This window comes from Chaetodon trifascialis, chromosome 13 (assembly GCF_039877785.1).
Source record: "Chaetodon trifascialis isolate fChaTrf1 chromosome 13, fChaTrf1.hap1, whole genome shotgun sequence".
NCBI lineage: Eukaryota > Metazoa > Chordata > Actinopteri > Chaetodontiformes > Chaetodontidae > Chaetodon > Chaetodon trifascialis.
In genome coordinates, this window is record NC_092068.1 from 12,945,520 (window position 1) to 13,193,949 (window position 248,430).

Sequence of the window (248,430 nt, forward strand, 5' to 3'; positions counted from 1 at the left end):
AAATCCCGGGCCTAGCGTCTGCAGAATGGGGGCAGAGAGACGCGTCGGCTGACTTTAATGCTAAGCTGTTGTTTAATGCAAACCCTTTGGCTGCAGGCCTGCTTCAGCTTGAAACGTGTGAGAAGCCGTGCACTGGCCAGTCTGTCAATTTCAGCCACACTCCAGCAGACAGCAGAGCAGGTGGACTCTCTTAGACTACAAACTTACCTGCTCAGCCCACTTGGATCATACAGTCTGCTAGTTTTCGCTGACACAATATTGTACAGTAACACAAGAGGAAAAAAAAAAAAAAAAAGAAGCGTGAAATCACCACAACTTCACCACTGAGTCACTATACAGAGAGATGATGTGGTGGATATAAGAGGCTGCCTCCTCCTGTACTGCCAAAGGTCATCAATCCAAACACTGTGTATTCACATTACATTATCTATGATGCTAATAGGGCGCAACAGTAAGACATGACCTATTTGTCTTCTTTATTTCTGCACTGAGTGTACTAATGCGATTTGAAAATGAAAATCAGGTGAAACCAGAAAGCCCCCAGTGCATCTATCTTCAGTGTTTTATTTCTGTGCTTTTTCTTGACAGCTATTTTGATGATTGCAAATGTAATCTTGTAATCTATGGACTGTAGGTGTGGAAAAAAGTGCTGATTGAAATCAAAACATGCACTGTTCAATCACAGGACACATGTTTTTTTATTCAAGTAGGTGCGGTAGTTATGAAAATTGTTCACAAAAGCCAAGTAAGTAGCAAGTACTTTTCTAAAAATATATATTGGATCCACACGTGGAGCTGGATGAGCACCAAAAACCCAATCACTTGTTCTTTGGTTGATGGCCAAGCCTTCCACCAAATATGATTAAAATGTGATAGCAGGTTGTGCAGATATGCTAAATAACAAACATACAGGACTGGAAGCTTAACATTTGGCACAGATAATCACCAGAGACTTCAAGGCTCCGAGATAATGTACTTATTTTATTTTTATTTCATGATATAAGCCAATAACTGTGACATATGGTAGCCCTTGGATTGATTGTGTGCTTTTGTTTGTGGTGGTGGGTCTAGATGTTATGCCTTTGAACAGTCCAACTGTTTAAAAATAATTTTTAAACCATTAGAAGCTGTAAAATATGTGCAGAGGTCGATTTTGAAAACAGTTTGTTGTATTTTATTCATTATGTAGCTTCATTCTCTCTTACTGATTCTCCCTTATATGTATAAAATAACAGATTTAGCAGGTGTAAGCCTCATGTTGCTCTTTTGTGTCGCCCCATTTGTGTTGAGCTTCAGCTCATATGAGAGTGAAAGGGAAAAAAAAAATCTGTTCAAAAGCGGGACTGATTATTTTTTGAATAAGTGCACTAGAGCATTCCGGGAGAAGGGGTAGGGGGTTTGGCGAAGGTGTGTCTGCCTGATTGAAGTGAGCTGAACGATTTTAACTCCAGCTATCACACCTGTTAACACCAAGGTGAAAAAAAAATCCTGGAACAAAACTATTAATTCGTACATTGACCTAACCGCCACAGTGAGAAAATCATAAAGCAATTTTCTGGTCTGCAGATGTAGCACATACTAACCTGCCACTGCGTAATGATTATGTGACCATGCTGCCTCATAGACCTGCAGTATTAACTTCATGGAGAGCTCTTAAGGCTCTGTGTGGCTGAAGGAGTATGGACTGCAATTCCCTCCAGTGCTGCACAAGTGGTACAAACAAATATAGATGCACATTTTTGCTTTGTTGAGGTTCTCCTCCAGAGCACAGAATAAAGAGCAAACACTGGTCTACGGGGGGGCTCGTGACTGATGAAGGTATGGCCTCGAACAAAAATTAGCAATTCAGAGGGGTGAAGTCATGCTGGCGACTGTGCTGCTGTTGACTCTGGCCTAATTTAACCTGTGGTTATACCTCCTTTGAGGTATTGCGGTGTTGGAAACATCCTGCGGTTTCAGTTCTTTGAAATGTTGCTTGGGGTTGTAGAGAACAAAGAAAGAACCAGAAATCTAGTTATATTGGTGTAGCCAGATGTTCGCTGCAACCTTCCACGCTCTCATACTCAGTGTGAGATATAATTCAAAGTGATATCATTTTCTTAGTAAATCAGTGTTGACAAAACGTCCCTGCAATTTGAGCTCAAATTATTTTTGCCATTGGCATTAATTACTGCATTTCGAGTAAGGAAATTGATGAGGGGGTCTGTTTTCAGGGTTTCGGGGCCCGGATGCTCATCAGTGTTATAACTGATTAGTGGTGATCCAGATAGCTACCCAGGGAGCACAAGTCATCAGTCCAGCAGCATCTGTGGCCAGCTGCCTGCTGGTGCGTCGCTTATCAGTCCTCCAGTAGCTCGGCGGTGACATGAATGGCTCAGTGCTGTTTCAGTGGCGTCCTGCTGGTGATAGAGCGTCGCAAAGTAAACAGTTTTATAGGTCTGACGTTTAGCTGCAGGATACCAGAGCGATTGTGTTTCACGTGATCCAGTAATAATAATTTTTTCTGGTCCGTCAACACAAATCTTGGAGCTGAAGTGCTTTTGATTTGTAAATGTATTCAGAAACACTTCTGCATTCCAGCACACTTAATGATGATGGCAGTTGACCTCTTTCTGCTCTAACCCACTCTGAAATGGGGCATCATCTACCAAATCCATCACTACAGAGTTGTCAGAAATAGACTGTTTAACAGCGAGTGGACAGAGAAATGAGTTCTGTGCCAGTCGATTTGAAGCCTGCCTGTTTACTTTGCAGTGACACTTTTTTTTTTTCAGGTGGAAAAACTTTCCAAAGAATTGTTTTATTTTTCACAGAGAAAGGATTGAGCTTTTTTAGAACGAGTTAGCATGCTGGTGACAAATGAAGCTCCAGCTCTGCCAAATTATTGGTGAGATTAAAAAAAAAAAAAAAAAGACCAGGGAGAGGAACGCAGAGAGATGATTTGCTTTTGCCTTCTGATTTAATCAATTCAGCAGCTTCGTTGAGGTGAAGTGATTTGTAAAGGGCTCTTTCTTTGTTGATGTTCCTGAGGAATATTATTTAATGACAGAAAGCAGCAGATTTCATCAATGTGGAAAGCTTACAACTGAAATTGATATTTTTAGTCCACTTTTTTTAACATGCTGTGCAAATAGAATCTTCTGAGAAGTCTTCCCCAGTCCCCGAGCAGGCAAACGACAGTACAGTGCCCTCAAAATACAGCACAACAGCAAACACCAACAGCATTCAGTCATGGCAGCTGTCAGGGTGTGAGAAGTTCTGAATCAAGAAATCATAATGAGAAATTACCATACACAAGGAGGCTTGCACTGTTTATCTGAACAATGTTTGTTTCAACTTACACCTGTGCGTCCTCATTCTCGCACAAGTGTCATTATAACTAGCAGTTGCACCTCATTCGCTAGCCAGCATCTTCATCACCGTCTGTGCGTCGCACTGACGGCTTAATGAGCCAAACTTTGCTACTTGAGCAGCAAAAAAGGAAATGTAATTTTTTTTCATTAGATGGCAAGTTGGCAAATGTTCACAGATGCAGCCTAGTTTATGATCCAACTGTATTCTGTGAGCTTTGTAATGTGGAATGGCCTGTGTGGTGCTTATTTTAAATGGAATGTAGCCTACAGGGCTGCAACCAGTGATTAGTCTAAGTCTGGATTAATCTGCTGATCTTTCTCGTGATTCACTGATGAGTGGGTTCATCCATAAAATGTTTAATAGTGAAAAATTGCCCTCACAACTTCGAAGGATCCAAGTGGACTTATGACATTTTAATCGATTGTTTGGAAATGCAAAGATATTCAATTTGCTATGAAAGAGGGACAAACATTCACATTCCCTAAAAAATGACAAACATTTAATCATTTCTCAAAAATTTAGAAGATGACTTTTCTGTCGATCGCCTAATCGATTAATGGACTCAACATTTCAGTAGTCCTAATCTATTTTTGTCCTATGACAGACGACATGTGACATGTAGGCGTACCGGTTTGATGTGATAATTTGTCGTGTCCTCTCGGTGTCTCTCTCAGTCATCAGTCAAGCGAGGATTTACACGGCTCCCTTGATCCATTGCCCTCTGCACACCTGCGTGTTTGGCATCCTAAAATGTGGCTTGAATGGAGCTGTAATGAAAGCAGGAGACAATTAGTTGACCCCCACATACATGACCTTGCTTCTGACCCCATGGCCCTTATTACAGTACTTGAACCACTTCTGTGTGTGGACAGCAGTTTAATCCCGACTGATCAATACCTTGAAGGCGTCTTAATATCCCAGAAAACCTTTTTGGTCTGTTTATTTGCGTGGAGGCCAACAGTATAGATTGTTGTATAGTATGAATTAGTATCGAATGTAATTCCAATTAAATGACTTTAAATGACTGCACAATTAAGAAGGATGAATGTGCTTTAGGGTCTAAATTGCATTAACTGTGCAAACTGTGCAAAGTTGAAACAGCCTCTAAATATCTCACTATGGATTTTACTCAAACAAATTAGCAGCAGTGTATTAGAGGTTAGTGTAAAAAATCATTAGATTCCAATGCATCGACTAAAATGTAAATCACAAGGCTTTGAATGCTTTTTGGTTCCCTGCTGCATATCGGTGGGAAAAATGAAACATAGAAATGGCAGTATTTCGTCCTGCATTTGTTTCCCCTGGCCACAGTGTTTCCTCTAGCATCGATCTATTGCTCATGCTGCTTCTTGATGTTGCCAGTTTGCTGTCACATGGGTGGTGATATATGATTTTTATCCCAGCTGTCTCTCTGCTCCAGCTTTGGATTACAAAGTCCAGTACCTTTCTGCAGTGCCAATCATTACTGGTGATAGGCAGGGGAGGAAGAAGTTCTCAGATCCTCTGATAGAAGTAGAAATATCATAGTCTAAAAATATTCAATATGCATGTACAGTATTTGAGTAAATGTACTTAGTTACATCCCACCACTGGTGTTAGGCAACTGATGTCAGTCGACATTACTGCAACTACAGTTCTCCCCACAGCTGGAGATAAACCCAGCAGCAACAGCTCTTAGAAGGCTACGCCTGTACTCATAGAGTCTGGAGTCACAGTACGTAAGTAACCCTCTGGCTGTCATTGTTTTGGGGCATATTAGAATCTGGAGTTCATTTTTTTGATAGCTTTAGATTTGTTTGATGAGTATTTTATTGATCTGGAGTGCTTAGGTTTACTTCAGGTGCTGCTTTATCTTCCTCTGTGGATGTTATCCCTATATGATTCTATTTTATGACCTTATAATCATATTTACTTTTAGGTATGATCTTGTTATGTAATTTAGCTTGTCAGTTTTCATGTTGTGAGTCTGCGAGTCATTGTTGTTGACTAGGACATTAAGTTAGATATTGGTTGATATCTACAGGTTCTCCAGGCTCAACCTGTAATTCTAACTGTAAAGTAACTGATATTTTTCTTTTCTTTTTATCAGTTGGGGGCAGTGCAACAAGCTCTGACACAACGCTGAGACCCATAAATAGTTGATATGAACATGTTAGCCAACAGTTACACATGACTGACCCCAATTTGCATATCCAGCAGACACAGAGCAGCATGAGCATTCATTGGAATTCAGACTTCACTCTCCTTTTACTTTTGTTTATGATCTCCAGCCAGTCTTGAGGGACACTCTCCTGCTGTTAAATCTTACATTCTGCACACCAGCTAGAGTGCCTTGGGGAGACTGGACGGATTGCTACCAGAGTCCAGCTGTGGACCTCATGTATGGTGACCCCATGTCTTCATGCCAATCTGAAGAGAGTAGGATCCTCATACGTGAGATCAGTTGGACCCTCCTCCTACAATCTGCAAGACGAGGCAAGCACTTCCGCTTGTGAGCTTATCTGCTGGGCATGCTGCTCTGCTGGCATGCTAGCTGTTATCACAGTTACCTAATAGATCACACTGAGAGTCGGTTTGATTAGGTTTATTGAGTTGTTATTTAAAATGTTACGATGCACCGATTTCACAAGAAAATTGCTCTTGAAAAATGCTGCTTTTTATTGCAGTCTCACTGAGCTGTTTTCTCTTCATCACCTGACATTTCTGTAGACATGTGAACATGCAGAGCTGCCCCATACATAAATCTGATATATGGCCATATGTGTAAATAACATGGAGCCTATCCCAGCTGTCAATGCACCCAGAGAGAACCTATGCATGCACGGGAAGAACATGCAAGCTTCACACAGACCCACCCGACCCGGGGATCGAACTGGCGACCTTCTTGCTGTGAGGCACGCGCACTACCTGTTGCGTCACTGTGCCGCCATGATACTGGCATCGAATTAGATTCTTTGTTGTTGTTTTTTTTCAACCTAGACCCTATTTTTCCATCTACTTTTATCTAATGAGTGGTGGGATTTGCAATATTTGCAATTTCTCCCGAAATTCGGAAAGATCTGACCTCCGACCTCAACTTACAGCATATGCTGTTTCTCTCTCTCTCTCCCTTAAGTAGCTCATGTACTTCCCCAGAAGTTTTTTTAAATGCGCGAAAGACATCCAAACAAACATCAACCTACTGTGGCTGGCCGTGTTTTCCAAGGTTGCACAATGAAATGCATTTACCTCGGAAGTCCGACCCGGATCTTTCCGAGTTCCGAGTGCAATCGAACACAGGAGGAAAAGTTTTGTGAAAGGAGGAACCTTACAGAAATCCTATTTAACCTGCGTGGAAGGGATCATTTTGGGGGTTTAAGTTACATTTATATAAATATTCATGAAGGTTATGAAGTCAGTTTAAAGAGGTTGACTTTTTTTCATTGATTACATTTGAATCACATTTTGTCAGAGCTGAATAGGTAAATGAATAAAGAAACACAGCAGGTCGATTAACAAGCTTTGATGTAGGCCTACTGATGAGTCTTAATTTATCATGCACAGTTGGTCCATGTGCTTGTTCGCTGATTAACATCTACAGTAGAGGCAGACAAGCTAGCAAGGCTAGTGAAAACCCAGAGACGTGACTGCTGACCTCTTCAGTGGTCTCCATTGTTAATGTGGCCCTCGCCTTGCAGATCGTAGCTGTCCGTCATGAGTCTCCTCTGTGTCCCTTTGGGGTTGGGCAGGTGGTGCACAATGAGCTTTTGGAGATTTTCCACTGAAAACAGCTGCCTGCTGACTCCCAAAACATTAAAGTTAAAGTCCATAAAAGCCTACGTTGAAGTGCCGAAGGGATAATTCTTTGTATAGATTAATCACTGTGAGGGACATGGGACATAGTCATTTGATTCATTGTTAAAATAGAAATATTAATAAAAGCAGCTTTAAATAAAAGATGAAACGGAAAATAGATAAACTACTAGTGCTATTTGTTGTGCTAATAATGAATAGAAACTATACAAACCAGTTTCACATTTTGTCCTCTTTTTGTCCTCTTTATTTTTTCTTCAGATATCAGGTGACAGTGTTCGGGTTTGTTCGGGGAAACACAATAGTCAACTTCATCTCATGTAAATGAGATCTTCTGGGTGCACGCACAGCCGTCCTGACAATACTTGCAATCATATTCACTCTATCACTCCAACCTCTATTGATATTGGTGTTCCATATTCAATGCTTTATTACTTATCACCATGCACTTATTCATATCAGCCCATGTGAGCTGATCAAGAGAGTTTCTCTCTTGCAGGGAGGCATCTCTTTGTTGTTTTATCTCGTGCACACGTATGAAAAGGGCCTGAGGGAAAAAAGACAATGCTGTCTGCTTTAACTCATCTCACTGCTAGACACTGAGGCACCGGCAAGGGATAGAGAATATTTTATCCGACATTGTCACTCTCTGTAGAAACCTCAGGCAGGCCGAGGCTGCTGTGACACACTTGGTGGTCAGCAGCACTGCATATGATTATGACAGCTCTGCTAGACTCGCTCAAGTCAATGTGTTACAATGAAACAAAGTGTTCATGATAGCCGTGTGGTCTCTGGGTCCCTTGTCTTGTTTTTGAGCTGTAAGAATAAGATAATAGAAAGATGTGATGGTTTTGTAGATTGTCTTTGTTTTGCAAATCATTAATCACAATCCTTGTTTTTTTCAGGTTGCTACTATTCATGTGGACCTCTTGGAGCAGATACAATGCATTTACCTCATCCATTCTCCAGATGACACAAGTTGCATTTAAAAGTTCAGGATTGACTTGAATTAAATAGTTAAGAGAGTGGGAACATGGAGGCTTCATCGTTTCACTTGATTGCCATCTTTGTGGCTGTCCACACGATCCACTGCCAAACAGTTTGCAACAGACAAGCTTCACTTGAATGGCACCTTAAACAGCACACAATCCAAATGAACTGGACTCTCATAGGAAACATCTGTAGCAGCGTTTCTGAGTGTTGGGATTTTCATGGGGGAGAGGAGTCAACTACACACCCTTTCAACTTCCCACAGATATGCCCACTTCAGCTGCAACATGGAGACAAACTGCTGATGTCTGCTGATGAAACGCTAAAGTCGTATGGCATCAGACTCCTCAGTGTGTCGGAAAACAACTTTGAAAGCTGTTCCGCAAATGGACAGCTGGAAGATCAGTTTCTCTTCCCACACAATATAAATGAAAGTGAGCAAGTTGAGGCCAAGTGGCTCGTCCCGGGTCATCATTACTTCATCGCTCTGCATGAGGGAGACGCGCACCTGTGCAAGCTTGGCTTAAGGCTCAATGTGTCTGTTAAAGTGCAGCTTTGTCAGGCTTCTCCTCTGCTGCGACTTTGTTCGGGGAGCGGTATTTGTCAAACAGGACTCTTGGATGGCGCATACCACTGTCGATGCCACCACCACTACTCTGGGAGGTTCTGTGAAAAGTCTGATGCTTGTTTGGATAACCCTTGTGAAAACAAAGGAGTTTGTTTGAGCAATGGATCCACAGATCCAAACCACAGAACATATAAATGTCTGTGTCCTCCACATTTTACAGGTAAGGGCAAAACCCACCGATCCCATTTGTAGAGTTCTCTCCTTAATCAGAGCTGGATCAAAAACATCTGAAAATGTAACACACTTTACGATATTTACCTCTGTTCTACAATGAAATCGTTTTAAATCCGATATTATTATTTGATGCCATGAGTTATGTCTGCGTGAAAGAGCTTCATCTTGCCGGAGGAACCCATCATGTTTGTATGTTTTGTATAATCTGACTGATGCATTTGACAGAATTCTACTCTCAGATTAGTCAAGAGTAACTGGAAGAATATAAAAGTAACTTTAAACTTTATAAAAGTAAATTTAATGCAAGCTGCCTCCTCAATTATACATTTATTGGAGACATCAAGTTCATGTTATTCAGCATAGACCCCAGCACTCACATGTAATGCAAACAGAATTAATATTAAACCAGCTTGCATTCCAAATGACTTCTTTCTTAATCTCTTTACAGCCAGTGTGTACTGTACTCTCCTCAGCCGTGTTAGTACTGATCTCATTTTCATTTTTTCAATTAGAAATTCAAATAAATAGCATCAACTACAGTGCATGCACACAAACTTCATAATCCAAGAATATCCTCTCCGTCTCTGCGTGTTTCTGTGCTCATCTGAATTGCCATTTGTTTCAGGGGTTAACTGCTCGGAAGTCATCGGGAAAGAAAACTGTGAGAGAATTTGTGAAAATGGGACGTGCATTCAAGTGTTGCCTGCCTCCTTCAAATGCACGTGTGACACAGGATTCTCTGGTAAGCTGCTCTTCTTCCGTTGGTTGGTGCTATAATGTAGATGAATTGTCTTGTCACCACAGGATGACAATGAAAACATCATCATTGAATGTCAGTCTACACTCCTCATCCCTGACAGGCGAGTTATAGATAACCAATCACTTCTTCAGGATGCTGTTTACTTAAGGCAGTGGGAAGGATTTTGCTGCATCCCAGTTCCTGATGCACAATCATGTCATTTGCCTCCAAGGGGCAACCATCTTTGGAAAGGTCAAAGCTGAAAACTACAAAAGCCATATATCTTTTAAAGATCAGTATTTCCTTGTGGGCTTTAAACCTGATACCACTTGATGTTATATTTGTCATCATAATATATGAAGCAGCCACTTCAAGTCAAATGCCTGATGTTACGACCGGTGACATGCGGTTGTAAAAAGCCGGGGCTAAACTGCTGGCTAACTGAGCGTGTCGCAGTTGATAAAACAAAGGTTTACAGCGATCAATTAAAGGGGGATTTACTGCACATTGTTTCTGCTGAGCATGTTAAATCAGAACTTTGATGCTGGTCAACTTCTGTGAGCCTTCCTACAGACTACTGCCAGGACCATGTTTGTGTCGACTGAACCGGGTGTTTTTCACAAGACGTTGAGATATTTCCATGCCGTAACACGATCTTTTCCTAACCCTAAGCAAGTGGTTTTTGCGCTTCAACCTTACCAGACCTTAACCACAGCCTTGTCATAACATAGAATTGACAATTTGAATATAAAGAAATGTTAAGTTTGAACATAAAGAACATAAGTTTCAACATACAATGCCAACGTTCATTCTGGTGATTGGGTTGAAAAGGGAATCGTATGTTTAAGAACTTAACATTATTCATATTTTTTTTTGTATGTTTGATTATTTAATGTACCCTGGTCTAAGAAGATAGAGCAGACCTAAAAATGTGATTCATGCCAGTGTTCAACGTTACAGCTCTCTGCTTTCTAATTTCTATGACATTCTGTCTCACTCTGTGTTTTATGCTCATGGTTTTGGTGGTCTGTTCAGCTCATAATACCCACTTCAGCCAAGTCAGTGCTTAAGTACACTAATACGTCTCCCCATGAATCATTTATAAAAGAGAGTCAGACACAATTGTAGCATATCTTTCATTGGCAGAGAAATTGTGCTGTGTGATTTAGACAAGTTGCCGGAGGCTTGTGTTTGAGCGTTGGGTGGCACTCTTGATCTGGTGAGCATGTTTATGAGATGTTTCAGCTTCACCTATTATTTAGGTAATGAGTCTCATTTGCTCCAGTAACGTACACTTAGGTTAATGGGTATCATACACAAATGGGTTACAAGACCTGGGTAGTCCTCCGGTTGCCCTGGATATCACTGTCTGCTGTAAAACCAAGCCTGCAGTGAACTTCCTGGAGTAAAAACCGCAGGTGGCTCTTCACATTGATTCATTGTTTTGTTTGCAGCACAATTTGTCCTGGCAGCATTCTTGAAGTGTCATAGCTTTGCCTTTCCAGTCCAGCCCATGCTTTCAGCTTATTATTTTGGAGAAGTGGTTCCAAGGTTACTTCCAGTAGTGTCTGGCATCCGGATCTGAGAGAGGAGATTAAGTCGATACAGTAAAAGAAGAAAGCACAGTACAGGGAGGGAAGGGGAGTATCAGATGTTTTCGAGAACAACTCTGAACTTACTTAACATTTAAAAGAGAAGATTACAGGATAGATCGTTATTGCTTTGTTTTCATATTCCTGTATGTAGTGAATGCCGAATGTAAGCTGACCTGAAAGCTAGATGTCTATAATCAGACATTGAATTACTTGATTGTCAAAATAGTCGCGTATGAATTGATTTTTCCCTCGTTTATGCCTGACATAGTTTCCTTAAATGTCACATGTTTTCTTTAGAATATTACAGCCCCTCATCCGTGGATTTCTTACTTAGTGGCACTAAAACACACTGTACACCAATGTCAAAGAATTTAAATTAACTTTAGCATTATTTTGTTGATAAAACATGATGCGTTTTTTGGTAAAATGTAAAAGATTTTTAAGACGAGCTGTCAGTGACGACCTGACACAGCTGAGAATTAGAAAAGGACATTTTCGTGTCCAATGAATTACTGATATAAGAAGACATTTGGTAAAACCAGAGAAAACAGTGGGCATTGTAAAAATGTCCGCCCTCATCTGACTCTGAATGGATAATTCATATAATTCACATCAGAAACAAATTGGTGAGTTACATTCACCCTTTGCCTTTGCAGATTTTATCTAATTTGCTTTAATTGCTGCTGCTCTCTCAAGTAAGAGCACTCCACTGGGTGCTTTTGCATAGTCATGGTGTCCTGCTGTCGCATCAGCTTCTTGGGAGTTCTGTGGAGCTTGTGCTTCCTCTACCTCCCTGCTGCAGTTGCCTCATTAATCAACTGGAAGTTAGTGGCTGCTCCAGCGCTGGCTGCCCTCATAGGCCAAAGTCTATGCGCACAGAATAATGAGCCAAACTCATGGGACGTTTCAAATGAGATTTTCTTTTGATTTGACTCTCCTCTGCACTACCTCTGGGGTATTTGTTGCAAGGTATTACCATCTTTATGGGACCGTTTGTGTTTGGTATAAGGTGTTAATTGTTCTTCTTGGTAGTAATGTGAAATTTCCAAAGTTTAATTTACACCATGCACAGTCATTACCCTTGCTAAACTATTTAACTCGATACCAACACAATGTTGCTTATTTATATTACATTGCTGTGTTTCATAATCTCTGCAATGATAAGGGTGTTTGAGGTGATGTGGTAGCACAAATGATGGTAAAAAAATAAATATATTTTACCGTGCATGACCTAAACTAAAATGATCACATATTAGGATATTCTCTCTTGAGTGCAGAGCGTGCTCCAACCTTTATCTATGTCATAAATACACGTGGCAGATGGAAGTCTTCCTAAAAATATAGTAGTTTATATTGGCGCAACTTTTAGTGGACCAGTTATGAAAACTCAATTTCTGGTGGAAAATGAGTTGAGGAAAAAGCAAGCCCTGAAGTTGTACATAGTAAGATTGATGCCCACAGAGGAGGCTATGAGGAGCCTCTGGGACATGAGCACTTGTATCAGCAGGGGGATTAAAGAAAATATGCACAGAAAGAGTCACTGGAAAGATAAATGTGTAGGCACCTTGTGAGGAACACAAAAATGAAAACCCTCACCAGGGAATAACATCAAATTTTATTCACCTTGAACCTCCAGTGAATTCAGTCTAATTTTATCCTTTGCATACAATGTCACTACAGCCTTACCCTGTCTCTGCTTAAGCTGCTGGTGGTGAAAGTGTTGTGGTACTGCAGTATTTAGAAAACTCCTGGCTACAGCTTAGTTCAGAATTTCTTCATCTCGGAACATGCTTATGAACCTTGCTGCAGCACTGAGTTACTTAGTTTACAGTTCAGTGAAAATCCTCCATGAAAATCATTTATGCATCTTTACGACGACTTTCTTTTATTCCTGCATGTGGCACAGAGGCGTCGGCTTATTTTTGTGCACTGACAGGATCGAAATATCAGACTTTCCAAGTTGGGAACTCTGAGTCATTTTTTCATTCCCTATTTTAAATAATCAATATATAAACTGTTGTGTAGTAATAATGATAATAATAGTGGAAACAGCAATAATAATGGCTGCATTGTTTTTGACCTGTAGTCATTTTAATAAAGCAATTGAATATTCTGCGCTCAGTGCTGCAAGCACAAAGATATTTAATAATGCAGTAAATATTAATAATGAATACAAGCACATTCTTGGGGAAAACGTAGTATGTTGCTATACAGTATTATATAATATTGTATATAGTTCGGAGGCAAGTTTATTAGCATAGCATAAGTGGTCAGTGCAGTAATAAGATGTCCTATATCCAATAAAGTGAATATAAGTGCATTAGAGAAAATTACAAGATAATCATTGTGTTTCGTGTTTGGCGTCTGTGTATTGTATCCTCCTTATGCTCCATTCATGCATTACGCCTGTTCCAATATGACATTGACTGAAAAGACAATGAAGCTGCTTTACTGAGGAAAATATGTCACCAGTTACCAGGACATAGGTAACGGACGCAGGTGGGAACCACATGCTTCTTCACTCCGTTTCAAGTGTCTTCTCAGTGTTTACCGTGCCGTCAAACAGCTGACAGTCTGACCATGGTGCTGACCCAAATGCTCATTTATACTCCACAAGCCCTGACTTCATGGGATGGCAGCTGCAGACCAGACCAGCCCTGCTATGCTGTACAAGCACAAACTTTAATACATACACACACACACACACACACACACACACACACACACACACACACACACACACACACACACACACACACACACACACACACACACACACACAGCATGAAACCCAACGCCCTGAGTTGGAGGCAATTCTCCAAAGCAAGAAAAACACAAGAGCACTCACTCAGGTCCCTGTTTACAGCTGTCTGAGAAAACCATGCATTTTTAGGTGAACCAAACCTAATAGTTTTTAGGTTTGTTAGTTGTTAGCTGTTCACAGCTAAGTTTGGTTTCCCTGAAGTGAATTGGGTGGAAATGAATGCTGTTACTGGGGCGGCACGGTGGAAGCAGGTAGTGCGCGTGCCTCACAGCAAGAAGGTCGCCGGTTCGATCCCCGGGTCGGGCAGGGCCTTTCTGTGTGAAGTTTGCATGTGCTTCCTGTGCATGCGTGGGTTCTCTCTGGGCACTCCAGCTTCCTCCCACAGACCAAAAACATGCTCATTAGGTTACTTGGTGACTCTAAAATTGTCCTTAGGTGTGAGTGTGAGTGTGAATGTTGTCTGTCTGTATATGTTGCCCTGCGATCGACTGGCGACCGGTTCAGGGTGTACCCCGCCTCTCGCCTGTTGACAGCTGGGATAGGCTCCAGCCCCCCCGCAACCCGAAAAGGGATAGTCGGGTACAGACAATGGATGAATGAATGATGTGACTCTATTGGGCAGAACAATTCTGTACACTACCAAGTACTACAGTAAATAATTTAGTCATTTCCTGAGCTTGATTGAAGCATGATTTCCTTGTGCTGGATCATTTTGGTGGTTTTTTTTATTTCCCACAGAAATGGGCATTTAGGTTCTGCTCCACAGTATATCATCGATCAGAGGCCATTGTTGACAGCAGTGACACTATGTGCAGTTAGTCTTAGTTTTGTGTAATTATGAGAATATTTGCGTGCACATGCTTAGTGACAAGAAGCGGTCCTGAGTATGCCTTCATCCTGTCTAATTACTGATGAAACACGTCAATCACACATTCCTCCATGGATCATAAATCATGTCAGTCAAGTCTTTTCAGGCATAAATTTCATTTGATTGCTTTGAAGGTATTTTCACACCTGTCCCATGTGACTTTCCAAGCTCACCACATGTGAATTAGTAGTTTTAAGTAGAATGTGTCGACGTTGGCTTGGCAGACGACACAAGTTCACAGGTTTTTATACATAATAGTTTCCAGACATAAATTCCTCATCTGACTAAAGGTGGAACAATTTTGTGCTGTTTATTTTGCAGGACCACCTTGTGAGAAGAGGAAAGCCCCCTGTGATCCAAATCCATGCAGAAATGGTGGTGTATGTGAGGAGAGCCCCAAAGGATTTGTTTGTCATTGCCCAGAAAGATTTGGGGGCCTTTACTGCGACTCCCGAGTTGACTTCAATTGCATGTCATATGCATGTCAGGAGGAACAGATTTGCACTGCAGGGGAGCATGTGAGGACTTAATTTCCCTCATTTGTTTTATCTCAGTGGGGCATAAACAAGGAATGGCACATGGAAATTAATATAGTTTGTTGAAACAAGATCAAATGGCTTCATCTTGAAGGCTGCAGCAGCAATTAATATTTCCTCCTGAAGATGAGCTATGGGAAAGAGGGTTTGCTTCCTCTGGCCTTTTGATTGAATGACCCGGTGCATCCTTAAGTGCCAGTTTGAAATGGCTCTCATCGAATGATTTTAGTAATTGGATGCCTGCTGCAATTTTCACCTTTCATTGGAAATGCTACTGTGGTCATACATTTTGCAAAGGTGTTTGTAATGTTCTCGAGGATACACCAGAGAAAATACAGTAATGGTCTAATTGTCTTTCTCTGACCTTTGTTTTGTTCATTACAGTTTGCCAAGTGCACTATACACATTTTCACAACCCACCTAAGAATACCAGAGTAGAGCAGACTAAAAGGGACATTCATCAAAATAATGCGTGATACTGCTGCAGCTTGACATATATATTTTTCTAGAGGCTTAATATGAAATTCAAATCTCTTTAACTGTGGGTTCCCAGACCATTAGCATTCATTAGCCTGGTATGATTTCTAAAACTCATATTAAAACATATATAAAACCTATTATTTACTTGCCTGCTTAGATTAGATTGCATGTAATTGTAGAGATCAGTAACAATAATATGAGCCAGTCAAGGCCCAATTCTATCACTACAGTGAATGGCCCGCTTATTGATAATGCTCCTACAGTTGCGGATCTTATGCACCATTGTGTAATCTAACCCTGTTTTCCCAAGATGAAAGATGACCTGGTTTGTTTTGCCCCTGTATACAGGCCTCTGAATGTGTCTGTGCAGATGGTAATGTGGTCCCAGCATGCAGGAGGCAGCAGAACCTGTGCAGCCCATCACCATGTCTCAACAATGCCACCTGTGTGTCCAGGGGAAATGATTATGTCTGCAGGTGAAACACATACAGGGATCTAATAGAGGCCACTCTCACAGTCCCCTTTCTAGATGATTGGAATGTCTTGTGAATGTGTCTCCCACTGAGAGTGAATGAAAATAGGTCTCTGTTTTTTTTTTTCTTCTTCCATCCTTTTAATGTGATTAGGCTTTACATTTGACTTAAAAGCTTGAATACTAATACATACCTACCTGGCAGAAACTCAAGCCTCATTGTTGGCTGGTGATATTCAATATTTTTCTTGTCAACAAATCCCATGTAAAGACCCAAACCAACAATGAGCGGATCCGACTGACTTAAGTCTTGTCTGTGTATCCAAAGCCTAGCTTATTTCTCTGTGCCATAGACCTCCATTATTTTTGAAAAAGTATTTAAAAAAAAAAAAGCATTATTAAAAACATCACTGAGCCACAATGTTTCACTGGATCATTTCCTAGAACATGGGAAGTGTAAAATGGGAACTACTGTATTTCATATTATTGCGTAATGTTATTCTGAGTCAATCCTACAGATCTTACACCCTCCCTGAGCTGTAAATACTGACTTGCACACCAAATGTGCATTAATCCACAGCTGCAAAAAGCTCCTGACAAATATGGACTATTTACACCTGCTTAAGTTATGTTTGCAAAAAAATACAGTGCCCGTCACTTTCAGGAAATTATGTAGCTTTCTGAAAAATGACACCATGTGCTGTACAGTATTGAGAAATGGACTGTGACATTGTTAGCTTGGGGGGTGGGGGGGGTTTGACATAAAAAAAAAATATGGCATCTTAATCCTTTAAATAGAAAAAGAAATGACATTGGTCAATTCTTATTTAAATCATATTGATTAAAAAAAAAGAAAAAGCAACAAAGCATTGCCAGCCGTTCTATATAGTAATGACTCAACTCTAAACCAACAAAGGCAGTGAAGGCCAGACTTGCCATTTAAACTTACAGCAGTTTGCCTCTCAAAGTCTCTTGGAGGATACATACTTCTACTCGATCACAGTCTGCCTTTGATGCTAATTATCACTCTGAAACCTGTTTTTTAGAGCAGACTAAAACTCCTGTAGGTGCTTCTACAGCTGCTCGTCTTTGTCCATATAAGTTGTACTATCGCAGATATATACTCAAATATGGCTGTGTGATATATTGTTAAGCAAACACCCATATGAAACACCTTTCTGACAGACAAGATGGTGAGTCACCAGTGGGATTCATATGAATATGTTTTCAGGTTTGATGAGACAGGATATTCATGGTGACTGGGCTCTACTGAGCTCTCCATTCTACCTTACATCCAATGTCTTTTAAATCAAGTTATTATACAGTCCTGTGCCAGATGGCAGCACTGATTAGTACTCAACACATTCATTCAGATGCTGGCTCCAAGACTCTATGTTATAACTGTGGAGATCTGATGTCACGTGATGGCTGTACACTTAATAATGGACATCCAGTACTTGCATGCTGTTATTTCATTTTTCCCATTATGACAGCTCTTATACTTTAAGAATTTTGAATTAAATTAGAGTGAAAAATACAGTAAATGAAAATTAGTAGAGAACTTAACTGAGGAGTGAGAGTGGTTGTATTTCTGATTTTAAGTGGAGCTTAATTTGTCCTGATAAGCTAACTCCACCCATTTGGCAATCCAGGTCATGAAAATTGGACGAATCATTTGCACACCCAGTCTCACCCACGTCTGTATCACAAACAGGCCGTGTAGAAATTATAACCCCACCTCTCTTGTAAAAAAAAAACCAAAACAAAAAAAACCAAGGCTTATTAGTGCTCAAGGCTGAGGGTGAATTGATTCTGATGACACTGACCTCCTCTTAACAGATGTCTGAGAGGGTTTTCCGGGAAGAATTGTGAAGAAATAATTGACTACTGCAGGCTCCTCAGTATCAACTGCCTAAATGACGGATTGTGCATGAGCATAATTGGCGGATATCAGGTAAGTAGTTCAGTGTTTCAGTCCTAATGAAATGCTCCTATAAGCACACAAAATATGACTCATGCTGCATCTTAATTACAGTAAAAGCATATTCATAAGCACAGCTGTGATACATATAATTTTTTTTTGTTTTAGCAGTCATTTTTTAAAATTTTGTATCATTTGTAATAATTTTCAAAGACTAAATAATGCAATTTCTTTAATGATGCATTTTATGGATTAATACATTTTAATGATGCATTAATCCATAAAATGTAAACATAAGAGTGCCTATAGATACTTAAGATGTATTGAATGCATCTACAGGCTACTGCATGTTACAGCATAAAAGCTCCTTCCATCTTTGGTCTACGTCAGAAAACCTGTCATTAATTGAAATACAACAGCAAAGAATGACAGACTGGGTGAAGATGTCTATAGACAGCAATAATCTAATTCTAAGCCATTAATCATTGTGAGTATGTGGACGCATTGCTCAGACAGACAGGTTCTGGTCTAATTTGCCTCCCTATTGCTCAGTCTCCTCAAACGTCTGTATTTGTTATAACACCTGAGACTGCTCTGTAATGCCCCATAGCTCCTAATTATTCTCCATCAGTCTTGTTCCATTAGACCACTGAGAGTGTTCTTAATCTAAAATCCACTTTTAGATGCTCTGTGTAGGTGGGGGTCGGACATAATCAAAAGTGTTGCTCACTGCAAATGGGCCATTGCTTCTTCTGTTTTTATTTTTTATTCATATTTTTGATGAGGTTTTCCTTTGAGTGTGAAAAACCATTGTGTGGTTCATTAAAGGTAATTCACTAATTTCACCCCCTTTTGTCATGAAGATGCTCTGTACAGACAGGACAAAGATAGAGGTCACATAGAATGGATTTTATCGTTAAGTGTACAGAAGAGACCTTTTGGACAAGAATTTGACAGGTTTTTTTTTTTGTTGTTGTTTTTTTTGGGGGGGATCTCCACTCCAACACATTGGATTTATAATGAAAACATGAGCAAGGTTAAAGTGCTCATTTGCAGCCTAAAAGGGTTCATGCAAATAAAAACTAACATTTTATCACTTAGAGTACCCATTACTCTCCTACAGCACTGTGGTAGTACATGCACACAGATTTTTGCCTCCATCACAATATTGTTCATTGGTCGTGATGTTGAAATTACACAAAAAAGCAATACTCGTTCTTATGGCATGTATTGACAGTGTTCCCATATAATTAAACTCTAATCTGTATTCAATTCAGCAGCACACACTTCCATCACATGTACAGCTAATTCTTCTGCATTCCTTTGATCAGAAATGAAGTAAAATTACAGCCTGAATACGTGCACATTGCATTCTTCCATCACATGTGCAGCCCATACCAACACTACTGCTCTGATTATATTACTGGGGGGAATATATTGTCTATGTTTGAGGATTTTTCAGTTAACCAGCAGATGGTAGCCTTAAGTAAAGCACACAGTCTCTAACTTTAACATCTGCTGCTAGTTTTTGCTAGCTCTCTCCTACCATGTGGGATGGAGCTTGAATGAGCATGCTGATTGAGGACGTTTAATTAATCTATTTTCCTTCATTCTTGATAAATGAGTCAGCTCATTTAATTAAAGTTCAACTCAACTAAATTGTTGATTTTTAAAATATTATTAGATGGGGTTTCAATTATGCTTGCAAATGATATGGTGAAAGGTTATTTCTTAATGCTGCAAGTACTGTAAACTCCACTCACCTCCATCGTGTTTTTTTAATTTCACGGGAGAATATCTCAAAACCTGAGCAAATTAATCTAAATCTGAGCAGGTATATTTCAGTCAAGGTAGGTGAGAATGTAGGGCTTTTTGTAATTTGGGTGACCTGACCCTTTTATTTGAGTGTGTTTACAGCCCCAATCTATGAAGAGTGTGCAAATTGTTTTCATTTTTATTCATGCTCCCCAAGGGTAAAATGGGACATGATTCCTATGCTGTTCACATAATGTGGAGGTGAGTACCACCAAACAGAAAGTCATTGTTTAAATAGAAAAACAGGGCATTGTGGTAAAAAGCAATGAAAAATATATTGTTGCTCTAATACACACTCCTTTGTGTAATAAATTTTGTTGGTACAGGCTGCAAAGTTCATGTACTCTACCCTGATCTTCTACTGTTTTCCTGCAGTGTGTTTGTGCCCCAGGATGGTTTGGAGAGTTTTGTCAATATGTAGGCGATGCCTGCCTGATAAAACCAAACCGCTGTTTGAATGGAGCCACATGCATTACAACAAGTCAGCCATCATCTCCCCCACAGCACACCTGCAAATGTCCCCCCGGCTTCACAGGTGAGATATCTTTGCTTTATTATCTGTTTTTGCCCCCTTCCATCTGTCTGTCCGTTGGCAGGATATCTCAAAATACAGATCGATTTGTACAAACCCTTGTGGGAAGGTTGGTCATGGGGCAAGGAATGACTGATTGATGTTTGGGGAAAATCTGACATGAACAGGTATAGCTTGACAGTTACATGCTGTTGGCACAGCTGTGTTCTTTCGTGACATTTATAGACTTTGTTGTTATTTAAACATCCCGGATATGCAATGTGCGCACAATTCTGAGAAGATATGAGGCAGACATGCAACACAGGGAGTGACGGCAGTTATTTTCTGGATATGTTATTCCTTTCAGACAGTGACTCTGCAGCCTGATGCACGACATTTGACACAGAGATCTCATGCTGAGAGCAATCCATAAATTATAAATGTTTCTATTCAGCCTTTTGTTGGCATTTAAGGCCGATGGCATAGAAATGGCTTAAAACCTAAACAAGGCAGGAGAAACATGATGTATTCCATCATAAGTGCATGATTTCTACCATGCTAAAATAAATGTATTTATTCTCTGGTGACAGGAAATATTGGTTTCCGATTGGCTGGCAGGTGTCCATTATGATTTTATGTCATATAAAAAGCTTTGCAAAGGAAATGTATTCTTTTCTGCTGCTTTGTCATTGTAGAACTCACTACTGCACATAGAAAAAAACAGAATGGGCATAAAAGAAAATAAAAAATGAATGTAAAATAAGATTGAGATAAGGAAGAAAATGTTATAATCTATGAAGAAATATAGTAGAATAAGCATAAAAAAATGAGATCTCTCAGGAAGAAGCCCTAAAAGAACTCTTCGTCTGGTGTTTCTGGTGATTTATGGAGCTCAACCCAACCTCAAGTATACCAAAATCTCTCGTTACCTCGACCCAACCACCATCCAACTCCATCAAACGGTCTTTGAAGGAACACCAAACAGTGAAGCCTCTAAAAATATGCTGACTCATACTACAGTTATTATTACTATTATTACCATTACCAGTAAATTCACTTGTAAAACTAACCTTGGATTAAACTGACCACAAACAGACTTTAGGCCATTTTTGACCAATAGGTGCAGAGAAGCACCAGTTGTTATGGCTAACACATTAGCTAACACATTAGCCATACTATTTCAAGGTGAGTTTTCATGTGTCGGGCAGAGAAGCATTGATAAAACCGGTATATGTAAGTTAATTGTGGGTGTGGTAGCTGTAGTTTGTCCCATTTTAAAAGTAGCCTTTTACCTTTCTACTTCAGAGCACTTCCATTTCATCTTGAGCAGGTAAGCTAGGTTATCATTAGCTTAGGTTAGCTCCGGTACTTGGATCGCCTTCTTTGTTATGCAACACTGCTTTGGTTTTGACAACGCAGCTAACCAAGTGGGCTGAAAGTGTATTATGTTAGCAGTATTATAATGAGCTGTTCATTTTCGCTGCCACAGAGTTTTCAAGCAATTATGATTGATTTTTAAAACTTTTTAAACAAACATTCACAACAAATTCATTTAATTTCCAGAAGCGTTTTTTGCTAATATCCACATAGCTGACATTAAGTAATTTGGACGCTTGTCTCCGAGTAGCACAGTGGGCTAATACCTGTCACATCTGAGAGCAGTTGTCTGTGAACAGGGGGTCACATTTGGGTTCATTCAAAGGTCTCTGATACCGTACATTGATTGCACATGGGTCATCAGGGCAGCATAATGAGAGTAGAGGTCACTCTTTAACTCAGTTTTAGGTTCATGTTTGCAAGCATCCACTCTGATTAATGTCTCATAAGACTGAATCACAGTCAGCTCACTGGCTGCTGCTCCATAACTGACCTCTGAACTCTGATAACCCTGAGGAGGTGGACAAGGAAAAACAGAAACACCCCAGAGGGATCATTCCATTTTTTATTATTAGTGCTATTAACAGTTGCTGCTTTCCAGCATAAGCAACGTCAAGAAAGACTGTACCTGATGCAAAACACTTTTAATTTGTCTACATCCAAACAGAAAAGTGCCAAAAGTAGCACTGGACATAATCGAATGTCTTTAATGAATTGAAAAATTATAATATTTTAGATAAGAAATCTGCAGTTGGCTTGTGATTTTCAAACCACTGATTTTAAGCAAAGGCCAGTTCTCTTGATGAAGTGATTTTTTTAACCTTGAAGCTTATTTACCAGTAGCCTTGCCTACTTGACATTTCTAAGGCCTGCTGCTGACTGCATTTAATCCAAGTACTCTGGCAAACTCCTTCCTAATTAGCTGCCAGCTCGGAACATGGCCGAAAGTTGTTAAGCTATCAGTGACAACGGTTCTAAAAAAACAAGGGAACAAGGCAGATACACAAAAGCAAAAGGGGTTGCTACAGAGTATGAGATTTAAGGGGGGAGAAAGTGGAACCCTTTTCATTTACTATGCCTTAAAAAGACTGAACAAACATAGAAACGGAGGTGTCATTTTTGTCCGTCATTGCTTCAAAACCTCCCTGACCTGGAGACCATGCAATGGCCTTTAGTAATGACAGGTTAATTTCCAAGAACAGTGCACAGCCCACATAGAAACATCAGTGCATACCTATAAATAAGCTAATACTGACGTAACTAACAGAGACTTTATGGGAGAGTCATTAGCATAATACAATGTGTAAACATTTCTATATAGACTTTCTCACATTTTCTATTCTTGACATTATCTGGTGAAAAAAAACCAAACACAGACTGCGTCCTTGCTGAGCATTGTATATTCCTGATCAATGCCATGATGGAATGGCACAGTATTGACAGTATGGAACAACACAGATGCTTGCTGCATTGCATACTGTATATGTTATACTGTTGGGGTTATGATGGCGCCGCAGAGTATGGTTCTACTGTTGTTTTATTGCTTAAACAACCAGTGAATGTGTTTTGTTTTTTTTCCTTCCCCAGTGCACTCTGGCTTTGGCCTATAGCGTATTTCCCAATCTAGCTTTAAGTCCTGACACACTCACCTGTCAGTCAGATAAGCCCTTACATAGCACTACATGAACACGCTTTTTTTCCTCTGTTCAAAGCTGAAATCTGTTGCCACTTCAGTAATGGAAAATTGTCTCTTACGCCATGGCAGGTCTTAGTGACTGATAGAATTCATCATTTTCTGGCATCTTGGGATTTTTGCTTTGGAATTCCGAGCCATGCAGCGTAGAAAGGCCAATTTAATTTCAGGCTTTGCCCAGAAACCCCACTCTATCATAGATCATAGCTCAGGATACATTACTCAAGCCACCGCACTCACATTTCATTTTTGAAGACTTTATTTTTCATAGAACAACAACTTTGCATGGTCTCATATTAATTTCAGTTTTAATTGTAAAACACATGCAGTTAAATGCAAGTTTACAATCCACCTAACATCCAGGAGTGTGCTTAAAAGTCTCAAACCATCTGTAATTCTTCACCTGAAGTGGTCTGAGAGGTGTTTGCATTTAAACCTTTATCTGGCTTTATTGCCTTGAAGGAACCTGTAGTGAAATAATGATTGTGCACAAGAGCAAGAAGTGTTTTGCTGAAGTTCAATGAAAAGAACCTTCAGCTGGTATTGTCCTTCATCATCAAGGTTTTTTGTTTTTTTTTGTTTTTTTTCAATTTGATCATTTTTAGACTTTTAAGACACTGCAGTACACACATTTCGAATCTTAAATCACCATACTTCTTGTAATCCAAATTCAATAAAAAGCTCAAACACCACATAATAGATTTTATTCCCAGCCGTAAATGAGCGTGGGCGTTTTGCAGATTTTAGTAGGACAAATTTGTATAATTTGCTGGCGCACAGCATGGCATGTTTTGTATATAATGACCTGTAGCAACTACCGAGCAGATGATATCAATCATGGTGTTTGTGCTGGAGCATGAGGGTGCCACTGTCAAGAAGGGACTTTCACTACATGTCATTGCTGCGCTGTTATTGATGATAGGACATTTTAAATTAATAACCTGCACTGGAAGACACCCACCCCCAACCACAGCGGCAGAACTAGCAGCTGCTGAGGCAGCTGAGCACCAAACAAATCTCCTCTCAAGCAACCTGCATTCCCCACCTCGTCAGCTCTCTTCAGCCGGGACAGAGCTCGTTATTAAGTGTCCATTTTCTCAACAAGAAAGTGAACTTGTCCAACCAGGGGTATATTTTCTCTAACATCTCTCTCTGTGTTTACAGGCCTCAGCACCTGAATTCTGCAGATTCTTTTAAAAGGAAGATCTGTGCCACATTTCTGGAAATGTGCTTATTCATTTTTTTTGCCAAAAGTTTTATTAGTCGTAGAAAATCAATACCCTTCTCATATCTATCTGCTAAATATGAAGCCAGCGGTGAATAGGCTTAGCTTAGCATAAAGACTGCAAGCAGGGGGAAAAGCTATATAGTCTCTGTTACATTTTCTAATCTTGACACTTTAAAGGGGGTCTGATGGTTCAGCACACTATTGTTCCGGCCTTGTTTCATTGCTTCAGCAACTGGAATGAGGAAAATGGCTAGCCTGGCTCTGTCCAAAGGTAAAAACAACCAGTGTTGGGAAAGTTCACTCTCTACATGAACTAGTTCAAAGTTCAGCTCACAAATTTTAAAATGAACTAGTTCAGTTCATAGTTCATAATTCAAAATTTTTAAGTAAGTTCACCGTTCCAACAATGAACTAGTTCATAGTTCTTTTTTTCCATATGTTGCTGCGAGCTATTATTTTTCAAAATCATTGCCACAGCCCATATAGAACCACAGACCGCAATTATTTTATCAGTTTTAACACTGTAACTAAGGATTTTTCCCATCCTCACCAACCTTGTCATAAAACTTGTTTAATGATCATACGACGCCTCCTTGCTGCTTTGTCACCTTCATGCTGCTTTTTGTTTTGATGACGCATGCAGCGGTGTGACACTGGTGGCTGGTGTTGCCAGATTGGGCGTTTTTGCTGCTACATATTAAGGCCTGTTTACGGTGTTTTTAGCCAGGTTTTCGCCTGGATGGCTCTATAGAAATCTGGCACCCTACTGAAGAAAGTTAAACTGAGAGAGTGTGCCGTTCACAGACACCAGAATAAATGAGTCCACAGTAACGTTCATCAGGCAGTAATACAGTACGTTTAGTTCACGTTCGCCCAAATATGAACAAGTTCATGAACTATCGTTCAATGAACACATTCAGGCACAACACTGAAAACAACTAACACCTGCCTGGCAACGTCACAGTGATGACACGACTCCAGGCTGTGAGTGCTCCCAGCCTAGAAATAATCTCCCTGCAAAGCCCCAACTTGTTTTTATACTTCGGTTTTTGCACTGATTGAACAAACGAGATACATGTTAATTAGTGCACTTTGCCATTGTTGGTAGGCAGATTTCTTTGTACTTTTTGGCAAGAGCCAGGGTAGCTGTTTCTCCATGCTTCCAGTCTTTATGTTAAGTTAAGTTAATTGGCTGCTGGCTTTGGAGTGCAGACATGAGAATGACTTCAATTTTTTCATCTAGCTCTCGGCAAGGAAGTGAATAAGTGTATTTCCCAAAATGTTCCTTAAAGAGATGCCTGAAACAGTTAAAACACCTTTTCTCCTGAAGCCATAATTAGGTGACAGACATTCCTTTACTAAGATGCTGTAGGACTCAGATGGTGACCCCTGGTTGGACAAAAAAAAAAAAAAAAAACGTTTTTTTTTTCTTGGGATCTTGCTTTCATACAAGAAAGGGGGCTTTTTGGCAAAGTTGGATTTTAAATATGCAATATACAGGTAATGACACGTGTAACATGTTATCACTCACGTGAAAAGGTTAATGTGACGTAAATGCAACTCATTTCTCTCTCTTTTCTCAGGAGCAAACTGTGAGACCGAGATTGACGAATGCGACTCCAGCCCCTGTCAGCACAATGCCACATGCTCTGACTTGCTAGGACACTATGAATGCCAATGTCCTACAGGTATGTTGGGCTATGGCCAGAGCGAGATCTCTGCAATAACATTTTAGTGGTAGCTGTATTAGCTGTTGTAGCAGGCAGTACTGCTGAGCTTTTTAACTCTTATGCAGCAAATGTGGCCTAAGATCCTCAGCCAGGGCCCCTCTGGCCATCTCAGTGTATACTGAAAACCAAAGGTGATTAGCCTTTGCCGGCGGGGTCCCTCGACTGTGACACATCCTGCCTGAGGAAGTAAAGCTAGGGAAGTCAGCATGATTTAATTCATCACACAAATCATATTTCTGTACTGAAAATATTCTTCTATTCTTGGCTTATTTTTTCATTTATTTAATAGATTCCAAATTTGTTTTTTTTTTCTTTTCCAATATGCTTACATAAAGCTATCAAATGGCTTTTTTAATGAAAGTACAAGTGGCTGGTCCTCTGATCACAACATGCTCCATCTTGCAGTATAGAGGCAGCAAGGCGCAGCCAGGGTCACACTGTTCACAGTATCAGTTCACAGCCTTAGCCTGTGATTGACAGCTGAGAAAAATCACTAAGCTCATTGCCAGAGCTCAATAATATAACCAAATTGTGCAAATATATTAATGAGAGTTTCATGATATTATATTATGAAACTGCCATTAATTTTCCTGTAATTGCTTATTGTGCCTGACGGGCTGAGCCTGAATTTACATTCACTGAACGTAAACTGATGGACCACCCGTGGGAGCTTCATGATGTTGGCAGGGCTAGTGTGTCTGGCAAATGCTGCTCTTGCCCGATTTACTGGAACATTTTACTGCACAGACAGACCAAAGACACTGTGGGCAGATCATCTTTGTAGCCAGGTGATGTTTTTCCTCACAAGAATTTGTTATATTTAGCTGCTTTTTCCCAGCGAATGTTTTGGGCTCTTTCGGGGAAATGTAACATTGATGGGTATTGTGTTTGTTCACGGTTGCTTAATTAAGCATTGAAGGACAATACCAGTGTTAATGACACGTGGGTCAGAGAGTCCGTCCATCTCATCATTTGCTGAAGCAAGGCACATTAGTGTCACTATTTAAGGTGACATTCAGATGTGCCATTGTATTTTCGTCAGCTGATGAATTATGTCAGCCCTTGAAGTGTCTATGTGCAACTCACTATAGGTTAAAAAATTTTGAATGATAGCCTGAAGTGTTCATCCATCCATTTCCTATAAAGCTCGTCCTGTTCAGAGTTGTGGGGGAGCTGGAGACTCTGCCAGCATGCACTGGATGAGACGTGGGGCAAACCCTGGACAGGTTGCTCGTCGGTCTCAGGTCTAACACACACACAGAAAAACAAAGTCATACCTACAGGGAATTTAGAGTTTCCAGTTCACTTAGCTGGCATGTCTTTGAACTGAGGGAGAAAACTGGAGGAAGCCTTTGCAGACACAAGGAGAACTTGCAAACTCTTTAAAAGGCCAGCAGGCTTGAGCCAAGGACTTTCTAATAATAATTAACAATGTAAGAATAGCACAGAAACCTTATGTCAAAAATGCTGGTAATGAAAAAGCTGAGATTACAGCCTCTGACTTCAAATCTTTTAAGCTCATTTCTATTTCAGTAACAAATAGGGATTTAGCAGGTTGGGAAAAGCATTTCAGAATGATGGATCTCTTTATGTCAGCTGTGTTGGTGATGATAATGGTGATCCTTATGTTCATTGTTTGATCAGTGATTTACAAAAAAAAAAAAAAAAGCAGATGTCAGTATTTTAATGCTCATTTTCACACCACATCTGATGGGACTGCTTTTTGAGTCAGCGTCTGTGTGGAAATCTTGCTGTGACGTTAGAGGAATGAGGGGGTGGGCTGATGGCTATGTCACTGGGGTTATCGAGAGGGAGCCTCCCGTCACATATGTCAAGTTGAATTAGACCCATGACACCCCAGCAGGCTCAACGGTGATCACGGCCGCCCCCGTTACACCTGCTCAGAGCACCGATCAGGACCAACATGCATGTTTCACAAATTTACCGAGGATGCCCTCTGATTATTAAATCAACTGTCAGCCTAAATTGTATATTTTAGACCGATGCTAAAAAGAGCTCATGTTAGACTATTATACAGCGAGTACTGTGTTGTTTGACCACTGACACTGATATTTGCTGTATCTCCTATCTTAAACACGAGAAAGATATCCATCGTTTGCACACAAGCTGGTGCCTTTTCTTTTCAGCCAGAGCCATCAGTTGCTCTTTCAGCTGCCTCTGAAGCTGCCTTTGCAGCCTGCCATAATCCCTGATCATGAATCCCTAACTCCCTGAGTAAACTGGTACTAGATGTGGCCACAGATCCATGGTAACGAAATTCCACAGGGCGTACCCTGGCTTTCCAGTCTTGCTACTAAATCTCATCTGTTATCTCAGCAAACCTAAGCCTCTTCCGCTCATATGCGTCATCTGCTTCATCTTCCCATGGTGAAGTGACTCCTACAATCTAAGAAAATGGTCTGTTGAGTGCTGGACCACAGTACAAAAGTCTTGAGACATGGGTGGAATTATAAGTTGACTGCGTTCTTCCTGCAAGCCCTACCTACCACTGCATTTATTATATTGTACCAACTCAATAATACATGTTTCCTCAACAACAATCTATGTGTAAAGCTGATCTAGTGCACAGTTCTCACTTTCCTAAAGCTTAGAGCATTAATTCATTTGAGCTCATGGTATATTAAACTATTGGTTATGCCAAACACCAATCATCTCTGGGGAGAAATCAGATATTTCCAAACCTAGAAGGTTTCTCCTTTTGGGACGAGTGTCTGCTGTGATGCTAAGCAACCATTTTTTGTTGTCCACATATCTGATAATAGTTACAGATGAGTATTAAAATTAAAATAGCACAAAGGGATTAGGTGAACAAACAGGGGAACAAGAAGAAGCACGTTATGAAACTGCATATTCAAACTTAAAAATGAAACTGTCCTACTCCTCAAAAAACCCTTAACTGTATTAAATCTTTTCTATCAGGTTTTCTGGGAAAGAATTGTGAAGTTGACATAGACGCTTGCACTCTACCCAACAATACATGTCCGCCAGAGACTCAGTGTTTGGATCTCTCAGATGGCCTTAAGTATATGTGCCGTGTACCCTGCCCGCAAAACCTTCAAGTGAGTAACAACTATTTAAAAGTTGGTTTGTCCTCATCTGCTGCTCTGTATCCCTCTTAAGTCTGATACATGTTTAAAGAGCTTCTTATCTTCTGTTTGTGTCTCTTCAGGCTATTTCTATGCATTCTCTGTCACAATAGCGGGCAACCTTAACAAGCAACTGAATGAGGAAGTTTTTTGTACATTTCCACACGCTGTTTCATCTTTTTTGAACACAGAACTCACATAGAACTCACCAGAACAATCACACTGATATCTAATGGAGCTGATGGTACATTATGAATGCATTTCAGGGTGACCCTGCAGAAGTCTGTTCTGGCTTAAAACACTTCAACTTTCCTATGTTAAGTAATAATGTAGGAATATTCACAGTTATTTACAGTGACCGGGAAAAGATCTGCAAACTGTCACCACCACCTGAATTATAACACTGAAGACTTAAGTGAGAAACTATCAAATATTAATGCAGTATCTTATTCATAAAATGTGGGATAATCCTTTGTTATACACAGGGATAAAAATAAGCATAAGTCCCACAGGAAGATTGACGGCAAATGCGATAATCCATAAACACAGCAATCAGCTGGTGCTGAAGCTCTGGAGTATGTTGGTTTAACCGAGAAGAAAGCTGTATTAAATTCTTGACTAATGAGGGAATTTGCTGCATTCTTGTGACTTTTATTGATACATTTGAAACATAAAAGAACCAATAAATGTCATTAAATAACAGATTCTGGCTCATTAACCAACTCTACACACAAAAACACCTGGTTAGTGACTATATAGTTGAAGTGTATTCACAGTATTCACAGGCAGTCTGCTGCATATTTAAAGTCATTGAAGCACATTTTATGTCCTTTATTTAGTTTAAATGTGCTTACACATCTTGCAGATTTTCAGGCAGTCATGTTGCAAGAAGACAAAGCTGGAACTGTGTGATTGTTTGTCAGTGTTTTGCTCTTGGCGTGCACAATGAGAACATATTTACAGCACTGAAAAGGCCGCAGCCACCTGACACAGATGAGTGCCGCTGAAGATTTGCCTGAATGTCTGTGTTTTTGAATGCACAGCTTTCTTTGCACGTAGATGAATCCATCCTCTGCATTTAGAAAAGCAAGCAAACCTGACCAGAGGATCTACTTCAGATGACAGATGGAGATGATCACTCACTGTGGAGAAAGGCTTGTGTTGGCCGCCTGACAGAAATGCCATGATGTCTGCATTATACACCGTTCCACAAGCCAGCGCTTCCCTTGCCCCTTTGTTTCCCCTCTACTATATATACACATGTACCAGCTAGCAGGCGTATCTGTTTTATTACACTGAACACTTGGGAGGTTTAGCCCGCAATGACCATTGATCTTGTCTTGTAAGACATGATGTAGATGCTACATGGAATACTGAGTGAACCCAGTCTAAAGCATGAATCAGTATTCATGAGTGTGTCATGTGGCTGTAATGAAGCTCATTCTCAGGCAGCCAGGAGCAAGAAATGATAAGGGGTTGAATTGTAAAGTGATGGTTATATTTCTGCCCAGAAAGGGCTCAGTCCAGTCTAACATATTATAATACAAGATGAAGCGATTTCATTTTTACACATGAAGCGGCGTGACTCTTATCTCATGACATATGTATCTAACAGCTCTCACTTCTATCCACAGCCATGTGCCAATGGAGGACGATGTGTGCTGAATGATGCCAGTAGCTACACCTGCATCTGCAAACCTGGTTGGTCTGGTCAGAACTGCCGTATAAATGTCAATGATTGTGTTCGACATTGGTGTCAGAATGGAGCAACTTGTGTGGATGAGATTGATGGTTACAGGTGAGTGTTCAAATCTTGATTGTCTTCGGGCCATCCAGGCACCAGAATGTCAATGATTGTAAAAGCTGTGACATTTGCTGTTCTCTTCCTTCAGGGTTGAAGGAATTCCTCTTACTCTATACAGTATTAAGAAATTCTCTTTGATCTATTGTTAGCTGCCTTTGTCCCAGAGGATACACAGGCATCTACTGTGAAGAGGACATTGATTACTGTGTTGGCCATCTCTGCTCTGAACATGGTGTTTGCCTGGACCAGCAGCACAACTTCACCTGCCGTTGCATGCTTGGATTTGAAGGGGTGCTCTGTGAACTGGAAACAAATGAGTGCAACAGCTTCCCTTGTGCAAGTGGAGCTACCTGTGTGGACCTAATCAGTGATTATCGCTGCTACTGTCCCCCAGGATTTGAGGGTATGAGACCATCTGATACGAATGTGAGCCTATTTACAGCCATTAGTATAGCCAGCCACAGGAACACTGGGTTTTAGAGCAGGATTTAGTGCTCAAATGTTTAGATACTGGAGACAGAAATATGCAGCATTCACTCGGAAAGTGCAAGATTATTGAACATTAGATGCAGTTTTCATACTGAATTTTGTTATGTGTCAGTGGTCTGGTAAAATATGCAGGTTGAATTACATATGATTTGCTTAGCTGGGAAATTGGAATCACTATATGTTGAAATGATTGAAATTCAGACATACGAACAGAAAAAATGCTAATGCTCTTTGATAATATTGGGAACTTGATCTTCTTGTGTAAATCATTATGCATTATGCATTAACCAGATTTATAGTGACATAAAAATCGGGTCCATTTCATTGCAATAATGAATGTAGTAATAAAGATAATTTGCTTGTATGACTGAATAATTATTTAGAACTTAACCACAGGCAAAAGCTTGTAGCTTGGAGGTATGCATTCATTTAACACTGTTAATGAACGCACCAGTTTTTGATATTCACACAACATCTGTGCCATGTTTACCAGATGTCTTTAAGGCTAAATTGACTCAGTTAAACTTTCTTATGTTTAAACTTGCAGAGTAAATATTGTAAAAATGTTTATATTATATATAACCATGCCAAAATGCAAATAAACCAGTTATATTTGGGGTTAGATGATGTACCTTCAAAACAGTCTGTCTGTTTTTTAGACATTTGGCCTATTGTGGACTGTTAACATTACCAATCTTGGCCATGTGTGATGAAATTGTCTAAACTGAACAGTGCAGAAATGTCTAAGCAGTTGAATTCATTAATATTGGCATAATGATGTGGCTCAGTATCACAGAGTGTGTAGTATAAAGCGTGTCCTGTACAGTACACTTAGACTGGAGGTACACTCAGCGGCTGCCTTAATTATGTGAGTATCTTACAGTACATGATTAACAGAGCATTTGCCAGTGTGTGGGGTCATGATGGCAAAAGTACAGTTACCTTTGGTGTAGACAACAGTGCAGATAGAGGAGCAGTGCCTGAGGATGTCAGGCTGTTAGCTCTCTATGAGCTCTCCAGCTCATAGAGAACTCAGAGGTCTGAAATACCGCCACAGGCCAGACACAGAGGAGCTTTAAATTTGTCAGTAAAATCTTAAATCAATCCCATATCTAACTCTTGCCTAGAGGATACTGAAATTGAGGTTACACTATTTGTGCATACATACAAGCTGCAACACGCTGAACACATAATGATTCAATCACATTTTGAGCCAGTAGAGATTGAGGTAATCAGCTGCCTCATGAAATAAAATCCTGTCTTCAATAAACCAGGTGCTGCTCATTGTTTAGAAAATAAACAGGAATTTGTACTGCATCTGCTCTGAATATTGTTGTGGTTAGAATCACTATTCCTGTATTAGAGCTGTAATTATTAAATGTCCACAGTGACGGTAAAATGTATTGGTTAAAGCATATTTTAAACTGTGTTCCATGTGACGTTAAACAGAGTTGATTTGTTTCTCTGTCTTTATCCTGCAGGAAGGACCTGCTCTGAGAATGTAAATGATTGCTGGTCGCAGCCTTGTCTAAATGGAGGCTCGTGTATGGATCTGATAAATGACTACATTTGTCATTGTCCTCTTGGTAAGTACCAAGTACTTGGTACATGTTTACAAAAATATCATGCTATTCATTTTCTGTATACTGTGCCTTGGGATTCTACAAACTTGTTTGTTTATTTGGATCATTTTTCAGTTTTTGTTCAAGATGTGCATCCAAAGATAGCAAAGTCTGGAATTATCAGTTACCCCAGTCTTTTGAAAGTTTGCATGCAGGCTAGAAACCAGTGGAAATAAGCACCTAAAAGGCTCCACACAAGCTAATAGAAGTCTCTATTATGGGTTACAGTTTGAAAAAAAAAAGATTAGTTTTTCACCTTTTATGTTTTGGAGTCCAGGTTAAAATCGACTTCAGTCGACCTGCAAGTTTTCTTTGCATATCAACATGACTCCCCTAATTAGACTGAGGTTCAGTTTCCAGCACTTCTGCTGTGACGCTGTGTTTTATACCTTTCGATATTCCAAATATTTTATAAGACATGTTCCAGAAAGCATCCTTAATCAGTCCATAATAGAGGGTGGTGCTGCATTCCTCAGTGTGCTGCTGATTTTACGACGCCCTAATAAAATACTTAATCACTCCTTGATTGCACGAGTCAGAATGCTGCCGCCAGCCCACTTGGCATTACAAGTCCAATGTCACATTCGACGGTAAACAGCCACAATCCACAGAACAGGATTACAGACAAATATTTGAAAAATAAAATCTACAAAGCATAGGTGTTGACAGGACACAAAATACATTCTGGCTGTGTCTGTTTTGGTAAATTATTTTCTTAATATATTCCACAAAGGCAGAAGAGCTGCACGGGTCATGCTTGATGTTTTGTTTTTGTGTTCCTCTGAAAGTCAACCCTCATGCTTAGGATGGTTAAATTTGATGTAATGACACAATGTCAGCACTGTTTTGTTGTCATTGTACATCTTATTTTGGTTCTCTGTGCATGTCCCTCAGCCAAATAGGCCTCTATTCTTCTGCGTGATCAATCAACACAAATGTAGGTGAAGTCATTTAAACATGCACTGCACTGACTCACAGTACAGTACAGCACATGTTACATGGTGTATTTTTATGACATTACGGATGCAGTAAATGCATCACTGTAAATAATCTGCTCTCATTGTTTTTCTGCCTTTTGCTCAAATTAGATTTGGGCCAAAACAGAACACCAATGTGTCTATAAAGCTTCCATTACTGTTTTGATTCCATTGACAGATTTATGGACAGGTGTTTTTGATCACTTTATCTTTTCAGAAATTCAATTAGATAAATGGCCTGTTAGGTTCGCTTGCTTCTCCCTACAAAAGCAAAGAGAGAATCAGAAAAGACTATCACTATTTTCCAATCCTGCGCTCAGACCCATTTTTGCCACCATTTCCTGTTTTTAGCTATAGTACAGTACTGCACTTTTGTCATTGTAGCCTTTTTTTTATTATTATTATTTTGACGAAATGATGCAAGAAGTACACCAGAAAGCTCTCCTGTATACCAGCCAAGTTTGCGCAGTCCTCCAATGTTTAATCTGCATCTGGATCTGCATCAAAACACACATCATGATTGGCAATCATGCTAATTAACTGATGGCAGCCATGGATTTTTGGAGAATGCCCAAATCCTGTCATGACTGAGTCACTCATGACCATGAAGTACTATTTAAATTCATAATGTTGCTGTCGTGCCACTATTTCTTTCTAGGTGACTTGCAATGCGCATGTCTTAATCTAATCTGAATTTGGGTACTGCAAAAGACATTCAGCAAGTTCGACTTTTTATTTGAGCATACATCTACAAGAAGTTTCAAACCAACACCAGGAAAATGGTTTGGTGTCACACTATGATGTGACTTTTTCAATAATCTTTGTACCAAATTTAGTAGAGACTGGTCACACGTAGAAGGAATGGTCAGACAAACATTTAATCCAGAAAAAAATTTGACAGTAGGAGTGAAAACCAATCACTCTTTCCTCAATGTACCTGACTTCACACCAAATTTCATTGAATTCTGTGTTGTATTTATCCGGCTAACACACACATCCCAACAAAGAAAGCCCAAAACCTTTTGGTGCGGATGCAGTTTTCATAATCGTATATAACAGTTACTCATTTTATTTATTTATTCGGTGATTTCTATCCAAGAACATGATTTTCAGTTTTTCAGCTCAGTGAAGCAATCAGAACATTGTTGATGAGAGGTGATTAAATTTGCTGATGAACACAGTTCTCTGAGCCAAGGAATAGTTATGATCCATGGTTGTTATCATTAACCACTGAACATCAGTACGTGAGGACTTCAGTGTATTCCACAATTCATTACAGTATGTCTTATTAATGGTGTGCATTTTGAGATAAAATGAAAAACAGTTTTACTTTGCGCCTTTCTTTCTGCAGCAGAGTTGGGCTGAGCCACTGGTAGTTGTCTGAAGAGGGAGTCCCATTTGGAGATGGTGACACTGTAAATGTGACATTCCTTCATGCAACATTAACCTCAGAGTGAATTGCACGCACAATTGGTTATTAAACACTTCTGAAACACTCTGTTGGAGGCAATAGCTGTCCATTAACTAGTCAAGGCAATACATAATATGATGAGAAAAGGGTAGTTGGAAGGTCATCAAACATCTAGATAGATGTGCTGAAGTAAAGTCTGCTGCTTTGAATGCAGGTTACAATGTAAAGAAAGTGCAGACTGAAGTGTACTGAAGTCTTGATAAAAGGCATTAGGAAGTGATGTTAGAAATATTTCACTGAGTGAGACCTACTTTGCAGACAGCGACTGCACACAGATTAAAGTGATGGAGATATGGGTAAATTCTTCCTGTTTAGAGGCTTCTGGTTTAAAGAGGTTTTTGGTTAGCTTGAGTTTGAATTTGGAACATTTTGCACTTAAAAGCCCAAATATTCCACTAGACTCCCTAAAGCCTTTGTGAAAGTAACAATTAAATGTAAATTAAATGTAAAAGATCTTCATGTTTTTCCCTATAACCCCGATTCCCAAGAAATTAGGACGCCGTATAAAACATCAATAAAAACAGAATGAAATCATTTTCAAACAAACTCACCATGTAGTAGAATCATGTTCTTAAAGTGATGAACCTCACTCCATCCTTGCTTGTGAACGACTGAGTCTTTCCAGGATGTCCCTTTCATACCCAGTCATGATACTATCACCTGTTACCAAGGAACCCGTTTACCTGTGGAATGATCCAAACAGGTGTTTTTGGAGCTTTCCACTACTTTCCCAGTCTTTAGTTGCGCCCAACTTGAAACGTGTTGCTTGTATCAAATTCAGAATAAGCATTTATGCAAAAATCAATGAAGCTGATGAGGCAAAACATGAAGTATATTGTCTTTGTGCTGTTTTCAATTGATTATATGTCAAAAAGATTTAGCTTTTTGGACTTTTTTGGAAGCAGTGTTTTACATGACTTTATAGGCACAGGTTGGACAGTGTGATGTCAGCGAAAAACACAGTAATCTATTTCAGGACTCTCCCTTTAAGTCATCTTTATTTGTGCAAACACGTAATGAGTATCAGTCACACCATCTGTCTGTGCTTTATTTACAACAATAGATATTGACATGGGTATCTATCAGTGACATGCAGACATGCATTTGGTGGGGCAGATAAATGTGATATAGATCAGTTTGGTGTGGTGGGTCTCTGTCAATTATTCACTCAATTAGCATACTGCATAGCAGGTAGATTGCAAGGGGAAGAATCAATACCCCCATTAATCCGCTAAAGAAAAGGTGTCTTTGCCCAATAAAACATACATAAATAAATGTTGCACAATGTTTGTTACTGTTTTCTGAATTCAGCCCTTATTTCTTATTTTCCAGGGTTTAGCTGCACTTCCATTCTCCATTTCATTCACTCCCTTCTCATTTTTCACTACAGGGTTCAAGGGGAAAGATTGCTCTGTGGATATTGACCTCTGCTCATTTGGGATATGTAGCAAACACACATTAATATGTGCTGAGACCAAGGGTGGACAGAATGTCTCATGCATATGTGAAAGAGGTGAGCAAGCCTTGAACAGGTGTTATATTTGTCATGTGGGTGTATTAATAGGTGGAAAATGAGCACATGGTGACACTGAGAACATTTTCTGTTGCTTACTGACCAAGTTCTCTGTACTAAAAGGAGTATGTTGCTGTATGGTAAATACTGCAGCTTCAGCTAATGTTAAGCTGTCTGTAGATCAAGAAGCGTGTCCACTTTTTTGTTTCATCAGATCAAGACTGCACGACGAGTCCTTCTCATGTGTCCCAAAACTGGTGCAGAGAGTTTTCACATCTTGTCCAAGGAGGGTTGAATCAAGGGCAGCTGGACTGGGATATAGAAACTTGAAAACATTTCTCCTCTCCTCCAGGGGGCTTTTCAGGTTTCTGCAAACAAGTCCAGTTGCCCTTGATTCAACCCTCCTTGGATAACCATGACCTGGATGACTGAGGATCTTCACAGGTGTTTTTACACCTTCATAATCATCTGATAATCATGTGCTTATGCTCATTTACACAGATTAAATTGAAAATTCCTACAAAAAAACTGAATTTTGTGTGTGTGTGTCAGTCAAGTCCCTCTGATCCCCTCCACGAGGATGACAGTTTTATCACAGCCGGAGCTGCCAGCAGTGACAGGGATAACACTGGAGCAAGTGGAAGAGGCTTGACCTATTAGATACTCTGAAGCTTGCCAGAGGTAACCAGACTTCAGAGTCTTGAAAGTCGAGGATATATAGCAAGTGACAGAGTGCCAGTATAGCACTGTGTGCACATGCACAGGAAGTCATGCAGCTCATTCCTGGATACAGTTAACAGTATTTGAAATAAAAACATTTTTCCTGCCAAGCCAATCATAATTCAGTCGACAGGACTCCACACCAGCTCCGCTATCTCTTTTCAAATGAATGGCTATTACATAGAAGTTCATGTAACCCAATCAATAACCGTAACTCCATTACTCCTGTTGCACTTATGCTCGGCAGATGTCAAAGTGAAGGATTGTGAGTGATTTCTTATGTAAATGAAAGCAACCTGCAGTGAGCTGCTCTACCCAGATCGCTTCTCAAGGGCAAACTGCGAGATGCTGTCTTGTCTTAATGTTTCAGGTTTGCGGCCTCGGCTTCCAAAAAAAATGTTATTCATACCCTCCTGCACTTCACTGTGTACCCCACGCTGTCAACCTTTTGACCTAATGTTTAGCACACACACCAGATCGTAGCCTTGATTGAGAACGTTGGATGAACTGAAAATGGTGGATTTTGCATGCATGATTTCTGCGTATTTCATATTTATCAAGTGCAATGAAAAAATGGGAAATACAGTCCTGGCTTGATTTGAAGGTCGCTGCAGAAGATCTTCACAGATTCTTTTAGTAATTCAAGTGTTTGAAGATCAGATTTCACTGGGCAATAATTGTTTTTACAGCCAATAAACAGTTTCCGACAGCAGCATTACTTGTTTTACATTAGCATCTATTTCGAAGGAACAACTTTGCAGAGCAAGACTTATTTTTGCCAAAAAATTATGTGAGCTCTAAAAGCTGTTGTTTAAAAGCCCACTTGGCATGAGGCAGTTTTTGTTATACAGTAGGTTTTCGCAATGCAGCACTTGTTTTTGTTTGGTTGTTGCTCTTGTTTCTGTGTAATGCTACAGTATTATTTTGGAGGAAAACTGCTTATTCTGACTGTTCTTTTTATATTCATTTTTGCACATCCCTAGCTGTGAAGTGCATCTCCAGATGCATCCATTATGCTCCGTTTAGTCCTCAGCTGACTCTGTGAAACATTTACATTGTACACAATGATAGAACAAATGCTCTTTGGTAGATCAGTGTCAGGTTGACCCACAAATAGCCTGTGTAGCACCAGCAATAATGTCCCTTAAACACTGACATGTTTCATATCTCTTTAATGGCCTGTGTGTCCGTGTGCATTTACACATGTGCACTGATGCATGGTATTTGTTTCATGTGGTTCCCTTTGTGTATAGATTGACTTTGATCTTAAAAATCACTGGATTTGGCTTGTTTAATGTAATAAATCAGAAGGGCAATGACTGGCTCTTATTAAACATGATTAAATGATCCAGTGAACTGAGTCTGCATGTGCCCAGCAAGCTCTTTGAATCAATACAGCCTTTGAAAACCAGCTTTTGTTTGCGATAACAAAGTCATGCTGATCCTAATTGGCTGAGGAATGAAAGTGGGCAAAAGAATTCCAATAACAGTGTTTTTATATATATATGCTGCAGGGTTTGGAGGGTTATTCTGTGAAGTAAATCTCAACGAATGTGAGTCAAAGCCATGCCAGAACGGTGGTAGCTGTGTGGACGGCATTGACCGGTATCAGTGTTTCTGCTCAGAGGGTAAGTTGCAATGCAGTTAGATCCCCCAATAGTAGAGCTGATACGATTATGTGGCTAATTCAGACCTTTGTTGGTTTTTAAGCGTGCAGCCGACCAGTTTCAGCGCTGGAGTTATGACTGTGGCTCAAATGAAAAAGGCATTTCCAGGCTGGACTGGAACCTTTTCCCCAATGAATTAAAGAAGTAAAGAAGGAGGAAAAGGGACAGTTGTTTGGAATATAGTAATATCTTGCCTCTTGGACCTAATGAGAGACAATGGACTATTTTCTAATCATTTCAATAAGTTGGAATTTTTCCTTAAACCAAATTTATCAACTCAACAGGTCATTTAGCTGATTAGCACACTTTGAGCCAAAGAGCAGGAGCTAATCAGCGTCAATGACACAGTTTCTCATGTTTCCTGGCTGACAGAAAAATCAACAAATATTTGCTTTAAATTTCTCCCAAAATCACTCCATCATAAACTGTCACTCGCATCAGTGCAGAAAGAGGGAATGAATCTCAGCTATTTTTCCAATAATTTCTTGGTCCAGTTGACATCTTACCTGTGAGACGTACCTCTGATTAAACCTTGATTGCTGGTGAAGCCTGTTATGCATTTTTAATGAAGTCAGGATAATTGTCAAATTTTATGACATGGAGAGAGGTGGAAATTGGTTCCATGGTCAGTTTGAGAAATGATGAGAATTTGACCTGCACCGATGGTGCTGATAGCCAAGCATTAGTCATGGGCCTCCTGTAGCTGCAGTGTGTGACAGTGCTAATGATAGTCATTTTGTAGCGTGACCATGCGGTGGAATATATTTATGGGGGACTAAAATGTCAGAAATTGGCGGCGCTCACTTTTACTTTGTGACTTTAACCTTTTATTCTCAAAATATCAAATGTGCTGATTTAACTCTCCATACAAAAAAATGTTAATCCAGCATTCACACACAATACGACAAAGTCTAATTTATCCCCTCACTTTCAGACTGTGATGCAGTCTGGTCTTCGTATTATGTACTTGTTTACTTGTGACAAGTTTGCGGTGAAAAGTCAAGCAAAATTTCACAACAGTAATAAATTGCTTTTCGGTGCAACTTGATAGTAATTAGTATCTTTTCAACTCTGGTATTTTACTGACATTCACGAGCCATCTCTGATGAGATTTTTCTTTCTCTCTTTTTGCCAGGGTTTGGGGGGTTGAACTGTGAAATCAACTATGATGAATGTGTCCATGGATACTGCGCCAATAATTCCACATGTATTGACCTGGTTGCAGACTATGAGTGCATCTGTCCTTCGGGCTTTGCTGGTGAGTTATCTGTGTCATCATTTTCATAGTTTAGGTTTTAATGAAAATAGTGCAGATTGATGACTCTTCAGCAGTGATAACCATCAGAGTGCTCCCACTGTCTAATCTAAGAGCTCATTCACCAATCTCAGACAGACTGCAGCTGATGGGCTATAAAGATATCTTTGTTTCTCCTCCCGTGCCAACTGAATATAGAACAATGTAGAATTTAAGATAATTTATTGTTTAAAAAAATCTAAAGAGGGTGCTGTCTATCTTTCATTGAAGCCAGCACAGGAACATTTACAGTAATACTGATTCAAGCTGACAAAATGCTAAAATGTACATTACTAGCACAGAGTTTTGTACATACTTGTACTGTAACACTATAGGCCTGCGGAAAATAGACTAAATAAAGTATCTGTGGCTTTGGCTGTGGGAAGAAACTGAAATACACTCAAAGTACAAAGATATGGCAGTTACGCTAAAGTATCACCCCTACTGACTCCATTACTGAACACACACTTACCTCACATCATGCTGCTTCACCACGTTCATGGTTGTCACTCTCTGCAGTCACACACTTTCGTTTGAGATGTGTCATTATGTTGGTGATTTTTTTTTGTTGTTGGTGGTGTTTATCTTTATTGCGCTTAATTAGCAAACTTTATTTACCTTTTAGGTAAGAATTGCTCCGTGTCTGTCTCTCCATGTGCATCAGATGTCGAGTTCTGCAAAAATGGAGGAACCTGCACTCACAGCTTAGCTGGGGAAATACTCTGTATTTGCCCTCCAGGTATTGAACAGGCGCATTTATACAGTAGAGTTGTTCATAGATTTGTTCAGCTCGCTCTTTGTTTTGATGTATGGATCAAACTCGCTGCTTGATCTTTAATCATTTCTGCAGTAATTTCATCTAGAAATGTAAACGTGATAATGTGCTCAGCACAAAATAGTACTAAGCAATATAATCATTATAACCAGTGTGTCATGTGCTCTTCTTGCCTTAGTCTACATGAATCATTCATTCAGCCCTTTGTTCACATGAAAACATATTAGTGTTGATTACTGTGGTATCACCAAAACAGCTTTTACCTACTGTAAGTGAATGCCATTAGCGAGCACATGTACAAATCCACAAATTGGTTACAATTGGTGAAAAAAAGCCACACACACCACAGTTTTTTTCCCTTCTGTGGGTTGTACTGTTGCAGAAATCCCTCCTTGGTTTTAGTGCTTCAGGCTCTAGCTGGATAAAATATGTAAATCAGCAGTGAGGAAAAATACTGGCGATGACGGCATTACGTGAAATCACAATCTACGGTGTGTGCCAGACGTGGGAAGGCAGGGGGATACTGTACACAGCACAGCACATCAATCACTTCTTTGATCCCACCTCTTACAGGATTCCATGGCAATGACTGCTCCTCATCTGTGAACCAATGTGTGTCAAATCCTTGCGACCCTGAAGGGACGCTCCACTGTGAAGAGTTGGCAAATACTTATAGATGTGTGTGTCAACATGGGTACACGGGGCTGCACTGCAAAACACCTATAAACCACTGTGCTGATGGTCTGTGTCAGCACGGCTCAGCGTGTGTGGATCTATCGGGGGGGTTCAAGTGTGATTGTTTACCAGGTAGGTTTCACCATCCAGCAGGGGCTTGTTTCAAATGGAGGCAGTTCCTCGAATGAAGCATGCACATAGCAGACACACTCCCGGTTTGATGCTTTCCCTTGTTCAGCTTCCTTCTCTGTGGGAGTCTAATCTCTTTGGCCTTAAGCAACAACACGCAACAGCCTTATGAAATGTGCAAGTCAGGGCTCAGTTCATCAGGTTGTGAGCTGACTTCAAAGCAGTGATGATGCTTGGAATACCTGTTTGCCCACTTAGGACCCAAACGTCTCCTCTTGCTGTTTTATCAAAGGAAAAGTTTGCAATCAGTGGAATATACCGTCATTATATAACGTTTTACTCAGAGTGTGGCAGATGCCACCTAATATTTCTAAGGTAATATTTAGATTGTATCAGTTAAAAAAAGGAAATTAACTTTACTTTTATTGCATTGCAGTAATTCACACTCAATTTTATGAATCAGCTGGTATCACACCTCAATACTTTAGTCATTAATTAATGAAATGTAATTGGACATGTTGTACATTAGACAGAAATTGGAGACAGGAAGAACATCAAACCGTTATTATTTGGCTCTGTAATTAGAATTCTTAAGGACTAATCATATGATCATTACTAGAGATCTTTACTCTGCAGTGTTCGTATAAACAGCCAGCAGTCATAACTCCTCTGAAATGGAGACATCCCACTGAACATCTTCTCTGTCTGCAGGTTTAACAGGCCAGTTTTGTGAGATAAACATTGATGACTGTGAAGAAAAGCCATGTGGAGTCCTGAGCATTTGTAAAGATGCTCTCAGTGGCTACAGTTGCTTCTGTGCACCTGGATTTATCGGTAAGTGAGTATTCTTTGTGAGTTAAAGTGTCAATTTATTCACAGAAGCACTGTGTCAACATGTTGTGCACCTTTCATACTTTCTTAGGAAATAGGTGCGAGATTGAAGTGAATGAATGTCTCAGCCTGCCTTGTCAAAATGGAGGCTCCTGCATTGATGAGCTCAACTCGTTCAGCTGCCAGTGTCCTCTTGGAACCACAGGTATTTTACAAATGACTGTGTTACACACAGTGTATTTATCTGTGCCTTATTTGGGTATCAACTTCACATTTAAGTGTTCATTGTTGATAAAATAGACACTTTAGGTCTTGTTATGGTTATGAGATACAGCTTAGACTCAAGCCAGCGTGGAGCCGATGCAGACAGCTGCATAGATTAAAATGAGAGCGCATCTGTTGTTTGACACGAGGAGGAAAACGGTTCTGCTAAAGCTTGTCAGTAAAATACCAGTCAGAGGGTAAACTAACGTTGCCATAGAGACAAGGCTATGCTGAGGTAGTGATTATTATTATTATACCATAATATAGCTGTTTTGTATAGCCAAATATAATATTAGTTCCACTTCTGCAGTTATTTTGGAAATGCAAAAGTATTGTAATCAGCAACACATTACTCATACAGACAGTTTTAACTTACAGTGTCATATAACTGGTCATGAATGAGGCTTGAATTAGTTAGATGACTTATTTTTATAATGTTATTACATGTTATAAAACCAGTTAATCTTCATCTAGAAATTGCACACTTGGTTACCATAACAACAGTAGTCATTAAAACAGCCCCAAACTTTTTCTTATGAATTTCTAATTTGCTACTGAAGCTTCTTGAACAGATGTAATTCCAACATAATGCCGACAAGATGTAATTTAACATGTATGGGTGCACTTTTAATTATGTTTATTATTATTATTATTATTATTGTTATTGATTGTTATTATTAAGATAAAAAGACACTGGTAAAACAACATAAGGAAGACAAGAACAGTAAGAACAGTCAATACAGCACATGCAGGCCAGTTCATTTAATTTCAGGTGGAATAACAGAACAGGGTTTATGTAAAGTATGTTTAATGTTATTTGTGTTGTGTACTATCACAGTTTGTGTCAATGCAGTACATGGAACAAGTCTGTCCAGCCAAGTGTTGATCACTTTCTATTTCCATGCCATTCAAATACTTTACATGAAATATGATGTGATGTCACATAGTATGACAAACAGAACATCAGTGTAAACAGTGTAAAGTTGAATCTGTCAAAATGTGCCTGCTAATACACTCATTAAACAGCATGATTGACTGCAATCAGAGGGGCTTTAGTCATAACTCTTATTGCACTTTTCCCTAAATTGCAGGTGCTATTATAGATATATTGCAGGAATGGAAAGGTGTCCTATGCCCTGGCTGTCAGTCTGTGCGTTTTTAGGATTTACGGCAGCAAACAATTTTTGATTACATTCCATCATTCCCCTCAGTCTTGATGCCTCTCAATAATAGAAACCTTTTATTGAGGTACGGTTCCAGAGGAGCCACATAAATCCCATCAGGACTATATTTTTTTATGTGGAGAGGGACATGGCTCTCTGCTCATGGTGTGTGGCAGGTGATGTGCTTAATCGTGTGGGTGTCTTAACTTGAAAACTCATTTTATGCGTTTACTGTAAATACTCTGGTCAAAATCACAAATACTTCCATGGATGATACACTTAGGGAAACAACAATTTTGAACCTTGCACCTGAAAAAAATAGAAAATATGGACTATATAGTGATACCACTATGTTTTAGGATGTTAGTGAATATACATTGTTGTATGCAATATTGTTACTGTCATGACTCCACATCACAATCCACATTCACGGGTGCCCGTAATCCTCTGGGGTAGCCAACACTTGTTGCTCAAACATCATACAGAAAGCAGTTGTTGACCTCGGTGGTGCAGCCATGGAAGTGTCAATACACACACACATCATGCAACTTATTGTACTCTTTCTCACAACCAAATGTGAATTGTCTGCAATCAAGTGCTCAAACTTTACACTTCATGAGAAAAAACAATAAGGCTGGCCATGAATTCGCATTTGCAGATTTGTATATCATAGAAAAGTGTACTGTTGGCTTTGGCGGAGGTCTGTGCTCTGAGAGCCCTTCTAGTTTATACTGTTCAGATTTTTCTAGTGCTTATCCTTTCCTCAACAAAACTAGCACTCAAAAGCATCGCTACCAGACCACTAGAGCCTGCGGTATTCATTGCACCCCATAATATGTGAGTGTTGGACAGAAGAATGAAATTATAGCAGTCTTCGTTTTGCTTGACTCAAGTTGTTTTACCAGAATTGAGGCTAAATTGTAATATTTATCTTTTGGGCAATGACTGAATAAAGGACATGGAGTCAATAAAATCCAAAGGGTTTATTCCAGTGGGAGCAGAAATGTGTTCAGCAAGCTGCATGGCATTACTGTATTAACTGGCCTGATGGTGGTACCAGCAGAGAGGTCAAGAGTCAACCACTGGAGACCAATATCCAGAACAAATTCTATGGAAGTCTAGAGATTTGTTTTTGATATTTTATGTATAAAGTTGACTATTTGTCCTCCAAAAACTGTAGATGGGTTTATCCCCCAGGGAGCATTAATTTGACCAGTAAATTTCATGGCCAGGTGTTTGAACTAGAGGAAATCCATGGAGCTGTAATCATCCTCTTGGAACCATGAACATCCAGACCAAATTTTATGGTAATCTGACAATAACTCTGAAAACAATCGTGTAATAGGATTTAATTTCTGAATGCAGTTGGTTTATACTAGGAATCCAATTATGAGGTCAATTCGGAGAATAGACCGAGACAAATAGTGATGTGTATACAGAAAGTACGAAAGCGAGCAAACCTGCTGTAACATCTGCCAGCAATAAGTGGATTCATACAAATTTTTGCATTTCTCCAAAGTCTTTCAGAGAGATCGAAGTGTTTTTGGCTGAACTGAGCATCAGTATTGACAGCATCTGTTCGAGAACCTCAGTGCGTCAACACTTAACTTGTGCTAACCCTCAGTCCGCATGTTATAAGAGCAGCACAAACAGTACACTGTGCTGCTGTAATTCAAAGACCTCTACCGATTTTAGAATTTCACACTATAACAGCCTCCTCCAAAGCTTGCAGAGACTGTAAATGTGTAAAATAGTGCTGCAGAAAAGTCATTTCGAGGCTTACTTACTGTGTGCAGCTGATCTGCTTTCTATTGTCAGAGAAAATGAGAATCACCAAGAGAATAATCTATATTCTACATTACATGAACAGTTCTTTGTGTCGTATACAAAATAAATGTTGTTTTTTGTACAGGAACACTACATTTGTTTCGCTGTTAAAACTTTGACATCTGCATTTAAATCCCCTGTTTGTGTTGAATATTCAAAATATATCATTGTCAAATTCATTTTGCTAGCAGAACAGTAAAAATGTGTTTATTCCACGTGAAATATCTGGCTGAGTTAATTTTTGTGACAACTGTCTTAATATACTGCAACCGAGGGATTGAAGATGTCACCAGTCATCAACGTGAAGAGGCTTTAAATCAAATGCAACATATATTTTACAAAGTTGAGGGAAACTGTAAAAGCATGAGTCATAAAAGTTTACAAATCAAAGCGGCAGTATGGCGCATTTTGACCACTGACTTGTTTAAATGTGTCTTTGCAGGAGACTATTGTGAAGTCAACATAGATGAGTGCATATCTTCCCCCTGTCTGCACAATGCCACATGTGTTGACCTTGTGCATGGATATGGATGTGTCTGCATGCCTGGCTTTACAGGTTAGTGAACACACTTTATATATTTGGGTAAGGAGTATTTTTGTATATTTTTACCTGGATGAAATATGTACACTGCAGTGCATGTACACAGTAGCTTCCAGCTGATATGAAACCATTCTACCCATAATGGGATATATGGAAATATTTTGGATTGTGCTCCAAAACAAAAAAAAACCCACAAAGCATGGTACCAAACATTAATCAACACTTGTCAGAGGTTTAAGCTTTACAGTGTAAGGTTAACAGAGGTATTGCATGGCTATTGTATTAGACTATATTATATTATACAGGTTGTGTTCACATCCTGCTCAGTCCTTTCAGACGCTGAACTCATGCACAGCAGTGCTTTGAGCTAAATAACAAGAACATGCTAACATGCTCACAGTGCTAACATGGTGATGTATTTACCACAGTGAGCATTTTAGTGGAGAGCGTTAGCATTGCACCACACTTCAGTCTCACCACCACGTACTGAATGCAATTTGCCACGTTTTAAATCAACATGGAGCATGACTGCCAAACTGGGGAAGGAGACTTTTCATTCACTAATTGTGAATGAAAACACCAGTCAGTTCATTTATCATGTTCAGGCAAGGAAACAGAAGTTTGTTTTAGGGTATAATTACACAGACCTACATTTGGAAAAGGTTTATTTGTATTTTTTTGTCTGTCGCCAAAAAAAAAAAAAAACCCACATTGAGGCAGTCGTATCCTTATTTATAAATGATGCATCAGATATTTTTCGTGTAAAGAGGAGTCAACACTTTCTCTTAATTGTACAGCAGTTGAATACTTGCATAATTATTCTAATTTATTATTTAAATATTTCCTTACTTGTGGAGCTGTGATGGCAATGTTAAGAGTACAAAGATGAGTAATGACTCTACTAGAAAGATGATGTATTTCCATGTGGAAAGACCAAACACAGCAACAGTTTCCTAATAATTGCTAATAATTCCCACAGAGCAGGATTCACAGTACAGTGAAAGTGGTTGCAGCGCTGTCCTTTTTTATCTCCCTGAATGATACGTTAAAGAAAACTTTTTTGAATGTTCAGACATTAATTCTGAAATGGAGGTCTTGCTGTGAGGATATTCTTTGCTGTTTGATTCCATGTTGCAGCACCATAGGGAGCCCTCTCAGGTTTTATAGCTGTATTCAGCACTAGAGTGCAGCTTCCCCATCCTCTGTATGTGTGATATACACATACAGAAGAACCCTGACCCAATTACTTCAGGTTTATATTGTTTATTTAACACGTTCACCTCCTGTTCTGAAGTGATGTTAACAAGCTTGTAGGACAATCTACAACACTGACAGCGTTCTGTCATCTAAACATTGACTGTTTTAGAACTGCCAACTTTATGTCGGTGACCCTTGGATATAACATATCTATCAATCTGTGTTCTTTTCTGTCAAAGGTACAAAGTGTGAACTTGACATTGATGAGTGTGCTTCATCTCCCTGCAAGAATGGAGCCACTTGCATTGACCAGCCTGGTAATTACTTCTGCCAATGTGTGGCTCCATTTAAAGGTAATGAGCACTGAGGGAATGGGGACAAAAAGCAAAGTTAATTAACTTCACATACTATTATTTTCACCTGTCTGAACTCACTTCACATGTCTTAACAAAACGGTACATCTTCATTTGCTACCTGTGATTAAATGAAGAAAACTTGAGCAATTAGTGACATGTGAGCTTTGATACTGGCTTCTGCCACACAAATGACAATTTCCATTGTTCAGTCAGAGAGTCTGTATGGTATTATCATCACATATCAACGGGAGAAACATGCTGATGGGTGATTCGTGCTAATTTCCAGACTCACATTTATTTTCTCTAATTTTACAAGAGACGAGGAGATGGGGAGAAGCTCTGGGTTTAATGAATGAGCACAGTTTGTAGCCGAAACATGCATCTAGTTTTAATAATGGCCATCACTAGTTAATCAAAGTTAAAACACTCTATCATTAAAATCTTGTCTCACGTCTAATTTATGTGTTTAATTTACTATGTTTGTGCACAATAATGATAGCATATTGCAGCGTGCATTATTTAATTATCAGTGGGTTATTATTTTAGGATTTAGGATTAAACTGGCAGTATGCCACCTGTACTTGGACAGAAAAAACATAATCAAACATAAAAAATTGATTTATGATGTTTAGTTGTTGGCACAGCTTGTTGATGTCCAGTATTGGTAATGACTGCAATTTTCTGAATATGATTTTACAGCAAAACAGAAGCTGTTTGTCTTTATTAAAAATGCCACCGTTATCTGTGCGTGTTGGAGAGGAAACTCTACCATGAAGTTAAAATTCTTGAAGTGGGATTTCTGGGGAGAACAAAAGGCTCCGTCATGAATAAATGTAAAAACATCCATCTCGGCTCTTCCTAGACACACTCATGATAACCAACTGAGCAACCAGTCAAGAAGGACCTTGGTCAAAAAACTCAAGGACCTCTCCGACAGATCTAATGAGCTCGTTGGCTATGAGATCTTCCTGCAAGGACAACAGTCGGGGCAGCACTTCACAAATCTAGGCTTTACAGCAGAATGGCCAGGAGGAAATGACTCTTGAAAAAGGCACATGGAAATTACAAAAAGCCACTTCAAAGACACACTGACAGCATAAGGAGATTCAGAGCCCTAAAGAAAATGACAATGGAAGTCTTCAGCTTTAATTCAAAGGACTATAGGAAATGCAGCAGAAATGGGACTTACCTATATCAGTCTAACCCTTCAATAAGGCACGGTAGAGACCACGCCATGATGTGCTTACTTTCCATAGTCAAAGTTAAAAGAAATTATTAATAAATCCAAATATAAGTATACTCTTAGACACAATATGCCTCCGAGTGCCAATGAGCTGTGAATCTATAACAATTTCTGTTTCATTGTCTGTCTTAAACATTAAAGCAAAAGGACACAGTATGTACTATGTAGCAAAGTAAATCACAATATTCAGTTTTCAGTCTCAATCTGCACAAATCACTTGGTTTCTTCCATGTTGTTGTTAAACTCAATCAGCACCTCATCCATCTTCCTCATTAGAGACCACACATCTGAGAAGCAAAGTGTGTCTAAAGCAAATGGAAATTCTTTTGTCTTTGATTTAAAACACAATGCTACTTCCACTCGTTCTCCCAGTCTGTATACACACACTGCATATATTGTTCTTTAGTGTCTCCAAATGGTGGGTAGCCACAGTACAAGAGTGATAATCCTAAAACAAGGGTCTTGGCAGTGGAAACGTTGTTGCACTCCAGCTCTGTTGTTGATTCTCATTGAGATTGGCCTAGCACCCCTTTCGTACTACAGAGAGTCATTTCAGTGTTTCTATCCAAATATTGCTTCATGGAGCTTTACTATCACATATTCCTGAACATATTGCCTGGTCCTGAATTGAAATGGTCACTTCATCTTGTCGGCTCAACTGAAAACAGATGATACAACTAGATACACCACCCGTAACTGGTGGTGAGGCTTAGGCATAGCAGTGCATGAGCTTGCTAACATGCTCACAATGCTAATTTGGAGATGTTTAGCAGGTGTATTTATCATGGTAAGTATTTTAGTTTAGTCTCACCACTATGTACTGAATGCAATTGGCCATGTTTTAAATCAGCATGGAGCATGACCGCCAATCAGATTCAACTTCATTGCCTTTGTTCAGACACAGAAATGGAAGAAATCAAAACTCTGAGTGTTAGCTTTAACAGTTCTGAAATGCACAGCGTCCTGAGTGTTTGACTGTACAGTATCTGTGAGGAATCCATGATTGCAAATATTCTGGTCATTTGTGTTTATCATTTTGCTCGTTTACATTCTGTTTTAATTAGATCTCTGCTGCCTGGGGAAAGAGTAATAGTAACAGACACAGTATGAGCTTAATCTTTTACATCCCCAGGTTAACATTTCCATTGTACTTCTACACAGATTGTCGTCGGCTGGATTGTCCTCCAACGTGTGTTTCTTTGCCTCACCCCAGGTCATAATTGTGAGTTCTTACCCTGTGAGGCCAGTAATCCGTGCGAGAATGGCGCAGTGTGTGTGGAGGAGTTGGATCAGGACCATTTCCCTTTGGGTTTCCGCTGTCACTGTCGCCGGGGCTTCACTGGCCCCCGCTGTGAAATCAATGTGGATGAGTGCAGTTCCAGCCCCTGTTTTCACGGCTTCTGCTATGATGGTAAGAAACAGCCAATCTTGCCAACATGCTTACTAAAACACACACACACGCACACACGGTGGCTATGTCAAATTTTGTTTTGCTCACTTGCAGTCTGACAGCAAGTTTTCAATTGGGTCACCATTGCAGCTAATAAGGGTGTTACGAGTGGAGTTATTCCATCTGATATTACCTGCTGGAGTAGGCTTGATTAGTTCCTTAATGTAACTGTAAAAGGAAATCAATTAATCAATGTTGCGTTGTGATTTGACTAATGGATGATGAATGACAAAATTAATACAATCGAAGCTCAAGGCAGAATATTATTTTTCCTCCTGTGGTTGTCTGATAAGATTTTAGCCCTGTGTATTCCATCTCTGGCATATTGATTAAAAACTCATTGATCAAAATAAACGTCCAAAGTTAAGGATCATTTATCACCTGTTGGTCAGTGATTGCAATATATATATTTACTGTGAAGTCAAATCAGATATCTCTCAGTTACAAAAATATTTGTGTTGTAGTATGAAGTTCCAGCCTTCATGGCATCTGAACAAATCCTGCCAGTGTTGCTTCAGCTGGTTTTTGCCGGAACGAAACAGTGACAGCCGTGGATCACTACTGTATCTAAGAGTATCCTATCCTTCACTGTGCTCCAGTACACCTCGGCCAGCTGTTTTGACTCATCTTGAGAGCAGCCAGTTCACCTTAGGTTAGTGAGGCAGGCCTCTAGGACCTATTGGCCGGCGCTCAGCAGCAGCCAGCCAGCCACCAGGGAGAGCACTGCATAGCTACAGTGGCTGAGATGAGTAATGCTGCTGCCACCCAGGACCTAAAGCATTTAATGAGAGTAATAGCAGCTACACGCACCAAGACAGAGTGACAGCATAGATTACGTGGTAAATCTTTGGGATAATGAAGAATCCTGGGACCCTGACTGGGGAAGTAATAAATTCACTCCTGTAAGAACTGCAATTACCTCTGTCACTGGCTGCCTGTACACCAGTGTTGTGTTGGAGAAACAGAATGATGCATCCCGCTTCAACGTCATTAATAATTAAAGAGAGGAAGGAATGGATTATTAGACGTGGGAGAATCTAACTTCTGATGGAAGAAATTGGCACATTTGTAACATCTGAATAAAGAATGGCCCTGAAATGGGCTCTCTCCCTCTGTTGCAACTCTTTCCGCCTCATTCAGTGTGTTGCAAGTGTGTTGAGAGTGTGAAAACAAATGACTGGGCTTTCAGGCTTTCATTGAGAACGAGTGGGATAAGTACAGACGGGGGACGAGGAAAGTAGTAGGAGAAAAGAGGACTGAATGGCCATTGCAGACAGGTTCATTTGAAGATGGTTAGAGTGTCAGAATCTGTCAGACTGATGCAGGAGGAGGTAACATGGATTTAGCAACAACATGTTGGGGTGATACAGCACAAGCCGTTTATTTTCACGGTCATATCCATTAAAAAGATGAATTCACAGTGGTGAATGTGCTTTATGCTCATAATCAGCACTTACCTGTACAGATATGTAGCACATTAACAGGACCTTCTGAGAGCTGAGAGAATTAATTTATGATGCAAGGTGCTGTAACTGTCCCACTGATTTTGTTTCAGTTGTAGACGGCTTTTACTGCCTTTGCAATCCTGGTTATGCTGGGCTGAGATGTGAGCAAGACATTGATGACTGTGTGAACAGTATGTGCAGTACCAACTCAATATGTAAGGACCTCCATCTGGTAAGTAGACACGTTTTTTTTTTTTTTGTTTGTTTTTGTTTGGCAGTATAACTGATATAATGGCTTTTGAGAGCCTTTAAAACAGCCCAACGTCCTGTAAATCACTGCAGTTGATAACTCATTTCAAACATTACAGTTTATCATAAAATGTTGACAGGACCTGACTCACATAAGACACTGTCTATTACCTGTCATGCAGTTAATGTTTGAAAGCACATCTATTGCAGTAAGATATTAACAACTGTGCTACCACATGAATAGTGGTGTATTTTTAAAAAGACTGAAATATGGCAACATGGCTCTGGGTTCTATATATTGTAGGCAGATGTGGCAGACTTTACTGGTCTCATTGGAAAAAAGGAGGTGCAAATATGTCCCAAGTTTCAAGTGTCTGGGTGAGACCAGATAGGAGCAGGAAATTACTAATGAATGCAGCTCATTATTATATCTCCTAAGAGACAAATCATGCCAATTATGCGTTTTATGCCTTCTGAGCTGAAATGTGCTACAATGACCAAAAGGTTGTCAAAACCACAGTTTGCAATGGGTGTATTAAACATGAAATGCATGTTCACTAAAGTGTCCAGCTTTTGAACAGAATGTGGTTTTTCGCAAGTAGATAGCCAAAACAATTAATATTTTTATTGTCATTTGCTTACTAATCTTTAGGATTAATGTATAGAGTGTATCATAAAACAAGAGCACCATAGTTTTTATTTTATATTTTTGTTTAATCATTTTTATATAGTCCGTACAGCTCATTAGCCACATCTTAAACAGTCGTAGCTAAGCTAATTTAGAAGACTTTGGATTGGACGACAGTGGTGGGATGTTTACGTAGGATGAACAAGATGGGCTTGTCTTGTAGCTGCAGGGCTGAGTTGATTTTCTACAAATGCTTGTTAAAATGATAAATGAAAATTTAGTTTGTGAAATTTAGGCTGTAAATTGTGCATCAACCATAAAGTGATTTTGTAAATGACTTCTTCTGAGTAGATTTTATTCCAAGTGTGCTGGCCCTTCTCTACTGGTGGCGTTTCTACAAATGCACACCGTTGGGTTTAAAGGAACATTTTAAGACTTTCTTTTTGCAAGGCGCAGCTCTACTGCTGTAGTTATTCAAGTGTTTTTTAAGCAAATAACATTGATCTGCAGCTGCAAAAAGGCCTTGGGAGCTGAATGCTGCTCACAAACTGTGCAATGAGTACCAGGGGCTTTTTCCCAACAGCTGCTTATTTGCTAACAGATTGCAGTAGTGAAACAGATGTGTCATAGATAAAGTCTTTGGTTTTGTGCTGTTTTTTTCATTTGACAAAGACAGATAACTTCTGGTGTATAGCCTAGACCTAATGTTTTGGTTTAGAATAAGTCTGTGTTCTTGAACAAGAGTGCATAATCTATGCAAGAAAGATGAGATCTATTTAATAAAAAGAGCACGCTTCAGTTGTGAGCCCGCAGAACCCTGCAGACATACAGGGTGACAGCTACAGAACTTTTCCGCTATTAATTGTAGAACAACACAAATGATTTTTTTCTAAAGTTTTAACACCAAACATTTAACCTTTTATTATCATTTCTCATTTATTATTATTATTATTATTTTTTAATTATGAGATTTTCAAAACCAAATGTTATGTTTTCAATTTGTGGCACTGAACTTTTTTTAATGGTCAAAAATGCTTAAAACCAGACTATGGATTGTTAAACCATGCTTTGAGGTTTCAAAGCCAACATGTTGTAATTTTACGTTTTAATTTGTGAACAAACAAATTTTGTTTCCCCCTCTTGTGTTCAAAAGCACTACCTGAAGCAAACTGGCACGCTCTTATGTGGTTATCAAGTCATGTTTGTTTTATGAAAGTGGAATACTGTTGGACAAATGCTCCTTTTTCCTTGCTATATTATATTAGACATACACAGACACCACTTTTTTTTCTCCAAACCAAGTACAAGTACTTACATTTGTGTAGTTTCTGACGTGATTTAGCCAAGTAGGACATTTGCCTACAGCTCTAGGTAGGTCCTAGACTATAAAGATAAAAAATGAATGACTTATAGACATGCTGTTCAAGATTTTATTCAGTTTTTGTGAAGACATTGCTCATTTGTAGAAACTTCAGTTTGGAAAATCTAGTGGACTTCTGAATTTTGAGAGAACCACTGGAGCAGCACGCTGATGATGTCAGAGGACTGTGATTGGTTGATTGTAATGTTGGTCCAGGAACATGTCCTACTTGACTAAATGATGTGGTGCTTTCTGATACAGATATCAGTACACATATTGGTACTAATAGACAGACAGACAGACAGACAGACAGACAGACAGACAGACAGACAGACAGACAGACACTTCACCTTGGAGTACAGTTGCAGTGTAGTAGGGTTTTTTTCTATGTCAGTGGAGCGTCTCTTGGCAGCATCGCCTGTTTCTTTGGTCAAAAGTCTCTGTCACAGCATGAATCTCATCTGATTCCAAAGCATTGGAAGAGCTCACTCTTCATGCTGGCTGCTCAAATGGAGCCCAAACATACAGAGTCTTTTCCAGAAGTGTCCACTAGTGAGCGGAGAGATTCTCAGGGAGCTCATACTCAGACCAAAATATTCCCAGAGCCTGCTTCTGCTTGATGTTTGACGACTGGGAATCTCAGATCTCAGCCCCAGAAATCCCATATTATGTACGACAGTGGCTGGTCATCAAAAGCAACATACTGGTTAAGAGCTTCTGTTATTTTTACCGCCCGTGGGTTGGCAATTTCTCTCGATTCTCCAGCGTTTGCTGCAAAGTTGTTTGTTGCTGTTTCCCACTGCTATCATTAGCAAACTCATTGTGCTCTGCGTTGTGTTGGTTTTGTAGATGTTTTATCAGATTGCTTGTGTTAAAGGAGCTACTTTTCACCTCTCCTCTTAACAATTTAGTAGAGCAGCCGGCTCTACTCTTGTCAGCATCTCTTAACCTAAAATATCTCCAATCTGCTGACAATGCTTCTCCTCCTCCTACCTGCTCAACTGATGAGAGGTTAATGCCACATTACCGTAAAAAGGTAAAGGTACCAATGTGTCAGAGTACTTTTATGATTACAATTACTAGTACATGAGCACAGTATCAGACCTGACACTTTATATTGATATTAGTATCGGTGCATACCTATTATATCATGAAATAGTGAATAAAATGAATAAATTCTGTGATAAGGTTTAAAAATTGTCCCAGCACAGAATCCCGGCTAGACAATTCAGTGTAATTTTCTGGGATAAACTAAACACTCCAGATGAAAGGACACTGCGTAATAAGTGAATCGGGTGTGATATGAGCGATATAATGAAATCTCAGCCAGTACAGTCATACTGTTCTCTGTTTTGCCATTATATATATATTTTTCTCAACTCATTATTCAAATAGGGACAGTTTTTGGAAACCCCTTCACATAGTTCTTGTTTACAGTGCAGCTATTTCTCTCTCTGAACATTTTGTCCCACAGAGCTTTAGCTTATTTTGGAGAATTGCAGTCCCTGAAGGTGACTTAGCAGCAAAAATGAGATTATGTTCTATTGCCAGGGGTAAGGAATTGGAGTCTCCTGGAGGTATCTAATTTATCATGAGATGACGGCATTTTCCCCCCACCACCATAGGGCCCACAGTGTACAAATTATATCAGACAAAGTTTAACGGCACCCCTCCAGTGTATGAAATACAGATTAGCATGCATTCAACCAGCAGCACCCGGGACCTTTAGCCAGGATGTTGGCAGTGAGGACTCCTGAAAAATCCTTGACCATATGACTGCATTCATTCTATATGCACAGAGAAAATTAAATGAAACTGCTACCTTGGAAACTAACAGACAACAAACCATGCATCTGTGGTGCCGTGATTAATTATCATAATGCAGATTGCAATGATAGAATAAAGGACGAGCGTTCCGCATACTGCTCTGAATGGAAGGCAGAAAAATAAAAAAAGAAAGCAAAGGTAGGAGCTGTATATAAATCTGTTTCTTAATGTACAGTAGAAACAGCATATTCACTGGTTATAGGAATAAATTCTTACAGGTCTAAATATGACATATTTAACATTAGCAGAAATTCCTTTCCACGCAAAATATGCAGTGGTGATATTGTATGCTTGATAAAGGCTTGTACCATATACCTTGAATGGCAAGAAAAAAACAGGCTTGTATATTATCCAGCAGGTGGGTGGTAGAAGGAATACATTTGCATAACAGTAATGTGAAAATTTAAGACAAGCATGACTCTGCCACACTTTAAACAGATTTCCACAGGAAAGATCTTTTCGTGAGTGGGAGGTTTTATTCTGCAGTATTTTTGAGAAAATTGAGATGTATTTAATCATGTATATTAAGCAATGCACCGTTTGTTTACTAAAATGTAACAAGCAAGAATGTGATAAGCAAGAATTCTCTCTGAATGCTCCATAGCAGCTTAATTAACAGCACCATATCTATATGTAGTCCTTTTTTAGGTATATTTTAAAGTTTCTCTCATTTAAACCCCTAAAAACTTATCATAATTACATATTTACAAGTTTTTCTATGAAAAAAATCTCTTCATGCCTTAAATTGGCTTAGATGTAACTCTCCACCTTTGGCACCACGTTGTATGTGCGGATCTAAGTAGTCCCCGCCTCTGTCTCCACCCGCCCCTCCGCTGTTTGCCTGCACCTTCGACTCTGCTCTTCAAAATCACAAACCTCATCAGCAGCTCAGCTATCTAACAAACTGTTATGAGTAACGTCTGCTGTGGCTTTCTTCATCAACACCCTCAAGCGATATAAAGTGTCCCGTCAGCATTTGACATGAATCATCATCTAACTTGTAAGGCTAACTTTGGCTCTTGGATTTCCAGATCCTTTCATAATATATGAAGCCTCACCAATTCTCCTTTTTGCAACTTTGCAACCAAAAACAGAACACATCTCTGCTATCATTTGGAAAAACAGTGCAACTTAGCTCAGAAAATAGACTTCTCCTCCGATACCCCTCATTTCACCGTAGCCTCACCTTGAACGTTGACAGGATTGATTCTTTAGATATGTCACCTATGAAACCCTGGCTGTCTGAATGTATTTTTGTGAGACATCATTGGTACACTGCAGTTCCAAGATGCTCATTTTCATTAGACGGTGTCTTTAATGACGTGTATTATCATTAGAAATACCTCGACTCGAGCAAGACAAGTGCAGATATTATGTGTCACTATATGTCAGTGTTAATCTAGTACGGCTTCTTTTTTTTTGTATTGCAGAGTTATGAGTGTGTGTGTCATTCCGGCTGGGAGGGGGAGTTCTGCCAACAAGAAATTGATGAATGTTTATCGCAGCCCTGCAAAAACAACGCCACCTGCACAGACCTTCTCAACAGCTACAAGTAGGTGTGCGTGCTGGCTTGAGGGCACTGTCCTCACGAGGTGCATCAGTCACTTAATAAATGCAGAAAAAGAAGCCGTTCAGAGATAGCAATATGTCCTTCCACGGGCAGCAGAGATAATGAATTGCAGATGGCAGGTAAAACAAATGAGTCAATCAATGGCTCACAGCATGAAAAGGTTTCAGGGGATCTGTGACTCATTGGAGGGAAAAGCTGGTGTATCTGCATCAGCTAATGCCCCCCTTCTCGCTGGGGAGACGTAAAACTGCTTCAGGTGGAAAAGTTGGAGGATGAAAAGGAATGCAAGGTGGAGTGGTTGGTAGTGCCCGGGTACTCACTGCCACCAAGTGGAATATTCACCTGCCTTAAGAGCAGCTACTTCAGACTCACACACACTCTGGTTCTCTCTGTGTTTTTCTGTCCCCGTCTCTCTCTGTGTCTAGCACGCATACATTTCCATTAAATCCCCACTCAGTGCTCTAACCTCCTGTGTCCTACATTCAGCTGTCCAGAATGAAAAGATGCTCTGACCAGTGGTTCAATTAACCTGTAAATTCCCTGCACGGTCGCACACAAGGATCCAGGAGTGCAGTGCCAATGCGTGCGCACTGTGTACTTGTTTTGCAGAAAAATGTGTCCTGTGGATCATTTGAATTTTAAAAAAGTATGTGCCATGTGGTAGTTTATTTGCAGCACCCCACCGTGCTGCTGCTATATCCATTTTTAGCACATTGTCCCAGAGAGAATGACACTCTTTACCCTAAGTAAACTTCTAAACAATTCTTTATTTATATATGATTCACTTTAATTTATTCCAAAATGACGGTGCCTTATGTCCTCTCTGGTGTATCCGAGGTGTTTGTGCTCCCCGGGCTGGACAGGTGTGGACTGCGGTGAGGACGTGAATGAGTGTGACTCTGGACCCTGTCTAAACGGAGCTGAGTGTCAGGAGTCAGACGTACCTGGGGAGTTCTCCTGCACCTGTCCCCCCTTCTTCAGTGGCCCCTTGTGCAACCAGCCTTATGACCCCTGCGACCCTCTACACAATCCCTGCCTGAACAACTCCACCTGCCTGACACGCTCCAATGGAACAGCCTCCTGCAGATGCCCAGCTGGTGAGAGAACACACTGCCACAGCCTCGTACAAATGGTCCTGTTTTTATTTCTCTTTCAATCCACTTTTCAACTGTAAATATACCATTTTGTTTGATAGGTTACTGTGTAGTGCATACACAATCACCACTTGCGAATCACAAAAAACACAATTTCAGAAATGAATCAACATGTACGTCATAGATCAAGGGGTTCTAGCAAAGGAAGATGAAAAATATTCCTGTCACACGTTGCCATCATTTGTGTCTTCACTCAAATGTATGAGCTTTCAACAGAGACACTTAATGTTATTTCCTAGTGCATGAGTCATATGTTGACCTGGACTCCTGACACCTCTGAAAAAAAGAGTGAATGTCTTCCTACAGTAGTCCATGTAGCTGGAATCTGGTCATTGGCTGGCCGTGGTTTAAAGAGGGTGGTTAGCATAATGATCAAATCTGCCTTGCCAAAAAGTTGGTGTTGTATTGATTGCAAGACATTTCTTGGGTTTTTACAGAGCCAGACAAGGGTGACTTTTGGCCTTTTTACTCATTATGAGAACAGCTTGCCAACTTGCCAACTTTACCTTGTTTTGACTTCTCCTGATGACTTTAAATAACCAATACACCAAACTATTTCTATTTCCAGTTCATGGTGAATCAGCTGCTAGTGTTCGACATACTGATCTGTATCCTCAGTGTGTATGCATTATATAGTGCCTCCTCATATGATGCTTATTTATAGAAATAGTACCTTGCAGAACCCTGCTGAAATCAACATCAAACTCTTCTGTAGATTGACAGCAAATATCTAATTATACTAGGAGGTTACACTAGGAAGCCATCTAAGAAATCCAAACTAACAAAGCCCAACAGACCCATGAGCAACATGCAGTTTCATGTTTCATGTATAAATTGGTATCCTTGCTCACTAACAATGTCCTTTCACCTAAAAGCATGTTCAAACAAAGCAGAATTTAGTGCTCCTCTGGTACGTCATTTGTAGGTATGTGCCACCAGCCTTTTAATGAATTAAGAAATGGCTGTTTCAAGTGGTCAGCTTGAATTCAGGCCTGTGACGTTGGACTTAAATAACACATTTTCACAGTGAAAGAGTTTGTTATATTCACTTCTCCACTGTCTATATTCAATCCACAAGCCCTGTCAGCTTTGTAAAAATGCAACATTTAAGTGATGGAGCCTTGGAAATGACCACTTACTTTGTTGAAAATAAACTGGTAGGAAGTTCCACCTCACATCTTAGGAATTATAAATGATGTGTTTTAACATTCAGACTTATCAGGGAGCAGGTTAAGATGCTATAGGGTTGTGCTGTACCTAATGGCTCTATCAGCATGAAGATGAAAAGATGTTGCCAGATATAAATAGAGCGACTGGGTTAGTTTCAGAAGGCTTCCTTGGAGAGGAATAGGAAATTAGGTGCTGGCTGCATACATTACACCAAGAGCTTTGCGTGGGCTTGGTCGTTTTCACTTCACACAAGCATTGTGACTCACTACACTCCATTATTATTCACCATAAATCCATCCTACATAGCTACTACTCAACAAACACAGAGCTGTTATACAACCCATGGCTTGATTCCAGTGCAACAGTTTTACAGACTTGTTATTTACCATTCAGTGTAGGTTATTTGTCAAGGAAATTGTGTAGGCTTTACATTATTCCCAGGCCTAATTAAATTAGAATATGTCTGCCTGTGTCTGCCAGATTTACTGCCATAAACAAATCTCATCCCCCACACTCAAGATGGACACCGCACAGTAAACATTAGCAAGGTTAACTTGTTGTGAAGTAATCACCAATTAGCCATTTTGTCCATGGCATTCAGTTGTGCTCATTCGCTGCTTTGCATGCTGTGTGCTAGAGGGGCAGCAGGGTGAGAAAATGAGCTGAATTAAAGAGACAGGATTTTAATGCGTTAATATGAAATGGGATGGCGTACGTCTTAGTCAGACCTTAGTTGTGTAATTGGCTTAAGATACAGTACATACTGCTGCCATAGTATGTAGTATGTAAGTAAAACAAGCTTATGTGCACAACAAAATTGCATTAAAATTCAAAACCTCTCATTTGCTTTTAGATACTGAACCTCAGTAATGAAATGAAAACATTATAGCACTAGTCCACAATTGTTGTACAGCCCAAATGTCCTCCAACTGCAGCTTAGTTGAATCCACATTGTCCACATTCAAATAGAGACAGTGTGTGCTCTCATACGTGGGCACAGTTGGAAATCATGGCAGCTGCACCACGGCGAAACATGCCTGAGGGTAGACATGAAGGTTTGTGCTGTTAACGAGGATTTATTATGGAGTCCATCAGTTGTCTAGACTTGGGGTGCGTTTGCAGTTGCAGGGGTTAGTGAAGTGCAGGTGAAATATATTATTTTACCAATTTCGACCTGAAGTCATTGTTGATCATTGCATCATTTAGATGTTGTGAGATTTTTTGCATATTTATTGTAGGTTATGTTATAATATATTATCCATCCATCCATTTTCTATACCGCCTATCCCTTTCGGGGTTGCAGGGGGCTGGAGCCTATCCCAGCTGTCAACGAGTGAGAGGCGGGGTACACCCTGAACCGGTCGCCAGTCGATCGCAGGGCAGCACACAAGACAAACAACCATTCACACTCACACCTAGGGCCAATTTTAGAGTCACCAATTAACCTAATGAGCATGTTTTTGGTCTGTGGGAGGAAGCCGGAGTAACCGGAGAGAACCCACACATGCACAGGAAGAACATGCAAACTTCACACAGAAAGGCCCTGCCCGGGGATCGAACTGGCGACCTTCTTGCTGTGAGGCACGCGCACTACCTGCTAATTCCACCGTGCCACCCTATATTATATTATATTTGAGCTAAAAAGCAAAGCCAATATATTGTCGGTGCACGCACACACACACACACACACACACACACACACACACACACACACACACACACAGGTTTTCATCACTTTTAGGCACATTACATAGACTTACATTAGAAAAAGTAATTTAAGGGATCCAAATCTATAAGAATTATTCTTTTTTTATATTAGTATTATTATTATTACGGCTCTTGCACAATATATATGATGTGCAGTAGCAGCCTCAAAAAATTCATATCAGTCGGCTCTAGTTTATATGCTGCAAATAAAACACAACAAAACAGAATGGTTGCTGTCGAATATTGTTTTCCAATGCGCTGAATGTGAAGGACATAGACATAAGTAAGAAAAGACTGCCTTGTTCACCTTAGTTGTTAGGTATTGTTTTTAAAGCTTCAATTTTTTTTCCTGTGTCTGGTCTTGTGTTTAGATTCTGGCTACATGCTACTTCTTGGCTAGTTATTAACTGGAGAGGCAATGGTTTGTGATGTGCAGATACCCAGGAGACAATGGTAATACTGTGATAGTGGATAGTCGCTGTCAAACTTTTCGTGGCCAGTCTTATAACAACATCTGATAGCAGTTGACAGGGGTCTTTTATTAAAGATAAGCACCTTCACAGTGGGTTTAATGATCTTTTTTTTTTCTCAAACTTGCTGTGCTGAATGTGTTTTCAAGCTAAATGTGTGGTCATAGTTTCCCCAAGACACTTCACTAGACTATATCAGTCTCACAAAACGGGTGATGTGGCAACTTTACTATTCGTCAGTTCAACAGGAACTAAAAGGCAGCCATTAGGAGGTGCCTACTGGGAGTCGCATTAAAGGGATTTGTAAAACACAGCCACAATGGAAATGAGTTTTGTCTACAAAGGTATGCTGTGAGAACCTGGAGGCCAGAATAAAACCAGAGCCAGCTGAAAGAATCTTCTTTAAAGAAAATATAAGGGAAGCAGTTATCCTCTCTTGATGGTGGAGGGCTCCTGTAGGAAGTTTTTGTTCTTCCTAGCAGTGACTCTCCGCTGAGGCTCTGGCCAGGAGGCCTAAGTCATCTTGCCTGACCAGCACAGATGTTCCACTTTCCTCTTAATGAGGAGCCTCAGCAGGGAGTGCCAAGCCTGATAGAAGAGCAACCTGAAAATGGGAGAGTTAGGGTAGAGGTTGGGGTGAGGGTTACTGGCCGACAACCACAACAAATGAAACAAACACGCATAGCATCACTCAACACAGATTACGGTACAAGGCAGAGTTACATTACACTCTCAGTCCTGTACACGATCTGTAGGCTCAGGTGTCCTTGCTCAGTTTGCTGAAGTGCTTGCACAGAAGGCAGTTTGCACATGCTAACTGCGACATTCTTGGTCGAAATGTGATTTAGGATGTTTAAACTACAAATTATTGATGTTATTATGGTGAATATTATTAGTTTACAGTCCAAAATCTAAGGACCATGTTTTTTATCTATTACTGTCAACATTGTTGCCTCAGATTGTGTTTATAGTACATAAAAATATAGAATCGATTACACATTTGAACTATTTCAACTTCAACCAGAAGACACGGAAACACAAAGGACAATCCAAGAGTTTCATAATGCTGCAAAATGATACAAAACTACAATGGAGCTTTATCTCGTGATTATAAATAATCCTCACAGTCAGATAAACAGAGATTGCCACCTCAGGATAAAGTACACAATAGTTGAGGTTATGAACCAGACAGTCCGCTGCCGTGTAAAACCAATGACAATTCAGTCGAGACATGTACAGACGACATCTCAAAACATTTCGAGGAAAGCAAAGTGTATCAATGTCCCATTCCTTTTTATTCAACCGTCCTTTGAAATGGCGTTTGGGTTGATGACTGAAAGAAATAATGTCCTACATTTCTGTATTTGCATAATAGAAAGAACAATATGTGACTGTAGCACTTAATGGTTCAGATTTATTAAATACTTCATAATATGCTACAGTATATCATTTTCATCTGTATTACAATGTGCCTCCCCCTGCGATGAACTGTTCAGGGTTACCCCGCCTCTCGCCCAGCGTCAGCTGGGATTGGCTCCAACCCCCTGCAACCCTCCAAAGGATAAGCAGTTATAGATGATGGATGGATGGATGGATGGATGGATGGATGGATGGATGGATGGATGGATGGATGGACAGAATGTGCCTATGCCTTTTACCACCTTTTCATCAGGTTTTGGGTGACAAATTGGTAGATTTTGGCATTAAACATGAGGTATTTGACAAAGGGACGGTCTGTTTGCCTCTGGTCTGTTGCATGAAGTGGAGTGCAGTATTGTGAATTAATTCAGAAACATTGTGTGGTCCCTTCACATGCAAAAACCATTTGGTCTCCATGGCTCAGAATATCCCCAGAGGTGTTCCTGGCCAGATGGAGAACAAACCCCTTTATTTGCATGGCATGCTACACTAGCCTTCACCTTCCACAAGATTGAGATTGTGTCCTACCAAACAGTTGGTTAATGAGCTACCGTGAAGCCGTGCCAAAAAGAGAACTGACACATACTTAATATGATATTGAAAAAGATGTGTTGAGAACATGTGTTGCCAAAGATGTGTTGAAAAAGTCTCTCCTTGCTGCATTCATTTTAAGCGATTATTCTTTTTTATAGAGGATGGAGACAATATGACTTATAGTTGATGTGTCTCAGTTTATAAACCAGATGCCCCGGCAGATGTATCGATCTTTTTCCTTCACTCAGCACTTATCATCTTTATGCATTCAGTTCATTTCAAGCAAACCACATTCACTATCTTGCTTCATATTAGACATTTAACAACATTTATGAGAGCTTTATTTGTGTGTCAGGGTGCAGAGTGGCTATATGACACTGGCTTACAGTATAGAGCTATAAAATGAAAATATGTGTTGTATTTTGACTCATTACCTAAGTTTAATGTAACTAAACCAATATACTGTGAAAGTACGCCCTCACAATATCCATGCCCCTCATAGTATATTATTGAGATCGAATATATTTCAAAGAAATCTCTCTCACAGAATAATGGTCCATGCAAGAGGCAGTTAAAGACCATACTGTATTTTAGGCAAATTTCACAGCATGTAAATCACAGCTCCATTTGGAGAAGCGCATCCAGTAGTGTCTTGTCTAACATTCGGAAAGTGAGGCAACAAAATATTAAAATGTAACAGGAGTGCAGTCTCGGTATGAGAGTGTGCCCCTTCAGTGAGTAAAGGTTTCAGCACTCTACTGATATTCCATTGCTGAGGGCAAAAGGTGTTTCTTCTCTTTCATTTCAGCTTGGAGACCCTTTTAACCTGCCCAAACAACAGCTGCATCAAAGAAGGTCAGAGGAAGAAAAAAAATAAACAAATTAATGAGCACATAGTGGTGTCAGAGGTTTTCCCTTCATGAAAATTCTCTTCTCATCAGTAGCTTCTAACATATTGGTATTTAACCCCTGAATGCTTCACAGCAGGTAAACATACCCAAATGGTCTCTGTGTAAATCTGTGGAGTTGAACCAGTGTTGAGAGAATAAACTCCTTTTATGTGGCATAGCTACAGTAGGGGCATGGGGCTAGTTTCAGATGACACAGTGAAGTCATGGAGTTTACTATATATGAATGCATAGTTTCAGTTACATAGGGATTATATCATAAAATACGCATATCTGTTAATAAACATGTGTAAATAAAAGTCTTTTTTCTTTATTTTTCCATCACTGATTAGTGTCTGCTATTGGCTAAGCTGCCAGGCTACGCAGAGCTCCAGCAAGCTCCACCAATCAAATGGCTAAAGGCGGCCTGTGTGTAGCCTGAGAGGCAGAACTCACAGCAAAACACAGTCACCAGAGCAATCACTGCATCTCATGGAGCTTAGTGCATCTGCATTTGTATCAAGTTGAGAGTACTCTTTCATTTAGATTATGACAGCTGGCCCGTAGAGGACACTGTTAAGAGAGGACATAGTGATTTACTCAAATTTTAAAACGAGTTTGTAATTGAATACAGTGGCAGGCTTATGAAGTGTGGATGATATACGTAACAGAGGCACACAATTGGAGCCAGCTCGCGTATTTCCATTATTTTAGGGTGTTTAATGGAGGTTGCTGTCTTTAGTAGAGACCCCCGAGACAACAAACCTGCACCCAGGCTGTTCCACATGGCTCTTTTCACTTCTCTTTGAACATGTTGCTGTTTTCTGGTTTTACGCAATGGATGCTTTTATAAGTAGAAAAGCATGGATGATCACGGCCAAAGTTCAAATTAGTCATGCACAGTGGCTGCAAAGAGTTTAATTAACGAAAGAGCCTTCATTAAGCACTGTAGTCATCTTACACCAAGTAACGTTTAGTACAAGTAAACATAAAGGCACAGGTGAAAACATCAGAGTGTACTGTGAGTTAAGTACTTATGCCCCACTGTGAGAAAGGTTAGTGTCTACATTTATGCATAATGTATAAAAATAGACCTGGGTCCTTAACAGCTGTACGGTCAACACATTTTAAATAAACTCAGTGTTTAATCATTATGCCGTCATTAGCGGCGCCAAAATGGTGGTCCAGGTGCGTAGCAGTGGGGTAAATTGGCTGCAGTCGCTGGTGTTTACACGCAAAGAGATTTCTTTTCTTAACCCACTTATTCAAGTAACCCAGTTTTTGGTCAGTGCGTGTGAAGGACTCACAAGCTTGCTATAGTCCCTGATTAGGAGAACCACAGCAGTGAAGACTAATTGATATGTGCTCTGTCCGTCCATTTCTGTTTGTTTTTTAAATGTAGTTGTTTGTTGCACAGGATTGATGACGTGTCTGCCTGTGGCAAATGTGTCTGTTCTTACGGGCAAAGAATTCTGCCGTGGACCAACTTTCTGGAACTGACAGCTCTATAACACAGTGATCATCTTATCGGTTGTGATTCTGAATAGACAGCACATAAATTATGTAATGGATCCAGAAACAAACCAAAAAATACAGCAACGCTCCATCAAGTTGCTCTCTTTGCAGTGACGATGCAGTGTGGCCACATTCTTCATTCTTTTGCTTCTGTTTTTTGCTTTCTGTGTGAATGCAGACTGCTACAGTGGTGGCACATTTTTCATGTCAACAAAAAGTCATTGCAAGCACATACAATACTATAATGTTAGTCTTAAGAGTATCATTCATTTCCCTTGTATTAGTCCTTGCTCAGTTAAACAGTAGTGTAGTGTTTTTGCTGACAGGCCAACTGTGGACTGCCGAACAAGGGCATTACAGAAATCCGTTTATGCTCCTATGTTCATTCTTTTTTAGAGCTGATGTCTACAGTATATTTAAGTAACCCATGTCGTAGAGTTGTTTATGTTTATTATGATGAAATATTTTCAGTGCCAGGTTGACAATATGGCGTGTGGGCAGCACATAAGAAAGCCCATGAGGAGTTCAAAATAAAAAAAATGAACCTCTCAGGTCGTGCTCGCTAAATTTTATGGCAGACTGCTCCGTTAGATGTTGATGGTAACACATTGCATGCAAATATGAATTAGCACAATTTGATCTGTCATCATGCACAACCAAAATCCATACTATTAACAGTGCCCGCAGGATTACCTGCAATTGATCATCTGTCGTGATATCTTAGTCTCTGTCATCATCACAGAAATTTTTAAGGATTTAGTTTAAAAAAATATATAAAATCAATCTGTGAAATTGACTAACAGCCTAAATGTCTGTCTGTCTGTCTGTCTGTCTGTCTGTCTGTCTGTCTGTCTGTCTGTCTGTCTGTCTGTCATCTTGTGCTTTTTCTCCACTGTATTATATGGCCTTTGGATCGCTGTTTTATTTATGGGACATGCTGTACAGGATGCGTGTTTTTAGTGCGTCATTTAAAAGTCTGGTTCTGGGTTCTAGAAAGATGACAGATTGTGCTAATGAGTGTGTTATGATTGGAGGTCAGATTTTCAAATGCAAACAGAACTCCATGGTCCTGTTTGGGTGAATATTAAAAGGATCTGAGCGCTGTGTTCTGCCATAAGACGTATTATGCAGATCGGCCAAATGGAGCACGACAATCTAAGGCTGAAACTCAACACAGTTCAGCTGACAGAAAACCTGGAGTGATGATGCATTGTAGTTTCATCATGACAATCATACATAGATTAAACGATCAGTGACGTCTGAGATTTGATGTACTTCAACGACACCACAAAGACCATAATCTATATTGCACAAGCTGTGGATCATTTTCAGTGTGCCCCCTCTGAGAAACTGTTACATCAGACTGACAGCAATCCTGATAAGAAGACTGTAGTCACAAATGTAGCAGTCCAAACCAAATTCATACTGTTAAAATGAAGACATCACTTATATTTCAATTGAAACGTCCATCAAAGTTAGTTTACTATCCGCAGGGGATTACCCGCAATTTCTTCTCCTCGGAGACGTTCACTGGCAGGAGCAGTGATCACATGCTGCAGCTCCAGCCAGATGATGGAATGACTACGTGAGGACGCGCCTTGGGTATCCCTCTCTGTACTCTGTCAAAGAGAAGCCTCCAGTCACTGCTAGTGGCAGAAGATGCATTACATTGCGGTGACATTCGAAATAGTCCCCGAGGTGCTCCACCATCGCTTTGACTGACAGACCAGCTTGGGAAACCTGTGCTGTCCCATAATTCACAAGATGCTCTGTGCTCTCTGTGGTCTCATGGATTCCCTCTCATTCGTAACGTGGCAAGATTCACGGAGCTGCGTCACTGTCGCTGTCTTACCTTTTTCCGCTAGCATGGCTCTAGTTGGATTGGAAATTTGTCTTTCTTTATTTTAAACATAGTGATTGTAGTTGATTCAGCTGATTAAAAACGTGCAGTGAGGGCTGCTGAATGCTCTCCATTTTTAAGTGATTTTTTATTCAGCAACACTTAATCAACAGTGCTGAGTTTCATCTGGGTGAATAGCAATGCACAAATAATGGCTTACAATTGCTGCATTTATCTGCACTGAGAAATTTATGATCTATATAATTTTCTGCCATCTGTGGTTCACAGTAGATTCTGAAAACACTGAAATGAGAAACATCATTGTTGCCATTACAGGGTATTATACAGTGTTACCACCTGATTTATGGTATCATTACATACAGCGCAGGAGATGCTGAGACTTCTATAGTGACCTTAAGAAATTCACACTGTATTAATCAGTAGTTAAAAGCATTTTCATATTGTTCAAATATATACTTAATTCTCACTTGAAGCAGAACGTAATGAGACAAAGAAACAATAACAGCACTAACACTCATTTTAAGCTAGTTTTATTCACACTTTGTTATATGCTTGTATCGCCTTTAATTATGGGTGGCAGATGGTGCTCTGCAGGTAAAACACAGCAGTCTTTGGAAGTCTGAGCGCAGAGTTTGATAAAAGTGTTGTAGAGAAAATGGTATCTTTGTATCATTGCTCATACCATAGACAAATGCAGTGGCAGAAACAGTCACAGAAAGCTGGAAATCAGTGGTATGGAAGCACATGATGGCCATAAGAAGATAAACTAGGCTTGATTTGTTCTTCTTTGTTTCCTGGATGTTCAGGTGTGAATGCCGTATATTTAATTTTACTGTCTGAAAGTAGAGTTTTTGTACGGTTTAGATCCAAATAAATTTACTATTGGAATCTGTAAACAGGGGAATTCAGACCACATTAATGAAAGCCAGTGGTTATTTCAATGCTATAAATTCAGTGTTATTTATTTATACATGGATCCAGTTGCTTGTAAAATTCAGATCTTTATGGCCATTATTTGCCTCCATACAACAGTCTTTAGGGATTCATTTCTCCCTTTTTTTAAAAAAATAATTCATTCAATTTCTCTTCATAAAACTAAGTCATTTACTTGGACATGTTCAGCAGAAAGCCCACCTTCTGGACCAGACCAAGCACCAGAGGAATACTGACAGGCAGAACATTAAAAGGCTCCCAGGCTGCCTTCAGAAGTACAACAAAACATCCATGCTGATCTGCTTAGCCATCCTGGCCCTCAACCCCCTAATGAACAAGGGCAAAAGAGCTCTTGGGCTTAGCTTCTCCCTCTTACCCTAACTTAACAAGATGTCCCCCTACTCCCTCGCTTTCTCTCACACACACACGCACACACATGCACGGTGGCGCACACAAACACACACCTCCCAAACCCCAAACCACTAACCCTCAGACCAATCTGTCTGTGGCAGTAAAGTATTATTAGACTTACACTCTCTCAAAGGGGAAACAGTGAGTGCTGAGAGCTGGAAGATGAGATATGCTACAGGGGCTACTAGTTCCATTAAAATGGCATTCACTGGGGCCTTTGTTATCATCGGCCCTGACGTTTTCAGGATGTAGTGGGGCTTGCTGATCCATGACCATCTCATCTATCTTTCAGGATTTGAAGGAAGTTGGTGTGAAATTGACACCAATGAGTGTAGCTCAAATCCATGCCAAAACCAGGGCGACTGCGTGGACCGGGTCAACAGCTACAGGTAACGAGCGTTAGCCATAACCAGCTTTTCGTTTCGTAGGTGGCACGAAAATGTCAGGCTTTGCAGCGATGGACTTTAAACATCTGTAAATCCAGAGTGCCGGTACCAGCAACCATCATTCTTGAACAGGTTTCAGGCCATTGTACTGTTATTTTGAGACTGGAGTACCCCGAGCTAATGGATATGTTCTGAGCTTATGGCCCTTTTTTAAAAACATATTGGAATGGATTTAGTAATATGCCTTTTTAGGTTGAAATGGGGTCAAATTGTTTAATGTCTCCAAAAAAAACCTGCCTTAATTTCTCTCGTCATGCAGGCTTTGGTTTTTGTTAACGAGTCAATATCCAGGCCTGTGTGTTATGCCGTGTTTGTGCAATCACACCAAAAATGATGTGTAATTAATATCATTAAGCTTCTAATGATTTTTTTCTGTGCATATGCCATTCGGAAACAAATCTCCTTTTTTTCCAGCTGGGACAAAATATCAATATCAATCCTTTTTTCATCTCCAGCTGTGATTGTAAGATGGGATTTTCTGGCCTTCACTGCGAGGAAGACATCAATGAGTGCGCCTCTAGCCCCTGCCGCAACACTGGTGTTTGTCAAGACCTTGTGAACAAGTAAGTATGAATATAAACACCTTAGCCTTTATTCGTTGTGTGCTTTTAAGAAATTGCACATATCAGGAAAGGCCAGGCGGAATTCATTTCCTGAGTTTGATTTGAAAGCCGAATGAACAAAAACGTTCACCAAAGGAAACACAAGGCTGTGGTGCTCCTCTTCAAAGTGTTCCGGTTTATATAACAAGCCTGTCTTCATCCTTGACACACATAAGCTGCTATTCTAAAGACACAGAGCGAATTCAGCAGGAACACATCATGTATCTAGATTGGGCTTTACTCCACTGGTGCTTCTCTCTGCTGTGCTTAATGGGAGCCCCGGGGCTTCCAGGCTTAGTTGGACAGATGGGTAGAGAAGTCCCAGGGCCAATTTGAGTCCTAAATGGTTTGTCTCCAGTTTGTCTCCCGTCATGATTTCGCTCCCATGTGACCCGGCCCTGCACAGAGCGCTCTCCCTGATTGCACAGTGCAGGGAGTTCACATCAGGTGTGTTTTAACCTCGCCGCCCACCGCAAACACTGCGCGCTATCTCCATCTCCCTGACCCAACAAGGCGAACAGGTCCGTCTGTACTGTGATGATGAATCAGACTCGTCAGTGTACTGATTGAACTCTTGCTGTCTCCACCCTTTTCCTTAAAATACTATGAGTAGAACAAATACAGTGTGCTGAATGTGTTAAATCTAGCCTGTATAGTTTGCATAGTTAGCGACTCCTGTTTTCCCACATGACAATAAGCATATTACTCAAATTTGATATGACATAACTGATGAAAAATGATGTTTAACTAATCAAACGATATGGTTTAGATTTTCGCACAGAGGTGCCTAATGACATGTTATCTTTTTATCTCGCTCACAAGTAGGATAACCGTCTCCTCTGAGGTGTGTGGTCAGGGGATATTAGACTCCACCGACGGCTGCGGAGAGGGATTTGAATTGAGTAAACCACATTATCGGACAGGTTAAGCTCTTCCCTGTAGTAATAAGTCTTCAAACATGGTTGAAATGAAGCCACACACAGCGAGGCTTAGTTGCCAGCATATTGTTAATTTTTGTGTGAAGAGCTGTCGGTCAGTTTGAGAATAAAAAAAAAAAACTGGTCTGAATCGGCAGTTTGTCTTGCTGGGTTTGGCCACACGCTCTTTTTTTTAAGTAACTGTGTGCAGTTTTTACTGAGGAAAATCATTCTGCTTATTTTAGAGAGCTAAACCTAAAAGCACGCTGTCATTATTGCCTACAGTCTGGCCGTCGCTGGACTGTATTTCCTAATGATTGAGTGTTATCACATCTTCCTCAGGTTCCGCTGCATTTGCCCTCCTGGTTATTTTGGAACACTGTGTGACCTGGATGTGAATGAGTGTGAAGTTTCACCTTGCCTACACGAGGGCATCTGTATCAACACGCCCGGGGGCTTCAAGTGTGTCTGTCGCCCTGGATACTCAGGTAGCTCTTTCGCCCTCAGGTGACATGAAGATCAATATGAGAGTCTAAAAAGCTTACCGTGACTCCCGCGGCCACACGCTACTGAGGCAACTCTGACACAGATCTGGCTTAGTGTAAAAAACTGCTTCACAATGCTTGCTTTTAATTAGCCCGTCTGCCTCTGGAAGATACAGTGCCTGCTTTTCAGTAAAGCCAACAAGAGGGAAGTTCACATCACCTGCTTTATCTGATGAAAACGTCTCAGTGTCTGTTCGTTGCCTTTATTTCATTTTATTCAGCCTCTTTAGTCTAAGAATGCCATTGTTGTTTCACTTCAGTCCATTTGTCTTATTTTCCACAGATATCAAGCTATTTTAGCGCCCACGTGCGTGCCTGTGTGTGTACATGTGTGTGTGTGCACTCTAAAGCCGATCCCTGTCAGGTACCGGGAAGATTAATTTCATTTGTCTTCCACACTGTATCATCAATTTATCCTTCCCCAGTTGAGAGAGGGGGAAAGTCTCTGAGGTATTGCTACTCTGGAGAGCAGAACCTGACACACATGGCCCAATTCCCACAGAAGCAGCTTTTATTATTAGGCCTACATACAGCATAGTACAAGTCATTACTTTTTCTGTTGCTTTAAGCTCATCTGAGGAAACAGGGTTCCCCAAGAGAGCAAGCGGCCAGAGGATACGGTTTGGATTGGCTCAAACCAACTGGAACTCATACAAAATATTTGATCCCGTAACACATGTAACAGCATTGCAACTTTTCCCCAAAAAACACAAAGAGGCTCGTGGCAGAACAGTAGCTGCGTGGAACTTCTTTTTACTCCAGTCTGATAGACAATTTGCCGTCTTACGGTGATTCATCGCGTTGTGTTTCTGCAGCGTGATTGGAATCGACTGAAATGTTATTCTGCTTTGATGCTATGATGTGTCATCTCCTCTATCACTGAAGTACTGTAACTCATTGTGTCATTTGATGGTATTATCGTATTATTTGCTTCAGCCATCAGGGAAGTCAAGGGGTATTTTTTGCATATCGAATGCCAACATTCATTTTGACTGGAACAGTTGAAGCTGCTTACTAATACATCAGTCTAGTGCTATATCTACTCACTTTCATGGATGTGATTAAGCTGTAATGACACTTCATTCCCGCCTGCATCACTATTCATATTGTTGGTCAGTGAGTCAGTGCATCTGTATTTTCTGCTCTTTTAGTAAACCAGCTAATAACCTCTCTTTTCTAAAGTGATGGTACATGTAAAATGTTCAGAAATACCTGAAAAACAAAGCCAGAAAATTCACATTTTTGACACTTCCACCAGTTTCTTTCATCATTTCTTACCTCTCTAAGAGTCGGTACACAAGGGAGACATTAAGATTAAACTTTTCTTATTTTTATCTTGCATTTCTTTGCAAATTGGGTGTCAATATGAATCACTGTTCCACAACTGTTTTTAGTTACGGCTCTGATCACATTGATGCTTTATTTTTATATACTGCTTCAGTATGTGTCATTTTGACAAGCACTATAAAGGATACCCTTTTTTGTTCAGTAAGAGCCTTGGCAGCTGCCTGGATCACAGCTGTCTGATCATTATTTAGGATATTTTGTCTAAAAAGTGCTGCTATCCCAACAATGTATTTAACTGTGCACAGGCGTTTTCCGAACTGAGGTCAGAAGTCATTACAACAACATGATTAATGGGTAATCTTGTTTATATAAATCACGGTTTAAGCACACTATTCGTCACCTTCTCTTTTCTCTTCTCCACCCGTCATTAAGGAGCGTGTTCCCTTGAGTGATGGTACAGTGCAATCAGCACATTGTTGCAGCTTCCTCAGTCAGCACATTGTTGGCTGATGATGTTCTGGCCCTTGTGATGCTGCTTGGCCTCAGTAAATTCAGTCTTCTGCTGGGTGAACCTAAAGACTAATATTTTGTGTGCACAGAGATCTGTTGCTCTGGAGACGTAGTGCACATTTAATGTGGATGGAAAAACATGTTCAGCTCGTGCAAACATCTCAACTCAATTTACTAATTGTATCAATTAAAGGCTGAGACAGCTCTGGTGTTACTTCGTGATTCATGTTGTTGGGCTCAGTGCTTTAAATGCGTCAATTCTTTTCTCAGAAACAAAAGCGTCAGTACAGCACTGTTAAGAAAACAGTTCATCTCCATTTTAAGGGCTTATCACAATTAAGCCTCAGTTCTTTTGATTTCAGATTACATATCCTTCTCTCACTAATCCCTCACGCGATACCGGACAAGCAAGACACTTGTTTTAATTACTCAAATTTGTTCATCTTAGTAAGTATCATAATTTTTAAGGCTATTTCAGACCTTTGGTGACCAGTCTGCAGCATTAGATATTCAGCATGTAATTCCATGTCTCATTTGTGCTTCTGTCCTCTTAATGTTTTAGATTGAGTGTAAAATGCCAGCGCAGAGCCTGAAGTGTTTTATGACTTCTAACCTAAATAAAAACATCAGAATGTGAGGAGAACGGGAGCATCAGTCTATGGATAATGTGAAAAAGAAAGAAAGTGTCATAAAAATGTGTGTATTAAATGAATAAGAGATTTTCAGACCATCATTTTTCACTTATTGCTCCATTTCCTTCGTCACACTTGTGTATCACATTACCCATAGTTCATTTTCTGCCACAGCTTTCTGTTATTATTTTGAGGTTCAGGGATTGTTTTTAACCTTTGCAGTCATAAACTGTGAATTTTCCAGTTGCAGCGCATTTTTCCTTTTGGCTAAATGAAAGAAGTTATCAGTTTGGCACAAGAAAGGATCCGTTTTACACTCTGTAACGATCAAACATGCTAGATTTGTGTACACCAAAAGCAGCTTATTCATTCTCTTTCATGGTAAAACACAGGAAGTAATAAATATATTCTTGCTGTCCATGTTTGTTTACATCTGTCTCAACCAATGGATGAAAAATGAACCAATTGATAAACAATGATCAGTCATCATGTTTCATCTACTTAGAAATCTCAAATGAAAAAGTGAAAAACATCACAAAAATGGCCTCATGTAAAATTAGCTACAACACAGGAATTCATTTTTAACTCCTCAGCAGAACTAGTCACTTTTGTGGATGCCTTTGAAACAGCACATGCTATAATTTCGACTTCTATAAACAGTCATGTGTTTTCCCAACCTGTGTTCTGATTAGTTGGCAGGAAGGAGGCTAATTTTGACGGCTTGTGTTATTTGGTGTTTCCCTCACAGCTTGAGCCCTCCCCTCCCCTTCATTTCTTTTGTGATCTTGTTGCTATTTTTGTGCGGTCTGCATAAATAATGAATATCATCAACTCTCTGAATAAAGCTGACTTACTTAGTGAAGCTGATGGAGGGTGAAGACATACAGTAAGTTGTTTTGAGGATAATTCATGTGTTCCTTTCTGCCTTCAAAGACGTGGTACTGTGTAGTCAGCTGTAAGGACACACAGTGTTTTGAGGATGTGACACATGTTTTCTTCAGTTCAGTGCTGCAATTCACTGAGCCCTCGCGTGGACATTAAAGCCCACAAAGTGGCCATTTACAGATGTCATGCATCCTTATATTAAGTTATTTTTAGAGGAATGATTTATTTTCATCAACTGTTTATTGTTACTTTGATCTTCTGCACCTCCTATTAGCACTCTATTATCAGTGGGACACAATAACAAGAACATTTCAAGCCAGTGCAGGCTAGTTTTTGCCAAATTTAGACTTGACATCTAAGTGTGAATTACTCTCTAGATAAGGGCTGCAACTAAAGATTTTGTTCATTATCCAATAATCTGTTAATTATAATTAATTAAGCCAAGGCGATGTCTTCAACTTGCTTTGTTTCATGTGACCAACAGACTGAAACCTAAAGACATTCAATATGCAGTCATAAAAATGGAGAACAGCAGAAAAAGCTCTTGTTTTGAGAAGCCAGAACCAATAATATTTGGCATTTTTTTACTTAATAAATTACTCAAAAAGATATTAGTGAATGAACATTTTAATGCCTGTTTACTGTCGCAAGCCAGAATAAGATCTTTAGTCTTTAGTATGGGGAATTAATGTGATATGTGGTTATATTTATATGCTGCATATAACAAACTGCTCCTTGTCATTAGTCCTACTATCATCATAATCCCTATTCATCCCTTAAAATTCGTAATCCGTTTGAACAAGTTCACATATAGACAACTAAGGTTTAAAACTTGGTTGAAACTTCCAGGAGGAGATAATATTTCTGCTTCATGCTTTGATTTACTTGCTATTTAAGCTGGATACTGATAATTAAAGCTAATGCCAGGAGAAAACTAAAGGATGTTTCTCTGTGTAATAATTAATGAAGTGTCAAACAGACTCATGACACAGAAGTTAAAGCCACTTTGAATTATACATCTCAAATCCTTTTCATTAAAAGCATTCAAGGTATGTTGTCAGTAACAGAAGAAATAATGTGAGCGAGAGGTAACTTGAGGTAAAAAAAACACTCGAGTTGCAAAACCCAGAAATCTTTTAATGCAGTGCCAGTTATATACAGCATGCTCGTGTTTACCATCCCTGTCAGTCTGTGATCACTTTATATCAAAGGTACTAAAGAGACCAGCGAGGAAAAAACATGTCATGCCGGTGAGGCAGCTTTTTCTGGACAGTACGCTCACACAGTGCTTTGCTCTTAAAGACCATACTGCTTGTTTTGCATCTTGCAATCTGTTAACTGCAAACTGAATGCTTCTATTTTTTATATGGATGTTTTTCTAGAGTGATTTTGCAGAAATTTGAAACTAGAAATCGTCACAGCAGTCAACACTTTCATTATATATTTGATTTGCTTGCGGATTACTGATCAATCAGTACTTATTGACAGATTGCACTTTGGTTTACAAAGACTTATATGAATGTTTTGAGGTAAGAAAAATTTAATATAATTTTTAATTGAAATTGACTCACACAGATTCACAGAGGAATCAAACCTACTATACTGTGATGTGTTTTTGCAGTTTGAGAACTGAAGTATTAAAATAAAAAAAATGAAAAAAAAATTCTCTTATTAATTTGCTAAACACATAATGTCTTGAAATATGCTTCACTTCCTAGGGCCACGGTGTGGCGTTAACATCGATGAGTGTGCTTCAAACCCATGCCAAAATCGTGGGCGATGTATTGACGCACCTAATCGATACCGCTGCTTGTGTCCTGATGGCTTCAGTGGGCTCCACTGTGAAACCAACATTGATGAATGCATGTCAGCGCCTTGTCTTCATGGGAGGTAAAGATTTCTCTGTGTCATTTAAAACAGAAACCTTGCAAATTATGCAGAAATGGCATGGAATTATTTTTAATTATACTCCTTGCCAGAGCAGTGAGTGGAGACATATGTCACATGTTCTAAGGAGCTAATGTGACGCACTTACAGGTTGTCTCAGTGGTCTCTGAATTATAGTCATTAATTCTGTTGAAGGGGAAATACTCACTCATTCAATAGACTGTCTCTCTCTTGAAGCATTCTGCATGAACTATGCAGCAAAAGCCCTGCATATATGAATGCTTTTTAGTTGATTTTATAAAATAGTGTACTTTTGGGGACTCAGTTCTAACCCTATCTGTTGTGACCTTCTCAGCTGTAAGGATGGAATATATTCCTACTCCTGTCTCTGTGAATCTGGATGGACTGGCAGCAGATGTGAAACAAACATTGATGTGAGTTGAGCTTCATTAATAAACCTGCTGGATGTTCAAGAGGAATTTCTTGAGAGTTTTTTTTTTATCTCTGTGTGGCCTTTGGTATTACTAACTCTATTGATTTTTCTGCAAGATAAGTCAATTGAACTTCCAGGATCATGTAAGCAGTGTACAAATATCTGATTAAAAGAAATTGCTAATGCTTAATTGATTAAAGCCACAGCCTGTACTGGACTCAAGAGATAAAACATTGATATGCTTTTAGGGTCTTTGTGTGCATTCAGTTCACTGGATACTCTGGTTATCTGCTCTTTAAGTACTTAACCACACATTATATATTTTAGATGGCAAATTATCCATTTAATGCTTCTATCTGTCAAAATATTGAGTGTTACTGGTACAGTGCCTCACTCCAGTAAGCATCTGATGTCTTTTTCATTCACAGGACTGTGCTCCCAGTCCCTGTTTGAATGGGGGCTCGTGTGTGGATCTCATTGATAAATATGCATGCTTCTGTCACGATGGTTACACAGGGAAATCTTGTGAGAATGATGTAGATGTCTGCAAAGATGCCGCTTTTAATGTCTCACTGTGTTTCAATGGAGCCACCTGCATAGATGGAGAAGGGTCGAACTTTACATGCAGGTGAGTTGGACCACTGTTTAAAGTCTTATCCTTTTGATGTAATGTCACTAAGTCATTGTGCCCATCGTATTATGAGCTGATTGGAACAGCATGCCCTGCTGAGTGCAGCCTGCACGGATAGTTTAAATGTGTCCTCATGTACAGTTTTAACTGTCTTAACTCGCCTAAAACCCAACATGGCCACAGTTTGATTTTCTAATTGACCACAGAGGTTAACGTCAGCAGCTCTACCCAGCTTTTTATTGGATTTGAAGAGGTTACATGCCAACATTACATCACGCTGCCAAGCACGTGGGTTATCCTAAAACCCCAAATCTTTGGTCGCTGCCTGTAATTAAGAAGCCTGCTTTTGTCCACTTCAGTTAAGAATCTAAAAATGATTGGAAATTGTGAGTGAGTTATCACCATAAACTGAATATATGACAGGAAGGAAGCAGCAATAATTAAGCGTGCAGGCCTTAGTAAGCAGTCAATACTGACAACATCAAGGAGTTGTTGTTCACAGGTGAATTTGTCAAATTTGAAAAACGCTTTAAAATATGATTTTACATGCTCCCTTATTCTATTCCATCAATTATGCTTGTCTCTAAATATGCATCTTGTCTCGCAAGAATGATGCCACAGTACGTGCCTAGCTGTCTTCCGTGTTGGTCACAAGTGAATCATTACTTTTTAATTGCTGACACGCTCTCCCTTGAGTGATGAAGTGTATCTGAATACAAGGTGGATGTCGTAAGAGTGTGCATATTTGACACAGCAGCTCCCTGGATGCCATACAGTTAATTACATTGTCTAACATTGTGCTGGTGTGCGGCTGCTCACTGTCATGATTTAATGGATCCGAGACTACCGCGACTCCACATATGTGGGTGCACTTTGCAGTATTGACACACCAGACTGCCTACTGCCTCAGCACGGCATTTTTTATAGTGTTTACTTCATTGTAGGCCAATTTGTGTATGTGTTACAGGGAGGCACTGTAGTATATGCTGTGCATTTACAGGTAAATGTGTGCAAGGGCAAGAGTGTCCTTTTTAATGTCCTGCTGAGCTGCAAAATGAGGATTGTGCATTGCATGCTCTTTCCAGAACAGAGGATTCTTTTGCTGAATGTGGACATCAAATGAAATTTATTGTGGTATCAGTGCATTATTAACTGGTTATTGACTTTATTTAGATTCAGCAATTTGTCATTTTTGACCGAGTTGTTGTTATTTTGGGCTTACTTACAGACATAATTTGATTTATGGATGGAGAGCCAGCATTTTGCCCATTTACCACTGTGTTCACACATTGTGTGTTATGCCAATTTAGCTGTTGTCTGTGTAGTGTTAGTTAAAAGATGTCAGCAATTTCCAGCGTGGTGTTTTTGGTGGAGAAGGCTCCTGCGACTTTAAAATCCCATTCAAAGATTTTTTGAGAGGCAACAATGTTTTGTTTATCTACATATTTCTTCCACCTCAGTGGGGAGGGTTTGGCCAGGCTAGTACACTGACTAATGGGCAAAAATATAAAATCAGGCATGCAATTTCATGCAGTTTCTTGGCCAGACTGCATCTACAAAACATGAAAATGCAGTGTTGTTTTATCTGCATGTTATGTGTGAAGTGGTTCATATTCAATTCTGCACCTGTTCCACAAATGTCCTCAAAGGCACTCTATTCTCTGTTATGCCGGTCAGCCAAGAGATTATGCATGAAACCCTTTGCCCGTTTTCTGATGTTGCAGTGTTGCATGATTAAAGCAACTGTGCCTCACAGATCCCAGTTAACAACAGAAGTCACATTCCAAAAGAGGAATGTTAGCCTCATGAATATAGAGTTTGGTAGCTTTTACTGAGCTTTTTTGTAATTTTCTGAGAATCTGTATTGTTTCTTTCCCAACATTCTGCTTATGTCACCTTTTCTGGAGTCAAATAATCCTGAAGATGTTCAATAGGTTTGAGGCCTGGTGACTGTAAATTTGAAATCTATGCAAGCCAGCAGACCTCGGTCTTCAGTGGCCTCAGGTAGCTTTGATGCTCATCAGGCTCATTGTCCATCTGGAAAATGACTGCGCTCCTACAAAACTTGAGGCCAGTGGGAATGACATCTGCAGAATTGAGTGGTACCTCTCTTTGCTGAAGGTGTAGCTTATCCTGTGCAAATCACCAGCTCCACAATAGAAAGCCATTGCCACACCTAAATATTTCCACTTTGTTTCATTGTGGATTTTCTGCACTGCTGAATTAATCCATTCTGTTTTATCTTCTCCTCAAATAAGGTCTCCAATTTTAAGTTTGTGATCTGTAAACTTAACTGGAGTTTGCAGCATTGTTTGGCACGCTGGACCATGACCATCTATGTGCTAATGACAATAACACATAGAGCGCCATATTGATTTAGTCCTGCCGGGGCCCTTAGCTTGAGAGGGGTGCACTGGCAACATCATCCATTAACTCTGCAGAAGTGTGTTTTCTGTGAACTAACACACTCTGGTGGTGTGACAATGCCTGGTCCAAGAACTCTAAAATATTTTGTCGTGAGTCTGTCACTGTTGATTTGTGTATTTCTGGTTGGATTTATTCTGAATATTAAGGGGACCGTGTGCATGTTAGACACATGAATTAACATTTTTTGGAGAGCATCTGGATGTACAGACTCGAGTTGTTCAGATGTGGTGTAATGCAATAAAAGCGAGGAGGATATGTTAATATAGAAATCAAACATCATCACACTTATAGTGATACAAGGAATAAACTGCTGAGTTCAATAGAAAGTAGGATACTATTTTGTAGGCATGTTTAACGTATAGCCTTGATTAAAAAAAAAAAAGTTGGGATGCTGTGTAGAACATAAACAAAGAATACAGTCATTTGAAAATAAACTGTTTGCCAGCAACACTCCATCCTCTGAGACTTTCCAGGATGCTCTTTACATACCCAATCATGATACTCTCACGTGTTACCAATGAACCTGTTTACCTGTGGAATCTTCCAAACAGGTGTTTTTGGAGCATTCCACTTTCCAGCATATAGCTTTCCCAGACTTTTGTTGATCCTGTCCCAACATATTTGAACGTGTTGCTGCATCAAATTCAGAGTGTATGTCAAAATGGATTAGCAAGTTATCACTTTCTGTTTTATTTGTGTTTTATACAGCCTCACAACTTTTTTGGACTCGGGGTTGTGTGCTAAAGAACAAAATGAAGGTTCAATAAAATCACAACCGTCACAGAAACATAAATTACTACGGTAGTATTGTGAAATATTACAGTAATGTAGAAATCGTCTCTGTGACAGTTACAACACACTAACAGATACTTTGTAAGTCCCCATAGATCCAGTATGAGAATATTATCCAGGGGCTTGAAATCATAAATAAACAGGAAATCGTGTCTTTTTGAAATCAAATCATGTTTGTGAATGTTGACACAGACATATTACTTGCTCCTAACCAACCAGCTGACCCTAAAGATTCATTTACTTTGTTTCTGTAAAAACCTCTTTTTGGCATCATGGAATGGATAATACTTCTATTAAGGCTACAGTTTAATACTGATGAGCCGAATCACATTTTAGTCCAGCTGTATTACACATGGCCCTCTGCTGTAAAAAGAGTGAATTTTACTCCTAACATTCATTTTTTATGTATCAGCAAATGATAGCAGATCATGTCAGTGAGATTTTTGTTTTTATATATATTTTATATGATTTTGATACCCTGTGGTCCCACATTATATTGCCCAGGAGCAGTGCACTTAGGTTAATGTGAGTTGGTGTGTGGACAACCCACTGCTGCACTTTAAAATGAACCCTCTCTCCAGTTTATCGCCTGCTTTACTGATTCCACTTCTGTATCTCTGAAGATTTAAAAAAAAAAAAAAGTCTTTTTAATAATATACTCTGAAATAAGAAGCAACTGACTAGAAAAAGTTGTGGTACTTTCTGATAAATAATGAAAACCAGCAGTTCTTACAGATACAGTGTAACAGACCCACAAGAAGGAAGTGACAGCTCTGTGAGACAGCCTCATGGTTTTAAAGTATGATATGTTTCCTTAGCTGTCCACCAGGTTTCATGGGGGATTTCTGTGAAGTGGATGTTAACGAATGTTGCTCAGCGCCCTGCCACAACGGTGCCATTTGCCAAGATCTTATTAATAGCTATGTCTGCCACTGCAGGTCAGGTGAGTCACTCAAACATCCTGTGAGTCTCTCAATTTGCTTTGAAATGAGGCAACCGAAGCAGTTTATTTTCCTTTCAGAGTCCTCTAACAGGAAACCTTTGTGGCTCAAGAACAAGATTACTAAGACATAGACTAGATGACTTTTTTTTTTTTACTGCACCCCAGATGTGGTCGCGTACAGTTTACCATATGTAAACCATGTTAATACTTACAGAACACCCATATTGGATTGAAATGGGCCACATAAAGTGTCACTAAAGGTTACCATAATGTCTACATAACTTCTGTGCCTCAAAGCCCTGCAAAACTACTTTTCTCCAGGGAGAAATTTGTAGCCATACAGTACTAAAAAAGACAGTGATAAAAAGACGATACAGCCGGGGCTCATTAAAATGTATGTGGCATCTTACTCTTTAGTGAAAGCCTTTTCTTGTCTTTGTATGTGTGTGAACCCAAAAAGAAGCAAATCAATGTAGGAGAATCTGATTGATATTCACTTCAGAGGGTGGAAGTGGGAGAGCCTGGGCTCACCACGGCACTCTGTGGGCTTTTGTTCCTGGCAGGTTGGACAGGCCTTCACTGTGAGGATGACATTAATGAGTGCCTTCCACAGCCCTGCAACCAGGGGATATGCATTCAGAATGATCCAGGCTATGGCTACACCTGTTTCTGTCGTCCTGGATTTGTGGTGAGGCCCCCCGCCTTATTCCTATCTCCATCTTTTTTTCTTTTTTTTAATTATGCTTGTTATCAACCTTTACCCTCTTGAACCCTCAACTCTTGGCACTAGTTTACTCCATGTTAAAAATGAGAGACTGCCTTTTTCTTTCTTGTATGTAGTCAGATCATCATTTGTTCTCACTGTAAAGCAGGTGAATCTGATGCCTGTCTCGCACAGATAACAGGATGACGTGCCTTTTTCTATTTACTAAACAATTTACATCCAAAAGGTACTCAGGAAAATAATATGACATATGTTAATAATAATATGTATTTATGTTGCACATAAAAATGAAAATAATCTAAATTGTCTGTAATCAGATACTATCTTGCATCACATTCAAGAAAAAGCCTTGTTACATAATGTTCTGTTCTTAATATGCAACCTTTATTATTCAAGTTGTAAACATCATGTCCCATTTAGCATCTCATGGCAGAGTTACTCCACACATTTAAAATTTGTTTATTTTGCATTCACAGGGGAGGAACTGTGAGCACAACTATGATGACTGCCTGTTGAATCCATGTCCAGAAGCATTTTCCTGTGTAGATGGCATCAACAAGGTCAGCTGCCTGCCTCCTGTTACGGATGCTGTTCCCTTGACGACTGCAGTCAAGAACATCACTCGCGGCTCCACACCCAGAGTGCCGACGCCAACACTCAAACCAACACCAGCAGCTGTGCAATCCTCAGGTACAGACCACACTGTGCAGGCATGTACAAACAAGAGCATGCAGTTACCCATTTTATGCTCTTTTATGCTTTTGTTCCACTACATTTCAGAGGGAAATATCCACTACATTTATTCATAGGCGCAGGGGCCCGAGTGGCAGCTTCTTGGAATCTTAATGCAACAATAATAATTTTAACCCCATACTAGTCCAGTAAAAAATTCCCTAAAACATCTATCCAAAGCATACCCAAAGTAAACTGATAGCTGTTCTTGAGTTGTCTCAATGTTGCTTCAATTTTAAAAACGTTTGTTTTTGTGTTGTTGGCGTTTATTGCGCCTGCTGTTGTGAATGTATTTTGAAATGGTTTGAATCAATCGACTCATGAGAATCGTAGCTTTCTATTGGTGTATGAGTGTGAGTATGAGCATGAGTGTAGCATTTGTGTCATTAGATGGTAAGAAAAATAAACAACAATAAATACACAGACGGCCAGTGAGTATCAGTGTGTGCATACATGGGGTTCATTAGTTTTTGCACTTTCACCAAAGAGACGTTTCTCCTCATATGGTTTCATCTAAGTAACTGCCTGAAGAACAAAGAGGTAAAATTATCCAATATTTCACAAAAAAAGAAAGCGATTCGAGAGAAGTCTAAAAAACAAATACATATTTATTGCAGCTGAACTTTGAGGTGGGCTTTCCAGGTGCCCTATAAAATGCTGCTTACACACTTTTACATCATTAATAACAATTTAATGATATATGATCATATAATATTTTGATTTAATACAGTATTTGATACTATTCTATATTATGGTAATTGTACTTATGTACTCTTACTCAAGTATTATTATAAATGCTATAAGGTTGTACAGTTTTACCTGGAATGCAGTATTTTTACATTGTTGTATTGTTCTTTTCACTTAAGTAGAGGATCCGAGTGCTTCTTCCACCAATATACAACATTCTGCATTATCCTCTTTTAAGCAGATTGAAATGCAGTTTATTTTAGGTCCTAGCTGTTTAAGACGAATAACTTCAAAGGCTGCATACAGTTAAGATATTTCAGTATTGCTTCAGTTCAATTTGGTTTGTCATTTTTTAACTTGCCTGCACGTTCACAGTTGTTATGCATTACTTTTAATGTTACCTCTCTTGTGTGAGGAAGAGCTTTAGATCAATATCAATATGACTTACTGGTTTCTGGGAAGGGAATTGTTGTAATGGACAATTATTTCACTACAAAGAATAACACCTGCTTCCTTGATGATGGATCAGCTGAAATATGGTAGTGTATTAGCGTAAATTAATGTTTCTCAATCAAGTCATTGCTCCCATTACTATGCTATTACTTCCATTAACATTATGCACGCAAGAATGTGTCACTAAATTATTTCAATTGATAAGCCATTACACCAATCAATTTGTACCGAAGGTGTTCCAGGATTTTTTTTTTTTTTTTTAATTGTTATTTTGACAAATTACAAAGCTGTCCTTCCCTCGTCCTTCCCACCAAGCAGTTTTGCTGCACGAGGTTTTGCCAGTTTCGAATGAGAGGAGACTCCTGCTGAGCTGCTACTCCAAATGTGATTTTGGAGCCTTTGGAACATGGCAGGAAATGATATATTTGGTTTGATTGAGAGATTGTCATAGTTTGTATAGCTCTGGTGGGAAAAAAAATTCTGTGAAAAGCTAGATTTGTGTTGGCCGCTGAGGTACATTTTCTGTTTCTATTTGAAAATAATAATTTCAAAGAGTGATAAATCCAATCATTATTTGACACTATATCCTTTAACACTCAAATGACAGACACAGAACACAATATGTTCAACATTATTGGTATTGGATTCAGTCATCTATGTGAGAGGAGGAATTGGGAGCACTGGGCAGATTGTTACTCCTTGACAGATGAGGTCTGTCTACCTTTGAAACTGTTCACAGAGCTGTAAAACAGATCTATTGAACACAGACGAGCTTGAACCAATTCAGTGCGACACTCTGAAAATCACTGTGGGCCAAACATAATGGAGTCCTCCCCACTGCACCTGATCCAGCCCTCATCCTGTGCAGCGGTTTAGAGAGGGTTAAATATACACACAACATACTGGTAAAGAAAAACAAACCCAAGCTTCTACACACCGAAACATCTCTTTATTCTTTTACATATACGTGCATAATCAAAGTAAATAAGTTTTAAAGTAAGAGGACCCAGAAACTCATGAGTTTATCTAACTAGGTCACCATCTAAACGCATGCAGTGCCCTTGGTGCTGCTTGAAATAGACTCAGACAGTGCTCCTTTAAACCTAAGACTGCTTGGCAACCTTTGAAATATAGCAAGTCAATGGAATTTAAACATAGAGAGGGTAGTTTATATGGTCCACTGACAGTAGTGGATACAGTTTCTTGTTAACATCTAAATAACATGAATTTGGTGAGAATTTTTATGCATATATTAATTTTTAGAGAAAAAAAGTCAGTTCAGTTCAGATGCAAACTAGTAGCAACAAAAAAGTAGCATTAGATGATTGTCTTCTGGGTGTCTTTTTTTCCCCTATCACTCTTCATGCAATGCTGAGCTACACAGTATTTTAGCTCTACAATGTGAGAGCTGATGGGAATCTAGAAAGGACGGTGGAGGGAGGCTTACTGCTGCTAAGCCACAATTTGGTTGACTTTCCTTGGAGTGATCACCACAGCACAGGTGAAGCTGTTATCTTTTGCTGCCACGAGTAGCTGAAATGAAATTGCTTAAGCTCCACAAAATCAACTTGATGAGTAAGAGGTTAGCCAGAGGGCCCTTTTAAACATGCGCCACCTGTCTCGGGGCAGTCACCTTGTTAACCTTCAGTCTAACATGCATGCATTTTTTTCTGCATAGCCCTCATTTATGTTAGCATGTTTGTTTGTTTTTTTTTAATTATAGTTTGTTCAAAATTGAGTTGACAGTGCCTGATTAGTGTGCCTACAACAATTTTGATATATTCAATGACACAACTTTGCCAGTGAGTCATAATGATATGCACATTACGTGCACATCTCTGAATATTCATAAAGGCTTGGCAAGATGAAAAAAGCTGTGTTTAAATGTGTCTTTTCAGCTGCAGTTTGTGGCCTGAGTGATGTACAGTAACTGTCAGTACATTGGAGTGATTTCATTGATTTCATTCATTCATTTTTAAAACCAAACGAAGATATAATTAGACAATAAAAAGATAATAAAAAAGCTATATATATATATTAGGAACTGATTCCTCTGTAAAGCTCAGCAGTATTATGATATTCAACTAAATCATCTTGCATAACATACATTGAATATAAGACATTTTCTGCCAGTTTTGTGGGTACAGTACAGGATGACCTTTTGCCTTCCCTCGGGGCTCTGAAATTGCAAGGGTCCAAGAATGGTCCTCAGCAGTATTTTATCTCTGTCCTGCGACACGTTCAATCAGTCAGTCTATTACTTCAGCCAATAAATCAGGCGCAAACCAGGACTCACATGCCGGCTTTTTTAAAATAAATGGGACATTACGTCTATATCAATTAAATCTTGCTGTCCAAAGTCTATCCTCTTTTTAATTGATCTAAAGTTCGTATTTCTCCAAATATATTGTTCTCGTGGAATATCTTGTACTTTAACCTGAATGACATCTGCACACAGTCTGTGCTGCAACATGCTCCACCTCTCTAAGTTACATTAACTATGAGTCATCAATTTTCTCACCTCTTTTATGGACATGTATTAAGACAGGTCCTAATTAAATCTGATCTGAAAGATTTATGTCAAGGAATATTCCCAGTGAGACAACTTTATTTCCCTTATTGAACCTAGAAAAGCGTTAGATCAGGGTACAGCGGTGACAAACTTCCTGGTCAGCATTATGTTAGTCCTCCTTTTCCTTCTTGTATAACAGTAGTGAAGAAAGTACAGAGTCTGTGCATAACAAGATATTGAACATGAAAAGAAAGGGATGCAGTTTAAGTTGTACATATTTTCAATTTAGATTTAACCGACCAGTGACTCGAAGCGTGAGGATGAGGAATCTGGTGTGAGAATGTAGGATAGTGGTTAAAAACAGGAGACCTTTAAAGGAGAGACTGAAGCTAACTGCTAATGAGGTACGATACTGCCTCCTGGCAACCGCCTCAGACTGCATCAAAGACTACAACAGACTAAACAAGGCTTTAAAATTAATGAATAGCTTTGTCTCTGAGGGGTAATTTTCTATCATCAGCATTGGCAAACCCCATTGTCAGGAGTGAAGCCGAAGACAGCGCAGCATTGTTGCTGTGTGCATTTATCCTCATTAATTCACAGATCACAGTAGGTCTGCTCCTGATAATTCTCAATTTTTTTTGTTAGGGGATTTTCCTCAGGGTATTGGTCATATGGCTCTCCAGAGAAAACGGGGGTATTTAGGTTAGCTTGTTTGCCAAATGCCCTGAGGGGCCCACTGTCAGATCAAAGAGCGTCTGGCCTATTAGGAGTTGACGTGTAACAAATATTGATAAAGGTCTCACTTGCTGCTGCCCGATTAATCACGGCAACAACTTTAAAGGAGCTTTGCTGATTTCTCTAGTGTAATGATTTTTTTTTCCCCCAGATAAGAACAGACAGAGCATGAGACAGGTGCATCCAGGAATGCCTCTCATTGTAAGAGCCTCTCGGGTTTGACTTTTTGCCAAACAAATTGCACTACTTCCTTCAAATGAGAAATATATTGAGCATGAGCAGCCCTAATGCTTGCCTCCTATTGCGGTCTGAGTCAGTCTTTTAAGTTTGTCTGCGTCACTACCCCCAATAAGCTTGCGGGCAGTGGAACTTTTACTGAAATATCCCGTAATTGCCCATTCTCATGGATGATATAAGCCAAGTTATTCCACTATAAAATGAGGCATGTAATAAACTTGTACGAATACGTTCATTTCAGCCAAGATTCCTCTCTCAGCTAATATAGTGCCATTTGCATGCTTCACAGCTTTTTGGCAAATAAGACTATTTACAGTATGGCTGTACAGTGAGCAAAAGTAAAAACTGTGATGCTACCGAGAGCCCTCAAAGCCTTTTCTCCTGCTTTCAAAATAATAATCATCTATTTTTTTGCCTCTACTTCCCACACTAAATCGCCTGCACTAATCTCTTTAAGCTGTATTCCATCCATGATGCCAAGGTTGTTTGATGGGTACATTTACATTTTATGGAGTAAAAGACAGCAGTGTGTGCACCCACAACCAGAAAGTCCATGGTCAAGCCTCAGTGGTAGCTGCCCTGCTGAGGTGTCCTTAGCCTGGCTCTGAATCTTAAATAATTCTGAGGTTGCTGTTCTGTATCTCACCTCGTGCACTGACCTCCCTGTGGAGGAAGTGAATGATTTCAGCTTTCTGTATTTTTTTATTTCTTAGATTCCAGCTACCTTCAGTACTTTGGGAATTCATACCTGGAGTTTGAGGGTATTGACCTGAGCACGCTCAACAACATTACTCTGAGATTTCAAACTCAAGCCGCCCAGGGAACTATACTCTATGTGGACCAAGGGCCTGTGAACGGTGATTTCTTCTTCATGAAACTCTTCATCCTGGATGGGCTCTTGCAGGTAGGAGCTTGAGTTAAATAGCTGTGGTGCACCACATCGATTTCCCTCATGGTTTATACAGTTCATAGTCTTTAAAAACGCTCTCTCAAATGTTTTAGTACGCCTTTTGTTGTAACGAGGAGGACGAGGTTACACGGATCAGTACATCTATTCATGTTAACGATGGCAAGGATCACGCTGTTAATATCAGGTATGTTCTTTTTTTGTCCTTTTCAGTCAACCTTGTGAGTGTGAATATTCACGTGTGTTGTCAATTCATGTTAAGCCGTTTTCTTTTAGAAATGAAATGCGAGTAAAAACATGTCATATCAGAAGTAAACACATTACAATTTCATTTTACAGCTTTTAATTTGCAGGGTGTATTAATAAAGACAAGCCAAGATGCAGTATTTTATGTATCTGTCACAGGCGAGACCATGTTTTCTATTGAGAATGAAGAGACACACCCATGATAAGCTACTTCATAATATGCAAGTTTTGTTCAAATAGTCTTTGCACCTCAGGTGGTATTAACTTTATCCTTGGTTATCCCTTCATTTCAAGTGTGACAATTTTTTTTTTCTTTTTTGGGGGGGGCGGGGGGGGGGGGGGGGGGGGTTGTAACTAATAGTGGGGGAAGATATGTAATTGGCAGGAATCACCAGACTGAGAATTTAGATTTTATTACAAATGGGCAAATGGGCTCACCATTTTAAAGAACTAAAACAAACGTCAGAATGTGCCTATTAAAATGCATTAGTGATCACTGACCATGTTTTATTGGCTGTTCTAAAGTCTTCATTTGCAGTTTTTCATTACGAAAAGATTAACAAGCAAGAGCCGAGCACAAAATCAATGTTTAAATGATTTAAAGTGAGGCTGTGGCCCCTTTAGTTATATTGTTCCTAAGCCCATGTGCAGTCTCGCTGCCAGCCCTCTCCATTATATTCTGACATGAGAAAGATTGTGGTTTAGTTTCAAGACACAAAGTTTATTATGTATGAGCAGGAAGCTGAAATAAAGTGGCTAATGTTCAACTCGTATCAAATCAGTTTACTTAATGTTAAATTAAGTCCCTATACTCTCTGCTTAAATGCAGAGAGGCCTTTTCATCACTTTTTAGCAGAAGTTCTGTTTGGGTAGAGATAATGATTTTTGCACTTCTCTCTTTTGTTGCACTGATCTAAAAGCCTGAGATAGAGAGACCAACTAAGAAATGAATTAAGGTTTTTCTCAAGATTTTAAAACAGATAAGAGGTAAAGTACTGAAGGTCATTATGAATGTACTGTGCCAAAGGTGAGCAAATTATTTCCTGTCGAAACAAAGCTTAGTGGGAAGGTTGCCTCATATTTCTTGGCACAAAGCTGCACTGCCCTAAATATGCAAGTGCATCTGGAAAGGCCTATCAGCTTTAAGGGCTATGAGGCTCCACCCCCTGTTTTTTTTTTTTTTTGTCTGCAAGAAAAATACAACAGCAGTATGAATCAATCATAATGTTCTGTACCAACCCCTTGGAGACATTGCAAGAAAGAGAGCTGTCATAACTAGAGGGTTGGGAGTATGGAAAAATGGTTTGTGGTGTCACAAAGCAAATTCTTTGTAATTGTCTGATGGCCGAGTCCGTCCATCTTTGTCTGATTTGACCCAGAGCTACAACACCATGGCCATCCTCAACGTCACCGCCTAACTCATTATAGACTTTTAATATATCTTCCCGTCAAAGACGCTTTTCAATATGTTAAATAGAAACCCAGTGGGGCTGACTTCTCAAGGACAGTGAGCACAGTGCCCTCTGGCTGCTGGCCAGGCCGCTCTGGCAGACTGCTTCTAAATTAACCGCTTCTCCACGCTGGCTCTAGAGGAAGGACTTATGCAGCTCGGAGTTAGTGCCCCGAGTGTTTTGCCGGCATATGCAACAGCCTGCAAAGTACAGGCTTAACAAATCAGACTAGATTGCTTCATGGACCTCCTAACTTCCACTCGGGGAACAAGGGGTATCAGGAGACACTGGAGAGGAGACTGTGCATCTGTGGCCCAAGTACCCTCAAGCTGCAAACGGTTAGTCCAGAATCTGCACTTAGGTAATTATCTGCTCTCCCCTGTTGTTTCAAAGTGGAGAATTGGTTTTTGAAATCTGTGAATGGCTGTGGGGTGGGTCCAAAATAGTTGCGTGAAGGCACAAAATATATCTAGAGAAAACAAAGTGGACTTTAGCAGGAGTGTCTCAGAAAAGGTCTGTGGTTAATGAGTGTATTAACAGAGTAAACAAAACAATTCCATGTGTTTACCTCTGTTTTTAAATCTCAGCGTTCGATTTCACTTTACTTCTCAGATGACTATTAAGATTTCTGATCTTCACATGCCAAGTGTTTATATATCAATACTACTAGAGTTTTCTAAAGTTAATGGCAATGCATTGACCAATTCATATTATCTGCAAGATTGTTGCTGTTCTCCTTTGCAGCAGCTCATCTTAAAGGCATTTTCCCTGTAGTCTAATGGTTTGAAAATCCTTCTCTTTTCTTGATGAAGCCATAGAAACTTTGGTTTCTATGGGGATAAATAATTTTCTTATCAAAGCTTCGCACCTTTTTAACTTGAAGGAATACATTTAGATTTATTAAATTTTGTTTAGTGAAGCTGTCCAAAGAGAGACAACAGTGATGCGTGTGCTCATGTGAAAACAATAATGATTCATACTCATTTACAGACAGTACCTGACTCCCTGTGAAGCAGAGCTAACTCTTTCTGGTCATGAGAAAATCAAAAGTGCAGCCAGCAATTACTGGTTAGGACACATGATACAAAGGATAAACCACGTCTTCACAGGTGGTCTGCCGCAACAACATCTACCCAATCAGGTAAGACTTACACCTGCCTGTTGAAATCATTAGGACATATGTGCTTAAATGTTACATGAATGTCGCATAATATCTACCATTAAAAACAATGAATTGCGTAATGAATTGATGAATTGTTTTTTCCCTTAGAGAGCGAAGCCTTTCCACAACTACACTGGCTGCATTGAAATAATTGAAATAAATAAAGTGAGGAGCTTTTACACATCTGACGCCATTGCCGGCAGCAACATAGACCAATGCAGGTAAAAACATCAGGATCTCTTCTTCCAAATTAATTTGTCTCTCATTTCTTTGGGTTTTTGATCCACTTAACCAGGCAAACTTTTGTTCAATTTTATAGATATACTTCGTATGCCACAGAAGCCCCCACAACAACTTCTTCTAGTTTGACGACTCAATCAACCACCTCTGACAGGGTGAACACAACAGCAATGGCAGCTCCCACACAAACACCAGAACAATCTCTGCAAGAACCACAAGTTTGCCGTGACGGTCTCTGCCGCAACGGAGGAACATGTCATCAGCTGCAGCTGCCTGCTGGAGCTCTGCCTTCCTGTCACTGCCCGCTTCATTTTACTGGAACTTTTTGTGAGAAAGGTAAGCTTTGATTTTGTTTTGTTTTTAGCTGACAGTTTGTATATGTGATTTTGATTTATAACACACACACACACACACACACACACACACACACACACACATAGTAAAAGCTTAAAAAACCTACTGTACTGTGACCTCCGCAGTGGTATCATCAGGAGCCAGCCAACAAATTATGTTGGTTAATATATGCTGAGCCTCTTTGGCTAATAGGTTTCACTATGAGGGAGAATAGAGTCGGCTGCAATAGGAATTTTGAGTGATGTGAATTATTCAGGATATGATTAATGAAATGAAAGATCCGTATAAGCAGCTTGAACCATCGCTGTGTGTCCATGTTCACCTCCGACGCTCATTGAGAATGAGAAAGCGACCTTGCAGCACTTGCTCAACCTTCAGCTAAAGCTCTCACCCCTAACTCCACCAAAAATAATTATTTTGTACGAACCACTACGACGCCAATATTAAGGAGACCGCAGTGCTAGACAGGCGTACTAAGGAGTTTCTCCTTTGCAGATTTCTCCTCTGTGCACCTTACTCTATGATGTAGGTACTGACATCCCTTTCTGCCTATATTGCCATGCGTGATGTGCTCTGACAGTGTAGACAACAGCTTCTTGTATTTTGCTGTTGTAGTCATTCTGTGTTAGCGACAACAGCCGTCGCGCTAGAGTTGTGAATTAATTGCTCGTGTGCTTGATAAGGCAAGCCAAGCAGCTCACAAGTGAGAGACAATTCAGATGGTGTGTTATGATAGCTACAGTCACTCCCATACACTAGCTACATGGTTAATCCTCCATCGTGGATTAAAAGATATAGATTGAATATGTTGATTCCAGTTACATGTGTTAAATTAGCTGTGGTATGTGCATTTGTTTCACCTGTCTCTTGCTAAGTAGGAGGATTTTGGTACAGGTGATTACGACTGGGATGCAAATGATCTCAAACTGAGAGTTGCACAGCAGGACTGTCAAGCTTTGGGCTTCTCCACATGTGGAGTATTTGGCATTCAAACCAAAAACACCAGCATATTAGGATTTTTAGCTAAATTCTACCCAGGTTACAGGTTATGTGATTGGTCTGGCAAAGCTGCACCTCTTGTAAGCCTATGGAGGCAGGAGGTCTATCCCTACTGAAAATCATCACAACAGAGTAAATTTTAAACCACTTTTCATAAATGCCAGACATGCATTGCAGTGCTAAAATACTTTATCTTATGTACATATAAACAGTAATATTCCTTTAATATTTCAGATCAACTTGAACTCCATATATATACTTTCTAGTCTTTTGTCGTACTGCATTGAAAACAGCTGCCATGATGCTAATTTGTTCTTAATTTTGGAAAAGAAATCAAGACATTATAAAAATGATGTACTTACAACAAACACTAACGTTAAAAGATGAGGTAAACTTGTCGCAGGCTTCACAGATCTGATTTTAATTACATTTCAGGGAAAAATTCACACATTTTGCTCATTTCCATTTTAAGCCACATGTTGTCTAGCCTATAAACAGCAGCGTTGTTCAGAGTTGCAGTGTAACACTTACACACTCTGATAAAATAATCATACAGTTGTTAACAACTCAAAATAAATGACTCACAGTAGCATGCTCATACAAGAGAGATGAACAATACAAATGTAAGTTAGCTTAAGGATTACTTCTTGTGACAAACCAAATTCATCACATTTCTAACAGTAAAATACTGTAGAAGAACTTCTCATCTGTCAAATTTTATTCCCTGCTGGCATGTTAAAACGTCCAATAATAGCACGAAATCATCAAATCATCAAAATCATATAATCATCATTTTTCCTTTGAACAGGTCTGAACCTCGGAGCAAAATGAATGCAGGGGTCTGAATGCAGCATCTACTGTATACATCCATGCTGCTGCGCAGCTAAAATTGGCTAGAATAGCAGTTCATCTGCCAAATACACCACTTAGTCCTTACCTTAAAGGCTTTTTCTCCTCTAAGAGTGAATCAAATTAGATTTCTCCATACTATATAAGGACAAATTAGCTCCGCATTATAATACAAAGCTGTTTCTAACCATGAAGTGCAGAATTCAGACCATTTTATAAAATTTATGTTTTGAAACAAGACAGTAGAAAACATTTAAAACAATGCCAAACAGCATTTTCAAACAACTCATGGAGGTAATGATAACTTCATTTGCTATGCAACAAAATCCTATCCTGGTCTGAAATTAAGTTCTGATATTAATTGCTTCAAAAATGAATGAATTTCAACTGGAACTCTATTAACATAGTACACTAGTGGTAGTGGCTGGTAGAGCATTGCCCAAACAATACTTTCAGGCATTGGTTTCAAATAAGGAGTTCTGCTTGACAGCAGCCACCAAATGTCATATGTGCTTTACATTTTAAGCCTGGGGAATATTTTGAGCAATGCAAATTTGCATTACAAAGAGTTTCAGTAATGACAAAGTTGATTGATCTTCACTTTCACAGCCCTTGAACATAATTTAGATTCATAGTTTAACCTTGTATTTACACAATATATGGGAATCTGACAGAATGAGCCCAAAGTTGATGTTAACAGTTATTAACGTGGTTTGAGCAGCCTCTGTTCACCTGACACCTTTATTTGACACCTCTGCCATGTGTTCTAAAAATGCTAATTTGCAGGTGTTTAAGTAATCCACTGAAATGTCATTTGTCTCTCCAGGCATTGTAACAAAAATTATGCTATTTTTAAGACTTCACTCTCATTTGTTTTTCCCGTGGGAGACAGCTATGTCGAAGAAAGCGGCGCCCCCCTCCGCTTACATGACAGTGACGCTGCTTTGCTAAGCCAGTTATTAAAGGTGTTTTGGCCAACTTCTAAACTGCTAGGAGAGAATAATATGACTCATTCATTGATTCATTCAGTCATTTATTCATTCATTTATTTCTCATCAGCTTTCAGGTTTATAGAATGGTAACTGCTGGTGTGCCACAAAATATCACTGCATATGCCTGCATGGACACATGGTCTGTGTGATAATGTGCAGCTTAAGGCTAACCTTTCCTACTGGAAATTAACCTTGTTTGCCCAGATATGCATTTTAACCTGACTGTGTGATGTAATGATGCATAATAACTCAATATATAGAGTAAATTTGCACCACCACACCCGTGAAAGTAATCAGATGTTATGCTTGATTTGCTAATGCATTCTCACAAATGTGTATTTTTACTTTTGCTTTTTTTCCAATCAATCATTTTTTGAAGAAAAGTAATGGGATTTACCCTCAGCCTTTTCCCTCCATGACCATAAAGTCAGCTCCTGCTTATTCTTCAACTTGTCACACATAAACTTTTCCTTTAAATACCGGCAGTGGCCTTTTAGAGTCATTTCTGCTGAGTTTGAGGAATTGCTCCTCCTCAAAAGCAGTTCAGTCTCTCAGGTTTAACAGAGTGCAATCTCATATGAGCACCCATCCAGCGATGTGCTTTGCCACACTAGTTCTGATAGCCCGCAGACGGAGTCCGGAGGCTGTTTATATGCTGACAAAGTCTGTGAGTGTGTAGTGCTACAGCAACTTTGCTGGGTGACAACCTTGTCCTCACATCTTGTTGAATTAAGAATAGACACAAGAGAAGAATAAAGCAAGTCACCCCTGCTCTCAGCTAATTATAGATACGTCACCCTACCCGATGACTAATGATGCAGACTTGTTTGTGTCCTAGATGAAATGCTGACATGTCATACAGTGTGTAACTAAGAGAAATATCACGATGCACATGGGTTTTTGCAGCCTCTTATATAATTGTTCAAGAAGCTATAATGTGCTTAATGCCTCATAGTTGATGATTTGACTTAACAGTTCATGAAGAGTACAGTGTAGATGTATACGCACTCTCCCAGGCTGAACATAAAAGAAAAAATAATGATTTGGGATATAGTCAAGTCAATTTAATTTCTATAGCCAGAAATCACAGATGACAGACTCGTTAAGGTGTTAGAATCTGTGCAGCATCTTCTATCCTTATAGCCTTGGATCAGAATGGGAAAAACTTGCACTAACCTGTCATGGGTATATAAGTGCCACAATATTTTGAAAACCAGTATTATAGAAGTATGTTTTATTGATTGTTTATTCATTTAACATGGAGCATACAGATAAAATTGGTTCATAGGAAGAGGAAATGAAACAGATGTGATGAATAAAGAGGATATAGCTGAAGCTAATTTTGTAGCCCCCACTGCTGCTTAGGCTTTTACAAACACATTAAAGCAATTGAGCAAATGGGTCAGACAGCTTCCAGATAAAAGCAGTAAAAGCAATAGATGTACTCAACTGTGCACATGCATGCATATGTCTGCATGGCTCTGCATTGTACATGGACGCATAGGGGGGAGAATGTAAGTATATATGTGTAGCTGCAGTGGTTAAACGTAACAAAGTGCTTTTACTGAAGTGTTGTACCTTAATAAACCTTTGAGATACTTGTACTTCCACTTCCTCCACCACTTGTATTTCCACTTTTTTGCTACTTGGTGCTTTTTACTCTACTACTATACTTGTACTTATAGTAAAATAAGTACAAGTATGCTACTAATACTGTCAGCTATAGTTACTTTGCAGATTGAAGTTTTTCATACAAAACATACAATGACGATTAAGATTATTAAATCTAATTAAACAAAATGTACTGCTGTAGTTTAGTTTAGTTTAGTTTAGTTTAAACCAAGCAGTATGTAAATTAGTTACAGTTAACTTCACCTTGATCAACTACAGTGTTTAAGCACCGCTAAATGCATTATAAATAATAATAATCCTACAGTATTATACAGGTATATAATAATAATATGGGCCGTTTTGCATCATGTGTACTATTACTTTTGGTACTGAGCAGTTACAAAGCAACATCAGGATTAGAGTTTTATTTCTGGTCATCTGATGAATGTATGTTCAATATTCACTCTCTTTTAGCTCTGGTTTTTTGGGTCTCTACCACTTCCAGAGATAAATATCTGGCTCTTGAGCTGCTAAATTCTGCACTATGTCCACCAGCTGCTTGCTAAATGTGTCTGCCTGCTGTTTGGGACTGACCAGGTAATGTACAGTTGGTTGTTAGAGCTTTTTCGCAGGAAACAACAGCGAGCTGTGGGTAAAAATGAAGCTATGAGACAGTGAGAGCGAACAAAATGGAGAAGTTGGGAGCTGGACGGCTAAATAATGAGCAGAATCTCGTTATAAAGCTCAGTTAGACCGAGAGGAGCTGCAGATTCAGCTGATAATTGTCTGTGGGTTCATCACAAGGAGCAGTTCCTTTCACATTGTCACATTATTTTCACATTGTCGTATAAATTAATTATACAATCCCATTTCCAAGAAAGCTGGGACGCTGTGTAAAACATAAATGAAAAACAGAATTCAGTCATTTGCAAACAAAATGTGTTTACCGTTGACAGTTTTACGAAGTGTTTCCAAGCCCATGTGGTAAAACCCTTTATATTTATCACAAAGTGGTGAACCTCGCTTCATCCTCACTTGTGAATGAGTGAGCCTTTCCAGGATGCCCCTTTCATACCCAATCATCACCTGAACCTGAACCTGTTTACCTGTTTATTTTTCATGTATGAGCAAATAATCACTAAAATCATATAGTTTGTGTTTTCTTTTTAGGACATGAAAACTATGAATCCGAAGCAGCTTTCAGACATTCTTGTCTGTCAAATTGAGTAGGTATCTTATGTGCAGCCTGTGCATAAGAAACTCAATGTGTGTGAGCTATGAGTCTTGCTCTCTTATGTGTGGATCCATGGGCTGCACCTCTGGTGGTGTGTGCCGTAATCCAGGCCAGTGCCTGGTGGTTGAGTGAGTATTTGATATCAAGTAGCCAACCATAAGACAGCTTTTGTCAAGATAAAGCCAGTTCATCTGAGTATGTCACAGTTTTAAGCTATGATAAATTGTCTCTTCAAAGAAGACACAGTAGGTCGTAGACCTTGCCAAAGACATTCTGTCAAGTATGTAAGCATTCAGTTGAAAGCTAAGTGACCACAAAAATTAGTTACGGAGTAAATGGCCGCAAGGTAAGGAGGCAGGCAAAAGAGACGAACGCAGCGAGGCAGCAAATTATTCAGACTTGGTCTGTATTGATCATGACCTCCTTCTACAGCTCATTACCTTATGTCCTTACTTCTCGCACATTTGAAGCTGTGATGTAGGATGTTGGCCATAGAGGAATGATAAAATGAAAGTTGAGAGCGCAGTTTTGTCCCAGTTATGTCTTTTCAACAACTTTTACTGAACCACGACATCAATCCAAATAAGAGTGGGCACTCTTTTTTTCTCATTTAAGGTGTCATTTTGTTCTGGTGTCAGCTATTTCAAAAGCTGTTTTTCTCAAATTAGTTGTGTCCAGATTCACTTTTTTTTGATATTTCGCATTTACCTTTTGCTCCACTAGTAACTCATATTCTTTTTAAACAACATAAATACAATTTATTTGTGCACTTCCAGCAATATTCAACAGCAAAACGACAACAGCAGGTACTTTATTTACTGTGATTACATTTGATGGGTCTAATTTTCACAAAAATTATAAAATATGAAAAATATGTCCCCTGGTGCAGGTAATATTTTCATAGATAAAGCCAGCGAGAATCTTTCCTGTATAATGTAGTGAGGAGAAATAACAAATAACTTTTAAAAAAGCAAACAACAAAGACATTTTTAGGGTGTTGAGCTTTTCTGTTTTTGTGTTTGACATTAATGGGACCTGATGAGGGGTTGTCGGCTTCCTGCTTTGCCAACACACTGGCTAGGTGCTGCCAACTCTCTTTGTGGGCATCTAGTGTGTGTTTGCTGTAATTGCTGGTGCCTTTAAAAATGAGCCAGCTCAATCTGCCTTACTCAGAAATTGCCAACAAATATTACAGGATTGATTCATCATTTTCAGCCCAAGGAAACTGCTCCTTCCACAACAAAAGAAACAGTTTTTTATTTTCTCTTTGTAATTTGAAGTATTGGCTTTCATGTCTGCTCCACATAATTCTCTGCACATCTCAGAGGAGTCATCTGTTGTGATGGGTCAGGAAAAGAGCAAGCATTGGAAAGTGGCAGAGCACACAGGCAAAGTAACAAGATTATGACCATTTGAGAAACGGTACGACCAGAGACTCCTCTCAGGTGTTGGTCTTGTAACTGATCATTAAACTGGACCACGTCTGCATGTTGTTTGCCCACAGGCTACAGTGCAGTCCTTACTGTCACACCTTGCAATTCACCTTGTTTATATTTTCACTTACTGTATAGCTGGGCTCCTTTTCTTAGCCTCATTAAGGCCATTTTCAGAATCGCCTGTTGACATGAATGACTGATACTCAGGAATTGTGTTGTCCCTGCTGCCATAAATAAACCCACTGCGCCACTGTCCACCAGGAGTGTCTGACTCACAGATCAAGCAGTCTAATAGTGAATTACAGAAGAAGAGCAGCAGCGTAGTCGTCTCTTCTTTGACTGTCCAATAGTAGGTGACAAAACTGCAGAGCAAAATTGTACTTTGATTTTCTTCTATTGAATCTTGAAGCAACACGATGAAACACAGTCGCCCGTTTCCTACTGGAACAAGCCTTAACGCGATTTCACATAATCACAGTATATGAACCTGTACACTGAGTTATGATATTTAGATGTCTTAACAGCTGAAACCACGTTTCTTGAACCTCAGCTCTCTACCGTTGCCACCATTAAGCCAATCATGGAAACTTCCAACTTTAAGTTCACGACTATATGTCACATCTTTATCAGAATTCCTCATATTGCTTTTCTTTGACTGTCGAGTCTGTTCTAAATGTTGTCAGTCATTCACAGGTCTGCTTTAAGAATCCATTTGATCAGACATCAAAGCTCCAAAAAAAGTGAACACAAGAGCCATGAGAGGATATTCATATTTCTCTTACAATGAAAAGTTTTTGCTATATCTTCTCTCAGGTCTCAGCTGAGAAAAAAAACGCAGCTTTCCTTGAGAGCTGGACTCTGAGAGTAGTATCCCCTGAGCTAAGGACGGGGTGGCCTATTTTGACTTGACTGTCATGCACCTGAACAGCAAGCTATCCAGCAGGTGTACTGCGTCCTTTGTGTAAAAGCCAACAGATCATCACTGGCTTGTGGGGTTGATGACCTGAGCTGGTACCTCCTCTACCTCTCCTTAAAGTCATACTCCTTTTTCATCCAGTGGGAAATAACACACTAGAACATAGTCCTGACAAGACCCTGCTGACTTTGCTTACAGGCAAGCTATCAGTGCAGTGCTGGCATACACCAGCCAATTCTTGCTCCTCTCTTGACTAAAAGAAAAAACACTGTAGGACATTGCTTTTACTAGATTGGCTGTTCTTCATTTGTATATAAATGTAATTAGTACAAATGTGAATAAATTGAGTAATAGGATTTTACTCCTCTGCTTTTCTAAATGCGTTTCATCACTTTGTGTTTGTTTTTGTTTTTAGACACCACAGTGTATATCCCCTCGTTCGATGGGACGTCTTATTTGGAACTGCAGCCTCTTGCATCCCTTTTCCAGCCTTCTGGTGCGAGTAATAATCTCAAGGACACTGCTGTTATTCTCCATTTGACAGTGAAAACAAGATCAACACAGGGCACGATCCTCTACAGTGAGTACAATCTCTTCTTATCACGAACGTTAAAAAGCACCAAAAAAACTGCAAAAGCAAGCACAGGCAAAGCTTGGAAAGCATATGTTTTTAATGCACATTTTTCTTTACATTTTGGCCTTGTGATTGCAGAAGACTTGTCTTATTTTGTTTAAGCTACAGCGCAAGCCATCATCTTCTAGTGCTTTACATAATACTATTTTTAGTGGTTAATATGTTGCTGTATTTGCAATGACTGGATGCATCACATTTTCTCTTAACAACAGCTTTTAATGAAACAAACAGTTCAACATTTTGCAGAATATACATGTATAAATATATATAATATAATATGCATATAACAAACCCTACCTACTAGCTCCTCTAAAGCTCAGTTATTAACATGTTATGGTATGTGTCAGAGTATTTCTTGGCCGGGTGCAGTCACTTCCTGGAGTCAGTGGTGGTTGCCTTATAACCACTCAGTGATGGCAAGACTCCACAAAGTCACTGCACCTTGCCAAGAATTATCTAAGCACATACCCCACCTGAACAGCACAGCTTGCTGCTTTTACAATGCTCGTAGCCCCCGCCCTCCTCTTCATGCAAAGATAAGCTGCTGTTTGTAGCTTCATCTAACTGCGCAGACATGAAAAGTACCATCCTTGTTCTTATCTAACTCTTGGCAAGAAAATAATTAAGCATGTTTCTCAAAATGTCAAACTTGAAAACAAATATTTGATGTTCAACAAGCTGTGGGCTAAATGATGTCTCTGATGCCATATTAAGATATTTCCAGCACAGCTAGATTTGAATTTACTCGCAGAAAACAAATATGTGCTCTAAAGTGATGCGAGCCCCTCAACACAGAGAAGCTAGTCTACACTGTGCTGCCAATCCATGTCGAGTGCAAAACTTCTATTACTGACATGCTTCTACTCAGTATTGTTATTGCTCTCAGCCTCTTCTGTTTCAATCACCCATAATGCAGAAATGATGAATGCGGCTGTGCTGTGTTAATCAGCCTCTGACTTTATTGAGATGTTGGAAATATGATACTCTTTCCGAGTGCTTGTGAGGAGGATGCTTAGCAACAGCTACGGTGGTATAGAAAAGGCAGGAAGAAAAGACAAGAAGCCACTGAATGAAAGCTGGACGGATTCAAGTTCAATAACATATTCACAGTGTCGAGGAGGATTACACAAGAGATGAGTAAAAGAGTGAATTAAACCAACTGCCTGTGGTGTTTCAGTATAATTTTTATAGAATACATGTTCTCATCAATCCCAAACATTAATCATAAAAACTGCAGGACAGATAGAAAGAAGTCACCAGCACCATGAGTCATCTCTTGGTTGGAGGGAACTTTGGGACACAGAGGTGGGTCGTGTGTTTCCAAGGCTACAGGAGAAAGGCAAGGAAGCACTGAGACTCATGTTTGTCTTTAAGAGAATCTGACCAGCTTTTCTCATGGCTGCAACTTACGGTCATGGAAAAAGATATTAGTGCACCCTTGTTTTCTTCAATTTCTTGTTCATTTTAATGCCTGATACCACTAAAGGTATATTACCTGAAGAATACAATGAACACGACAAAAAATGCAGCTGATTCCGTGATACTTTATGTCCTATTTGACATGCTTAAGCTTAATTGTATTCCCAGGGTGTGTGAGGCCATTTCATGTCATAAGCAGCACTGCACATGCAAAGGCCTCGAGTGGTTTCCTGCTTACATTCAAGCCGTAGCACAACTCAGAAGCTGCCAGCTCTCACATAATGCTTAAAACAAAATAATTATGTGAAGCCACAAAGGCAGCCATCTTGGCACTGCTGGAAATTGGTAAATTGAGTGAGAGACAGGTAGCCAAAAAACTAAAGATCTCCAAGACAGCCGTTCATTACACCAAGAAAAAGCAAGCCGAACCTGGTACTACCAAATTGCCAGCTGGTCGAGGCAGGAAACATCTTTATGCCCCACAAGAGGACCGTGCACTCATCCGTTCCTGTGTCAGGAATCGTCGTCAAACCTCCAGGGACCTTAAAAATGAGTAGGCACTGTTGAGAAATGTGACTTGTTCAGCAAGGACAGTTCGAAACCAACTTCTTGAAGCTGGTCTGAAGTCACACAGGGCAAGGAAAAGCCCTTCATCAATGAAAGGCAGAGGAGGGCCCCGTTACTCTTTGCTAGGGATCACAAGGATCAGACTGTTGATGATTGGGCTAAGGTTCTTTTCAGTGATGAATCCAATTTTGAGTTGATGCCTACTCCAGCCAACTTGCTGGTTAGGAGGAAGCCTGGAGAAGCCTACAAACCAGACTGTCTTGCCCCTACAGTAAAACATGGGAGTGGGTCAGTGATGATCTGGGGTTGTTTCAGTATGGGTGGAGCAGGGCAAATGCAATTGTGTGAAGGGCGAATGAACCAGGTCACATACAGGGCTAACTCCTGTGTGTGTCATGTGACTAACAGGCAGAAAAGAAAACATGGAAAGCCTAAAAGCACTGTTTTTGGCAGTACAATGCCATAGCTATTGATGTAAGAACTTCAGTGATTTTGGTTATTATCAAGAAAACCATAGAAAATGGCTAGATATCAGCTTTTAAATTAAACTCTTATAAGCTATTTTTGTTGTTATCACTATATTTGTCCAGGCATTAAAATGAACAAGAAATTGAAGAAAACAAGGGTGGTCTAATAACTTTTTCCATGACTGTAGGCGCAGGTCCGTTCATGCAGTCAAGGACATTCATAGGATGCTTTTTGTAAAAGTCCTTTCAACCACGTCATAAAGTCATCTTGTGAATAAGGCCACGTGTCGCGTGATTAAGAAAGAATGGGAGAAAAGGGAAAAGTGTGGTGAAGGACAGCACATAGCCTTGCTTTTGTGAAGAGCTGTGAGCTGTGAGTTTTGTTGTGCTGCTGATGATCTGAGCTATAACCTAAAAGCGAACAAAGGAATCCTCATAAGAAGGCGGGACCCGGTTGGTCACTGAGCGAGCAGTGGGCTGACCCTTTACGTCTACCGTGAGCTCTACATTGTACATCTACCTCCTGCCCACTCCTTTTGTTCCCACACCTGCACGTGCACACATACACAGTCTCTTTTGTTACAGATGTGGATAGGTAAGTCTGACAGCCACTGAGTAGACCCTTATAACAATAGTGTATTGTTTTGGGAGGAGAGGAGTCAGTAAATTTGTGGTAATTTTTTAGGGCTTGAGAAAGCTGACCCATGAGAACTGAGCTAGATTTATCCGCCTTTGTGTGTATTATACAGTGCATCTGTTCAGCGTATGGGTGCATATGTTAAAGTTTCTCACAGCATTGGTTACACCTCTAAAAACTCACCTATGTTCATCAGAATTGTATATTAAGAAGTTTTTTCCATGAAGAAAATCCCTTCATGCCTTACATTGGCCGAGTCGTAACTCTTTACCTTTGCCTTCATGTTTTATGCGAGGTTCTAAGTAGTCCCCGCCTCCGTCTCCACCCACCCCTCCACTGCTTGCCTGCAGCTTTGACTCTGCTCATCAAACACAGACCTCATCTGCAGCTCAGCTGTCAGACAAACTGTTTGACGAATGTTTGCCATCACTTTCTTCATCAACACCCCCAAGCAGTATAAAGTGTCCTGTCAGCATTTGATATGAATCATCATGTAACTTGGCAGGCTAATGTTGGCTAACATTATCTAGCACACTGCGGAGTTGTTTGGACAGTCAACGGACAAAACACAACAAAAATAAGCTCACTGATTGACCAATATGTTGGCTCGTACTTGCTGTGTCTCCAGGATAAATGGATGGAACAGCACTGGGCCTGAAGTTTTATCATAAAACGGTGCCATGAAAAAAGGCTACTGCAGGCCACAGTTTGGCTCTCGGATTTTTGGATCCTTGGGTAACACATGAAGGCTCACCACTTCTCCTTTTGCAACTTTGAAACCATAAACAGAACACATCTCTGCCATTATTTTGGAAATAGTGAAACAGCATGTGACACCCCAGCAAGTGAGGTGCAGCAAGTCGCCATGCATTGTGTGGCGATCGCAGGTGATTTATTCTGCACTAACCTGGCACTGACATCACAACATTCATCTTTCTGGTGTAACCTAGATCACCCGCTTATCTGTGACATTGTCTACAGGTTCATGGCCTCTCATTTGCATTTACAGACCTTTTAAAACATTGCAATACAGCAGGGTTCACCTGCGCTTCCCCTGCTTTCATCAAAATCTAGATTTTCTGGCCTCTAATAACTGCAGTTATTTTTGATGGTGAGCAGTAAGCTCAAACCCAGGGGGGCAACATGCTTCCCAAAAAACCCAAAATGTGATGTTAGTGACACTGCACGCAATTTCAAGCAAGTCATTTCTAATGTATTAAATGTTGTATTAATTTGTTCTAGTACATCAGCATTTTTAACAGGCAGCTGGAAGAACTCACTGAGATCTGTTATTTCCCTTTAACATTGTAAGCCAGTGTGCAAATACACTTAAAAGTTTTGGTGGTTTTACTGTACTATAAAACAGTCTTGTATTCCTTAGAGTCATAGTAGCTTGACATTTCTCTTTCTGGGCTGACATTGGCCTCCCGTAATGGCTGCTGAGGGTTCCACCAAAGACTTAAATCTTTGTGTTAAAAGGAGCTATTAATTAGCCAGCTCACAGAGCCTAAAGGACTCTAAATTAGTGTTTTATATATGGTTGGTACACTTGAAAGGTCAACCAGCTAAGCCTTAAATACACATAGACAATGGTAGTCGTCTATGGAGTTGTCTGTGTGTATGTTAGACACAGATACCTAATGAGAGTGATCAAAAATTTAAGAGTTTCCAATTCGGTGTAGGAGCTTTTCAATAAAACATTCAAGCGTTTCTCCCTTCAAATGTAAGTGTGGCCATTATATGTCTGCTTACACTAGCCTATTAATCATTTGTTGTTGAATTCAGTGTTTTGTATTTTGGAATATTTAGAAGACACTATTCAAGAAATACTTGAAACTGTGAAATGACAGGTTTGAGAACAGAGTGGCAGAATAATTGCAAAGCAAAGCTTTTAGTATGCTTTATGCAAGCACACAAGCTTAATGCTTGTTTTGGGATGTTTTTGGAAAAACAGCACATTACACGAACAAAAAGAATACAGCTGTACAGACCTGAGGTGTATTTTTCAGTCATGTTTTTCCTCAAGATACTTTTCAATGCAAATGCCAAAAGCCATACATTTTATATGAAATACTCATAAACTTAGACATACACCAAAGAGATGGTGCTCAAACAATGCAAGTCATTCCTTTCTGATTACTTATTTTCATGTCCCTTTGTGTGCAGTGGACATGAACAGGAGCAGAACAACAACAGAAAATGTTTTTTGCATTTCAGATCAGTAATAATAAAGACATGGACATGATCAATATATTCTACAGCTGTGATATTTAATACATGAATTCATTTGGATTAAAGAGAAATAAAAACACTGGTACAGTTTATTACCGGAGATTAAAATATGAACAGATGAAGAACACCTCAGTGGCACTAGCTAGAGGAAGACCACATTGGAAAATGCATGAAGTTAGCTATTTAGGTGTGATATGTGTCAAGTCAGTTAGAATCATCCACCTCCTATCTGTCATATTAGCTGCCTCTTGTATCCACAGCCACCACTTATCTGGCTGCGCTGATCACAAGTCACTGCTTGTGTGAGTCTTCACTGATTTCCTCTATAGATTAGTTTGAAAAATAATGACAACATGATGCCATCGTCACCTCAGAAGAGCTTTCACCAATCTCAAGAATACATCTGAAGAAATGTGAAAGTTTCATATTTATGATTTTAAGATGGTCACTTCAATCAAATCAGTACCCACACTCCTTTCTTCAGTCCAAATCATATTTACAATATTCCACTGCTGCAGCATCTGAAAGCCAGAAAACAGAATGTGGGCCTTGTCATGAAGAGAGATGAATGTTCAGAAAGCATATATAGAGGGCACAGTGCCTTTTATCTAGTAATGCTTCCTGGCTTACAGCGCACCATCTTTTTCATATCACAGGATAGGAACTGAAAAGACTCCAGAGATCAAACAGACAAAGTTAATCAGAAGACAACCAAAAGACATGCATTGAGATGCTGTGAATCTCTTAGCCAGACCTGCTCCTTATTCTCCGCTCCCCTTTATACACCTCTCCCTGAAGCAAACATGTGAGTCTCCCCCTGGACTTCAATTGTCAGCTTGAGAAGAGAAATAGGAGTAGGTGGGGTGAGGGGGAGAGAGAGAGAGATAAAGAGAGAGCGAGAGAGAGAACAGGTGACAGGCACTGACAAAAGGACGAACGCTCTGTTAGGCTCGGTGCAGAGTAACAGGGCCATGGGGACAACAGGGAACAATAACCTTACAGAAGAAAAATAGAAAAATAAAAGATGGGGCAACATTGACTTCTATAGTAAATAATATTTGTCAGCAAATGAGTTATAGCTTAAGCGGAAACAACCAGTTTGAAAAGGAGACAAAGGCTCATTGTTGCAGAAAGAAGTTGCGTCTGTGTGATTTTTGTTGTCTTTGCTGCCACATTCATTAACTCTAGGCAGTCTCCACTGAATCTGTAGCTTGGCAGTGATAGCAGTGATTATATGCTAAGCATAATTATGTTTTTACTTGTCCACACAAACATTTTTAAAGATATTTTTGAATACTAGATATACAGAAAATGTATTTCAGAAAGCTACAATAAAGTACCAAACACTGGCTTTTTTCTTGTGAACTTCCATCCAACAATTGAAGAATTTACAGGATTTATTCGCCATTGTGGGTTCACAGCATCAAAAAGAAAAACCTCAGACTTGCACCTTTCAGTCTCTCCCACTATTCGGTGTCACATAATTTGTCAGCATCTCAACCAGCTTGGGCAGACCTTTGCTAGAATGTCACTGATGAAAGTAAGCATCAAATGAAAATTAAAAATTAAATACTGCCTCTTTGCTTGTTTGCTACCTCAAGTCACATTCCTAGTTGTACCTTCTCTCAGCCTCCTCTTACTGCTGCTAAAAACAGTCTCTGACAGTCACATTTATGCAGTATAACACAGTGTTTGATGCATGTTTCCATTGTCTGAAAGGTGTTTTTTTTTTCAAAGAGAGAAGAAAAAAGACCTCTTTAAACAGCACCGTAAACAGACAATGATTGTGTCAAAAATAATTGTTTGAGACAGGGAAGTCAAGGTTGGGATATGAAGCCTTCTGTCTGTGAATAAGCAGAAAACATTAAATAGCCTCATTTCATGCCACAGACTGAAGGTTTGCTCGCAAGAAAAGAACATGAGAGATTTTCAGTAGCCCCCCCTCTCATCATCACAAAGCCCATACACATTTACCAGCCAAATATAAGGTTAAAATATGACAAATGACTGTTTACCTTGTCAAACCGTGCAAAGAAGTAGATGAATGCAGAGAAGTAAATACATCTGTTTCCAACAAGGCAAATACTGAAATATCAAATCACAAATATGTGCAAAAAAAGGCCTCTGGTCTTACTCATCAGTTGCAACTTTATTGTCGGAGTAAATGAATGAACTAAATTGTACACTTTCTTGAGCTCTGCCCTTCTGCTGACACAGATTGCTGCAAAGAGTGCATCAGGACATTCAAACAAACGAGCGAACTTGATTTATACTCTCAGGATCCACTTTATTAGATACACCTTTACAGTGTGATGTATTCCAATACAAGGGTTCTACTATACAGTCTACATTAATGATGCCTAAAATATTCAGGTTTTGTTGTCCGCTTTTAAGACTGTCATAGAGGTATTGATTCAATTATATTGTGTTTGATAACTGATGTGCTGTGCTCTCAGTATAATGTACTCCAGTACAAGACCACCTGCATGATTGTATTAGATCATGCAGATGTACATTTTATTCCAAGGGAAGTGAAATTGGCTTTAGAGGACAGATATTAGACAAAACATTAGAAATATACACACTCAAAGACGTAGTATGCTAACAAATATAATTAAAAGCAATAACTGTAAATTGAAACAATAATAACAAAAACAAGGCTAATCGATGCATAGCTTTTTTTGTTTGTTTTGTTTTGGGTTTTTGTTTGTTTGTTTTCGGATGATTTTGAACCATTTGAGCAGCGAGAAGCATGGAATTTAAAAGTAGCTTTGTCAACTTTTGGTTTAACCCTTGGGAAAACTCTGGGGCCTCTACCAGATAACTGGAGAGCCTGGATGGTTTTATAATGGCACGCATGTCAGCGATGTACTGTGGAGCCGTGCAGGCTTTTGTAGACAAGAGGTTACATTTCGTACTAATTTCTAAAATGTAAAGGAAGAGAATGCATGGATCTTATGGCTGGTGACATGTGATAAAAATATGTCTTTCTTGTTAAAACAGCTGTAATAGCTATATTAACAAATATGTCTGTGGAGGATATGGCCTGCTGGCAGCATGGTGTAACTGAACAGCAGGGGACCCAGAATTGATCCCTGGGGAACTTCACATACAAAGTCCACCTTTAGAAAGAGAAAATGACTAAATCAGTCTCTTCAAGTAGGATGGAAATTTGCTAAATGCTGCAAGCAAATAAGAATAAAAAACAAGGCTGTGGCTGCCTTCTTTGTCCCTAATGCTGCTCTTTTGTCAGGGAATAAGAGTCTTCCACATAACAAGGATGAGGAAACGGTGGATTGTCTTAACAAGATATTCCTCCTGTGGTCCATTTGGCAACAGCAGTTAGTAATATAGCACCGTTAAGTGCATCCCTGTTGAGTCTTATGACAGGGAAGACCTCCAAGTCTTCTTAGAAAATGCATTATCAGACTGCAGTATATTAAGCTAAGCAGAGCCTCTCTCTGACAAAGAGATGGGGATTTCCTGGTTGCCCTTCACACCCTGGAGGAATTTTTCAGTGCTTTCATATCAGTTGCCATGCAGCCTTGAACCAACAATCTCAGCTTTTGTTTAATTTTCCTCTGGTGTCCAAGCCTCCACCCAGTGCCATTACCTCACGAGAGATGGCAGACACATCTGTCTCTGCAGCCCACACACTTCTGTCTATGTCTACACCAGCCTGCCCCTCTCTTCAGAGTCCAGGCTCAATTATCATTGTCATTGTGAAATCCAAGGGGTCAGCCCTGCTTGTGTTGCTCCTACTCAGTAGCTCCCTCTGGATTTTCGGTTCCCTGACAGTCTCTCTAATTCAGCTGAATTGTGCCTTGTTGAAAACATAGAAACATTTTAGGTCTTTCTAACAGGGAAGTATTCATGTTCTGTCTACTGCCCTGCAAACATGTCTTCCCTGCCAGTGGCGAAAGAGTGGCAGGGTCTCTCTATCTCTGTCTACTTCACAGAGCTGCATTCTTATGTTACCTGCCCTCTGCTCATGTCTTCAGCAGTGCAGGAATGGCATGCACTCCCTCTCCACCTCCTTCCTGAAGACCCGTGTGGGAGGATTAATGCTGCCGCTGTCTGTCACTCCCCCACCACACTGTCTCACTTGCAAGAGACTCTGCAAGCCCAGCACAACTCCCATTGTGATATAATGTACTGGAGTCTGGGAAGTGGCATATCTAATGATGACATCCTGTCTCACAACCTATATTAGCAGTAAACAGAAACAGAAATCGTTTCTTACCCTCATCAGCAGGCTGATTTGGAGCATGGAGGAAAGCAAGACCGACTGCACTGATTTTTAAAAAGGGGGAAGCTGTTTTTGCAGAGAATGCCCAGTCATAGATTAGACAAAGTGGACATAAGATGCAGGGTTTTTTGCCATCATTTCTCTCATCTTGTGACTCTCCTGTTAATATTCATAAACAAAAATTCAAGCACCTACCATTGTTTTCATGGAAGCCCAAGTAGCACTTGAAGCTGCATCTGGTGGTCATTCTCCTTGTAACCAGGTGGGAACAGACCTAACAGTAATCCAAGGGGAAAGGAACATCTGTGCAGAGGATAAGCTCTTGCTTATTTAGCCTGTTGTCTTTCACCTCCATTAAAACTGTAATGACAAGATCAGCAGATCAGAATTAAACACATAACCCTACTGGAACAGGTCAACAAAAATGAATCATTCCCTCTTGAGGTAGAAATCCCATCTCCTTGTGCTAACCCATGACAGTCCACACTTGGAGATATTTGTATAAACATAGAAACGTTTCCTGTACTGGGGAGTCTCACACGGCTGATAGTTATCATAGTAGCGCCAGACAGCATGATGATTCAGCTCATATTGCTGCAGTCCTGGTACATTCTGCTGTGAACCATTGTTCAAGTGGGCAGTGCTTTATGTTTGATGCCCAAATGGAGATAGCTTTCATAGCTGAGAACCTGAGAGGAGCATGCTGGTGCGTCAAGGACTGACTGACACTGAGGTCCAGTGTCACAGGTGGTGTGACGGTAGAGGAGCCATGTGGTTACTTTCTTGCAGGTTCTACTAGAACAGACTCTGAAACTTCTTGTCCAAGGGATTTCTGTAGGGATTGATCTTTAATCAGTCCTCTGTCCCCTCTTTCCTCAATCATTTCTTACAAGCCCTTGCAGGTGGAGGTATCCAGTGAAAAGTTTATTTGTCCCTCAGTAAGAATGGTGGTTCTCCAGAACTTTTCAGATGAGCCCTTCAAGCCCTTTGGGTAGATTGCTCTCTGACTGTTGTCTTTTTCTGTTATCTTCTTACTTATCACTTGGCTAAGAGTGACTGACTCGTGTGCCACTTGGTCAATCCAAGCTGAATACTTGAAGAAAAAAATTGAGTAGTACTGCATGCTGAGAGAGCCTGTTCTTTAAGCCTTGGAGCATTTAGAGTTTATTAGGTCTGGGGAAGTTCATTGTAATGAATTACAGTGTTCAACTGCACTGCTTGTTCACAGTGTTTTTATTGGCATGTTATGTGGAGAACACAACAATTTGAACTAGGTTCTTGAAAGCCCCTGTCTAAACAAAGGCATACCCTTTGGCTGTGCAGTGGCATTTGTTGGCAGGCAGGAAATCCTCCCTTGGGTTTTTAGATGCCAGGTATTGATCACAAGTATGGCCTTGTCGTCAACATGCTGACATTTATCAGGTTTAACTAGCAAGGCTTCTTGTTGTTCTATGTTCCTCTGAGTCCTGCTTTCTTATGTTAGCATGTACAATATAACACCATTATATATATTATATGTTTACATAAGTTAAAGTCAAAAGCAAAAGGTCCTATCTGTCCATCCACTTACCACACCACTATGTTCATAACAAACTGTTTTCTGCTTCTGACCGTGCCCCCATCATTTGTTTTATTTCACACTAATTTTCTGTATTCAGTATGCTGAGAGTTAAGCCTGAAATTGTGTCAGATATATTGTAGCTTACATAATTTATTGAATTTGGTAATACAGAAAAACAGACTCTTCACTAACCATATTTTCTTACTATTACAGCTCAGGAGCAGAACTTTGGAGATCAGTTTCTTCATGTGTTCCTTCAAGATGGAAGTCCTGTTGCTAACCTTGGGTGTGGTGGCAGCCAGGTTCTGAGTGCAGATGCTGGCCAGAACATCAATAATAACAGATGGATGCCAATCACAGTCCGGTATGATTTATCTCTCATACATTCCTCACTGTTCATTGATATTCTATTGCCAAAATCATTATCTCTGTTTTTCAGTAACACATTATGTAATCAGTATTGAACATGATATGTGTGTTATCAGACATGACAGTTAGACTTGCTTTCATAAGTCAGCATGTCTTTGTGTAAGAGGTGCAGAAGTGCCAGGTCTGCATAAAATGTTTGTCACTATCAAGAAGCAACCAAGAGCAGACGATATCAGCGATTTAGCAAAGATTTAAAATTTTCACCTTTCCAGATGATTGATCTCTGCATCACACAATCAAATAGCGCCCCCCCTCTAAAAGAAAAAGAAAATCAACAAACAAAATCAATAAACACAATGTATTTTTTGTAAATGTGCACATGTACTTATTTAGAGACTTAAAAACCATGAGCAGTGCTCAGTGCTCCCCACTCTGATTTCCTGTCATGGTCTCTTTGATAAAGTCCTGTGAAAGCTTGTCTGTCCAGTAGCTGTACAGATCAGTGCTGATCAGAGAAGTGAGTCTACAGTAATACAGAATTGCAATGAAAGCTCACTACATCAGACAAATCCCAACCCTAATGCCCTGGATCTCAGCACTCCTCAGCAACAGTGCAGTCCCCGACGTGTCAAAATGTCAAAGTCACATAAACAAAGAAAACTGCCTGCTGGGTGAGCACTTACAGTCAGCTGTCTCCTTCAGAGAGTTATGTACAGAAATTGTAATCACATATCAATTTTTTCTGAAACTTATTTTGGTTTTATTGTTTTTGACCAACACACTGTTGTGTTACACCCAATGGCACAAAACTAACATAATTCTAGCGAGGTATTTCGTTGTGGTGGTAGCTATGTTATTCACCGCAATGATAATCAGACTTCAATAACATTATATTGCCGTGTCAAGTAATGCGTTACCAATTAAATATTCAGCAGCTCTAAGCAATGTCAACCCTTTTATGATGTCCAATACAAGGAACAAACCCCTCAAAGCCTCTGTAATTAGATACAAAACACAAGTATTATATAGTGTACACCATTGCATTTTAGGATGTAGACTGGTGTTAAGGTTAGGGTTAGGTTGGTAGTGGTTATGGTTTTAGTTCGGGTCAGCCTCCAGGAAATGAATGTAAGTCAATGTAATGTGTCCAACAATGATGAAATCACAAGTATGTGTGCTCGTGCGTGTGTGCATGTGCATGTGTGACTGTCTGTCTAGAGTGCAGCACACTCCGCTGCGCCTCGATTCCAAAATGTAGATAAATATTTATTCAGTGTAGTGTTGTTGGGCATCAACTTTGCATTTCAGCACATATTGTCAAAAATAAATAAAAAAATGCTTCAGGTCATGTTACGCCCATGAGACACCGCTGAAACTCGAGCCTGCACTGAGCCGGTGCAGACAGCTGCACAGATTGAAATGAGAGCATATCTGTTGTATGAGGTGAGCATGTAGAAAAAACTGATCTGATGAGGTTTGTCAGCAAAATTCCTGTCAAAAACAGTCATAAGGTAAGCTGATGTTGCCATAGAGACGAGGTCATGCTGAGGCCATCCTGGCTATAGCCTTATTATTACGAAGCATCATATACAGTAGAGCCAAATATAACACTAGTCATAGCCCCAGTGCAAAAGTATTGTAATCAGTAATGCATTACTCCACACAGACAGTGATACTGTGAAGTAACTTATTACTTTTAAATGAAAATAAACATGAATGTCTTATATATTACATTTTGAAAGCAACTTGCTCAATGCTGTGAAAAATGGACAAAATATCTGTGACCATCCCCGGCATCTTGTAGATCACTTTCGGATAGTTCACGTAGAGATTTAGGATCATTAACCTTTGATATTCAATCTGCTGAGAAAATTGGCCAGTTTGGCAAATGGCTGTGGAGAGTTTTCCTTTAAGTGCCTGAGACCCTGTAATCTTGACTACATACAGTAGACAAACCTTACACTTTCTGAATGGCCTGTAATTTTCTTATACTTCAGAAATTGTTATGATCTAATACGGGCTGCACTGCACATACTTCACATAAGAAAAGTTCAAAGCACCATGGATCCATGACACTCCATATCTGTCCAGATTATTAACATTTAAGCTGCACACTTCACCACAGCATTCAAGTGACTTTAAATTACATTTAGCAGTACTATTATATCCATATACTGTTCTGTTTCAAAAAGCCTGAATCCCATGACAAAGCTCAGATTTAACCCTTTTTAAACAGGACAAGATGCATAAGAAAATATGAGCAGCTAAGAAACACAACTAAACCTCTAGATTTAATGCATGACACAAAAAAATCCTCATAATGTAATACAAAACATAAAAAGAAATAACCCAGTATGTAAGTGCTTGTTGAGCCTCAGTAACACATTGCAGTAACTCAACTGGAGTCACATGGTAGTATCTTAGTTACACAATATTTACATAATAATCAAAAGCAATTGTTTCCGCCAACTTCCAACACTTGTCACTAGATTTAGCTATTTATTTTAGAGACCTCCCCAGGTTCAATTAGTCCTTAAAAGCCATAAGCAGCAAATGTGGCTGCTCTCTTGGATTATCAGGGAAAAACAGTTGACTCCTGAGCATTTGGCAACAGATTTGGTACCAAATGTTGAACCTGATCCATGCATTTGCACTACTTGCTTGTCTCATCCAAATACTGTAGGTGTGATCACAATGCTTCCTCATGCACAGCTGATCTTCTGTCTCCGTTGTGCACACACAAGCTTACAGCTCAGGCACCGTGGGGCAGAGTGAGCCAGTGGGTGAAATGAGAGAGGCCCTGCTGCTGAGCTCTGCCTCTATTTATGCTTTGTCGGTTCAGCAATTGTATTCATATGCAAATGAGCGCATGACATCATCTAGTCATGTTTAAGCAGTGAATGCGTACTTTCCTTGGATGATAGTTGGCAACACTGAATGCAGCTGCTTTGACTTGCTGTCAGCATCTATGTAGTTCAGGCCAGTGATTGTATTTAACTGTAAATAATCCAAGTTCCAAACAGGGAAAATACAGACTGTCTGATGTCGCTGTAACACAGACTCATCTCCCTCTTTTTTAGATATTTCTTTTCTGTCTTCCACCACTCACACTCTCTTATTTTCAGCCCACCAGCCTTATTGTCATCTCAAACAGTGCTCTGATGACACAGAACATCGGAAGAAGAAACATTTGCCTTTTGTTTTCATATGTACGCAGTTCCACCACATTGACTTGCCCATGTAACACACATACGTAGACGGCTTTTGCACTGATGCAGCATTGTCGACGTAAAGAAGTGATGTGACATCTCCATTGAGCATGTGACAGCATACAATGCAAAAAAATAGCACTTCATTGTCTTGATGTTTATCCATGCTGGGCATTTATGTGCTGCAGTTTTGATAATGACATAATTGTTGCCACAAGTGGTTACGATGATGAGCACAAAACAACACATTAAACAATGTGGGGGGTTTATTTAAATGACATTAAAAGCCCTCTAGTGGGTGATCTACACAGCTGTTGCTGAGGCTGAAATGTTTTAGCGCCACATTGTTCACACTCCAGTATTAGCACCATTAAGGTAATAAGAGGCAATATGTCCTTAAAACAATGCAATCATAACAATATTCTTGACGATATAACAAAATAGTGAAAAATGTTTTAGGTTTAAAACTCACAATAGCTGTCAAGCTCTCCTCAGGGCTCCCTTTGTACTTAACCGCTGTGTTGTATTGACTTTTGTTGTTACAGTCTTCTTGCACTTCTTACATATTAACATACCTAGTTGTACATCTGAACTTTTGTAAGCAAAACACTTCCACACTGCTGTGGTTGCTCCCCTTTTTGGAACTCCTCCACCGGTAGCAATAACACTACTTTTGTTTTCAGCTATGCTCATCGTTGCTGCGGATAACGGCATGACATCATTATGTCATTATGAAATCTATGATATGGCACACCACTGTGGGTAATGTATGTCAATAAATTAGAACATATATGTATTCCAAAACTCATGAAACGCTGTGAGGGAATCTCAGTTTTTCTTGGCCCAGCCCTATTTGCAGTCCTCTTGGAGCCACAGAGGACTGTTCAGCAGTCTTACACCACTTGATCTCACTAATCATCCCCAACAAAGGGATGAAAGACAGTGTGAATATTTAATCAAGAATTTAGCAGCCTGTTCTTACAGTAAACGTAATTGAATGAATCACATTTTCCTTTTGTAGAGCAGCTTTTGTAGAGCAAGACTGCAGGAAAACGATCGAGACTATCCAAACAGGCTGTCATACACATGAAACATAGTGGGTACACCGTTCTTTAAAATGAGCAGAGAACAGCTTGAATTTGATTTATTTGCACTCTGTCTAAAACTGCAGTCTGTGTAGAAACAGCAGGTTTGGTTTGAGGAACTTGGAATATTATAACTTAATTTTATTCATGCACTGCATCAATAGCGTGTAATGGTGTTACAGTGCATTGTGTTTTTCACTGAAAGAATGCGTAATGGACAGACAGACTGATAGTAGATATATCAGAATATTACTATATCACAGCAACTCTTAAGTATGTTTTCTGTTTCTGTAAATATTGAATTTTTTACAATTAAATCTACAACCCATTTGTAGTACTCCAATCCCATACAGGCTGTAAAGTTGGCAAGACAAAAGGCCACTTCTGAAATGCCCTGTGCTGCTTTATAATTTCACAAAGGGGAGTAAGCAGGCATGGAGGCTCTGTCATTTTTCATTTGAGGAGGACACGTTTGTTGTTGGCTTTGGTTTTTTGATGTTGTAAAGTTTTCCTTTGGGGATGTTTGAGGAAATGCTGCTTAGATTAAAGTTTGAGAGGGGCAGACTCCGAATGCTCTCCTGGTCATTCGTGAGGGTGTGAGCATTATTGGTTGAATCCCGTCGTGCTTAGCATTCACTGTTTGGAGTCAGTTTCATTCACACACAGTCAAAGATTAACAAGGATGACACATAGCATTTCTGCAGCATCACATTTCTTTCCTTGTCACAGGTGAACTCAGAGGCCCTGGCAGATATTATTCAAATTTATGCCACTTTTACTTTTTTCTCTCCAGTCAAAGGAATGGGAATAGTGTCTCAAGTATGATTCTGACTTACTGGGAATATGCTTTTTTAAGAGGATTTTGGGTCGAGCATCTCATGGGTTTTGATGTTCGTGCCGATGTCTGTATTGACGTTCGTGTGATTTCTGTTTAAAATACACTGGATATTTTGTGTCACTGGGAGCCGTACGTCAATATGTGCCCATTTTGTCTGCAGTTTTTTCATGGTTTTCTGAACTCCTTAGTTGGATGCTATTGAATGTCAATATAATGCTTGATCATGGAAAGTAGAGGACCGAAATGATCTCTGTGAATTTGATTCAAAATAACATTAATACAGCACATACATACAGCAAGTCATGAGCACTTTGCTTTCAGTGTCAATTGCTCAAGGACACATGGACGTGGACAGGGTGAGCAAGCTATCAATCCAGCAAACCTATGACTAATGGATGATTGATGACACAGGAGCTAAGAAGTTTGTAGCCCTGGCCTTCTGTTGAGAATTTGAAGTCTGTAGCCCAATCCTAGATAACCCCATTTACATCATTACCGCTATTTTCTCAGACTTTCAAAAGCTCCTCCAGAGCCACAGAAGACGTTGTACAAATGTTTTTACAGACTGGGTAGAACTCCCTGTGACAAGTAAGCTGATCCTTATGTGTAAAATTGGAGGAGTGTCGCTTTTTAATCCTCCCCACATCTTTGTGTGTAAAATACCTTATAATGCACAATTACTGTCGGCTTAAGTAGAAATTCAGTGCTCCACAACAACACCATCACAAATTTCCCTATCCGTCCTGCCTTTCAGCGCCAGCAGTGCAGTCTGTCTCCTGAAAACAGTGGGCAGTCATAGAGCCACTGCTGTGGGGGGGCATGGATGAACAGGGGAAAAATATGGAGGAAAACAAAGTTGAATGAACGTGATCTGTGTAGGGAAAATGAACAAACCAGAGTCTACTGATGCTGACCTTTATTTCACTAAAATTCAAGTAGGATTTTTATTCATCGCCAATGTGGAAGTGCCTTAAACCTGTATTGTTTCTGATGGCCAACAGGGGGCCACTCCACTGGCTGCAAAAAGAGGTCTGATTGGACATAAGCTTTTGAGAAAAAATGACCCTACATCTTACTTTTTATGACCTCAGTGAACAATTTCCAAACAAATTCATGGTCTCAATCGCTACTTTCAAGTCGTCTCCAAAGGTCATGATGTTCCTTTAAGAAGTTATCGTCCCATTTATAGTAAAATAGAGGATAAACAGGGGTTTGTTTTACGGCGTGGCTACTTCGTAATTGTCAAGTCCTCGAGTTCTCAGTGAGTTCCAATCAGGATTGAGGCGTAGCAGTCCTCCCCAGCTCCACCTTCATGTTCAAATATGGCCACTTCTGGCTCAAAAAAGCGAGATGGTAACGGCTGTAATGCCAAACTCAAGTCCACAAGCCAATGGGTGACCTCACAGAGGGTTACGCTTGGGTGGGGGCATGAACTTTTTTTGGCCTGTGACAAAGGGCATACCAGAAAGGTTATACATTTGTGAATCATCCAGCCTTCCCTGCCTCAAGTCTCAAACCTACTGAAGCAATTTGTTCTTCCTTTAAAAGTCCAAACACGATACAGGACTGCTCATCTATAACAGAGAATCCACTGTGTTGTGGGCAATGCTTTTATAAATAAGTAATGTGTCACAGTCACTGTGATTTTTCACTCCAATATAATGAAGCACATTAAGCTGTTGAACCGATGAAAATGCTTGTACTTGCATTACATGTGAAATTCAAACAGAACAGTTATAATGATGATAACTTGATTCAGACTGCACTTTTGAAAACTACCGTCACAAAGTGCTTCACAAACAAGAACGAAGGAGAACAATCTCATATCAAATCACAGTCATCAAATAAAATCAGAAATAAAACAGCTAAAAGTAAATAAGCTTACAGATCAGATAAGCAACAGATAAAATAATTGATAAAAAGCCAAACAATAGAGTAGGGGGCAGTGAATTATGGAGTCCTGAGGTAAACTACTCCACATGGTTGGAGCCCGAACAGAAAAAGCATTCATCATTAGCTGCCCTCGAATTCTCACAGTTATTTCATGACTCTTTTAAAACTTGTATTTAATAGTCTCTTCACTAACCATTCAGTATTGTTTTGAGGTAAAAATACGCATGTGAAATGTTGCCTAGCAACAGCTGCTGTAAGAGGAAGAAAATGGGCGAGTGCCGTGAGAAGAAACACTGAAAAGAATTTCAAAATAGTTGCAAATTTCACAACAAATGCAGAGTCTGACTTCGATGAATTGACATCACAGAAATGTAAGACACTGAAAGAAAGTGTTCTGAGTTCAAGTTCTGTCGGAGTCAGAAACACCTGTTCACCTCTGTCAGCTCGCTCAGTAACATACCTGCTAATAAAGAACTAAGAGGGCTATTTAGTGTCCATCGATCTCCTCCGCATTTTGGTACACATGGGTGTGTGTTTTGTAGGTAACTCAAAAGTAAAATAATTGCTCCTGTAATTAGTGTTTATCTGAGCAATGGGTGAAGTAATCCCTTTGCAGTTTGGAAAAGTAATTAGTAAGCAGCCATTGATTACTTCTCTGAACTAACATTGGACAGAACCCATCCTTGGCACTTCCCCCACTGGGTTTGCAACGCTGGAAGAGTAATGGGGAAACAACGTTTATTTTGGGGATGTGCCACACCATATGGCCATATGTGCAACTCGCTTAAAAGTGAGGTCTTGATATTAAGCATGTTGTTTTTAAATCCACATCCTCTAACACAATGCCAGATCTGAGGTAGCGTATGTTTATCCATCACACTGCACTCAGCACTGTATTGACAAGTACCCATGAAAGATTCATTGAAGAAGCAACCAGCAGCCCTGCCTGCTCACTGGGAATTTCCTTTGTGAAGCCCCACAATGCCAAGAAGCTTGCTGTGTGCTGTCTAATTGTATTGCTGGAGATATAATGATAGAACACAGGCTACCCAAATTAATTGAGGCTTGCCAGTCACAGCACAAATTATGCAGCAAATGCTGCAGTGCTGCGTGTGAGGAAGTCACTGCACCAGAGCCAGAGCAGGCATTACAGTCAGTGTAGGTGTAGATTATGGTCTGATGCAGGGCTTGTTGCACTTAAGGAAAAACCAACAAACAGCCCTCCTGACATCCTGTGCAGTAGGTGCTGTGGTGTAGTATGATTTTGCACAATAATACATGATTATTAAACATATGGGGGCTTATTTTCTCTCTCTTCAGTCACATCTAATATATAATTCTCTTGCCTGTTGTGCTAAAAAGAAAATCAAAGTAACAGGTGGTGCTTGTCTTCCTTATATAGGCTGTAATGTGTGTGACCCATTTACGTTAGGTATGAAACACTACTGAGCATTGTTTCAGAACTAATAGACCCTTGACTCTAAATCACTAAATGACTTGCAAATTCTGAATTTACAATGAATGTGTTCCACATTATCATTTGCTTTTTGTAACAATCTGAAATATGATTAGATAAATAAGTCATTTAAAAAAAAGAAGTACATCTTGCCTGTCAGCCAGTGAAAAGTGTTGCAAGGGCACCAGTGCAGTGCATGATGTTTTACTGCCATCTGTTGCCAATACTGTCAGATGTTTTATGCAATAGTAATATTTTAATGATGATCCTCCCTCATTATTAATTTCCTGCAGGGGACTGTGACGGAGGCACGCTCAAGTGGGATTGTGAAGACAAACCCCTTAGCATCAGGTTTAACAAATACCGTCTTGTAAAGGTAGCCTGAACATTGCAGGTGATATTTCAGTGGTGATCCTCAGGAAAGTTGCAGTTGCACTGAATTAGTCGCACACGAGGCACAATCTAAATGAGGTTGTTAGAGATGACAAATCACTTATGATTATCACATTAGCCAGATGAAGAAATTCATGAATGATGATGGAGTAATAGGAATGATCACTGCTATATTGTGGTTTTGTGTGTTTGAAGAAAATGAAATATTCATATGTTATTATTTGTTTACCTCAAGTTGGGAATTTGCTGCTGCTGGTCCTATGAGACCCAGCAATGAATGGTGCACAGGGAGCCCAATAAGAAATTACATAGTGCTTCATCTCTGCATGAGACAAACCCCAGCCTCTTTCTCCTCTGATTCACTCATATGTTTGTTTGTGTAATGTAATCCATTGTGGTTTTCTGTTTGTATGTCTGCATGTGCGGCGGTGGTGATGATGATGTGGGGCTGTGGGCCATATTCCAGGCTATCTAGCTACTAGACCAAGTAAAGTAGTCACAGTCATCTTTATAAATAGTCATTTTTGCCTTAGAGCAAGACCAATGTAAATTAGCCCGGTGGAGCATTCAATGTGCTCATGAGAGCTCATCAAGTAGCATCATCCTGTTTGCTTAGTGAGCATGCTCTCCGTGTCTCACAGGGACAGCCTTTGCAGCATTAGCAGGCCAAATAAAAAGCTACCACAGTAAGCACCAAAATATTTCTCACATATCCTCTGCAAAAGTGTTGTAACAATATTGTGATGTTTCATATCTCAGCAACACATGTTCTGTTGACTTGAAGTTCCTGAAAATAAAGAGCAATTTAGTTTTAAGAGAAAGGGGGAATGGCCTCAGACACACATCAGGCACCTTGAGGATGGTGATGGCTCTGGATATTAGGTGGCATTTTGTTTTTTGCAGAGTTAAATATCCCTTAATTTTTCAGTGTGTGTATAAAACAGCTCTCATGATTTACATACCTGTAATTAGTCCTATCTGAAGTTGCATGCATGTGATTGCCTCAGGGAGGTGTCCTGGAAGGCTGTTTCAAATTAGCAGGAGGGCGATTGCCCTGATTGTTTCCATCTGGCCATTAAAGCAGACATTTGAGGGGGTTTTTCCACATCAACAGTGGTGCGATCACAAAGAATGAATAAATAAATTTAGCAGAATCAAATTTAGCAGATAAGAGATGTGTTACTTGCATCACATGTTCAAAGGCAAACGGTGAGTAAATCAATGGGATGACAAAAAAAAAGCATACATCATATAGATTACCCTGTAACAGAAACGTGTTTTCACGGCACGGACCCTTTGCATAATGTGCAGCCCTGTAAAGAGGCTGCGATTGTATATTACCGGTATGAAGCCAATGATGAATTAGAGAGAGGGAATCACTTGACTTTGCCAAAGCTGGAATATGACACAAGTAGACCAGCTACTTAACATTATGGCTGCAACATTAATGACTTGTACAATCGTATATTTCCCCAGAGAGACTCAGAGGGTCAAATGATAAAATTGTCTTCCTACTCATTAGGTTTATAATGTATATCTAGTTTGTGCCCTCATTTTTATCATAAATTAATCCTGAATGACATAATGAGCACTTACACTCATGATAGTGCTTTGCGGGCTGATTTGCTTGTTTGTTATTATTATAATTATCATTGTTGTTGTTTTTGTATATTGGAATAGTAATACATATCATGCATTAGACTAGATCGTGTATGTTCAATTGGTTCTGGCTGGTCTAGACTATCTTAGTGGTATCTATAGTGTGTTTATTATGGGAATTTCATATCTGCTGAGATGCACAACAACCTAAAATCACCACAACACTGAGCAGAACCCTATTTCTGGACTTATTATTTAAATCCAGCTGTGAAAGCTGTTCTCTCGTCTCTCCTGGGTTTTGGGTGGTAGCGTAAGACACAAACGCACCATTGCTTCCAACCCAATCTATCAGTGCGTAAAGCCTCTCAGAAAATAGTGTATAAGGTGTAAGAAGTCGTACACTGTCAGTTTATACTATAGTCTCAATGGTCACATTAGTAGCTTCACTGCTGTGACTCCTCCGTCTGACTCCACCACAATGTTTTCATGCTTTGCTGGATTTATTGTATCAGATATCGCAGCCGTTCTAACTGACCTGGTCTCTCTCTCTGTTCTCTCTCAACAGATACCATCTGCCTGTTGGCAAACAAGGAGGGTCATGTATGATTGAAATAGCTGCAGATAATGGCACAGCTCAGCGTCTCGAGGAATACGTGTCTCACCCCATGTCAGAGGTAACCTGACCTGCCTGCAGTCAAATCAACCCTTTGTGCCACAACAATTTTCTTAAATGAGCATTTCTAACCCACACTCATGTCTTTTGTATCTCCTCCTTAGACATATTAAAATGTTAATCAGAATAGTAAATACATGTCGCCATGCATAACTTCAATCAACAATCAGGGGAAATACAGCCGTTACGGCCCGTTATTCACTGCTCTGTTCATGAATGTCAATGAATTTTGAAGCTATTTGCAGACCGATCATAGTTTTTGGATTAGCATTTTTCCTTGCTCCAAGAAATATATTTGTCACTGTATTCACTTATTTAATACAATCTTATCCAACTTTTCTGGAATCAGGTGCATTTGAGGTTAAACCTATTCAATGCAGTGTGTTTTGTGCTTTTCAGTATGAATTAAGTGGGCATTCAGATCAAAAAACAGGGTTGCATTGGAACTGCAGTTTGAGTCTTAGATCTGTGAGTCTGAAGGCTAATCAGGTGCCAAAACACTGCACAATAGTTTTTAATATTATGAGGGAGGATGTTACTGCTCTGGAAAGTTAGCACAGCTGCAATCATTTTAGATTTCATTACGCCACTCAAGAGGTAAATAGTATTTACTACGGCGTTCGTGTTACAAAGTAATCTTCTGCACTTGCACAGCACCTTCCTGGATGATGCATTTCAGCACAAGCTGAACCAGGTTCAGCTTCTTTGCTGGACGACGGCACTGCATTATTTGTCTTGAGCCCTCTGCTTTGGCAGCCCCACTGCGTGACTGGTCTGCTTTTTTTGTCAGTCTCAAAGCAGCCTCAGGCTCATTTTTTAGCAGGTTGCCTATTTTAAAGTGCTTTTGTTTAGACATTTAAAACTGGATATTTGTTCAGTGATAAAAAGTTTACATTCTGAAAAATAAATGTTTTTTTATTGAAAAACTTTTGTTCCTCATAGTAAAGTGTTGAAAACAGAATTTGTTTTGGTGCTGGTACTGACACTAGATCAGTGCTATATCAGGATAAAGGATACTGTAAACAGTGCGAATCTGTCGGTTTATATGAGCTAAAAGCACCCAGCTGCTGCCAGTAGACATACAGTTAATTGTCTGAGTTTGCAATTTATATAGTTTGCCTTTAATCACCTATAGAACTAATGACAGCAGCATCATGAGCAGATTAGCCATATGTTTTTAAAGTTAGCCCTGCTCACTGTTTTTAAGTAACAGCAGTTGCTTCATGAATGAGGAACAGGAGCTCCCATTAAAAACATGCACACCTGTTACATCATTTGGCGAGATGATCACACTTGGCAAATAATGTCCTTAAGGGCAAGAATGTAAGTATCACTAAGCTAGTTTCACTTGTTAATCACAGGCTGGTCTTTTCACTCTGGTTCATTAATTTGATGAACAACATCTATATTTGTTATTAATGAATGATTTTGTTTTTGCATTTTCAAAGATGCAGAGAGGGACTCCAACCTTCCCACAGGCTCAACATGCCTCCCCTCCCTCAATGTGATTTATGGTCTTCTAATTTGAGATGCCAAGATGTTTCCTTTTTATTCTCTTGTTCCTTGATAACACATTCATTACACAAGTATCTTTACCACAATTATATTGCACTTTGGTAGCCAGTTATCCTTTGCCTGCGTTTATAGAAGGCTAATGTAGCCTACCATGATTTAAAGATATAGTGAATGAATGGGGGTTAGCACTTAACACCAGTCACATTAAACACAACGAGACTTATACACAAATTAGACAAAGGTTTATATTTGCTGGCATGCCACAGTTGGGCTTTGAGCTAATTAATTAAAATCATTTACGGTAGGAAAAGCAGAAAGCTCACACATGTTGAAATAAAGAAATAAAAGAAGCTACTAGCAGGCAAATTTGTGCAGTTCACATTCTAGCCTGTTGTGTGTGGTTGTCGGGGGTCTTAGGAAAAAGGGTGTCCTCTAAAATACAATGTGTAAAACCCTTTGAGGCAAATTTGTGATTTTAGGCTACATGAATAAAATTGATGTGACTTGACATTGTGAACCCGCAGAGGAGCTTGAGAAGGGTTCAACCCAGCACTCACACATGGCTGAGCTGCAGACCTCAGAGAGATCATGAAGCAGCTTCCAGTCTCGACTGCTGAGGCTCATCAGGCAGTTTAGACGATGTCAGTGCAGCACTTCTCACAAACATTACCAAAATAAATGTGGTATTTGTCAAACTATGAGTGGTAATAGAAACACTGGACTGTGAATGCACTTTAACAAGTCAAAGCTACTGTCTCCTTTGGCAGTTTAGACTGGAAGCCCACATACAGCAGAGATGTCTTATTTCAATATTGTGAACATATTGATCATATCTTGCCTTGGAAGTCTGAGTGCTACATTTTTAACTGAGGCCGTGTTCATAAAGCAAGCTTTTTGTGCTCTATAACAATTTTCTGCCCAACAGTTTTTGCCTGGAGATGCTGTATTTTTCAAGTTGCTCATCTAAACAGGAGCACATGTACATAAGAACACTATGTAGAAATAAAATGAAATGGAAGCTGTATTTACTGGTATTACCTTCAGATGGAACTCAAGAATCCGCAAACAGCACTCAAGAACTCACTCTGAGTCCACTTACATCAGTCATGAATATTGTATCAAATGAACTCCTCTCATAAACATGGTAAACACACTTGAGGACACCGTAAAGTCATTCCATATCAGCCCATCTTCATCACTCAGCTCCAGTGGCTCATAGCTGGTCGTATCACATAAAATACAATTTAGCTCACAATAAAAGTATCCAGCCACAGTCGCTTATTTTATTTGAATCTTCAGCTTTGTTAAAGATGGTTTTCAGGCTCTTAACCTTGCGGTGACATTAAACACACATTCCTGTGAACCCTGTCATCTCTGCTTTTTCGCAGGCTTTCAAATATGCAGCAGTTATGTCAGTTAAAGCTTGCATTAAGCCAACATCCCAAATGCTTGCGTATGTGATCCAACACCTCGCCGTCGCTGCACTGAACACCTCCACTGCAGCTGTCCAACACCTTTCCTCAAGCAGCATGATAATTGTTACACTTGAGAGACAAAGCCATATAAATTCTTATTATTTCAAAACGACAGGGAGTAAATTGTTGTGTTCAAAGTGTCGTTAAAAAAAGAGATTTTCTGTATTCTTTATTAAGTTTTCATGCGAACAAGCATAAACTAGGATAGTGAGTACAGTCAGTACCCACCTTCCAGAGCAATTGGCAACTGTCAAAATAAAGACAGTTTATTTGTATTGTTTTGTTATTTCTGCTGGAGGGATGGAAAATGTTTGACAAGTCAACAGGATTTTCGAATGTACCCACATCCACATTACACGCTGTTTGTTTCTACCAAAGTTTTGAAAGTGTTTAAATTATAGTGGTTCAGTCTGTACTTGTAATCTTATTATTATAGAAATTACTGAGGGCAGGAGATTTACTCTGTCTACTATAAATTATATCACTATTCATACATTAAACAGAAAACCACATAGACTCAGGGGAGTTTTATTTTGAAATCCACTGTCACCATGTTACGTAATGTGAAAGAATGTGTAATGAAGCTGTGATAAGCGTTGATTTGTCTTTCATAAATGAATCATTGCACGGAGTGAGTATGAAAGTGTTATGTAAACCTTTCAAATAGAAAGCAGGATTCAGTACTCATTTGAGAAAGCGGAGGTCACTGCTGTGAATGAAATATATGTAATTTAGTGCTAATATGAGACAGTCTTGTGCTACATTTTTTTAATGCGGCTTTACTTTAGTAGCAGACACAATTATGCCTCACTTGTTAAATTGACCGTTATGGTACAATAAGCTGCACGTTCACAGAACTTATCTACATTAATTCTACCCAATTACCTTGCACATCAAAGAAAGCTTGCAGTATTTTTCAGATATTGTATGTCTCTCGCTTTGTATCAGGATGGGCATTATCATATGATGTCATTAGGACTGAAAAAAGCAAAGATTATAACTCCAGTTTCTTGTCTGGGTCATGTTAAACTGGAGAGTAACAGTAGCTGATCATGTTAATCTTTCTTGTTGATCTTAAATTATAGTAAGGTCCTGCTTATGTAATAATAATGTTAATACATGCACACACACACACACACACACTGATATTGAGAGCCTGTTTTTGGCTGCACATCTTGTACTTGAAGGGAGACATATATTGATTTAGTGTGATTTACTAAGCGATCACACTGATCATGGCTTTCCACCATTTTTTTTTTTTTTTCTTTTTATATTTTTGCAGGGAACGTTTGGGCCCATATTTCTTGGGGATGTTTCGTCCCACTGGGAGATGCATGATGGGAGCGCAAAGGGAGCGAGGAGATTCATTGGCTGTATCAGGGAACTTCAGGTCAACTCAGAGGAGATTTACCTGGTGGGCGAGGCGGCAAAAGGGAGAAACATCAAGAACTGTGACCCACCTGTCTGCCAACACCTTCCCTGTCGTAACGGAGGAACTTGTGTCAGGTACTAGGTCACCTTTTACATTACTGAAAAACACCAAGCTTCCTTTAACCCCGACAGCCAAGAATATAAAATCCAGTTTTTAATGCATTTTCCTTCAGTAATAACTCCAGCAATTAGGTGAACTAGTGTTTCTCATGCATGAATCAAACAAAATTTTAAGAAGTGTTTACTGGATGTGCTTGTACTATAAACAACCAAGGTCATGAAAAAGATGTAGTGTGTTTGTAGGAGAGTCATTCCATCTCCATGTTAGTCCAGCCGTCTCCTCTTGGCCACGTGACTCAGTGTGAGGCAGGACTGTCACAGCTAGTGTTTCTATTGTAGGAATACATATTCCAGTTTAAATTGTTTTCCCAATCTCTGAAAACATGAATGGAGCTGTGGCTGTGCAATGGGTGCTTTGAGCACACACGTACCCAGTCAGCCAGCGAATGAAATGACAGTTTTGGCAACAGCTCCCCTTCCCAGCTCCAACCATTTCTTAATGCAGAACTGTCAAGCTTATCTTATCTACTTTTGGACTAATTTCAATTTAGGCCTACTTCTGGGCTAACTGTGCTCTGGGAAATATTGGACTGGGACTCAGCATCAGTCAACATAAATTGATTATAAATTGCATCAAAGGGTGAAATATTGGATTGGGACATCTCTATGGATGATTGTCAACACATGATGTAACTATTTTGTTTAAAGATGATCTGAATCTGGAATATAAAATTAAAATTTTTTTAGGGATAAAGTGTGCAACATGCAAGTTGGTAAAAGTTGCATGCTACTGAGTTTGCAGATATTTTTGACAATAAACAAACTGTCTCAAGGGCTGCAGCTTTGCAAGTTGATTAATTTTTCAGTGTTGTTGAAAGTTTGAGTTCTCCGAGAGTTTGGAACACTGCACCAATTAAATGTACAACACAAAATAAATATGCAATAGCAGAGAGTCAGGCGGAAAGGAAAGTGCCGGCTTCAGCGTGATGGCGCCTGCTCTCCCTCACTTCAGCAATGCCTCTGTGAGGAGTCAGGACAACAGATCTAGCACTGGGTTCGCATTGGTGATAAGGGGCTATAAGAGAGGTCAGCTAGTTGTTGACCATCTTCTGGTTTTCTTTAGCTTTCTGCTCTGTTCAAAATTTTCAGTCTACCGCCTGCTGATGACCTCTGCTTTTGGTTTTGACTTCATATGACATTTAATACAGGAAACAAACCATCTTGCCAAAATGTCCTACAGCAGTTTCTTATCTGGCAGAGGAGGAACTCAAGTAACTTAATAATATTGCCAGTGTTGCCAGAGGAACTTATCTAGAACTAAATTCTTAAATCTGCTGCGATAAATATTTCTATATTAATAGATCACATGACTACTTGTATGTGAAAGCAGTCGCACATACTGATGAACCCCAATCATTGCACTTCATAGTTCTCCTCTACTCTATGGAGTGTTTTAGCATTTATCAGTGCATTATTTTGGCTCGACAGCCCACAGATTTACTGTTTTTCTCATTCTCAGTGTTGTTTTCAGCCACAGCAGCTGTAAAAACCCACTGTACACTACCTGCACAGCATCAACCAGCCGGCAGACAGCTAGAAAATTAGTGACTAGCAGGTGATCAGTGGAGAATTCAGCTGCTGTGTGTCAGAGAATCAATGTAGAGCTAAAATGAGGGCGAAAGCTGACCTTAAAATCATCAGGTGGACACAAACAGGACTCCACGTGATTGCTACTGTTGCATGGATGCGTAAATTAGCAGCTGTTTGCGAACATGTTTGTTATTCCAGCTTCAAAGATGATTGGAGCGATGGTTTCAGCTTTTTTTGGCCCTCACTTTATGATGTCTTCACTTTTTAATATTGTTGTCCATACCACAGAGTGTCTCTCTACTGGCGAGCCAGAGGAATATGTACCTTGTAATGATGATTCGTAGTGTGTCATTACCTTGATTTTACATGGAAATATGTGATAATCAGACAGAGTATTTACCAATTCTTTGAGTGGCTGTGCACTAAAGGAGAAAGGTAGGCATGTTCTGTTCCTTCTCATGTCTCTATAAATCTGCAGTATTTTGTTGGCCCAGTAAAGGTAATCCCTGTGCCAAACTTAGTCCCTCGTGCTAGACTAAATGTGCGAAGATCTATTCTTCCTTCATCTTATCTAGTACAGCTCATCAGACTGCCATCACACTCCACTTACCAGCAATTTTGCCTGTCTTTTTAAGTATGCATTAACTACATATGATGCTCCTTCACCTTAGGTAATCCAGAAAATAGCTACTCTAAATGTCTTCTTCATTGTGTTATGACACTATAAATTAACAGTTGCTTTTATTAAACAAGAAATGGAAGGGGGCACCATGAATATTGGAATATGAATGGCTCTAAGAATACCAATTAAGAGCCAGTGGCATTGTGGTCACATTGGCTTGTCATGTGCAAAAGAGGGGGCCTTGCAATTATCTGTGTGATGAATACACGTTAATGCAGTATCCTCTTGAACCACACAGCATGCAGGGGTCACCAGGAGTTCACAGAGCTCTCTTCATTCTGTTAGTCGCCCTGGATTGCCACAATATAATAGAATGAAAAAGGATTTTGATTGTAGGTTCAGTTGGGGTGATTTCAGCGCTGTCCTTTTTATGTGGTTTTCTGTTCACTTAGGCATGTAGAAATATCAATATTAGAGCTGAGAGGATAATGGCTTGTGGTCGGTGGGTGATACATACATATTAGATAGTTAAGTGACATCCATGTGAAAAGCCAGACAGTGAACGCTGAGGGACAATGCCCTTTTTATTCTTCAGTACCAGCTCTGTGATGCGGGATCTGTGTCATTTATAAACCTCAGCTGCGGGTTGCTGAGAACATGTTAGTAGACTGACCGTAAATGCAGCAAATGGAAATATTGAAACGGAAGCAAGCTGCACACATACCTGCAGAAAGTACTTTGCAGTTCCTCTTTGACAAACAAGAACATCAGTAAGAAAAAGAATATTTGATCAGAGCAAAATGTGAACACTTTCCTTTCCACAGTCAGATAATTATTTCTGAAATGCAGCATGCCATCATCTCTAGATTAGACTATGAGAAAAATACATACATCTGCACAATCCCTCCTGTGTTATACTGATATACAGATGTACCTGTGACCAGTTGTGGGGGTGCAGTGTGAGAGGCTTGCACTTGCGTCCTGTTCCCTGACTGATGGCGTCTCTTTGTGCTTTTGTATGGGCGTCTATAGCGGGCCTCTGGAACATGAGCCAACTTGAGATATAATCTATCAATTAACGAGCTTTAGAGGTGCTGATAGGCAGATTTTGCTGCCTTTGTATATGGCTTTAGACTAGCTGTTCCCCCTGTTTCCAGTTGTAATGCTAAGCTAAGCTAACAGTCACTAACAATAGCTTCATATTTTACTGTACAGAAAATGGTATAATAATCATAGAATTAATTATAGCTGCTTTAAAGTTTTCATCAGATGGTGACCTCTTGTGACAGATCACATAAATAGATCCACTGTTACCAAGTAGAGGATGGACATTTGCTCACACACACACACACACACACACACACACACACACACACACACACACACACACACACACACACACACACACACCCATGTAGACAGAATTACTTCCTACTGATTGGCTGCAGCAGAGACATTCCCTTCCTCGTTATGAGATGGTCCGGCTTCGGTGGCACAAACCTCCACTTATTGGTGAATTGTCCCGATGCTCCATTTCACAGCCTGTTATTCGCAAAGAAAGTGAAACTGATTTTATCTTAATCAGAGTTCCAGCTATGCTTGTTTCAAAGTACCTATAAAATAACTCAAGGTCCAAGAAACAATTATTTTAATTCACCATGAGAAACAAACATAGCTATCATCCCGTGTGTGATTACAGTCCCTGAAGAATATTTCCAGAGAAAACTTGCTCATTACAGTGTTTATTGTATTTGTGTCTTTGAATTTTGGAGGACGAGTGCCTTCAAAACAACTGTGCGATGGTGTTTTTTGGCCAAATTGTTTATTTTTATACATTCTCTTGTTTAAAAGTGAGTTTCTGTGTAACCTTGACATACTTAGAAGTAACTGATAATGATTATATAAGTATTAAAATGACTTGGGGACAAGTCTCACATGGCTCAGTATGAAAACACGGAGGGACAGGAAATGCCTCTGCTTTTGATTTTTCTTTCAGACCAGATCAGACCTCTGACTCCGGATGAAGACAATTCTATACATACAATTAAATACAAAGGTCAAATATGTTATTTTTATGTCTTCGGAACGTTCAATTTGTGTTCATGAAGACTCTCCACAAGACATTTCTAAATAGAAATATGATGATGATGATCATATGATGATGAACATGCATGTGAGCTGGAAAAAAAAGCTTTAAACATGGATGTGAAATGAAAAATGGAGTGATAAAATATCATGTGATTTGATCCATATGGAGCCCATTTGATTAAAGTAGTGGTATGATGAAAACAGGCAAGAGCCATGTTTCATCATTTTCTTATTTTCTTCATTCATCACTGACAACACAAAATTGCCATTTATCATCAAAGGAAAGCAGCCTCGAGGGAGGAAGTAACAAAAACTCACGAAAAGAAAGAAAAAAGAAAATGAAAGTAAAGAGAATTCTTAGGAAATTATGGCCAAAGTGATGAAATGTACATTAATTGAAAAAACTGTGATAAATTGTCAATTGATTTGACAAAAAAAAAAAAAAACTTTGGTTAGGGTTAGGAAGAGATCTCAGGGGGTTTTGGTTGCAAAAGTGACAAAAAATTGTGTGCTGTAAATGATAAATGTCGGTTTGTTATTGTGAATGGTTAATGTTCAGTAACAAGGCAGCGGATTATCAGAGCAAAACTGTTTAAAAAATGAATGATAATCGAGTTTGTCAAATCGGTTGACATTTTCATCACCTCCATTTTCTTCAGTTGAGTCAGTCGAGACCACTTTCTTTAAAAGATAACTGCCAATTTTGTTTTGTCAGTGACAAATGGAAAATGATGAGGAAAAATGATGAAATATGGCTCTGTTTTCATCATATCATGACTAATCTAATTGAATTGGCTTAAATCACTTGATATTTTATCACTCCGTTTTCATTACACTTCCATTTTCACCCCTCTATTTTCCAAATCACGTGCATTTTCATCACCTCCTCTTTTATCAGTTCACTTTTATGACTTCCTCCCCTCATAACAGTGCTAGTGTTCGTGGTAATGAAGGAACATGTCACCCAGTGCAATGATGGGGCCGACTGGTGTGTTTTTAATTGTTCTTCAACAACAATGGAGGGTTGCAGAATAAGTCATATAAGGCTTTGGATACACACAGGCAATACTTACATAAACAGATGACCCGTAAACTGTTTGGACTGAATTTTATGCAACACTGTATTAGTGATGGGGTACGACTTCATTAGTAGACATGAAGTAATTGTTTTGTGATCTCAGTAGAACCCAAAACTCAAACCTTATTCTTAAAACATACAAGATTCTATAAGTGCAGGCACGAGTCCTTGAAGGCATCACCTGCAGGTAGCTTTTGTGGGGAACATTGTGATCTCCAGTTAAAGGAATCTGTTCTCCACAATGAGGTGTCATCTTATTTCATTTGGCATTTTATTCATCCAGCACCAGCCAGTCTTCAGCATGCACATCATTTTTCACTTAATAGCTGTGTTTCCTTCTTTCAGACGTTTTTGTTTTTTTTTGTCTCTCACCTCTTTGTCATGTCTGTGATAGTTTGAGCATTTTGGGGTTTTTTTTTTGTCTCCTTCTTCCCTTTAAACACTGCTTCAGTTTTGGCTCCAGCAACAATGCAGCTCAACATTTTGCCTTTTTGTTTTCTTGGCAAATGTCGGTTCACAAAAGTAGGTGGAACTTCACATCATTTGGTCCGATGACTTGCTATTGCTACCTGTGTGCTGGTGAGAGAGGTGACCAGTGATAGTGCTACATCACAGCATGTAGTGAACGCAGTGGACACATTTTGTGTTCTTAGAGAAAATATTTCACAAAATCTCTCCCAGGTTTAATTGACAGCTGATTCTTACTCGTGTCAAAAACACGGTGGTACTAATTCTTCTGTCTGAACCCGTGTTAAGTGAAGAAATGTTAAATCAATGTAACATCTTTATTTTAAGACATGGAGGCAACACGCTCAGTTTGTTAACAGGTATGCTAAGGTTTTTTTCTTTTTGTTTTCAGTCAATATATCAGCAGTTTAGAAATATATATGCTGGCACATTTGAAAAGTCTGGAGTTTAAACATGTGAATATACTTTAAAAGTGTTACAGAAAAGCAGAGCTTTCTGCGGAGCGCGGTGTGTTCTAGGTTGGACCGTAGAAATACTGTCTGATCCCTTGAGAACAGTTCCCTCACGCTTTATGCCTCCTTTCTATAAGGATTTTATTTCAAGTGTCATCTAAAGTGTGCTCCTCTATGGCAGTAGGTTTCAAAAGACTCTGTGATGGAGACTTAACAGACATCAGGGTGCCTGGAAGAGGTTAGAGAAATATCGAACAGCCGTCTGCTAAAACAGGAGCCGGCGTACGTCAGGTGAATGCCACGTGTAAATTCCACTTCATCCCTTTGCTCAAATTCACAAGACAAATAATTGAGTGAGGAACTCATCAGCTTTCAAATGATTTTCCCTCCCACCCACTAAGAATTATAGTGTCTGTAGTATAACGGTGTCCAATTGGCTGTTTACAATACTGGAAAGCAAATAGCGTTTCAGGACCAAAGCAGTTATTCTCTATAAATAATTTCTGCTAAACCCAGTGGTCCTTTTTATTTTAACAAAGGATAAAGTGGGTTAAAAGCTTTCATCCTGAGAACTGAAGACTGCTATGGCAGCAGAGCCTCATCAGTGCCTTACTGTAAGAAGTGTATTTGCATACCAACAAGCACTTGAAAAGAAGGGATGAAATCTGAGGATGTATGTGGCTGCACAGCTTATTGTTCTAGCTGAAGGGATATCATAAGCTAAGCGGTCTCTTATTCATCATTTTATCTGGTACTTATTAGAGTTAAAATGTAGTCTTCCTTACTAATTTAGCGAGCCTACAACGTATTGTAGCAGAGCGGTCTTTGAATGGCATGAAGTATATGGCAAATACCAGCTTAATGCATTTGTGATTAACATATTCAAATGACTGTGCAAACATCACTACAGTTTCATAATCGAAGTGATTGCCTCAGCCAAATTAAAGTAACCTTTTGTCACCCCACATAGCCAAGTTTTTTATTAGGCCAATTAAAACTCAAGTGTTTTCAACTGTGCTCCCTCTCCTCCTCTTTCTACACTTCACATTTTTGGAGGCAGCAGTACCTGCTGCCCGCTTTTAGTGCTTCTATACAAGACGTCTGACAAGTCATTACAGTATGTTGCCTTAAATTACATGTGATTTAGTTCAGCTGCTTCCGACGCATCTGAAGAGAACTGTTGTTTACCGAATGAAGGTAGTAAATACTTTCAAGGTCAATATTGTCGTGTTGCTGGATTCCTTTGTATTATGTGCCCGTTTTTTATATTTCTTTTCAATAAAACTGCAGCTCACATTTTCCTTGCTGTCCTTGGAATATTTCACACAAACAATATATAGAATCTTTTTGTAAAAAGACAGAAATGAATAAATATGTCCTCACCAAACCTGTTTGTTGAAATTTCTCCACAGAGAGGCAAGTTTAGAATTGACCATGATTTTTAAATAATGCGTGAAATCATGTGTGGAAAACTTTCCTGCAGTCATAAAAATATGTTAATTTGTGTATCCATCCATCATTTTTGTTTTATACTCTTGGACAGTGTTGGGCAGACAATCATATTCACACTTTTATTCATATCTACCAACAATTTAAATTCTCCACTTCACCAAATCTGCATGTTTTTTTGACTGGAGGAAAGTGGAGCATCTCAAGCAAAACCCACTCATTTTGTGTGCCACCAACATTTAAACGCAAACATCGACTGACAATGCGAGGGACAAATTAGCAACGCTGCAAGAAGCGAAGCATAGAGACTGCGCCAGGAGGTGCTCCATTAAATATTTGATTCAAGTTGTCAACGATTATACTAGTAACAATGCCTGTTCTGTTCAATTTGTGGCAATTTTAATCTGTGACTATTGTTCTCAAAATAATGGTCACACAATTGGCGGCGACAACGTGTAGCTGTGTTTCACTGTGCCTTAAAATGTCTCAAAATTGCCTTAAGCAGCCTGTTAATAATCATACACTGGAAATTTTTGACTGTATTACACACCATTCTTTTGTACTTCAATACAGCCATATCTAACAATGCTCAACTACGGTGACAGAATGTAAATATTTTATTTCAAGAAGCCAGTTTCTCAAGGAGCAAACTACATCCTGCAGTGCTGCTGCTGCTCAAAACACATTATTAATTTATAGATTTGAAACCCCACCAATGCTCCCTCTATCTGATATTATACCTTTCAAAGTTGTGCACATCTCAGAGCATTTTCTAAAGTCCCTGTCTGCATATTACTTTGCATGCTAGATCACCCTCCTCTTCGTGCCAAGAGAGGAAGCACACGCATATGAATCGAGGAAAGAACACATCGAATATCTTGTACAAGTTCTCCCTGTAAGTTTTCTGACATGCTACTAATCATCTGCTGTAATTTTTTAGGCTGCGTGTGTTTACATTTACCAAAAGACGTGTGAAGTTATTTCTGCCTCTGCTAAGATGATTAAATCTATGACAACATCCTTATTTCTCCACCACGCTCTCCACATTTACTCAAATGCTTGTGTTTCAGCAGATCTCATAGATCACAGGTATTCCATCAGGCTGGACACATTTGCTCTTCACATTTTTTCAAGTCTTTCATGCGTCATGGGGTGGGATGTTTGATCATCGCCTTTCTCCCTGTGTGTTCTGTAGGCCACCATGTGAGCTTGTAAAGCATCTGGACATGCTGCTGTAATGTCATGGTCCATTTTCACCTCTGGGCTAATGATATCTCCCTCTATGTCTTCATGTTTAGTGATGCCGAGGACTGGTTCTGTGAGTGCCCCCCGCTCTACACGGGCCGACTGTGCCAGTTCAGCGCCTGTGAGCGCAACCCCTGCGGTCATGGAGCCACATGCATCCCAAAGTCGCCCTTGGAGGCCGTATGTCTCTGCCCCTATGGAAGACAAGGTCTGCTGTGTGAGGAGCGTAAGTGTTGCAGCAGCACACGGATCCATTTATTTCACTCTGAAAGGCCATGGAAGAGGTATGCTCATTCACAATGGTGTCGAGATACAAAATAAAACAGCAGCAGACAAAAAAACACAGAATAGTGACATCAAGTCAACAATAAAAATATAGCAATAAAATAGAAGAAATAAATAAAAGAGATAAATACAATATTTAAAATGGAGCACAACATTGAGTTAAAAACAATCAATTAAAACTAGGACTGAAATGAGGCCTTTGAACCTTTGAACCTTGAGTCCAAGTGTAAGACCTTTTGCAGATCAGTGCGGCATAGACTTAGCAGCTTTATTAAGAGGCTGATCTGCAAACAGTTGGTGAATGAGAGCCCTGAGCAGTTGGTAGAATGAGAGCCTGTTGTTAAGTAAAGGGATTAATAAAACTAAATTGTGCTGAAAAGGCAGAAACGTCTTCCTCCAGCAATGGAGTCAGACAATCACGGCAAAACTTGCGGCTGCTTTGCTGAATATTCCAAAAGACTTAGTTCATAAGATCTTATTTCCCAACAACTGTAACTTCATCAGTGTGACTTAAAGCAACTTTTCTGAGGAACTTTTTCCTTAAAATGTCAGGCTTCTGCTGTGCAGCGGGGTGCTGATGTGTTCTCACATTACCAATGATGTCACTGTCACTTCTGTACATCTATGGTCACTTATTTTTCATTTCATCATAAACTACGGTATAACACGGTACTGGCGTATAATAACTTTCTATCACACCTCCACAGCCATTTGTTTCAAGCTTCATAAAATTCTTACTGGCTAACTAAAACTAATGATAATTTCTAAGCTGTTAGCATTCTGACCCTCACTGAGTTAATAATGGTTGTGCAGTTATCTAACTGCAGGGAAAAAGGGACATAACATTGCCTGCCTCTGTGCTGTTTTATACTGACAGACAAAAGCATGTGTCTGCACGTAAGGTGAGACATTGTGAACGCACCCTATAGCTACAAGCTGCAATTGTTGAAAAACCACTGGAGCAACTGATTAACAGAACACATTAATACTTGCAAGCCTGACATTTTCATTTGTGGTTAATGCTAATTAGTAAGTGTTAGCACGCTAACATGCTAAACTAAGACAGTGACAATGGTGAATATACATGCTAAAACATGAGCGTGTTAGCACTGTCAGTGTTACTACGCCGACATCAGCATTTAGCTCAAACCACTACTGTACAGCCTCACAGAGCGGCTAGCACGTCTTGTTTATCGTCTTTGGAAAACAGCGCAGTCACAAAAACTAATCGCTAATTCAGGATGAACTGGAACATATAGGAAATGTGAATCTGATTTGTGATTATCTATAAGCCCATAGGAAAGGGGCTTCACAGATCGTGCCTCTCACAAACAAAGGGTTTTGCTTGACTAAACTGACTGTAGGAGCAGCAGGGCGCTTGGCATATAAGTCGCTCAGCCATGTCACAGCCCCTGACAGACTCGCAGCACCCACATGCCAAACAGAGTAATCTAACCTTCCAGTGTCACACTAAGTATATGGCTGGCATTTGAATTTTAATCCTGATAACATCAGATAAGATCAGAGTCAAAACTGATCACTCCTGAGGTCCCCTGCCTCTGTGGGCTTGTCTGTATTTGGTACTTCTAGCAAAATACTGTCAGTGATAATGTGGTCGCTGTCCTCTCTCTCTCTATTTGAGAAAAGGCTAAAGTTGTTTGTCCAGCAGGAAACATGAAAGCAAAATGTGTTTTTCTACACATAATATTTTCAAGTCTTGGTTCCCATGTGCACTTTAATTCATAAGGTTTGTGTGTGAACAAGCAGGAAATAGAGGAAAGGGAAGACTAGGAAGTGCTATTGATGCTGGGGAGCCTCAAGAGTTGAGTTCATGAAACATTAATGGATGTTTAAGATGATTTCAATCAGAATTATTAATGCTCGATCTTTGTACACAACTTGCCCATACCTCCTGTTCAAGATCCATGTTTAGATTTAAAGGAGAAAAACATTGAGGACAATACATCACATGTGAAATATACAGTGCCACTAGTAGCCCTACAGCGCAGTACTAGCACTTCTTATTTCTCAAATACAGTCATAGTTTATTCAGTCTGTCTTGAATATTAGCTTTGTTTGCTAATTATAATGTTGCTGGCTGTGATTATCATTTTAATTTCACATGTTTCCAGTCAAGGATGTGACAGGTCCGAGTGCACAAAACAAAAATAATACTAACACTGATTTTAACAGTCTCGCAATCAACAAATTACAGCCAAGTGCAGTTATGTAATGCCAGCTTTTTTTAGTGCATCATATTCTCATAGACACATTTTACACAATCCATTTTCAGTGGTTTTAATGTGTGTGCCTAAACACTGTGCAGCATTATTCTGCATCAGCATTTCAGTTTAGTATTGATTTACCGACATTTCTGTTAGCCTTGCGTTGTTCTGAGACTGAAAAGGATATAATACTATATTCTAGACAGTATCTCTAAATCAGGGCAAGTATTGGTTTCCCAGTTTCACCGTACACATGCTGTTTTTGTCAGAATGCATTTGCATCTGTTGCCACAAATCATTCTGTTTTTCTCCTGCTACTCCTGCAGGTTATTACACAGATACCCAGCAAAGTGGAAATGCTATGAAATGTTACTTGACACAGTGCGGCGGTATAATCCACAGATGGATACATGTCATGGAGGCAGTCCATTAGCTTCTTTGATAATAATATGTTCTGTAACCACTAGTTACAGAGTTTTGTACTGTGTTAGCTAACAGAAACTATGAGCGGGAACACATAAGTGTAAACCAATAGACCTCAGGGATTTCTATTGATTTTGAATTTACACATGGCATCTAATGCTGGTGCCACATGTCTGAGAATAAGTGCCTGTATGCAGAATGGTTGAATGAGAGGAATGAATGACAGAAGATTTACGCAGTAATTCACTCCCACAGTCCTATCACCTCTTACATCAAAAGAGTTATTATGGACCTTTGTGGTTTTGAATGAATGCAGTTTAGCACACCCAAAGGTAACTGATAGTTAAGTCAACCTTTTCATAAGCTTAGAGTTACTGTATGAGATTAAAGCTGCCTGCAGGACACTTCTGAAATATGGAACTTTAATGTCTTTTAGTGTCTGTTGAATAAGATGTAGATGGGGAGTTTTATTTTGGAAATTGCAGGGAATTAACTCAAAATCAAGACCACATGCAGAATGAAATGCAAATGCAATGTTAGTTTTGTGAAACTTCTGTGGACACTGTATCCAACAAACATGTGCAATACAGTGAAACTAATATAACAGCATTACAAACTGTGTCCTCAAAGGTTAAGACTTAGATGTTTAACACACAATTAATATGTCACAGATATGATTAGGTACTTAGAATATGTTCATAAATAAAGCAGTTTTGATAAGAAATCCTAATAAAAATTCCATAAATACAAGATCAAATATTATTCAATATAAAACAGTTATTGACTAAGAGAATAGCTTCATATTGTATTTGTAATACTGTTATTTTTTATTAATTCCTCTTATCTAAAATGTGCTAATATCAGTTTGGATCAGTTCAGATACAGACTTAATTTGTACAGCGGGCTCAAGGATAATTCATCCGTGAACAAATAGCTCAAGGTCATTTAATTTGGGAACAATGGTTTACATGTTTGCATCTGGCCTGAAAGAGTGGCAAGAGCTCACACACCAAGGCGTAAAAATAAGCTGTAGCTGCAAAGCTCAGACCATGCCATGGAACAACAGGCAAATAAAGCTCTATCAGGCTAGAGATGATAACAGAAGCATTTCCAGCTTTATTAATAATTTAGCAGCCAAACAGAGCTGAGGGCAGTCGCAGAGGGGAGCTCGGAACCCCTCTTAGCCATCGCCTGGGGCTGCAGAAGAATATGCAAGGTGTTTCCAGTGAAGGAGGAGTGCAGTTCTGTGTTTGAATCCTCAGTGCTGTGGAAAAAAATATAAAAAATACACAGCAGCATGTAATTTTGAATGAGCGCAGAGAGATTTACATTGAATCCCCAGCGTTAAATCAAGTCAATGGAAATGCTGAGCAGGAGAACAAGAGAGAGCATTATTGAATCAACCGTGCATTCTGAGTGAGTAAACTTGAGATTGTAATTGAATATCACTGGGATTATTGTGCCACACTTGTGAACATTGAGCATGAAACGATGCTTGCTTGCCAGAACCCGTCCTAAACAGCTATTAATGAAAATAGAATAGGGCTGAAGAGGTTATAGTATTTGAAAACAGGTCATCATGTAATAGCATTCAGAAAAGAAAATGTTTCCCTCGCCCCCGGTATGTAATGTGTAGCAATAGTGCCATCTTTTGGTAACCCGTGAGGGAGATGATGAATCAAGACCTGTTTTCTCCTGATTCAAAAAAGATTACCCCACACAGACACCCCAACCAGCCACCGCTTGAACACAAATATGGAATAAAAGTGTTTGTGACTGTGTTTGTTTTGCAGCCATCAATATAACTCGTGCCAGATTCAGTGGAAGCGACGAGTTTGGTTACACTTCCTTTGTGGCTTATTCCTCCATCCCCAGCCTCAGTTTCTACTACGAGTTCAAGCTGAAGTTCACGCTCGCCGACAATTCATCGGCTGTGAGAGACAACCTGATGCTGTTCGCTGGGCATAAAGGACAAGGTGAGCTCCAAACTAGACACCCGAGCAGCAATTTCAAATTATTCTTGCGGTCAAATAAGAGGAGGAAAACAACTTTGAGACATCTCCTTGGATTTTGCTTGTCAAACTCCATTAGTGATTTTAAAAGACATGCTCTTGCCATTTTGAGGGGTTTCACTCACTGTGTATGATAATGTGCTATCTAATAGATTTCCACTCTCCTCTGAGATCCTCTAATCAAGAGGATTTTCTTTCTTGGCAGATTTGGAGACATTAATAGCGAGTCCTCCCGCAGTCAAGCAATTAGTTAATTTCCAGCTAAACTGTTGTTGTTCTTGACTTTCAAAGGGAGCATGTTGGAACTGCTCGCATAAAATGAACATATGAACCAAGCATCTCAAAGGTATCAGTGTTAATTGAATGAAACAGAGTTTGAGGTGTAGGTGCAATGTGATGCTGTCAGCAGCCATCACTTTAAATTAGGATCTCCTCTCTGTGGGGTCAGATTTGGGAGCAGGTAACCGTTGTGTCATTGTCACCAACATATTTCATCAAAGATAGAAGAGGAAGAAAAAACACAAGATCTGGTGGATCTCCTGCACTTGTTTTCTCTCGAGAGCACAATTCATCAAGGTGGAGGCGAAACAAAATAAGAGCAGTATGAATAATGAAATAGTTGTCAGGCGTGTGAGCAGCACAGTTGGAAATGGTACAAATTCAAAGGCACAATATGAGAATAGATGAAATGTGAACAATTCACATGATAATTGGTTTAATGAAGTGGCTTCTTTTGATCACCACCACCAAGGAATGTTAATTATTTCAAAGCAGTGATCAGGTTACATGGAATTGAATAAGCAGAGTGGAAAACATAATGTGATAATACAATACATGAAACACATGGAAATGTGAAATTTTTCTTTGAGCAAACAAATCTATCATGTATTCTAAATGTTTGTTTAGTGTTTATAAGTGTTTCTGCTGAAAGCACTTGTTTCTGTTTGAGGTTTTGAGGATGCTCAGCAGGAAATGTCTGATGTTTCATATATATTTGTCTACTGTGCTCATTGGCATACTTTTTATGTGTTTTCCAGGAAACGATGGCGATGACTTCCTTGTTTTGGGACTACGAAATGGGAGAGTTGTGCATAAATTCAACCTTGGGTCTGGCGTTGCAACCATAGTCAGTGATCGACTCAACCACCGGATCAACATTCACACTGTTTCATTTGGAAGGTCCAAGAAAACAGGGTGGCTGAAGGTGACTTGATGATGAGGAAAGTGACTATTGTGTAAAAAGGGTTCCTGCATACTGTATACATATACAGATTTGATGCACCATTCTTCTCAAATGATTCTTCCTAACCTGGGGTCAGTACCATTCAAGAGTAAATCTGAAGAGCTCAGCAGAAAATTAACGGCTTAAGAAAGAAATAATGTGTTTTTGTTCAATACAACTTGTAACAGAATTATGTTATGTGTTCTGGCTTGTATCTTATCTGGTCTTTTCCTTGTGAAATAATCAATGCCTCTAGGTCTTCAGGCTTCTAAAAATCCTACAAATGAAATGAGAAGGAAAATTAACTCTTTAGTTGCACTGCTGGTCGTGCAAACAGCAGCAAAAGTGCATGAAGAGAATAGCGATGTAGAGAATGAATGACAGACCAGTGGAGAAGTATAGAAGACGAAGGTATGTGACTGTCGAGGGGTCACAAGCCGAAAAGGTTGGGAACCCCTGTTCTAAACAATATTCCTTCATTTGATCTCATCAAACCACACACTGACTCCTGTTTCACAGTCAAAAGTCAAAGTCGGCTTTATTGTCAATTTCTTCACATGTACCAGACAAAGGAATTGAAATTACGTTTCCCACTTTCCCACGGTGTGACAAGACAATTTCAAGTAAAAAGTAAAGTGCACAGGCACAAAGAATAAAGACAGATGTGTCCTAACAACTACAGTAAACAATAAACTCAAAATAAATACTAAAAATAAACAATAGAAAAGAGGAGTATTTCCACTCATGTATTCACCCTTTTCCTTTAATTTGTCACCTGACCGTACATGGTTCAACCTTTATATATTGCGCTGTGTACATGCACACACAAACACTATAGATTTATCGATGGCGGTCGGGTAGGCTGGTAAATGGTGTTATGGGTAAATGGTTTTTTTTTTGGAACACAGCAGGTTTCTGTGTAACAGCAAATCATTTTGGTCCAGTGATCAGGCAGAACAGGATGTTCACATCATCTTAAGTGTGGCTGGAAAATCTGCAGGAAGCGTGAGATGCTATCGAGTCAGCAAGGGCCGAGGTCCCCTGGGGAATCGATGCCTCGAAGATTTTAGTCTGTTCAGAGAGCAAAAACATGGGAATATAGAACTGCAGATATTGTGGCTAATAAGTGGACACTGCTTCAGTAACTCCATGATCAATCTAGGTCATAGATTTTTTCAACTTTGGCAGATTTTTTTAAATGAATTGTTCTAGATGCCGACGCCTACAGATGTAAGGCTTGAGTGTTGACATGTCTTTCTCAGGTTGATGGACAACGCAACCGAACGGGATCTTCTCCAGGACCCCTGATGAGCCTCAATGTTTTCACCCAGCTCTTTGTGGGTGGATATAATGAGTACACCCCTGAACTATTGCCACTTGGCTCCAGGTTCCGTCATGGCTTTCAGGGTAAGACTGCCATGGCTTTATTACAACCAAACACTGCCGTGTGGAGTGAGAGCACTGGGGCTTGGAGTTTCTCCCAGGAACTCCATCTCTTTGTAAGCAGAGGGGAAGGTGTGTAATGAAAATGGAGTTACAGGCTCGGACTGTGTATGAGGCCAAAACAGAGCTTTGGTGCTGATTGTATCTGCACCTTTTAATCACTCCCAGCATAGTCTTGTGTGCAAATCCATTCCACTGCTGATAAGTCACTGCAGCCAGGGTGCCATACCAATAATCTCTGTCATCATCAGCATCATTTATGTTTTCTCTCAAGTGACCCCGTGTAGGAATGTATTCTGGAGAGCATTCAATGTGCCTGCTAATGTGCAGAGCTGTGGAGCAAAATTGCCATAACTGTAATGATGACAACTGCCATGAATATCATCATAACCATATTCAGCAGTCTCTGCACTACAGCAATGAAGTTTGTTATTATAAAATGTCATGGTAGATCCATTTGAGGTGAACAAGAGCTTTTTATGTTGAAGGACTGGAGCAATTTTGTGCGTTTGCTTATTTATCATCATATAATTCCCTTTTCTGCTCGCCAGATAAACCCTCAAAAATCAAATCAGCTATGGTAGAGCATCAGTTTGCCCGTGCTGTATCAGACTGTCACAGGGCCCCTATACTGGTGTGTACTACCTGAGCCAGGCGACACCAGTGGAACCATAACCTTTTTGCTCGGGATGTAATGAGAACTCATGAGCGTCTAATCAGATCTGTGTGACCTTCCTCGAGCCCTAATCATGATGGCTGGCAGTGAGCACACTGATAATACACTTCACTCCCAGTTATCAACAGATCCACACTCCCCTGTGGAAAGGTGGCAGAGGAGGTACTGTGGCTGCTGGAAAAAAAAATCAGTTACTCAATTTGAGCTGTTGATCAAGTTGCAAGAAGCGGGGAAGCTTGCGTTTGTCGAGCTTTTCTATTAAAAAAACTCTCATTTCATGCTGCTTTGATGCAGATATTTTTTTAGCGGACTTGCTTACAGATCTCGAGGGTCATTTCCTTTTGAATCTGTCGTTTTTGGATTTTTAAAGATAGCCACAGGAGCGTAGTAGAAAATATTTTATGAAGCTACTTGGCAGTTTTGTGCAAAAACTTTTTTTTTAACTTCATATTTTACTTTCAGTTTTTCCTCTGGCAGGTCTAATTGCTAGACTTGGCTCCTCAGGTTTCTTGGTTTGGTTACAAGAGGCAGTGTGTGCCGCTAGAACAAAAATAACCAGCTTTTATAATCTTCCTTATGAATCTGCTTCGCTTTTCAGCGGTCTGTGTTTGCAGCACCGCAACCATCACTTGAGTCTGCCAAGTAGACAGCATCATTCCATGAATATTCATGAATGAGCATGACATTTCCCCTGCATCCTGTTTATGCCGGTGACTAATGCAGCAGAGGGAAGGGAGTCTGCATGTGCAGATGACTACAAGGCTTGTGCTCAGGCCTTATATTTATAGAAGGCCCTGTGCTCTGCAGGTACAGGCCAAAACAAATATTGTCTTGATAAAACTGAATTATGAAAGCAAAAAGCAAATATGATGAGGGAGATGCTTCATGACAGGGGGGAAAAAGACTCTTGGATGTGAACTGCATAGACAAGCGATTTTATACCACCATGAAAGACATGGTATACTTGATATAAATCCTGTCTTGCCACACAACAAAACAACCATCAAATAAATTAACTGGCCTTAATTGGTGTGTACATATAATAAGGTGTGCTTGTCCTTCTCTTAGGGTGCATTTTTGATGTGCAGTTTTGCACAAGAAGAGATGCAAAGTTCCAACTACTGGGACAGCCTGCGGGACATCCAGCCTTCGGGCGCAGCGTGGGTCAGTGTGGCGTCACCCCATGTGCTCATGTCCACTGCAGAAACGGAGGGACGTGTGTGGACTCCGGCTCATCTGTGTAGTAAGTGAAAACAAACATGAGCCCACACATGAATAACACATGTAGGTGTAGTGTTTGAGTCGAATGCACCCAACAACTGTGTGTTATGTGTTTATTCCCATATGTATTGTGACTATAGGCATCAGTTACCTATAGAAGATCAGTTACACGGTGCAAGCATCGCGAAAGGAAATGACAGTGTTTACAAGCTTTTCACAGTGCCTGACTGTGTCCGTCTGCAGTTGCCTGTGCACATTAGGATGGAAGGGAGCGCTCTGTTCTGAGACCGTGTCTGTGTGTGATGCCGAACACAGTCCCCCTCCTCTGTGTGCCCACGGCTCCACCTGCATCCCTCTACCGAATGGATATACCTGCCAATGCCCCCTGGGGACTGCGGGACTCTACTGCGAGAAAGGTTGCATCATTGAACCCTGACTGTCTCACGATACACCTTCATTTATTTATTTATTATTCAATGAGACAAGACCTTCACTGCGCAGTCATTTAACTGCTCTATTGTTTGGCCCTCTCAGCTGTGACCATCAGCGATCCATTCTTCAGCGGTAACCAGTCTTCATGGATGTCATTCCCACCTTTGAGTATTAGACACCAGACTGCTCTGCAGCTGCAGTTCCAGCCTTTATCACCTGATGGCATCCTTTTCTATATTGCACAACATCTCAGTGCCAGAGCTGGTGAGGATTCTTAATTCCCTTATAAGAGCCACCATTTTTTTTTTTTTAATTTAAGTGTAATATTAAGATGTGTGTGATGCCGTGTAAGAACTGGGATCACTATATGTTTTGTTACCATGGCTTCAGTAATATAATGAACTAATAAAACATGACAGAAACTTTGCACCTTCCAGGAAAAATTCAGCTTGAATTATTCTTTATATGCAAGTATGTCATGCATTTGAAAAGAGGTATTGTAGCATATTGGACGGACAGACAGACAGACAGACAGACAGACAGACAGACAGACAGACAGACATGCTAGACTGCTGTTTTATTTTCTTTCAACAGGAGACTTCTTCTGCCTCTCCTTGACATCAGGATTTGTCCAGCTGAGATTCAACCTTGGGGACAGCACCCACATCCTGAAATCTGTTAAACGAGTGGACTGGTACGGAAGGACCTGGCATACGGTGAAGGCTGGCCGGTTTGGACACAGAGGCTTCCTGAGTCTGGATAACGAGGAGGTTAGAGAGAATGGGACAGAGGGGATGACCACGCTCGATGTTGCTACAGACATCTTTGTCGGTGGCGTGTCCACTCTGAGCTTCGTCTCCACAGATGCAACTGAAGGGGAGCCAGTGGGCTTCACTGGTGGCTTAAGAGAGCTTATAGTCAATGGTCAAGAGTTTGAGCTAACAGAGATGGGGGCAACAAGTGGAGCAAACGTAGGAGACTGGGATGGGACGGCCTGCGGGTACAAGGTCTGCCAAAACAGAGGTCGCTGCCTGGCAACAGGAAGTGACTCATTCACATGCATATGTCCACCATCATGGACTGGCTCTGTGTGTAACCAGTCTGTCAGCTGTGTCAACAACATCTGCAAACATGGTTCCTTCTGTGCTCCATCCAGTGTCACCTCATACCGCTGCATATGCCCCTTAGGATGGGGAGGGAGGTACTGCGACACAGAAATAGCCACAGACACTCTCAAGTTTGTGGGAAACTCGTACGTGAAATACCGGGACCCGAGATATAACACCAGAAACATTAAATACACACAGGTTGCCTTCAGCTTCCACACAAGCTCAAACGACAGTTTGATCATGTGGATGGGAAAGGCTGAACACGAAGACGACGACTACCTCACAGCCGGACTCGAGAACGGCCACCTCAAGATCGCAGTCAACCTCGGGGAGAGACTTTCCCCCCCGATCACTTTCACAAATCTCACACTCTGTTGCAACAGGTGGCACAACGTCTCCATTACTTTAAACAGCACAATTATTCAGGTGTTTCTAAACAGTAAGAGAATCCTCTTCCAAGACGTCGACCCGTTTGAGCGCTATGTGGCCTTAAACCACGGCGGTCAGCTTTACTTCGGAGGATTTGAATTATACAGAAATGTATCAATTGTCACGTCTGGATTGTTTTCGAAAGCCTTTGAAGGCAGTCTCAGAAACGTTTATTTGTTCAAAGATACCAAGCCACTGCTGTTTCTCAAAGATAGCGAGGGTTTTAATGTTTATGAGGGCAATGAATAGTAGTGAAACTCAACTCCCGGCATTTACAAGAGCTGAAAATCCTCCTGGTGACAGTCTTAAACTTTATTAGTTGTGTTAGCTCCTCGGCCCAGTGACAAAGTTGTTTGTGTGACACTTGGCAGTAGTTAGGTTTCAGTTTTTGAAGGAAAGTTCAAAAACTAAACTGCTGCTTGTTTCTTCAACTCTGCCCTGCCCTGAGAGTCAGTCAGTACTCCAGTGTGACAGCACAGATTTCAAAAACACGTCATCGGACTGAAATTCAAGCCCATGTTGGATTCCTTGGCAGACATGTCTCTTTTTGTAGATAACATCTTCATAGTAATAAAACAATGTAACTCAGTATCCAGGTTTGACCTTTAATACAATTAGAAAGAAATATTAGAAGTTTTTTTTAGAATCAATAATAAAAAAGGATTAGCTTTATTACGAACTGTACATAAACACACAGTGCAAAGGCACACCTACTCTCTAATTTATATTACAAGCCAAAATTTACATACTTTTTCAATAGAAAGTAAGTTTAGAAAATTTAAAAGAAATTCAGTTGAGAAAAAGCAAAGCTGCTCTTCGGATCGCTGCCCTCGGGTAAGTTTTTTCTGTGTTACATTCATGCCAACTTAAAAAAAACCTTTTACCAAATGGTCCACATTTGTTCTGAACGTTACCAGGAGGCTGAAAACATTGACTGATCATCTGTCGTCAGTACAGAAGCTCAGTATGAGCAGGATCTACAATAAAAGGTTAAAAATTTGAAAATGTTCTGGTATTGAGTTCTTCTTGGTGTGAAGAAGACATATCTACAGTGGCATGCAACAGTTTGGGCACTCTAAGAGATCTGAGCTCTCAGATAACTTTTACAGAGGACCTAAATTAGTCTATGGCTTGTTCACAATCATCATTTAGAAAGGCCAGGTGACGGAAAGCTTCATAAATACTCTGACTTCTCAATCCTTGTCCCAACAATCAGTAGCCATGGGCTCCTCTAAGCAGTTACTATGTACCAACCATGCAGGGTGCCCAAACCTTTAGTTGGGGCCTTTTTTCGGAAATAAAAAAGTAACCTCGCTTAAAATATCAAAGAAATGTGTCGTCTTTAACTCTGCGCTGGCCCGAAATCAGGTCATCTTCTACTTGCTTAGCTATTCGTAGGAAAAGAAATTTGGACCTCAAACTTTTGCATGCCAGTGTAGAAACATCTTCACCATCCCACTGAAATGATACTTCATTTTGGCTGCACTTTCAATAACATAAAATGGAACTTCTAAATAGAAATGGCATATAAGCTGCAGGCCGCTGTATAAAACAACAAACAACTCCACTATCCGTCCATGTAGCTGAAGTGGCCAACAAGCGACCAACAGGCTAAAAGACCAACAAGCTAACAGTCTTTCTCTGAGCCCCAAACACTCGCGAGCAGGGCTTTAAAAAAAGGTAATTATGAGTAACTGTCTTTTGAACTTCTGCGTCCATTCTCATAATCAGAGTCCCGTCTGTGTCGGTGTCTGTCCTTGTGACGGCTGCTGTAGTCGTCGCTGTGCTGCCTCTCTTTCCTCTTCTCACCATAGCGGTCGTCTGAGTGTCCGTGGTGCCGACTCTTCTCTCTGTACTTGTCCTCGTAGCTGCGATCATGCTTTTTCTCCCGCTCATGATATCTGCTCTTTTTCCCATGGTGGGAGTCCCTGTGGTAGCTGTGCCTCCCGTGGTGCTCTCGGTCCTCTGCGCTTCGCGGCCTCTCCCACGGGTCGCTGTACCGCTCCTCTACACGCTTGTAGTCTTTGGCCAGGGATGGAGGTCGGCCAGCTGGTTCAGAGTAGCTCTCTGCGAACTGCGACTGAAGTCCGGGAAGGGCGTGAACGCTGCTGTCCTGAACCCACGTTGTGCTGTGGTTCTGGTCCTGTGGGCCAGTTGAGTAGTCGTAGCTGCCAGGTTCCTGAGGCGGCTGCTGCTGCTGCGATGGGATTGTTGAGTCGTGTTGTTGCTCAGAGGCTTCTGTGTAACATGCTGCTTGTGGTTCTTGGCCTGTTGGAGGACATTCAGTCTGAGTTACTGTAGCACCAGCCTGGGACATGCCAGCATCTTCCTTTTCACCAGAGAATGATTCAGTGGTTGTTTGGTTTCCTTCCTCAGGTTTGCTCTTGGCAGGAGAAACCTGTAAAAATCCTTGGTGAAATGGCGTAACTGGATCATTTCTAGGGCTGCTCAACACAGGAACAGGTTTAGGACTCGAAGGAACTGGGTGGCTGGCTTTATCCTTTTGTAGCACCGTTGTTTTCTCTTCATTCACACTGGAGTAGGCTGAAGATTTCTTCAATATTCCACTTAAGGGAGGTTTTGAGCTATTTGTGTGAGCTGAAGCAACCTGGGACTTGGACTGTGACAAAGGATTCCCTTCTGATGTTCCTTTTTCAGTTTCAGACAAAAGGCCAGCATCGTCTTTGTTCGCAGAGTCAGCACTGTTGGTTTCAGTCCCACTTGGAGCTGCCGACAAGCTCGCCAGGAATGCTTCAGTCGATACATCTGGAGGTTTATCTTTCAGAGAGACTGATGCACTATGCACCACTGTAGCATCCTTTCCTGATGAGTTGTTAGCAGCAGATGTGTCGGTCGAGCCGGATAGCTCCGGTTCAGCTTTAACAGGTTTGGCTTCTTTCTTCTTGATGACAAAGCGCTCTCGTGGTGCAGCAGCTGTTGGACTTTTTGTGTTTCCGCTTGATGCCTCTGTTTTCGGAGCTGGTAGGGACTTCTGGGTGTCATCTGCTGCTGTTGCAGGCTTAACTCCAACATCTGGCAGAGGTGGTAATTCCCCACCCCAGCCTACTAACACACCTGGAAGAAAGCGCAGTGGTTTTTGGGGTTCCTGATTGTTGGCCTCCTCTGATGCAGACGGTTCTTCAGAAGACTCTGCAGTTGGCTCATCAACAGTTTCAGGAGTGTTAAGTGGTTTGTCTTTCTCTATGTTATGTGCTGTAGTCAAGGAAGAGAGGAAAAGTTTCTCCTCCACCTCTGTTGCCCTGGCTTCTTTTGTGGAAACGGTGATTGGCTTGATTTCAGGAATAATCCTCGCAGTTTCGTTCATGTCCACGGGGAGAAAATCCCTTTTCGGTCTCTGGCGAATTATGAGTCCAAGGAGAATGTTGGCACGGTTGTTTTCTAAACCTGTGAAATTAGAAAGATTAATTAGGTTTGAAAGATCAGAAATGTTTGTGTAATTCACAGAGAAAATAGGTTTAGCGTTCAGGTTACCTGGCCCATCAAAGGGAACAAGCTGATGTGGAACTTTTTCAGTGGCTCCCAGCGGAATGAGATACATGTCCTTCACTTGTTTCCGGTTATTGGACACCACCCCAAAACGCCTACGACTGCTGAAGTAAGCATAGAGAAGAGTATAGGAGATCTCATCTTCCTCTGTCTCGGGGGAGAAGCGAATCAGGCACACCTCCTTTAATTAAAGAAAAAGCATGTGTCAGTAAAATCTGTGATCCTTGTACAAGAAGTTCGACCACAACTTAAATGGAGCAGCTCTATAATGCACAGCATGACATCACAGAGCTGCATGTTCATTGTCTGGACTGGAGCTCGAGCGGCTCTTAATCACAATGAACCACGTATAATTGTGTGTGATTGTATTTAATGACTGAATTTTACTGCTGTATAATCCCTTTAAGAAGGAAAGCTTCAAAAAACTCACTTTTGTTCCAGTTGCCCGAATCTTCTCCAAGTAGTCCCACACTATCTGTGGACTTATCCTTCCTCCAACTTGGACGCTGTCTGGAAGATCCTATAAAAAAAACAAAATGACGATCAAACCTTACAAACAAAAGTTACTGTCAAATACTTTGCAGCTGCAGACGCTGAAACTCTAAATATGTTCACTTTACCTCAGTCAAATTGTCCACAATGCCTGAGACGGGGAAAGCTCTTGTCACAAACTTTGCCACAGCGTGCATGTTGATGAGTCCGCGCCACAGGGACTTCAGATTGGAAAGGAAAGCAGTCTCTTCATCTCTTCCAGCTGTGTGATCCGCCCTGTAGTGAATACAACGGCAATGAAGCAAGCTTGCACAAACGAGAAGCACAGAGAAGAAACACACAGAGGGATAACTGCTTACCTTGCTTCGTAACCCGACTGAGCGTTTCGGAAGCTCTCCTCTAAAACAGTGAGGTGCAGGTCGTCGTCCATCGCAGCCGGTGTGTTCTGAGTCTCTTCCACTTTGGTGGACTGCCTCCTAACCACTGTGGTTGCAACTTTGACCACTTTGGTTGGAGCCTCTTCCACGGGGGGCACCATACGACCTTATTGAAAAAAAAGGAACAAAACCACTTGGTAACTGAGGACAGTGACTTGACAGTTATGTGCAGAAAAATGTGGCAATAAAGGCAGAACTTTACCCTCTGAACCCGATGACACACCGGCAGGTTCGAAAGGCACGTTTTTTATTAAAAAAGACGGTCCATGAATGAATCATGCGCTATGAACGCTTGATATATGTCTCATTTAAAACATTGCCACAAAATAAACAGTTTGCACGAACAAGATCCCGTAAAAGAAAAAAAAAAAAAAAAAAAAATTCTGAACTCCCCTTTGATCATTTTTTATTTTTTACCACAGTGAGTCAAAATGTGACAAGGCTTACCTGTGCAGATTTTGCAGTGCAGGTCAAATAAATGAGACTTGTGTTGGTTGGTAGTGTCTTTCTCCGTCTTCGTACTCTTCTCTTTGTTCTCAGGGGTTTTTGGAGGTTCTGCTGAGACTTCTGTCACTTTGGGAGGAGGCTCGAGCTGACAAGAGGGAGAACAAAGAAATTCAAGCCGACACTCTTTTGCTGGTAAACATGCAGTAATGCGGAGTGATATTTGATGTGTCCCTTACCTCTGCGGGCTCAGGTGCTTTCACTGGTTCTTGGCTCTCAATTTCAATTTCACCTTTATGTGTGATCTTAGTGATCGGGCGTCTCTCTGCCTCTCTTTGCTCTTTTTCAATCATCTCAATAGTCTGTGAAATGACAAATGTATTGCTTTTTAGAGGGCGGCTGAAAGTTTTGCAATCCCCCCCCCCAAAAAAAAGCAATAAGGTAAAACAGGATGCTATTATTATTTCTTCCTGAGCCGAACTTTTATATCAGAACTAATGTGAACTATCCGGTGAATAACTGAGTTATCAGGGTGAATTTATGCAAGAAAATGTATTACACATTATACCACAGATTTAAGCATTACTTACATGTCGGTTCTCCCTTTTTCGCCAAGCAGCCAGTTCTTTCGAGGCCAGCTCCTCAGGGCTCATTCGAATGAGGTTACTGGGAGAAATTTCCCCTTTGAGGACCCTCTTAAACAGGACCTACACAATACAATTAAAATAAAGCAGATGTGACTGCATTCATATAAACACCTGGAAACTTTACATTTTGATCATGCTTGATTTAAAGTGGTACTTACATTATTTTTAGTGTCTTTGAGGTTGAACATTAAGCTTCTGTACTTGTTCTTGTATTTGTTGTCAGTGTCTTTATTCAAGTGAAAAAGCTCCCTCTCTGTCTTCTTGGCAACTTCAGAGGCCCTCTCCACTGACATGTTCAAATCAGACTCCTTCAACCTAAAAGCCACAAACAACACATCTAATGAACTTGGGTAACTGTAAGGTTTTTTGATTTAAAAAAAAAAAACCTCAGTAGTTACAGATTTCTTTCGATGGCTTTTTCCTCGTGACATACTTACCTCTGTATGAGGATCTCTTTCAGAGAATCACGGACACTTCGCCTGATTGCCTCCACAGACACAGGTTTTTTTGAAGCTGAAGATGGAGTCTTAATTTTTGTCTCGTGTTTCTGCTGAACGCCTACGAAGACAGAGTGACAATACGTTGTGAGCAGTGGGGCAAATCTGAGTCCACAAGTACAGTTTTGAAGTTTCAGTTGTGATACAAAAATGTGACATACAGACACCTGACATGAAAAAATTACATTTAATGTTTGTAATTTTAGCTGTTTTTTTGTTGTGGATGACTCCAGCAAATAAGACCAGCATGTAGACAGACCGTATTAGGCAGCAAGATGACACTAGCATTGAGCATTATACTTAGTTTGAGGTTGGTTTAGGTTCCCAATATGGAAGCAAACAGAAGCGACACAACAGAACTGTTTGGGGCTATTTTAAGAGACCCTTATGCAACAGATACGCTCCCGTTGTTTGTTGTTTGTTTGTTTTTTTATATTGCCCAACCGTATCTGCGACTCCCAAAATTTCCTCCCTGCTCACTTGATGTTTTGAAACTGTAAACTTTGCTGACTTGTGAAATATGAAAGATCAACAGTGAGCTGGGAGACAATTTCATTTTTGGACGAGGTTGTGACCAAATCCGGCCACATCATTTTAAATACACAACCACTTGGCAGAGGTATTTTTGGACCGGAAACATGCAACACCCACGTGTATCACCACATTGCAGCCAAAGCTCAGCTGTCACCAGCATGTGGGCAGCAGCAGCATTCCAGCATTATATTTGGTTTCAGAAATGGTCATAAGTGTAGGTCATATACTGTTTGAGTAGATATATCATAACAGCCTTATTTAAGTTTATATGAACTGGCAACATAAAGGTCTAATAAAGCTATCTTACTTAAATAACTTTAATGAAAAAAGATGTATTCATGCATTGTGATTGTCCTCATTTGGTCTCATTTACATATTGTAATAACTGAACCCAGTGAACCCAGCCTGCCCTTGAACCCCATGTGGCCATTTATATTCACAGCCCCTAAAAAAAATACCTGTTTTATGAGCTGCCTCTCTGACATCTGTGGACTGCCTTCTGTCAGGATCCTTTGAGGAAAGAAGTGGGAAAGCCATGTTAATAATACTGCTTGTCATTAAGAAAAAAAATACAACAAAAATAAACATGTGAAAAAACTAAATGTTATAACCCCCCAGCCAAAGGTTAACCCTCTGAACTCCACAACCCACCAGCGGTTTTGAAAGGTATAGGTAAAATCACCTATGGTAAACTATTGATCATAGCCAGAGAGCGTGAAAATGGAAATTATAATCGGATTTAAAAATTTTCCAACGGTACCTGAATGACTCGTGTGCGACAAACACTATAACCAAATCTAACCTTAAAATATTGATATTTCATCAAGATCACTTTACTCTACATGTCTTTAAACTTTTGCCAATAATAAACTGTTTACATGAACCAGATCCTGTAAAAAAAAAAAAACAACAAAAAACATTAATTCTGTGCTCCTCAGCACAACTGGGAGGCCTTGAATGACTTGGCTAAGACCAACAGCCACAAGAAAACAAATCAGCAAAAAGTCAACTGAGCTGCAGGAGGGGGAGCCGAGAGCCAGGAGGAGCCAGCAAGAGAAACGGTTTGTACAGGCTGTAAAAATGTCAGCAAAGAAATTCAACTTGTGCTTTTTCTCTTTGTGTTTCATGGCATTATAAACAGAAGTGCACATAACTGATAGGCGGCAGGTACGCGTGCATGACAATAACCAGGAAGTAACTGAAAGGGTCTGCATGACAGAATGGACAATGGGGTCACTTTGGGTTGATACTGTGAACACTTTGCACTGTGAAGCTCTTACAATCCACCAGATGGCAGTAAAGCAACACAACCACCATAAAATTAGAGAAGAAGACAGCCTCAACCTGTCAACAACACACATTTCTCATCTACACGCACTTCTTGTTAACACATTAGACCCAATAAAGTAACACTGTGAAAGATGTCCAAAGAACAACAGACATGAAGCAGCTGCTTTGGCCCTCCCCGACCTACAAAGACGCATCAAACCAAAGCAGAGCAGAAGAAAAGACTTTGCTCTGACAGGTGGCTCCCAGATATGCTGTGTCTTGAAGCTAATGATGAGCACACTGAAATGTGGTGCAAGACATGTCGCTGGCATCCACATCTAACAGACAAAGCAGGTGCATTTAATACAGGCTCAAAGAATTTCAATCAGCCATTATTTGATGAACATGAAAAGAGTAGGGAGCACAAAACTGTGGCACAAGCTGTTGCGAACAAGCAAACAGGTTGAGCTGAAAAGTCCAGAGGCCCAGTTGATAAACGAGTTGAATGGAGAACAAAGGGAAGCTCTGGGTAACGCTTTTCTCCAAGCATTTTGTGCCGAGGAGTTTGCTTTATGAAGCAGCTTGGAGTGAATGTCGGAGGTGCGCATCGTCCAGAGAACTGCATAAACTATGCGTTGGAAGTTAAGAGCAAAGCTGCAGTCTGCTGAATTTTGGTGTGTGCTCTTTGATGAATTGAAGGACAAAAAACTACCTTACAACTTGACAGTGACTCCACTATGAGAGGATGGATGCACTTCAAGCAAGCAGGAAGGTGCCTGGCAGTGTCCTCTATGTATGACTTGGTCTGAATAGTAAAAACGTGCCAGTTCAGCATTAACAAGGTGGTTAAATTGTCTCTTACACTGCCAATCTCACATTTGAACATAATAAAAAACTGAGTACAGATCTCGATCTCTTTGTCTCAGCCGTGATGCAGATTCACCTGCCACAGATGACCACATGGACATTTGACCCTAAACCAGCTGTTGACCTGTAGGCGGAGACAACTAGTCAACTAGTCTGAGACTCAACCAGAGACTGGGAGGTGCATCTTTATCTACCATGCTGAAGTGGAGGACAAGGAGGGATTTATTAAAACCACACTATGTCCGGGATGAGTTCCAAACATCATCTCCTGCTACTCACCCGAGCACCTGACCAAAAAAAATTATGTGCATCCCTGGTCCAGCTGTGTTACACTGCACAAAAGACATTTTTGAGTTCACCCTACTTCTAGCCATGATTGTGCTATTTCCATGGAGGTGACATATTGCAGTGAAAAATGAGCCCACAGTGAGCAAAACCGTGACAAGAGCAAAAAAAAAAAAAAAAGCCCAGAAACTACAAGGGATTCAGAAGGTTGAAAAAAATGCAGGGTGAGTTTTATATGGGGGGGGGCAACCACACCACTGTGTTAGCCACACACCCATGTGCAGTAAAAGCAAAAAGACAACAAACCCTTGTGTAGTGGTAACACTGGCTATGATAATATCAGAGGATGAATTAGCTGAAAGAACAAATTTTGTATATGAAAGACTTATATCAATCAATCAAACAGCTTTATTACAGGAGCTCATGGTGACACTGCTCACCTTTCTCACTGGTCTGACCCCTCCTGGTGTGACTGACTGGGAGGGTCCCGGTCGGGGCTTGGGAGGTAGTTTATTATCCTGTGCTTCAGTCTTTGCTTGAACTTCTGGTTTGGCTGCACTCGGGGGCTCAGGCTCCACCTTTTTGCTTTCCTCCTCACAGCACTTCAGGCACACATACATCTGGTCCTCCTCCTCCATTTCACGTACTTTCGTCAGGTCGAGGCCAACGCAGTCGCCGTGGAACCAGTCGTCACAGCGGCCGCAGCCTACCATGAACCTAAACAAAGGACAGCTATTAATAAGAGTGTGTTCGCAAATGGGAGCTCTGAGCACCAGATACTCACTGGCACACTGACATTAAAATTCCTTTTTTGTTTATTCAAACACCTGCTTATTTTAACCAGGCAACAGAGCATTTGTCTGTAAGTCTGTCGACTGTTTTATGATTGTGCAAATAGCGTGGTTGATTAGCCTTCACCTTCCAATCAAATCCTTTAACTATTGCATGCTGCGCTGACTAAATGCAGAACTATCAACATTTTTGTGTTTGTTCACAGTTGACAAGTTAAATTTACTTCATACACGTAGTCCGAGTGACTGAAGGGTAACACTTACATGTTATTGTGGTGTTTTTTACATAAACCGCAACAGTTATTTCCATCCCATACACTCTCGCTGTTAGCAGGTTGCTCATCAGCAGCTTCCTTCTTCACAACAGGAGCGTTATCTGGAATGAACAGTTGTGGCTCGTCCACTGAGATGCTCCTTGTATTTTTACTTTTCTGTCTTTGAAGGATCTTTTCTGGCTTTTTCAGTTTGGGCTTTTCCAGCCCTCCTTCCTCAGGCAATTTTAAAGAGGGGCCTGGACGGCCGTGCGCCACGTGAGCAGTCTCAACTTTGGAGCTATTGTGAGTCTGGGTTTGTTTCGTTGGTCCCTGGTGATCGACACGGTTGACAGATGATGGGACCTTCTTGACTGCGGAGCTAGTTGGACTTGGTAATTTTGGCTTTACTTTGCTATCTCCTGAACCCTGTACCTTTTGCATTTTAGGAGCATGCTCACTTTGGGTGTTTTCCGCAGGCCTTTTGAAAGGTGCAACGTCTTTCTTTTCCTTTAGAGATTTTATTTTGTGCAGGTCTTCTCTTTGGATGATTGTGGATGGCATGTTTTGGGATCCTTTCTGTCCCTTAATCATGTTGTTTTGTTTACCTGAAACCAAGTCCTTGTTCTTATTAGAAGTCAGTCCTTGTTTCGACTTGAGCAATGGTTTAGTGACAATCTGTTGTTTTTCCTTATCGTCACTCTTATTACTAACAGTAGTTCCGTTATTCTCATTGCTTTGTGGCTCTTTGATGTCAGCTTTCCCTTTACTGACTGGCTCCTCCTTTCCAGAAACATCCTGATTGTCAAGTTTTGTCTCTTGCGTGCAGGCACTCCCCATTAATGTCCCATTAGAAGTCTGCACATCATTAGGATTCACATACGGGCCCAGCCCAAGGGCTGCATCATTAGCGGAGCTCTGCTCTGTTACATCCACCTCTGCCACTTTCTCAGGTATGGGATTCTGTACATTGACAGAATCATCTGGCAACACAGCAAACCCAACGCCTCCGCCATGTGATAAACCATCATCAATGCATGCAGACTGGCCTGTTTCAACATTTTGTACATAAGATGGTCCTGGAAGCAGCTCAATCCTGAAACCTCCAATTGTGACTGTCAATCGTCTCAACACAACCATAGGATTCAGCCATAATCCACCATCCAGATCGTTAACATTAATACGCCCTCCCAGAGATAATTCTTTCTTCAGCTGGGCGCCTTTAACTCCTTTCTCAATAAGAAATGACTTCTGTAGCCTGTTCGCTGGTTTCCTTCTGGGTCGTCCTCGGGGCATGGTGTTAGTGGATGTGTTAGCAGGTTGTGGACCACTGCTATGCTCTGTTTCAACAGGAACAAACAAAACAGATATGTGTCACATCATCTCCAATTTGAAGGTATCATATGGCAGAAAAAGGAACCTAACAGAGCATCAACTTACCGGATTCTAAATTACGTGGACGTTTCCTCGGCCTGCCAACAGGTCGCTTGACTTGTGTGGTTCCCGCAACTGTCAGTTCACTGCTGAGGCCTGTGGATGCTGAACCACCAGCAAGACCTGTAACAGCTAAAAGAAATACATGTGGTTCTCCCTGTGTGTCAATGCAAAGGGCAAATCATCTATTGAAAAACCAATCTTGTAGGCAAAGATAAATGACAGTCACAACAGTTGAAAATTAACCATTTGGCTGACACTACCACATTTACAAATACAAATCTCTTCAACACTCACATTAATGTGAGGACCATTTAGTGTAATGATTTTTGTTCCTTGACACTCAAATAAAACACAGTTTGAATGTGACATCTGATAGTGGCGACGCTGACATTAAAATGTTTGTGTACACACAGACCTTGGACACTGAGGAATCTCCCTGCATATAACCTGGTTTGTTATATCAACCACCTAAAATTCAACCACCTAAAATTCAGAAGTGAGCAAAACCGTCTCGGAGAAAAGGCGCTGCTGATGGATAAATAATGTTAGCAAGCTGTTGATGTATACTTAAAGCTCCCTCTACCAAGTTTTCCATAAATCATGAATGGGCTTTACCACGAAGCCTTGGTAGTATCGTGTGTTAGCTTTTAATCAAAGTTTGGAGACGGTACAAATCGACATAGACATCTTTACTGTCTTATTTTGTCTGTTGACAGACCTGTTGAGCCAGCAATCTGAAAAGTGGCGTCCTCATTGTCCAGCAGATTGAACTGAGAGCTTGCGCATCCAAACATGGGATCTTTATCACTGAGCATGTTCTTCAGTGAATCTTCCCGCCGCAGTCCTGTCCCAAACTCATTACCGGCTTCACATTCCAAATTCTGGCCTATTATCAGGGACTCATCCAACTGGTCACTGGGTATTAAATGATTAAAAGTGTCCACAATATCCATGAATGCTGCTGCCTTCCTGTAGCAAAGCAACACAGACAGAATGTAGGGAAAGCAGGCGTCAAATCACGCATTTTGATCATGCAAAATGATGCAAGTAATGCTTCATGACAGCTATAATGCCCATCATCCCAGCAGCATGTGCATCTGACCGGACTCAGGGGTCCATCAGGGTCTCATTTAGGCAAACCAGTGAGGACGTGAGCAGATACTCATTTCGAGTCCAAACTACTTTGAAAAAAACTTGCTACAACTACTGGCAAGCATGCAGTGTTGACAAAGTTACAGCAAATACCATTGTATTATCTGTTGTGGATGACTGTCATTAGAGACATCACTGTACATTAGATTATATTAAAAGTTGCTGGACATAGAGTGGCAGCTTAAAACTTAGCTTCTAGGATGCCCTCGTCAGCTGGAAATGCTACAAGGTTCACTAGCATATTAGTCTTTAGCCATTTCCGTGGGTCACTCCCATTTAATAAGCCGACAAACTGTGCACAGTCAATAATCTTGAAGTATGCGTATGTAAGTGCAAGAAAACTATTCATATAGCCAACTTGGAAAACCTTCTACGAATGAAGCTAATGTTAAATGACCTGCGATATACCGTTTTATTTAAGTCACAACTAACGTTAGCAACACAACCTGGAGCAGGCCAAAAATGAACAAACATACACCAAAATCGTTACTTTGAGTTCTTAGTAGACTTTTCTTCAAACGGACTACTTTATTATCATGTAATACAGCTTATTTTCTATATAAAACGCCGCCTCTCTATGACCAGGTTCTTCCAATCAAATGTTAGCTAGTTAGCATGCTAACGGTAGAGGGTTGCTAACAACAAGCTGCTGCAAAGCGCGATCACGTATGTTAGCAAGCTAACGGTAACTTATGGAGGAAGTTACCACCCAAGGAAACACGCCGTTTAAACCTTTGGCACTGTTCCTATGAACATCACTTCCATCGATAAATATCTTTGCCAGAAAAGCTAAAATATGTTGCACAACGTGTGTAAATATTTTGTTAGACAGCTCGATGCTAAATCTGTCCGGCAGGCTAGCTAGGTCGCATTAGCACAGGCCTTAGCTACCAAGTTTGTTTGTAGCCTGAGTGCTGCTAACGCACCTTAGGTGATCACGCCCACATGCATCTGTTCCAACGCTTGCAGTTTTGATATTTAGAGATGATCAATGTCATACATAAAAGACTATTACCTCTCTCCCTGCAACGCTGGATCCCAACGCGTGTGAGGTTACATACTAGCACAGCTGCTCCCAGTAACTTCCTCTAACTCAGCCGTCACTCGTCCCGCTGCTGCAAAGCCCCTGACAGGCAGCTCTCCTTGTCACGTGGCTTCTGTTTACAGGTAGCATAGCAGCTGATAGTAAAAACGTCTCACAAAGCCATATGTATTGATTTCGATCTTGATGCTTTGAGTGTTCACATGGGGTAAAAAGTCTTACGGGAATATTTTCAAACCGCAGTCCAACATAGAGAGAAAAAAACGTTAATTTATTTCCATATAAAAAATAAAAAAAAACGCTGCAGGAGCCATTAAGCACAAGGGGTATTTTCAACCTGGGAGTTTTTATTATTGTAAACGTTAGACAAAAAAAGCAAGTTAATAGTTAATATATTAACATTAACAATATTAACTACAGGATAGGTTTGCTAACATAGTTAAGTTATGACATACAGCCCTTTTTTCTTTTAGATGAATTTAAAAGTTTTCACTGTGCACATGTACAGCCCTGACTATAGGATCAAAACTGTGTTCTTACAAGAGTTAATCAACATTTTTGTTATAAGATAAACACAAAAGTAATAGTGAATTAAAAAACAATGAAGGTATACAAAGATTTGTCCAGTCTAGGAGGATACTGCTGAGCTCTGAAAACATAAAACTGGTCCTCTCCGTCTCCAGTTTCTAAATGTGAAATAACACCATGTAAACCAGCTATTCACAGCTGCCCCTATATCCTCCATCACAGTGGGAGCACATGATCATACTATCTAATTCTAATTCTGAATCAGCTTTGTGTACAGCCAGTGTCTCTGGTTCAGCGGCCATTGTTTCAAAGGATGAAGCAAGGCCAACAATGCAGCTGGCCAAATGAAGTGCAGGCTCATGAATGAGGCTGTTGTTATGTTAACAACACCCTAATAGGCCATCGTACTCAAAGAGCTTGGAGAGAACTGAAAACCAAACAAGTTTTGATGAAACTGAACATTTACTGGAGGAGCATTAAGAGCTCAGTTTATTGCATGCCAACCAATCAAACTAATCATTGCTAAAACATGAGGGTGACAGCTGTTTTCTATTCTACCAACGAGTGAAATGCTTCCAGCAAAAATATAGAACTAAAAACTGGTGGACTGAAACCACTGATCAAAGACAGTGTTTAAGTTGAATTTAAAAGGCACACCATGGTCAGAAGCAACTACATACAATGACTTGAATACTGACTCTGACAGATCATCACATTGGAGAAATAACTCATTTACACGTATCCCTCTTTAATGACTTCCATACTCAATTTTTTGCACTGTCCACATTCTGTTCCTTCAATTCAGTCCTTGAAGGACTTAAACTAACACAATGTTGGAGAGATTTTAGTCAAATAAGTCATCCTGTATTACTCATTTAGCAGACACTATGTTTGCAAGAGTTTCCTTATACACTTATATACTCTAATATCCACCATCTCCATCTGTTACACTATGTTTCACTGTGAAGTACGTAGCTTTGATTAGTTAGATAGACAGACCAAGCTATCCAGAATTAGTAGAAAGCACACGTGAAATATATATTCCTATTTTACGGCTCAATACCATGACTAATAAGGATTAAAAACAGTGTTAAAATGGCTACTCTGTCAACTGCTCTTTAAATCTTTCATTTGGGTCTAATCCATACCACAGAACATCATGATCCACTGCGGCCCATGCCATTCGTTCTGTGGTAAATGTGGCTGCCCACTGTCCCGATGGACAAACTACAATAGAGCCTCCTGCACCGCGGACACGGTCTGCCATGTACTGCAGAGACAGCTGTGAAGAATCTGCTACTGATTTACCTGCAGAGGGAAGAGGAAATGTGGAAATACATGAAGACAGTCTTACACATTTCGGTAATCAATGTGCGGCCATGTTATTCCAGTAATTACAATCACAGCTTGTAATTACTTTAAACCAGTCTAGACTCGTGATACATTCACACTATTTTAATCTTATTCATTTATTTCACTGTTTTAATGTTATCCCGAAAACAGAAGTGGTGACCTCAAATTATATGAAGACCACATAAAGTCTGACATACGTGGCTCGACTTAATGCAGAGGGTTTCAAAGTGTGACCTCGTTACCTTGTTCAACATGTGAAAGAATGAGTCTGGCCAAAGTGACTTTGAGTATAGACTCTCCATGACCGGTACAAGACACTGCACCACTACAGTTGTCTGCGTATCCTCCAGCGCCTCGATTATATGAAAGGTGAAAAAAACAACAATATTAAATCAACTTTTTTTAAAAACTTGGGAGTTGGGAGTGTAATTAAAATGATAAATTTCCTCTTACAGTGTAACTTGTTCAGATAATGTAATTCTTGATGTGATAAAATCAGACTGGATGTTGATGATGATGATTTCATTTCATTTCATTTTAGTTGCCACTGATTAAGAAAGTACATGAAGTCATACCAACGATCGGAGAGTCTCCGACTCTGCCAACCATTTTATTTCTGATCCCTCCAGTTGATGTCGCACATGCAACATTTCCAGCGCAGTCCACAGCGACCGCCCCAACAGTATCATGGGCCCTAGAATGAGACAAACAGTGCATCCAGCATGAGCTTCATCACAGCTTTCAACTTGACCTGATGTCTTTTCCCCATCAAGTATCTGTGCTTAGAGCTCGTCAGACATAGGTCAAAAGCAAAAGAGGGAGTCATCACTTTAAATGTAACTTATAAGCATAACGGCTCAAACCCATGTTGTGATCCACTGTTAATGAAAGTAATGATCCCTGTTTGTTTTTGGTCAACTTTTAAAGAGCGGACTTTAATGATTAACATTCTGTTTAGCTTTTCTTCAAGCTTTTCTTCCGCTGCGGTGCAGACTTTTTTGAAAACATTTTTTATGTACTGGACATTCAGCACGTTCTCTGCCAAGCAGGCTCCAGAGCTTTATTTGATTTCCGCACAGTGTCACACCAGGTTATTCAGGCTGAAAATATGCTGTGTCGAGATTTATGGGCAAAGTTCAGTCCACACAAGAAGTGGTCAAAATGAAGTCCAACAGGCAGCTACTTACCACTGAGAGTTGAAATCTTCCATGACTCCAGCAACATAGTTCTTGTGCTTCTCCCATTCTTTCTTCTCATATTCAGTCACCAGTGTATCAGTGGGAACCGTGACCATGCCGATGCTCTCTGCAAACAGGTTTGCACCTTTGCTCGTCAACATGACGTGGGCAGTCTGAGAGTTTCCATGGCAGCAAACATGGAAGAAAAAGTTCATTTTCATTGATACCACTCCGTTCATCACACACAAAAGCTGTTTGCTGTTAGAAACATTTAGAAAAAGGATCCAAATTAGTGCCGCTCTAAACATCAGTGATCTCTTACTTGTTCTTTTAAAGAGAAACAAAGGCAAAGTAGTTCAGACCTTTTCCATCACTGCCCGGGCCAGTGACACGGGGTTGGCAATGTTCTTCACTGAAGACACTGCACCACTGGCAAGTGTCCTTCCATCCATGATAATGGCATCCAGCTCCACTTCTCCATCAGCATTGAGTGCTGCTCCATGCCCTACAATTAAATGTCGCAATCAGTGACTTAGCTTATACAATGACTCATACAAAAACATTGAGAATAAAAAAAAAAACTGAGAACAAAAATTGCAGGTGTTCTCAGAGCCGATGTGAAATGTTGAGTAGCAACGTAAACTGAAGGCCAAAATAAAATCTGAACAACAGACAGAGAGGGTGAGAGATCGGCAGGCTGGAGATGTTTCCTTCCTCCTTTGTGTGCAGAGGCTTTATGCTGCCTGCACCACCCTCATCCGTCCACAGGGTGGTGACAAGCAGCACAAAAGACGGAAAAGAACACAGTACCAATGACCGATTTCATCATTGCTGTCCAGTTTGTATGATGGAGTATGTTAATGCTTATGGTCAAGATCCTCAGTGAAAATTCTTCAGGTTTATATTAAGTTCACATTGTGTGTACAAAGATGTGACATTAATTTAAGCACAAGACGTTAGTTATTGTGAAGGTGTAAAACATGGATACACAGATGTAGTTTCACTGGTATCAAATGGCACATAAAAACTACTTAATCCACAGTTTGAATGGGAAATATGGATTATTTTTAGGGAGCAAATATAATGCAGGACAAACTAGTTTACTGACATAATCTAAACTGTACGTTGGATTTTGGTGCAGAATAAATCTGGGATTAATACCAGATTATGAAGGTGGGCCTCATAAACAGTCAGAAACCTGATCTCCTCTGACCACCATCACTGTGATTCTAGATGGAGTCGAGATGAATGTTGGCATCACCACCAGCAGATGGAGACAGTGCACTACTGACAAATCTGAATAAATACAAGGGCTCATCAATGACTGGCTCATATGCAGACATGTGGGAGTAATTTTAATTTTAGGTATGTAGTCTTTTAGGTTGTAAAACACATCTTTCCTATGGAAAACTGAAATCATTGCTCTCTTCAAAGCCTCCAGACTCCTTTAACAAAAACAGTAATTTTACCTCACAGAGCGTGGGAGTTGCTGGTGCTCTGCTGCATTGATCAGTTACTTTATTTCTGTTATAATGTGACTTCAGTAAAACCAAACTAATCATTTAAAACACCAAAGTCCCACAGTAACACAAAGAAACTAAGTGATCGAGGGAGCCGAAGAGCAGCAGCTCCCTCAATCTGCAAGGTAAAATTACTGATTTGTCAAGGGAGTCTGGTTTACAAATTGGTTGTGAAGAGGGCAACAGAATGGCTTCTGTTTCCCGTTGGAAAGGGCTGACTGACAGGACGGTACAGCTGTGAACACAATATAAATATAGCTTACACTTAAACTCATATGGCCTTTTTTTAGCATGTTTTCCTGCTGTCCCCGTCCACAGCAGTGCAATGCTTCTGCAGGTAAAACATTAGCTGTGGATAAGCACTTACTCCAAAAACCTGAATTATCCCTTTAATACATATTGGTACAATAATTCTGTGCAGTGTACCTGCATTAAACACAGCGTTATCTTCCATAGATCTCACAGCTGCCTCAACAGCATCCAGCGCACTTCCTCCTCTTTCCAGCACTGAAAACCCTTCACGTGCTGCAGCCTTCACTCCATCGACAGAGGCCTTGGCCAGTTTGTCCGGTATGGCCCACGCCCCGCCATGCACGACCACGACTGCTGACATCTTTCAGTTCCTGCAGGAAATGTACAAGAGTAGTTTATGGAGTTTCTGAGGAAATATTGGTTTACTAATATCTCATTCTTGTCTGCGCCTTAGACATTCAAGCTTTTCCCAGTGCCGCCATGTTTTTCATGGTGTCTTACCTGTTGTATGACTGTGTTCCTTACACATTAACACCATCATCATTTTCTAAATCCTTATTACTGTAAATAACCCATTATCTGATCATCATTAGGGACAAATATTACTGTGTTTTCTCCCCTTTCCACTTAATTTCCATCAAAGGCAATGTTGCCTCTTACCAAGCTTTTACTGTTTATAATTAAAAACAATGTTGACATATTGGCTCCTTTAGTTTGCCGTGTTGCTCTGGTGTGCACTGCTGACTCTGTATAACATACTTATTCAGGTATGTATTTATCTGCTTGAGTCAGAACTTCTTCTAACTGCAGCAGCTTTGACTCATCACGCTTTCCTTAAATCAACCGTGGAACTATAGCAAATCATTTTAGCTGGAACTGCTCCCAGTCCTCCGCCATTTAAACGTGTTTACTTGTGTTGCGTGATTTCTTTATTCGTATGATGATGATTTATTTTCTGCTTCATTCATGTTTTGAAGAGCTGATCTGACGCCAGGCTGAACTGCAGGTCACGTGTGAATCCCCTCCTCGGACAGACAGCAGGTTGTTGAACAGCCCAGCAGTCCTCAGCCATTCTCTTCTTCCAGCTGTTTATGTGCTGATAAAGAAACGTTTGGACTTTTCTTACCTTTCCTGACCCTCACTCCAGTCACGTGGTTTCCCGAATATTTCTCAAGCGTCTCGCTCCACTTCATTCAGACAATCTCCTACACGCAAACGTCTTGTCTAACATGAGATCAAGACGTGACTTCCGGTGAAGGCTTTCAAAATAAAATGCGTGTTGACCAACTTCATGAACGTTGCCCATTAAAAAATATATCTTAAAGGTAGTCTATACTATGCAGGAGTTGCCAGAAATAGTTTGTAAAAACAACATTCAAACTTGGCCCCTCCTCCCTGACTCAATGGCAAAATAAAATGTTAAAATCGCTGTTTAGAAAGTCCCGCCCTCACCTGTGGTGTTATTGGCTGGGGGCTTCACACCCTCTGCCCAAAGGTTGCAGCCCAGAAACATCCTGACCACAGCAACAAAAGATAAGAATACATCCAGAAGACAGTCACTGCACATACAGACACCTCCAACACTTGGGTACATAAAACATCTTGTTACTTTGAAGGAACTTCATGTTCTTAATTACGGTTGCATGTTTTGAAGAATGTGACTCCTAGCCTTGAGTCATAAATATTAGGTGTCCAGTCCTGATAACCACAGATACTCATGGCACCTCTTTTCCTTATTTATGATGCTTGTTACATCAGCTCCACGCCTGAAGACAGCACTCACACACACACACACACACACACACACACACACACACACACACACACACACGCACACGCACACACACACTGTGTTCTGTAACATATATCTGATTATTGTACGGGGTTGGTCAAACCAAACACCATAAATATGAACTTTTGTCTAACAACTGTACTCATTCTGGCTGAAATCCTGAGGGAACTCTGACACTCTGAGACCAGCACTACATTGCTTTGCATGTGATGATTGAGAGGCATTCTTTCAGTGTTTAGATGTTTCTTATTGTTTGTTTGTTTGTTTGTTTGTTTTTTAAAAACAGTTTCAACCATGCATAACCACACTGGATTCTATAAAAACAAAAAAAAGAAAGCTTTGTCAGGGCCTGAGGACAGTTTTAGGTGGATGTTTAGTCTATTTCACAGGCCAGCTCCCTTACTCTTCTATATTTCTCTGAAACACATCAGCTTTTCCAGAAAGTAGAAGTTTTGTTAATATGGCCTAGTTTTATTTTGAAAGCACTTGTTGTTTGGCTTGATGAAGGCAGAGCCAACAGGGTGCAAAAACAGGGCAGACTTTATCAACTGTCCAAGCAATCACAATAGAGACAGGATTTTAGCATTGCACACATACATATAGTCACTTTCAAGTTCCACGGAAATAAATGCGTAAACTTTCATAAAAAGGGACACAGATTTTAGGTGGACTGCTGGTGATTGTGTCTCAAAGCAAAAGAACGTTGATCTTGATTGATCTGTGTCTGGAGGAGCATCAGGCAGAAAATCTAACCTGAGTAATAAATGAAATGTTAACAGAAAAAACATGGTAATTACACCTGCTCAGCAGATTAAGAAAGGGGGTGAAGTCCATTCAAAGACAGTCAGCAACTGATCATTAATTGTCACCCTCACACCAAAAAGCAAAGCAAAGCAAATTAATGTCTACAGCATAAATTATAAATCAAAGTTCTTTACAGACATTCTAATGTAGAAAATGAGAAGAAGCATTTCAAAAGAAAATTTAAATTATTAAAGAAGGTCAGAGTTGGAGCACACCTCAGATCGTCTGGTAAATAAAGAAAAGAGTCAACCTGCACTTTCATATAAAACATTCAAACCTAAATTGAACACATGGAAAGCTTATCTGCGTCACAGGGATGCAGCAATGAAATGTGCAATGTTGCTTTTTGACCACTAGAGAGCTGTAAGAATTCATCAAACCCACTTTGAAACACTTGCAATAGTTTTGTTCCAGAAGTTAAAACAAGAGTCAGTCCCAATGATCTTTGTCCAACATGACATGCAGCAGTCTGATAAAAGTCTTCTTCTTTCAGCACTGACAAGCATCAATGATCAAACTAGTTCCCCCTTCCATATCTCCTTTTCTCTTTCCTTTAATGGCATGGTGAAAGAGCACATTGTCTTTCAGAGCGCCTGCTTTAGTCCAAATCTACAACCATACTATAGGATTAGAAGATTAAAACACATTAACAGTCACAGTCATCAGGCCACCATTAGTAGCCACTGTAACTGCAGCAGGATTATCAGCATCATTGTCATGAATCATTTCATTCAGTGAAATTAAATCAGTGAAGGTTCAGCAAGCATGAAATGCAAAGACAGTACTGGCTGACACGGGCCTGTAGTCACTTGTTTTAGGCTATCAAGCACAAAAATAAAGTTGTGTCTCACTGCAGACGGAGATTAATCGTTAATAATAAAAAAAAATGTGAGGACAAGCAAGCAGGAAGTTATGATGAAATATTGGCCCCTTCTAGGCCTGCGTGGCATTTCAGAAATGGCCTGAAGTGGCAGTTAGCAAGAGCTATGATATCAAATATGATTAATTATTGCTTTCTAAATATTCATGTGGAGTCATGAAGTTGGTTAATAAAACAGTTTATGAAACAATGCGACATGAGTACTCTGACCTCTGAAACCTACATACACGATCTGTTAGTAACTTCAAACTCATCTTTGATGCCAGGACACCATCCAGGTCAAAATAAAGAAATCGTTTTCAAATGTTATGTGCTCACAGTAACTACTAGATTTGAAATAAACAAAGCTCTGTGCACATCCACAACAAATGTTCACATTTTTAAAAATGTATCATTGGTACATTTTACTGTACAATGACAAGATTTCTGATTTTAACGATAAATCATTCGACCAAACAGACACACAGAAACATAAATAACACCAAAATTAACTCTTGTTCACTTCACACCGGCGTCTGGAGTCCCCCCACAGTCTTTACGATTCTGATCAGCGCAGTCAGAATCAGCTCTAAAGGTCAAGCAGAGCCCGAATTGGTCATTCATTCAGCCTCTTCTGCTCAAAACTCATCCGTAAGTAAGTCCGCAGACGACTTTAGGATTCAAGTCCTATCAAAGCATGGGGACAAGAGGAGCATCACATATGAGATGCAAACATTGATGACCCCACTGATCACTTCTGGATGCAATGAAGCAGTCACATGATATTTAAACTTATTTCATGTTTCATGTTCATTTCTATGAGACAGGAGGTGAAAATCTTACATTATTATGATGTTGCTTTCTGTAGTCTTTACTTTAAAACTGTGCAAGATTTGTAGAAATGTAGTATAAATAACTGGTAATTAAAGACAGAAAGTACTTTATGTTGTTTATTCTCTTGTACACTTTCATTTAGAATACATGTCATGATAATAAGAACTTCAGAAATGTTATGAACGTAATGTCCACATGTGCAGCACCACCCAGACAAACCTGTTCAGCACCTTGGACAGAGACACAGGCGCCAGGAGTGAGTTTTTGCCCCTCAGGCCACGCCACACATTTTTTAAGATACTCCAGAGACTTTTGGAAACCCTGATAGAAAACTCTCAGGCCACCGTAGATTATAGTTTGGCTCGTCTGGATGGAGAAACTAATTGGATAAGAAATGTTTTTCTCGGAGATAAGGCACTATCTCTCACTATATGACCTTGCTGATTTAGCTATAATTAAACTTTATCATATCAAAGTCAGTTATAATTCAAACTCCACTGATAGCCTTTCAAAAATCCCCCCCACAGAAAATGAAGTATGTCTTTATCATATGCTCTTATAGGGACTTAGAGTGTGCCTGGCACCGACTGCAGCCACACAGCAGTCATGGTGTTATTGAGCTTTTCAGAATTTCTCACTTCCTGTCCATAGGGAACCATGCTGAATAAAACTCCCAATAAACCAAGTGAATCCACAGTTTCCGAGTGAGATTATTGCAGCCCTGACCAAAAGCAACCTTAACTTTTTTTTTTTTTTTTTTTTTAATGCATTCCCTCCGAGCACATCGGCCAATTAGTATGCGCTCAGCGGGGACTGTCTTTGTTTTCCAGCAGCGCCAGTCCCAGAATATGGCCAATAATGTTGCTGAGGGGCGGGGAGCAGCGCGGTCTGCAGACCCAGCCAGCCTGAGAGTCTGGCGGAGCGCCGAGGAGAGGCAGCGGGCAGCGGTGGCGGAGATGGGCTCACACCTCTGAACTCAGCCTCCAGTCGAGCATCTCGGAGACCTGGGACGACTAGTTGGGGTTTTTTGTTTGTTTGTTTGTTTTTCCTTTTTTTCTTTTTTGAGGGTTTTTTATTTTTTATTTTATTTTTGCCTGTGGTGCTTTTAGACTGGAAGTCTGAGGCTGAGAGCAGGCAGGAGCGGGAAGGGTTTCATTCCGATGCTCAGCACTCCTGTCGTCTCACCTGCACGGCCGGTGAAGAGGTCCGCTGTCACAAGAATGCATCCTGATAAGCACTTACCTGAACTGGTGGCCGAGAAAAACAGCTTGGACCCGTCCTTTGTCCATGCGGTGCGTTTGCTTGCAGAAGGTAAGTCTGGTATTTTTAAGTCTACTCTACTCCGAGCTTTGCGCACTTGTCTGTCACTTTCATCCACCGTGCTCCCTGCATCTGAAAACACCATTGCATTGCATTCAGTGGAAGTACAGTGACCTCATGTGAGCTTGTTTGAACACTGCCCTTGGCTCTTAAGGCTTGCTTGGTGGCACTGACTGTGTTTGATGGAGAAAGCTGCTCTTTGGCTCCAGTGCAGAACTTTTCTGGCATTTTCCACCACACAGTGAAGAAATGCAGGGAGCACAGAAAGTAAAGTGCATGTGAATTCAGAGCCATTGCCTCTTATTCTGACCCACTGCCCTCCAAGGTCAATTAACAGGCACACAGCACATGAAAAACACGAACCTAGAATCTATACAGAGCAGTTTTGCAGGATGAAATTGGTGAAAGGACTAATTGCCTTAACTGTATAATTGACTGGATGTAAACTGTGCTGATAATCCTGGGTGAACAGTGTACTAAAGCTGCTGTTGTCAGAGAGGACTTTCTTTTCTGCAAACTTGAATCCATCTTGAGTTTGTGTGATTAAAAATGAAGCACACTGAGCAAATCGCATCATCAGTCTGATATTTTAAAGTACCTGAGCAAGGTGTACCTGAGCACAGGCTAAAATATAAATACAAGTATTAACTTTGAAATGAGTCAGAGATTCTACTATGCTTAATACACTTTTTAGCTGGATGTAAATTAACATGAGAATATCACCTTCAAGTATCAGTACTTACAATAACTGATAACTGTCATCAAAGTCACTGGAGGGACTTAATGCTACTGAGACAGATGTTCTACTGTCTCTCCTCTCGCTTAATGCTACAGTATGTCTAACAGGGCAGTACAATCAGGCTCAGTCTGCAGCATATAAAGTACTTCTTCATACTGCAGGTAGCCTTGGTCTAATTCACAAGCTGAGAATGTGCCACTTTTGATGGGAAACTTATCTCAGCAAAGCAAACACAAGACCTCGGCTCAGCTCATCCAGTCCACAGATGTAAGTTTTACATGTCCTCCTTTGCAAATCCAGTCTCTCATACCGCAGTCTGAACTGCACCTGCAAGGTGGAAGTGTAATCCTAAAAATAGCACTAATAGCCGTTTGAGCGATGTGCTATTGTGGTGAATGAATATACTTTCATTCTAGTTTCTTAGACCTAGAGGTGCTCAGCCCACGTGAGCTCACAGGACACGACTTACATTCCATACAAAAGCAAGAGAAAACACACAGGAAAGCAAGCAAAACACTTGGTACTGTATTCTTCTGTGAAAACATATTATATCAGGTATAAAAGGACCAAATTAAACATGAGTGTATCCATATGCTGACTTCAATAAAATCTCAGTTAAGTGAAACTTAATGCAAACATTTGCAGTAATATGTATTAATCAGCCATTTTCAAATTAGTCATCATAAGTCAACATTATTCCTGTATATATATCTAGATAGATAGATAGATAGATAGATAGATAGATAGATAGATAGATAGATAGATAGATAGATAGATAGATAGATAGATAGATAGTAAACCTTCTCAGTGATAATCCTGATTATGATCATAACATTGCCACTTTGAAGGCAACATCTGACCCCACTAAGTCATTCAGTACGTCTTACTTTGTGCCCACATACAAAATCATAGCCCCGCTTGAACACTCATTCTCTGACCATTTCTGACATGTTTTTTAAAAGAGGTAAAGTCAAGCTGTGTGTTAGATTAAGATGCTTGGATTGGAGAGGGTGGTTGTGCTCTGGTGCTTCTGCCCCTTGAGCTCTCCTGTTGAAATGTGTTGATGAGACACCCTGACAGTCCCGCTCTTGTCGCTAACTGTGATGCAGATGGGATCATCTGTCACCCAGTACTCTTTGCCAAATTTACTCAAGGCTGACTCACATAGCCAGGATACTCAACAGAAAATCTTGTCTTCATCATGTCTGCCCCAGTGAACAGCAATTAGCATTTTAACATGGTGTTATGGATTTGTTCACTTAAAGACTTTGTGTGTGTGTGTTTAGGTCATTTATTTAAAGCAGTTTTTGTACATTAATAACAAACACTCTTGCTCCATACTTGAGTTCCCCATAATATACAATACACCGCAGTCTACAATCCAGTATAATACCACACAAATACATTTCAATAGATGACAATACATGGCCTTGAATAGCATGTCTTTCCCTGCAAAGAACCCAGTTTGCAAGGTCATCACAGAGAACTGTATGCATTGTAAACAACGGTGGACAATCAGTGTAATAAACTGTCAGTGCAGACAGTCTCGCAGTATCTTCTGTGGAGATGTTAAAGACAGTCAGCTGTGGGCAGCCTGTGAAATAATCTTCATAATTTCAAGCACTTTCACACAGTTGCTATCTTTCTTGCCAGTCAAAGCTCATGGATAGTGCAGAATCATGCATATCAGCGGACAGCAGGATAAACTGCATTTACAGATTTATAGATTCACAGCCATTTATCACTCAAAAGAAAAAGCATGTAATCCTGCATTTTTCACCTCATGCACAATAAACAGCAGAACATGGATTTACCATGGTCTCAGTTAACAGCACCTTATTTATTAACAGAATTAATTATGTGTTTAAATGATGTTGCCTCTAAAGTGATTTGTCTTTGAGCAGATTTAAGCTGTTTGGGACAAAGCTCTAGCAGGGGGTGGGTGGGCATAATTCTCTTTCAGAGCACAACATGAGTTTCTTTTTTTTCCTTTGATAGTGAAAATAATAATAAAAAGCCAAAATCATTTGAATATTATGCAATAAATACAACTTCTATTAAACTTTATGTGAGTTGTCAAACGGTCATCCCACTTTCTGCCAAAAACTGCTCCCTGTTGGACACAAAGCCATCTTATTTCAGGGTAGGATGAGCCTAATGGTCACTCAGATTGACTAGTAAAAGTCAGTTCCTTCATGTGCAGCATTTTCATTTGCCTTTGACTAAAGAACAGCTTAATTATTTTAAAAGAGGGTTGGACTTGGAGTCATGAAAAGGAAGCCTTCAGTGGATCCCTGTGGGTTTCTTTGCCAGACTCGCCTACATGCCACGCAGCCCATGGACACCAATGGGATTCCTAATAAAAGAAAAGCATACAGAGAGGCAGAAGTGACACATTTGATGGATAAAGAGAGGAACATTGGTTGTTGAGAAAAACAAAGGAGAGTGTGCAATATGTTTCCATTTTTAGGGTAAAGGGGACATTTCTCCACTTTTTTTTGCAGTCAAAGATCTAGTTTATACTGTCACTAAGCATTTTGACAGGGTATATGTTGCTGTGCTGCTCGGCACTGTGACAACACACGCAGTTCTGCATGAGATTTGAATGATGTAGGCTTCTCTGAATAAAAGATGAGAAAAGAAATGGAGGAGGGTTAACACCATGATGTCAAGTTAAACATAAGAGAGCAAGAACGTGAGGAAATCCAATCCATCTCTTAAGTTTACTGCAGTGTTTTCACCTCCAGAATGTCCTGATTTTAATGTGCACTGTGTGAGATATTTGGATCCCAGTGTAAAGTGCCTGAGCAGTCTTCTTTATGATCTAAAACACCCCAATGTCTTTCAGTTCAAAACATCCATTAATCCATATCGTATGTGAGTTTTGCACCATTTACATTTATCTGTTCTTCTGTCTGAGCACCCAAGTTTTCACTTGAGCACCGACCTGCACTTTTGTTCTCATGTTTGCACGCAGGAGGAAATATTTTAAGAGGGAGATAATTAGAGTGTTGGTCAGTTTCTGCTTGCTCACATTATGTATGTAAGAGTAAATTTAGTGTAGGCTGATGAAAAAGGTCAATCAAAAGACACACAATCTGAGCAATGACCCTTAAACTTTAATTAAAATTAATCAGACGATACATGAACCTGTGCAGTGCACTGCAACAGTTACAGCCCTGGTCTTAGTCAGCCGATAATGAAGGGCAGTAATTAGAAATTGAGATGGCAAGCTTCAATGAGTGACTGCTCAGGAGATGGAAATCTTACCCTATACTCTGAATACATGACTTTAAATGCAAGAAGAGTTGCAGCTTTTTGCTTCATGCTAAATCCAAGTAATATACAATATTGCAGGAGCCTATGCAGCAAACATAACATTCAAGTTGCCTGCTTAGTTAGAAAATATAACGTCTATTAAAAAGATGTCTGACATTCCTACAATTGATTTGGGTGATTCTTCGCCACAGAATGGAGTTCTCTCTCTCTCTCTCTCCAAGAATTGATTTTCATTTAATCTATCTCTCCCCGTTGTTAATAAATTGTTGTTCACATTTTCGGTGTATCCATTATGGCTCAGTATGCAGCAGTGACCCGGCTCACAGTGACAGATAAACATCACCCCGTGTGGCATGACCTATCAAAAGGACACAAAAATTACATTTCAGGAAAAGTGAGACATTAGATTTTCAGCATTTAGCCGACACTCTTATCAAGAGTGACTCACAATGAGTGCACGGGTCGAATAAGATTGAATTCCAAGGTCGTGAACATTTCAGGCAACAGAAATGAGTAGATGAGCAGCAGCACTCGGACAATAGATGTTAGGTATCAGATACTGTGCCACTTGAGTGTTCACATATCACAGGAAAGTTAAGAAATACGGAAAAGGAGATAGAAAGGTGATTTAGTTTAAGTCAAAACAAGCAAAGATCAGGTGGAAATAGTAGAGTAACAGCAGCAGCAGGTGTTTATGATGCTCACATACAAGTCTTCTGCTATACTGTGGTCACACTGTAATGTGTTTTCTAAATCACTCTCAGTTCACCTGTAAGAGACAGATTTGAAGTGTCTGCCAGCTATTGGAGCAAGGTAGTGCATATCTGCTCCTTCAGACCATCACAGCTCCACACAGTGTGTCAGTGTGGATGACAAATATAAACAACACAACCACCAATTCATCATCTTTTAAAACCACGACATGCTGATAGAGGCTAGTGTGCTGTTTCAGCCAACACACTGGCGATGGCGCACAGGTGCTACAGGGCGCAGGGTGGCAAGTGATACGCAGAGATATATGTACCTAACCGAAAGAACAAATGAATGAGTGAACCAATCAATCGTTGCCGATTTATCTCATTCACCCTGTCACCCTGATGAACAATCAGCCAGTCATGCAGTGTCACTAACCCTCTGACACCAAAACATCCCCTGACTGGCCCTTTGTCATCCAATGAGGAACAGTTTTTAACATGGTAATTTTGCACTTCTTAACTTCCATTTTTTGTCTTTTCATTCGTCTTTTGTCTTTGTTGAGCTCTGTGTCCTTTTTTCCTATGCAAGTATTTTGAGTGCAGTCTCTAAACTGGTGTCACATTCCTTGTAAGTGCACACATAAGTTGCCAGTAAGGCTCTTTCTAATGCCCATTGCCTCCTTATCAAACCCCTGCCTCCACCCTGCCCATCAGACCATGTTGTCGACCAGAGCTGAGGTGGGAAAATGTTTTCCACCCTGTCTGGCTTGTAAGTAGCTGAAATAAATAGATGATTATTGAAACGGCATCATGATTAAAATGTGTATAATTTGCTTGAACAGTAATTACTTTTTCACTTCACCTTCCGTTGCACATTCAGTGGAGAATTTCAGGACGGCATTCTGATTAGATGGAAGATTTAATACTTTTATCACCGTGTCAACAGCTCAATGCAATTTGCCTCAGTGCCGCTCAGTTAAAAACACATAAACAGCATGTGGCCAAACAGTGGCACGTATTTCCAACCCCCATGCATTTACATTCATCAGTGCAGAGTGAAGAGGCCAAAGCTAATTGCACGTCTCATAGTCCATTCCATACCAGGTCCACTGCTTAGCGGAGTGCTATTACTCCCTCTTTCTGTGTACGATGTGAGCAAGCAATCACTTATTGGGGAGTAATTAGTTTGATTCATTTTTGCTGGCATTGTCAAGTCACTATTGTAGATACATCAGTCAACAGGTAAAAGAAATCAGTGAATAATTTAGCTGTCTACAGGCTAATTGCTGCACTCAACAAGGCCTTTGTATTTTGGTCTCTGCAATCAAGCATATGAAGTAATAATCAGTTAATTAGGTATTAACTGGTTCACTACATTTTGGATTTAGGATAAACCAAATATGTAGTGACTCTCTAAACTCACAGTATCGACTGTTTTCACTGAGTTTTCAAGATGTTGTTGAAAGCTTAAAGCCAACAAGTTGATGCTAAATGCTGTTTTAAACACCAAAGACAGCCCAAACCAGCGTGAAGCCAAACTACAACTACCAGCGTCTAAACCTGGTTCTGAGCCCCAATATGGTTTTTCTAGCAAAATACTAGCTTTGGCTGCACGGTGGCGCAGCAGGTAGTGCGTGTGCCTCACAGCAAGAAGGTCGCAGGTTCGATTCCCAGGTCGGGCCTTTCTGTGTGAAGTTTGCATGTTCTTTCCGTGCATGCGTGGGTTCTCTCCGGGTACTCCGGCTTCCTCCCACAGACCAAAAACATGCTCATTAGGTTGATTGGTGACTCTAAATTGCCCCTAGGTGTGAGTGTGAATGGTGTGTGTATGTGCCCTGCGACCGACTGGCGACCGGTCCAGGGTGTACCCCGCCTCTCGCCCGTTGACAGCCGAGATAGGCTCCGGCCCCCCCGCAACCCCGAAAGGGATAGGTGGCATAGAAAATGGATGGAATACTAGCTTTGTTTTTTTTACTGCTGGTCCATCACTTTGCAAGTTATTCAAGGTTTGCCGTCTTTCAGCCAGCTTTGCAAAATAAAACGTGAGCAGAGTAAAAAAACAAAGGGGTGGGGGTGTGTGTGGGGGGGGTGCTTATGTGTGCATTATTTGTCTACACAGAGCACATGTGAGACAGCAGGACAGCCTGAGTTTGCTCTGTTGGGTGTGATGAGGTTCATCTTTATGCTCTGTTTTCTCTCATCAGATCCCCGTGTGGCTTGACAGTGCAGCGGTGTGGGGATTAATCCCACCTATGTTTGAAGAAAAGAATTTTGATTGGATTTATTCAAGTGAACTGTTTTATCACTGTGTGACTGTGTTTCAGTGTGTGAGTTTTCACTGGATCCACGTTTCTCTGTTGACCTATCGCAAAAACAACATCAACGCCCCCAGCAGTGTAGTAAGAGACAATTTGATCTCACCAACATCATCTTAGAGTTGAAAGCACACACATTTTACAAACGGCTCCTATTCAGCAGCAGAACAAACCGCATGCTTTAGTAGCATGGACTGTAAGGCAAACAACTGAAATCCAATAAAGCTACGATGTGAGGATAAACAGCCGAGCAGTAAACATATTATCTCTAAAAAATGATGCAGCTCCTGTTCCCCTTTCTCCTTATTGAACTGCATACATTCTACTTTACACAGATAGTGCCTCAAACATTTCTGTTTGTCATACTTTCTTTTTAGTAAAATATAGCAGAGCTTCTGGTGACTTTTAGATCGCTGGAATTCAAGTCTGTGCAAGTTGCAAAAGATTTCACACAGTCCATCACAATAAGTGTGTTCATGGCATATATCTCAATGGCCAAATTATTTTTTTGCTTAGCAGGGAAATCCAGAGGTGCAGCTGTTTGGAGAGCAACCAACTGCTAAAAACAGTATTTAAAAGAAATCTGTGTTAATAGTGATTCAAAAAGACACCAAATGTGATTGAAACTAGCATTATTTTATTATTTTACCTTAATTATGAATACAGTTTGGATATATATATATATATATATATATATATATATATATATATATATATATATATATATATATATATATATATATATATATATATATATATATATATATATACATACATATGTTTTAATGGTGTTAAGGATAAATAAACTTGAAACTGCTCCACAGTCAGTGTTGATGCTCTGCGTTGCTGCATACTGACCAGAGCAGATGTATTTAACCTTAAGCCACGGCGGGCTGACTGAGCACATTTTCTCTTTTTCAGTAAAACCTTGTCTCCTAACTCGCACGCTTGCACACATTTATCTGGTAGCTGCCCAGTTAAACCATTTTTTTTCATTCTTGGCCGCTGAGCAGCTCCGCTGAAGCAGTTTGGGCAGCGCAACAGAGGGGATCAAGAGCACCAGAATAGTCGCTGAGAGTGTTTTACTCATTCAGTCCCCCCAGTGAGATTTTTTCATCCTGTGTGAGGACTGAAACCAGTGACCTTCAAAGCACATTCTCGCTTCTCTGATCTTTAGGCTCCCGTCGCTCTCTGCCACATATTTGACAACGACGATACTTGTGTGAACGTCGCTTCAGATTTATATATTGTAAGCTCATTTTCCTCTTCTTCTTCTCCCCTTCCCTGTCTTTCATCCCCTCTTCTCTTTCTAACACACAATCTTCTTCTGAGTTCACTGGTAGGCTGCAGACCTGAATATAGTAGGTGTTTCCCATTATGCACTGTTCCAGAGTATAATCATCTTCATGGGCTATAAAAACAGCATTACTTCATTCAAATGATATGAACACTGTGCCCATTTAAAAGTGAAACACATAACAGTGAAAACATAACCCAAAACAAATGAAGAGGTCCAGAACTAATCTTTGAGGCCATCAAGAAATGATGGCTTGATGAAAGTGGGACTTTACAATGAGCACAAAAAAGCCCTTTTACATCCAAATGAGCTTTATTTGATGATCTATCTGGTACAAATACACGTGGGAATGAACTCTCAAATGATGAAAATGAAGAGTCTGCAGCAACAAGTTCAAACAGCAAAATGTTGGGCCATGCCGACAGAACGACACACACAAGCTCTTGTGATGATCAGCAGGACATCATTAGTCCATGTCTTCTAAAACTGTTACAAATCACAGTTGAAAAATAGTTCATGACCAAACACTGCTGAAGTGATGGTTTGCTAAGATTCAGGTACAAAAAATGACTTGGTTAGCTAACTTGATAATGTTTAGCAGGTAGTGTTTATCACGTTGTCTATCGAGTTAGCATGCCGACATTTTAGCTGAGCTTCATGTGGACAAAGTGCCATTTTTAGCTGATAATGATAAAGGAAAGGTCAATTGATCATCAGTGTCTTGCAGTGCATCCTCTGGGGACTGTGAATGTAACATTTCATGGAAATGCATCATGTAGTTGTTGAGATATTTGTGTCTGGACCAACTGACTGACTCTGACATCCTCAGACTCCACCAGCAGCAAGGCTAAAAATACATCCTCCTCCCTATGTGCTGCGTATATACCGTATTTATATTTTGAGCCCGTCATTATACGGGACCCTGTATACAGCATGTAAAGCAGAGCTGTTTCAAAATCTGCATGTTTTTGTGCACCAGCGGTTGTGTTTGATTCATCTCCTCAGGCAAGCTACATAAATACTATTTTTAAAAGGCACATTTTGGAAGCGCCTGCTATCCTGGGACACCTGTCTTGTGTGAAAGTGTCACGTACGGAGGTGTGAATCAGCCGAGTTGATGGGAATGAAAGGTTGGAGGGATCTTTAAATCTGGGTACCTGTGATTTCAGTGAGAGGGCACAGTCTGTACCCTGTGGCAAGCGATGGTAGTTTGAGTGAGCAGAGCCAGAGTTCACTGGGTTGACCTGATATCATCCTCTACAGCCTCATTATGGGACATGATTGTTTTGAATAAAAAGCAGCAAACAAAGTCTTTCCTCAGTAAAAATCTCTGTTAGTTAAGGCTCTTCCATCTGTTGCTGCTACATACTTTATAACCTAAAAGGCATTTTTTAAAAATGTTCATTCATTGGCACGCTCCCATTTTGTTGATATCTAGCATTTAGGCATGTTTACAGCCTCGGTGAAAGAGGGAAACTGCAAAAAAGTAGAAACAGCACGTTCCAATTTAAATGATCTTCCTCGGACAATCAGACACAATCAGAGAGATTGTGTCGCGCTGGAAGAAATTGATGCATTTCAAACTGTCGGAGTTTGGGCTTTGTGATTTCACAGACAATAGCGATATCAAACAAATGACCTTAATTCATGGTGTAAAACTGAAACCACTGCCCATAAGAAACTGTAATGAGGAATATTGGAGCTGCCTGGAACAGAGGTATCATTAAGCTGAAGTTATGGATGTCCAGAAGGTCACATCAAGGAAAAGCCTCAGAAGGACCCTTCATTGGGAACATAAACCAGAACACTTTTCCTGCAAGGCAATGCAATTTCCACACAAACTGATTACTAGTCAAATTCAGCCACTTATTAGGATTTATTTCTGTCCTTCCTGAGTGAACATTTGTAAAAAGAGAGACGCATTAATGCAAAGCCAGTGCCAGAGCTGTGTGTACCCTCACAGCTGTGTCCACTGACTGTTGACAGCTCAGATAAGGGTGGAGTGCTCCAGTCTAATGACCTCTCAAGTTTCAGTAAAGCAGCTCAGGAGGGGTCAGTGACTCGTTCTCGGCCTTGTTGGGGAACATCTTTTATTGTCCAGCAAGTGTGCAGCAGACTGATAGTTGTAGCTCCACTGAGTGTTAATTAGCGGCAGAGGAGTCTCCCCCACTAGGTGAACAACAGCTTCATTTCTGCAGGACTTACTGTGTTGTGAATGTTTCAGGTTAAGTGCTCTAAAATGTATTAATCAAGAAATATCAGTGTTCGGGGTGCACAGGCTCTCTGCCCTTCCTGTCAAGCTCATCCAGACTGTTAATATCCACCTCTCATCTCTCCTCTTACTGCAAAAAGGCCGGGGACACACATGAGGACTATTGAGCAAGTTTGCACAAGATTTGTCCATATTGCAAACTGTAAGGAGGAATACTGCAGTTTGATTGAAACCAACGATTTGCAAATATGAGCTTAATGTGAGAGATCACAGATCAAATCTTAAGCACCCCAATTGACTTTTACCCGATAATATCAAACATTTTACATGTTTAATCCGCCATCTGCGTTAATCCTGTGCTATGTGGGACTCAGAGACTGCTGACAGCCCACTAGAGCTCACTTTGCAGTGGAGTGAGGCACAGCGAGCCGACTGTGACTGTTTGCCTCTGTTGTTATTTTGATTGGAATTACTGGATCATGAGATTACAGGGCCCGTTGTAAAAGGACATATCAGGAGTCAGTGGGATCATCTCACATCATTAAGTGTGCAATGTGAGCACATTTACAGCCGAGACGCAAAATAATCAGCAAAATATTCACCGTGCGACGCGGTGCATACTTAAATTTCCCCTAATGCGTCCCCAGCCGAACATGACACCATTTGGTTGTCATGCTGCAGCTGGCTCCAAAGCAGACTTCAAGATGTTGATTGATGCTTTTTCATTTGTGTAACAAACTAATTATCGTCTTATCTGTTTTGTGTTTTTCTGCAGAGATTGAAAAGTATGAAGGGGATGAACTGAGAAAAGATGGTGACATGAAGAAATACCTAGATATCATCAGCAATAAAAATATCAAGCTCTCTGAAAGAGTTCTCATCCCAGTCCAACAGTACCCAAAGGTAAGAGACGCAGCAACAACCTAAAACCACATGCTGCACTGTCCTGTATTGTATTTTCTGTGGAAAGAAACTGACCAGTATTGGAAATTGACATTATTTTCAAATAACCAGAAAAGTGAAAGTGCAAGGCAGGATGGAAGAGGAGCATTTGAAAAACACAGCTCGTGAGCGTGTTGTATTGTTTCATTAATTTTAGTTGTCAGCTGGTGGATGGGGCCTCGTATTCTGTGCACTCCAGCTTCACCTGCACCACCCCCTGCACAAAAACTTTTTGGCACTGAAAACACCACTGAGCACCAAACAGGCTAATGGAAAGTCATCAGCCGGTGTCTGTTTATTTTGATGAAGTCATCAAAAAAGAAAAGTTTTAGCGCACTAAAGCACTCAAGGGTATAGTGAAGAACAATGACCATAAATCACAGCATGACACAGTGCGCGTTATTCTGAGTTATGCAATGTCAGTACTGACAAAGTTTGAAATGTAGCCTAATGAGGCTGCTCCATCAAGCAGCTAAGCAACAACACACAGCTGCTTGTGGAGAAGCAAAAGGCTTTGCTGCCACTGTAATCAAGGAAACCTGCTCCACTGACTTTGCATTCACACATTCACGCAACAGACAGCTAAGAATAATGGCCTCAGTGTAGCAACACAGATTGCAACAGAACATATTTCCATATAGTTTATAGATTATTTGTGCGGCTCTGCAAGTACAGCATGTACTGCATGTTTTGTAACTGTCGGTAGACAAACAGATCAATGTCAGTGTCAGATCACTAATATGAACATCAATCAGTGAGGAAGTAGTTCTCCTTCATAGAAATACTGAGTTTTCTTCTGTGCTTTTATTCCTTCAAATACAATATATGTGTGTCCAGCTGACGTGTTGAGACCATCATTTGTTATGTTCACGTGTTTCAAGACATTTATCAAGATGACTGCTGATAAAATTAGCTAATAATTAGTAACATTAGATATTGTTTTTTAAAATCAGATCCTTTAAAATCTTAGCTGAAAGTAGATGGTATTTGTTTTGAGATATATAATAAAGCTGATTTGTAGTTACTAATGATTAACTGATGCTCGCTGCCTCCCTATTGCTTTTCATTACATGATAGTCTAATGAAGATTGCGTTCATGGTGTGGTCATAGAGGATACTTGGCATCCATGAGTAGCTGAAATGAAGTTCCCATAAAGTAAAACTACAATTCCAGTGTTGTCACCATGACTTTATGTGTTTTTATGTTGTGCTCATTTTCCCTCCTTCAGTGCTTTTGCTGATGCACCTCCTTTTGGCGGGGGTGTGTGTGTGTGTGGGTGTGTGCAAACTTCCATCCACCCAATCTGGTCGTAGGCTTTGGTGTGACTGCGCCATCGCCTCCCATCATATAAACCTTGCAGGTCTCCCATCATCCCATCTAGTGACACCTTTCTGTCTCCCAGTACTTGTTTCACATACTGGTACTGGTCTCTTGCCGTCCAGTGCTCAGTAAAGGAGTTCTAGAGAAGAGATCCTGAACAAATCACAGCATCCAACTTCAGGATTTGTCCTGTTATGTTCCCTTTAGCGTTAGACCTTGCCCCAGCATCCCGTCTCATCGGCCTTCATATGTTTTAAATTGTGCTCACTGATTTTGTCGGTCTCATTAGAGAAAGACTAGAGACGAGCGGACGGCAGAGGAACGTTTAACTGCGCCTCAGGAGCACAGGCGGTGTACTTCAGTCCAGTGAGCCCCTCAGGACACTCCATAGAAATCAATTTGCTGTCTCCTCCTCAGGATCAGTGTTGAGAAAGTAATTAAGCTGTGTTCAGGAACTCCTCACTCTATTACATTGATTTCAGATCTATAAAAAATGTCAATTGAGCCAGTTTCTTGGGAGCAGAAGATTCACAGTGACTCAGGGATATCTTTCTGTCCTTGTGTTTCTGCCTCATTAAGTGCATTTTCTGGCCACCATTTTTCATTCGAAAGTACTTCCAAATTGTGAATGTTGAGTTTTCCCTGAACCCGCAGCACACACGCTGCATGTAAAATTAGGAATAAACATTTTTGGTAATGGCTCTATCGGAATGAATGGTTCACACTCCTAGAGGGTTTGGATAGACGTGAAGTAGTGGACACCCACAGAGCATGCACTGTGGGCACCAGTTCAGCAACGTGAGGCTCAATTAAATGGCAATATCTTCTCTCACACATAAGCAAGCAAGCTGATTCTAAGGAAACACCCATTTTCCTCCTGGAAACAAATGAGGAGTAAAGTGAGAAGATTGCAGATAGAGTACTCGGCTTCTCTCCTACTGCTGGTTCATTGCATTCATCTGGTGTCTCAGGTTTGAGTCTGCTTCTCATTCAATGACCAAAACCATCAAAACCATTGCGCCCCCCCCCCCCCCCCCCTCAAAAAAAAAGAAAGAAAAAAGAAAAAGATGAGAACCACTGAGATGTTTTCAAATATGTCGTGTGAAAGAGTATGATCATAAACAAAAGCTTGTCAGGTACAATGAGCAGGCTAATAGTGCCAGCTCTGCACAGTAAGCAAAGCAGTGCAGTCCAGGGGGACGGAGCAGTTGTCCAACAACAGCTTCTGAGACCTACTTGCATAGTCAGCAACAAACAAGACTGCAGTGTCACTATCTTAAACATCTTGGTAACACTGCACTTTCAGTTAATTGTAATTAGCCACATGAAGCAACTCTTTGATCAAGCGCACAGGAGGATGAGAAAAACAGTGGAGCAGAGCTTTGAAAGATGAGTAAGATGCAGCACACAGCAAATAACTTATGAGGCTGAATACAGATTTTTCACACTTAGCTGACACAGTTTGACACAGAAAGGACACGACGAAGGTAGAAGTTTTCAGACAAAAAGTAGGGGTTTAAGCAATATTATAGTCAGTCAGAATTTCTGATATTGTTTAAGAACCCATGTTAATGTATTTATAACACCTGCAAAACACCTTTTTAACAGCTGCATGTCAGATTAGAGAACAATGATTCATTTTCTTTAACGCTCCTGTAAAGAACTACATTTGTTTGGGGGCTTGATCGGGCGTAAACATTAATATTGGAGGTACTGTTATGAAAAATGTCAGCACATTGTGGCTACACAGATACAAATTCTTGCCCGTTTTCCCTGATCAATATATTTGACTTTTCACTCTGACAACATCTGGCCCCGCAGAGAGCCACAAACTAATTGATTATAGTTTACATCACACTGGAAGCGCACTTTCTCACTTCTCCTACCCAATAATGTCCAGCCTTACTTTCTGTCACTGGTGGCAGAGCAAAGTATAAAACGTCATAAATCTGTCCCTTCACGTTTCAGCGGTCTAACAGTGCTCATTCGTGCTTACAGCTGCCATCTTGCTGCAACGTAATTAAATGCAAAGTAATTAAATTATTACTTGGGAGAATTCTTCTGCATGGTTTGGGATTTGACGATGTGACACGTGGAAGATTAATGTCCTCTAACAGTGAAACAGAGAGTGCTGATGAAATCATTCTTTATGGCACGCTGGCAGACGTATAGGCTGTTTTCACTGCAGCCATCTTTGATATGTCACCGCGGGAGAAGCGTTCGCATTAACAACGGCTGCATTTCATTACAGGACTCTGGTCTCGTGCATGCTGGTCAGTGGCCTGGCTTACTGACACACCTTAATGTAAGCTCTCATTAATGTTATTCTTTCCACCTGTGCTTCTCCTGCTATGACAAGTCAAAATGTCCTCTGAGAAAACGGCCTGTTCAGTCCTGTTTTGTAACACCGTGTAGTTTCTTTAGGTTGCATTGTAGTGATGGTGATATCAACAAAACAAGCTTCAGGCCCAGAAATATCTCAACAAAATAAATGACTATGTCAAGATTTGAGTCAAAGACAGTAAGAAACTACTGTAGGATCACAAAAACAAAACCAGGTGGTTAAAATAGAACTATAATTTGGCTTATAAGTCTTTGCCAACACAACACGTTACAGGAATATTTAATTTAATTTCACTGTTCGTTTAGGGACAATGCTTACATTAATTCCACCAAATACAGCTAAAAACTAATTTTCATCTATGGTGTCTGGGAAGAGGCAGCCAACAATGTGCAGTTTGATGCAGTAAGAGATTAATGATTAGAATCATACACTTTGAGTGTATAACATTATATATAATACAGTAGGCATAATAATAAACACAACTTCCTGCGGCTGATGGGGGGAACCAGTATTAACCTTGAATATGAACCTCAGTGCGTAGCTCATTATCCTGTTAAGTTTATACATTTGCAAAATTAACTGAATCTGAATGAATTCTAATTCTATTATAGATTATATAATATATAATTAAATTTAGTATAAGCTATGCAGTCTGAGCATACTCTAAACTCAACTTAAGGATTTCAATTATGCAACTGCAGCATTGTAACCACTCTAAGATATTATTATTCCCCACTTTATTTTTTTCCACACAATCATTCCCCAACGAACTAGAAGGCATCTGCAAACCAATAGTGGATTGTACATGTCACACTACCCTCCGTCGCTGAATAATAAATTCACTTTCAGCTGTCAGCATCTGAAATTCATTGTTAGCTGGAGAGCTGATAAAGGAACATATTCACTCAAAGTAGGATTAATGCTCACCTGAACCCACCAGTTGAAAGAGTATCATTATTTTACCACAATTAGTGTATGTCAGTATCAAAAGTTTTAATTAAATGTGAACAATTAGAAGTTAATCTTGTGGTTTACAATATATGCTGTTGCATGAAACTTGGTTGATTGAAATAAGTTTAAATTTCAATTGCTGCACCACAGATGTATGCAGATTAAACCTGGAGGGTTGCAGCGTGTATCCAGTTACAGACTGGCTCCAGTTGCATACATCATTCATTGGGGCGACCTGTACGTTTTGTGCACCGCCCTCTGTAAAATGCACATTAGGTCTGTTGTCGTTTTACAGCCCGTCGGGATAAAGACAGTTGGCCTTGGAACCTTGCTCCAGTGTCCTTACCATCACTTACCTTAATCTCCTCTGAAAAAGTGATGAAACCTTGAAAACGGGGTTGATCTGAGTTAACGGGAGAAGAGAAGGTACATCTGTACCTGCCTCGCTTTGACATGTAAACAAATGATAGACTCACAGCGCGCTTACAGACGTCTTGAAACTGTACACTGAGATCACTACTTACTCAGCAAAAATATGATTAAGATCATCGGCATAGTCATTTTCATTATCTCTTAACTAGAATTTATCCGCTGCTGTTTAATGAGACAGCTTGATTAGCATCTCATAACCTTGGGGCATGAAATGGATTTTCAATGGCTGATACTGTCTGCTAGTCTGAGTCCAGTACTGGGACTGTTCTGTGTGTGTGCATGTGTGTGTGTGTTAATAAAAAAGATTTTACCCTTTTAATTTGAATAAATTGGACATACTTCTACTCTTGTCACATTCAAACAAGCTAGTTACCTCTGGAGGGTGTTTGCTGTAACTATCCATTCTACAGGTAGCCAACAACACATTAAATTGTAGTTCGTCCTTGTGGGTGCCACAGTGTCGAGCTTATCAGTCTTTGGCTATTGTGACCTTTAAATAGTGCAGCAGCTGTGCTCTACCCATAGAGAAATTCCATTTTTGTCCGCCCAGAGATGTCAGTGTCCCAAAGAAAGGCCTATCATGTGGAAAGGTGTTTTGCTTAGATAAGTGCTGAATACAGTAGAGGGAGTACAGAGTGCGAATTAAAATTAAGCACTTGTATGATAGCATCGCAGTTCCTCTTTGGGATCCCACTGAGCCATTGTTTGTGTGATGACTTTGTCTGCCACAATGCTGCTCATGAGAGATAATAGAGATAAAATGCCCCCTTGTGAAAAAACTATCCATATGCGGTGTCCCGGCTCTATAGGAAATGCTAATTCTAACAGGGTTTTCAGTATGGAGTGCGTTCATTCTGGAAATGAGAAAAAAATCAAGTAAAATGTCATCATAGATTCACTTGATTTTTAAGTGAGCTGCTGATTGACACTATTGTCCCACAATGCAGCGTGCAGCAGAAAGTGAGGAGCCGCTCACAGCGAGAAAAAAATTAAAGCTAATTGCAACTAATGGTGAGGCAGCCACAGGAAGACCTGAGAGAACAAAAATATTAATACATGTTTTGAACTGCATTGTGTTTCCTCATTAAAGCTGCTCTAATAAATAGTCATGGATCAAATGACTGGACTCCTCACAGCTATATGGAACATTTTAGCATCTTTCAGCTCGGTGTTACTTTTTTGGGTCACTTTCTCCGCTCTTATCCGTCTCATTTCAAGCAGCAGCAGGCGAAAAAGCTCTGATAAAGTTAGCGGCTAGCTGGTGAGCATTGTGAGGCAATTAGCGAGGAACAAGACATTTTTCCCAAGTGTTAGTGGAGACCAATTCACAGCGAAAAGAGTGAATATTAGACTTACATTCATTAGATGGACACAAACACAGCTCATGCTTAAGTTCCTTAATGTCTGCTCAGTTGGCCATAACAACCTTATAAGGCAGTAATATGTCATTATTGTGTTTGCAGCTTGTTCTAATGTGAGGTTGTCTGTCCATTCTTTTCTAATGTCCTGCATCCCCATCAAGTGATTGTCATGTTTCTGTCAGTGAAAACAAACACATGGTGGACATTTCTTTCACTCTCAGTGGAAATGCAACAATGCATGCAAGACAATTCTAAGTAAAACGCTTTTTAATAGCATTTCTAGCCAGAGATGGATGATGTTATTTTCATAATGTTCACTGAATGCATATGAGCTTTAGTTCATTAGTTATTACAAAAGATTTTTCAGGTCTCGGCTGAAAATATCAACGTTTTCTACTGTTGTACTGCTGTTTTGCGTTGCTGCTCTGGTGGTTGCTGGACTCCGCTATCACTGAAATGTGCATGTTGTTTGAATCATTGTCTTTGCGCTTATCTGAGCTGCTGTTATTTGTGTTATGTTAATGATGTTCTTTCAATTAAAAACAAAGATGTTAGAGCGTCAAATTAGCTTTAAGCTTCAAGCACTTCTACAGTGTCCCATTGATGATGTATGTGAGACAGTGGCATTGCTGTCCACGTGAGGGCTTTCTCTTAGTGATATCCTCAACATTCCTCAGCACACCAGCACCAAAGTGTCCGTGATGATTCAACAGTACGATAGGTTTGTGTAATGGCCACCGGTTTTCATTACTTCATGAATGTCCTGTTAAAATAAAACTGAAAAGTCCATTAATTCCCTGCATATTAACAGCCAAACAGCATAGCATGAAAACTAGTATATACTGTGAAGTATAGCATTATATAAAGAGACAAACCACAGTAACAGTGTTGAACATATGTCAAATTCTTCTGTTGAGCAGGATTTGGAAAGGTCTACCTCTCTATTTGTTGAAGACGTGGAGGAGATTGGAAGCAAAAGAAGTCACCTGTCATTTGAAGGCGAAAGCTTGTTAGAGACTCACAAGAAGAGAGCTCAGATTGTATGAATTGATTTGTCTTTGCTCTAACAGGAAAGTTAAGTAGCTGCTCCTCCGACAGCAAAACACAGCCCCGTCTGGAACACTTTCATAGTGGCATTCATTTCGTGTTGGCATTGCCGGCTGCTCGTCTGCGCTGATCTTGGCTCAAGTTGTTTGTCACCTGTTAAAACTGACAGCAATTGTGATGTTTGTTTTGTTTCCTGTCTGTGTGTGTTGGCCATGAGGGTTGTTCAATTGGAGCATTGAGCTCCTGTTTGTTGATGAACATGACAGGTCAGTGAGGGAAGATCCAGGGTGTTTGTAACCTTGCACAAATGAACGCACGATTATTTTTGCTATGTTTTGGACTGCATATGTCTGAAGTTGTTTCATTTATGTTTTGACCAGGGCTACAACATACCTTAATATCTCACACCATTTATTAGCATTAACACTGACCCACAACCTCCCCTCAAGCACTCCATTTGATCATGTGATGATTTGGATTCCGTTCTTAAAAGCTCTCCAGGTGAGCAGTAAAGCTCCTCTGCTCGTCACACAAGCACCAAACAACCAGTCACCTGCTTTCTTTAATGTCTGTGGAGCTGATAGGACACACTCTTCTGACAAGCTCACAGCCCAGTCATCCCGAGCTGTCATTAAAGCATAAACCCCTACCTCAGGCTTTAATCCCCCTACCAGGGAGGACCTGGACTTCCCCAATAGCACAGCTTGCTAACCTGGCAGTAAGTGCCTCAGGACATCTGCAAATCTTGACAGGCCCCGGTGCACTGCATTAAAGGGTGGCCTTTGTGCACATTTTCCAGCTTAAAAGCTATAATGTTTGTTGTTTTTTTGTTATTGGATCTGCACTTTAATGAAGCACAGAAACACGCTAGTTTGGTCCATAAAATCAACCTGAGGTTGCTTTGATTTTTATTTAAGTATATGCTTCTTTTGATCTTTGCTTTCTTATTCATCTTATCTCATTTAATGACTTGTATTTCTTAAAACTTAGGAGCATTAAAAAATCAGGGCCGTGAAAGTGCACAACAGTTTCAAAGTATTTTGTGGATGGAAAAATATTCTTTTGTGAACCTCTGACACTCAGGTGGGATGTTCATGGAGCTCTTATTAGGCATGTTAGTGACATCGTATGAAATAAAGATAAAAGACCTCAGCCTACAGCACAAACAGCATCTTTCATCAAATACATAAACCCGCTTATAGACAACAGTGGTTATATTGTTTTACATACTTTGTGTGTTAGCAAATTCTGTTTGAATATTAACAACTTGATGCTCAGGGATGGGTCACAGATCTTTTTTTTTTCATATGCAGTGCATGCAGAAAACAGCCACAATGAAAGGTGTGATCTCTAAAATAAAACTTTTTAAAAATTGAAGGACTTGTGTTTTTCTGCCAAAATCTTTAAATAATTTACCTGCGAGTCTCATTCAGTCATACGCACAAAAATGCAGATCACTGCCATCTTTAAGATTAACGTTTGGAGGATAACAGCATCTTATGAAACCTGTAGGCCTCGTCCTTTTTAAACACAGCTGTGCAGAAGTTGATAGTGAACAGATCTCATGTATGAGATCAGATACGAGCATAACCAAAACAAAAATACTAGAATATGATATGGACTGTAATGACACCGGACTCTGTTTCAAATGCTCAGTGTCATTCCTGGTGGTGTTGAGAGCACTCTAAAGAGAGTCAAGAAATGATCAAAATCAATGCAACAGAAGCAGAGATATCAGTTTTATATTCCACACAAACCTGGTGTCACACTGCCACCCACCATGCAACTTGACTTTTGACTGTTCAGTAAGAGATTCAGGTGTGTTTTGCTCGAGCCTCGAGCAGCTAACCTCGAGCAGACATGAGGAGCAGTACAGTGGTGTGGTAAGCTCACTGTTTTCTAACTCCACACCCACAGATTTTTCAATTCTCAAACTTCATCCCAACCAGCACTGATTCAGGTGACATCACCGGATGACATTCATCAGACTTCACACAGCTCCCTTTGGAGCTATAAAGGCTTTACACAACTTTTTATGTGCAATATCAATATCTCCTCGAGACCTGTTAACAGACTTTTATGTGTAAAATCAGTGGAGTTCCCCATTTAGAAAGTACATGCAAACAGATAAACAAGCAAATTGAGAAACACAATTATTTGAAAGCGCAGTTGCAGCATCACGAAATACAGTGCAAATACAGAGAACATTAACCAAACACAGGCGTGCTGTGCACAGAACAAAATGGAGCTGAGGTACAAACAAAAAGGACATTTTCAAAGGAAATATTTGCCTGTATTTTCTCTATTTGCAGGACGATGTTTGCTGTACTTGCTTGCGTTTTCTTCACTTGCTGTGTGCTTCATCAGGCTGGATATGTGTTGTCAGATTAGTGAATGTGCCTCTCAAGTTGCTTGTGTTTTGTCTATTTGTAGGTGCTTTCTTTCGTTGCAGTGCATTGAGCTCTCAAGGCCACCGTACCTGTCAGAAGTGAGGAGATTTTTTTTTAGATCAGTGTAATTTTGTTCAAAAACACAACAAAGAAGCAGGCCTCAGTCACTGAGGTTCTTGTGAATAGTGCTTTGCTCAGCAGCATTAGCAGCTTTGCAGATTCACAGTGACATGACGCAGCTCACCCTGCTTTAAGCCGTGCAGACCTGTAGGTCAGGACAGAATTTTCTCAAAGTTACTTTTCACAGTGAATATGGAGATTAATACGGCTTATTAGAATTCACCCTCTACAAAAGCTCTCAATTAAATGTTTGTCCTTCATGTAGAAGTTGTGCTTTGTGAAATACAAATAAGTATACAGGGGCACCCATTTTATCACTGAATATTTCCTCAACGTCTAAAATGTCTTAGTGCATACGTAATTGTTGCATTTACAACACCCTTCCATCTAATATCTGCATAGTTATCAGTGTTGAGACTACGGGGGGCACATTGCATCATTTCAAACCTCATTTAACACCGAACCGTGCCCCTTTCTAAAGCCCAAATTGCTCGCCATGGAGCTGCAGAGTAGCTCCAGACATTCATTAGCTTAATGAAAACAGGCCAATCTTCTCCTACCGCCCAGCGAGCGCGTACTCGGCGCAGCCGCAACGACCATCTGCTCTCAAGCTCCCTGCCAGCTATAGGATAGTCCTGTCAAAGCAACCCCTGTGAAGAAACACATCCATAGAGGTGCCTTAATCATTCAGAAGAGAGGACAGGCAAGGACAGTAGGGATGCTTTAAAAAAAAAAGAGGTTTCATCCCTGCGTCCCTTGGCGCCTCCCTAACCTGAGATGTAGCATTCACTCATGACGTTAATGATGTCCATGAAAAAAGCTGAGTGTGCAGTTGTCAGAGTTGAGGTGCAGCAGCCACACAGCTGGCAGTGAAGTTATTAGCCGCTCAGCCACTGTGGGAGAGGCTGCTTTGTGAAAAGGTTAATATCATTTTAGGGTTGGCCAGAGTGTGTTGTGGTGGGCGGCTGACCACCTGTTCAGCTCTGGTGGGGGGTCTCATATCGTCTCATCCAACAGCAAACGTTTGAAGGTCGAACCATTTATTAAAATTTAAAAAGTTTGTGCGAGATAGTATAAGTTGTGGATTTGTTCGAAGCATTGGATGATTAAGTCTCTTTTTCAGCTCATTTTCTAACAGATCTCTGCTCATATTTTCTTGAGAAACGACCCATTTGACTATAGTTGTGTTATGAGTTTCACGCCTCCGATTAATCACCACTAATCTCAGCAGTGTTGTTCCTGCAACAACCCAGAGCTACTTTTCTCAATATGAACACTAGCTGGTGCACAGTGAGAGGGAAATGATAGTCAGAGCCCTGAGGCTTGAATCTGATAGTTTGTCATCGGGATAGTATTACTTAATTTCCCACTGGGAAGAAACTCATTATTTCTGACTTTATCTCAGCACTGACCTCTGGAACAGTCTCAGGAACATTATTGGTTTGAGCCTATGTTGCCTTTTTTTTTTTTTTTTTCTTTTTCATCGGCGCGACATGGATGACCCAAAACCCCAATAAGATACATGACTAGCCAGGGCACAGTTCAAGCAAATGGATGGATGCATAGGTTAGGCTGCACCACATATGAGAGTCCCATTCACCTTTAATGTGCTACATACAGAGCACAATTATATTGATTTATTACAAGGTGCATTGCAGCTTTTTCTCACATGATGAATGGTCAACGGAATGTGAGATTGTATTGATAATAGATGACTAATGGCCAGCAAGCATCTGTTATGTTAACCTTTTCTCCACATGGATCAAATTCCTTTTGCATCCAGCTCACAAAGAGAGAATGCTTCAGAATCATCTGCCCATATATATGAGCGTTTAGCATTATTTGACCACTTCTTACGCATATTTGAGGCATTGATAAGGTGTCTGATTGCTTTTTTTCTCCTGTGTCACAGTTTAATTTTGTCGGGAAGCTGCTGGGACCACGGGGAAATTCCATGAAACGATTACAAGAGGAAACAGGAGTCAAGATGTCCATCCTCGGCAAAGGGTCCATGAGGGATAAAGGCAAGGTAAGACAGATATCGATCGGTGTTGAAATATACTTGTTTGGCTGGTCCTAGATATCGATCAAATGGAAATATTTACAGAAACAAATCGCTTGAAGTTCCACCGAAGCACAGAAGGATATTCTAAGCGACAGCATCTGAGCTGTAACTGAGATGAATAACACCCAGAGTAGAATTAATAGCTCTGAGTTGACAAACATATGTAGGAGAAAATGGGAATGTGTTTCAGTGTGTTGTTTAATAGCATATTCTGTAATCGTCAATTATGACTACAAAGTAATGAATCTCTTCACCAAAGCCATTTATCCTGCTGACTTGTGGTCCCCTGGAGCCAAACTTATCCGAGCGTGTACACAGACAGCCTGCTGGATCTGGAATTCATGCTCAAAACAGGTCTCAGTGTGCTGCAATCGAGTTACATCGCTGTTATTACTGTAGCCTCCGATTCACACACCTCGACATGACAAAGGACTTGCAGTGTTACCACCTCTTTGGTGAAGCTGGAGCTGCATTTCAGTACATCAAGAACGCGTTAAGGGTAAAAGAATGCGGAGGCTGTTATAACTACTTCAATAATAATGTGTCAGATGACAATGTGACTCACCTGAATCTGAATCTGCGCTCAGCTTCACAGAGCTTTATAGAAAGGTTCAGCTCATTCATTGTTTAGCAGTCCATAACTTTACTGTGTGTTTCTTAGGTTATTACGACCCGTATTTTAGGTCAAGGTTGGTTGTTTTCAGTCGTTCAGGTTTGAGGACATATTGAGGTGGACACAGTCACAGCTCCAATATGACTGACAATATTGCTGTTGATTTGTCAGCGTTGTGTTCACGACTTCTTTCAGCTGCCAAAAATCAGTTATTGCAGCTTAAACATATCAGTGTGGCTCTAGTGGTCATTTGTGCATATTAAATTCAGTTTAGTTGAGGAAACAGTTTCACGTCAAGGTCATTTAGCAGCCCTGAATTGCCTCTCTGGGGGATCAATGAAGGATTATCTTATTCTGGAGCTTTCAACCATATCACACTTAATCAGAAACACCATTTTTAATGAGTGAATAAATTCAAAAGAAGTGTGAGATTGAGAGTTCTTGGCTTTGGAAACAGGAGACGAGGGAGCAGTCAGTAGCTGTTCTGGAGCTTTTGATCATATCACATGACGTTCATTAACTAATGGAGTTTCCCCGTTTTAATGGAAATGTTGACCAAATTTTCATTTTTCTCTAAGAACAGACCACCCCATCCACAAATGACTGAAAAATAATTTGGCCATGACCTTGTAAACAGTAATTGTTTTGTTCATGTATTCTAAAAAAGGCTAAGGAATCTTCTGGGTGAAAAAGCTTTTGGATAAGCTAACTTAATAAGCCCAACAATCTTCAATAGCAGTATGGCTTTGTAATTAGAAATTACTACCTTTTCGCATGGATTTCCATTCATGCCTAATTGTGAGGCTGAAAGTCTTCACTTTGACGAAGAGAAGAGGCACTGAGACGTTTCTGTGCCATCACATTTTTCATTGGGTTTTGGCCGCAGCAAGAGTTCATTTAAAGCTTTGGCTTCCTGCCACTAAGTCCATTCAATTTACTCGTGTGCTGCATTAACTTGTCTTCAGTGTGTAAAATGAAGTAAAGAGAAGCTAAAATGTTAATAAAAACAACTATATGTAAAATAAAGGCTTATTTACATGCATGCAGTGCTCAGGTTGTGATACTGCGCTGTATGGTACAGCATGCAATATGACTTTTTATTATCTAATAAATCAATTACTGACATGGTAACACGTTGTGTTCCCTTGAAATCTGAGGGAGGTATGGTGAGTGTTGTGTCGGGTGTTTTCTGTTAGTGATACTGATTTTTTGTACAGTCTGACCATGTCTGAAGGACGCTGTGATGAGACTGACACCTAAATGTCGTCACTGAAAGGCTGGCTGCTATTCGAGGCAGCTGGTCAGAAGGCAGTGTGGTGCAGACATAGCCAGAGTCCCATGCATCAGTCCAGCAGCAGGGTACATCCCACATTTGGAACTTCAGCATTGGAGCAGCCCACCCAGTTCATATTACACCATGTGGTTGATATTACACTGTGTGCATAGATCTTAGCCTGGTCAACGTGGTGCTGAGTCATGGAGCTAAAGCACAGTCCTCATTTCACCTCCCTGACTCGAGACTGTTAACCGCAAACACTGCAAGGCTGGAGAGATTTTTACTTCCAAGCTCCTAAAGTCCCTATAGCAGTGCAAACATACAATATCGATTGATTAAGCACACAGCATACTGCAGTCATAATTGATGTATAGCTCTGCGTGCACTGCAGTCTCTCATAGGGTTGAAACAGCTCAAAGACACGATCATCTGCCCACTTGCACATTTTGATCTGATTCATAATGACCTGGGCTCTCTGACGGTGAATGTGAAAGGCTGCCGAACTTTAAGGAGTGATTTTTTAATTAAACGCTGATTCCTCCCAGAGGGTGGAGGATGGCCATCTTACACAAGGACAAAAGTTGGATTCCCCAGATTGTCTGGGTGAGTAAACTGTGTGAGTGGCACTCTCGCCTCTCTTAACAGCCGCCGTCAGTGTGTGCTTGAGTAAAGCACTCGACACCCAATTGTTGCAGGGCAGAATGAAGAATGAACGCAGGTAAAAAAAAAAAAAAAAAAAAAAAAGCCTCTTATCTGTGTTAATTTTGGTATGACTGAATAATCCCATTGTTCAGTATGCAGCTGCTGCACCTGTAGCTGATATGAGTAGACAAACCGTCCCCTCTCCAGGTCTGACATCACTTCTAATTTGTTCAGAGCAGAATTGATTTTATGATTTAAATGCTTCCTTTGAAACTCAGTTAGGACTGGCCCCGAGCTATACTACAAGTCTTTTAAGCCTTTAAAGCGAGTGTGTAGCCTCCGGCAGGGCCCCTCAGGGCCTGGGTTAAGACTTAAAGGTGATTGGGCTTTTCTTGTCATCAGACTTTGGAGCAGTTTGCATTAGAGCTCGTATTGACATCTTTTGTTTACTTTAGTGGCCTCTGGTAAACTTGCTTTAACTCAATGCCCCCTGTCTAAACATTCACCTTTTAACATTCATAATGTTTTGCGCTGTATTTTTTTATTCATTTATTTGTTTTAGCATTCATGCTGTGGAGCTCTGTTGCTTAAGGATTCATAAGTTTGCTTTCATTTCATTGTTAAAGCAGTGATGTTTCTATAGCTCCCAAAATGTGTTACGCAAAATTTTATTCAGCAGATCAATAAATAAGCAATATGCAATTATATTGCATTCAAAATCATTCTCCTTGTCATTTTTAATCTCGAGATAATCATAAAACTGATGCTGTGTGTTCAGACGTGTGCACCACACAGTCATACGATAAGATAAGATAAGATAAGATAAGATAAGATAAGATAAGATAAGATAAGATAGACTTTATTTATCCCACAATAGGGGAAACATGTTACAGCAGCAACAAGACAGACTGCAAGAAGTCAGAGGACAAGAAGACAAAAAAATAACAAGAATAAAAAATATTGCACAAATGTTACATACCTTATGGTAATTTACAATATATACAATACAATATATACAGTACACACTAATTTACAAACTACGATTGCACATGAAAAACAAGAAAAATGTGAGATGTGATCAGGTTATCAGTACAACTTGTATTTGAGTGGATGTTTATTGTGCACTGTTATACAGTCTGATGGCTGCGGGCAGGAATGACCTGCGGTAGCGCTCCTTCCTGCACTGGGGATGTAAAAGTCTTGTGCTGAAGGAGCTGCTCAGGGTCCTCACAGTGTGGTGCAGGGGGTGGGAGGAGTTGTCCATGATGGATGTCAGCTTGGCTAACATCCTTTTGTCTGCCACCTCCTCGATGGAGTCCAGTGGGCAGCCCAGGACAGAGCTGGCTCTCTTAACCAGTTTGTTCAGTCTCTTCCTGTCTCTGTCCGTGCTGCCCCCTCCCCAGCACACTATGGCATAAAACACTGCAGATGCCACCACAGTGTCATAGAAAGTCCGTAGTAGAGCCTTGTAAACACCAAAGGACCTCAGTCTCCTCAGCAGGTGCAGGCGACTCTGGCCCTTCCTGTACAGGGCGTTATAGTATTGTCTGTCCAGTCCAGTTTATTGTTGAGGTGAACACCCAGGTACTTAAAGGAGTCCACCATGTCAATGTCCGAGCCCTGGATGTTCACCGGTGTGTGAGGGGAAGGTTTCCTTCGGAAATCAATAATCATCTCCCTGGTCTTGCCAGTGTTTAGGATCAGGTGGTTCTGCTGACACGAGTCCACGAAGTCCGTGATGACCCCCCTGTACTCCTGCTCATTCTCCTCTGACACACAGCCGACAATGGCACTGTCATCAGAGAATTTCTGCAGGTGACAGAGGGTGGAGTTGTACATGAAGTCCGAGGTATAGAGGGCGGAAAGGAACGGTAACAGCACTGTACCCTTGGGGACCCCAGTGTTGCTGACTACCACATCTGACACACAGCTGTGTAACCTCACGTACTGCGGTCTGTCAGTGAGGTAGTCGATGGTCCACGCAGCCAGCTGTTGGTCCACACCAGCCACTTCCATTTTCCCTCGCAGCATTGACGGCTGGATGGTGTTGAAAGCACTGGAGAAGTCAAAAAACATGACTCTCACAGTGCCCCCGGGGGACTCTAGGTGAGACAGGGCCCGGTGTAGTAGGTAGGTGACAGCGTCATCCACCCCGATGCCAGGTCGATAAGCGAACTGCAGCGGGTCCAGCGCAAAGCTCACCTGGGTGCGAAGGTGGCCGAGGATGATCCTCTCCATGGTCTTCATGAGGTGGGAGGTCAGGGCGACATGTCTGTAGTGGCTTTGTTCCCTGGGATGGGCTGTTTTTGGAACCGGCACCACGCAGGAGGTCTTCCACAGGGCCGGGACTCTCTCCAGAACATGTACAGAACCACCTGACTGAGCTGGTCTGCACACTCCCTGAGCACCCTGGAGCTGATGGCATCTGGGCCTGTGGCTTTCCTGGCCTTTGTCTTCCTGAGGATGTAATGTAAGGATGAACTGAACCTACACTGAGTACAGGGTAGCTACACTAAAACCATTCATCCATGAGACTTTCAACCTGTCAAACACACAATTTTCAGATGACATTTCGTTTAATTTGTTTTCATTTAGCAGTCTTTACAGAACGTTTTAAAGCTGCATTAATAACTAGTTTTATATTGACGAGGTGTAATGAGAATAATCGCCGGACTCTGCACTTCCCCTCAGCTCTTCAAAGCATTTTAGCTTTTAGGTCACTGTTTTGGTTTTGTGGCCCACAGCTTTGCTATTTTTATTTATTTTATAAATTTATTTATCAACTCATTGTGCGCTACCTGCTCGGCACTGAAGTTCAGACAAACTAAGTTTCGAAGGGGCATTTAGCTGCTAAAGAGCCAGTTATTTCCCTCTGGAGTTATTGGAAGTCAAAACAGAGCTGAAATGAGAGTGGATATTTGTCAGGCAGACAGAAACATGACTCCAAATAAATGCTTGTGTCGCTCCATATCTGCTGCATGTGCAGCTATGCAATTGTTCGCGAACCATGCCAACTTTATAAGGTGATCATATGTCAGTGTTGTGTTTACAACTTGTTCCGCTGCCTCCCAGTTGTCAAAAAAATCAATTAATGCTGCTTGAACAAGTGCATGCACTTGTTTAGCACCATTTACGCTGACTGCTATGCAATGTCTCGTTAGAAAAAGAGGACGTGGAAACCTTCCAAACATTTTGTCAACACTTACTGACCGTCAGGATGACTTGAACTGCATGTGTGGGTCTCAAGATGTCTATTCATTTTAACTTGTGCTGTTTTGGAGCGGAGCCGGCAGATATTGTTCACAACAAATCAAAAAATGCAACTTCTGTTGGAAAAACATTCGCTAACATCCTCCCTGGAGCCAAAATCTACGACAGAGCTCGACTGTTTAGTGTGTTATTCTTGTTGTTTTCAGTTGAGTGATAATTATTATTTAGAAGTTTTCCCTTATACCAGTGAGGAAAAGGCCACATATCATTCAGAAAGGTTTTTGTATGTGGTGCAGATGTCTTCCTAGTGATTGCTCAAGTGGCTCCTTGTCTTGAATCTAAGTCATAAATGTAACTGTAGGTTATAACCTGCCTGTCTAAGGACTGCTTATGATATAAAGCTCCATTTTAGAGCAGAAGAACTTCATATGGCTGAATTAAATGTAAAGATTTTTAACCAAGCTAGCAGTGTGGCACAAAGGATGTCTGTTCATCCAGACTGAAATATCTAAACAACTATGGGATGTATTGTCATTGAGTTTGTCCAGGACTTGGTTTATGACCAAATACCTGCAAAGGAGTGTTTACTACTGATTAGCTAATGTTAGCACGTGAATATACTTCACTACAATGCTAAACTTGGCAAAAAGTGTACCTGGTTAACTTCAGCATCTCAGCATTGTCACTGTGAGAAAGTTTGTAGGCTGTGCTGATGTTAGCATTTAGCTCAGCATTAGCATTCTCAGTGGCAATGTTCTGTAGAGCCACAAAAATGAGTCTAAACTAGTCTTAAAACACTAAAGGTTCATACAATCAAGCGGCAAAAGTTTTTAATCTAATATGTACTTAGTCAAATTGCAATGTACAACATAAAGAAAACTTTAACATCTCATTGGTGTGTCTAAATGCAGCAGTTTAATTGCACCTTAATCCAAACAAGTTTGAACTGTGCTCCCACAGTTGTTCCAATTAGCATAATATAATACTTTTATTAAACAACACGTAGGCCCAGTCCTTTGAGGTCCCATTTATGGACACAAATCCTTCACTTGCTTGTTTTTTTTTCCACAGGAAGAAGAATTAAGGAAGAGCGGGGATGCCAAATACGCCCATCTGAGTAATGATCTTCACGTTTTAATTGAAGTCTTTGCTCCACCTGGAGAGGCGTATTCCCGAATGAGTCACGCCTTGGAAGAGATTAAAAAATTCCTAGTTCCAGTAAGTTAAATATACTTGACCATATATTCTCCTCCTAATTTTCATTCCTGTGTCGTAGGAACTTCATTCATTACTGCTGACTTGATCATTTCTCCACCAGGCCTATTAACACAAAGCAAACAGTTTCTAAGTTTCCAGTATCCACTATTATGTATCCAGGGTTTGTTTACAGGAGAGTAAGATATGTGTGAAGTTTTGCCTCTGCATTACAACCACTATCCTACACTACATGCTCTTGCTCACAAATGAAAAATAATGTATTCAGCAATTAAAGTGCAGTATGGAACGACTTGCAAGACTCCAGCAACTTATAGCCTGGAGAACTTAGCAATAATTAATGTGCATGTTGTGTTCACTTGCTGAGTCTAAGCTGTAAATATTAATCAAACTTTGCAAATGCGACAAGCCTAATAGAGGTGCTGCATGAGTCTACTTTATGGAGTTCATGCTTCTTCCGATACAGACTCAATGCTGTTACAAGCATGTCTGGGTCATGTCACTGGGCTGGATGATGATACTCCATCTGTACTGAGCGGTTCATGCCAGTCCAAATACAAATTACTCAACACTGTCTGCCAAAAAACAAGTAAACAAATATGGGGTTATTCATCTGTTCCTGGAGAATTCAGGGAAAAATACTCTTATCACTGGACATGTCTTTCATATCAGATTCTCTTTGTCTTCAAGCTGTAAAAGCGAAGCGTATTTGTTTCCAGGCTTCTTCAGATTTACTCTAATATTAGCAACTGTTTGGCACATCAACTCCTGAACCCTTGGCTCATTATCTGCTGGTGCACACGATTTGCATGAAAACTCAGGCCTTAAAAGAACTGCTTGTACTTGTGGCTCAAAGTGGAACTGGCACCATGCCTGTACAGTATGTTAAAACAAACTTTGTGAGACTGATGGAGTAAATAACACACCAGACGTACATTTTCTGTACAAATGTTAATTTGCTTCAACCTCACATTAGTGCTCTGATGCTCTCCAGTCTCTAGTAATAAAAAGGTCAGCTGGCTTCTCTTGCTCATCTTAGATCAGCAGGGGCTTTTATGTATTGTTGAGTGGGTCACTGTAGAAACAGCAGTAAATATAGGCCTTACGTCCACACACAGTCTTTCCAAGAATATTAATGTATTGCTGGCAGAGCCCTAGCTCTTGCTTTAATTGCAGTACCTTGAGAAAAGATGAGGTACGGTGTATTCTAAATTATCTTTATAGAAGTGCAGACACATTTTCTAATTAGTGTACACGCAGGATTGGCTGTAATACATTTCTTTTTAAATAGGAGAACACATTCAATAAGCACAGATTGTTTAGGCTAGACAGCAGTTTGGATCTTTTGTGAGAATCTGCCAGCAGAACTAATGCTGCAGGGTTACTGGGAAGGAACCAATTGAGTGAGATTTTACTAAGTGAGAAAAGGGCTGAAGATCATTACTGTGGATGAGAATGCACTGTTTGCCATATTTGAGGGTGTTCAAAACCAGTTAGTGGCAGGTAGAAGTGGACAATAAAACCCTCCAGTGCTGCTTTATTATAAATGACAATACACACAAAAAGCATTGGTGCCAGGCATTTTGGAAGTTGTAGCTTGCTCTCATTTATATAAACAGGACTTAAGTATGACTTAAGCAGAGAACAACATATAGGTACTTATTCATACAATCTTACTTTGAAGTGGAAATGATCGCATCTTTAAGCAGTCTAGACTTAAGTGATTTTCCTGCTGGTTATGTAGGAGTATTGCAGTTTGGGACACATCCAATCCTGTGGTGAATTTTGCATCAGCTTTGCGTGAGCAGAGTGATAAGAATGATCAATTAAAGGGGTGAAGAATTAGCAGGCGTGCCAGGCCCCCCATCTGCTGCTTTAATGCTGCAGTTATGATTATTCTTTTTTCCCTTGAAGTTTAAGGTTAGACCTTTTTTTTTTTCTCGTATCAGCTTTTTCTGTCCCTCCTCATTCACAGGTTGTTTTAATCCTGAATTGATCTTGAACATCAACAAAAACAGACAGCAGCCATACCATCTATTTTATAGCGGAAGCTCACTGCTTCAGGGATCTTATGGATTTGCAAATAAACTGCACATAATGTAACACAACAGGCATCTGTCAGTAGCCACGGTGACAGATGTTCCCTGCCTCTGGTGGAGACTGGCAACTGCATCCGGCTGTTTACCTTTTTTTTTTATTATTGCTGCACGACTGTGTAGTCAAAGTGGTACTTCAAGTGAATTGCTAGTGGGGATCAGTTTGATTAAAGACATGCAGCATGGGCTTGTTAATATTGTTAATTCTTACTAAACTTTTACTTCTTATAGTTCCACGTACACATACTTCTGCATATGTGAAACAAGTTGCATAGAGCCTTTAGTGACTTCAAACAGAGCTGCATGAAGACTGTTCAATTGCCTCAAGTGATGTCACTTGAGTCAGGGTCGGCTGGGGCTGAAGTTTGACGGTGAAAAATATTTTGAGCTGACCTGCCCTCTGTAGACCGCTCATCATCTCAGCTTGAAGCTTACTGCTCGAGGCTACTACCATTACACGGCAAGCTTCCAACTGATCTGTCAGCTGTTGAGCTGGGATGAAGCCACATTAAAATTAATTTTCATTTTGAACAAAATGAAGCACATTTGGGTTTTGTGTTCCAAGAGAGACAAGAGGAGTACAGGTGAAGTCACTCACCTCAGCTCACAGGCTCTGGTACATGGTTTGGTAATTTGCAGTGGAATTTTCTAATTTCCTTTCCTGCACAATAATTTCACTAATACTAATTTTTTATGTAGGAGCAAATGATAGCAGATCATGTCAATGAGATTGATGTTTTGTTTTCTGTATATTTTGTATGATGCCCTGTGTAATGCCACATTATATTGCCCAGGAGCAGTGCACTTAGTTTAATGTGAGTTGGTGTGTGGATAAACCACTGCTGTACTTTGAATATAGTTGTTAGTCATTAATGGGTTAAAATGTCCATCATGAGTTTGACAATGCAATTGGAGAGCAATTCGAAAGTGGCGGACTACTCATTTAATGTCCAAGACTCCAGTTCGTTGTCAGCTCAACATGCAAAAAAAGAAGTATAAGAATATACCAAAGATAAGTTTGCTCGGTAGGAAAGATGGTCTGAAGTTACAATCCTGCTACAAACATGGCTGATTCAAGCCAGCTGGTGTGCACTATTGCTTCTCTCTGCTGGCCCTCCAGGAAAACTCCCACTGCTCCAATGGCCAGTCCACCCCTGCTGATGTGACATTATGCTTCAGTAACCAAACTAAACTCAAAGTGATGCAGCAGGCAGGACCAAAGAGTCTCCCACAATGCCACATGTGTAGTTAAATGGCTTACACTGTTGGTAGCAGCTGAAATTTAAGTATGTACCAGAGCCTGTGAGCTGAGGTGAGTGACTTCACTTGTACTCCACTTGTCTCTCTTGGAAAACAAAAACCCAAATGTACTTTATTTTCTGCAAAATGAAAATTAATTTTAATGTGGCTTCATCCCAGCGATGTCTGAACATTCATGTCGTACCCACTGACTATATAAAACATGGACGTAGTCTGTGACATACGTTTCTGAACACCCACCGTGAAGCTCAGCGACCGTCGCTTTCTCCTTCAAGGTCTTGGCTAATCCAAAAATGGGCAAAGAGGTGGAGCTGAGGCCAAATGAAGTCCGGTAGCTGTCACTCAAAGCAGCCATGCCCATAATTATGCATAACTTTAAATCTTAATACCATTTAACCTTGTGAGTTCTCCAACAATTTGTCTCCGGTACAGTTTTCATGAACGAGCTGTAAACTTCCGTAAAGTTGGCCTTTTTAATTGGGGGTCTATGGGGATTAACTCACTTTTGGAGCCAGCCTCAAGTGGCCATTTGAGGAACTGCAGTTTTTGGCACTTTCGTGTTGGCCTCATTTGCCGCTTACTCTTACCCCTATGATTTAACAAAACCTGCCCACTGAGCTTACATTAAATTCAATGTATGAAATTATTAAAAGATCACATGAACAAGCAGGGTGGCCATTTCCAGTTGGATTCATATGCATAATTCGTGCATGTTCTTCATTTAGTTCTGAGCAGAAGACGTGCAGTTTGGCTGACTGTAAGACAAAGCTTGTCTTAATGAAAGCCCTCAGATCTGCCATGAAGCAAAATCTGACTGCAGGAATGCCGTCAGTGCTGTCAGCTCAGAGTCGTGCACCCCGGAAAAGAGAAAAAACAGTGCACTACTGTGTATATGCAGGCTGAGGGTGAGAGGCACTGGAGAAGGACAGGCGATCCTGCTCTCAGCTGCATGAGCTCATGGCCTTCATCTCGGGCCAAACCGCGGTGGGGAGCATTTTGGCACAGAGAGGGTGACACAGATGCTTGAAAGACATAATAGTAATTTGTTTTTGCATAAAGTCAAATGTAAAGTCAAACCAAAAAAAGCGTCCTATTAAAACTGACACAGGCCTATTTAAATTTTACCTAGTTGATCCATATGATCCGAAAGAATGAGCCTGAGCACCAGCAGTGAAGACTGGCCTGCAGTTGCAGAGACAAGCATGTTCATCTGTTTCATATCTTCAGCCAAGATCCATACTGTAGAGGTGTTCTTAACAATGGAAATGTGGTGCACAATTTGTGCCGAGTGAACTTTGAAAGAACCCATCATGTGAAAGATTCTAATGCATTTTTTCTCTATTGTGCATTACTAGTGGATCTAGTCTCTAATAGCGCACAATTTATAGATAAATGCAAATTTCATCATACTATGGACCACTTATGCTTTGCTGCAGTCAGGACGTGGTTAGTGGCACTGAATCTTCTCAGTATTTAACACCAAGGCAAGGTCATGAAACAGCATGATAAAGTCCAAATAATGATTAATAAATGTCAAATTTAGTATCAAATACAGAATCCAGTCCAGATCTACACCCAGCTGAGTACTTCTGTTAAGACCTGGAATGAGCTCCTCATGCTGAAAAACATGCATACACAGTACAAAATGTAACAAACATCATATTAAGATGCAGATTAACAGCTGCTGCAGCTGTGCGGCTGCCTCTATGCTTTTGCTCTAACTGGCTTGATGTGCTTTGGATAAGAACAGCTTTCAGGAGGCTCTAGTGCAGGACAACATGCACTATGAGGATTTTTTTCAGAGTGTCTTCACTTTAAAAAATATTTAGGATGACCTTTAGGATCAAATTTACCATTGGTCCTATTGCAAACTACATCCTTCAAACAACTTCCATACGTCTCCTTTCTGACTGCTTTTAAAAAGTTTTCATATATTGTGGCTTTTAACACTATTGGAACCATTTGTGTGTGTCTGCATATTGACACATTGACAAATATTCTGCAGTGTGAGTGCATGGTTGTTAAACCTTCTGTCCCTGCATGTTGAGGGTGAATTGTACACCTGCTGCATACAAGATGCATCATACTTCAGTTCCGACCGTCCAGCACTCTGGACACGACACCTTGTGAGAGTGTTTTTCAGAAATATGCCGTGCTCCACATATGAGAGGGTTACTTTGCGAGGCGGCTGCATTCAGGAAACTATCTGTCTCATCGGGTTAACTAGAGGGTGGGCAGGTAGACGCTTTGAGTCCTTTGCATCAGCTGATCTAACACGAGATACATTTCAACACACATTTTGTTTGCTCTTGGAAATTGCATGCGGCTCTTTTGCATCACGACGTGCTATAAATCTGCTCAGTTTCTGAATTTGCTGCATGTTACCAATGAATCCTTAGCTTTTCCCTCCAAAGAAGCCAAGGCATCTCTTCACTTATGTCCATCCTACGCTTGATAATAGAGATCTCATTATAGTGATATTAATAGAATGGATCAAATAGTCCCTGTAGCTACCTTGAGTTCACCTAAAATGCACTATGGTTGAGAACATAAAAATCTAAGAGATATGTCCACAAGATTTACTCCAAAACTGAGATTTATTGTCTTTGGTTGTTTATTTCTTTAATCATAATTCTTTTCTGTTGGAGAAAATGTTTTTAAAATCACTCGAAGCTTCAGTGTCTCAGAGGAGATCTGCCTTGACAACATCTCTTTTAATTAAAGATAAAATCCACCTAGATTTATTATCCACAACTTTCCTAATTTGTATGTGTATTTTTGCCAGAAAAATATCTAAAGATATTGAAGTATGTCTTTCATAAGTGGACTTGTAGCCAACGGACTCGTGTCAGTTAAGTATGCGAGGAAATCGGTCAACGCAGAGCCAGCGCAGAGACAAGTGGCAGCCATGCTTCATGTGCTCACCCCTTAAAATCTCTGTGAAGGGCATCATGTACAAGGTCATGCATGGTCAGAATTAATCTCAGTGAGCAAACAGTCTGACCCGCGGATCCTCAGCATGGTTTATCTCTGTATTCTCATGTTAACGCCTCTGTCAACAGTCTACTTTTACAAGCTGTGGCATATTTGTTGTGCTTTGGATGAGCTGCCAGCTTTCAAATTAAAAGCTGTGCCAGTCTCCTTCAAACCAGCACAGCACTGTGGGCCTTATTAATTCATTAACAAGAGAGGCACATGTGTGCTATGTGTCAGATATTTAGGAAGTCGACCATGAGGATGTTTTTTTCTTCTTCTTCAGTGGCAGGTGTGTGTCAAAATCTGTTCATCGACACACATTCTGTAGATGAAGAGCTGTGACAACGTAACATCCACTGTATGTTACCCTGCTCCCTTTTTCTATGAGGAAATGATGCAGTTTGGTGATACAGGTACAAGGTAGGCAAATATGCAGTTGTTGGGGCATTGTGGTGGACTGGTGGTTAAGATGCATAACACGTACACTGTACTCTGATCAGCATGTGCCTGGTTCTGTTCCTGCTGGGGACCTTTGTTGCATGTCGTTTCTCCTTTCTCTCCCATCATTTCCTGTCACATATCTACAGTCCACATTTGAATAAAGACAAAATGCCCCCAAAATACTTTAGGAGATATTCAGTATTCAAAATATTCAGTGTTTCTGTGTGCCAAAATGCAGTATGTAGTGATTTTATTTATTTTGCTGCATCAGTGCCTCAATAATTTGACTTCGCTGAACCCTTTCTGTATGAGAGAATATCAAAATATCCATGTTCATAGACACAATGAACTGTATGAACCAATGTTTTCATGTCATCTAGTCACATCAAGATCTTAAAAATCCCCCCAGACATGTTTTAAGATGTAATGCTCACCAAAAAATTCTGGACAACAGAATCTATGAATATGCATATTAAAGGTGCCCTGTGGAGTTTACCTGTAAACAAACAATGTTTGTGTTTACTCTCCAAGACACATTGCGTGCATCCTTGAGGTTTAAACAAACATTTTGAGTGTATTTTCATTTTGCTGGCTTGTAGTCATCTTCCTCACTGCCTTTGTTAGCACGTACCTGTCAACAAGCAAAGCGGAGGCCCACACATAAAGACGTCGCTCCATGGCGTTAATATCAGTCAAAACCTCCACTGAGAACCTTTAACAGTCTCCTACTTCACTGAACAGTCCGCTCTCAGTTAATGTGTGCTTCAAGCTTCCACATCACCTGTGGACGTTACATATTGGATCACGACGGGCCACTGAACAGTTGCAATGTCACAAAATCGCCTCAAACTCAGATCTAACGTTCCCTCTTCAGCAGAGGGATTTGAATACAGCTTGCTAGTGTCAAAGTGCACAGATCACGCTGCACAGTGAAGGTCAAACACCTTATGTGAAGAAGAAAAAAACAATTAGCAAAAAAACAGTTTTAAAAATGCTGAACATGAGCATTTCTGCAACATTACTGAGCTATGAAAAAAGATCAAGACAATAAGTGAGTTTCACAATTTCTCATTTTTTTGCATTCACAGAGAATTAATTAAATCTAATAATAGGCTTTTGTTGAGGATATAATTACATTCAGTGTCAAAACAATGCAAATCACAGAGTGGGCTACTGTGCTGTGATATCCTCATGACGGGGGTAGGTGGGCTCATAGTTGTACCGTAATGGAAATACATAGAGCAGCATGAAAAGAGTGTCTAAAAAAAATGTGAAGGTGACACGTATTCATCAGAGTATTAGATTATACTGTATGTGTGAGCAGTAATCTAACGCGCACAGAGCCTGCACAGCCATTAGCGTTCTGTCCTCTTATCAGTACACTCTAGACTCAAATCTCATGAATCGATGTGCAGTTAATTTACTGTTTGGACTCAAGCCTGCAAAGATGTCACTCACTCCATGTTATAAAGATTATAAAGGGTTTAAGAGGAATGATTAATGCAGACGCTTCACGTGCAAACTGGCCTTTATTTATTTAAAATGTGTTCTGGATGATATAAGTGCTTTTCGGAGGGCTTTCTTCGTCTCCTTTTCGGTTTGTGACACCCAGTCTTACAGCCAGGAATGCAAAACAAAAGTTACAAAATGTGGCTGTCAAAAACATTGGCAAGGAAAGACAGCGGTTGCTGCCTGCGCTGCTTTGTCGTCGTTACAAAAACAGTTCGCCTGAGGTACCAAATCTTGTGGGTTTTGCTTATGCGTTTCTGAGAAATAAGCCCGTTTATCTGTCAGCATTGACAAGATAATGAATGCTGCTTTGTCCACTCCCTTGTCTGCTGTGTAATGATCCGTATCATGTTTGATAACGGGTTGAGAAAAATGGTTCAGAATCGCAAGATAACGATATTCCGCACAAAGTTGTCGAAACTGTCAATTACAGGCTGTGTGTGCAGAGAGGACGAGGAATATTTTTCTGTTGCTTTAAAGTGAGAAATGTTTGCTTTTTTTATTCTATTTCCCTTTCATGTCCCTCGTAACATACAGATTTGGTAAATTATTTGGATTTTTTTTTACAAATTTTCACACTATTTCCACAAACCCCTTAAGAGAAAAAATGTTTTTCCACTGTTTCTCTGTTTTAATCAGACTGCTAAAAATGAATCTACAGCTCTTTTGAGGAGTATTTATTGTCTTTTCCTGCATTTCTAATCTCTCTCCTGCATTTCATGTTCAAGCAAACCCTGAAGAAAACATTCTTCATTGGGTATTCAACGCTCATCAACGCCATGTGTTTTCCTGTGCGTGTCAAGATAATTTTTATTTGATGACATTTTGCTGCTGTTGCGAGCATCTGTTGCAGTCAGAAGACAAATGTCCTTGTTTTTTTTATGTGAGACATGCTGTATTTTGTTTCCCACAGGACTACAATGACGAGATCAGACAGGAGCAACTGCGAGAGCTCTCGCTGCTGAACGGCTCTGACGAGTCGAGCAGAGGGAGGAGTGTGCAAGGGAGGAGTGTACGACCGGCCACCACAATGTCCACCAGGTAAAAAATGAATTACGGTCATGTTCAAAAAAAGGGGCTCTGTAACTTCTAATTTGTTCTTACAACTTAAATTATTCTCTTTAAAGGAATACTTTATATACATAACATTCAAACTTGTCCCCTCCTCCACATCTGAAGCACGCTGCCAGCTATATTGTAGGAATGTTGACATTTGTCGTAATGGACACTCTGGTACTTTAGCAAGCTAACTAAGCTTACTGCCGACACCGACCTGTCCAACAAAAAACAGGCCAGCTCCATGTCGCTCTTCATCGTCATCCTCTCCCGCTGTCGTTCTGATGCTACTTACCATAGCCCAGCCCAGACACATCCGAACCACAGCAAAAAAAAGAAGAAAATAAGGAAATACAGTCAGAGGGCAGCGTCTCTGCAGATAAATTCACTGCCACACACTTCCAGTGGGTCATAGGTGATGGCTGAGAGCGATTATTGTTGTATGAGTCCATGCATTGTTAATTAGGAAAGAAAAACTGTGTAATACTGCACTTTGGTTATGTTGGGAAAGTGGCAAGAAATTGATTAAAAAAACAAATAATCAAAATTGGTGCAGCAGTGACTCTCAGGCCACCAGATCAATAGCCTGCCTGAAAAATGCCCCACACCTTTCAAACTCCACCCAAGTCAAGATAACCCAAATGACATCATCGGGGTTAGCTTCAGTTTGCGAAAACAAACTGTCATTTTGACCTGATGCAGAATCTTTATGGAAAAATCTGACAGTTATTAAGATTGTATGCACAGTTTGTTTTCCAATAATCACAAAAAAGATAAGAAAGAGAAGAGATAAGAGCCACAGAATGCCTGATACAACTGGCTGAGAAGTATTCCTCCTGATGAGTAAACGCATTTTCATGTGTAAAACCAGTGGAGTGCCCTTTAATTCAGTTACGCAATCATCAAAAAGCAGTTTTTATTCATTGCGATAGAATGAGTAATACTACACATTTCTGGATTATCTGAAAGTTTGTGTGCAGTGTTGTGAATGCCAAGTACATATTTTAATAATAGAAAAGGAAGCACCCACCTTCATGGTGAATTTTCAGATTAATTGGGTTCACTGGCAAACATTTCAATATTTCATATGAACCTGTTCTTACTTCTCTTCCTCAGGCTAATAGTTCTAAACACATTTCCTTTTTCCCAGTTATGTCTTCTTGATAACTCAAACAGTAGTTGTTTTCCATGTACCATAGCTCAGAGGGATTTCAGGACGTAGGCAGGACCAGCTACAGAAAAACTTAATGTTACATTGCGTTTGATTGGCTTAGTCATGCACGCAGCTGCTCGTGTGAAACGCCTGCCTCCCTCAGTCTCCTTTTAAGTTCATTTTTAGAGCAGAATTGTCCGTAATCTACCTGAGCCGCAGTGGTTTCTCAGGAGTAAGCAGGTACAGTTCGCCATGACAGCCTGGCCTAATTCAGGCAGCACATGTAGATGAGCTAAATCCAGCGGCAACATGGGACGCCCCCAATTTAAAGTCACCACCAGCACTTCCCTGCCCAGATTTTCTCCTTATGGCGCACCGATAAGCGATTATTGTAAATCTCCATGAAAAATATGCACCAGTAATTCCCCTTTGAGTGTCTGTATTTTTGGATCACAATGAGCTGCTACCTAGTGAAGGATGTGCCAGAGGAAGAAAGGGTATCCTAGCCCACCTACATCATGCAGCTGTTAAAATGTGAAGTTAGCAGACAATAGACAGCTTTGCGCTGCTAAATCCACCCTTCAGTCCCTGTGGTGTTCCTGTGGCTCTGCTACTGGACAGTCACACCTCCATAAAAGAAACAATCCACATTTAATTCCTCACTTCTGCCCAAGTGCTTTGGCCTTTAATATCTCTCTACTTACTGTACCTGTCTGATTACGGGTACGTCTACAAACTGTCTTCGGCAGCTTTGGGCAGATGGAGATGTGTTTTTGTGCAAACACAGGCTCGGCACTGCTCCATCGTGTTATTGAACTACGTCCCACAGGCATGTTTGCAGAGCAGGGAAAGACACAGAGTGACACTCTTCAGCCCTCTGATCATTACAAGATCTACCTCAGTGCCAGCGGAGGTTATGCTTAGCAGACTGTAACGACAACCACCAACTGAGGCAGCGTGCGCATATGCAGCGATAAGAGGGATTTAACAGATTTCTTACTGTCTTAACTCTTTTTTCCCTGAAATCACTGCCGCTTAGTCACAAATGTGACAGAGTAACGTTCTTAGGGCAAACAGATGCCATGTTTGTTCATTTGTTTGCTTTACCAGGGGCCACAGAGGCACAGGAAGGAGCGCAGCAGCACCTCGGGGGACAGCGGCAGCGACGCACAGCAAACTTCCCACGACTGTTTTAACGAGGGAGGTACAAGCTCCACGAGCCAGGGGGGCAGCAGGGAGCGCTGGGTACAGGCCCCCGCTGTTAGCCGTCACACATGAATCATACGACGACTATGTAAGTCCAATCCTCTTTGCACACACTGAGAAGTATAGCTGATAATAATTTTACTTGAACTGTGTGTAAATCAGACTTGGTTTAATCCCCTTTCATGTGATCTGGATGGGTCTTGCTTTACATGGGGAGGTGGAGTGTTCAGGGAGGTGTATTTGAAAAATTAGGGCAAATGTTTTGGTTTTTTTATTTGATTAACTTCAATTTTAAAGGCATTCGAGTCATTTTTTAATGATTTTGAATCTCTTAGGCAGCTCTTGGTTTCATCTTGGCACGGTATTAAAATCAACTTGCTTGACTTAAAAGTTGCTTTGGATAAATAATCCATCACAGTGAACACTACATCGTCTTCATCTTTTATTAGTGAGTTAGGGTATCACTCAGTGTAACGCAGCTGCATGCAGGGATCATTTCCCCTTTCTCTTTTCCCAAACTTTTCTTTTCAAGTCTCCAGCAAAAACACAGTAATTGGATCTATGTTGCTGTGCGGACTTTCGGGTAAATATTACACAATGATCATTGTTTAGCTTAGCTAACAAACTATGGCAGTTGTTTAAAGGAGTTTCCTTAGTTCTGTTCAAAAGGAAAATTAGCTCAGATTTGAGGAAGTCAAGGATGAAAGCATGCTCATGAAGTATCTTTGCTGCCTTTAAAGAGGAGTGTTTTGTCTCTTGGGTTTACTTGTCACCATCATCACTTTCGAGTTTTGCCCCAGAGCCACGAGCCAAGCATCTTTCACTGTACGGCCAGATTTTAGTTCTTTCAGTTGGCACAGGTTTGGTCATCTTAGACTGTGTTGAGGGCTGAGATGTATCAGCTTTGAGCTCTCTTTACTGTGACAAATCTCTCCGTCACTTGCTCTGACAGTTGCTATTTCTGACACCTAGAAAACAAATGACTTATTTAACAGAATTTTTATTTCCAGATTATTGCTCATTTCTTATATTTTGAGGCTTGAAAGCACATCTGAAGTTAAAGTAACTGCCTCCTGACTTTTTGATGTGGTGAAACTCTATTAAATAACTAATTAAAGCTTTAATTATATGGCCGTTTTTAAAACACACAGTTGCAAAGTGCTTCACTCACATGAAAAGATAAAAATGAATAAACAAAAAGAAATAATACAATATTAAACACAGCGCAACGAGAGACAGAACAAACAAAACCGCAAAAACAAAGCCCAGAATGGAGATTTATGAAGAGGCTTGCCTATAAAATTGCGTTTTTCGAAGCTGCTTGAATGAGTTCAAAGATTCAGCAAATCTGATAGATGGAGGAAGATGATTCTGGAGGGTTTGCTAAAACAGCAAAGGCACGATCGCCTTTTGTTTTTGCAGTTGGAGCGGGGGATGGATAAAAGATCGGAGTGGATCTGAGTGGTCCAGAAGTGGAACACAGAACGAGGAGATTAGAAATGTAACAAGGTCATGCAGAGCCTTTTAAGTAATCAACAGGATCTTGTAGTTTATTCAGAATTTTACAGGAAGCCAATGGAGGGAAGCAAGAGCAGAGGTAATGAGGAACCATCGGTTAGTTCTAGTTAATAGCCTGGCAGCTGCTTTCTGAACTAACTGTAAATGGTTTAGAGCAGCTTGACTCATGTATAGCAACTACAATAATCAAGACAGGAGAAAATGAGAGTGTGAATCAATAGTTTAAGATCTGCAGAAGACAACGCGCTTCTGATGTGTGTAATATTTCTTATCTGAAGAAAACAGGACTGGATTAGCTTAACGTGTCATATACTGATCAAAGAGGATACCAGGATTCTTAGTACATCTGATATTTGAGTGACATGTGACATTACAGCACTTTTGACCTGTCCTCAAGGCAAACCAGGATGCTTTGAGAGCCACTGTGTTCGATGACTCCATAGGACAGACGTGTTCTGGTATAATGTAAATTTAGTCACTTGTGCATTGCAAAATGTCAGACTGCCCATACAGGCTGCCTGTGCAAGCAGCTTATCACCAAAAGAGAGACCAAAAGTCAGCAATGATTTATTTTAACTTACGTACGTAAATGAACTCTCTCCGACAAACATACACTGAGTGTTGTTTTGGGCGCTATTGGCAAAAGATCTATTATGTTGTTTAGGTTTGAAAACATGTTGAAAATGTGCCTGAACCAGATGTCAGTGTTTTGAAATTGGTGTGCGTCTGCAGCTAGCAGTTAGTATTTAATTATAATTTTGTATGATGTATGTGTATGTAAATTACAAGCCCATGAAGATCTATGCTGTCAATAGCTGCATCATTAATGTGCCAAAAGAGAACACTCCACTTAGAGGTGTGAGCAACGCCTTGACCAGTGGTCTATAAAATCTTTGTTCCCATCACTTTGTGCACACAGTGCTGGGATCTATATCAAAAAATATTCAAAGCCCTTGTTAAAAGTATGCTTGTCCTCAGATCTAGGAAATTTCTCAAGGTCATTTTGAAAAGACTACACAAGGTGAGCTCTAAGTTTCATCCAAATGAAAAAAGGCAACACTTTTACTAGTCTATTTCCTCAGAGCCTTCCTGCTAAGCAAAGCCCCCATGTGTGCTGGCAATTGAAGATTGGGCTGTCTGCATGGGGAAATGCACAAGCGCAGTCTCATTACCAAACCAAATTGAGTTCTGATGTAGAGCCTGTGTATTTCTGAGGAGTAAAAAGCGAGGCATTTCTTCTCTTTGTAATTGGAGGTTGGAAAGAGGGGTGGGAGCGCAGAGACTAGGGGATTATGGAAAGATGAGTTTGTCCTGAACATTTTCTTTCCTCATATCTCACTTTGCTATTTTTTTTTTTCCACCACGTTACACAATTTTCTTTGAGCATGTTTCCAGAATGTAGCAAGACCTCTTTATACAAAGGTCCAGGTTTGTTTGTTTTTCCAATCACTGAGTATAGAAGATGCTGCACCGCATGTTGTTATTCCGTTACAAAAATCCTGCACTGGACAATCTGCTGAAACACAATAACAGATCAGCAGCTGTAGATGAGCCCTCGTTGCTGCATCCTGTGTTTGTCTTTGGGAAATTATGCACTGTAGTGTGTATGGGTATCATATAGACCAGTGATTGATGCACTCTGTCAAAGTGACAGTCTGTCTCATAAAAGTGATACCATGAGAATGCCCATAATTGCACTTAATCGAGGGTAGTATTGATTTAAAACCTCAATGGAAAGCAAGAGGAAGCTGTTAGTCATCACATATCATTGTTTGCTTTATAATTTATGAACGTAATGTTTCCTCTTTATCATTCTCCTACAAATCTCACCTTGCTGTATCCTTTACACCACCACTCGTCTTTGATTGTTTTCTTTGTTCCTCCCAGAGTGCAGTTTTTTGTTTTTTTTTGAGCAATGACTCAAGTTAGTTTTTACCATTCAGGTGTACAGAATGCAGCAATACTTCACTTTTCTAACGCTCACTGAAGTCATATAAAGCAGCCCTACGGGAGGCACAAAGAGATTTTCACTCCTAAGTGTTGTTTTGACGTTACTGTGTGAAGGCCAAACTGATTGACGTCAGGATAAGACTGCTGATGTTCTTATATTTGTCTTGTTCTCAAATCCCATTAACAAAAACAAACAATGAATCAATCATGCTAACATGTACTGTCTATGTAGCCAAAGACTGATATATCTCAGTGCTCTGTTGTTGTACAAAAACTATTGAACACACAACAAGCCGCACCGCTGCACTCAGTGGCATTTTCCTGCATTACGATGAACAGGGGCACTGTTTGTTTCAAGTCAATTCCACCACTTCTGTAAAAACTCTCTAGAGGACCAAATGTGTATTAATCCAGAGCTTGAAATAGTCCCCAAACAAAAAAAACAGTTTACCCCTGTTTGAGTAACACTTGCTAAAAACTACAGTCTAGCTGTTTCCATACACTATTTGTACACTCTTTAGCCTCTAAACTGCATGTTTGAGACATGTTTTTATGATCTATGTGGATCTGGGTTCACAGGAGAGCCACAAAGTACTTGTGATTTTTGGTTCTGGTCTGTTGGATTTCTTGACAATAAGAAGAAATAGCAGAATGTCAGCCTCATGCTGGAAAGGTGACAAACCACTTGACTAGAAAATTACATTAACATTTAAGTAAAATTACTGAGTGGTAAGAATCAGGTAAATTCGGTTTTATTACAAGCACACTGATTGATAAACACTTTATAGTTAATGTTTAACTGCATACTTAACAGTCATTGTTTACATGAACAAAAAAGAGGTTTTTATTACTCCATAATTCAGGGAGAATATCTTCCTACATATATTTATGTAAACACTAGTAGTTAATGTCAATATGTATTTTCAGGAAACAAATTTGCTCTTCTTTGTATTAAAAACCAAAATGGTCTTATGTATATTAAGCTGCTATATGTACACTGTTTTTTTGGGTTTTTTTTATCAATATACTGTGCACAGATTGTCCTCGTCAAATAAAATAATGAAAGAAACATCAGAGACTATGACACATTTATCAGTCCTGGTTTCCTGCATCACAACATTCTGGAGTTGCATTGTCCCTCATCTTCTTATGCACAGTCAACACAACAAGTTATTAACATTGCTGCACAATCTCCTGCCAGAAACCAATTTGCATAGGATTGCTTATTCATAACAGCATATACATACACTGTGTAGTAAAGCATGCATCCTGTAGTTTGCAGTCATTGTGATAAGTGAATGAATGACAGACTATTGTTTTCTCCTCAATTTGGGGTGAATTTTCTTTAAACAGTCTCTGTGTTTCTGCTGTGGAGCAGGTCATCATGTAACAGGGAGTCCTCTGGAGACTGTTGTGATTAATGGACTCTGTCATGCTGTCAGTGTCGTAAAACTAATACAGTGACAGTGACCATTATTGTACCTCTTAAAGGATAGCAATGATTCAAAAGTGAAGTGGATTGCAGTGCTTTGCCATGGAGGGAGTTTGGGGGGGTTTCAGTCTCTACAAATTTAGGTATGACCTCCCTGGAATGAACTGCAAATATTTTTATCAGGTGAAATCAGCATTGTTGCATTAGTTTCATTATTCTGGGTTTATACAGTCTTGTAATAGATTCATCACATCTTGTCATATGAAATCCCCCTAATCCAGAGATTGATGACTGTCAGCCTTTCAGTTTTGAAGAAATATGTTAACATAATGCAGAAGAAGTGCCACCAAATCATCTGCAGTGTGTCAGGTAGTATCTCTTTCTCACACAGTGATGTGCCAGTCAGCCTTTGGCATAGCTTCAGATAAATTAAGTGATTCAGTAAGCCATAAAGGATGAATTGATCATTTGGTCAATTTACCCAGAAATGTTAGTGTGAGCCTTTAAGGTGAAGCATTCCTTACTTCTTTATCAAGACCATTTGATCATCAAAAACCTAATTATATACATAATGTATTCATAAATACATGGTGGTCAACACTCTCAACAATCATTAGGTGAAGGTAAAGTAATGTACCTTAAGAAGTTAGTAGGTACATTTTGATACACACATTTAGGGGCAAGCATAATTAAAAATGAAAACAGTAAATGAAGTTACTTTATTTGCCATTTTCTCCATATAAAGAAATTAAGCATTTAGCCACCCACCTGCATTAAGCTGCAAACTGAATCTCCCATCTGTACAATACAGTGAAAGTGCTTAAAAAAGCAGATCTGTTATCCAGTCAAAAATGTCTGTTTTCCAGTGATACGTTATCTCCGAGTTCAGCAATCAGTCATTGTCCTCTCGTGTGAAATTGTCTTAATAATTGTCTCACAGTTGTACCAGAGAACATTTTCTGGACAGTATGTACGGTGTGTGATCTGACTATGATGCACTCGTGAAAAGTTTATTTTATGGTTTCCATATAGAGCACAGCTGGGATAGGTACATCAGTATGTGAGTGTTTGTAGGTTTCTTAAGCTGTGTGCAGGCAGTTTGTGCTCAGTGTGAATCATGAGATTGTTAAATGTACCACAGAAACATCTTCCACAAAGCAGCCCTTGTGTGATCTGATCTGTGGCAACAGTACTCGCACTGTTTTTGTTGCATTTATATTTTATGGTTTCCAATATTAAGAGAGTCCATATTTCAGCCTGATTCTTGAGAAGCTTTAAAGTGAAGTCACTAACTGAGATATGTGATTTTAGCTGTTGTGCTGAGTTGCACTTGAGTAGATTAAGTTGCTGCTAAAATGACCCCTAATAACCACGATTTTGTGACTTTTAAACAAGCATTAATAAATGAATGTTATTAATGCCCTAGAAAGAGCAGCAGGGAGACATTTCACTGTAATCAGTGTAAATTCCTCCATGTGAGAAGTGCAAAGGGAGAGCAGAGAGATATTAAAGATGTGACTGATGGAATTTTGCATAGACTGGGACCATGGCCTCAGTTTAATGTTAAAGATCAAATCCCAGGATCAAATCTTATCTTTTCATGCCAGAGCTGATGATAGAAGAGAGGAATATGAGAGCGATACAGGATTCTGTCCCTGACAGCAGACCATGAATTGTACAAATTGCGGGTAAAAATTGAAAGGCATAGCTTGGTTTTTAAACCTGAGCCCTGCAACCATACCGAGGCAGTGCAGGAAATGCCATAATGTGATTAAACACAGAGCTTTGGGAGGCTTTGAAGAAAAAAAGTCTAATCTATCTACTGTGCAAAAAGCAAAAGGACACCCTTTTGAAATGGGGAAAAATTCTCCCCATATCATCTATTTCATGAACATAAAAGATGCGTGAGATTCGTGAGGTTCTATGTATTTCTTGAAGGAGAGCAGTTTCTCAGGCCACCTTTGTGCACATCTGCTGTAATTGCTTTGTAACAATAGGTTCAGATACACTGCTGAGTTCACATTTGTTAGATTAATTATGGAAATTCTCCATGCAGAACCCTCCTGTTTATTAAAACAGATGTATGACACACACTTCCTCTCGATTATTTAATAGAATTAAAAACTCAGGTAGAATGCACAATGACCTTAAACATAGCAGACAGATGCAGTCACATCTAATGCTAAATCACACAAGCAAGACTGTCTGATTTGTTTATTTTGTTCTTGAGCCTCAGTTCAGCCAGTATGACAAACACAGATATTTCTTAATGTCACTGTTCTTGAAACTAATCAAGGCTCAGTCTCATCATAATTATGTTGTGGCATTTGCCCTTTTCTCAGATTTAACCATGACAAAGTTTGAGTAAATATGTTTATAAGTAAGCCCATACTTTGGATGTATTACTGCCAGCAAAAGGTGCATGCTGATTGAATTTGCACAGGTAGAAAGCAGTGAAAAGCAGCATTTATTCGCTGAGACAAAAGGCTGCAAATCTCATTTTCCTCCCCATTCTGCTCTGTGGAGAGGCATTCACAGGCAGAAGATCAGTCACTGTCGGGGGACATACAGGTTGTCAATTGATAATGAAGCACAGTGCTAAGGGCCTTTAGGTTCTCGCTGTCCTAATTACACTGAGCGAGGACTCTCCACCCTTGTGTTAACATTTGATTTATTTCCTCTGCCTTGTTAGAAAGGACCAGTGTTAATTGTTTTCACAGATGAGTGTCAAAGTCGAAGAATCAAGCCTCATTAATTAGGGGTTGGACTATTTACATGTTGTGTCTTGTCAAATGTCATTGAAGGTTGTGTTGTGGGTCAAACTAACACTGAGGTCAGCAGAGATAAGTCAGAGGGATGAACATTTTGTTTGGTTTTCATTATTAAATTTGCTGCATTGTCTCTACATAACATATACCTGTATTGTCCCCAATGAAGACTTCAACAAATAAATGACTAAATATATGTATTTGTAGAAATCCAGTCATCTAGAACTATATATGCAATCCTAAACCAAGGTACACCACTAGTTTTTTCCAGGGCTTTCAACCACATCTCAATGTCGTTCTCATCAAACGTTTCATCACTGTAATTTGTCACCACACATTTACAAATCACATTTCAGAAATTGATGATAAACCAAAGGTGCCGCTTCAAGTCTCGCAGTCATGCAACATTTATTAGCACTAATATGCTAAAGTGCTGCTGCAGGCAGCTTAACATTTAACCACTTGAAATTAGTGCCAGTCTTTGAAGCAATGAGTCTTTTACTTCACACAGAACTTAAGAAAAACAGGCTGCCGCAAGCATAAGCTAGCTAATGAACTCTAACTCTATAAAAGTTTCAAATCTCCAGAAATGCTCATTGGCTTTGGACCAAACATTACGTCCTTCTGTTAGCCCACTGTCGGCGTAAGATAGTTAGCCAGTTTAAGATGGTTAGCCAGGCATGCTAACATTTGCATCTTACGTTAGAGCTGATAAACACACAGTTTAATAAATCCTTTTTGTTTTTGTATTTTTGGTTTTAGACAGTTGATAAAAAGAGAAACCATGTCAGCCTATAGAGTAACAGTCTTTCTACAGCTCCATGAACGGTTACAACATGTGAAGAAATCTGCAGCCTGGCAGAGCCGCTGTGCCTTGTTACGACTGACTGAACAATCGCTGCTCAGGGGAGGGGATTAGCAAATGGTCAATTAACCTTCACTTCCATTTATTTATAGTATTTTACCAAAAGTTAATTCCACAGATCTAATGACAGCGTTTAGGTTTTATAATAAAACTCAGTAGTGTGACCCAAAGCCTCAGTCAGGAGAAAATCGGGAAAAGCATTTCTTTAGAAACCATATTTTCAAAAGTAGCATTAGAAAGTGTGAAGAGCAGCATGACACTGAGATAACTTTATCAATGGTTTCTTTCCTCATGGTGAGCTGAGCGCACACACATCTGTCCAGTAGATAAACAGCTACACACAGCGTGCTGGGCTATGATGTGTTCAACTGAATTCACTCTCTATCATTTATTTACTTATTTACTTTCAATATGTAATGCGTTAAGAACTACACTGACATTCTTATATAGCATGTTCTTGCAGTTCATTGGTAAAAAAAAATTCACCCTTTTAATGAATATACTGTAAAAAGTCAAAGTTTTACATGGCTTCTCATAAGTGAAGGCTTATTTTTCTAATACATTTGACCGAAATTAATCCACTGATTGCTTTACATTTATGGTCCAGTGTGGAGCGATTTGTCATGTGGGATTGCTAACAAAACAGTCAATTACTGAGATAGGCGGGTCTCTGACTCTGCCTTTGTGGGGAAAGACTCAAGCAAGAAAAGGAGAAGTATTGGATCCCCTGAACAACTTAATCCCTGACATAATCCCTAACTTTAATTTAGTCAAATTCATGTTCACAAAAATAAAACCACACAGGAACCAGAACTGTTTGAATCAGCATTACCCGTCAGGAGAGGGAGAGTGTGCACAAGTGCCTTAAATGTAATTTCTTTTGTGTTGCTGCACTCGATGCCTTTCGCACTGATGTGTCTGCTTTTGTGCCACAAAGCATTACCAAAAGCAGCCACACCTAAAGCAAGATGATATTACTTTATTGTTACAGGCAGACATGGGGGAATAATGTGCTGAGAGCGCGTCTGGCATAAACCAGCTTCATTGAAGCTTTCAACACATTTTATTCTGCTGATTTAGAATACAATCGATCTCTCTGAACACTGAACACGTGTATGTGTCATGGCAGAGTTTGATTTGAAAAAGCAACCTTGGAAAGGATTAGAAGAGATCAGATCATGATGAAACAAAAACGTAAGCACTTTAGACTCCACAAAATCTTTAAATGAGCAAGATCCAACAATTACAACAGCAGACAATAGCTCGGTTCACTGTTCTGCACACTTTGGCCTTATTCCAGTAGAGGTGTTATTCAGGTTAAGCTGTTTGCATGAACCCTTGGCCCCCTGAGAATGATTATCCCTGCTGTCATGAATAAACCATTTAACAGAATATTATGTGAAGTACTTTCCTCACAGTCCACACAAGGGTGTTGGTTTGGTTTCAAGAGTGGGGAGGACCCAGTGGGTTTTGCGGTTTCATTTATATACATTTATGTCAATCTAGCAAATTCTGATGGAATTGGTGATTTCCATAATAATGGGAGCAGGATGAAAATTAGATTTTAGAATCGTTGCATAATTTGCTGCTTTATAATTGAACTAACCAATAACAACTTTTAGTTTTCTTGAAAGAAATCAGTTTACAGTCCCCAAAAAAAAGACAGGAAAGCCAGAGAGTGTCCTGAGAGGCAAAACCCAGGGCAAAGAGTCTCCAAGCACTCTGCTATGCTCCTAAAGCTTAATTGCTTCAAGTGCACGGTCATAATTGAAAGCAACTGATGAGAGTTTTACCATTTTGGTCAACGCCTCTCTTCTCTCATCTGGGTCTTTGTCGGCTGGACTGGATATTTTAATGTTTACAGAGATTTTAAGAGGGAGTCAATTGAAACTGTAAATGTGAGCTGGACAAAAATAGGATTTTGAAAAGTGAAGCGGACATGCAATATCTCCAGTGGAAATTACAACCTTGAGCCCTCCAGCAATGAAAAGATGAAAAGGTGCAGCGACCCTCTCAGTTTCTTAGCACATGGGCAAGAACTGATGATGGTGAATTGATGATATTATGTGAACGTTGGGTGGTTCATGAAAGGAGTGAGCTGTCTTCATGCCACAGTAACCAGTTTAATATTGGAATATGTTCCCTTTGACTGGGAAGCTTCTGGGAAGTGAAGAAGTGCTTTCTTCTGTAATATCTACTTGAACTGTTCCGAACCAAACCTAATTACTTACTTGCATAACTGGGTTGGGTCCTATGTGGATGTAAACAGTCGCTAACTGGATTAACAGACCGGGGAGGGAAATGGTCTGAAGCGCAACTCACAGATTAGCTCTAGGATTAGCCTTTACACTGCAGACATTTCAAAAGTGTATGTTGATATCTTGCTGTCAGTTATGTAACTACATCATTGTGAAGTGATACTGTCCAGAATGATCCTTCCCCTAAATGTTATATATACAAAAGAGAGTAATGTATAGGTGTTTTACCTGCTTTTCAGTCACACAGATTAGGGCCTTTTATTTATTTTTATGTGGTTACCAGCACTTACAGGTGGCCATGTTGGAGGAGAGACATTCTGCAAAGCATTCACACAGCTGTGCATAAATTTAGGAAGTCTGTACTGTGTTGCATGCTGTTTATCCATTGTTATTGACCATGACTGTACTTGAACTTGATGGCTATTTGTGCTTGTTTCTCGAGTAGCTACTTATCAATAGCTGAGATCCATATTGCAGTTTAAGGTGTCCATTAGGCTGCACTAGTGAGATGTGTTCCCCTGCAAACCTTAATCAATAATCTCTGCTGGACATACATTTTTCCTGTTTCCTCTCCTGTTATGGACACAAAGTCATGGGCCTTGCCTGTGGAGTATTGATATGTTTTTATATTAATCTCTAAGCAGTTTGAATGGGCGGAGATGATGAGACAAGTCGACCTTAATGTTTACTGCGTGTTTCCTCACAGGGCTACGATGACGGGTATGGTGGAGAATATGATGACGAGAGTTACGAAGCCTATGAGGATAACTACAGCAATCAGTCAAAGAGGTGAGGCTCACACACACAAACACATAAAGGGTGCATAAATAAACAAACAAGCTTTTTTTCCACTCACCATCTGTCGACTGTTAACTTAATACAGGATGCAAATCCTTGCTGTACGTTTCAGCACTATGTTCATTAAGAAGTTAAGAACTCCACTAAAATGACTCTGCCTGAGCCATGATTTAATATGTGTGATTTGATAAAAGATAAGTCTGGTGATTTTTCTTATCGTCCGCAAATCCCATGAAAAGACCAAAACTAACAATGAACAGATCCTAATAAGAAGTGGATCTAAAGCCTGATATATCCAGTTTCTCTGTACCACTCAAGTTAATCCCACATACACCATCTTGCTGCCGTAAACACTCACTGGAGCACCAAATGTGTATTGATCCACAGCTGAAAATGGTCCCCAACAAAATGCATGATTTGCTCCTGTTTGAGGAACATTTGGTAAAAATGACATTGCCCATATCTTTTAGAAAATGAGTCAGTTTGTGATGAGAGAATAGATTTTTGTGTGACTTGTTGTTAAAGCTCTTTGTGTTCAGGAGGAACCAACGGGCTTGGGACTGAGTGGCACAGTGTGGAGAACTTTGAAAGTACTGAAAGGCGGAATAACACATTGTTGGTTTTGTTCATGGTATTTGACGATAATAAGAACTATGTAGAATAATGCCAACCTTCTGCATATTTTAAATATATTTCCTCCACAAAGCATTTCTTTGTCTGTCTTTATTTTACAGCTTGTTCTTCATTTTGACTGATGTTTCCTTTCTGTCTGATTTAGCATTTCAGAATATTATGAGTACGGGCATGGAACCAGTGATGAATCCTACAACAGCTATGGTAAGTACAGCTTATTTTGGGCTTAGCAGAACTTTGTTTTTGTGAGCCGATCATCATTGATCCAAATATCAGTCACACTCTTTTTCATGTCTCATCCCTTCTGTCCCCACTGTAATCGTCTGTAGTGTATTAGAGCTGAAAAAATCCACTGAAAATTATTTGGCAACTTGACAGTTGATAAATCATTCAAATCCTTTTTCAAGCAAAAATACCAAACATTGTCTGGTTCTGGCATCGCAGCTGTGAGAATTTGCGTTGCTTTGCGTTGCACTTGGGTTGTTGGTCAGACAGACAAGCAATCTGAAGGCGAGCATCTGAAGTGAGCTTAAGGCAATTGTTTGGGGGTTTTTTGTTTAGGCTTTTGTTTTTTCCGCTCTTTTTTGACATTTATGGACCATTTATGTGAAAATAATTGGTAGGTTTTTTCAAAATGAAAATAATTGTTAGTTACAGCTCAACACTGTATGAAAGTCAAGCATTTTAAAATATCTAGTAGCAACAATACAGTTACTGCTGCAGCCATTTCCTGTCGCAGCAGCATTCAGTGTGTGATAACAATCCCTCTGCTGAAACGTTTCCCAGTTTTATCCTTGTACCTGACTATTAAGACAGTCACATTTCACCAGCGATGTCCCTCTGTTGTTAAAGGTAATTGCTCAAATATGTGGACACAATGCAGGATTTTAAAAACATTTTTTTTAAGAAACATCCATGAATCTTAATTGAATTCATTCCTGTCAAGGAAGAAGTCTTGGCCACAAACACCTGGATGCTGCTTCTCTGATATTTAAAAGATGTTTTACAGCAGAGAAACAAAGGAAAAGCCTTGTGATTCCAGCCCACTTCTAATCATCCTCACCCAGGGAGCCACTCCTGCATGCATCACACCTCCTACCTTCCTGGCTACAAGGTGTATTTGACTAGAACAGTAAATGTGCCAGTGGAAGCTCAGGGGACTCACCAGTGCCCGTTGTAAAGGTGGAGTGTTTTGCCTTTTGGATATGTGCCTTCATTGGCTCATTCCAGAAAAGCTGTTACTATCAGCTGAGTAACTTCTGCTGTGCGCACACACACACAAAAAAATCTTGTATCTCCAGAGCACCAACTGTTTAGGAAACTGCTTTGTTTTACAAGCTTTCATGAGCAAAAGCATTTCCCCCAAACCATCAATTAAACCATGTAAAGCGTCAATTAAGGCAAAAAATGTTAAAATCGCCAAAAGTAGAATTACAAGGTTGTCACATGACGGCGGCGGTAAGCTGGTTGCCACAGCAGGTTTGCAGGCTCATTCATTTTCAGCACAATGAATTGTGCACTGGGGTGTTGAGGTCGGACCAAACCAAAACCAAGGGGGCAATGATTTGATTTTCTGCTCCATAAACACTTTCTTATTTGGAAGCAGAGCAATGTGCTATGCAGCAGCAGCGGTGGCCATCTTTATGTAATTTGGCGCTATGGAAGGAGCTGCTGACAGTCAGATCTCAGTATTGGTCCAACTGAGGGCAAAGAGCTTATGAAATTAATTTTCTGTGGCGAGATGCTTCTACAGCACCTGGGACAGAATTCGCTCGCATGAAGTTTTTTGTGTTTGGTTAAATGGATTGTGAGAGGATCGTGTACGATACCTGAGCACATGACCCTTCCAGCACAGTGAATGTAGCAGCTTTCTACAACCTGTGTTTGACTGTCTTTTGCAGAGGAGGAGTGGGTGACCACCCGTCCCAGTCTCAAAGCCCCAGTTTTACGGCTGACAAGAGGGGGCTACAGAAAACATCCCTATGGTAGATACTGAAGGTGCTCCAGATATGTGACCTCCAATTTCAAACTATTTCTATATTTTATAAATTCCTCATAAAATGTTGTAACATTTGCTTTTTTTTTTCTTTTTTTTTGTTATTCGTCTCCTTCAGAAATTGAAATAAAGCATAACCCCATAAAGCAGATATATCCACAAACTTTAACATCATTGCAGTTTTCAGATTTCTTTTTTATTCATAAAGGACAGAGAGGAAATGAAAAGAGACACTCATCCATGTACAGGACAGTTGTTCTTAAAATTGGCTGTTTAGATGCCTTTCATTGCACCTCTATACCCCCCAAAAACAGTTTTTTCAGTTTTGACGCTAAACTGCTGATTGTTTCTCGTAAGTTACATCTCATATTTTGACAAATTAGTTTCCATTTATTGCCTTTAATGCAGTCATTATCAAGGTTTACTGTATCAGATTAGGCAAACACAGAGTCAGCTTTTCTTGCCATTGGACACCGACCAATCACAGCTGTGCTCTGTCACAACTCTCTTGAAGTGCATGCTGTAGGTGTCTTCACTGTTCCCCCTCACAGCACCAACAACATCCTTCCTCTTTTCCTTCATTATGTGTAAAGTCCTCTGTGCTGCTGTGGGTCAGCGTCATAGAACACATCGTCAAAGCTGTCAGACTGGGAAAGAGAAAACGTCTTTTTGTCAGGGCATCGCAAGACATCCCATGTCAGTTGTCTCCCACTATCACTTACTAAAAGACACATGAGACAAGCAGAAGTTTATGTTTTCTCTCATTTTAGCTGCTCATACAGTTACCTGAATACACTAGTATTTCTTTAGAGTGAAACCTTCCAAAATGACTTAACAGGCTGGAAGAGTCTTTAACCAGTCAGAGCTGCAGAGCAAATGTGATGCTGCACTTCAAATTTAGAATAATCTTTTCTCACCCTCCATCACCCTCCTCCACAGTTCACTGTCTGGTCTGACTGTGAGCTCACTCTGGTTTAAGTGGATCTTTACTGACTAATACATAAACCCTAAAACTTAATGTGAGATTCAGACCTTTTCAAGACACATTTTTTCTACACATGTTCATCATTTTTGCTCAGTAAAAATAAATACAAACGAATAAATAATGGCAGTTTTGTGGTTAATTTGTCTCTTGACTAGTGTTGGTCTGCAGAGACTTCACTTCTTGTTTGATTCCAGCTGTGGATATAACATGTTGTATGAATTGCAACAATCATTATTGTGGTAACAGACAGAGAAACATGTGCTGCTCTCAACATAAATAACCTGATAAAACTCTGTTAAAGGCAACAGATGGAAACATTTTCCAGAACTGAAGACCTGTTCAGAAATCTAAATTAAGTTTCCCCATAACTGATATATGAAACTCTGACGACTTCATGGTAAACGTTCTTGGGGTTGACACCACAGTCTAAAGTTAGACCAAGTTATATTGTGATTTTAAATGATATAAGATGTGAGATCGTAATCGTGCAAAAAAAGAAAAAAAAAAAATGTTTGGATTGAAAGCAATCAGCAATATCCAGTGTGTGATTTATAATGCGTGCTTTGTTTTGTGTGTAATCTGTATTTGTACATAAAGCATTTAATAAAAACAACATAAACCTGAACACGGTGTGTAAGACTCTCTAAATAGGTGGCGATGGAGCTATAAATTGGGATCTTTTTCTGCAGTCTGGAAACATAACTGACACCGAACTCTTTTAACATGTGCTTTCAGGTAACAGCTAACTCGCTTCATAAAGAAAGTCCGCCAACCTGTCTCCAAATGGCACATGTTTTAAATAAATTATATTCCTCCTCAATCGTCCTTGAATCTTTGATCACTTCCTTACTTAGAAACTAATACATTTCTTTTCTTAATCCATTCTCTGAAGTTTTACATCATTAAACAGACACTGATTGACTCTGAGAATGATATGGAGTTAAAAGAGGTAAGAAGTCCTCATATATTATCATAATAGTGTCTCAGATACGCTGAGCGTTTGAAGCTGGCTCGTGAAGAGTATAATGAACCATACAGGTTGTAGATATTCACCCTCTTATAGTATGTTATTGCTGAATGAAACATTGCGCTCAGTGTGCAGTGTCTTTATCTGCGACTCATCAATGTCTCTGCTAACCTCTTTCTGCATTTCTGTCATTTAACCTGAGAAAGCTGCCTATGCACTGTAACTGTCCGTGCTTTAAACATCAAAGCTGAAGTCCATTTAGCCATTTGAACTCTCTTTTGTGATTAGTACACCTGAACGCCTGGCTCTCAATAAGAGTGTAGATCACGGGACTGAAAGGAGACTAAACACTAAGCAGGTAACCCGAACAACAATAATAACAAATTTAATCATCAAATGCTAACTTCCACTTAAAAAAAAGTAAACCTGCCCTGTTTAACGCCAAATAAATGCCTGTTGAATTAAAATACCTTCCTATCTCAAACTAAATAATCCATAAGGAATTCAGCTAAACTGTGCTAAAAGAAATAACACGTTTTAATAAAAGACGCTAAAATAATGTCCGGAAAACTAAACATCACATCAGTGATCTAAATAAATTCCCAAAATTTGCTCAAAACTCCTCATAAAATTTCACGATACTTATAACTGGTTTACTTTTTTCACAGTGATGAAAAGTAATGACTGTTCTGTGCTACAGTTTGCATGCAGTCTGTCAGTCGGTTGTTCGTCACTGATCATAGATTGACATGTTCTTTATCATACCTTCTTTTTCCCTGTAGATAAACACACAATTGTGTGATTTGGTCAAAGCAGAGAGGGAGGTAACAGGTGAGTGGATATTTTCACATTTTGACACCTGAAATGAGACATGATGAACAGAAACCCAGCAGGTGTAGCTCATTTGGCCCCCTTGATTGACTTCACTTTAAAGGCTTTAAATTCTGACTTCAACAGTCTGAAACTTCCCCTGTGTTAATGAGCCCGTGTTTGTCTTCATGCTAAATCGATTTGCAGCTGAACTTATCCATTTATGTTTTGTGACTGAGCGTAATATTGTCTCATGGCTCACTCTGTGTGCACACTGTTAAAGGATTGAAATATAGTTTCCATCTCGCTGCACATTCTCATGAATCCACCATTAAAACTCATTTACATCAACTACAAGTGCTCCAGTGTGCAGTCTTTATAACTCTGACACCTCATTAAAAACGCAACAAAGCATGTAGACATGTAATTAAAATAATGGAAACAAAAGGGATAAAGGAAACAAAATCTTACTAAAACTGCGAAGTGATTAGAAATAATTAATCATTTGATTTGTTGAACAGTAGAGTATGACATGAAGCTGGTGGAAAAGAAATATGTGCAGTGTGGTTCAGTAAGAATTATACATACTGAATGCAGAAAAACAAACTGAAGATCACTTAATAGACACATATATTTACCTACATACTATTACGTGCCTTCTTTTCTGTCAAACAAATATGATTTTTTCATTTCTTCCTCACCCATTATTTGCATCTTTCCTCACTGCTGCTTCTGTAATGAATCCAATTTGTGTGTATGTTTCTCTCAACCTTTATAGTCGTGCAAATACAGCTGCACTTAATCCCTACGGACAGATACCTGCTGACCTATTCATAATTCATGCTCTTCTTCTCTCCAAAGGTGCAGTTCCTTTTGAAAATGTACTCAAAGGCATAACACCATAATTGCACACTTGTACTGATAATACATAACAAGATTTATGAAGAAAGCTGACCCAGAAGTGCACTACTGCATTAATAGTTGTTTGTATTGCTGCTATAGATATAGTTCTCCTGTGAGGCTGTGAAAAGTTATGAATTTCCTTTTTTTTACATGCACAGAAATGTCATTATATTTCAGTTTTTTTCCTGTAATATAGCATATTTGTTATTTATTAGCAGAGAACACACCAAGTTGCAAAGCATATTAATAGGATTGATTGAGACAGGCAAGACAACTGTCAGGGCTTAAGTCATTTCTTTTCAAACAAATTAAACACCATCTGATCTGTTTTCATCAAATGAAACACATGAGTGCTACAAATGTGGAGTTTAGGACATTTGTTGGAGCAGCTTATTAGAGGAGGCTTTACTGAATTTAATGCTTCATTTAGTGACGAGAAATATTTAATCAAGACCAAAGAGTCAGTCAATAGTCAGTCGCAAACTTTAGCTAACACGTTACAGTCTCAAGAGGAACCGTGTGTGCTTTGAAGTTATTCTGAGCTCGTGAAACAAAAGAGATCGCTTTCTGCAAAAGAAACACCATTTTAATTAATGAACAAGTTCAGGAGGAACAATCTGTTTTTGGCTGAAACAACATAGCTCTAGATTTAATGAAAGAACTTTCATCAAAAGTTTATGAAACAAATGCAGCATTTAAACTGGGATAACAGCATGGCAGTTTCCATTTGTCTCCACTCATCTTTTTCATATATATTATATAACAATGGGCCAGTTGCCTGAACGGAGTACAGCACATTTCTATAAAAAGCCGTTTGCCTCTGCTTTCCCTGCAACATGGTTGCCAAATAATAGCTATACATTGTACAAATCCTACTGTGCTGCAGTGCTCTTCAGTTGTATTGTACAATTACTCGACAGCCTCATTGCTATATAGTCTAACTCTGCAGTACTGCAACATGACTCATGCTCCCTTTGCCTTTTTGCAAAAAAGCATTTTCCACTTGTACTTGTGCTTCCTTCCAGAGCAGCAGGCACAGGAATCTGCTCCCAGAGGACTGAAGATTGTACTCAGACATGTTCAGGCCTGTCATCACTCAGGAAAGTATAACTTGGTACGTCTTTCAAGTTGGTCTCCATAAAGCATCTAACTATCAAGCTGTCGACAGTTTTCCTTAGTACCGAGTTGGAAAAGACTGGTTGATGAGGTGACATGAAGAAAAAATACTGTCAACTTAATGCAAAATTAACAATATGTCTTCACTCTGTGAATAGATCACGTTGTCACACAGTGTACTTTTCAAGGCTGATTTCTCAGGATACCTTATTATCTGTCGATCAGCAATAAGCTACATCAGTAGTATTAAATAAATCTGAAGAAAACAACAGGCTTAAAGAAAACGTTTCAGGAATCGTGGCATTTTCTGTCCAAAGCTCTGTGACTTGCTTCTCCAAACTCATCTCTCGTGTTTATTTGCACCTATGAGCTGGAAGTGATCAGTGCTGCTGGAAACTCTGTGTATGCCAGTGATGTTCATGCAGCCATTGCCAGAAGCACTCTCAGATCCATTTTCATAACGAGCCCACCGCCAGCTCGTAACCAGCCAAGAGCTGAAATCCCAAAGCCTGCCACGGATGTTGATGCTTTTCTGAAAGTGAATGCCACTGATAAAACTCTCACATTCGGATTACAAACGGATTTCAAAAAAAGAGTCATTACTCATTGTATATTTTTCTTGTTTTGCACAAAGAATGGAGTCTGAGGTGCTTAAAGACTTTGCAGCTGTCTTCACATCTCTGTGCCATTAGTCCACACATGGATCCACAGTGATTCTTGTCCATTAGGCAGTGGCGGGCTGCAGCCCCAGGCCTAATAAAAAACAGGCAGCTGCTTATTTTGTTGGTCTGCCAAGTTTATCACCTTTGGCAACATTGTTTATGCAGCCACAACCGTCTTAATAGAATTCACATCAGTCCATTTGGTGAAACTGCTTATGCATCTGTTCCTGCAAAAAAAATAAAGATAAATTCTGTTTACATTTTATGTATTCCACACAGAGATAAATTTGGAGCTGGACAGGAAAGACGATGGAGCACAAAACATGATGGCAAAGACTGACAAATGACTCACAGGTGAGGAGGTGAATGTGTGAACCAGCTGTCACTTTTCGCTATTAGAATAACCAACATGTATTTGCAGCCGATAAACTTAAAACTTACCAAATAAACAAATAAACTTCATTTTCCTCTTTTGGACTACCTGAATGGCTTAATAGCTGTGCTAGCTGGTCTTTTTCACATCATACTGTAAACAAAGCTTTTTCACACCGATCAAACCTGACATAACCTCAATGCAGGGTTGTTTAAAGGCATACCTCTCTGGACTATTAGAAAGTTGTTTCCAGCAGAGCTCACTTTCACTATTTCTACATTAATGGTGGTGACAAACCACATTGAAACAAGACTTGACAGTCAAGAGATGCTTACTGCCGTAGTTGGGCACAGTGGAGCTTTGAGCTAAATGCTAATGCTAGCACAGAAACGTGGTCACAGTGCCAAAGCTGACATGTTGATGTGCAGCAATAATAATATTTACCATGTTCAGCAACTTATTTTTTCATGTTAGCATGCTAACATTTGCAAATTAGTATTGAACAAAGTACAGCTGAGGCTTGTTATAGCAGTGATATGTGCAAAGTGTAGATAACATTGTCCAAAAAGCTGTTTTATTCAAGAGTTAGACAAGAAGATCGACACCACATACACATCTGGGTGGTATCAGTGTTCTCATCAAACTCTCAGCAAGAAACAATATGAATATGAACAAGAATAGTTCTATATTTTTCCCAAAATGCAATGCAATAAATCTTGCTCTCTTAGCATTGTCACTGACTTCTAATGAGACAAGAAAAGCAAACAAATGTTGTATAAATATGTATGATTGAAAGTAGAGGTTGCACAACTCGAGTTGCCACCAACACATTCTGCAGTCATGTAATGATACCATCTGCTTCTGGGTTCAGACTGGCTGAGAGAGAGACAACCTCAGATCTGTAACGCGCTGTGGCCTCCTCGCTAATTCAGTCAACGCCTGTGTGAACAAATAAATGATGGCTGCATGCTCTTTGTTGCCAAGTCTCATGCTTAGTGCCTTATTTTCTCGAATGATTGCACCTATTTGTTCTTAACAAGATGATAAAAGCTCATTTGAAAAGGTTGAGGTGAGAGTGAGGAGGTCTATCTCCTTCCATCTCCATCTCAAGGACGAGCTGATTGTCTCTGGCTAAAAGCTGCATCTCCATACAGAACGTCACCCTGGGTGTCAGACGCGTGTTGACAGATTATAACTGGGGGATTCATAAAGAGACAGCCAGTGGATCGAGGGGAATTACCGCACTGCATTTGATGTGCACCCAGCCAAAATGTCAGACTCAGGGCTCAAAGGCTCGCTGCATATACAAACCACCGCACACCAAGGACACAATGTCATTTGTCATACATCCTCAGAATCAATTCAGATAGATAACCACATGCACATCACATGAATAGCTCTATATTATTACATAGAATGAATTTGGACATTTTGGCAAATACAAAATAAGAGTTAGATGAGAAGATCAATACCACTCTCATATCTGTCCTTTTAAATATGAAGCTACAGCCTGGACACTGGTTAGCTCAATATACAGAAATAGTGAAGAAATAGATAATTAATAAATGATGCATAAAACCACAAATTGTTGATTTGGCACTTCTTTTATGGAGGGATTAAACAAACAAGATATGAGTTAATTAATGAGCAGATTTTTATTTTTTTTTTACACACAGCTAAGCTAGCTGTTTCCCTCGGTCTCCAGTCTTTAAGGAAAGGCACCATATTTAACGTACAGACGTGAGAGTGGTATTAATGTTCTCTTCAAATTCTTGGCAAGAACACAAATCGGCATATATGCCAAAATGTTCTACTATTCTTCTTGATATTTGCATTTATTTAGCTTTCTCTCTATTGCTCTCAGTTTAAAGTGCATGTTTCTTCTTTCTTTTTTCTGTGTTGCAGGTTTTATGAAGACATCAACAAGTCATATTTCTGGTGGATAATAAAACTTTGAACTTGTGCTAAAGCATCCAATTGTAATATTTCTTGACATGTTAAAATGTCCTCAGGTTAGCAAATTTTCATTTCAACCAAAGTCTACAGCAGATGATCGTCTACAGTGTCCTCAAAGCAGAAAAGCCTCTTTAACTCACATCTGATGTCAGAAATGTGTTTTTAGCTCTGTTCAGTTTTGTCATAGCAATATTTTATGTTATGGCCTAAAGTAAAAACACTTAACAGTGGAAATATATATGAAAATCTTAACTGCACCTATTTTATTTGTCATTTGGCGACTGCTGTCATCACCAACCTGAGTGCACGCTGTGTCTGTTCCCAGCTCACCAATAAATGGTTCACTTAGTGCTGCCAACATGAACATGTTAGTTCATTAAGCAAGTCGAGCCCGCTGCTGCCTGTTCTGGGCAACTGTCACAGCTACTTTACGAGCCCAATCCACCGGAATACACTGCCAGTCACAATTCACATGGGTCATGTCATTTTCAGAGAGGTAGTCATGATGAATGGCGCCGTCTGCAGCTGTACATATGGTACATAGTGATTAACGCTTGAGATTGATAGAAGGGCTACAAGCATGCCACTGTTGGAGTAAACGTTCATGCATGTCTTCTTTCTGATTTATTCATATTTGGTTTACAAAACAATAATCAATAGCCTCATGAACCTGGCACATCTCTGCTCCCTGCGACATGCTCAACTCCAACAGCTTGCAGGGCCAGTGAGTCAGATTCGATGCAGAAAATCATCCGTTGCTTATCTTTTTGGCTGGAAAGGGATTTCATGAATCTGCTCAATTGTTCAGCAGACTGATTTCATCAAAACATCCACCCTTGATTCTGGCATTTGTTTAATTCCTCTCCTCCATGACATACTCTCCACACAGCCTGTCAGACAGCGGAGCATTTATCTTCCTCTATATCACTTGATCTAAATATTGGAAACACAAAGACACCAAAGTGGGTCAAGATCTAGGCGAGTACCCAGAAATGTTCAATGATGCAAAACACTGCATGGTAATAACTTGAACACACAGCATTTCCCCCAGCCAGGGACGGCTACCTGAGCAAACTCAGCTCTGTTTAGACAGCTGTTTGATGAGCCAGAATAGAAAATGAGGGCTTATAATCACCCAAGCCTAAAAGGGCCTCTTCTCCAGCGTAGCACTTGTGATGAAATGATGTGCAGAGTCAGAGTCCCTGACGCGTTTTGATGATTTTCATGTAGTTTCCCTTGCGACAGCAGGCTGGGATCTAAGCCAGGTGACAGAAGGTGAGGATGTACTATAGCTTGAGCTGCAGTTTTGAAGAAGTTATGTGCTGCTCTAGACGGACTGCTATATCTGATCTTAGATCCTTTTGCACAAAAGTGCCCCCCCAGCTCATTAGAGCTATTTTTGGAGAGATGATAAGTTATGACATGTTGTGTTGCATTGTGAGTGTGGGTAAACTGAGCACCAAGTGAACTGGGCTAACCGTGTTTTCTACCAATGAAATCATCTGGTGCACAAGACGTCTTCACAAATATAGTGCTGCTTTGGTGCACAAGATTCTCTTCGGTTCGTAACATGTAGGGTGGTGCTTCCATTGAACCATTTGTAACATGATTACAAAGCTTTTTTTGGGGTGGGGTGGGGGGGGGGGGGTGCACCCATGAAATACAACATTACCCCAAAAAAGACAAAATTGACATCCATTATTGTGATTTTCAACAATTTGGGTTCAAGGTATGAACTTGCATGAGTCTCTCTCTCTCCATGAAAACGAAACCAATCCCCTGAATAATGTCTTCAAACAAACAGTGGAGTCTGAATCTCTCCCCAATGGGAGTGTTTTAATGCATAATGCAGATACAAGCTCTTAAATGCATCTCCATATTCAGATTACAAATAGCTATTTATGAATAAACATAATATTTCCCCTGCAAGTGAGCTTCTGTAGACCACAAAAGGCAGATGTAAACAGAATAAAGCATTTATATGCCTCAGTATCCCTGCAAATAACAGTAATCAGTGCTTCTGTATCTTTTCCACTAAATCTAAACAGGATCAAATATATGCAGCATGTGTATGTAACACCAGATCTTAACAGGATTTAGTGTAATATTAGTGCTACATATAGTCCATTTATTTGCCCTCATCCCATACCAAAGGTCATACCTGTGATGCTGTCCACAGCATGAAAAATACTTCTCTAAAACAGATTCAAACAAATACAACTCATTTTAAGTATATATAATTAACTTATTATTTACTGCAGTTTCAATAACTCTCTTTATCTTACTCATTACTTGTCTTAATTAAATTCAGCTGTATACTCAAAAAGCCTTTGCTTTGTTAGAAGAGTGTATGACTCATAACTGCCTGTCTATTTGAAGTTGTATCACTTATGGTTTGTGAATTATTGTGCAGCTGACTTGTTTTGAACATCTCTGGTAATAATAGAGGCAGTTTTATTCATTTCTAAACTACACATGATAAAACACAAAGGCTCAGGTCTAAATTCCTGAAAGTGTGACATCTGTTCTTGCATTTTATCGGTTGTTTATAATTGTTTTTGCTTCATTAACACAACTGTGCACCATGCCAAGGGTGAAAATTAGCTTCACACTCAGCATATGTTTACTGTTACATGGATCCTCTCACATCTTGTATGATTTCTTGTCTTCTCACAGCACAACTGTTTCTCAATGTTAACTAAGTTCATGTTGTTCCAATCATGGAAATCCAATCAGCTGACAAATTACATCCAAGATTACTGAAAAGGCTGACGGCACTGCAGGTATCTGGTCTGTTTTTCAGCTCTTTTCTGCTGTACACACCCTCACGAGTTACAGTGCAAATCCCTGTGTCAGATAAACCCCTCCGACAGTCGAGACTGCGATGTAGCTGTCAAGAATCAGAGTCACAGACGTCCCCAATAAAGCATTTTTGTTTTGCCTTGATTGTATTTCTTTTCAGAGCGAGGAAATAATACATAGTTGTTGCATTCAATCTAGATGACAGAAGTACCCACAGCAACTATAGCTCACAGGGAAAGGTGATCCATCTCGCCCACACGAAAACAGCGGACTATTGATTCAGTAGTTGATTGTCAGTCAAGGTCATGTTTGAGTCTTTTTGTCCCCTGAGTGCTTTAATGAAGAGCATATGACAAGAGTCTGAACTGCCTGTAGGGACGTTTTTTCCAGCCAACCAAGTGAAATTAGTCGTCATCTCTGCAAAGGGCAGTCAGTGCTTATCACAAAGAATATCAGCAACTAATGGGCACTCTGTTAACACACTATAGGTGAAAATAAATGGAGTGGGACTGTGTAGCATGCAGAGCAGCAGAGTGACAGCGGGATCATTATTGATTGCTTCAGCTATTCTCAAAAGGGCTAATGTGTCAACTCTGGCACATTCAATGTGCGAGTACACGATAAGAGGATGCCCACATTCACTTTACAGCACGATACACATGTAGGTTGATGCCACCATCCATTAGGGCTACTTTAGTCATAACTCATAAGGTATGCTGTCATCTATGGAGCCCCAAACTGACAAAATGCGATAAAAGGTTTTCAAACTATTCAAAAAATAGAATATGTCAGAAAATAATATTTTTAGGTAAACAATTACATGGAGTGTAAAAAGAAATAAAGCTTTAGTCTATACTTTTTCTTTCAGCTCCAATCAGTTAGTGAAAAAGCAAAAAGCCTTTTTTTCCCTTCACCAACAGTCAGCTGGTGTCTTACTTATCTTTCACGAAGCTCATTATATTTTTCACTACCTTAATGTTCCTATTTATTTGCTCTTGGCATAGTTTTAATCATTTATTCCCCCCTACACAGACACATCCTTTTCCTCACCACATTTCCAATTTTCCTAATGCATATATGAGAATAGACAGTCGTGGACGTATATGTCCAGAGAGGTAATTGGTCCAGTATGTGTGTATGTGTGTGTGTTTAACGTCAGTGGAACAGTCAAGAGGCCTCTGCAGTTGAATTAGCTTAACTGAAAATACTGCTGTCTAAACAAAATTAGCACTAGCCTTTTTAGTCGGCTAACTTTTATCATGAAACTACACATGCCAGTAGCATAATGTTAATCATACATACTGCTGTAGCACAGCTGTATGAACAGCAGTCAAAGTATTTTAGCTGTCAAGCTAACACTAGCAAAGTTCGCCAGCTAACACAACTTGAAAGTTCAGACACATGCTCCTGTTTTCATAAAATTATCATCTTCAAGTGAATGTTTCTCATCTTCATTCAAGGGCCACAATATAAGTATGTCTAGACTCAATTTTGACTTGTGTAAGATTTAACAGCATTAGCTAGCTAATTTTGCCAGCTAAAATGCTTTAGCTATGTTAGCACAGTGTGTCCAGTGTTGCAGTGATACAGTGATTTGAAGCTTTCACCTGATAAAATGTGTGCCAAGACAGACTTTATGCTTCATATTTCTTTTTACACTCCATTTTAGTTATTTAATTAACAATATTATTCATGTATGTATTCAGTTACATATGTGACACTCCATAGTAACCATAATTTTGATAGGATCACGTATTACTGAATCATTACTTTACTGCTGCTTCCCCTTGCAAAATACCCAAAGGGTTGTTGCAGTGAACTGTTGAAGTCGATTGACCAAGCAGTTTACACTGACTTCACCTTACCATTGTGCTGTATAGGTGCTTTGTCTCAAATGAAAGCAGGCTGCGTCATTTTCAGGATCGAATAAAAGCAGGCAACTATGAAAGAACTGCATATGGAGCCGCTCTGACATTTTCCAATTAACACTTTGTCAGTCCTTCACTTCAGACATACTTTTCAAATATGTTGTGTGAATGGGAAGAAAATGAAGAAAAGTCAAAAGAAAATATGTTTTAATGTGAATGCAATGACTTCATAGATGATTTTAAAATATCAATTTCACAAGTCCTTGTCTGTTTTGATTTGACATCTAGTGTATAAGGACCAAGGACAAAATAAATTCTGTTCCTTCAGTGCAACTTCATCTGAAACATGGTTACAAAAAATGAAAATCCGTTTGAGCCCTGTGACGTGTCAACATTATGCTAAGGGATCACAAAAGCACGTCTTTTCGGACCTTGCTCTGAAGTTGGTGGCTCAAATCTGTGCACGTGTGCAGTTTAACACAGCTAAGACATCAAACTACAGACAATTATGGGGCTCGGAAAAAGTGCATTTCTATATAGTGAGTGCTGCTGGAGACCCTGTGAAGATGAAAAATGCATGTCAGTAGTGAAAAATCCCAGCTCCCTGAGGGGCGCTGAAGCTATGAACCACAAGAAAGAGATTAACCAATGCAGCTGTGAGAGAGAGGTGAGCTCCCTGTTCTCTCCTGTGCCCTCTCAAGCCCATCATTTATAAAATGATTTATTTTTTAATAAATGTTCAGTGATGTGTGATTTAATGGAGCAAATCATTTGTGTCCGCTTGAAGGGCCCAAAGGATAGTTTGATCTCACGATGATAAATCCAGTGTTTTGAAAGAACAAAAGCAAAGAAGCTCAGAAAGTGATGCATTTAAGAAAACATTGATATTTCATTTTATGACAGTATTTTTGTCACTGAGTATGTCTCATAGTCATGTCTACAATGTAGAGCATTACATTCCTTTACTCCTGTATCAGGCAGAACTTGCCTGATAACAGAGATGGCATGAAAAAGCAGCTTCACTGGCTGTGGCAGGAACATAGCTCATCTAAATGTTGGTTTTGAAATGAAATGGATGGTGTGAGACAAAATGCACTTTCAGAGCCTTTCATCTGGCTAGAACTTACCAAGATGTAGCCTTTAGGAAGGTATGAACACTGAAAATAAGGGTTAAAAAAAACTTTTATATCCATAAATCTCAAGAGGGCAATCTGGTGAACTGCTGTGAGCTGCGGCTCATCAATCTATCAGCGTCAAAGAGGAAATCCAGGGCAACTCTTAACTCTGGTTCCGCACGCTCCCATCTTCCGAATTCTTATCGCCCGTCTGTTCAGAGTTGACACAGACCTAACTCTGTGTCAGCTCATGAAGCATCAACAAGCTCCAGCGCTCTGTCTGCACCAACACCCCCTGCAGGGAAAAAGGACGGGCACTCAGCTGGTTGATTGTCAGGGCCATTATGTCCCCCCAACATCCCACAGTCCCCGCTTCCACAATTGCCACCATTAACAAGGGGGTTTGCTTTCCACTTCCCCTTTGATGTGTCACACTCTGCTGCAGATTTGTTTTTAATATGTGTGACAGAATCCACTTAACTGGAGGAAGTGAGAAGACTTTTTTTCTGTGGAGCAACAGCAGCCATTCAACGATGAATAATCATCATCACAGAGACAGCCATTAATAGCCTGCATATAACTGACAGTATGTTGCACCTAAAGGGGCAAATCTGAATAGACCAGCTCCTAACATAGATTCTGTATCATCAAGGAACAGTTCAACATTTGGAGAAACACAGCCACTTTCTTGCCAAGAGTTAGATGAGAAGATTGATACCTCTCTCGTATATGTTGGTTAAATATGAAGCTACAGCCAGTGGCCGGCCAGCTAGCTTAGCTTAGCACAAAGACAAGAAACCGGAGGAATCAGCTAGCCTGATTGTGTCCAAAGATAACAAAATCTGCCAGAGCTCATCTAAAGCTCAGTAATTAACAAGTTATACCTAGTTTGTTAAGTTCATTAAAAAAATGTAAAAATGACAACTTGTGCTATGCTAAGCTAACTGGCTGCTGCATGTAGCTTCATAGACCTACTTAACATAGATATATGAGTTTGGTATCAATCTTCTTGTCTAACTCTCAGCAAGAAAATAAGTGTATTCCCAAAAATGTCAAACTATTCCTCTAATATTTTTCTCATTTTTATCATGATCAAGTAGCTTACAAGGTATATTAAGTTCAGATGAACCCTGGATAAATATTTAATTTGTCACCTCTGGCTGTGATTGCACAAGCGGCTTATCTCATTGATGCAGTATGTACACAATATGGGTTTTGGAATTTAAATGTGGTCAAACTTGCATTGGGATCATTTCTACAGTCATGGACATACAGTAATCCAGTTGCAATGTCCACACAAGCAACAAATGGGGAGGGTAATGTAAACACAGATATCTTGTGGATAAATACAGCCAAATGAGATGCAAGTCATTTTCAAGTCAAATGTGGATAAACAGCAATGTGTTCTCATTAAATTCTGTCTTCAAAGCTCAAATAACTAATGGGAAAAATAATTGCAGAGAGAAGATGAATATGTAAGTTCCCTTCTCCAGCAGACCAACTCTACATGGGGATCAAATAAATGGTCAGTATTTACTCTGCAGTTTGATCCGCAGCAATGAGAAGATGGGTAAAACCAACTTGCGTGTGTGCTGCAGTGATTAAAACCTCTTTACCAAAGCAAGAAGAAGCGGGGATGTTTTTACAGCAGTTTCCTCTTTCACAGGTTTTCGTCCAACATGAAGTCTAAGAGGAGGTGACAGCATGGCTGCAGGTGAGGCTTAGAGAGAGTGAAGAGTTTGTGAGCAAAGTTAATCACATGAGCAGCGGCTCACACATCTGTCAGGTTAATGAGACAAAGCCCGGGGGAATAATGATGACTTACATACAGCTGCAGGAAGTTTTCCTCCAATTTTACAGTCATCTGGGTTGTCACATCTCCTGGCTAGTTTAATGTTTTTTACTCGACGATGAATTGTGTGACTACACAGATTTTTCTGTTTTTAGATTTGTTATTTTATCATCAGAGACCAACATCACACTCTGCAGCATAACAAGAACTGCCAGGTTTCACATGAATTGGACAAAATGCTGATGGGAGGGTAAGTGATGCTTCCATCTGTTGTTTCAATCGATAGCACACATCAAGAGGCAGCAATGGACACTCGTGGATCTCCAGATTTAGACCAATGGAATGATGCCAACAGGTGCATCCTCACTGCTGAATAAATCCTTGTAAAGAGGACACAGTTTGCCTGATAGCACCTATCTATAATGACTGACTTCCCTGCTGAATTCACTCTCACATTTTAAGCCAAAGGCAGCATCAATGTTGCCTCCCAGCAAGAACAAAAACAGCCACATGTAGAATTTGCATTTTTACCTCCTGTTTCCTTTTTCTTTTCCCAAAAGCATGAAAGTCAAATAGAAGGAAATTCTGTCTCTTGTGCATGCTGAGATAAAATCCAGCCATCAATTCAGATGGAACATGCAGATAAAGTAAAGATGCTGCATTTTATACGCCAACAAGTCATACATTTAGTGAGCAGAACAATAGTCAGATAATGAATGAAAGACAGTGGGAGTGGTGTCAGGTCAGTTCAGCACCAAAGAAATGTTTGTGCAAATTGAACACCGCAATGCATTTCAGCTGTGACACAATAAAATGCCATCATGCTTCTTTTGTTGAATGCCAGTATAAAGAGGAAATTAAATATAAATGATCATCGAGGTTCTTTATCTTGGAAACACACTGCTTTGCAAGGAAAAGTGTACTTCTAATATAATTTCCATTATCAATCCTGCAACTTCCCACAATACAGTCATTCTGCTCTCATCTTCACCTTCGCAGAGTAGTCTGCCTGGACAATTACTTTAACAAATGACACAGTTTCTAGTGCTGAGGGGAAATGGAAACTGTTCAAACTGAAAAATACATGTCTGATTGGCCTCATGACACATCAGACAAAGACACATTTTCCTTTTGCACAATTTAACAGATACAACCTTCAGGCTGTTGGTAGCAGATAGGAGCGATGTTTTCCATGGTTGTCCTGCTTCCTTTGCCGACAAAGTAAACACCCGAGCACTGTGCGTTTAATACATCCCAATGGGACTTTGGGTTGTAGAGCGGACTCAGAATACCTAGAATGTACTCAGGGATGACATTTGAGTGAGTCTGGAGAGCAGAGGAATGAAATGTCACCCTCTTGCCATTATTGTTTAAATACTTTCGACAGTGACGCACTTGACCTAAATAAAACAATGCAACTAAAACCAGAGTTAACACGACACCTTTATTCCTAGAAAGCCTGCAAAGAAATGTTTTAAATAAGACAATGAATGTTTTAAAAATCAAATGCCAGCTAATTGACACTTTAACTCTGCCTTTGATCACCTCAACATTTACACTTGAATGTCTTTCAATATAAAATCTTCATAAAAATAACTGAATATGTGCTTTCCAAGTTAAGAATTCCAAATTTTAAGAATTTTATGTCGCCACAACATATTTAAAGCATTTGTTTATGCAACACAGCAACTCAAGTCCATTCACATTTTTTTCCCTCGACTTTAATCTGCATTTCATGGTCAGCAGTTGGCGTTTGCTCAGCTGTCATGAAGATCACAGTTAGCACTTCCACTATTCTTTCATAATGACTTCATCCATCCTCAGATGCTTTCAGACTCTCTTTCCAGTTTCCTCCGCTTTTGTTTCAAGAAAGAGATATGAGACTTTCCCACAGACACAATTTTTATATTTTTGCACAAAAATTCCAAACAACAAGTTTAATTCCAAGCCTCTAAGCAACGTGCTTTTCACTTTGGCTTAACTCAAGATGTAGTTACTAATTTTACCTCCATCAGGCTTTACCTGCAGATCTAATCAA

The 248,430-nt window shown here is 40.1% G+C and overlaps 4 protein-coding genes across 8 annotated transcripts; 2 read left to right on the forward strand and 2 right to left on the reverse strand.

Annotated features, from left to right (window-relative positions):
• The first annotated feature begins 8,179 nt into the window (after positions 1–8,179).
• On the forward strand, positions 8,180–151,077 carry eys (eyes shut homolog). Its single transcript, XM_070977284.1, has 50 exons — positions 8,180–8,924; positions 9,564–9,680; positions 15,226–15,311; positions 16,269–16,396; positions 18,232–18,346; positions 20,504–20,663; positions 26,521–26,625; positions 29,608–29,747; positions 31,409–31,572; positions 31,728–31,981; positions 33,549–33,653; positions 37,528–37,650; positions 39,885–39,998; positions 41,173–41,295; positions 41,957–42,070; positions 42,680–42,913; positions 43,622–43,744; positions 43,833–43,946; positions 47,438–47,551; positions 48,973–49,086; positions 51,546–51,743; positions 53,338–53,459; positions 58,722–58,843; positions 59,699–59,958; positions 71,215–71,311; positions 71,824–71,931; positions 73,230–73,375; positions 78,465–78,636; positions 78,989–79,067; positions 79,495–79,694; positions 83,735–83,859; positions 84,423–84,547; positions 85,060–85,273; positions 90,656–90,846; positions 90,945–91,036; positions 93,537–93,687; positions 93,817–93,929; positions 94,028–94,284; positions 102,755–102,919; positions 114,319–114,469; positions 125,513–125,621; positions 129,893–130,116; positions 139,147–139,319; positions 143,820–144,002; positions 145,076–145,242; positions 146,523–146,667; positions 148,448–148,622; positions 148,844–149,016; positions 149,135–149,296; positions 149,627–151,077. Exons 1-50 carry the CDS (start codon positions 8,180–8,182, stop codon positions 150,817–150,819), a joined length of 9,084 nt encoding a protein of 3,027 aa, XP_070833385.1. The 3' UTR covers positions 150,820–151,077.
• A 146-nt stretch (positions 151,078–151,223) lies between these two features.
• On the reverse strand, positions 151,224–164,309 carry phf3 (PHD finger protein 3). Of its 2 annotated transcripts, none has more exons than XM_070977287.1 (16): positions 164,242–164,309; positions 162,747–162,997; positions 162,032–162,157; positions 160,605–161,931; positions 159,990–160,266; positions 157,587–157,638; positions 156,535–156,655; positions 156,256–156,412; positions 156,041–156,157; positions 155,690–155,812; positions 155,454–155,598; positions 154,929–155,112; positions 154,698–154,845; positions 154,508–154,597; positions 154,063–154,258; positions 151,224–153,975 (listed from the first exon to the last, which is right to left on the reverse strand). In XM_070977287.1, the coding sequence occupies exons 2-16, from the start codon at positions 162,979–162,981 to the stop codon at positions 152,255–152,257; spliced, it is 5,019 nt and encodes a 1,672-aa protein (XP_070833388.1). In that variant the 5' UTR covers positions 162,982–162,997; positions 164,242–164,309; the 3' UTR covers positions 151,224–152,254. The 2 variants fall into 2 exon arrangements, with proteins under 2 accessions (XP_070833388.1, XP_070833386.1); XM_070977285.1 differs by having other exon boundaries at positions 164,196–164,299.
• Positions 164,310–164,555: 246 nt separating this feature from the next.
• LOC139341423 (isoaspartyl peptidase/L-asparaginase) lies at positions 164,556–174,632 on the reverse strand. Of its 2 annotated transcripts, none has more exons than XM_070977960.1 (7): positions 174,585–174,632; positions 169,228–169,424; positions 167,644–167,786; positions 167,291–167,454; positions 166,679–166,797; positions 166,346–166,456; positions 164,556–166,058 (listed from the first exon to the last, which is right to left on the reverse strand). In XM_070977960.1, the coding sequence occupies exons 2-7, from the start codon at positions 169,412–169,414 to the stop codon at positions 165,850–165,852; spliced, it is 933 nt and encodes a 310-aa protein (XP_070834061.1). In that variant the 5' UTR covers positions 169,415–169,424; positions 174,585–174,632; the 3' UTR covers positions 164,556–165,849. The 2 variants fall into 2 exon arrangements, with proteins under 2 accessions (XP_070834061.1, XP_070834060.1); XM_070977959.1 differs by lacking the exon at positions 174,585–174,632 and adding an exon at positions 170,180–170,329.
• On the forward strand, positions 174,223–238,830 carry khdrbs2 (KH domain containing, RNA binding, signal transduction associated 2). Of its 3 annotated transcripts, none has more exons than XR_011603002.1 (13): positions 174,223–174,653; positions 185,975–186,102; positions 198,020–198,136; positions 204,985–205,131; positions 214,324–214,451; positions 216,730–216,913; positions 228,323–228,405; positions 229,193–229,251; positions 230,949–231,045; positions 233,778–233,826; positions 235,734–235,822; positions 236,766–236,840; positions 238,765–238,830. XR_011603002.1 is itself a non-coding variant. In XM_070977958.1 (10 exons), exons 1-9 carry the CDS (start codon positions 174,503–174,505, stop codon positions 231,041–231,043), a joined length of 1,092 nt encoding a protein of 363 aa, XP_070834059.1. In that variant the 5' UTR covers positions 174,223–174,502; the 3' UTR covers positions 231,044–231,045; positions 233,778–233,845. The 3 variants fall into 3 exon arrangements, 1 of the variants encoding a protein (XP_070834059.1); XR_011603003.1 differs by having other exon boundaries at positions 235,739–235,822; XM_070977958.1 differs by lacking the exons at positions 235,734–235,822; positions 236,766–236,840; positions 238,765–238,830 and having other exon boundaries at positions 233,778–233,845.
• Positions 238,831–248,430: the final 9,600 nt, after the last annotated feature.

Excerpts from the sequence above, each read along its gene's own strand:
- eys (XM_070977284.1), top strand. The coding sequence starts at position 8,180 with ATGGAGGCTTCATCGTTTCACTTGATTGCCATCTTTGTGGCTGTCCAC. Across the intron at positions 29,748-31,408 it reads CCTGCCCGCAAAACCTTCAA|CCATGTGCCAATGGAGGACG; the intron begins GTGAGTAACAAC and ends TTCTATCCACAG. Across the intron at positions 139,320-143,819 it reads AGGTCTGCTGTGTGAGGAGC|CCATCAATATAACTCGTGCC; the intron begins GTAAGTGTTGCA and ends TTTGTTTTGCAG.
- phf3 (XM_070977287.1), bottom strand. The coding sequence starts at position 162,981 with ATGGATATTGTGGACACTTTTAATCATTTAATACCCAGTGACCAGTTG. Across the intron at positions 154,259-154,507 it reads TTCGGGCAACTGGAACAAAA|GAGGTGTGCCTGATTCGCTT; the intron begins GTGAGTTTTTTG and ends CTTTAATTAAAG. Across the intron at positions 153,976-154,062 it reads TGTTCCCTTTGATGGGCCAG|GTTTAGAAAACAACCGTGCC; the intron begins GTAACCTGAACG and ends CTAATTTCACAG.
- LOC139341423 (XM_070977960.1), bottom strand. The coding sequence starts at position 169,414 with ATGTCAGCAGTCGTGGTCGTGCATGGCGGGGCGTGGGCCATACCGGAC. Across the intron at positions 167,455-167,643 it reads CCCGGGCAGTGATGGAAAAG|ACTGCCCACGTCATGTTGAC; the intron begins GTCTGAACTACT and ends GGAAACTCTCAG. Across the intron at positions 166,059-166,345 it reads TCTTTCACATGTTGAACAAG|GTAAATCAGTAGCAGATTCT; the intron begins GTAACGAGGTCA and ends TTCCCTCTGCAG.
- khdrbs2 (XM_070977958.1), top strand. The coding sequence starts at position 174,503 with ATGCTCAGCACTCCTGTCGTCTCACCTGCACGGCCGGTGAAGAGGTCC. Across the intron at positions 174,654-185,974 it reads GGTGCGTTTGCTTGCAGAAG|AGATTGAAAAGTATGAAGGG; the intron begins GTAAGTCTGGTA and ends GTTTTTCTGCAG. Across the intron at positions 228,406-229,192 it reads TACAGCAATCAGTCAAAGAG|CATTTCAGAATATTATGAGT; the intron begins GTGAGGCTCACA and ends TGTCTGATTTAG.